This window comes from Bos indicus x Bos taurus, chromosome 7 (assembly GCF_003369695.1).
Source record: "Bos indicus x Bos taurus breed Angus x Brahman F1 hybrid chromosome 7, Bos_hybrid_MaternalHap_v2.0, whole genome shotgun sequence".
NCBI lineage: Eukaryota > Metazoa > Chordata > Mammalia > Artiodactyla > Bovidae > Bos > Bos indicus x Bos taurus.
Window position 1 is genome coordinate 23,524,548 of NC_040082.1, and position 288,358 is coordinate 23,812,905.

At 37.7% G+C, this 288,358-nt stretch overlaps 2 protein-coding genes across 6 annotated transcripts; one reads left to right on the forward strand and one right to left on the reverse strand.

Moving 5' to 3' along the window:
* Nucleotides 1-81,031: 81,031 nt before the first annotated feature.
* CCNH (cyclin H) lies at nucleotides 81,032-111,604 on the forward strand. Of its 5 annotated transcripts, none has more exons than XM_027545661.1 (9): nucleotides 81,032-81,359; nucleotides 83,229-83,351; nucleotides 95,751-95,824; nucleotides 96,795-97,005; nucleotides 100,213-100,376; nucleotides 104,425-104,495; nucleotides 107,413-107,524; nucleotides 110,703-110,778; nucleotides 111,313-111,594. In XM_027545661.1, the coding sequence occupies exons 1-9, from the start codon at nucleotides 81,243-81,245 to the stop codon at nucleotides 111,349-111,351; spliced, it is 987 nt and encodes a 328-aa protein (XP_027401462.1). In that variant the 5' UTR covers nucleotides 81,032-81,242; the 3' UTR covers nucleotides 111,352-111,594. The 5 variants fall into 5 exon arrangements, with proteins under 5 accessions (XP_027401462.1, XP_027401464.1, XP_027401463.1 ...); XM_027545663.1 differs by having other exon boundaries at nucleotides 81,033-81,359; nucleotides 111,487-111,594; XM_027545662.1 differs by having other exon boundaries at nucleotides 81,033-81,359; nucleotides 110,703-110,763.
* RASA1 (RAS p21 protein activator 1) lies at nucleotides 109,317-223,130 on the reverse strand. The gene is made up of 25 exons (XM_027545665.1): nucleotides 222,223-223,130; nucleotides 164,513-164,665; nucleotides 163,405-163,540; nucleotides 162,756-162,826; nucleotides 158,960-159,077; nucleotides 155,854-155,885; nucleotides 153,183-153,235; nucleotides 150,874-151,024; nucleotides 149,102-149,180; nucleotides 141,017-141,137; nucleotides 140,265-140,421; nucleotides 135,817-135,904; nucleotides 131,441-131,518; nucleotides 129,522-129,679; nucleotides 128,950-129,026; nucleotides 127,441-127,613; nucleotides 126,886-127,045; nucleotides 125,245-125,387; nucleotides 123,648-123,763; nucleotides 122,862-122,948; nucleotides 119,758-119,825; nucleotides 118,193-118,281; nucleotides 116,799-116,876; nucleotides 115,779-115,913; nucleotides 109,317-114,269 (listed from the first exon to the last, which is right to left on the reverse strand). Exons 1-25 carry the CDS (start codon nucleotides 222,750-222,752, stop codon nucleotides 114,186-114,188), a joined length of 3,135 nt encoding a protein of 1,044 aa, XP_027401466.1. The 5' UTR covers nucleotides 222,753-223,130; the 3' UTR covers nucleotides 109,317-114,185.
* Between the last annotated feature and the right edge of the window lie 65,228 nt (nucleotides 223,131-288,358).

A 288,358-nucleotide genomic window follows, 5' to 3' on the forward strand; every position in this document is an offset into this window, starting at 1 on the left:
AGTATTTATTGAATTCCTATTATGTGCCAGCCACAAAGTGAATATTGGTTAATTTTAGTTTGGAATTCTGACCCCTCCTTTGATAACTGGTCATTCTAGGAAATAAATCTCTCTCAAAATTCTATGTTCCTGCATTGTACAAAACAGGTTTCAGAAAAAAAATACAAGCAGATCAAGGAATACCATCATCATACTGATATATGTGTGTGTGTATATAAATAAATACATATATATAATATATGTATATCTATATAGTAATATACGTATATACACTCTTCATTCTTTTTAAACACAAGTCACTTTGAGGAGATAAAATGTAGTATTTAATGTTAAACTTTGGGTTACAGTATGTTGGAATGGGGTTCCTAGGTAGTGCAGTGGTAAAGAATATGCCTCCCAATCCAGGAGACACAAGAGACTCAGGTTCAATCTCTAGGTCAGGAAGATCTCCCAGAGTAGGAAATGGCAACCCACTCCAGTATTCTTGCCTGGAAAATCCCATGGACAGAAGAGTCTGGTGGGCTGCAGTCCATGGTGTCACATAGAGTTGGACATGGCTGAGCACACACACACACTTCCACAGGTTATAATAAAAGTAAGTAAAAGATATTTTCATACTGTTCATGGGGTTCTCAAGGCAAAAATATTGAAGTGGTTTGCCATTTCCTTCTCCAGTGGACCACATTTTGTCAGAACTCTCCACCATGACCCATCTGTCTTGGGTATCCCTACACGGCGTGGCTCATAATTTCATTGAGTGGGCCTTAGGAAGCATCACTATGAACAAAGCTAGTGGAGGTGGAATGGAATTTCAGTTGCACTATTTTCAAACCCTAAAGATGATGCTGTGCAAGTGCTGTACTCAATATGCTAGCAAATTTGAAAAACTCAGCAGTGGCCAGAGGACTAGAAAAGGTCAGTTTTCATTCCAATCCCAAAGAAAGGCAATGCCAAAGAATGCTCAAATTACCACATAATTGCACTCATCTCACATGCTAGCAAAGTAATGCTCAAAATTCTCCAAGCCAGGCTTCAAAAGTATGTGAACCATGAACTTCCAGATGTTCAAGCTGGCTTTAGAAAAAGCAGAGGAACCGGAGATCAAATTGGCAACATCCGCTGGATCATTGAAAAAGCAAGAGAGTTCCAGAAAAACATCTATTTCTGCTTTATGGACTATGCCAAAGCCTTTGACTGTGTGGATCACAATAAACTGTGGAAAATTCTGAAAGAGATGGGAATACCAGACCACCTGACCTGCCTCTTGAGAAATCTGTACGTAGGTCAGGAAGCAACAGTTAGAACTGGACATGGAACATACTGGTTCCAAATAGTACGTCAAGGCTGTATATTTTCACCCTGCTTGTTTAACTTATATGCAGAGTACATCATAAGAAATGCTGGGTTGGATGAAGCAGAAGCTGAAATCAAGATTTCTGGGAGAAAAATCAATAACCTCAGATATGCAGATGCCACCACCCTTATGGCAGAAAGTGAAGAAGAACTAAAGAGGCTCTTGATGAAAGTGAAAGAGGAGAGTGAAAAAGTTGGCTTAAAGCTCAACATTCAGAAAACTAAGATCATGGAATCTGGTCCCATCACTTCATGGCAAATAGATGGGGAGACAGTGGAAACAGTGACAGACTATTTTTGGGGGGCTCCAAAATCACTGCAGATGGTGACTGCAGTCCTGAAATTAAAAGACACTTGCTCCTTTGAAGAAAAGCTATGACCAACCTAGACAGCATATTAAAAAGCAGAGACATTAGTTTGCCAACAAAGGTCCATCTAGTCAAGGCTATGGTTTTTTTAATACTCAGGTATGGATGTGAGAGTTGGACTATAAATAAAGCTGAGCACCGAAGAATTGATGCTTTTGAACTGTGGTGTTGGAGAAGTCTCTTGAGAGTCCCTTGGACTGCAAGGAGATCCAGCCAGTCATTCCTAAAGTAAATCAGTCCTGAATATTCACTGGAAGGACTGATACATACTTTGGCCACCTAATGCGAAGAACTGACCATTGGAAAAAACCCTGATGCTGAAAAGACTGAAGGCGGAGGAGAAGGGGGTGACAGAGGATGAGATGGTTCGATGGCATCACGGACTCAATGGACATGAGTTTGAGTGAACTCCAGGAGTTGGTGATGGACAGGGAGGCCTGGCGTGCTGCAGTCCATGGGGTCGCAAAGATTCAGACATGACTGAGTGACTGAACTGAACTGAAAACGTATTTTACTGGTTAAATCTTTATATGCTATAATTCAGGAATACTCAATTCACTTTTAAAAATTTGATTCCAATAGTATTCTACCTTTGTTTTCCCCTGGCTGTCTTGAGGAAGAGTAATCATGCATCCTAGTTTGATTGAGACAATTGACATTTGCTTTTTCAGTATAGTAGTCTCTTTCACTCTCAGAAGTGATCCACTTAAAAAATAAATTATGTGATCCCCCTAGTTTGAGATGTGTACACAAACAATGTGCTTTCTATTGGTGTCAACTAAGATGTCTTTCCTGCCCTTGGACACCTGGAGAGACATAAATATCAACAGATATTTCAGAGGAAACCAACGACCAGAAGGATGAACAGCCTTCACAAAGGAGCCAGTAGTCAAGAGGCCATTAAAAGTGTTAAATTTGAGAACATAGGACAGTAAAGACTAATTAACAACTTACCAGACATAGTACGTCTTTGAGCAAAAACTACGACAGATAGGTGTCTTTAACTTGAAAACCGGTTCCCGAGACAAAATAGGCAGAAATGGTAATTGTATGTGATAGTAACACCCATAAGTAGCTAATACATACCTATCTGTAAAGAAAGCATTTTCATTACTTTTCCAGACTTTTCACCATTCCTCGAAATGAACATGTATATATTTCACTGGTAACCAAATTTTTATAACTATTTTATAATTGTTGTACCCCGGTTTTATTTCTCATCATCTTTTTCTCTTCTCAAATGTGTAGCCTTAGGTGTGAGGAAATAAAGAGTTAAATTTTTAAACAGCCACTGATATGCTCTCTAAAGCAATTATTCCTTCTGTCACCAAGAGATAAATGTCCTACCACAAGACATTACAAATGTGCTCTTCTAGACTCTAATACAAATTACTGTCAGACCACACCACTTAAAGCCTTCTTGCTCTTATTTAGTAAAGCCAATTCCTTGTGATTTTTAAAAAATATATAAAGAAGAAAATATCTTGCTCTGAGGATTGAGAATACATTTTAACAATTTGTAACCCTTTTAAAATAACATTAGCTGCTTATTAACTCTTTCAGTACCAAGACGCACAGACATTCTGGCGCAAGTAGGTAAGGCAGAAAGCCTCTGGTATTGGGTGAGTTTTCAATGTCTGTTAGGTATGCAGGAAGCACCTCTAAGCAACACAAGGAATGCTAAAGTTAGCCCATACTAAGCCTCATGAAGACAAATTTAAATCACAAAACCTGTCAACTAAGTTTACCTCCCTTGTAGTCTTACCCGAAGCAGAAGTGATCTCAGGGTCACACAGCACACATCAATGTGCCTAGAGATTGTGCATATATATGGAATTTAGAAAGATGGTAACGATAACCCTGTATACGAGACAGCAAAAGAGACACTGATGTATAGAACAGGCTTATGGACTCTGTGGGAGAGGGAGAGGGTGGGAAGATTTGGGAGAATGGCATTGAAACATGTGAAATGTCATGTATGAAATGAGATGCCAGTCCAGGTTCAATGCACGATGCTGGATGCTTGGGGCTGGTGCAATGGGACGACCCAGAGGGATGGTATGGGGAGGGAGGAGGGAGGAGGGTTCAGGATGGGGAACACATGAGAAATAAAGGAATAAATTAAAAAAAAAAAAAAGAGATTGTGAACACAATGCAGGCATCTAGGTTTGTGATTTTGTACTATGATTTTTTTCAATTCCCTAGGTCTGTGAAATGACAAATCTAATCAACAACTCATTTTGAGGCAGCTAAACTTAAAAACAGAGCTACTTGGCAGCCCATAGGCCATAGAAAGGTGCCACAAATTAGGCTACAAGTGAAGCAAGGTTGTGAGTGAGCACTGTCTTTTTTTAAAAAAATCTTTTTAGCAGTTTATTATGGACATTTCAAATATGGGAGAACAGTGAAAGAATTTTGTAACGAACACATGTATACCTACTACCTAGACTCTACATTTATCACATATGTTTTATCACACTTATTTCTTATCCTTCTATCTTTCTTTAACCTCATTTTGGTGTTTTTTTTTTTCCTTTTTTTTTAAATTAAAAAAAAACTATCTTATATTGGCGCATACTTGATTAACAATGTTGTGTTAGTTTCAGGTGTTCAGCAAAGTGATTCAGTTATACACATTTCTATTCTTTTTCAAATTCTTTTCCAATTTAGGTTATCACAGAATATTGAGTAGTGTTCCTGTGCTATACCGTAGGTCTTTGGTTATCTATTTTTTTAATTTATTTATTTAAAATGAAACAAAGATGAATATTTTTAATGATAAAAGGTAAAATTCATAAATGTAGCAGTGTATGCATGTTAATACCAAAATCCCAGACTATCCCTCCTCCTCACCCTTCCCTTGGTAACCATAAGTTACTTCTCTAAGTCTGTGAGTCTATTTCTGTTTGTAAGTTCATTGGTCCTTTTTTTTTTTTTAAGATTCCACATGTAGATGATATAATATTATATTTGTCTTTCTTCCTAATCTCCATCCATGTTGCTACAAATGGCATTATTTTATTCTTTTTAATGGCTGAGTAATAGTCCATTGTATGTATGTACCACATCTTCTTTATTCATTCACCTGTCGATGGACATTTAGGTTGCTGCCGTATCATGGCTATTGTAAATAGTGCTACAGTGAACATGGTGGTATGTGTATCCTTTGAAATCACATGTTTCTATGAATATACGACCAAGAGTGGGATTGCTGGATTTTATGGTAACTTGATTTTTAATTTCTTAAGGAACCTGCATACTGTTCTCCACGGTGACTGTATCAGTTTACCTCCCACCAACAGCATTTATTGTTTATCAATTGTTTGATGATGGCTGTTCTGACTGGTGCGAGCACATGGAAGTTTTGGTTTGTATTTCTCTAATAATTAGAGATATTGAGCATCTTTTCATGTGCCTCTTAGCCATCTGTATATCTTCTTTGGAGAAGTGTCTAGGTCTGCCCATTTGTTGATTGAGTTGTTTGATTTTTTTTTTTAATTGAGCTTCATGAGCTGTTTGTAAATTTTGGAGACTAATCCCTTGTTGGTTGCATTGTCTGTAGATAAAGTTCTCCCATTCTATTGGTTGTCTTTTTGTTTTGTTTACAGTTTCCTTTACTGTTTAAGGATTCAAGTCTGTAGATTGGAGAATGATGTAGAAATGCAGAGCAAAGAAAAGATGTGATGTGAGCCTAGAGGACTGACCAGTCCTCAGGTGTGTTTCCAGACCAGTCTAGCAGGCCCAGCACTGCTTCAGCCGCAGGCATCCACTCTAACCACCAACCCCATTTCATTAGTATAACTACAGCAGTCTTGTTTTATTTTTTCCAACACCCCCCAAAAAAATATTTTGAGGAAAAAAGTGAACAATTAAATAGATAAATAAGAAATGAGTGAGACAGAGAAATTGTCTTCACTACAGAATAGAGGTTGTGTGTTTAAATTAACAGGATATATATTAAATACTATACTGAGAAACATAGACTATCTGCCTTCGAGACTATTTATCATGAAAAAAATCTTGACACTTGATTTGAAAAACTTTCACTAAGCATAGAATAGGAGACTACAAGTCCTTCGTCTTTCCTCCCAAACACAGTTTACACAAACTATAACAGTGGGAGGAAACAGTCAGTAAGTTATGTCCCAGAATGATCAGTTCTTGGGTACTAAGCCTACTTTATGGTCCAACTCTTTCATCCGTACATGACTATTGGAAAAACCATAGCTTTGGCTATTCAGACCTTTGTCAACAAGGTGATATCTCTTCTTTTTGATACGCTGTCTAGGTTTGTCATAGCTTTTCTTCCAAGGAGCAAGCATCTTTTAAATATATGGCTGCAGTCACTGTCTGCAGTGATTTTGGAACCCAAGAAAATACAATCTGTCACTGCTTCCAATTTCTTCCCTTCTACTTAACATGAAGAGACGGGACTGGATGCCATGATCTTAGCTTTTTGATTGTTGAGTTCTAAACCAGCTTTTTCACTCTTCTCTTTCACCCTCATCAAGAGGCTCTTTAGTTACCCTTCAGTTCTGCCATTAGAGTGGTATCATCTGCATATCTGAGGCTGTTGATATTTCTCCCAGAGTCTTGATTCCAGCTTGTGATTTATCCAGTCTGGCATCTCACATGATGCATATAAGTTAAATAAACAGGGTTACAATATACATCATTGTTGTACTCCTTTCCCAATTTTGAACCAGTCCATTGTTCTATGTCCAGTTCTGTTACTTCTTGACAGGTTTCTCAGGAGACAGGTAAAGAGGTCTGGTATTCCCATCTCTTTAAGAACTTTCCACAGTTTGTATGATCCACATGGTCAAAGGCTATAGCATAGTCAATGAAGCAGAAGTAGATGTTTTTCTGGAATTCCCTTGCTTTCTCTATGATCCAGTGACTGTTGATAATTTGATCTCTGGTTCCTCTGCCTTCTCTAAACCCAGCTTGTATATCTGGAAGTTCTCAGTTTACATACTACTGAAGCCTAGCTTGAAGGATTTTGAGCATAACCTTCCTAGCATGTAAAATGAGCACAATTGTCTGGTAGTTTGAACACCTTTCTTTCAGACTGGAATGAAAACTGACCTTTTCTAGTCCTGTGGCCATTGCTGAGTTTTCCAAATTGGCTGACATATTGAGTGCAACACTTCAACAGCATCATCTTTTAGATTTGAAATGAATCAGCTGGAATTCCAGCACCTCCAATAGCTTTGTTTGTAGTAATGATTCCTAAGGCCCACTTGACTTCACTCTCCAGGATATCTGGCTCTAGGTGAGTGATCATACATCACGGTTGTCTAAGTCATTAAGATCTTTTTTGTATAGTTCTGTGTATTCTTGCCACCTCTTCTTAATATCTTCTGCTTCTGTTAGGTCCATACCATTTCTGTTCTTTGGTGTGTCTATCTCTGCATGAAATGTTCCCTTGGTATCTTTAATTTTCTTAAATAAATCTCTAGTCTTTCCCATTCTATTGTTTTCCTCTATTTCTTTGCATTGATCACTGAGGAAGGCTTTCTTATCTCTCCTTGCTATTCTCTGGAACTCTGCATTCAATTGGGTATATCTTTCCATTTCTCCCTTACTTTTCACTTCTCTTCTTTGCTCAGCTATTTGTAAAGCCTCCTCAGACAACCACTTTGCCGTCTTCCATTTCTTCTCCTTTGGGATGGTTTTGGTCACTGCCTCTTGCATAGTTTTACAAACCTCTGTCCATAGTTCTTCAAGTACTCTGTCTACCAGATCTAATCCTTTAAATCTATTCATCACCTCCACTGTGTAATCATAAGGGGTTTGATTTAGGTTGGTCATTCCTGAATGACCTAATGGTTTTCCCTACTTTCTTCAATTTAAGCCTGAATTTTGGAATAAGGAGCATATGATATGAGCCACAATCAGTTTCAGGTCTTGTTTTTGTTGACTGTATAGAGCTTCTCCATTTTTGGCTGCAAAGAATATAATCAGTCTGATTTCACATCTGGTGATGTCCATGTATAGAGTCGTCTCTTGTGTTGTTGGAAGAGGGTGTTTTCTATGACCAGTGTGTTCTCTTGACCAAACTCTGTTAGCCTTTGCCCTGCTTCATTTTGCACACCAAGTAAACTTGCTTGTTACTCCATGTATCTCTTGACTTCCTACTTTTGCATTCTAATCCCCTATGATGAAAAGGACTTTTTTTATGGTGTTAGTTCTAGAAGATCTTGCAGGTCTTCATAGAACCGTTCTACTTCAGTTTCTTGAATGTTAGTGGTTGGGGCATAGACTTGAATTACTGTGATATTGAATGATTTACCTTGTAAATGAACTGAGATCATTCTGTCCTTTTTGAAATTGCGCCCAAATTTTTAAAATTGCATTTCGGACTCTTTTGTTGACTGTGAGAGATGCTTCAGTTCTTCTAAGTGATTCTTGTGCGCAGTAGTAGATGTAATGGTCATCTGAATTAAATTCTCCCATTCCTATCCATTTATTTCAGGATTCCTAAGACGTTAATGTTCACTCTTGCCATCTCCTGTTTGACCACATCCTATTCATGGACCTGACATTCCAGGTTCCTATGCAATATTGTTCTTTACAACATGGGATTTTACTTCCACCACCAGACACAGTCACAGCTGAGCATTATTTCTGCTTTGGCTTATCTGCTTCATTTTTTCTGGAGCTATTAGTGATTGCCCTCTGCTGTTCCCAGTAACATATCGGACACCTTCTAATCTGGGGGCTCAACTTCCAGTGTCATATCTTTTTGCTTTTTCATATTGTTCATAGTGTTCTCATGGCAAGAATATTGGAGTGATTTGCCATTGCCTCCTGCAGTGGACCACTTTGTGTCAGAACTCTTCAGTATGACCCGTCCATCTTGGGTGAGCTGGCATGGCATGGCTCATAAATTCATTGAATTACACAAGCCCCTTCACCACAACAAGGCTGTGATCCATGAGGAAGGGAGGAAACAGAGGCATGGACTATTCTGCAAGTCTTGTCTTCTGTTTGGGGAAATTATGTCTATTTTCTAACATTTCTATCAGAGATTATAAAAATACTACTTCTTGGTGCCCTAAGGAAGAACAGTTATATTTGGGTGGTGTTACTCTCAATCATATTGATAAAAGAGGAAATCCCACCAGCTCACCTTCTCTTAAAGTAGTCAGCAAATCATTTCCTCTGAGTTTGGGCTGTAGACAAAAGATTCTTTTCCGTAGGCCCTCATAACACTGAAATTCCCTTGGTCTGCAAGGAAATCAAACCAGTCAATTCTATAGGAAATCAACCCTGAATACTCAGTGGAAGGACTGATGCTGAAGCCGAAGCTCCAATACTGTGGCCACCTGAGGCAAAGAGTCAAATCACTGGAAAGGATCCTAATGCTGGGAAAGATTGAAGGCAAAAGGAGAAGGGCCGCAGAGGATGAGACGGTTAGATAGCATCCCTGACTTAAAGGATGTGAATTTGAGTTAACTCCAAGAGATAGTGAAACACAAAGGAGCATGGCATGCTGAAGCCCAGCCAGTCACAAAGGGCTGGACACGATTTATCTACTCTACAATAACAACATGATACGGACAATAAATCTCAACTTATTCTAGAACTTGAAACAACCAATCAAAAAAGCAATAAAGAGCTAAGACCCAATATACATACTATCAAAGTATTGTTGTTTAGTTGCTAAGTCCTGTATGACTCTTTGGGACCCCATGGACTGTAGCCTACCAGTCTTCTCTGTCCCTGGAATTCTCCAGGCATGAATATAGGAATGTGTTGCCATTTCCTTCTCCAGGGGATCTTCCTGACTCAGGGATCGAACCCGTGTCTCCTGTACTGGCAGGCAGATTCTTTACCATGGAGCCACCAGGGAGGCCTAAATTTAACTCTAAAATTAACTCACTAGATATTAATACCACCAAATTGTACACGTAAATGGTAGATTTTATATTATATACTATAATTTTAAAAGAGTTAAAAATATGGTTTGTTTTAAAAAAAAAAAAGAAATATCTTTTGATTGTTTATGCCTCCTAAAATTCTAAGTTTTCGGCTTTCCTGGTAGCTCAGTGGTAAAGAATCTGCCTGCCAATGTGGGAGACATGGGTTCAGTCCCTAGTTGGGGAAGATTCCACATGCCACAGAGCAACTAATAACTGTACGCCACAGTTATTGAGCCTGTGCTGTCAAGCTAGGAACTGCAACTCCTTAGCCCACTCACTGCATCTGCTGAAGTCTGAGCACTCTAGAGTCAGCGTTGAAGAGAAACCACAGCAATGAGAAGCCTATGCACCGTTAACCAGAGAGTAGCCCCTTTCTCCACAACTAAAGAAAAGCCCGCACAGCAACAAAGACCCACAACAGTCAAAAATAAATTAATTAATTAATTAATTCTGAGTTTTAGTTCTGAGCCAGTTGTCTGTGGAAATAACTAATTACTTAATGAGGAGTTGAGCAAAGGAAGAGACATCTCTGATCTAGGTTCTCTAAAACAAATGGGTTAGATGAGGTCAGAATAAGGCGAGCCTTGAGAATTGGTTAGTGTTATCTTGCTGCTGCTGCTAAGTCACTTCAGTCGTGTCCGACTCTGTGACCCCATAGACAGCAGTCCATCAGGCTCCCCCCGTCCCTGGGATTCTCCAGGCAAGAACACTGGAGTGGGTTGCCATTTCCTTCTCCAATGCATGAAAGTGAAAAGTGAAAGTGAAGTCACTCAGTCGTATCTGACTCGTAGCGACCCCATGGACTGCAGCCTACCAGGCTCCTCCGTCCATGGGATTTTCCAGGTAGGAGTACTGGAGTGGGGTGCCATTGCCTTCTCCAAGTGTTATCTTAGGAACGTGTTTAAATAAAACAAGTTTGGTCCTCAAGCCATCTTATTTTTGAGGTCTTTATTACCATTATGCAGAGAGATTAAACAAATGACCAAGTGAAAAGAGGAGACAGGTGATAATTAAGAGCGGAAAAAATTAATTTTTAAACATTCAGAAGCCTTGAGTATAGTGATTGCTTTGCTATAACTGAGTATATGAGGACTATTAATTTGTTTAAAAAAGAGAAAAAAAAGTTGTTGGCACATCAAAGAATTAAGCAAAATAATCCCTGATGATATGTTCAAACTGTGGTTAGGATGACTCTCAAATAAACTAAGATCTTCCCACCCCTGTAGAGAATGGTGTTTTTCAAGAGACCAGATAGCATCAGGATTGTATTTAATAAATTTTTTTTCTTTTCAATTAACCTTCTAATGCTGAACAAATTCAAGTATCCTTATACAGTGCAAGCTAACATGTTACATTTCTCTACCACAAACTGTATGCCGTAGGGAATTAATTCAGTTAAATTCACACTTACAGACTATTTAATGGCCTATGATACCTCTCTAAGTGGTTCTTCAAGGCCAGTCTCATGCTCCTTCTTTCTATTCATTGTTCTGTGCCAGAAGCAACCTTTCTTTCTTGCTTGGTCTCTGTGAAATACCAAGCAAGACATCATCGATTAAAAACTGAAAGTGATAAGAAACTACCAACTGCCAGATCATTGTAAAAGCAGCAGGTCTGTTTCCTCAGAGGGAAAAAAGGGCAGAAAACAAGGCTCCACATCGAATAGAATTATTTATAGCAATGTTTTCTTCCCTGTTTTGTAGAAAATAAAAAATATGAAAAAGCCACATGGTTCTGCTCTCGTTTTGCATTTTAGTAACGTGTTGGCTGAAGTTAAAGGTTCTAGGTAATAAAGACTTCTGGATTTCTTCCCACTTCCTTTCCCTTCACAGAACTACCAGATGAGAGATCTTGGCTATATGCATCAGCTCTCACAAAGCTGCTCTTCAGGGGAAACTTCCCACTGGAGCTTGCACCTCTCCTTTCATCATCCCTCCTTTGTTGGTAGGATATGTGTTGGTACAGCCTTTTGAAAATAGTTTTAAAATTTAAAATACACATACTTCTTGATCTTAACATTGCATGAATATTTCTGTAGGATTGATTTTTGAGACGGGGGAAAGCAGCCCCTGACATCCAGGAACTGGCCTTACACAGGGAGGCCTTGATGGTGCTGATTGCTTACCTGGCACCCACAGCTAGAAGGAGGTGTTCTTCTGCTGGACATTTGAAAAATCTCATAGAACACGAACTCTGCCCAAGGTCACTTGGTGACTGTGATGGAGTGAGACCAAAGCAAAACAAAACAAAAAAGATAGCTTCTTGGAGTCTTACCCAAAATTGCCAAACCAAAACCCAAATTCTGTGTTTTCAAATACCCTCCTACTGAGATCCCTCATGGTTCACCATGATGCATGATCTCCCTTATTGCAACAAGCAATAAACCCAAATTACTTTCTGGGGGTCTTCAGTGGGCAGGCAGAAACAGCTCTTTGAGAAAGAATATTGCTTACAGCAATATTTGTAATAGCAAAAATTGGATCCAACCTATACAGAAATATGAAAATCATTCAACATGTTATAAATACATCCATTTTATGAAATAGGCCTTGAATAAGTTGGATGCATAGTTGTTGGAATGGGGAACAGAATGTCTAAGCTGTGCTGTTATTTTGGAGGCAAAGGGGAAGCAGGTTAAATAAAATCACAATAAATAGGATACTGTTCTATGTTTAAGAGAAAATCTGTGTGTGTGGTGTATATACAGAAAAAGTTCTGAAAGAATGCATATCAAGCTCTTAACAGTACCATGAGGAAGAGGTAAAAAGAAATTTTCATATTTCATGTTACACATATCTATATTGTTTTAATTCTGACAAAGTTCTGTAATTTTTAGAAAGGACTATAATTTTTATTTTTTAACTTATTTTTTATCTGGAGTGTATTTGATTTACAGTGTTGTGTTAGTTTCAAATGTACAGCAAAGGATTTAGTTATACATATACCTATATCGATTCTTTTTCACCTTTTTCACATATGGGTTATTACAGACTATTGAGTAGCGATCCCTATTGATTGTCTATTTTATATTTAGTAATGTTTATATGTTAATACTATCCTCCTAATTTATCCCCCCATTTCTCTTTGGTAGCCATAAGTTTGTTTTCTAAGACTGTTTTCCATCATAATGGCTGTACCAATTTACATTTCCACCAACAGTGTAGGAGCATTCCCTTTTCTCCACCCTCTCTCCAGCATTTATTGTTTGTAGACTTTTTGATGATTACCATTTTCTGACCTGTGTGAGATGATACCTCATTGTAGTTCAGATTTACACATCTCTAATAATTAGTGATGCTGAGCATTTTTTTCATGTGCTTTTTGGCCATCTGTATGTCTTCTTTGGAGAAATGTCTGTTTAGATCTCCTTTCCACTTTTATTGGATTTTTTAGTTTTTCATATTGAGCTGCATGAGCTGATTGTATATTTCATCAGAAAAACCTTTTGCAAATATGTTGTCCCATTTTGTAGTTGTCTTTTCATTTTGTGTATGATTTTCTTTGCTGTGCAGAAGTTTTTAAGTTTAATTAGGTCCCACTTATTTATTTATTTTAATTCTCTCAGAAGTGGATCCAGGGAGATATTGCTGTGATTTGTGTTAAAGAGTGTTCTGCCTATGTTTTCCTCTAAGACTTTTAGACTGTCTGATCTCACATTTAGGTCTTTAATCTATTTTGAATTTATTCTGGGTATGGTATTAGAGAATATTCTAATTTAATTTTTTTACATGTAGTTGTTCAGGTTTCCCAGCACCACTTATTGAAGAGATTATTCTTTCTCCATTGTGTACTCTTGCCTCCTTTGTTGTAGATTAATTCACCAGAGATGCGTGGGTTTATTTCTGGACTATTTTATCCTATTCCACTGATTCGTGTGTCTGTCTGTATTCCAGTACCACACTGCATATACGACTATATTGTTGTTGTTCAGTCACTCAGTCAGGTTCAGCTCTTTGTGACCCCATGGACACAGCATGCCAAGCTTCCCTGTCCTTCACCATCTCCTGGAGCTTGCTCAAACTCATGTCCATTGAGTCAGTGATGACATCCAACCATCTCATCTTCTGTCATCCTCTTCTTCTCGCGCCTTCAATCTTTCTCAGCATCAGGGTCTTTTCCAATGAGTCAGTCTTCACATTAGGTGGCCAAAGTATTGGAGTTTCAGCTTTAGCATCAGTCCTTCCAATAAATATTCACAGTTGATTTCGCTTAAGATTCACTGGTTTAATCTCATTGCAGTCCAGGGAACTCTCAAGAGTCTTCTCCAACACCCCAATTCAAAAACATCAATTCTTCTGCTCTCAGTCTTCTCTATGGTCCAACTCTCACATCCATATATGACTACTGAAAAAACCATAGCTTTGACTATATGGACCTTTGTTGGCAAAGTAATATCTCTGCTTTTTAATATGCTGTCTAGGTTTTGTTGTAGCTTTTCTTCCAAGAAGCAAACGTCTTTGAATTTCATGGCTGCAGTCACCATCTGCAGTGATAATGGCACCCAAGAAAATAAAGTCTGTCACTGTTTCCATTGTTTCCCCATCTATTTGCCATGAAGTGATGGGACCAGATGCCATCATCTTCGTTTTTTGAATGCTGCGTTTTAAGCCAGCTTTTTCACTGTCCTCTTTCACTTTCATCAAGAGGCTCTTTAGCTCTTCTTCACTTTCTGCCATAAGGGTGGTGTCATCTGTATATCTGAGGTTATTGATATTTCTCCCAGCAATCTTGATTCCAGCTTGTGCTTCATCCAGCCTGGCATTTCACATGATGTACTCTGCATATAAGTTAAATAAGCAAGGTGATAATATACAGCCTTGACATACTCCTTTCCCAATTTGAAGCCAATCTGTTGTTCCATGTCTGGTTCTAACTGTTGCTTCTTGACCTGCATACAGGTTTCTCAGGAGGCAGGTAAGAAGGTCTGGTATTCCCCTCTCTTGAAGAATTTTCCACAGTTTGTTTTGATCCACACAGTCAAAGGTTTTAGTGTAGTCATTGAAGCAGAAGTCACGAAGCAGAATTTCTGGAATTCTCTTGCTTTTTTTATGATCTAATGGGTGGTAGCAATTTGATCTCTGGTTCCTCTGCCTTTTCTAAATCCAGCTTGAACATCTGGAACTTCTCAATTCATGTACTGTTGAAGCCTAGCTTGGAGAATTTTGAGCATTACTTTACTAGCATGCGAAATGAGTGCAATTGTACAGTAGTTTGAACATTCTTTGGCATTGCCCTTCTTTGGGATTGGAATGAAAACTGAGCTTTTCCAGTCCTGTGACCACTACTGCGTTTTCCAAATTTGCTGGCATATTGAGTGCAGCACTTTAACAGCATCGTATTTTAGGATATGAAATAGTTCAACTGGAATTGCATCACCTCCCCTGGTTTTGTTCATAGCGGTGCTTCCTAAGGCCCACTTGACTTCGCACTCTGGGATGTCTGGCTCTAGGAGAATGGTCACACACCATCATGATTATCTCAGTCATTAAGATCTGTTTTGTATGGTTCTATGTATTCTTGCACTTCGTCTTAATAACTTCTGCTTCTGTTGATTACTATAGCTTTATAGTGTAGTCTGAAGTCAGGGAGCTTCAGTCCTCCAGCTCTGTTTTCTTTCTCAGTATTACTTTGGCTATTCAGGGGTCTTTTGTATTTATAGACAAATTTTAAGATTTTTTTGTACTAGATTTGCAAAAAAAAAAAAAATGCTATTGGCAATTTGTTAGGGATTGCTTTGAATCCGTAGATTACCTTGGGTAAGATAGTTATTTTGACAATATTGATTCTTCTAATCCAAGAACACGATATATCTTTCCATCTGTTTTTGTTATCTTGATTTCTTTCATCAGTGTCTTATAGTTTTCAGAGTACAGGTCTTTACCTCCTTAGGTAAATTTATTCCTAGGCATTTTATTATTTTTGATGTGATGTTAAATATTATTGCTTCCTTAATTTCTCTTTCAGATCTTTTATTAGTGTATATAAATGCAGCAGGTTTCTGTTTATTAATTTTGTATCCTGCAAGTTTACTAAATACATTTGATAATCTAATAGTTTTCTTGTAGCATTTTTAGGATTTTCTTTGTGTGTGTGTGTGAGTTAAGTTTTATTTGGGGCAAATTGAGGGCTGCAGCCCAGGAGGCAGCATCTCAGATAGCTCTGAGAGACAGCTCCAAAGCTGCAGTGGGGGAAAGACAATATATAAAGTTTTTGTGAAGGGGGAGTTCAATACCATGAAGCACTCATTTTACAAAAGGCTTCTTGTTAATCATGAAGATCTGATATCACCATGAAGGGCTTTAGTGCTTCTCTAGATATGAGGAGATGCAAGGATTGAGATCAGAAAATCTATTCCTAAAAATATCCAACTATCTAAAGACATGTCCCACCAGATTCCCTGAAGCACAGAATGCATCAGTTCAGTTCAGTTCAGTCACTCAGTCATGTCCAACTCTTTGTGACCCCATGAATTGCAGCACACCAGACCTCTCTGTCCATCACCAACTTCCAGAGTTCACTCAAACTCACATCCATCGAGTTAGTGATGCCATCCAGCCATCTCATCCTCTGTCGTCCCCTTCTCCTCCTGCTCCCAATCCCTCCCAGCATCAGAGTCTTTTCCAATGAGTCAACTCTTCACATGAGGTAGCCAAAGTACTGGAGTTTCAGCTTTAGCATCATTCCTTCCAAAGAACACCCAGGACTGATCTCCTTTAGAATGGACTGGTTGGATCTCCTTGCAGTGCAAGGGACTCTCAAGAGTCTTCTCCAACACCACAGTTCAAAAGCATCAATTCTTCGGCACTCAGCTTTCTTCACAGTCCAACTCTCACATCCATACATGACTACTGGAAAAACCATAGCCTTGACTAGACAGACCTTTGTTGGCAAAGTAATGTCTCTGCTTTTGAATGTGCTATCTAGGTTGGTCATAACTTTCCTTCCAAGGAGTAAGCGTCTTTTAATTTCATGGCTGCAATCACCATCCTCAGTGATTTTGGAGCCCCCCAAAATAAAGTCTGACACTGTTTCCATTGTTTCCCCATCTATTTCCCATGAAGTGATGAGACCGGATGCCATATCTTAGATTTCTGAATGTTCAGCTTTAAAACAACTTTTTCACTCTCCACTTTCACCTTCATCAAGAGGCTTTTGAGTTCCTCTTCACTTTCTGCCATAAGGGTGGTGTCATCTGCATATCTGAGGTTATTGATATTTCTCCCAGCAGTCTTGATTCCAGCTTGTGCTTCTTCCAGCCCAGCGTTTCTCATGATGTACTCTGCATAGAAGTTAAATAAGCAGGGTGACAATATACAGCCTTGACGTACTCCTTTTCCTATTTGGAACCAGTCTGTTGTTCCATATCCAGTTCTAACTGTTGCTTCCTGACCTGCATATAGGTTTCTCAAGAGGCAGGTCAGGTGGTCTGGTATTCCCATCTCTTTCAGAATTTTCCACAGTTTATTGTGATCCACACAGTCAAAGGCTTTGGCATAGTCAATAAAGCAGAAATAGATGTTTTTCTGGAACTCCCCTGCTTTTTTGATGAACCAGCAGATGTTGGCAATTTGATCTCTGGTTCGTCTGCCTTTTCTAAAACCAGCTTGAACATCAGGAAGTTCAGGGTTCACGTATTGTTGAAGCCTGGCTTGGAGAATTTTGAGCATTACTTTACTAGCATGTGAGATGAGTGCAGTTGTGCGGTAGTTTGAGCATTCTTTGGCATTGCCTTTCTTTGGGATTGGAATGAAAACTGACCTTTTCCAGTCCTGTGGCCACTGCTGAGTTTTCCAAATTTGCTGGCATATTGAGTGCAGCACTTTCATAGCATCATCTTTCAGGATTTGAAATAGCTCAACTAGAATTCCATCACCTCCACTAGCTTTGTTCGTAGTGATGCTTTCTAAGGCCCTCTTGACTTCACATTCCAGGCTCTCTGGCTCTACTCCATCCTGAACTCCCTCCAGGGTTGTTGAAGGTCAACAGCTATAGCAGCATGGGGTTCAGTCTCCGTAGAGCCAGATGGCAAACACGTTTGTTGTTCAGTCGTTGGCAGTGCTCTTGGTAAGTGCCAATTTGTAGCTGACACAGGCCCCTTGTGGTCATAAATCCCACCATACTTTGGGGGGCATTTCATGACCATTTGTCCAGTGTTTCTGGGAAGGCTTGTTCCCAGTTCTAAAGAAGGTTTTTGTTGATAAGGCACTGAATGTGCTATTAGTAGACTAGGTCTTAATAGTCAAAAATCTCTGGACACCTGTCTTCTAGTTATGGTCTAGGAAAGTATTCCCTGTTGTTGCATTTTTTCATACCTAGAGTTACACTGTTACAATCATTGATCATATATCGAGCTATACATTTGATAAACTGCTTCAAGTCGAGTCATCATTTTCATTGGAGGTTAAGTCACACACTTGGTAATACAAGAAATAATGTGAAACAAGCAAAATACAAACAGTATGCTGCTGCTGCTGCTGCTAAGTCGCTTCAATCACGTCGGACTCCATGCGACACCATAGACGGCAGCCCCCCAGGCTCCCCCGTCCCCGGGATTCTCCAGGCAAGAACACTGGAGTGGGGTGCCATTTCCTTCTCCAATGCATGAAAGTGAAAAGTGAAAGGGAAGTCATTCAGTCGTGTCCGACTCTCAGTGACCCCCTGGACTGCAGCCTACCAGGCTCCTCCGTCCATGGGATTTTCCAGGCAAAGAGTACTGGAGTGGGTTGCCATTTCCTTCTCTGACAAACAGTATAGTGGAATTAAAAGTAAAAATTTTAGCCATGAGCCTCCCACACCAGTTTTTTAAAAGATCGTTAAGACTAGGGAATGGGTCACTTAGAGCAGAAAACTGATTTTTCATGTGGTTCAAGTGTGTTACATTAAAGGGTTTACCAGGTATGAAAATATAACATTCAGTTTGAATTATAGCACCCTGAGATAACTCTCTGAGATGGTATAAGGTGTCAAGGGCCTTGCAGTTGTGTAGCAATGTCTTTCTCATCATAGAGTTCTCAGAATTCAATAGGCTAATAGCCCAGTTACTATCATTTAAAGCTTATGAAAGTTGTTAAGACTTAGATATGGTCAATTACATCCTCCAGCCTCACTGAAGGTACATGCACACACACACACAAACTGCTAAATGGTCATACCAGTAGAATACAGATCTTTGACCCACTGGGATCATACCAATGGTAGACTGGTTAGGTTACCTCTAGTTCATTAACATGTATGACCTTAAACTCATGGGAATCCCAGGCTGCACCTTCATAGCCATCCCTGTAGATGTGAAGGCCATAAATTAGTGCCACAAATCCACTGAGTTCCATGCTGATCACTGTCTGTAAGCTTAATAATAGACATAGTTCATAAAGCACCCAGCCTTGTCTCATAATTACCAGGTTGATCATTTTAGGTTTAGAATCATTATATCTGCCAACAGTGACAGTTCTTCTTTTCTAGTTTGGATTCCTTCTATTTCTTTTTCTTCTCTGATTGTCGTGGCTTCCAAAGCTATGTTGAATATAAGTGGCAAGAGAAAGGACAGTAATTTTTTTAAATTGGCTTCTCAATAAAAAATGCCATATGATCATATATATGATGTGTGCATGTGCATTATATATGTTAAGAAGGTGATAGATATACTTTTGTCTGCATCTACTATTTTATATACATCACAGAAAACATCTACATCAACTGCTATAAGGCCTTCCTCAGTATTTATAATAGCTACATAACATTTCATAATAAAGATGCTCAGAATTTATTCACCTATTCTTATATTGATAGACATTTCTTTTATGTACTTTTTGGTTCACTATTTATTATATATTTTGTGTATATTTGAGCTGCTATGTGTATCTCCTTGCGTGGGTAGTGAGTCTTCCCCTATGGCATAGCAATGGGATTTAAGGGCCAAGGGGCAAGGGCTCTTCTCAATTTTGATATTTATTGATAGAGTATTCCTCAAAGTAATTTATATTTCTACTATCAGATAAAATACTTTTTCCCCTGAATCCCTGTCACCAATAGGTATCACCTCTCTGTAAATTATGCCAAATATATATAAAATAATGACCTATTTTTATATTATTTTGCATTTCCTTTCATAAAAGTAGTTGGCCATTTGTTTATTAGAACCTTTGAATTTACGTTTTGATGAACTGCCTCCAATAGCCATTCTTAATTATTTTGTTAATAACTTATGAGTTCTTTGTGTGTTGTATTTAAATCTTTAATTTGAAATTTTAAAGAATATTTTCTGTCCTGTTTACTTTGGGCTTGATATCTTTCTATTTTAAGATATTTAAAATGGTTAAGTGTGTATTACTTTTCTCTAATGGTTTATCTTGATTAAAATGTTACCTCTAGTACCTCAGCGTGTACTCTAAGTTTTCTTTTTAAATTTGTATTGTTCTCACATTCACATTTTAGTTCCACCTGGAATTATGTTCTGCTTTTTACAAAAGTTAAAGGATGATTCCATTTTCTTCCAAATAGTTAACCTGTGCTGCCACTTATTTAAAATGTACTCTTCCCCCAACCAATTGATAAACCATCTTTGATATATTCGAGTGCCACATATACTGGAAAACAACCCTCCTGCCAATGCAGGAGACATAAGAGAAGTGGATTTAATCCCTGGGTTGGGAAGATTCCCTGGAGTAGGAAATGGCATTCCACTGCAGTAGTCTTGCCTAGAGAATCCTATGGACACAGGAGCCTGGCCGGCTACTGTCCATAGGGTTGCAAAGAGTCTAGCTCGACTAAAGTGACTTAACACATGCATATATACTAGGATCTCTATTCTGACTCACTTTTCTGATTTACTCCATTCTCTACAACCCTGAAAACAAGTTGAATTATAATTATGATGTATATTATCACTAATGTTAATTTTTAGGTTCCCACCAGTTAAAGTGGTATTTGTTATTAATTTTGCACAATCTTTACTGTATTTAAGTACAGTTCCTTCATTTTTATGATTAAAAAATCTCCTTTGAGCCTTTTATACAGCTTTAATTTGTAGGAAACTACAAATCACACTTTTGACCAGGAATCTTGCACAATAAAAAAAAAATCAAATAAACCTTTTGTTTATTCAGAAGCTTTGCTATAAATAGTCTTTCTCTAACCTGAAAAGGAAAATAGTTATAAGTTTATGAACTTAGACATAATGCATTGTCTGAGTAATCAGGCTAAAATCATGGTCCCAAATAAGATGAAATTTGATTATGCTGTGTTCATAATCATAAATTATAGATCTCTTGTGTTGTGTTTCCTGACACCCATAATTTGTGGGGCCAAGAGCAAAATGAAAATGTGGGATCCTTTACTCAAAATATAGGAAAAAGATACCATGAAATGTAGTAAAATACTGAAAGTTTTTCTTTTTCCTACGGTCTCTTCTTTGACCTGTCATGCCCTCTGAGGATGGCTATACTTCTGAGCAAGTGTAGACTCTCAAACGCACCCAAGGACTGGGCTGTGACCTGCCCCACGGGATATCCACCTGCAGCCAGGCTCCCCAGCCAGTCTCAGAAATATATGTTGAAGAAACTTTCCCCACATATGCCCAGAAATTCTCTTGCAAAGGATATTTTTCTCTGAAAGCACTTTTCACCAGTTTTTGAAATTACGAACAGTAAGTTAATGTTCCTTCTCTCTCTCAACCTACTCAACCAACCACGTCAAACTATAAAAGACATATTTCTCATAACTCATGTATTTCTTAGGAGCAATAAGTTTCAAATTATCTCAAATCATGCTTGCAAATACGTGTTAAACCCTTAGCAGTTTCACCGTTTTGCTTACACTAGTTTCAGAAGCCACTCATTCATCACCGCTCACCTAGCGCAGTTTTTCACCAGCTGAAGACAAACGAGGAAGTGGCAATTTAGGAAGTTGCTACAGATAGTAGTACATGCTTTCTTTGTACTTTGTTGATCTGTCTTAGAGTTTTAAATACTTACTTTCTTTTTCCCTTAGGATGTTCATCTTTTGACCGAGAAGAGAAATAAAACTATTCTGTAATTACACTAGTAACTTCTGACAAGAAATAAGTAGGACATTTTGCTTATATAGTTATATGATGCTCAAATTAATCTGATTCTCTCAGTTATAACAACTCTGTCATCACCTACATATATACTTAATAGCTTTAAAATATACTAGTTTTATTTCCTATTGAATTTCTTGCTGCTGCTGCTGCTGCTAAGTCGCTTCAGTCGTGTCCGACTCTGTGCGACCCCAGAGACGACAGCCTACCAGGCTCCCCAGTCCCTGGGATTCTCCAGGCAAGAACACTGGAGTGGGCTGCCATTTCCTTCTCCAATGCATGGAAGTGAAAAGTGAAAGTGAAGTCGCTCAGTCGTGTCCGACTCCTAGCGACCCCATGGACAGCAGCCCACCAGGCTCCTCCGTCCACGGGATTTGCCAGGCAAGAGTACTGGAGTGGGGTGCCATGAATTTCTTGCTGGCAGATCCTTAGTATTTCTCTATACCTCTATTTATTGCTGTTCTTTGTTTATGACACTATGAGATTATATATTATGATTTTGGAAGTGCAACTATGGCTGAAAATGCCCATGTGCTGGTAGTGCCACACTTCACAATGAACATTGTATCGCCTACTACACAGAGTTAGGTCTCCACACTTCACAATGAACATTGTATCGCCTACTACACAGAGTTAGGTCTCCACCCACAATTCCCCTGAATCGTGTAACAGCTAATCAGCACACATGAGCTTATAAATACATGAACAATTTTATCTTCAATGTCTTTAAACACTTAATTTAACATTTAATTTAATGATAATTGTTTATTGTGGGAATTTTGGAAAATAAAGACCATTATAAAGAATTTACAATAGTCATCTGTAAGCCTACCAGTAACTTTATGTTTCCATGTATATCTCTTCATAAATATATATGTACAGCCCACCAAAATTGAGATAATATTATACATCTGATTTTTGTAGACTACTTTCCATACTGAATATATCTTACAAAATTTTAAATGTACTGGTGCTTTGCATATCTTTAAATTTGACTTCTTCGTAGGTATAATAGTAACTATATTAGCATCCCATGCCTAGAATAATGAATGTGTTTCTTAAAGATATAGAAATTGCTCCTTCAATTTTGCTTTCTATTTCCTCTTTTAGTGGCTTAAACTTATAATAAATGTGGGTTTAAAAGGTGAAAGTCTTCTTAGTTGCTTTTCAATAATTAAACTCTAATATTAACAAAGTTGAGTCCTTAAAGAAGCTGGCTTGAGCTACTGTATACAAAAGCTTGTTTTATTTTTCAAAGGCATATTTAGATATGTAATTCTAAGTGCTGAAAAGTATTTAAGACCACCACAGTATGTAAAAGTGTAAAAAGTACCATTCATAAATATCAATAGATACTATTTCTGTGTGTCTAATTTACTCAAATAATTCCATTTACAAAGGATATTTAGAAATTAACCATAAACCCATTAAGGAGTTGAGTTACATGCTTCTCTTCAACCTCAGCCCCTAACACACAAAGTTTCTTTGTTGCTACTACTGCTGCTTCTACTCTTGATAAAATTGATAGGAAAATTATATTGATTTCTGCTTCATTTTATTGCTCCTCAATAACTTGGGAAAGTTATTTGTATATTTGAGTTATCATCTCCAAAATAGAGTTCAACAAATACTGAGTAATAGAACAAAATACCTAGGTCTTAGCCCTTGGTAGAATTGTTGGAAAGACTTTCAAAATTGAGCTGTACAGATTGAATTGAAGTAAGCAATCTTGTGTGCCCAGGCCACAAAAATCTTACAGTGGGTAACTCACATTCCCTTATTACCTTGACCTATATTTCTCTCCATTCTTACATATTAAATAATGTCCTCAGTCCTTTGCTCTTTACAGAGTAAAGTTGCTACTGGTCTTAATGAGAAAACATCCTGCATTCTCATTAACAACCTATATTCTTTATGATTGAACACATCTGCTATCGAGTACCAATATATTCCTGATCTTCAAATTATTTATTAGTTTTAGATAATAGGCAAAACACATATGACCTGAATAATATCCCTGGACCCTAGCTACTGGGGTCCTTCATCATTTAATTGTTGATTGGCTGGAGTTATCAGAGGTCACCATCTGCAAGTCTTCAGCAAATGGGGCTACTAAAGATAATCAACTGCTATTGAAGTTCTTCCTTGCTGACTTCTTCCTCCATTCTTGTTAAGATTAAAAGAATGCTAAACAATGTAGCAAAGTGAAAATTCAATGTCAAAAGAGAAAATATAAAGTTTTGTGAGACTTCTGAGAGCTCAGCATGATGCGGTACATCATATTTACCACAATTCCATTGTACAACGTGAGGTCAGTAGGTTTCCTTGGATTCTGTAAATCAGACTAGTTAGTCTTTACTAGTTTGTCACTGTGATTTCATAAAGCCCAAGGCTATGTGAGTGGAGGGGCTCCAACACTAACATGGTGGTTTTTTTTTTCTCTTATCTTAAATTTCTACATTTTTGAATTAAGAATACATGAGCTTATAACATTTCCTGCAGGCTAGTGTGTGGTCTGCCACAACAGATTCAGACTAGGAGCTGGACGAAGGTAGAGCTGGTGACAGAAGGAAAATATAGAGTGAGGAAAAGGAGAACCAAAAGCGTGATCTGAACTCCATAAATATAAAATATCTCTGTATATTCACTTCCTTGCACATTTTAAATTCCAAATCAATGATTTACTGTGAAGTGTTTTCATTGACTAATTGAAATTTGGTTCTTTGTTTTTGGCAGTGAATTGTAAGCCCTGAAGATAATTTGTCTCGTTTCCTCATTTTTGGAAACTCTTTCAATATAACTGTTTTGTTCTCTTACCCCACTCTGGCTTCCTTCAGCATCTCCTTGTATATGAGGCATCTGTAATATTCTATATATTACACTTCTAAGAATTCTAAGATTACACATACTGTTATCTTCACCATCTCTTTTCACTTTGCATGAATCCAGGTTAAACTCCTTAAAGATCTCAGATATGTGTTAATTAGAGTGGCCACCCCAAAAGTATCAGTGAAATCAGGCTACTGCTACTCCAGCCTTCTCAGTCTATTTGAAATGCCCTAGGATGCACAAGGGTATTGAAAAATACCAACCCCAGAGAACAGGATTTATCACCCCTGTCAAGTTACACTCACACTGATGAATTCTGACATTCACCTCAATATAAGTCAGAATCCTCTTATTATTTAATTAGCCAGTTCTGTGTGTCTTTTGCCATTAAGTTTGACAACATAGGTAGCCTCTCTCTTTTCTTGTATTGTGGTGTAATCTAACATGAATTAAAGAGGAATTTAAAATGGAGAGTTCAGTCTTCAAAGTCATATATTTTTTGACCTGGAGCTTGGCATCCTGTGGATGATATGAATTTCTCTGAAGAACTAAACCCTGTTGTAACACTATAAGGTCTTGTGTGGCATTTTTTAAATGCAAATTCTTGACATCAAATTGAGAATTCTTTCTAGAAATGGGTAGCTTAGGAGTACTTAATGGTTCGTGTGTGTATCTGAAATATTACTGTTGCTATTTAAGTAGTTTTGGCTTGAGTATTTAAGAACTGAACCACTCATTCAGTCTCTGTGGGAATAATTTGGCCATAGAAATTGAAAATGCTTTGAATTCCACATCTTGCATAGTTGAGGAAGTCATATATCCAAGTCTAGAGGGAAAATGTATAACCCTTAATATCACCAACTCCTTACTCTGAAAACTTCCCTTATTTAAAAAAGGAGCCCCCTAAAATCTCAGTTTCTAGAAGTGCTTATATGGGGTAGTAGATAGCAGCTGTCTTGTTAAACTAATAACCTGCCCTGCATGTATCGTTGCTCAGTTGCTAAGTCAAGTCCAACTCTTTGCAACCTCTTGGACTGTAGCACACCAGGCTTCCCTGTCCTTCACTGTCTCCAAGGATTTGCTCAAATTCATGTCCATTGAGTCAGTGATGCTATCTAACCATCTCATCCTCTACCACTCTTTTCTTCTTTTAACTTCAATATTTCCCATCATCAGGATCTTTTCCAATCAGTCAGCTCTGCACATCAGGTGGCCAAAGTGTCGGAGCTTCAGCATCAGTCCTTCCAGTGACTCTTCAGAGTTCATTTCCTTTAGGATCGACTGGTTTGACCTCCTTGCAACCCAAGACACTCTCAAGAGTCTTCTCCTGCACCACAATTTGAAAGCATCAATTCTTCAGTGCTCAGCCTTCTTTATGGTCCAACTCGCAAATCCATACTTGACTATGGGAAAAACCATTATTTGACTAGAGAGACCTTTGTCAGCAAAGTGATGTTCTTTGGAACTCTGAATTCAGTTGGGTATATCTTTCCCTTTCTCCCTTGCTTTTCACTTTCCTTCTCTCCTCAGCTATTTGTAAAACCTCCTCAGATAACCACTTTGCTTTCTTTCATTTCTTTTCCTTTGGGATGGTTTTGGTCACTGCCTCCTGTACAGTGTTACGAACCTCTGTCCATATGAAACTCTGTCCATGGTTTTTCAGGCACTCTTTGTACCAGATCTAACCCCTTGAATCTGTCAGACACCTCCACTGTATAAACATAAGGGATTTGATTAAGTCATACCTGAATGGCCTAGTGGTTTTCCCTACTTTCTTCAATTTAAGCCTAAATTTTGCAATAAGGAGTTCATGATCGGAGCCACCATCAGCTCCAGCTCTTATTTTTGCTGATGGTATAGAGCTTCTGCATCTTAGGTTGCAAAGAATATAATCAATCTGATTTCAGTATTGACCATTTGATGATGTCCATGTGTAGGGTGATCTCTTATGTTGTTGGAAGCGGGTGTTTGCTATGAGCAGTATTCTCTTGACAAAACTCTGTTAGACTTTGTGCTGCTTCATTTTGTATCCAAAGCCCAAACTTGCTATTACTTCAGGTATCTCCTGACTTCCTACTTTAGCGTTCCAGTCCCCTGTGATGAAAAGGACATCTTTTTGGTGTTAGTTCTAGAAGGTGATGTAGATCTTCATAGAACCATTCAACTTCAGCTTCTTCAGCGTTACTGGTTGGGGCATAGACTTGGATTACTGTGATATTGAATGGCTTGCCTTGGAAACAAACAGAGGTCATTCTGTCGTTTTTGAGATTGCACCCAAGTACTGGATTTCAGACTCTTGTTGACTATGAAGGCTGCTCCATTTCTTCTAAGGCATTCTTGCCCCCAGTAGTAGATAGAATCATCATCTGCATTGAATTTGTTCCTTGCGGTCCATTTTAGTTCACTGATTCCTAAGAAGTCAGTGGATATTCACTCTTACCATCTCTTGCTTGACTATGTACAGTTTACCTTGATTCATGACCTAACATTCCAGGTTCCTATGCAGTATTGTTCTTTACATCATCGGATTCTGCTTTCACCACCAGCCATATCCACAACTGAGTGTTATTTCCACTTTGGCCCAGATGCTTCATCCTTTCAGGAGCTATTAATAATTGCCCTTTGCTCTTCACCAGAAGCATATTGAACACCTTCTGATCTGGGGGGACTTATCTTCCAATATCATATCTTTTTGCCTTTTCATACTGTTTATGGGATTCTTGCAGCAAGAATACTGGTGTGGTTTGCCATTTGCTCCTCCAGTAGACGATGTTTTGTCAGAATTCTTAATTATGACCTGTCTGTCTTGGATGGCCTGGCAGGGCATGGCCTGTAGCTTCTTTGAGTTATGAAAACCCCTTCTCCTCAACAAGGCTGTGATCCATGAAAGGGCCCTGCACTACATTATCCTAATAGAAATAGCCCTTTATTTGTGGAATTTTTCCTTCCCTAATCCATCCATGCAATACAGTATATTAATGCATATATATGGAATTTAGAAAGACGACAACCAAGAGGGATGGAGTGGCAAAACCATCACAATATATAATATCATATATGAAACGAGTCGCCAGTCCAGGTTCGATGCATAATACTGGATGCTTGGGGCTGATGCACTGGGACGACCCAGAGGGATGGTACAGGGAGGGAGGAGGGTTCAGGATGGGGAACACGTGTATACCTGTGGCAGATTCATGTTGATATATGGCAAAACCAATACAATATTGTAAAGTTACATGTACCAAAACTTCCTTATCCATTCATCTGCCAATGGACATCTAGGTTGCTTCCACGCAATTCTAATGGGAACTGCTTTTATTATACTACTTCCCTAGCTAAAAACTGGGTGGAACCCTGATTCCTACTGACCCCAACATACTGCCCCATCCCTGGGGCTGCAGTGATTGTCCCAATAAATATTGGTGTTTCTCTTTCTGACTTACTTCACTCTGTGTAATAGGCTCTAGTTTCATCCACCTCATTAGAACTGACTCAAATGTGTTCTTTTTTTATAGGTGAGTAATATTCCATTGTGTATATGTACCACAACTTCCTTATCCATTCATCTGCCAATGGACATCTAGGTTGCTTCCATGTCCTAGCTATTGTAAACAGTGCTGCCATGAACGTTGGGGTACATGTGTCTCTTTCAATTCTGGGGTGTGTATACCCAGCAGTGGGATTTCTGGGTCATATTTCCAGCTTTTTAAGGAATCTCCACACTGTTCTCCATAGTGGCTGTACTAGTTTACATTCTGATCAACAATGGAAGAGGGTTCCTTTTTCTCCACACCCTCTCCAGCATTTATTGTTTTTAACCACTGGTCTACCAGAAAAGCCCTAGAATACTACTTTTTAGAAACCAGATGCAGGCCCTCACCAAACACAGAACCTGAAAATGCAGGTACCTTAACCTGAGACTTCCAGCCTCCAGAACTGTGAGAAATATATATCTGCTGTTTATAAGACACTCAGTCTGTGGTATTTTTTTTTTTAGTAACCTGAATGAACTAAGAAACATTGTATCCCAGTGGTTAGCATTGACCTATAGATTTAGTCCAATCAGAACCCCCCACCCCAGGCTTTTGTTAAAAATTGACAGACTCATATAAAATTCATATTGAAATGCAAAGATAGCCAGAAGATATTTTTTAAAAGAACAATGTTTTTCAGAAGAACTTATACTATCTGGTTTCAAGACTTATTATAAAGCTATAGTAATCAATACAAGGTAATATTTCACATAAGGATAGACAAATCAAGGGAACAAAATAGAGTACAAAAATTGACCCACATTATATAAGCTCAGTTAATTTTCTACAAGGCATGAAAAGAAATTGAGGAGGAAAGGATCATCTTTTCAGCAAATAATGTTGGAACGACCGAACAGCTATATAGAGGTCATCTCATGTGATACACAGCAATAGTTTGAAATGGACCATAGTACTAAATATGAACTCTAAATAATGACACAACTTCTGAAAGAAAACATAGGGACAAAAATACTTGGGGACAAATGAAAATAAGAGCACAGCGATCCAAAATCCATGGAAGCTTCAAAAGCAATTCCAAGAGGGAAGTTTATAACAATACAAGCCTACCTCAGGAAACAAAAAAACCTCAAATAAACAAACTAACTTCACACCTTAAGGAACCAGAAAAAGAAAAACCAACAAAACCCAAAGGTAGAAAATACAGAAGAAATCTAAGTGTCCATTAATAGATGAATGGACAAAGAAGGTATAGAATATGGAATGGAATGGAATGTTACTCAGCCATTAAAAAGGATGAAAATTTGTCATTTACAGCAACATGAACGGACTTGGAAGGTATTATGCTAAGTGAAATAAGTCAGAGAGAGAAAGACAAATACTATATGATTTTTATGTAGAATCTAATTCCCATTTTTATGTAGAATCTAAAAAAACACAACAAACCAGTAAATATAACAAGATTCAGGCTTACAAACATAGAGATCAAAAAATCCTGAACTTCATTGAACTGTAATTTATAAACAATAAATGCATTCATTTTAAGTGAAGAGTTCAGTGAATTTTGATAAACATGTGCACCCACGTAAGTACCACAATGAAAGCCTTGCCAAGTAGAGTATTCTTGGTTGTAGATTCCCCCCCTTTCATTGCTTTAAATATATTGTGCCATCCACCTCTAGCCCATGGAGTTTCTGCTGAAAAGTTAGATTACAGCCTTATGGGAATTCCCTTGTATGTAATTCGTTGCTTTTCCCTTGCTGTTTTAATATCCTCTTTATATTCAGCCTTTGCCATTTTGATTACAGTGTGTCTTGGCTTGACCCTCTTTGGGTTGATACTGTTTGGGACTCTGTGCTTCCTAGATCTGGATATCTGTTTTGTTTCTCAAGTTAAGGAAGTTTTCAGCTATTATGTTCAAATGTATTCTCTGCTCCTTTCTCTCTCTTCTTTTTCTGGGATCCCTATATTGTGACTGTTAATATGCTTGATGTCTCAGAGATTTCTTAAACTGTCCTAATTTTTTTCTTATGTTCAGCTTCAGTGATTTCTACTACTCTGCCTTCCAGCTTATTGATCCATTCTCATCCCTCTGTATCTTCTAAGATCTGTTGATTCTTCCTAGTGTATTTTTTTTCACTTCAATTTTGTATTCATCAGCTCTGTTTAGTTCTTCTTTATGTCTTCTAACTCTTGTTAAACTTCTCGTTGCATTCGTCTATTCTTCTATTAGTCTCTGCTAATCTTTATGATCATTACCATCTCCACTTCATGTGGTTCTTCTGAGGATTTGTCTTCTTCCTTCCTTCTTCTGTCATCTCTTTTTGCCTAATTTGCTGTATTTATTCCTTTGTATCTCGTAGGTTGACTACATCCCCCAACTTGGAGAAGTGGCCTTTTTAGGAGACATCCTATGCATCTTAGCAGTGCATTCCCCTCTGGTCTTCTGACCTATATTCTGCAGTGGTCTCTCCTATTTTGGACTCTGTGGTCCTTCTGTTGTGGCAGGCTGACTACTGTGGGCAGTCCAGTAGGCATGGCTGACCCCTGGTCCAGTTGGCTGCCAGGCTCTGCTTTGTGTGGAGACTACTGGCCAATGGTTGGCAGTGCTGTGTCATGAGATTGCTGGATATGGGACCCTGGGGGATCCCAGGGCTGGTTCTGGCCCACTGGTACACATAAACAGGTTCTGGGATGGGTAGTTGTGAGGTCAGTATTCCCAGTCAATTCCTAGTGTCGGCCTGCTGATACATGGGATCAATTCCTAATATGACTGGCTGCAGGTCAAAAGATGTCCCAAAGCTGGTACTCTCCCACTGATGAGTAGGGCTGGATCCCAGGCAGTTGGTCAAGGGGTCCAAGGTATCTCAGAGCTGGTGTTGGCCTACTGTGTGGTGGTACCAGGACCCATAGCATTCTGGAGCTGCTGCAAGCTTGCTGGTGGGCTGGCTGGGTCCTGACAGGGCAGGAGCTGTGGTGGTCCTGGGGTTGATGTCTACCTGCTGATGGGTGGTGTCAGCACCCACGAGATCCTAGGGCTGGTACTGGACCTTCAGTGGGTGAAGCCAAGTCCAGGTGCTCTACCAGCCCACAGCAGACAGAGCTGGATCCTGGGGTCTCTGACTATACACCCTGAGGCTCCTGGAGCTGGTGTTGATTCTCTTGTGGGTGAGGTCTTTTCCTGACACCACTGACTACAGGGTCCATAGTGTCCAGAAGCTGGTGCCAGCCTGCTGGTGGTTGAGACTAAATCCTGGGATGGCTGGCTGAGGGTCCAAGGTGTCTCCGAGTTGGTGTTGGCCTGATAGTGGGCAGGACTGGAGCCCAAGTGGCCCTAGGGTTGATGCCATCCTGCCCGTGGATGGGCTGAGTCCTATCATGGCAGGCTGTGGGATTGCAGTGGTCCCAGGGCTGGTATCTGCCTGTTGGTTGGTGGAGCTGGGGCCCAGGGCATTCCAGGGTTAATGCCTGCCAACTGGTGGGTGGGCTGATCCTGAGGGTAGTGCCAGCTCACTGGTGGGTACAGCCAGGGAGTGGAGGGTCCTAGGGGTGGTGTCTGCCCACTGTGCACAGAGCTGGGTCCTAAGGTCTCTGGATGCAGTGCCCTGGGGTCCCTGGGGCTAGTGCCAGTGCATGGGTATGTACTGCCGGGTCCTGTGCCCTCTGGTGGACAGGGCCATTCCTAGGGCAGCTATAGGCTCAGGGGGTTTAAGTCAGAAGGCCTGCTGGTGGATGGGGCTGTGTTTCTGCCCAGTTAACTCCTTGGGTTGAGCATCCAAGTAATGCTGATGCCAACAGGCTGGTGGGCAGAGTTGGGTCCTAGTAGTAATACCCGCATCTCATACTTCTCCTGCATTGCAGGTGGGTTCTTTACCACTAGCACCACCTGGGAAGCCAGTAATAAGCTAGAAGGAGGATTCTAAGATGTGGCTCATCAGCACCAATGTCCACATGCAAGAGCAAGCTGCTGCCAGTTTCATGTCCCCACGTGCCTATAAAATGACTTGGCCTCCCTTTGTGGTTTGGGTCCCCCTTTTGATATAACAACAATGTTAAGATAGAGTCAAGTTTTAAGGATGCAATAAAAAACTAAGAAACAACTTAAATAGTACTTCATAAACCTAAGAAGTTGATGGGTATTTGCAGAATAATTCTGTTTTAAAGAAGAAAGGAAGAAGCTCTTTCCAGAGTTCCAGTCTGCTGATGCGTATTTATAAAAGAAAAGTTGCTTTTGTAGATAGTAGGCTGGAAAATAATTTCCTGGCAGTCAAGTGCTATAACCCATGTACCAGACAGACAATCTTTGTCAAAGAATGAAAATTCTATATATAAGACAAATTATTATAACTATTGTTTTTTTGTCCACAAGAGAAAATAAAATTATAGAACCTCAAGTCATAAATACATGGATCATAGCTTGTGGGCTTTGTAACATTTTATCAACTATAAAAGAAGTCTAGTGAAGCTAAACATGTGCACTTTTTGGTTAGTCTTTTATACTATCCTCAAACTATTATTTGTCTGTAGCCAAACAAAACTATCCATGCTAACCAAAGGTGAGGAAGTGCAACTTGTTTATCAAGAGAGAAATATTTTATTGCTGTTTTCCACGCTGAAGTCAACTGATAAGCTTTAAAAGAGGAAATCCACTCATGCTAAGAATATGATAGAAATTATCTTCAGGCTTATACTACCTTCTTGGTAGAGGCATAGAGAAGAAAAATTTCAAAATGCATTTTTTTTTTGCTTTATGCTAGGTTTTGCGTGTCTATACATTTAACAAATAAAGAAAAGCCAAAATTTTTAAAACTGTGTTGATGGATTAAAACAAAAAGCCTGTGTCCCTGTCATTTTTATTTAGCTATAGGTCTGCTACCCTGACAAGTCTAATCTGAACTATAATCATAACTTTGCCCCAACCCACCATGTGTCTTCTGGGGAGTCACTTCATATCTCTGTGTCTTACATGTATATCTGACAAGATGAAGGAATTAAAGTGGACAATAAATAAAGGTCTTCTTAAGAGCAGATTTTTAAAGTTAACTTCTGATGGTTTCTGATTCCACATTCATACTCATGAATATCCTGGACATTATAAATGACTCCAACTTAGGATCCATCTAACTGTCTTCACCCTAATGGATGCCCATTTCCTTTTTGATTTTTCCTTTCTTCTACCATCTCGCTTTCAATATAGCATTGAAAGATGCTTGTCTCTGCAGTAAAAATCACTCTTCCTTCTCTTTCATAGTCTCCACTATCTGTTAAGCTAACAAAAAGGCCAAATGTCTTCTGATTGCTGATCTACATTTATTCTTATGACTGCTTGTATATGTCCTCTTCTTTTTAAAGTTTCAGATTTAACAGGAATACTTGGTAGTAGGTACAAAAAATTAGTGGCGGCTTTATTTTAACTTTGATATAACAATTACTTATCCATGGAAAAGGAAAAGGCAGTTAGATGTCTACCAATATCATAAGCAAAAGTCCAATACTGAAGAAATAAAAATAAGTGTGAAGGGTAAACAATTTTAGAGAAAATATATTTATGACATCATAGAAGGGATTTCTTAACTAAGACATAAAAAGATATATTCATTAAGCAAAAGTTTGGGAGAAAAATATGACCTCAGGATAGGGATGAATTTTTTAAGCAGTGCACAAAAAATAATAATTATAAAGTATAAGAAGAGACTGCTAACTTTAACTGCATTAAAATTAAGAGTTTCTTTTCCTCAAAATACATATGAAGGAAACAAAAATATACTACAAACCGAAATATTTTCAGCAAAGAGACATTTTGTTTGAAAATGATTAGGAACTAGGTACCGAAAAACTCATAAATAAAAAGAAGACAAAAGAAGATTCAGTAGAAAACAAGGCCACAAAAAAGAAAGCAGATATTGCATAGAAGAGAAAATATTCATAGCTTATAAACATAGCAAAAGAGTTTCATAACAATTATTAGTTGTTAGGAAAATGTAAATTACAAATAATTTGCTATCATTTAACATTATCATTGGCATAAATTTACAAATCTGACAACAACATGTATTGGCCACAATATAAATCATCAAGGAATCTTAGACACTTGGTGTGAACATATAAGTAATATAAGAAATCACTAGGAAAATTATAAATAATATAAGAAATTGCTAAGAAAATTGTCTGTAACTCTGATATAGATAACATAAAAGCATAATATCATAATATCAGCATAATATCAGCTATAAAATAATAATATAAAGCCAAAGTTTACTGGAAAACTTTTTTTTTTACTGATAATATCAAATTATAATTCATATTATTTAAACTAAGCTTCTTTCCCATTTGCTACAAATAAATTATTTTCCTTTTTTTCTGGCTAAACCTTAATGTGGTAAAACTTTTTCCGTGCAGAACAAGATCTTTGAAAAATGTATAGACAAATATCACTAGTTCCAGATCAGATTTTTTTCCTGTGTTCCTGCAAGAGTCTTGCCTTTGCTGGCATTTTCTCTACCGAAGACTCAGTTCATTCCATTCATCAAGGCCCAGCTCAAATCTACTTAAATCTACTGCTGGAAAGTGGCTCTGCCTCCTTTCCTGACAATACCAGCTCCTACCCTTGAAGCTGATTTCCAGTCTTCAGTTCAGTTCAGTCACTCAGTTGTGTCTGACTCTTTGTGACCCCATTGACTGCAGCACGCCAGGCCTCCCTGTCCGTCAACAGCTCCTGGAGTTTATTCAAACTCATGTCTGTTGAGTTGGTGATGCCATCCAACCATCTCATCCTCTGTCACCCCCTTCTCCTCCCACCTTCAATCTTTTCCAGCATCAGGGTCTTTTCAAATGAGTCAGTTCTTTGCATCAGATGGCCAAAGTATTGGGGTTTCAGCTTCAACATCAGTCCTTCCAATGAACACTCAGAACTGATCTACTTTAGGATGGACTGGTTGGATCTCCTTGCAGTCCAAGGGACTCTCAAGAGTCTTCTCCAACACCACGGTTCAAAAGCATCAATTCTTCAGCGCTCAGCTTTCTTCACAGTCCAACTTTCACATCCATACATGACTACTGGAAAAACCATAGCTTTGACTAGATGGACCTCTATTGGCAAAGTCATGTCTCTGCTTTTTAATATGCTGTCTAGGTTGGTCATAGCTTTCCTTCCAAGGAGCAAGCATCTTTTAATTTCAGGACTGCAGTCACCATCTGCAGTGATTTTGAAGCCCCCCAAAAAATAAAGTTTGTCACCATTTTCATTGTTTCCCCATCTATTTGCCATGAAGTGATGGGTCCAGATGCCATGATCTTAGTTTTCTGAATATTGAGCTTTAAGCCAACTTTTTCAGTCTCCTCTTTCACTTTCATCAAGAGGCTCTTTAGTACTTCTTCACTTTCTGCCATAAGGGTGGTGTCATCTGCATATCTGAGGTGATTGATCTTTCTCCAGTCTTCAGAGCTCTCAAAATTCTTAGATCTCCTCTGTAGTTGTTTATGGTCTTTTTTCCACCCACTACATTATAAATCCATAAACGTAGAATTCACATTTGATTTGTCTTTGAGTTCCCACTTCCTCTAAGAAAAGCAATTTGTTTATAGTAGTTCTAAATTGTTTATAGAGTTCTAAAAAAATACTGATTGGCTCAGTAAATGAAGCAAATAAGGATGTAATGGTAACATACCCCCAATTATTGCTGTTTGTTTTTGTATCTCACAAGACACTTTCATCCCTGAACATGTAGAAATCTAGTTCTTCTATTAGTCTGATCCATTTTATAATAGATAATTTTTCACTTGAATTCACAAGTTGGTTATTATTAATCATTGACAATTTGGACTTGTTCAAGTTGTCTAATGAGAATAGGTTCTCAGAAATCATGTTTGACCGTTAATAGAATTAATAAATGGTAAGTAGGGGAATTGCCAAATGAAACACTTGTCTCAAACTTTTTTGAGAATAGAAAGCTTATAAATGAGTTTGTGAGCTCACATAATAGTTCCTTATTTATTCCAAATATCTTTGTACTTATGATATCCTTGGAAATTATTAAAAATTTGCATGTGATTCCTGCTAACCAGTCTTTCTAAAAGTGATCTCTAAATATTACAGCAAACAGAGAGTAAGAGAGTAAAAGGCATTTTCTTGACTCAGCCAGTTGGCAGAGCTAAACCATTCATACCCTTTCTTTCTCTGTTTCTTCTCTGTAATATCATTCAGAAAAGGCAAATATCTCTCTGTAATTGACGAGATTGGAATGAAACCTCCTTTAAAAAATCTTAATGGTTTCCTCAGTTTAGTCACTCAGTCCATAGTGTATATTTACATCCCTCAGATTTTAGTTATAAAGAAATTCAGCAAAAAGCTGGTTTCTGCAAGATATTCTCAATTCTGCTATTCTAACTCAACAACCTGATATACTAAATCTGCAAAGAATTTTTTTCCAAGAATGTCTTATGGGATTAACAGAATTACAAATTTGCCACTGCTTTCTAGTCTCTGAAATCATATTATCATCAACTTAATTAAGATCTCTGGGAAGAACTTTGGAAAAGTTCTTATTATTGATTATTTAAACTTTTTTTTCAGGAGCACCTATTATTGAATCCTGAAAACATTGCCAATTTATTAACTTTTCCAGATAGCTCAAGAAATACTTTTTTTTTTTTTTCACTTATTTTGCTTAAATCTTACCTATAGGGTCAGCATTTTAACTTTTAAGAAACTGAAAGAAACTCATATGCCTTTTGTGATATCTGATGTTCTAGACCTGTGCTGTCCCACATGGTAACCACCAGCTACATGTGGCTGTTAAGCACTATAAATATGGCTGGGCCAAACTAAGATGTGCATAAATGTAAAATACAACTCAGATGTTGAAGACTGAGTATGAAAAATCCAGTGTAAAACCTCACTAGTAATTCTTACGTTAGTTACATATGGAAATGATAATATTTTAGATATTTGCTTAAGATGCTATTAACATTAATTTCATCTGTTCTTCCTTTTTTTAATAAAAGCAGCTATTAGAAAATTTAAAATTTCATATGTAGCTTGTGTTTGTAACTCAGATTATATTTCTATTAGATAGCCTTGTCCTATACTTTTACCCAGTTTAGCTCAATGAATTTTTGTTCAGGAATATGTAACTATTCATTACTTTAGATTTCATCAGTTTTAAGTCAGAAGTTAAAAAAATAATGGGTAGTGACTGATTTTTCAAAGTTGGGTCAGTGTTTGAGAGGTAGTATTTTAAAAAGTGGTCATTTCTTTCATCAATAGTTAGTTGTTTTCAGATACAATGACAGTTTTTTGACTTTAGGCTGTGTGTAATTGTCAGATACCAAAATTATACCTGGTTGTGTGGGATGAGATAGATATGTGTGTGTGTGTCTTTGTGTGAAGTGCTGATCAGCAAATACGGAGAGCATTATTTAACACACCATTCTTCCCACTTAATAAATATTTAATCAGCAATGACTAATAATCACATCAGAATAATAATACACTCACGTCAAGCCATCAGTAAAATAAGTGCAAAATTCAGAGAAGAGCAAAGACTTCTTAAAAAAGCACCAGGAAGAACTAGAATGAAGTTATTAACTTAGAGTAACTTCCTGGCCTTTATTATCATTATATCGTTTCATCTACAGATTGTTTTTGGCCACTGTAGGGAGGATAATTTTGAAATGTAAGAGATATAATGAGAGTTTTCTTATGATTTTTTTAAAATCTGGTATTTTTGCAAATTCTTTGCTTGCCTTTTCTTTGAGGAGAAAACTATATCTCAGCTTCATGTCATGAAAAGTAGAAAAGCAACAACACACAATAGGAAGGAGATACTTTAGAAGGTGTCTATTAACATGGGAAAGTATATGGCACTCGTCAAACTTCCAAATTCTTTTTAGAGTGTGTTGATTTGCCATAATTCCATCCACTAGAAGTGATTCAGAATCAGATACTTAGCATTTAGATCCTCTGTGTTATTTAAACCAGAGGAAGAGACATGAGTAGTGGATAAGTATTATGGCTCCCCTTGCATGGTTATTGTTGCTAGGGAAACCACTTCCTTCTGATTCTTGTGTTCAGCCTGTCCATTCCACTATCTGGCATCATTGTCTCTCAAGAAGGGCAACATCACAGCATGGAATAAGAACAGGAAACAAAAAAGACAAAAACCGGTACATTATCCTGTTACTTACAAACGTTTCTCAGAAAATCTACATGATAGTGACTTCTGGGAAACGAAAAACAGAATCAGTCCTCTAAAACTGCTCTATGCATATGTGCTAGTGACTACAAGGTACCACATTCACACATTTAAGTATGCAAAAACACCAATTTCCAAGCCACACTTGTGATTGCAGAAGAGAGTATCATGTGTCAGGCCTGGACAGGACAGGGCTTGGCATATCAGAGGCCCAAGACCTGGGTCAGGATGGTGCCCTATTATCTTTCTGAGGCAGTCCCTGGCAGGCAGTGTGATCAGCGAAAGGGCTTTTATGGGAGTAGATTTTGAAAACCAGTGCAAGAAAGACTGAGATTCTTTGGGTCCTGGGGTCAGGTTAAGTTATGAAACAAGCCAGCTAGCCAAACAAGAGCATCAGGAGTAAATAAAAAGAAAGCTGATATATGCTTGTAAAAGAACCGTAAGTCACAAAGGTAACTGTTCTTACAAATCCAATATTGGCTTCTTCTTGGACTCCTTAGCAACATAGTCAAACTGGTTCTAGGAAACAAACATAAAGCAAAACTCTGAAAATCAATAAAACACAGTAACTACTTTGAATGAACACAGTTAAAAGCACAGTTACACTATCGCCTGTGCATCTATAAGACATCAAACAATCAATTCCTGTACTACATTTTGTTTTACTCTGGTTTTCTAGCATTTATTGCTATGTTCTATAAACATCTGTTACATTGAATTGAATGTATAAAATTGAGTATGGTAGAGAGTAAGCAAAGTATACCAAATTCTGAAATCAGTGGTGCTATAAAAAAAGCTGTAGACATAGTAGATAATTATGCAAGTAACTCTACTACAAGATTACACCTCCTCCACGAAAAAACTAATCTGAAAGAACCATAAAAGCCAAAAGTTGCTTATGGGAACCAGATGTAGTCATGAGTACATCTTGGTAAAAAACACTATTTAGAGTTCAGTCAGCTTCCTTTATTCTTTTACAAACCTGGAACTTCATCTCATAGGCAGGTCCTGCTTAGTAACATATATATAATTGTGTCTTCTTGAATGGTAATAGAGGGTGGTCCTTGAACATTGCTACTATACAGAGGACCTTAGAAGACCTCCTCAGAGAACCATACTAAACTTAAAAGGTTGATTTTCTTAGGCTCTCAAGAGTGACATTCTATGTAAACCGATACCCACAAATTGTAATAGTAACCTGTCAAATATACAAAAACAGAAGCAAGTTGTCTCCAAATCTCTGTCAGCCCAATCAGAACCACAATTCATCCATCAGCTTCTCGACCGCTCTTATAGGCAGTCTCACAAAATAGATGCCCTCAAATTTCCCCCCTGTGCTGCTGCTGCTGCTGCTAAGTTGCCTCAGTCGTGTCTGACTCTGTGCGACCCCATAGACAGCAGCCCACCAGGCTCCTCTGTCTACGGGATTCTCCAGGCAAGAACACTGGAGTGGGTTGCCATTTCCTTCTCCCTTCCCCTTGTAGGCATCTCCAAAAATTGTCTTCTGGAACTCCCTTTTTACGTTCTTATCATCATCTTTGAGAATTTTAGATATACTTGAGGCCTTGAGAGAGAAATCCAAATTTATTTTAAAAGATTATGAACAGGAAAATAATGAATTGCTGTTGACCATACTAATTTAATTCCATTTTTTTTTCTAGATAAAGATTGTCTTCCCAGTAACCCAATACTAAATCCAGGCTTCCTTTCCTGAAAACCTGAAAGTTCAGCTCAGTTCAGTTCAGTAGCTCAGTCCTGTCCGACTCTTTGTGACCCCATGGACTGCAGCACGTCAGGTCTCCCTGTCCATCACCAACTCCCAGAATTTACTCAAACTCATGTCCGTTGAGTCAGTGATGCCAACCAACTATCTCATCCTCTGTCATCCCCTTCTCCTCCCACCTTCAATCTCTCCCAGCATCAAGGTCTTTTTCAGTGAGTCAGCTCTTTACATTAGGTGGCCAGAGTATTGGAGTTTCAGCTTTAGCATCAGTCCTTCCAAAGAACACCCAGGACTGATCTCCTTTAGAATGGACTGGTTGGATCTCCTTGCAGTCCAAGGACTCTCAAAAGTCTTCTCCAACACCACAGTTCAAAAGCATCAATTCTTCGGTGCTCAGCTTTCTTTATAGTCCAACTCTCGCATCCATACATGACTACTGGAAAAACCATAGCCTTGACTAGACAGACCTTTGTTGGTAAAGTAATGTTTCTGCTTTTTAATATGGTGTCTAGGTTAGCCATAACTGAAAAGTTAATTGCAAATGTAATACATACCCAGTTCCCATGCAATGTAGGAGCTACTTAGTCATGCGTGCCAATAGAGAGAAAGAAAAAAAGAGACAGGCAACATTTAGAACTGTCTGTCTAAATCTGACTGGCTCCCCAAAATGTAGCTTTAATCTTTTTAATAAACAGCCCCAAAGAGAGAGCCGTATGCAAGACAAGCTACAAAACTGTCTGCCTTTATTTTAATCCATAACCTGGTGCAAGGGTACCCATAATATTCTTAATGTGAGTATAACCTTATCATTTTATTGTTAGGCACAAACCACAAATCAAATTAAGGAACTTAGTTCTGATAACCAACCATCATAAGGCATCAACTCTGTGCCTGACCAATCAGGGCATTGACAAGTTGCAAATGCTTGAATTACCTTTGTAGTTGATTGATAGGTTCAAATGTCAGTTACCACAGAGTAGAAGCAGCAGAGCTAATCAGAGAGATTGCATACGTGGTTTGACAGTTTACATAACCTCCAATGGGACAGGAATTTATGTATGAAATTTGTACCCTTTCCTTCACCATCTCATGCCCCACCCCAGTCCCCAGTGAAAATGCATTGGGGCATATCCCATTTAACTTCTCCTGCTCCCTACTCTCTGAGAGAAACACGTCTAAATCCACTTGGTCAACTCTCGAGGGAAACGGTAAAAGACAAACTACCTTTCACAGGAGGCTGACAATGGTGAGGAGGTGGTGAAATGTCTGGTGGGCTCCACGTGGGAGAGATAGGATGGACAATAAATTCAGGGAGCATGAGAGGCTGGAGGACAGAAGGAATGTGTAAAAAGATTGGAATCCCCGTTTAAGATGTTCTTAACATGCTTACACCAATGCAAGGCTAGACACTTTGCATCTCGGTTTTCCAAGCATTACACATAACAGTAAATATCTAGGATATTCAGATCACAAATTTCTTTATATGAAATTTCTCAAACCCAGTGCTTCCTTTCAGGGGGAAAGGCTAAAGAAAATCACACGATGGTTTCATAACTTAGAAGACACTGTAGTAGCAGCATGTGTGACAATCAAGTGTACCTCCTCTCCTGGTAGACTAGAAGCCTGTGTATTGTGTCTAAAATTATCCTTGCTCACCCAAGTCACAGCCTGGGCAGCAGCGGCAGCTACCCGACATGAGAGTTCCCTCTAGCCTCTCCTTGCCTTTTACGCTTGTCTTTCTCTCCAAGTCGCCCAGAGCCACATTTTAATAAGTGACCTTCAACTAGCTGAATAATTTCTTCAGTACATGGGTACATTCAAAAGCCTTGGAGGATTTAGCGGTAATAAGTAGTCCTAGCAAATATACGGTCTTATGAAGCCTTTGAAGTCTCTAAAAACTTCCCTTAAATAGCCTCAATAGAAGGTTCGGGCTAGATGATTTACAGAGCCCCTTGCAAAGCAGAAATCCTACGATTTGGGATCAGCAGAACCAGCTGGATATTACAGCTTACTGCAGTTAATATGGCTTTTCCATCTTTAAGAATATTTTTGGATCCAAAACAGGCTGCCTGAGTTGTTCGGCTATTAACTATTAATTAATGTTCAGTCTACATTGGGCTAGCAACAAAACCAAAGGCAAAGATTTATGTTCTCATCCCTTTAGTTTAGAGAATGAGCTGATAAAATTTTTTCCATTAATTGCAATTAGGAAACGTTGTACAAGTACCGTAAAAGCGAAGGTATTTTCTTGTGACTCTGGATTAATTGTCATTTAGAAGATTCAGAGTGTGTATTTTTCTTTCAACAAGCTCCTTTCCTTTACTTATAACTCATACATTCCACATATATTTCTGTAACTTTATAAACAAGCATGAAAATAATATAACAAAATGTTCATAGATTTCCTTTTTCAGTTAGGGATGAAAAATAGAGAAATCTTCTCTAGTTGGTCGGTAAATCAGATTTCTAATCATATGTGCTCTGAATATCAGTTTTTGAAGTCTTAAGGACCTTTTATACTAATTTCTGCTTTTAAAATAGTAATTGCATATTTATTCATGTATGGCGTCTCTGGCATGGTTTTTGGAGAAATAAAATTTTAAAGCTCAGTCATAAACAATGGATACATAGAGAATCATCAACAGAAAGCATAGGAATTAATAGAAAATTAAACTATAAAAATCGATTCACTGAATAACTGATTTATGAATGGCAAAATTGACTGATCAAATGTACCAAAAACTTGTTTCAAGAAATATTCCTTTAAAATATATTTAATGAAAACAAATACTGAATCAATCATTTTTCCATTGGAGAAGGAAATGGCAACCCACTCCAGTGTTCTTGCCTGGAGAATCCCAGGGACGGGGGAGCCTGGTGGGCCGCCGTCTATGGGGTCGCACAGAGTCGGACATGACTGAAGTGACTTAGCAGCAGGAGTTATAGTATGTTAGACACTATTTTCTATTTTATATTCTTTATATAAATTTATATACTATTCATACCAATTATATGTTATATTTTATTATTTTCACCAATTATTTTAGGAAAGAAAACAGAGGCACAGTGCTGTTGAATAAGTTTCCCAAGCTTACACACCCAAAGCTGTAGAGTTTGACCCACTATCCCATTCTGGGTCATAAAATGACATTCACAGAAATTATATTGAGTTCATTTAAGAATGTATTCAACATATCAAAATATAAGGAGATTAAAATCAGTTGTTATTCTTTGATTTCAAAAGTTTGAATATTTTTTTAATATACTGCTACGAAGCATGTCGGAGAAGGCAATGGCACCCCACTCCAGTACTCTTGCCTGGAAAATCCCATGGATGGAGGAGCCTGGCAGGCGGCAGTCCATGGGGTCGCTAAGAGTCGGATACGACTGAGCGACTTCACTTTCACTTTTCACTTTCATACATTGGAGAAGGAAATGGCAACCCACTCCAGTGTTCTTGCCTGGAGAATCCCAGGGATGGAGGAGCCTGGTGGGCTGCAGTCTATGGGGTCGCACGGAGTTGGACACAACTGAAGCGACTTAGCAGCAGTAACAGCAGCAGGAAGCACGTACCCATCGACTAAAATTTAAAGGGAACACAAACATATTTACTGAATATATTTAAGAAGGATATTCCCTCAAACAAATCATCACTTGCACTGTATTGTATTCATTAGAAGGGAGACACTAAATAAGAAGAGGAATTAAGCTCCACCTCTTGAAGTCAGAATCATAGAATTTGTTGATGTAATTTAAAACCACCACAGAAAAAATTTAATCCGTAGAAAATCTTAAATATAGATTATATCTTCTGAGGATTTCATGAGGTAGAGCTAAAAATACCATAGGTTAGATGTCCTGTGAACACTTCATTGAGAGTAGGGATTTTCTTTTTAAATATTTTCTTTTAAAAAAGAGGTAAATATTCAGGTCATTCCTTGCTGAAATATTTAGTTCATCTCCTTGCAGTCCAAGGGACTCTCAAGCGTCTTCTCCAACACCACAGTTCAAAAGCATCAATTCTTCAGCACTCAGCTTTCTTTATAGTCCAACTCTCACATCCATACATGACTACTGGAAAAACCATAGCTTTGACTAGATGTACCTTTGTTGGCAAAATAATGTCTATGCTTTTTAATATACTGTCGAGATTGGTCATAGCTTTGCTTCCAAGGAGCAAGCATCTTTTAATTTCATGGCGTCAGTCACAATCTGCAGTGATTTTGGAGCCCCCCAAAATAAAGTCTGCCACTGTTTCAACTGTTTCCCCATCTATTTGGCATGAAGTGATGGGACCAGATGCCATGATCCAGGGGCTACGCAGCACTGGAGTGGCAGTGTGTGGTGCTGGAGCAACTGTGAGGAGATACCCCACATCCAAAAGCAAAGGAGAAGAGCCAGCAAGATAGGGAGAGGGGTGAAATGTTTAGAATCAAACCCCATACCTACCAGAGACACTCAGAGGGCTTAAACAAACCTTGTGTGCACCAGGACCCAGAGACCCCAGGAGACTGAGAGAGAACTGTGCTTGAGCATCTCCGGTAGATTATGAGTCAGCAGTGACTGCCGCAGGGGCAAGGGCTCTGGGTGCAGCAGACTTGGGTATGGCATAAGCCCTCTTGGAGGAGGTTGCCATTAACCACACCATAGAGCTACCAGACATTACATAGGACTGGGAAACAGACTCTTGGAGGGCACAAACAGAAGCTTGTGTGTACCGGGACCCAGGAAAAATGAGTAGTGACCACACAAGAGACTGACCCAGACTTGCCTGTGAGTGTCCAGTAGTCCAACCCACGCCTGGCAGAGGCGTGGGTTGGTGGTGGCCTGCTGTAGGGTGGGGGCATTGAGTGCAGCAGTGCATGCATGGGACCTTTTGAAGGAGGTCACCATTATCTACATTACCTCCACCATAGTTTAAAGTGAAAGTGAATGCGCTCAGTCGTGTCTAACTCTTTGTGATCACACGGACCATAGCACATCAGGCTCCTCCATCCATGGGATTTTCCAGGCAAGAATACTGGAGTGGGTTGCCATTTCCTTCTCCAGGAGATCTTCCTGACCCAGGGATTGAACCCGGGTCTCCTGCATCTTAGGCAGATGCTTTACCATCTGAGCCACCAGGGAAGTCCACAATAGTTTCAGTTCAGTTCAGTCCCACAGTCGTGTAGACTCTTTGCAACCCCATGAATTGCAGCACGCCAGGCCTCCTTGTCCATCACCAACTCCCAGAGTTCACCCAAACTCATGTCCATTGAGTTGGTGACGCCATCCAGCCATCTCATCCTCTGTTGTCCCCTTCTCCTCCTGCCCCCAATCCCTCCCAGTATCAGAGTCTTTTCCAAGGAGTCAACTCTTCGCATGAGGTGGCCAAAGTATTGGAGTTTCAGCTTTAGCATCAGTCCTTCCAAAGAACACCCAGGACTGATCTCCTTTAGAATGGACTGGTTGGATCTCCTTGCAGTCCAAAGGACTCTCAAGGGTCTTCTCCAACACCACAGTTCAAAAGCCTCAATTCTTTGGCATTCAGCTTTCTTCACAGTCCAACTCTCACATCTGTACATGACCACTGGAAAAACCATAGCCTTGACTGGATGGACCTTTGTTGGCAAAGTAATGTCTCTGCTTTTCAATTTACTATCTAGGTTGGTCATAACTTTCCTTCCAAGGAGTAAGCGTCTTTTAATTTCATGGCTGCAATCACCATCCTCAGTGCTTTTGGAGCACCCAAAAATAAAGTCTGACACTGTTTCCACTGTTTCCCCATCTATTTCCCATGAAGTGATGGGACCAGATGCCATGATCTTAGTTTTCTGAATGTTGAGCTTTAAGCCAACTTTTTCACTCTCCTCTTTCACTTTCATCAAGAGGCATTTTAGTTCCTCTTCACTTTCTGCCAGAAGGGTAGTGTCATCTGCATATCTGAGGTTATTGATGTTTCTCCCAGCAATCTTGATTTCCAGCTTGGGCTTCTTCCAGTCCAGCATTTCTCATGATGTACTCTGCATATAAGTTAAATAAGCAGGGTGACAATATACAGCCTTCACATACTCCTTTTCCTATTTGGAACCAGTCTGTTGTTTCATGTCCAGTTCTAACTGTTGCTTCCTGACCTGCATACATACTTCTCAAGAAGTACGTCAGGTGGTCTGGTATTCCCATCTTTTTCAGAATTTTCCACAGTTTATTGTGATCCACACAGTCAAAGGCTTTGGCATAGTCAATAAAGCAGAAATAGATGTTTTTCTGGAACTCTTCTGCTTTTTCCATGATCCAGTAGATGTCAGCAATTTGATCTCTGCTTCCTCTGCCATTTCTAAAACCAACTTGAACATCTGGAAGTTCACGGTTCATATATTGCTGAAGCCTGGCTTGGAGAATTTTGAGCATTACTTTACTAGTGTATGAGATGAGTGCAATTGTGTGGTAGTTTGAGCATTCTTTGGCATTGCCTTTCTTTGGGATTGGAATGAAAACTGACCTTTTCCAGTCCTGTGGCCACTGCTGAGTTTTCCAAATTTGCTGGCATATTGAGTGCAGCACTTTCACAGCATCATCTTTCAGGATTTTAAATAGCTCAACTGGAATTCTATCACTTCCACTAGCTTTGTTCGTAGTGATGCTTTCTAAGGCCCACTTGACTTCACAATCCAGGATGTCTGGCTCTAGGTGAGTGATCACACCATCATGATTATCTTGCTCCCCTCCCCACCATAGTTTGGCCCCACTTAAATAGCAAGGAGGCAAGACAGCCCCACCCATCAACAGAAAATTGGATTAAAGATTTACTGAGCATGGCCCAGCCATTAGACCCAATTTCCCCCTCAGTCAGTCTCTCCCATCAGGAAGCTTCCATAAGCCTCTTATCCTTCTCCATCAGAGGGCAGACAGACTGAAAACCACAATCACAGAAAACTAACCAATCTGATCATATGCACTACAGTCTTGTCGAACTCAGTGAAACTATGAGCCATGCCGTGTAGGGCCACCCAAGATGGATGGGTCATGGTGGAGAGTTCTGACAAAATGTGCTCCACTGGAGAAGGGAATGGCAAACCACTTCAGTATTCTTGCCTTGAGAACACCATTAACAGTATGAAAAGGAAAAAAGATAGGACACTGAAAGATGAACTCCCCAGGTCAGTAGGTGCCCAATATGCTACTGGAGATCAGTGGAGAAATAACTCCAGAAAGAATGAAGAGATGGAGCCAAAGCAAAAACAACACCCAGTTGTGGATGTGACTAGTGATGGAAGTAAAGTCTGATGCTGTAAAGAGTAACATTGCATAGGATCCTGGAATGTTAGGTCTGTGAACCAAGGCAAATTGGAAGTGGTCATACAGGAGATGGCAAGAGTGAACATTGACATTTTAGGAATCAGTGAACTAAAATGGATTGGAATGGGTGAATTTACTCAGATGACCATTATATCTACTACTGTGGGCAAGAATCCCTTAGAAGAAATGGAGTAGCCATCATAGTCCACAAGAGAGTCTTAAATACAGTACATGGCTGAGTACAGCAATCTCAAAAATGACAGAATGATCTCTGTTCGTTTCCAAGGCAAACCATTCAATATCACAGTAATCCAAGTCTATGCCCCAATCAGTAATGCTGAAGAAGCTGAAGTTGAATGGTTCTATGAAGACCTACAAGACCTTCTAAAACTAACACCCAAAAAAGATGTCCTTTTCATTATAGGAGACTGGAATGCAAAAGTACGAAGTCAAGAAATAACTGGAGTAACAGGCAAATTTGGCCTTGGAGTACAGAACAAAGCAGGGCAAAGGCTAATAAGAGTTTTGCCAAGAGAACACAATGGTCATAGCAAACACCCTCTTCCAACAACACAAGAGAAGACTCTACACATGGACATCACCAGATGGTCAGCACTAAAATCAGATTGATTACATTCTTTGCAGCCAAAGATGGAGAAGCTCTATATAGTCAGCAAAAATGAGACCAGGAACGTACTGTGGCTCAGATCATGAAATCTTTATTGCCAAATTCAGACTTAAATTGAAGAAATTAGGGAAAACCACTATACAATTCAGGTATGACCTAAATCAAATCCCTTATGACTATACAGTGGAAGTGATAAATAGATTCAACAGATTAGATCTGATAGACAGAGTGCCTGAAGAACTATGGACAGAGATTAGTGACATTGTACAGGAGGCAAAGATCAAGAACATCTCTAAGAAAAAGAAATACAAAAAGGCAAAATGGTTGTGTGAGTAGGCCTTACAAATAGGTGTGAAAAGAAGAGAAGCCAAAGGCAAAGGAGGAAAGGAAAGAATGCAGGGTTCCAAAGAAAAGCAAGAAGAGTTAAAAAAGCCTTCCTCAGTAATCAGTGCAAAGAAATAGAGGAAAACAATAGAATGGGAAGGACTAGAGATCTCTTACAGAAAATTAGAGATACCAAGGGAACATTTCATGCAAAGATGGGCTCGATAAAGGACAGAAATGGTATGGATCTAACAGAAGCAGAAGATATTAAGAAGTGGCAAGAATTCACAGAACTGTACAAAAAAGATCTTCACGACCAAGATAATCACAATGGTGTGATCACTCACCTAGAGCCAGACATCCTGGAATGTGAAGTCAAGTGGGCCTTAGGAAGCATCACTATGAACAAAGCTAGTGGAGGTGATGAAATTCCAGTTGAGCTATTTCAAATCCTAAAAGATGATGATGTGAAAGTGCTGCACTCAATATGCTAGCAAATTTGGAAAAATCAGCAGTTGCCATGGAACTGGAAAAGGTCAGATTTCGATGAATCCCAAAGAAAGGCAGTGCCAAAGAATGCTCAAACTACCGCACAATTGCACTCATCTCACACGCTAGTAAAGTAATGCTCAAAGTTCTCCAAGCCAGGCTTCAACAGTTCGTGAACCATGAACTTCCAGACATTCAAGCTGGTTTTAGAAAAGGCAAAGGAACCAGAAATCAAATTGCCAATATATGCTGGATCATCGAAAAAGGAAGAGAGTTCCAAAAAAAACATCTATTTCTGCTTTATTGACTATACCAAAGCCTTTGAAAAGTTGTGTGGACCACAACAAACTGTGGAAAATTCTGAAAGAGATGGGAATACCAGACCACCTGACCTGCCTCTTGAGTAACCTATATGAGGTCAGGAAGCAATAGTTAGAACTGGACATGGAACAACAGACTGATTCCAATTCGGAAAAGGCTGTATATTATCACCCTGCTAATTTAACTTATATGCAGAGTATATTATGAGAAACGCTGGGCTGGATGAAGCACAAGCTGGAAGCAAGATTTTCAGGAGAAATATTGATAACCTCAGATATACAGATGACACCACCCTTATGGCAGAAAGCAAAGAAGAACCAAAGAGCCTCTTGATGAAAGTGAAAGAGGAGAGTGAAAAAGTTGTCTTAAAGCTCAACATCCAGAAAACAAAGATCATGGCATCTGGTCCTATCACTTCATGGCAAATAAATGGGGAAACAGTGGAAACAGTGTCAGACTTTATTTTTTGGGGCTCCAAAATCACTGCAGTTGGTGACTGCAACCATGAAATTAAAAGACACTTGCACCTTGGAAGAAAAGCTATGACCAACCTAGACAGCATATTAAAAAGCAGAGAGATTACTTTGCCATCAAAGTTCCATATAGTCAAAGCTGTGGTTTTTCCAGTAGTCATGTATGGATGTGAGAGCTGGACTACAAAGAAAGCTGAGCACCGAAGAATTGATGCTTTTGAGCTGTAGTGTTGCAGAAGACTCTTGAGAGTCCCTTGGACTGCAAGGAGATACAACCAGTCCATCATAAAGGAAATCAGTCCTGAGTATTTATTGGAAGGACTGATGCTGAAGCTGAAACTCCAATACTTTGGCCACCTGATGTGAAGAGCTGACTCATTTGAAAAGATCCTGATGCTGGGAAAGATTGAAGGCCAGAAGAGAAGGGGATGACAGAGGATGAGATGGTTGGCTGGCATCACTGACTCAAAGGTCATGAGTTTGGGTAAACTCGGGGAATTGATGATGGACGGGGAGGCCTGGAGTGCTGCAGTCCGTAGGGTTGCAAAGAGTCAGACATGACTGAGTGACTAAATAGGACTGGTTCAGTTCATTACTTTAATTTTTTAAATGCTGATATTTCTCCAACCATGGTCAACAGCAGGGAATGTGTAGTGCAAAAGCTCTTGTCTTTGTAACTTAAAAAAATAAAATCTACCTCTTGATTATTGGTTTGCCTCAGTGATAGTCCCTCAAGGCAATTCTCTGGGAAGTAGGATGGCTTATTTTTCTGACAAGGGTCCTCAGAATTTTATGAGATGATTTCAATCCTAATCCATTTTGAATTGTCTGTAGGACATTCAGACTATTTTTTTCTCTCTAAATTCTGTTAAATCTCTCTCTGATGTAGTCAGTAGGCCCCCACCTAGAATTGTGTTAGTCATCCTGGAGAGAAATTTGAGTCAGAGTCATGTAACTTCTTATTGTGTTTCTTATAAAAATGCTTGTGAAGATGTTGCCCATTTCCTTATGTGATGTTACTCTTTCTGAAGACCCATACATCCTTCCTCATCTTAGTATCAAAAAGAAAAATGAGTTTCTCTTAAACAGTTTATTTGTTTTTGTCTCAAGACACTGTGAATCATAGGTGATTATATTCTCCTCATTCATTGGCAGCTAGAAGGTTCAGAGCCCAGTTTTCATTTCTATTCAGTGTATGTAACTATGAGATGATTTTTGAAAGAACTTGTTCCTGCTACACCATCTTCTACCTACTTTCATTCTCCTCTTTGTCATGTTTTCTTCGTTACATTTTAAATTTTATTTTATTATTTTACTGAACATATCTGTAGTTCAGTTCAGTTGCTCAGTCTTGTCTGACTCTTTGCGACCCCATGAACCACAGCATGCCAGGCCCCCCTGTCCATCACCAACTCCCGGAGTCCACCCAAACCCATGTCCATTGAGTCGGTGATGCCATCCAACCATCTTATCCTCTCTCATCCCCTTCTCCTCCAGCCTTCAATCTTTCCCAGCATCAGGGTCTTTTCAAATGAGTCAGCTCTCCGCATCAGGTGGCCAAAGTATTGGAGTTTCAGCTTCAACATCAGTCCTTCCAATGAACACCCAGGACTGATCTCCTTTATGATGGACTGGTTGGATCTCCTTGCAGTCCAAGGGACTCTCAAGAGTCTTCTCCAACACCACAGTTCAAAAGCATCAATTCTTTGGTGCTCAGCTTTCTTTATAGTCCAGCTCTCACATCCATACATGACTACTAGAAGAACCATAGCCTTGACAGACAGACCTTTGTTGGCAAAGTCATGTCTCTGCTTTTTAATATGCTGTCTAAATTGGTCATAACTTTCCTTCCAAGGAGCAAACATCTTTTAATTTCATGGCTGCAATCACCATCCTCAGTGATTTTGGAGCCCCCAAAAATAAAGTCTGACACTGTTTCCATTGTTTCCCCATCTATTTCCCATGAAGTGATCAGACCAGATGCCATGATCTTCGTTTTCTGAATGTTGAGCTTTAAGACAACTTTTTCACTCTCCTCTTTCACTTTCATCAAGAGGCTCTTTCCTTCTTCTTCACTTGCTGCCATAAGGGTGGTGTCATCTGCATATCTGAGGTTATTGATATTTCTCCTGGCAATCTTGATTCCAGATTGTGCTTCTTCCAGCCCAGCGTTTCTCATGATGTACTCTGCATAGAAGTTAAATAAGCAGGGTGACAATATACAGCCTTCACATACTCTTTTTCCTATTTGGAGCCAGTCTGTTGTTCCATGTCCAGTTCTAACTGTTGTTTCCTGACCTGTATACAGGTTTCTCAAGAGGCAGGTCAGGTGGTCTGGTATTCCATCTCTTTCAGAATTTTCCATAGTTTATTGTGATCCACACAGTCAAAGGCTTTAGCATAGTCAATAAAACAGAAATAGATGTTTCTCTGGAACTCTCTTGCTTTTTCAATGATCCAGTGGATGTTGGCAATTTGATCTCTGGTTCCTTTGCCTTTTCTATATCTGTAGAAACAGACTTAATTACTCTTGTGAACTATTTTAATAAAATACATAAATGTATCAGTCAAACCTCTTATATGCCACTTTGACATTTCAGAACATGATTTTAATCTTGTCCACCTTTCACCAAAATACAGTCATTCTTTAATAAATATTTCTCCATATATTGTCTCAGATTTAGTTTTCTTGATAGGGTATTTTATCCACATGGATTTCTCCAGCCAGCACCAGACAACCAGGAATGTGTGACACTTAGATCTCCCTTCAAGAAAGAGCCTATCGTTCAGTGGTGAGGAGGGCTAGTAGGTGAGAGGCTTTAGCTATAGATCTGTCAAAACTCAGCACAGTATTTGAGGCAAGGCCATGCTTTTCATGGGAAGCACCTGGCCTGTGACAAAGGCCTTCTGCCCTATGGAGGGACTCTTCTAATGTCAATCTTTGATCTGGGGCTCATCCTTGAGTTGCCCAGGACTGTGTCATCCTAAAGTCCTCACTATCCAATTCTGTGTCTATCCTGCCTGGTGTCACATCATCATGATGTGAACGCGTTCCATGGCCATTAATTTTTTTTTCACTCTTTTACCTTATCAACTCTCCACATTCCTGATAAATCTTTTCCACTTGTAACTCCAAATCAGCATCTGATTCTCAGAGAAGCCAAAATAATATACTAGATAACTCACAAAGTTACATTTCCTTGAATTTCCAAACCTATAAATGTATACAGTTACTAAGTCATCTCCCAGATGTCTCAAGGACACTTTAAATGAAAACTGAACTCATGGTTTTCTCCTAATTTTTTTTTCTGTTCTGATGTTCTATATCAGTGGGTAGTCTGCATCTATTTGGTTCTGCCAGCCAGAAACCTGGGCTCTGTCCTTGACGTTTCATCTTTCTGGTCCCAATTCATCATCAGCTCATGTTAGTCTTACTTCCTAAATATACTCTTCCTTCTATTTCTCTCTAGCTCCATCAGAGTAGTCTTGGTCTAGAATACCATCATCTCTTGATTTTATTCTACTAGTCTCCAAAGACTAGTAGACTAGAGTCACCAACCAATCCATCATTCTCCATACTACAGCCAAAATTATTTTCCAGACACAAATTTCATATCTCCATCTAGCTTAAAATCCTTCTGTTGGTTCCCATTGCTCTTGTAATAAAGACTAAAGTCTTTAAGATAACAAGTCCCTGTGCTCAAGCTCCAGCTTCATTTCCTATTCCCTTCACCACACCATATTATAACTCCATGATGGCAGATACTGTGCCTGTTTTCTTTATCATTTTATCTGAGTCTGCTTGAACACCTGACACATACCTGGTGCTCAACATATAATTATTTAATGCATAATTAAATGATTGAGTGAATAAATGAATCAATCAAATGAGTGTAATCATAATCCACTGGACACACTTTGTGGTTTTCTGTTGTGGAACTTTGTCTCAGAGTTGCCTATCTAAATCTTATCTATCTTGTAATTCTCAGATCAAATGTCAACTCAATCAAGAAGGCTTCCTTGACTTATCTAGGTGAAAATACTTGTCTTATTATAAAATCCTGTGTTCTTTTTGTGTGTATGCTCAGTCACTCAGTTGTGTTCAACTCTTTGTGATCCCATGGACGGTAGCCTCCCAGGCTCCTCTGTCCAAGGAATTTCCAGGCAAGAATATTAGAGTGGGTTGTCATTTCCAATTCTAGGGGATATTCCTGACACAGGGATCAAACCCACGTTTCCTGCATACCCCACATTGGCAGGCGGATTCTTGACCCTGAGCCACCTAGAAAGCCCATTCTTCTTTTATATTACACTTAATATGTAATTGTCTGATTAAATATGTTTAATATATTAATAGAACCAGTTAAACTCCACATTCTTTGAAGGGAAGTGTTGAGTTTATGCTCATAAGTATTCTGCACATCACCTAACATACACATATGTGTATAAGTGTATGGGCTTTACTTGATTGAATGATTTGATTGACTGATCTGGTGATATCTGGATGATTTTTCCTGCCACTCGAGCAACTGTTGTGATATTAGAAAGAGTGGATGAGGCTAATAAAAATGTGATGGCCCAGTAAAAATGTTGGTTAGGCAATATATCTCTTGAATCTATCTTTAAGTATCAAAAATAGAAGACTCATTTGGCCTATAAATTTTTGTTGGTTTTGTAAAGCTCAAATGTCATAAAAATCTACTTCATAGCTACAAAATGTGCTGTGGCTGTGTGTTTTTAAAAATTGCCTAAGCTTTATACTAAAGAAGGTTTCTAAAAGAATAATATGTGTACCATTGAGGACAGAAAAGTTGATTATAGCTGCTGTAGAGACAGGCTGTTTAAAAATCTTTAATTGTGGGAGTTCTCTGGCAGTTCAGTGATTAGGCCTTGGCACTTTCACTGCTGTGGCCTAAGTACAATCCCTGGATGGGGAACTAGGGTGCCACAAGCCAGGTGGTACAGTCAGAAAATACATCTTTAATTGTTAATGAATATATTTGAATGTACATTAGAAAAAATAAACTATCACATAAAAACCGTTAATGGTCATAGTTAATATTGCTTCGGATAGGGTTGAAAAACAAGCATTTCCATTTTAAAAATAATAATTTAAAAATATTGTAATATGATAAGTTCACAAACATGACTAAAGGTTAAGAGACCTTATTTCAGAGATTTAAAATGTACTGAACACTACCCAGGTTTTTACCCCTATTTTTTTTTTTTTTTTTTTACTATGTTTTACTCCTAGGTTTTTAATACTATGGGATTAATAACTGGCTTTGTGAGCTTTCATTATTTTGACAAATATTTATGAAGCACTGCTATGTTTAAAGCTCTAGACTCAAAACTAGAGAAATAATGTGATTAACGTAATTAAGAAAGTTTCTTCCCTCAAAGGGCTCACAACCCCAAAGGGCAAGGACCATAGGAAAAAATATAGAAACCCAGTGTAAATGCGCTAGTAGAAAGACATCTACTGAAGGGTCAACTGTAAAAGGATACAAAGGTAGGTGTGATCAGCTCTGCTTAGTAAAGTGGATGTTAAAAGGGGAATAAATAGAGGAGCTACATTTGGGAGGCTGTGTAGACGCTCACTCGTCAAAAATGAGATCAGGTCATTTCAGGTGAAAACAGCAGTCTGTCAAGCCAGAGAGACAGCTCTGACTAGAATAATTCCAAATGATTGGAGCCTGGGGTGCAGCACAGTAGGGACTGGAACTGAGGCAAAAGAGGCAGGTAAAAAAAGCCTAGTATCCCACGCCAAGGAGTTGCTTGTATACCCCAGAGGGGACTGAGGATCAATGCATAGAATAGGATCAGTGTTTTATTTAAAAAGAAATAACAGCAGAGGAATTTTACATGCTTATGAATTTCAGTGCAAGAAGTTTGAAAAATACTTTTCCTGAAAAGATTCTCTTAGAAAAAGAAGATTTCTCCAAAACACCCAAAAGTAAGATTGAAGAAGAGATGCAAACTGAGGTGAGATAAAGGGAAACTTAAACTACCAGTCGGAGAAGGCAATGGCACCCCACTCCTTGCCTGGAAAATCCCATGGACGGAAGAGCCTGGTAGGCTGCAGTCCATGGAGTCACTAAGAGTCGGACACGACTGAGCGACTTCACTTTCACTTTTCACTTTCATGCGTTGGAGAAGGAAATGGCAACCCACTCCAGTGTTCTTGCCTGGAGAATCCCAGGGACGGGGGAGCCTGGTGGGCCGCCGTCTATGGGGTCGCACAGAGTTAGACACAACTGAAGCGACTTTGCAGCAAACTACCAGAGGGAAAAATATCATCCATCTCTATAGCTTCAATCTCCAGCCCTGAGATCTCATAGGATTTCTTTCAATTTCTTTAGAATACCAACTTATAAAGGTAAAGGCATAATAAGAATTTTGAAAATGATCATTTTTTACCAATATCATTGTAATAGTTGATTGAGGTGAAAATTAACAATGAGCACTAAAACCATCAGGCGAAAGGTTGTTTGGAAACAAGATGTTGGTCCAGTCTCAAAGTGTCACCCTGCTTATCAAGTTATCACAGAATAAAAATGGTACATTTCATTGTAGAAATCCTCAATTAAGAGATCAAAGCTAGTATCACCAATAATAGAGCAAATGACATAGCATGCTCTCAGATAGGGAAATAGTCTTCCTGCCAAAAACATTTAATCTAATCTAATCATGAACATGACCATATAAATCCAAGTTGAAAGGTAAACCAAATTTCATGAAGGTCAATGACAGGCTGGAAAACTGTTCTAGATTAAAGGAGGAAAAAGGAGAGAAAGGCAAATTAATATAATATGAGATCTGACTAGATCCTGGTTTGAAAAAGAAAAAAAAGGCTATAAAGGATTTACTTGAGATAAGTGGACAATTTTGAATATGGACTATATATCAGTAAATGATGTATCATTGGTAAATTTCTTGAGTGTGATTATTGTGTTGTGATTATATTTAAAAAATGTCCTATTTTTCGAGCTACATGAGAAAACATTTGGAGGTAAAATTTCATAATTTGAGACTAAGTTATTCTCAAATGTTTCAAGAGTAAAATATATATATATATATATATATATATATATATATAAATACTTATGGACAGAGGAGCCTGGTAGGCTGCAGTCCATGGGGTCGCTAAGAGTCGGACACAACTGAGTGGCTTCACTTTCACTTTTCACTTTCATGCATTGGAGGAGGAAATTGCAACCCACTCCAGTGTTCTTACCTGGAGAATCCCAGGGAGGGCAGGGCCTGGTGGGCTGCCGTCTATGGGGTCGCACAGAGTCAGACACGACTGAAGCGACTTAGCAGCAGCAGCAGCAGAGAGAGAAAGCAAAACTCACAAGGGAATATGGACGTCAATTTACTATTCAAGTGAATATTATATAGGCTTGATGTATTTTATTTCAAGATAAAGTATTGGCAAAAAAAATTGATGACTGAGTCCCACCCTCAGAATTTTTTATTTAATTAGTTGGGGTGACGCCTGGAGAATTTTGAAGATCACCAGATAATACTTAAGTTGAAAACCACTGCAGTAGTTCAAAAATATTATTTTACAAATGTGGGGGGATAGGGATTACAGTTCCTTGAGCCTGGCAGTTCTTGGGTTCTGACCACATACCACTTTTATAAGTATTTAACATATATTAACTGGCTACATTAATTAACAGCACAGAGAATAGGCATGAATAGATACTTGATTTTGGTCTGTTATTCATTTTTACAAGATGTATCTGTGAGTGATTTACTCTGCACCAGAAACCCAAACCATTCTGTCCCATAAATAAAACCAAAACATTTAAAAGAGGGTCTGCCCAGAATATGTAAGTGTCCAGGACAGAGAATTAAAATTTGAGAAACTTACATAAAAAACACTCAAAATTATATGCAGTCATGAAATATTATCAGTAAAAGGGCAAGAGTTTTTCACACAATATATTAATGCAAGAGAAAAGATGATAAAATATGTACACGGTTATCCCAACACTGAGAGAGTGACAGAAATATAAATCTCTGAAATCAATAACTTTGTAAAAGAAAATCAACCTTTATGTCTGACCTTCACCCAGAGTAAAAGAATTAAGGTGAGAATCTTAAGTTCAGTTATTACTTTCTATTATGTTTTTAAAAGATTTAATGGATGATATCAAATGAATTTTATATCTCTCTGGCCAATTATAAAATTTAGATTTCATTTGCCCCTGATTTCAGGAATTTGTGTTAGGAAAATGCTGTGGGAAAATTAGACATCATCTGGAGCCATAATTGCATCTCTTTTTTTTCCCCCTGACATTTGTCAGCTTGCTCGTCAATTCCTTGCTCTTTCCATGATTTTGCATATCAAAAATTAAATTAAAAGCAATATTTCTATATAAGGGAAGTTCACATGAAAAATAGAAAATACTATTCAGTATAGCAGATTCACAGTCTCTGAGTTCTTATAGTCTCAAATGACATTACTTCTTTATTGTTATTTTAGTAATTAAGTTTATCATTTAAGAGAAGTTTATACTTTAACAAAATGCAAATAATTGGTTCCACCCCTTTACTACATTTGTGTTGAGTTACATAGCTAAAATTTAGTATCAAGTTTAGTACTTACCTTCTACTGTTAAATACACAAAGAGTTTTTAGCTTCCAGTATCCCTAAAAAACAAATTTTATTTGGCTATTACTTCAAACATTATCCCATAAGTGCATTAGCCAAAGCAATTTAGTTCTACAGTTGTTAACTAGAAAAAAATGAAACCTCTTATCCTACTTCTTGCCTCTTGACTGCATCTGTGCCCTGACCCTGCCCAAAACCAGAGAGAATTGGTGCATTATGTAAGAGCAATAATGTCTGTGTTTTGATTTTTTCATACACAGCTAAGGAAGCAGCCATAAAAAACATGGATCAGTCACTTACTCATATCTAGTATCTTTAGGAGACACAATTTGGAAATGGGAGTTAAATGAAAATGAGGGGTAAATGAAAAGAATTAATTCCAAGAAAAATTTTGGATAATGGGGAAAATTATAGACAAGGAAATCAGTTCTCTCCTCTTATGGGTTTAGCCTTTTATATCCATGAACATGAATATTTGCCTTTGGACAGGGGTATGTACATGTGTGAATGAGCATGTGTTTGTGTGTGGGTGATTTGATAGCTACTCACTGTGCATGAAGATGCCCATCTGCAATAACACCATTTAGGAGACTCTTAGAGACGAAGCTCAGACCTTTCCATGAGATGTGGAGTGTGAATGCCAAATTGGAACTTCAGCTCCCATGGAATTATTCTACCTCATACTTAGCAGAATATACTTCTGGAAATGAAGGAAATAGATTCTGAAGTAAAACTAACCCTTGTGGATAATACATAGTTTCTAACAGTGATTGGAGAGATTGTCAAGGAGAAACTCTGAAAAACCTGGAGATAGAATAAGGTTGGGAATTGGGATACCTTCCTAAGAGGACCCTCAAGAAAGGTGGAAATCCATAGGTGCTTTCCCTTTGGACTAAGGGAAAGCCATGTCTAACATATTCATTTACAATTCTTTCTCTACTACTTTTAGTTTTGGTTAACCGTTTAATACATTCAGATTGACTTAAGCACTTTGGTTGTGATGTAGAAGGAAGGAAAAAATACGGTCATAAAGACAATTGATCTGCACTACTTTTCCCACACACATCTTCTCCAGAGGACTTTGTCAAGTAGCATCATTTTCCTAAGGGGACCTAAAGTGCATTAACATGATAAAAAAACAAGTCAAAGTCAAGTCTTGCATCTGTTTCTTCTAATGTACATCATTGCCTGCCATGCCTCTTCTTTTTATATACTACATTAGATATCAGGGAAAATTGTTTTAGTTTTTATTAGCATATAGTTTATTTACAATATCACTAATTATTATAGTAGTGAAAAAAATGTTTTAAAACTGAAGTTTTATCATCAAAAAGAGAAGGGGAAAAAAAGAACTAGAAAGAAATAGTGTAGAATGTTGAACCTTTGTTCCCAGAACTTACGGACCTTACTTCTGTCCCAACCTTCTGCTGATGAACATGGGCTGTCCTAAAACCACTGTTAGAACCTTAGAGACTTTGATATCAAAGAAGTCAAGGGATCAAGTCATTTCAAGAGAATGTGACATAGTTTTCATTGGGGAAGTTGTTGAAAAAATACATGTTGATGTGACTACAAACGGATTTCAAACACATGACTTGACCATAACCCACAATTAGTAAATTAAGTAAGAGTCTGCTCAGTTTTATCAACTCCAGAATTCTTGCTGTATCCCATCATGCTGTACCACCCCCCAACTGTATAAAGTCGGCCTGCACACCTAGGAGATCATCATGAACATGCCAGCTCCCTGCAGTCTTGTGCAGTGACAAGAAACAGTGCTGGAACCCTGAGGGCAGGTTGTGAGAGCATCACTTTAAAAATGTAGAGCACAGTTCGGCTTATCAGTGACCAACCCTATACTGATACTAATACTGTGTGTGTGTGTGTGGGCGTGTATGTGTGTGTAGAATTAAGAAAAGGACATGGGGGCATGCAGCAAGATCCTCTTACCTGCAACCCTGAGACACTATGAGATTTAGGTAGTTAGTACGTGACTGGCAGGAGGATCTGCTGTGTTCATTGCATTGACATACAAATCAGAATGTTGAGTAACAGTAAAATTCTTAATGCAGGATATAGATTTCTTGTCATATATCATGTTTAATAGACATATTTAATATTCACTATTGAATATTAAAACTGTATTCCCTTGAAGCAGTAGAGGCATCAAGAAACAAAGAAAAATGACATGTTATCTTCTTTGACGTAGTGAACGTTGAAAAAGACTCAGAATAAATACTAACTTGCTCATGACAGGTATACCTGGGGAAAGCAAGTGCTAGTTACTAAAAGAGCATGAGCATCAGATGAGGAGTCCAGCAAGTCCAGTTCTGTTTATGACTGTGACACCAAACATATAACCGTGGACAACCTTAAGTCACTTTCCTCAGTTTCCTCATCTGTCAAAAGTGGCTGTCATATGCCCAAATGTATTGTGAGGAGCAAATAAAATAATAGATATAATCACAGCAAACTGTTATAAAAATAGAAGTCAGTCTAAAGGTCTAATGAAATAATACACCTATAACAGCCAAACTCCACTCATTAACCACAGAATTATTTTAATTAGCAACTACAAATCACTTGAATCCTCCATGTAAAATTAAAAAAAACATATTAAATATGAAAAAAACATTGGATCTTCCCCAGTGCCTCAGGGGCAAAGAATCTGCATGCAATTCAGGAGATTTAGGAGATGCAGTTCGATATCTGGGTCAGGAAGATCCCCTGGAGGAGGAAATGGCAACACAGTCCAGTATTCTTGCCTGGGAAATCCCATGGACAGAGGAGCTTGGCGGGCTACAGCCCACGGCATCATGAAGAGTCAGACATGACTGAGCACAGAGCAAAGGAAACACTGGAGCACTGACAGTGCTCTCTGAGCTCAAATCATGAACCACAGGGTTTCAGTACCCATTTCTCCACTTTGAGGAGCACTCTAGCCCTCTTCCCAAGATGTAAAGTCAACCAAATGCCCCGAGGACTCACACTGATGGAGTTGTTCTGCACCCCAAAGTTGGTCCCTGTTTTAGGAGAGTGGACTGGTGAAGGGTGACCACCAGTGGTCACCAGTGATCCCAGTGGTCAGCGTAGCATTTCATTTTCCAGGATCATGTGAGATTGAGTTTCCAGAGTGGCAGTTACAAATGGCAGATGTTGGTTGGGCTACCAAGGATCCCTGGAAAATCATGGACTTGAGCCATGTGTGTGGGCTTATGAATGAACTCCCACCCATCTCTGTTCTAACCACAACGCCACCTCTGGTCTAGCATCCAAAGGCGTCCATTACCCTATGCATCTCTGGCCACTGGCCACTAGTGAGTCACCTGTCCCCTCTGCAGACTCCATGCTGCACATCTGACACATCTCTGGGTGTGGCTATACGCATCTGTCCAAGGATTTACTTGAATATCACTCTTGCCTTTGACCCATGTGGTCTTTTTTTAAATTTATTTAATTGGGATATAGTTGATTCTTGCCAACATCCACTAGATCATCAAAAAAGCAAGAGAGTTCCAGAAAGACATCTATTTCTGCTTTATTGACTATGCCAAAGCCTTTGACTGTGTGGATCACAATAAACTGTGGAAAATTCTGAAAGAGATGGGAATACCAGACCACCTGACCTGCCTCTTGAGAAATCTGTATGCAGGTCAGGAAGCAACAGTTAGAACTGGATATGGAACAACAGACTGGTTCCAAATAAGAAAAGGCTGTGTATTGTCACCATGCTTATTTAACTTATATACAGAGTACATCATGAGAAATGCTGGGCTGGGTGAAGCATAAGCTGGAATAAAGATTACCATGAGAAATATTAATAACCTCAGATATGCAGATGACACCACCCTTATGGTAGAAAGTGAAGAAGTACTAAAGAGCCTCTTGATGAAAGTCAAACAGGAGAGTGAAAAAGTTGGCTTAAAGCTCAACTTTCAGAAAACTAAGATCATGTCATCTGGTCCCATCACTTCACGGCAAATAGATGGGGAAACAGTGGAAACAGTGGCTGACTTTATTTTGGGGGGCTCCAAAATCACAGCAGATGGTGATCGCAGCCATGAAATCAAAAGACACTTACTCCTTGGAAGGAAAGTTATGACCAACCAAGACAGCATATTAAAAAGCAAGAGACATTACTTTGCCAACAAAGGTCTGTCTAGTCAAGGCTATGGTTATTCCAGTAGTCACATATGGATGTGACAGTTGAACTGTAAAGAAAGCTGAGCGCCAAAGAATTGATGCTTTTGAACTATGGTGTTGGAGAAGACTCTTGAGAGTCCCTTGGACTGCAAGGAGATCCAACAAGTCCATCCTAAAGGAGATCAGCCCTGGGCGTTCATTGGAAGGACTGATGTTGAAACTGAAATTCTAATACTTTGGCCACCTGATGCAGAGAGCTGACTCATTTGAAAAGACCCTGATGCTGGGAAAGATTGAAGGCAGGAGGAGAAGGGGACGACAGAGGATGAGATGGTTGGATGGCATTAGTGATTCAATGGACATGAGTTTGAGTACATTCCGGGAGTTGGTGATGGACAGGAAGGCCTGGCATGCTGCAGTCCGTGAACTGAACTGAATTGAACAGTTGATTTACAGTGTTAGTTTCAGGTATTTGGCAAAGTGAGTAAGTTATAAATATGCATATACCCACTCTTTTTCAGATTCTTTCCCCATATCAGCCATTAGAGAGAGTTGAGTAGTTTCTTTGCTACACAGTAGGTCCTTGCTAGTTACGTGTTTTACATACAGTAGTGTGTGTATGTCAACACCAATCTTCCAATTTATCCCTCCCCCACCTTACCCCCTGGTAACCATACCCTCTCCAGTATTTACTATTTGTAGATTTTTTGATGATGGATGCCATGCTCTTCTGAATTGAAGTTCCTTGCACAAATTAGACTGCTCTTTTGCTTTCCCCTCTCCCCAAGACCCTTACCTATTCTCTGATGGCTGTGTATGGAGGGAAGACAGGCAGTCATGAGTCATTGTGTAACCTGAATTAAATAAATGGTATTAGAGAATGCAAAGGCAAGATCTATATTTTCCAATATAAGCCGGTTTCAAAGAGCTATGACACATGAGTAATAATAATGTTAGTATCATTTTTCTCAATGAGAGATGTGAAATTAGCTATTAATGAAGCATTTGACAGTACAGAACTTGAGGAGATGGTCCTGAACCTGAGCAGGAAGAAACAATGGCCCTGAGCAGTCCTTCATGTTGTTGTTCTATGTGCTGGTTTGCAAGGTTTATCCAGCTCTTGATCCTATTTCTGTAACTAGTAACATAGATACTAAGTAGTTTAAGGTGACTGCAACAGACTGGGGGTGGAAGGCAGGGCTGTATGATTTGCTGCTTGCTACAATGATTTGCAATTTGCTCAAAAAGTTCTGCACTCTTGGTCCTCGGGTCCTGTCCTCTAACGCAACCCACTGCCTCTGCAGGCGTTACCTGAGCCCATTGCATCATTTGTGGGGACTTGGCAAAAACAACTAGTGTAGATATTCTGATGTGATCATGCTGTTTTCTATGCTGTGAACCAATAGGGCCTTTGTCTCTAACCCAGGAGTCCCCTGTCTTTTGCTAGCATCCTTGAAATAGAAACAAATTTACTTACTGGATTGCAAGGAGGGTAAATTCTCAGCCTTCACAGGCTTTTGCAGATACCACAACAAATTTTCAGGTGCACGGACTGGGCAGTAAACAAATGCAAAAAAACCCTCAAAACTCTGCTTATTATTCTAAATTTTTATCAATATGTCACTGTAACTCACATGGGCCTGTGAATTTCATAATACATTTTAAAATCAAATTAGTCTTATAGAAGCCAACAGAAAAAGATTTGCCCTGGACTCTGTATACCCTGGAGATAGGTAGATTTCCATGATTTGAATGGCTACTTATGCTAATAAGTAGAAAATGTATCGAAGTTGGCTTTTTGCCTGGTGGAAACCAAGAGTTCCAAAATAATATAATCATATTATTAATTATTATAGTTCTCAAAATGTGTTGTAGAAGTAACCAGGACAGATAATTTAAAAATAATAACTAACATTGTTACTGAATTATCATATTCCAGACACTGATCAAATGTTTGATATATATTATTTTGCTTGATCCTAAAATTCCATTATCCTCAATTTTTTTCAACCAGTTAACAACATATTTAATGTTTCATCCTTAATATTAATATTTTAAAGTATTCTACCGAAATACATGGATAAATTTAGGGTTGTTGTTCATTGTGCAGTCATTCAGTTGTGTCTGACTCCCTGGGACCCCATGGACTACAGCGTGCCAGGCATTAAGAGGTCATCGGAAAAGGGGTGTACTTGAGGGTGTATTTGGAGGACACTGGATTAGCTCATAAATTGGAACTATGGACCGGGATCTGCAAAAAACAGGGTTTTCGAGGATACCAGGTTATTAGAAGTAGAGATGTGACTGTTCTCCTCAGGACTCAGTTTCTTGCCTTCTTTTCTCTGGTTCCTTTTTGTCTTTTATTTCTTCTGTCTGCTCAAAGTATGCAGTCCATGCCAAATTACTACCACCTACAACTCCTGGACTCATATCCTCACATCTTCACCACTTGAAATAAAAGTGCACATGCCTCTAACTTATTTAAAATTACTAAGGAGGAGTCTGATTGGCATAATATATATATCAGGTGCCTGCTCGTGTACTGTAATTAGCAACCTTTGCTGAATGGCAAGTTTAAATCTCAGAAGAGAAAGATGCTGGGCAAGCCAAGCAAAGAAATGTCCATAACACTAGATTAGACAATTATGTATCTATTTTAAAATTTTGAGCTAATCTTGCTAATATTATTGGTTTAGTTTTGTCAAAGAAAGAAGATCAATTGTTATCAATATGTAACTTGAACACCATATGGGAAGTCAGAACCCAAATAGCTAATAAGAGCCTCCGACTATTTTTGAGCATGATAGAGGAGGTTAAAAAATAATAATGTGGTGGATTCATGTTTATATATGGCAAAACCAATATAACATTGTAAAGTTAAAAAGTAAAATAAACTAAAAAAAAATAATGCTCTGTATAGCCAAGAGATGTATTCTAAACACATTGCAATTATCAAGGATCATCAACTCTAAAATATTCCCATCATCAAAAAAGGATTGCCTGGTAAGACCAATAAAGGCAGTTGAGTTTATTATTTATCTTTAATATAAAAACTATACTAAGTCTATCCAGTGTCACAGCACACTAGTTAATTGATTCAACAGCATGTTTGAACTTACATTAGAAAAGCACCTGTTTAGTATTGCACATAAGTAGCATCCATATTCTAAGCGTGGATTTTGACATCAGAGGTGTTCAGCTAAACTTGAGCTCTTTGCAATGATGAACACGTTCAAAGACATTTATTTTCATAAACCTGAAAAGTTTGGCAAACTTTTTCACTAGAAGCCATTTTAGAAGACTGCTTTTGAAGGTTCTGTACACATGAGAAGACTGTAATTTTTTATGCCTGCTCCTATTCCTATTAATAGTGTTGACACCTTTGTATCAGAGCAACATCAAGATGTGTCTGTTCAAAAAAGATGGTTTTACATGCCAAATGACTCACTTTTATCCAAAAGAAAGGTATATGCCATAGTGAAAATGCAGGTTTAGGGAATCATTAGCGAGACCTTTTATATTTGTCTCATGTAATGAGTACCAGCAACTACCTCCATCTCTCCCCCCAAAACTGAATTGTATTGGAATAGATACTGATGGCCTGAAAATAAAGACCAGGATACCCAGGTAACCATTATAAGCATTTATATCGGCTGGCAGGCATGAGTGGGGAGGCACTTAGGGCTGGAGATCCCGTCTCTAGCTGCCCTGAAATCAGGGCCACGTGACAGTCCTGGACTCCAGGCACTTTTGCCTTCATGGCCCCTTTCTCCATAAAAGTAATTACAAGTAGTGTTTTATCACTGTGCCAACGTAACCATGAGTATATTACTATCTCACGTTGAAACATCTTCTTTGACCTGGAATTCTATTTTTAATTCTAATTTAAAAGACACTAAAACATATTCATGGACACCTAAAAACATCGTGGTCACCAGGCACTGTTCTACCACGCCCAATGGATGAGGCAGTCTTCCCCCAAATCATACCTCTTAACTCTGCATGAACACCCAACCCTGAAACTCTAGCTCAGTCAGTTTCTTGGCATTTCTGGGGTGAGAACTGTTATGAGACCAAAGATTCTAAATGGCTAGCCAGTGAGTCCAAAGACCTGCTAATTTATAAAGAATAACTGCAAAATACCATCACCCACAGGCAAGTAGTCCATTTCACTGTTGACTTAAACACAAATGTTACTGTTGAAAAATTCAGATGGGAAAGAGATACAGTGTAGAAGCAGCTGTTCCTGGGAAACCATTCAAATGTTCCCTTTGGATCAAAGAAATTGACAGAACACAGTGTCTACTTTAGAATATATTTAACATTTGTTGGTTCACCTGATGCCACATTCTGCCGTCCAAGCCACCGAAAAAGAAGCAAACACTTGGGAGTTGTTTGACAGAAATAAACATCCCTGTCCTAAGTAAGATGAAGCTGTTTTACATTATTCATTTGGTCATTCAATGAATATTCATTAGTGCCTACTGTATTAGTTGCCAGAGAGATGAGCCCAGGCCTCAAGAAGTGCAAAACCTGGGGATTTTAGCCTGCAAGTGACTCATTTGAAAAGACCCTGATGCTGGGAAAGTTTGAGGGCAGGAGGAGAAGGGGACAACAGAGGATGAGATGGTTGGACGGCATCACCAATCAATGGACATGAGTATGGGTAGGCTCCGGGAGTTGGTGGTAGTGCTGCTGTTCATGGGGTCACAAAGAGTCGGACAAGACTGAGTGACTGAACTGAACTGAACTCTGCAGGCTGTGTCTTGGGAGTTGAAAGGTGGGAGATGGTGATGACGCTTAAAAAGGAAATGGTCAGTCTTTGAAGGAGCTTGTTTGCCTTGTTAAGGAAGTTGATTTTATCCTAAAATTATTGAGGAGCCAATGAATGATCTAATTGAAGAATGATGTGACTAAATATATAATTTAGAAAGATAACTTATAGTGGTAGTATGAAGGATTCCCCTTCATGGATCAAAGACTTGTCATGGTGAAGGGGCTTGTGTAACTCAATAAAGCTATGAGCCATGCTGTGCAGGGCCACCAAGACAGACAGGTCATAGTGAAGAGTTTTGAGAAAATATGGTCCACTGGAGGAGGAAATGGCAACCTACTCCAGTATTCTTGCCTAGAGAACCCCATGAACAATATGAAAAATCAATAAGATATGATACTAGAAGATGAGCCCCCCCCAGGTCTGAAGGTGTCCAGTAAGCTACTGCAGAAGCACCAAGGCAATTACTAATAGCTCCAGAAACAACGAAGCAGCTGGGCCAAAGTGGAAACGACGCTCAGTTGTGGATATGGCTGGTAGTGAAGTCCCATGGTATAAAGAACAATACTGCATAGGAACCTGGAATGTTAGATCTATGTTTTTGTTGTTCAATCGCTAAGTCATGTTTGACTCTTGTCTACCTCAGGGACTGCAGCACGCCAGGCTTCCCTGTCCTTCAATACCTTCTGAAGTTTGCTCAAACTCATGTCCATTGAGTGAGTGATGCTATTTAAACATCTTATCCTCTACTGCCCTCTTCTCCTTTTGCTTGCAGTCTTTCCCAGCATCAGGGTCTTTTCCATGAGTTGGCTTTTGCATCAAGTGGCCAAGGTACTGGAGTTTCAGCATCAATCCTTCCAATGAATATTCAGGGTTGATTTCCTTTAGGATTGACTGGTTTAATCTTCTTGCAGTCAAGGGACTCAAGAGTCTTCTCCAGAACCACAATTCAAAAGCAACATTTCTTGGGCACTCAGCTTTCTTTATTTCCAACTCTCAAATCTGAACATGACTACAAGAAAAAGGTACATGAATCAAGGTAAATTGGACATGGTCAAGAGGGAGATGACAAGAGTGAATATCAACATCTTAAGAATCAGTGGACTAAAATAGACAGATTTGGGAAAATTTAATTCAGATCACTATTATATATACTTGGAGAAGGCAATGGCACCCCACTCCAGTACTCTTGCCTGGAAAATCCCATGGACAGAGGAGCCTAGTGGGCTGCAGACCATGGGGTCACTAAGAGTTGGACACGACTGAGCGACTTCACTTTCCCTTTTCACTTTCATGCACCGGAGAAGGACATGGCAACCCACTCCAGTGTTCTTGCCTGGAGAATCCCAGGGATGGCAGAGCCTGGTGGGCTGTCGCACAGAGTCGGACATGACTGAAGTGACTTAGCAGCAGCAGCAGCATTATATCTACTACTGTGGGCAAGAATCCCTTAGAAGAATTGGAGTTTCCCTCATAGTCAACAAAAGAGTCAGAATTGCAGTACTTGCATGCAGTCTCAAAAAGGACAGAATGATCTCAGTTTGTTTCTAAGGCAAACCATTCAATATCACAGTAATCCAATTTGTGCCCTAACCGCTGATGCCAAAGAATCTGAAGTTGAATGGTTCTATGAAGACCTATAAAACCTTCTAGTGAAAGTGAAAGTGAAGTCGCTCAGTCGTGTCCAACTCTTTGCGACCCCATGGATGGTAGCCTACCAGGCTCCGAGATCCATGGGATTTTCCAGGTAAGAATACTGGAGTGGGCTGCCATTTCCTTCTCCAGGGGATCTTCCCAACCCAGGGATTGAACCTGGGTCCTCTGCATTGCAGACAGACACTTTACCATCTGAGCCATTCTAGAACTAACACCAAAGGGAAAAAAAAAGTCCTTTTTTTTTTCGTCATAGGGGATTGGAATGCAAAAGTAGGAAGTCAAGACATACTTAGAATAATAGGCATGTTTGACCTCAGAGTAAATCAGATCGATTATATTCTTTGCAGCTGAAGCTGGAGAAGCTCTATACAGTTAGCAAAACAAGACATGGAGCTGACTGTGGCTCAGATCATGAGCTCCTTATTGCAAAATTCAGACTTAAATTGAAGAAAGCAGGGAAAACCACTAGGCCATTCAAGTATGACCTAAAACAAACCCCTCATGATTACACAGTGGAGATGATGAATAGGATAGAGTCAAAGGATTAGATCTGGTAGACAGAGTGCCTGAAGAACTACGGGCAGAGATTCTTAACATTGTATAGGAGGCATTGACCAAAATTATCCCAAAGAAAAAGAAATGCAAGAAGGCAAAGTGGTTGTCTGAGGAGTCTCTACAAATAGCTGAGGAAATAGGAGAAGTGAAAAGCAAGGGAGAAAGGGAAAGATAGCCCAACTGAAGGCAAATTCTAGAGAATAGCAAGGTAAGATAAGGAGCCCTTCTTAAATGAACAATGCAGAGAAGCAGAGGAAAACGACAGAATGGGAAAGATTAGAGATCTCTTCAAGAAAACTGGAGATATAAAGGGAACATTTCATGTAAGACTGGGCACGATAAAGAACAGAAATGGCAAAGACCTAACAGAAGCAAAAGAGATTAAGAAGAGGTAGCAAGAATAGATAGAACTGTACAAAAAAGGTTTTAATGACTTGGATAACCATGATGGTGTGGTCATTCACCTAGAGCCAGACATCCTGGAATGTGAAGTCAAGTGGGCCTTAGGAAGCATTACTATGAACAACGCTAGTAGAGGTGACAAAATTCCAGCTGGGTTATTTAAAACAGTAAAAGATGATGCTGTTAAAGTGCTGCACTCAATATGCCAGCCAATTTGGAAAACTCAGCAGTGGCCAAAGGACTGGAAAAGGTCAGTTTTCATTCCAATCCCAAAGAAGGGCAATGCCAAAGAATGTTCAAACTATCATACAGTTGTACTCATTTCACATGCTAGCAAGGTTGAAAGTGAAAGTGAAAGTCACTCAGTTGTGTCCAACTTTTTGCAACCCCATAGACTGTACAGTCCATGGAATTCTTTAGGCCAGAATACTGGAGTGGGTAGCCTTTCCCTTCTCCAGGGGATCTTCCCAACCCAGGGATTGAACCCAGGTCTCCCGCATTGCAGGTGGATTCTTTACCAGCTGAGCCACAAGGGTAGCTAGCAAGGTTATATAAGCTCAAAATCCTTCAAGCTAGGCTTCAGCAAATACATGAACAAAGAATTTCCAGATATACAAACTTGATTTAGAAAAGGCAGAGGAACCAGAGATCCAAATTGCCAACATTTGTTGGATCAGTGAGAAAGCAAGAGAATTCCAGAAAAACATCTACTTCTGTTTCATAGACCATTCTAAAGCTTCTAACTGTGTGGATCACAACAAACTTTGGAAAATTCTTGAGATAGAAGTCCCAGTCCACCTTACCTGTTTCTTGAGAAACCTGTATGCGGTTTTAAGAAACAACAGTTAGAACCAGACATGGAACAAGTGACTGGTTCAGAATTGGGAAAGGAGTATGTCAGGGCCGTATACTGTCTTATTTATTTACCCTGCTTATTTAACTTCTATGCAGGGTACATCAAACAAAATGCCAGGCTGGATGAATCACAAGCTGGAATCAAGATTGCTGGGAGAAATATCAGTAATCAACAATATGCTGATGATACCACTCTAATGGCAGAAATTGAAGAGGAACTGAAGAGCCTCTTTATGAGGGTGAAAGAGGAGAGGGATAAAGCTGGCTTAAAACTCGATATTCAAAAGACTAAGATCATGGCATCCAGTCCCATCACTTCATGGCAAAAAAAAGGTGAAGAAGTAGAAGCAGTGACAGATTTTATTTTCTTGGCCTCCAAAATCATTACAGATGGTGACAGCAGCCATGAAATTAAAAGACTCCTGCTGCATGGAAGGAAATCTATGACAAATCTAGACAAATGTTTTAAAAACCAGAGACATCACTTCGCTGATGAAGGTCTGTATAATCAAAGCTATGGTTTTTCCAGTAGTCATGAATGGATGTACGAGTTGGACCATTAAGAGGGCTGAGTGCTGAAGAATTGATGATTTTGAATTTTGGTGTTGGAGAAGACTCTTGAGAGGCCCTTGGACTGCAAGAAGATCAAATCAGTCAATCCTAAAGGAAATCAACCCTAAATATTCACTGGAAAGACTGAAGCTGAAGCTCCAATACTTTGGCTACCTGATGCAAGGAGCCAACTCATTGGAAAAGACCCTGATGCTGGGAGAGACTGAAGGCAAAAGGACAAGAGGCAGCAGAGGATGAGATGGTTATATAGCATCACCAATGCAGTGGACATGAATCTGAGCACACTCGAGGAGACAGTGGAGGACAAAGGAGCCCAGTGTGCTACAATCCATGAGGTCACAGAGTCACACAGGTATGAGACTGAACAACAATGGAGCATCGAGTTACAGTCTTGCTTTCAAGATTGAATCACTTGCAGAGCCTTGAAATTTGCCAGTCCTCAAGCCTCACACTGCAGATTCCTGTGTAATTAGCCTCAGGTAGCACCCCAAAGATGAAATTTTTAACAACTGCCCAGGTGATTATAATGTGCAGCCAAAGTTGGAAAACCACTTGCTACCTAAGAGTGGAATATAGCAAGACTGTCATGTGCTAAGTAAGAGATAAAAAGGAACTAAATTAATAGTACCCGAGAAAATCCTGTACAGGAACAAGAAGTGTGGTTCTTTGGATTTAGCATGACTTATCTCAAAACGGAGAAGCGGAAAAAAACTTGTGTCTCCAGGATCTAGCCACGTGGCTCCACCATGTGGATAAACTGTGATGTATCAAGTCAGTTGATTGCTTTTTTTCCTTCAGATCCTGCTTGCTGTAACGTGAGAATACTAGTAGAAATAAGTTAAAAAGCCAAAAATGGTGCATCAATTAGAAGAAAAATATGTATTGGTTCCCTGAAAAGATTTAGCAGTCAAATACTTCTTTCAAATCTGATATAAGGCTTTACATATGAAACTGCTATAGAACTTTTGCTTGGGCACATATATTACAAAAAAGTGTTTATTAAATCTAAAAATCTATTGTGTAGTGAAATGATCACATTTGATTGGGGGTAAAAGATTTGTAAAGAATGTTGCTTTGGTGAATCGAAATGCTGAACATTTATAATTACTTTTTATCATTACAGAATTCCTTCAAAGTAGCTTCCTAATCATACCACTCTTAGGATATACTGAAATAATTCAGGTAGAAATTTTAAAGTGATTAGAAAAAGAGAAAAAGAAATTGATTAATTTTTATGACTGCCGAAGTTTCTCATCTTATTTAACTACTCACATAATTCTCTTTAAAAGCTTGAAATGTGTGATTCTTAATGGCAAAATAAAACATCTTCATAGTCTGTAAACTTTCATACATGATGGACTATTGTAATTTATCAATATCTCTTCAAGCAAATTCTGAAAATGAGATTATTAAACTAGTGAAATTAACATTGCATTTCTAATTCTCCAGCTTCCAGACAGTTTGCTCAACAAGCACTTTTCAGTTCATAATTGTACTTTTCACCTCAAGGTTTGAACCAAATTTAAATTTCAGTTTTATAATCTGACTTAATATATCAATTCAAAGATGTCTCTTTTACTACAAAACATCTTTGTTCGAAGAAGCATGATCCTCACCACTGAAATTTATCAAAATCTGTTAAAGGAAAAATACATTAGTTCTGAAAATGTGAATGGATAAAAGTATTGCCTTTTTTACTGTAATGATGTTCTGATGACAAAAAATGTCCTTTCTAATGTTAGACAGTAATTAAGTGAAAGTGAAAGTCGCTCAGCCGTGTCTGACTTTTTGTGACTTCATGGACTATACAGTCCATGGAATTCTCCAGGCCAGAATACTGGAGTGGGTAGCCTTTCCCTTCTCCAGGAGATCTTCCCAACCCAGGAATCGAACCCAGGTCTCCTGCATTGCAGGTGGATTCTTTACCAGCTGAGCTACAAGGGAAGCCCAAAACAGTAATTAAGTTAATAAATATTTTTAGAATACCTTCCAGATGTAAGGTACTATATGAGCATCACAGGTGATATCTAAAAACAAGATCCCGACTTCAAGAGAGTTCAAGTCTTTAGGAGGTAAGAGAGTCACACATCTAAGAGTCAAACAGGAAACATTAAAAACCAAAAGAAGCAAAGTTAAGTGCAGTGAGGAAGGAGAGATCACAGTCAGGTGGAATAGTTAGAAGTCATAGAAATAACAGGATTTAAGTTAGATGGACCTAAAAGAAATCTGTATAGACAAGGAGGAGTTTGGGGCATTATGGTCAGGTACTAGGTCAAGGGCGAAAACGGAGAACTAAGATGCAGTTTGCAGGGCAGCAGCATCAGCCTCAACCTGGATCATGTTAGAAACAGGGAATCTTGGTCTTGGCTTCCTGAATCCCAGTTTGCATTTTAATAAGAATGCTAGGTGATTGGTACTGATATTAAACATTTTAAAGCACTCTCAGAATACTGACAGTAAATTTTTTTCCGTAAAAGGTCAGATAACAAACATTTTTGGCTTTACAGGCTACTCTGTTGCTTAGCATGAAAGCAGCAAAGATGACAGCATGCAAATGAAAAAGCCTGGATGGGTTCCAATAAAACTTTATTACTGTGACCATTAATTTCATGTATCACCTTGACTACAACAGGGGCTTCCCGGGTATTTGGTTGAACATTGTTCTGGGTGTGTCTGTGAGAATATCTCTAGATAACATTTGAATTTGGACACTAAGTGAAGCAGATTGCCCTCCTCAATGTGAGTGGGCCTTTTCCATCTGGTGGAAGCCTGAATGGAACAAAAGGAGGCGTTAAAGTGAATTTGTTCTCTTTGCCTGACTGTTTTAGAGCTTCCCTGGTAGCTCAGCTAGTAAAGAATCTACCTGCAATGCAGGAGACCCCAGTTTAATTCCTGGGCCAGGAAGATCCCTTAGAGAAGGGAGTGGCAACCCACTCCAATATTCTTGGGTTTCCTTGGTGGTTGAGCTGGTAAAGAATCTGCCTGCAGTGCGGGAGACCTGGGTTTGATCTCTGGGTCGGAAAGATATGCTGAAGAAGGGAATGGCTACCCACTCCAGTATTCTGGCCTGGAGAATTCCATGGACGGTCACAAAGAGTTGGACGTGACTGAGCAACTTTCACTTTCACTTTGGAGCTGGGGTATTGATAGATCCCTGGGTTGGGAAGATCCCCTGAAGAAGGAAATGGCAACCCACTCGAGTATGCTTGCCTGGGAAATTCCATAGACAGAGGAGCCTGGCAGGCTGCAGTCCATGGGGTTGCAAAGAGTTGAACACATCTTAGTGACTAAACAACAACAACAAAAGATATATATATACACACACATGTATACATATGTGTGTATGTGTATATATATTTGTGTGGGTGTTTGTGTGTGTGTTTACATATATGCAGGGGGAATGTGGGGTGCTCAGTTGTGTCCAACTATGGACCCTATGAACCATAGCCTGCCGGCTCCTCCATCCACGGGATTTTTCAGGCAAGAAGAGTGGCTTGCTATTTCCTTCTCCAGGGGATTCTTCCGACCTAGGGACTGAACCCACATCTCCTGCGTCTCCTACATTGGCAGGCAGATTTTCTTTTCTTTTTTAACCACTGTACCACCTAGGAACCCACATACATATATTCATTGTATTAGTTCTGCTTCTCTGGAGAAGAACCCTGATTAATATAGTTATGGACACCAAGTTTGAGTTTCATATAATTTTCACATGTCATGAAATACTGTTATTCTTTTTCTTTTTTTTCAACCATTTAAAAATTTAAAAATCACTCTGAGCTTACAGGGCATACAAAAACAGACACTAGGTAGATTTGGTCTGTGAGCCATAGTTTGCCAACTATGTCTTAGAATACTGAACATCAGTAGGAAAACAAGTTAGCCTTTCAATTATTTTTATCATCTAAATTCTAGATTTTATAACAATAGAATAATAACTATAGAGATATTTATACTCTCTCAGATCAGATCAGATCAGTTACTCAGTCGTGTCCCCATGAATCAAAGCACACCAGGCCTCCCTGTCCATCACCAGCTCCTGGAGTTCACTCAAACTCATGTCCATCGAGTCAGTGATGCGATCCAGCCATCTCATCCTCTGTCATCCCCTTCTCCTCCTGCCCCCAACCCCTCCCAGCATCAGAGTCTTTTCCAATGCGTCAACTCTTCGCATGAGGTGGCCAAAGTATTGGAGTTTCAGCTTTAGCATCAGTCCTTCCAATGAACACCCAGAACTAATCTCCTTTAGAATGGACTGGTTGGATCTCCTTGCAGTCCAAGGGATTCTCAAGAGTCTTCTCCAACACCACAGTTCAAAAGCATCAATTCTTCAGTGCTCAGCTTTCTTCACAGTCCAACTCTCACATCCATACATGACCACTGGAAAAACCATAGCCTTGACTAGACAGACCTTTGTTGGCAAAGTAATGTCTCTGCTTTTGAATATGCTATCTAGATTGGTCATAACTTCCCTTCCAAGGAGTAAGCGTCTTTTAATTTCATGGCCGCAGTCACCATCTGCAGTGATTTTGGAGCCCAGAAAAATAAAGTCTGACACTGTTTCCACTGTTTCCCCATCTATTTGCCATGAAGTGATGGGACCAGATGCCATGATCTTTGTTTTCTGAATGTTGCGCTTTAAGCCAACTTTTTCACTCTCCTCTTTCACTTTCAAGAGGCTTTTTAGTTCCTCTTCACTTTCTGCCATAAGGGTGGTATCATCTGCATATCTGTGATTATTGATATTTCTCCCGGCAATCTTGATTCCAGCTTGTGTTTCTTCCAGCCCAGTGTTAATTCTTGCAGCTCCCCAAGACAGGGAGAGGGGGCAGGGTAGAGAGGGAGGGAGGAGGACTGGGGCTAGCAATCTATGTTTTTAAAAATTTTCCAAGTGGGTATGATGAACGTTAAAATTTGAAAATTGCCAAACTCAGTATAACTCTTGTTAAGAATCCTTCCAGATTCCTGGAATTCTCTTGCAGACCCATTGAGTGGAAATCTCTGGTTTGCATTTTAACAGGCTCCTAGATGACTGTTATGCTTGTTCATATTTGAAAGTCACTACTTTAGAGTTGGTGCTTCTCTTTCATCCCACCACTGCATCCAACCTATAAGACCTTTGCCAAATCCTATAAACTTTACATGTGCAAAAATTTCCAAACCTAATGCTAATTATCAGAAAAACCTAAGAGTTTTATAAAATTCCCAGGCCCTGCTCCAGAATTACACAGAAAAATGTATAATATAAATGTAAACATATGTTCTTTGGAAGGAATGATGCTAAAGCTGAAACTCTAGTACTTCGGCCGCATCATGAGAAGAGTTGACGCATTGGAAAAGACTCTGATGCTGGGAGGGATTGGGGGCAGGAGGAAAAGGGGACGACAGAGGATGAGATGGCCGGATGGCATCACTGACTCGATGGACATGAGTTTGAGTGAACTCCAGGAGCTGGTGATGGACAGGGAGGCCTGGTGTGCTGCGATTCATGGGGTCGCAAAGAGTTGGACACAACTGAGTAACTGAACTGAACTGAAACATATGTTATATGATACATATGATATATACACACACACACACATACACAGACATATATATATGATATACTATATGTCCATCTGGGAACATGGTGAGGAATTTACTCCTATATTCTTAAATTTTATGTAGCTACTCATGGGTAGACATTTGGGCCTCATATTAGAATTTACTCCCTTGTTCTATTTTAATATACTTTAATTTGGGCTTTATAAAGTCCTCATTATGAAAACAATCACAAATAATATCCAAATTAAAGTTATGCAACTCTGATCATTTTATGCTCCCACTCAAAATTTTTGACTGTATTACATACAAATTACTCAGCTTGACATTCAAGACCCTCTGCTAATCTTCTTACTAATTCATATCTCAGTTAATTTAGCTCATTCTCCAACCAACCAAGCTATGTTCTTTTTCTGGTCTCTGGATACATCTCATACTTTGTACCCTACTTTGACCAATCACGTCCCTTCTACCTATAGCATGCCTTTGCTAAATATAAAAAACAAATAAAAATGTACATAAATGTTATATTCTATGTGTCAGTTAAGTAATAACTAACATTTATTGAACAATTGTAGAAGCCAGTCACACTGCTATAATCTTCACATGCAGTAACTAACTCAATCCCATAAAACCACCTTGTGAGTTAGCTACACTGATTTTCTTCACTGTTCAGAGGATGAAACTCAGGGTAAAATAGATTGAAGTAACTCTCAAAGAATATTCAATAGCAAGTAGTAAAACTGGGATTGTGAGCTTTGAAATATTAGGTCTACTGAATCACAAATGAGAGCATTCCATCTTATTCAGTTCAGTTCAGCCGCTCAGTCATGTCCAACTCTTTGCAATTCCATGGACTGCAGCATGCCAGGCTTCCTGTCCATCACCAATTCCAGAGCTTACTCAAACTCATGTGCATTGAGTCGCTGACGCCATCCAACCATCTCATCCTCTGTCATCCCCTTCTCCTCCCACCTTCAATCTTTCCCAGCATCAGGGTCTTTTCCAATGAGTCAGTTCTTCACATCAGGTGGCCAAAGTATTGGAGTTTCAGTTTCAGCATCAGCCCTTTCAGTGAATATTCAGGACTAATTTCCTTTAGGATTGACTGGTTTGATCTCCTTGCTGTCAAAAGGACTCACAAGAGTCTTCTCCAGCACCACAGTTCAAAAGCACTAATTCTTCAGTGCTCAGCTTTCTTTGCAGTCCAACTCTCACATCCATACATGACAACAGGAGAAACCATAGCTTTGACTAGATGAACTTTTGTTGGCAAAGTAATATCTCTGCTTTTTAATATGCTGTCTAGGTTGGTCATAGCTTTTCTTCCAAGGAGCAAGTGTCTTTTAATTTCATGGTTGCAGTTACCATCTGCAGTGATTTTGCTGCTGCTAAGTCACTTCAGTCATGTCTGACTCTGTGCGACCCCATAGACGGCAGCCCACCAGGCTTCCCCGTCCCTGGGATTCTCCAGGCAAGATCACTGGAGTGGGTTGCCATTTCCTTCTCCAATGCATATACTGGATGCTTGGGACTGGTGCACTGGGATGACCCAGAGGGATGGTATGGGGAGGGAGGAGGGAGGGGGGTTCAGAATGGGGAACACATGTATACCTGGGGCGGATTCATTTCGATATTTGGCAAAACTAATACAATATTTTAAAGTTTAAAAATAAAATAAAATTAAAAAAAAGAAAGTGAAAAGTGAAAGTGAAGTCGCTCAGTTGTATCCAACTCTTAGCGACCCCATGGACTGCAGCCTACCAGGGTCCTCTGTCCATGGGATTTTCCAGGCAAGAGTACTGGAGTGGGGTTGGAGCCCCCCCAAAATAAAGTGTCTCACTGTTTCCCCATCTGTTTGACATGAAATGATGGGACTGGATGCCACGATCTTAGTTTTCTGAATGTTGAGCTTTAAACCAACTTTTTCACTCTCCTCTTTCACTTTCATCAGGAGGCTCTTTAGATTTTCTTTGCTTTCTGCCATAAGGGTGATGTCATCTGCATATCTGAGGTTATTGGTATTTCTCCAGGCAATCTTGATTCTACCTTGTGCTTCATCTAGCCTGGCATTTTGCGTGATGTACTCTGCATAGAAGTTAAATTAGCAGGGTGACAGTATACAGCCTTGACATACTCCTTTCCTGATGTAGAACCAGTCTGTTGTTCCACGTCTAGTTCTAACTGTTGATTCTTGACCTACATACTGATTTCTCAGGAAGCAGGCAAGGTGGCCTAGTATTCCATCTTATTAAATTGCTGTAAAATTGTGTTGGAAATGACCATATGATACTTTATATAATAGTTCTATTCACTTTTGATTAATTAGTATAATAAAAGGATAAGGTGGTGACAGATTACTCCCAATCATGATTGTAACAGGCCAACTCTTTGTTAATTTGTTTTGGGAAGAATTAACAGTGATTTTTTTAAAAGCCACAGGAATTACCTTTATGTTGATTACATACCCCTAGTTAGCAGAAAAGATGCTAAGCCTTTTGGACTGAATGGTCCCTAGTTGGGGCTGACTGAACTATGGGTCTTCCGTTGGTTTTCAAGTCACTAAAGAGTAGTACCTACACTAGTACCAGGTATCAGCACTCAGGGATAAGAAATCTTATTACCTAGTTCCCTACTGGACCCTACTCAAGGGTTATTATCATTGAGAAGGGACTTTATTTGTCCATGTCATAATCATTCTACTATACTCTAAGGACCCTGAGATAGGACTGTGAAATAGCCATTTTTGTGTCCCTGTTGCCATCATCACCACCACCTAATAATTAGTATCAAACCTTCAGTACAGTGATTTAATATGATATTTTGAATTGAATATGGATTTTTAGAATTTGCTCCTCAATATATTGAGAAACCTATATGCAGGTCAGGAAGCAACAGTTAGAACTGGACATGGAACAACAGACTGGTTCCAAATAGGAAAAGGAGTACATCAAGGCTGTATATTGTCACCCTGCTTATTTAACTTATATGCAGAGTACATCATGAGAAACTCTGGGCTGGAAGAAGCACAAGCTGGAATCAAGATTGCAGAGAGAAATATCAATAACCTCAGATATGCAGATGATACCACCCTTATGGCAGAAAGTGAAGAGGAACTAAAAAGCCTCTTGAAAGTGAAAGAGGAGAGTGAAAAAGTTGGCTTAAAGCTCAATATTCAGAAAACGAAGATCATGGCATCTGGTCCCATCACTTCATGGCAAATAGATGGGGAAACAGTGGAAACAGTGTCAGACTTTATTTTTCTGGGCTCCAAAATCACTGCAGATGGTGACTGCGGCCATGAAATTAAAAGACGCTTACTCCTTGGAAGGAAAGTTATGACCAATCTAGATAGCATATTGAAAAGCAGAGACATTACTTTGCCAACAAAGGTCTGTCTAGTCAAGGCTATTTTTTTTCCAGTAGTCATGTATGGATATGAGAGTTGGACTGTGAAGAAGGCTGAGCGCCGAAGAATTGATGCTTTTGAACTGTGGTGTTGGAGAAGACTCTTGAGAATCCCTTGGACTGCAAGGAGATTCAACCAGTCCATTCTAAAGATCAGTCCTGGGTGTTCTTTGGAAGGAATGATGCTAAAGCTGAAACTCCAGTACTGTGGCCACCTCATGCGAAGAGTTGACTCATTGGAAAAGACTCTGATGCTGGGAGGGGTTGGGGGCAGGAGGAGAAGGGGATGACAGAGGATGAGATGGCAGGATGGCATCACCGACCTGATGGATGTGAGTTTGAGTGAACTCCGGGAGCTGGTGATGGACAGGGAGGCCTGGCGTGCTGTGATTCATGGGGTCGCAGAGTTGGACACGACTGAGCGACTGAACTGAACTGATACTGTTTTTACATCTTAATTTTCAGTAGTCCTAAAATATAAAAGAAAAAGTGTTTGAATTTGGGGGGAGTTAAATTTATATTGAGGATATTTTTTAAATGCTATTTCTTCTTTTCCTTTAGTAATGTTCTGTTTTAGAGAAACTAGGTTATTTACTGCAGGAAGAATAAGACAGGGACACATTAGGGTCAGAATAGTAAAGAGCAATACCCACGCACTGCTTCTAGTTTTCCAACCATGTTCCAGTCTCTCTGAGGCCGAGAATTTGGTACGGCTCCAGACATACTTCGTTAAAAGAACCAGGAATGCTTCTGTTTTACGATCTTGGCTGTTCAATCTGATCTGCCCAATGTCATCCCCATGTAATCGTTCAGTTCAGTTCAGTTCAGTCGCTCAGTCGTGTCCAACTCCATGGGACCCCATGAATCGCAGCACGTTAAATTGTTCAGGTTAGCTTTCACAAGTCCTAAATGTATTGCTATTCCCTTTTGAACAGCCCTCCGCGTCGCTTCTCCTTTAAATCTTGTCGGGAAGGGGCGGAGCTAGGGCCAGGAAAGGAGGAGCGGCTTCTGTGGGCCACGCCCACTTGGGGTAGCAGGCGCTGGAGACACCAGGAGCCATTCTCCTCCTAATCCGCTCCGGAAACGCGACTGGGGAGGGAATTACCACGTGAGGTTGACGTCATCGCCCCCGCGCCGGGTTGTCCTGACTTGGCTTCCGTGGGATCCTGGAGGTGGCTTAGGTGCTTTACGTCAGGTTTTGTACAGTTCGTGGTCTTCTCTCTACAGGCTCCCTGGGCCTCGCCTCCGATTTCCCGATGTACCACAACAGTAGCCAGAAGAGGCACTGGACTTTCGCCACCGAGGAGCAGCTGGCGCGGTTGCGGGCCGACGCCAACCGCAAATTCAAATGCAAAGCGGTGGCGAACGGGAAGGTGAGGGCTCGGGCTCTGTAAACTCTTGCCTGTCCCCCCCTCCCCCAGGACGTACCCCACACCTCCCTCCCGCCTCCTCGGCGCAGAGTGCGTTTATCCATCTAATCAACAGCGAGCACCTTGCCAGGTACAGTGGGTAAGGAGACGGACAAGGCCGTCCATCCCGTCAGTCGAGCGGCGGACTGTATAGTCAGTAACAAGGCAAAGAAAACACTTTGTAGGATGCTAATGTACCGGGGGTAGGTTTCTCTTAGTGGCTGGTGTGGAGATGGGGAAAGGACTTTCCCGGCGGACAGAGCCACAGGTGCAAAGGCGGAGTTCAGAAATCGCAGAGCTGGTCTCTGGAACGCTCTTGATCGTGTGTGGCGGAAGCGGAGTGTTGAGAGGCTGGAGAACACAGGCAGGGAACTTGTAAGCGGAAGTAAGTAGTTTGAACTCTGTGATGGAGAGATGGGAAACCTTAGAAAGATTCTAAATGGGAAATTAATCTTGTCAGATTCTGTTCTAGAAAGAGCTTTCTGGGAAAGATTGGATTGATTGGATGGGGCAGGGCAGAAGAAGGGGGATGAGACACCGTTAGCACAAACCAGTTGACTACAGAAGGTTTGGACTATAGTCTGTCCGCCACGCCCTTCCAGTTTTACTTTTACCTGTAACTCTCGTTTACTTCATATCATTTTATTTTTGTGCTGTACAGAGTAGTACTTCCTTTGCTAAATTTTCAGTATTTGGCAACTGTTAGCTCATAGAATCCTCACAACTACCCCATGAGGTAGATACTGTTATTATCCTTGCATTACATCTGAGGACACTGAAGTACAGAGAGGTTGAATAACTTCTCAGGCTATAGCTAGTAAGTGGCAGAGCCAGGATTTGAACCCATGGAATCTGGTTTCAGCTTCTGTGAATCGCAATGCCATGCTGTCTCTATAAAATGAGCCCCACCTGTGTTAGTTTCCTAGGCCCGCCACAATACCATACACTAAGTGACTTAACACAGCAGAGATTTATTGTTTGAGTTCTGGAGGCTAGAAGTGTGAGACCAAGGTGTTTGTGGAGTAGTGCTCTCTACAACTTCTAGACCCTTTCCTTTTCAGCTTCTGGTAACCCCAGGTGTTTTTCCGCTAGTGGCAGCCAACTCCAGCCTCTAGCTCCTTCTTTCCAGAGTGTTCTCCCTGTGTCTCTGTCTCTTTATATGTTCTTCTTACAAAGCTACCAGTCATATTGGATTAGAAGCCTTTTCTACTTCAGTAGGACCTCATCTTAACTAATTGTATCTGCAAAGACCTTATTTTCTCACATTGTGAGGTACTGGTGTTAGGACTCAACATACCTTTTTTGGCACTTGTAATTAAACCAGTAGTGGCACCAAATAGATATTTTTGTTGTAAAATTGTAGTATTTATTAACCCTACAGTGTATTTCGTAGAAATTTTATAGAGATGCAGAAGAGGTAATATGTTAAGGGTCAGAAATGTCCTTGAGACACTTGATTTTTACTTCAACCTCTGTGACTCAATAACCGACTGAGAAAGGGCTATTGAAAGTTTTCCAACCATTGACGGTTTCTTCCTTTTGATCTGTAAAAGTGACATCAAACTTGTGAGCATATACACACGCTCCTCATGATTGCTTATACCTTAGTGAGCAAATATTCAGCTGACATTCTGAGAAGTTATGCAATTGTGGCACAGTTTTAGTTTATTGAATATTTTTTAAAACTTATTTTTGTGTAATATTAGCAATTCTGTAAAGAGAAAATGAGGTACATTTCCCTTTGGTTAGAGATAAAAACTTAATTAAATCTGCACAGAGAAATATTAAGATTATCTAACTTATTAAACTTTTGTTCTAACTTTTGATCTAAAGGTTCTTCCAAATGACCCCGTCTTTCTTGAGCCTCATGAAGAAATAACGCTCTGCAAGTATTATGAGAAAAGATTATTGGAATTCTGTTCGGTGTTTAAGCCAGCAATGCCAAGATCTGTTGTGGTAAGCTTTAGTGGTAATGAGGTATAAATTTCTGTAGCTAACTTACAAGAGCTTATAAAGATTAATCTTATAAGCTAACTTATATCCTCTTATAAATATTTAACTCAATTCTCTATCCACTTTACTCAAAAATGCACCTTAGTTATGTATATAATTTATGCATCAATATTTGTTGTCACATTTTTCAATGAATGCATTAAATTATGAATTCTTACATTGTATCTTACACAATGTTTCAAAACTCATTTCATGTCAAAAGAATTTTGAGGTCTGCTGGATATGTCATGACATTCTCATTTTATAGGGAAAGAAAAGAATTACTTTCCCTCTGGGTTCTCATGCCTTTGTTTTGGATGTTTGTGTATGTGCTTGTGTGTTTCTGTGTGTTTGTACTGTGATAGGGTGTTGTTGAGGAAAAACAGGTAGTTAAAACTTTTTGGCTATATGCATTTGTATATGCTGTCTCTGTAATTGTTTCTATCCTCTCTTTTAATTGGAGTATATTTGATTACAGTGTTATGTTTCAGCAAAGTGATTTAGTTATACATATACGTATATCTCGGAGAAGGAATGGCACCCCACTCCAGTACTCTTGCCTGGAAAATCCACGGGTGGAGGAGCCTGGTAGGCTGCAGTCCATGGGGTCGCTAAGCGTTGGACACGACTGAGCAACTTCACTTTCACTTTTCACTTTTATGCATTGGAGAAGGAAATGGCAACCCACTCCAGTGTTCTTGCCTGGAGAATCCCAGGGACGGGGGAGCCTGGTGGGCTGCCGTCTATGGGATCCCACAGAATCAGACACAACTGAAGCGACTAAGCAGCAGCAGCAATGATACATATATCTATTCTTTTTCACATTCTTTTCCCATATAGGTTATCGCAGAGTATTAACTAGAGTTTCCTGTGTTATACAGTAGATTCTTGTTGTTTATCTACATACGGTAGTGTGTGTACTTTAATCGTAACATAATTTATCCCTCATCCCCCATCTTTCCCCTCTGTTAATCAAAAGTTTGTTTTCTAAGTCTGTGAGTCTGTTTCTGTTCTGTAAATGAGTTCATTTGTGTAATTTTTTAGATTCCACATAGAAGTGATATCATATGATATTTGTCTTTCTCTGACTTCACTTAGTATGTTAATCTTTAGGTCCATTCATGTTGCTACAAATGGAATATTTGGTTTTTGTTCAGTTGCTAAGTCATGTGCAGCTCTTTTGTGACTGCAAGAACTTTGCCCGCTAGGCTCCTCTGTCCAGGCAAGAATACTGGAGTGGGTTGCCATTTTCTTCTCCAGGGGCTCTTCCTGACCCAGGAATTGAACCCACGTCTCTTATATCACTTATGTCTCTTATGTCTCCTTCATTGTCAGGCTGGTTCTTTACCACTGGGCCACCTGGCTATGGCTGAGTAATATTCCATTGTATATGTGTACCACATATTCTTTTTAAATTCCTCTGTTGATGGGCATTTGGATTGCTCCCATGTCTTAACTGTTGTAAATAGTATTGCAATGAGCATTGGGGTCTTTGTATCTTTGAAGTATGGTTTTCTCCAGATATATGCCCAGGAGTGGGATTGTTTATCATATGATAGCTCTGGTTTTAGTTTTTTAGAGCCGTCCATACCGTTCTCAAACTACCACACAATTGCACTCAACTCACATGCTAGTAAAGTAATGCTCAAAATTCTCCAAGCCAGGCTTCAGCAATACGTGAACCGGGAACTTCCACATGTTCAAGCTGGTTTTAGAAAAGGCAGAGGAACCAGAGATCAAATTGCCAACATCTGTTGGATCATCAGAAAAGCAAGAGAGTTCCAGAGAAACATCTATTTCTGCTTTATTGACTATGCCAAAGCCTTTGACTGTGTGGATCACAATAAACTGTGGAAAATTCTTCAAGAGATGGGAGTACAAGACCACCTGACCTGCCTCTTGAGAAACCTGTGTGCAGGTCAGGAAGCAATAGTTAGAACTGGACATGGAACAACAGACTGGTTCCAAATAGGAAAAGGAGTACATCAAGGCTGTATATTGTCACCCTGCTTATTTAACTTATATGCAGAGTACATCATGAGAAACGCTGGACTGGAAGAAGCACAAGCTGAAAGCAAGATTGCTGGGAGAAATATCAATAACTCAGATATGCAGATGACACTACCCTTATGGCAGAAAGTGAAGAGGAACTAAAAAGTTTCTTGATGAAAGTGAAAGAGGAGAGTGAAAAAGTTGGCTTAAAGCTCAACATTCAGAAAATGAAGATCATAGCATCTGGTCCCATCACTTCATGGCAAGTAGATGGGGAAACAGTGGAAACAGTGTCAGACTATTTTTTGGGGCTCCAAAATCACTGCAGATGGTGATTGCAGCCATGAAATTAAAAGACGCTTACTCCTTGGAAGGAAAGTCATGACCAACCTAGATAGCATGTTGAAAAGCAGAGACATTACTTTGCCAACAAAGGTTCGCCTAGTCAAGGCTATGGTTTTTCCTGTGGTCATGTATGGATGTGAGAGTTGGACTGTGAAGGCTGAGCGCCGAAGAATTGATGCTTTTGAACTGTGGTGTTGGAGAAGACTCTTGAGAGTCCCTTGGACTGCAAGGAGATCCAACCAGGCCATTCTGAAGGAGATCAGCCCTGGGTGTTCTTTGGAGGGAATGAGGCTAAAGCTGAAGCTCCAGTACTTTGGCCACCTCACGCGAAGAGTTGACTCATTGGAAAAGACTCTAATGCTGGGAGGGATTGGGGGCAGGAGGAGAAGGGGACGACAGAGGATGAGATGGCTGGATGGCAGCACCAACTCAATGGATGTGGGTTTGAGTGAACTCGGGGAGTTGGTGATGGACAGGGAGGCCTGGCAAGCTGCGATTCATGGGGTTGCAAAGAGTCGGACACGACTGAGCGACTGAATTGAAGTGATACTGTTCTCCACTGTGTCTGTACCATTTTACATTCTCAGCTGCAGTGTAGGAGGGTTCCCTTTTCTCCATACCCTCTCTAGTATGGATTGTTTGTAAAATTTTTGATGATGGCCATTCTGATGTGTGTTAATACCTCATTGTATTTTTGGTTTGCACTTTTCTAGTAATTAGCCATGCAGAGCATCTTTTCATGTGCTTTTTGGCCATCGGTATATGTTCTTAGGAGAAATGTCTATATTATATCTTCTGCACATTTTTTGATTGGGTTTCTTTTTTTTTTTTTTTTTAATATTGAGCTACATGAGCTCTTTGTATATTTTAGAGATTAATCCCTTGTTGGTTCTTTGTTTGCATTTCTCCCATTTTGAGGGTTGTCTTTTTGTTTTGTTTATAATTTCCTTTTCTGTGCAAAAACCTTTTAAGTTTAATTAGATCTCATTTGTTAATTTAATTACCCTCGGAGGTGGATCCAAAAAGATACTGTTGTGATTTATGTCAAAGAGTATTGTGCCTTTGTTTTCCTCTAAGAGTTTTATGATGTCTGGTCTCACAGTTAGGTCTTTAATCCATTTGAGTTTATTTTTGTGTGTGGTGTTAGTGAGTGTTCTAATTTCATTCTTGTATAGGTAGCTGTTCAGTTTCCCCAGCAGCACTTATTGAAGAATGTCTTTTTTTCATTATATATTCTTGCCTCCTTTGTTGAGAATAAACATGAGTGCATGGGTTTATTTCTTTGCTTTCTATCCTGTTCCATTGATCTATGTGTCTGTTCGTTTGCCAGTGAAAGTTGCTCAGCTGTGTCTTGACTCTTTGTGACCCCATGTACTGTACAGTCCATGGAATTCTCCAGGCCAGGATACTGGAGTGGGTAGCCTTCCCTTCTCCAGGGGATCTTCCCAACCCAGGGACTGAACCCAGGTCTCCCACATTGTGGAATTCTTTACCAGCTAAGCCAGGAGGGAAGCCCAAGAGTACTGCAGTGGGATGCCTATCCCTTCTTCAACGGATCTTCCTGACCCAGGAATCAAATCGGGGTCTCCTGCATTGCAGGTGGATTCTAATAGTTTGCCAGTACCACACTGTATTAATTACTGTATCTTAATAGTATAGTCATAAGTCAGGGAGCCTCATTCCTCCAGCTCTGTTTTTCTTTCTCAGATTGGTATGGATATTTGGGGTCTTTGGCACCCCACTCCAGTACTCTTGACTGGAAAATCCCATGGGCAGAGGAGCTTGGTAGGCTGCAGTCCATGGGGTCGCTAAGAATCAGACATGACTGAGCGACTTCACTTTCACTTTTCACTTTCATGCATTGGAGAAGGCAATGGCAACCCACTCCAGTGTTCTTGCCTGGAGAATCCCAGGGACAGGGGAGCCTGGTGGGTTGCCATCTATAGGGTCGCACAGAGTTGGACATGACTGAAGCGACTTGGCAGCAGCAGCAGCAGCAGTGTTTCCATACAAATTTTAAGATTTTTTTTAGTTCTAGATTTACAAAAACTGCCATTGGTAATTTGATAGGGATTGCATTGAATCTGTAGATTACCTTGGGTAATATAGTTATTTCGACAGTGTTGATTCTTTCAATCAGGAATATGGTAAATCTTTCCATCTGTTTTTGTCATCTTTGATATCTTTCATCAGAGTATTACAGTTTTTAGAGTACAGGATTTCTGCCTCCTCAGGTGGGTTTATTCATAGATATTTTATTCTTTTTGATGTGGTCAAAAATGGAATTGTTTCCTTAATATTTCTTTCTGATCTTTCATTTGTATATAGAAATGCAAGAGATTTCTGTGTATTAATTTTGTATCCTGCAAATGTATAGAATTCACTGATAAGCTCTGATAGTTTTATGGTAACATCTTTAGGATTTTCAATGTTTAGTATAATGTCATCTGCCAGCAGTAACAGTTTTTTTTGTTTTGTTTTGTTTTCTAATTTGGATTCCTTTTGTTTCCTTTTCTTCTCTGATTGCTGTGGTTAGGACTTCCAAAACTGTTGAGTAAGAATGTTGAGAGTGGACATCCTTGTCTTGTTTCTGATGATAGAGGAAATGCTTTCCGCTTTTCACTCTTGAGCATGATGTTGCTGTGGGTTTGTCATATATGGCCTTTACTGTGTTGAGGTAGGTTCTTTTTGTGCACTTTCTGGAGAGTATTAATCAAATCAATGTTGGATTTTGTCAGGTTTTTTCTGTGTCTATTGAGATGATCATATAGTTTTTATTCTTCATTTTGTTAATGTGGTATATCAGTGTAATTAATTTGTAGATATTGAAAAATATTTGTAGCCTAAGAAAAATGCCCTTTGATCACAGCATATGACCATTTGGCTGGGCTTGGTCTCCACTGCTGCACAGGCTTTCCTCTAGTTGCAAGTGCACGGCCTTATTGGGTGGCATCCCATGTTGCAGAGCACAGGCCTTAGGGCACGTGGGCTCAGTGGTTACGGATCCTGGACTCTACAGCGCAGGCTCAGTAGTTGTGGCACGTGGGTTTAGTTGCTCCACAGCATGTGGGTCTTCTCGGACCAGGGATTGAGCCTGTGTCTCCTGCAATAGCAGGTAGATTCTTTACCACTGAGCCACCAAGGAAGTCCTCGTGAATGATCTTTCTAATGTATTGTTCAATTCAGTTTGCTAGTATTTTGTGGAGGATTTTTGCATCTATGTTCATGAGTGGTATTTTGTGGTGTCAGTCTGGTTTTGGCATCTGGGTGATGGTGGCTTCATAGAATGAGTTTGGGAGTGTTTCTCCCTCTGCAGTTTTTGGAAGGGTTTCAGAAGGATGGGTGTTAACTAGTCTCTAAACTATTCTCTTTATCAGTAGTCTCCAACCTTTTTGGCGCCAGGGACTGTTTTTGTGGAAGACGGTTTTTCAGTGGACCTGGAGGGCTGGGGTGGGGACGGTTTAGGGGTGATTTCAAGCACACTGCATTCAGTGTGTGCTTCATCTCTATTATTACTACAACAGCTCCACCTCAGACCATCAGGCATTGGCTCCCAGAGGCTGGGGACCCCCGCTCTAAAGGTTTCATTGCATTTACCCATGAAGCCATCTAGTCCTGGACTTTTGTTTGGGAGATTCTTAATCATAGTTTCTATTTCAGTGCTTACAGTTGGTCTGTCCATATTTTCCATTTCTTCCTAGTTCAGTTTTGGGAGATTTGCATTTCAAAGAATTTGTCCTTTTCTTCTAGGTTGTTCGTTTTATTGGCACATAGTTGCTTGTACAAGTCTCTTGTGATCCTTGGTATTTCCGTGGTATCCATTGTAACGTCTCCTTTTTCATTATTGATTTGAGCCCTCCCCTGTTTTTCTTGACGGCTTTGGCTAAAGGTTTGTCAATTTTGCTTATCTTTTCCAAGAACTAGCTTGTTTTTTTTATTATTTTCTTCGTGTCTAATTTCATTTATTTCTGCCCTGATCTTTGTGATTTCTTTTTGCTAACTTTGGGTTTTATTTGCTCTTCTTTCTCTAGTTGCTTTAAGAGTAAGGTTAGGTTGTTTGAGATTTTTCTTATTTCCTGAGGTAAGACTGTATTTCTATAAACTCCCCTTGTATAACTGCTTTTACTGCATCCTAAAGATTTGGATTGTCCTGCTTTGGTTTTCATTTGTTCCTAGGAATTTGATTTCCTCTTTGATTTCTTCAGCGATGCATTGGTTGTTTAGTAGCATATTATTTAGCCTCCAAGTGTTTGTGTTTTTCACAATTTTTTTCTTGTGGTTGATTTCTAATGTCATAGTATTGTGGTTGGAAAAGATGCTTGATGTGATTACAGTTTTTTTTAATTTATCAAGGCTTGCTTTATGGGTTACATGTGATCTGTCTGAGTGTACCCTGTACACTTGAATGTTTATTCTGCTGCTTTCAGATGAAATATTCAATAAATTTAAGTTAAACCCATCTGGTTTAATGTGTCATTTAAAGCCTGAGTTTCCTTATTGATTTTCTGTCTGGATGATCTGTCTCTTGATGTAAGTAGGGTGTTTAGTTCAGTTCAGTTACTCAGTCATGTCCAACTCTTTGCGACCTCATGAACCACAGCACGCCAGGCCTCCCTGTCCGTTACCAACTCCCAGAGTTCACCCAAACTCATGTCCATTGAGTCGGTGATGTCATACAACCATCTCATCCTCTGTCATCCCCTTCTCCTCCTGCCTTCAATCTTTCCCAGCATCAGGGTCTTTTCATATGAGTCAGCTCTTCACACCAGGTGGCCAAAGTATTGGGAGTTTCAGCTTCAGCATCAGTCCTTCCAGTGAACACCCAGGACTGATCTCCTTTAGAATGGACTGGTTGGATCTCCTTGCACAGTCCAAGGGACTCTCAAGAGTCTTCTCCAGCACTTAAGTTCAAAAGCATCAATTCTTTGGCACTCAGCTTTCTTTATAGTCCACCTCTCACATCCATACACGACCATTGGAAAAAGCATAGCCTTGACTAGACGGACCTTTGTTGACAAAGTAATGTCTCTGCTTTTGAATATGCTGTCTAGGTTGTTTAAGTCCCCCACTATTATTGTGTTACCGCCCTTTTCTCCTTTTTTCGCTGTTAGCATTTGCCTTATATATTGAGGAGCTCCTATGCAGATATCAGATTGATTATATTCTTTGCAGCCAAAGATGGAGAAGCTCTATACAGTCAGCAAAAACAAGACCAGGAGCTGACTGTGGCTCAGACCATGAACTCCTTATTGCCAAATTCAGACTTAAATGGAAGAAAGTAGGGAAAACCACTAGACCATTCAGGTATGACCCAAATCAAATCCCTTATGATTATACAGTGGAAGTGAGAAATAGATTTAAGGGCCTAGATCTGATAGACAGAGTGCCTGATGAACTATGGAATGAGGTTCGTGACATTGTACAGGAGACAGGGATCAAGACCATTCCCATAGAAAAGAAATGCAAAAAAGCAAAATGGCTATCTGGGGAGGCCTTACAAATAGCTGTGAAAAGAAGAGAAGCGAAAAGCAAAGGAGAAAAGGAAAGATATAAACATCTGAATGCAGAGTTCCAAAGAATAGCAAGAAGAGATAAGAAAGCCTTCTTCAGTGATCAGTGCAAAGAAATAGAGGAAAACAACAGAATGGGAAAGACTAGGGATCTCTTCAAGAAAATCAGAGATACCAAAGGAACATTTCATGCAAAGATGAGCTCGGTAAAGGACAGAAATGGTATGGACCTAACAGAAGCAGAAGATATTAAGAAGAGATAGCAAGAATACACAGAAGAACTGTACAAAAAAGATCTTCACGACCCAGATAATCACGAGGGTGTGATCACTGACCTAGAGCCAGACATCCTGGAATGTGAAGTCAAGTGGGCCTTAGAAAGCATCACTACGAACAAAGCTAGCGGAGGTGATGGAATTCCAGTTGAGTGATTCCAAATCCTGGAAGATGATGCTGTGAAAGTGCTGCAGTCAATATGCCAGCAAATTTGGAAAACTCAGCAGTGGCCACAGGACTGGAAAAGGTCAGTTTTCATTCCAATCCCAAAGAAAGGCAATGCCGAAGAATGCTCAAACTACCGCACAATTGCACTCATCTCACATGCTAGTAAAGTAATGCTCAAAATGCTCCAAGCCAGGCTTCAGCAATATGTGAACCGTGAACTTCCTGATGTTCAAGCTGGTTTTAGAAAAGGCAGAGGAACCAGAGATCAAATTGCCAACATCTGCTGGATCATAGAAAAAGCAAGAGAGTTCCAGAAAGACATCTATTTCTGCTTTATTGACTATGCCAAAGCCTTTGACTGTGTGCATCACAATAAACTGTGGACAATTCTGAAAGAGATGGGAATACCAGACCACCTGATCTGCCTCTTGAGAAATTTGTATGCAGGTCAGGAAGCAACAGTTAGAACTGGACATGAAACAACAGACTGGTTCCAAATAGGAAAAGGAGTCCATCAAGGCTGTATATTGTCACCGTGTTTATTTAACTTATATGCAGAGTACATCATGAGAAACGCTGGACTGGAAGAAACACAAACTGGAATCAAGATTGCTGGGAGAAATATCAATAACCTCAGATATGCAGATGACACCACCCTTATGGCAGAAAGTAAAGAGGAACTAAAAAGCCTGTTGATGAAAGTGAAAGTGGAGAGTGAAAAAGTTGGCTTAAAGCTCAACATTCAGAAAACGAAGATCATGGCGTCCGGTCCCACCACTTCATGGGAAATAGATGGGGAAACAGTGAAAACAGTGTCAGGCTTTATTTTTCTGGGCTCCAAAATCACTACAGATGGTGACTGCAGCCATGAAATTAAAAGATGCTTACTCCTTGGAAGGAAAGTTATGACCAATCTAGATAGCATATTGAAAAGCAGAGACATTACTTTGCCAAGAAAGGTTCGCCTAGTCAAGGCTATGGTTTTTCCTGTGGTCATGTATGGATGTGAGAGTTGGACTGTGAAGCAGGCTGAGCGCCGAAGAATTGATGCTTTTGAACTGTGGTGTTGGAGAAGACTCTTGAGAGTCCCTTGGACTGCAAGGAGATCCAACCAGTCCATTCTGAAGGAGATCAGCCCTGGGATTTCTTTGGAAGAATGATGCTAAAGCTGAAACTCCAGTATTTTGGCCACCTCATGCGAAGAGTTGACTCATTGGAAAAGACTCTGATGCTGGAGGGATTGGGGGCAAGAGGAGAAGGAGACGACAGAGGATGAGATGGCTGGATGGCATCACTGACTTGATGGACGTGGGTCTGGGTGAACTCCGGGAGTTGGTGATGGACAGGGAGGCCTGGCATGCTGCGATTCATGGGGTCGCAAAGAGTCGGACATGACTGTGCGACTGATCTGATCTGATGCAGGATGCAGATGTATTTACAGTTGTTGTATCTCTGTGCATTGATCCCTTGATCATCATGTAGTGTCCTTTTTAATCTATTGCAACAGTTTTTAGTCTGTTTTGTCTGATATGAATGAGCCCCAATAGTCTAGCTTTCTTTTGATTGCCATTTTCACGGAATCTTTTTTCATTCCATGAGTTTCAGTTTGTTTGTGTCCCTAGATCTGAAGTGGGGTCTCTTGTAGACAGTACCTATATGGGTCTTGTTTCAGTCAGTCTATGTCTTTTGGCTGGGGCATGTAATCCATTTGCGCTTAAGGTAATTATCAATGTGCATGTTCTTATTGCCATTTTGTTCATTGTTATTTGTTTGGATTCCTTTGTGTGTGTGTATGTCATAGATTTTTGGTTTGCAGTTAGCATGAGGATTTTACATATATATATAGTTGCTTTTGTCTCTAAGTCATGTCCTACTCTTGTGACCCCATGGACTATAGCCTGCCAGGCTCTTTTGCCCAAGAGATTTCCCCTGGCAAGAATACTGGAATGAGTTTCCATTTCCTTCCCTAAGGAATCTTCCCAACCCAGAGATTGAACCTGCGTCTCCTGCATTGGCAGATGGAGTCTTCACCACTGAGCCACCATGGAAGTCTGTGTGTGTGTGAGTGTGTGTGTGTGTGTAAATGTACACTAGATTGTTTTAAGTTTCAGGTCTCTTAGTTTCGAATGCATTTTCAGTATCCTGCATTTGTACTCTCCTCACAGTTGCTACTGTGTGTGTGGATGATTTCCTACCTTTACTGTATATATGCCTTTGCTGGTATATAAAAGCTTTCCCGTTTGTAGTTTTCTTGTTTCCAGTTGTGGCCGTTTCTTTTCCACCTAGAGAAGTTCCTTTGGCATTTGTTGTAAAACTGGTTTGGTGGTGCTAAATTCTCTTAGCTTTTGATTATCTATAAAGCTTTTGATTTCTCTGTTGAATTTGAATGAGAGCCTTGCTGGGTAGAATTCTAATGTATTTTTTATTTGAGTTAAGGTATTGGTCATCTCTGTTGGTCCTTTATATTTCCTCACTCTTTGTTAAACATTTCTTTTGTCTTAATCTATGCCTCTTCTTTTTCTGAGTTCTTGGATCATCTATCTCTACCATCCTTAATCTGAATTCTTACAGGTAGATTGTGTGTCTCCACTTCATTTATTCTACTGGGGTACTATTTTGTTTTCCCATCTGGATATGTGTATTCTTGTTGATAGAAAATAAATTTAAAAGCTGCAAGATTTAAAAAAGGATGCATATAAATTATTTTTTCCATATTATCTCACAGATTTGTTGTGAATATCAATATGAAAGCCTTAAGTGAAAGTAGATCATACATTTTAAAGTTAAACTGAGTGAATAATCTATGACTCACAAAAGAATAAGCTCCTAGTAAATAATCTCCATTTTTAAAATTGATAAATGAAGTATATTGAAAATATAGTGCAAAAGTATTCATAGTATTTTCTTTTTTTAATCAGACTTTTATCTGAGATCAGATTTATGTAAAATTTTAGACTTGCTTCCTTTCCATCTCCAGATTCGGTCCTAGCCTTTTCTGATAAGGAAGCTATAACATGAGGCAGTAGGTTTAAGTGATCTTTTCAGGTGAAGAAACTGAATCCTTGAATAAACTTCTTTGTGGAATTTGCCTTTATATAACTTATTTTTGTAACTGATAGTTTTGATGTTTGTTTCATGTAAAGTGACCAAACTAAACTTCAGAAGTACTTAAAAAGAAATATATTTTTTCCATCCTAAAATAGATATTTATTTCATTGGTTCTAGCCAAATGAAATAGTGGTTAAAAGTACAGGCAGACCTTGGTTGAAAACATCCCTGTTCCTGTTAGATGTGTGACCTTGAGCAAGTCAGTTAACCTCATTGATATTCAGTTTCTTTCTCTGTAGGGATAGCAACCCTTCACCAAATTGTTATAAGAATTAAAATAAGGTGATAGTTTTGTACTTTGCACAAAATGTGGCACATGGGATGCAGTCAGTAAATGGTAGCTGCTGCTTCTGATATTTGGTTTGGCAGCAGTGATCACGGTTAGATCACAGATCTAGAGTGGATTTAAAGAGAAGACTCATTGCTCTAACAGTGTTATTCTATCAATATTTTATAAGATTGACTGGTTAAGCTTTGATCATTTGTATAAATTATACAAGTATATGTGTATACTTAGTCGCTCAGTCTTGTCCAACTCTGTGACTCTGTGGACTGTAGCCCGCCATGCCCTCCTCCAGGGGATCTTCCCAACCCAGGGATCAAACCCGGGTTTCGTGCATTGCAGGCGGATTCTTCACCATCTGAGCCTCCAGGGAAGCCCATGAATACTGGAATGGGGAGCCTGTTGTATAAAACCACCATACAGTTTTTAATTGAAGTCAGTGACCACAGGAAGGCTAACCCAAAGTAGGTGTGGAAGGACAACAGAAGGTCTTTTGGCTGTGGTTTTTCTGGAGTAATTTATCGCAATTTATTTAGAGTTAAGAAAAAATAAGTTTTGGTATTTTTTACCAGTGACTTTTTTAAAGGAATGTTGCATAAATAAGCTTTTTTTTTTTTTTTTTTTTTTAATACAGAACAACTTGTATGTAGGTTCTGATAATATGTGTATTTTTAATCTTAGGGTACAGCTTGTATGTATTTCAAGCGCTTTTACCTTAATAATTCAGTAATGGAATACCACCCCCGGATAATAATGTAAGTATAATTTATTGATTTTCACTTAATACTTTTTTACTATGTGACCATGTATGTGTGTGAAAATGACTTCCTAATAAAGGGTAATTTATACTTGTATTCTGTTCTGAACTTAAGATCACTCCCACTAATTCTGATGACATCTGTACTGGCACTTGTCCAAATTCACATTCTATTTCTCTCAAATTAGCTACCCTAATATCTTTCTGTTAGTGGAACTTTTCTTCACTCAGTTTCTCTGAGAATCATTTACGGTAACTCCTCTTTCTCTACAAATTTACAAGTCCTATAGTTCTATATTCATTTCACTTGAACAAAGATCTGTTGTTTCTGGTCTCTGCTAAGCGCTGTGCTTATCATTAAAAATAAAGATGAAGTTAGTATGAGACGTCGCAAAGAACTTGCTGTCAGTCATACTGTTCCTGTATACTTCTTTTTTATTCCCGTTTCTACCAGTCTTGGTCAGGCCCCTGGTACGTCCCATATTGGTTTTTTGTGGTAATCTTTCTCAGTCTAAAATTTATGTAGCAGCCATGAGAGTTTAATAGGTTTGTTCTTGAGGTAATAACCCTCTATTTAAATGCCCTTAGAGACTTCCACTGATGGCTTGTCATAATGTTTCTCTGATATAACTTTCTTCCCAGGCCCATATGTACTTATGTGTGTGCTTTTTCCCCCTCTTCCATTTGATTTTCATGATGCTGAGTTCTCTTACTCCTATTATTTTGTTTTCCCAGATATTTAGGCTGAACTGCCATTAAGTTAATAATTGAATGCTATGACACTATTACACAGTTCAACCTAAAACTTTAGTCACCTTATGAATAAAAAGATTAAACAGGAAACTTTTTTTTAACCAATTTCCAAAGATGTCTAGTATAGTCACTTGTGACTATTAGGCAGTTTTAGAACATACGTTTAGAAATATTTCATTATTTTATACATATTCCTCCCTTATTTTTTCCTCTAGGCTCACTTGTGCATTTTTGGCTTGCAAAGTAGATGAATTCAATGTATCTAGTCCACAGTTTGTTGGAAATCTGCGGGAGAGCCCTCTTGGACAAGAGAAAGCACTCGAACAGATTCTGGAATATGAACTGCTTCTTATACAGCAACTTAATTTCCACCTTATTGTCCACAATCCTTATAGACCCTTTGAGGGCTTTCTCATTGATTTAAAGGTAATCTTGCTGATGTAAAGTAAATTGGTAGAGTGAACTCCTTTGCTATTGTTAAAAGAATCAAAATTTTGCTATAATTTATAATGATCCTAATGGGCTTAACTAAAATATGAATTTGGCCTGGACTCCTAGGGCAATAGTTCTCAAACTTCAGTGTGCTTTAGTGCTTCAGAATCACCTGGAGGGCTTATTAACTGAAATTGTCAGACTAGTCCCAGAGATTCTGATTTAGTAGATTTGCAAATACCAGCCCAGGGACCCTAATGAAGACCATTGTGTCTTTATAGTAACACTTTTAAAGACTTAACTCTTCTAACTCAAGTATACTGTCTTGGATACAGAAGGCTTAATTTTAAACTAGAAGATTGCTAAGTGACTTCTATTTTTAGGACCTTGTGAACTAAAATCAATACATAAGCATCAAAAGTAACAGTAAATAAAATGTTTTGTCAGAACACTAACAAAAACAACTAAAGTTGTTTCCGTCCTGAAGAAGGGCTTGAATAGTGTGAGTTGAGTAAACAGAAGTCAGAAATTGGTTCATTCATCTTGAGTGGCAAAATCTGGGTACTTTCTGTATGCCAAACACTGTGCTTAAGGATTAATCAAGAACTAGACAGGAACAGCCTCAACTTGATAGGCCTTATAGTCTCATGAGAAAGACAGTATCACATATTCAATGTGCTAAGTATTAACAGAAGGGGAAATTCAGGGTGCTTTAGAAGCAGATGGCAGATTGAGAGGAAGAGGAGACAGTTCTGAGAAAGTGTAACAAGGTGAAATTCAAAGCAAGAGTAGGGACTGGGGGGTAGAAGAGCATCCTGCTCAGAGACCTCTTTGGCAAAGGCCCAGATTTTAAAAACCATGGTACACTAAAGAACCTAAACAGAACTGAGAGAGAGATGGGGATGTCTGCCTGAGTGGAAGGCAGTCTAGACTGCGGAAGTAACGTTACAGATTTTGAACAGAGTGACAAGAAGCCAGTGAAGGGTTCAAGTCTGAAGAGTGGCATGATTAGGTTTGCAGCTTTAAACAACATGTTGCAAGCTCATGTATCAGTCTGCACCGGGTGTTGACTGCACATCTGTGCTATGTGTCAGGCATAATGAGGAGAGTGGATTCGAATGGATGAAGGGATCCCAGTAACAGTAGTTCAGGCAGAAGATGGTTGGTTTGACTCACGTGGTGGCACTGGCTACAGAGAGAGCTTCTTGGGCTTGGGATAGGCAGAGTTGGTAGAGCTTGAAGAATGATTGCATATAGAGTGAAGACAGTGGGAGAATCCCCAGTTTTCTGGCCTGATCATATAGGTAGATGGTGGTACATTTATGATACAGGTAGATTGTGTCTGATACAGGTAGATTGTTGGTATATGTTTATGTCTGGAGGTCAAAGAAGATGGGTAGGCAGGAGGTATAGATTTGGGCACGATTGCCCCAGGAAGATTTCAAGTGGATTGGTCATAAGGACTATTTAAAGGGTAGCTAGAGAAAAATAAGAAGACTGAAGAATATCCAGAGAGGTAGGACTTTTGGAGATGTAGAATGCTTTTATAATATGATCATGGACAGCTCTCCAAACCTGCTGAGAATTCAGGCAAAGTAAAAGTTGACATTTGCTGGAGTTAGTGCCAAAGGTGATTTGTGATCTTGGTAAAATTAGTCTTTGTGGAGTGTGGAAGAAGAAAGCAGATTGGAGCTGGTTGGGGAATAAATCGAAGGTGAGAAAATGCATCCATATCTTGGATTAAATTGCTTGTCTTTGAAGTGGAAAAAGAAGGTGGGATGATTGAAAAGATGGGGTGCAGGGGGACTGCTAGAAGAAAGGAACAGTTTTTTGTTGTGTTTAGTGTAAGAAACTGATGCAGAGAGCTAGTAAAATGTAACCGAATATATGTAGCTTGAGTTTTCCTTTGGAGTGTGGTGAAAGGGCCTGACACGGGATTTCGAAGCAAGGTAGAAGAATTGGCTGTTTCTCTTAATGGAGGAAAAGAGGAAAACATAGGGAAGGATAACGTTATGCCTGGCGATCTGACTGTAGCAGGAAATAGTGTCTTTGTTATCAGCAAAGTTCATTTTCTGAGAGCAGTGAAGTTTCTGAGAATTATCAAAGACTTTGAGTCAGGTGGAAAGTGTTTAATCACCAAAAAAGGGGGAGAACACATTTTCAACGGAATATTATCATCATATCTAGGCAGTGTTGAGAGCCGTTTTGAGGTCAGTGAACTTGAATTTATATGAATATTTCCGGACCTCTTGCTTGTATTGTTTTCTTTAGCAGGACCCAGAAATCTGGGTACAGTTGTAAAGAAGGTTGGTTGAGTTTGACTGCTATTGACGTTTTGCTGGAAATACATTGGCAGCGTACTGGGGCAGGGAATTAAAGAGGAAAATCGGAACCAGTGGACACTGGTGAGTAGGAGCAAGTATAGGGATAAGGATCCAGAGGTTCTGAGGAGGAAGTCAGAGAATAGCTGTGAAGTATTGGGTCCTGGGAAAGGGAGCGCTGTGGTCAGAGCAGAATGTTGGGGTTGTAATATCAGGGCAGGCATTTGGGGATAATGACAAGACCTGGGTCTGACTGCACAACTGACTCTGGCTGTTTTGTTTCAGAGTATAAGATTTCTAACTGCTTTGGGACTTGAATGTGGATATCCGAAATATATCTGAGGGCTTAAGATTAGGGTTCATTAGGTAGAAATTGTTAGAAAATAGGGGAACATCAGGTGGCTCAGTGGTAAAGAATCTGCCTGCCAGTGCAGGAGAGGCAGGAGACGCAGGTTCGATCCCTGGGTTGGGGAGATCCCCTCGAGGAAGAAATGGCAACCCACTCCAGTGTTCTTGCCTGGGAAATTCCACGGACAGAGTAGCCTAGCAGGCTGCAGTTCATTGAGTGGCAAGAGAGTTGGACATGACTGAGCATTTACAAGGGATGGTTCATATATCTTAGGCATATACTAAAAATCATTCTATAATCAAACCAAGATTCATTTCCATTTACTTCCAAAAAGTAAATTTTTGGTAGAAAGAATTTCAAATCAAAATGAAGTGGTGCTTTGGTTTCTAAATGTGGCTTACACATATAAAAGTGGCTATACTTATAAAAGTGTTCTGTGTTAAGCACTTTCTGGTTTATATAAATATTTTTGTCTTGTTATTACTCCATTAAACTTTCAGAAGTGATAACATTTGCAAACTCTCTTTCTAGACTCGCTATCCCCTGTTGGAGAATCCAGAGATTTTGAGGAAAACAGCTGATGACTTTCTTAATAGAGTTGCATTGACGGATGCTCACCTTTTATACACACCTTCCCAGATTGCTCTGACTGCCATTTTATCTAGTGCATCCAGAGCAGGAATTACTATGGAAAGGTATTGTTTTGTGTTTTAACTTCGATCAGACTCAGTCCCTCAGTTTATTCCTTCCTGGAGTCCCAGGTTTTTAAGTAAGGTTCACTTTGTGACTGCAGTCTTTCATGTTCTTATGCTTGAGCATCGGTGAGGACAACTGAGGGAAGACTTGGAAGCACCTTTTAAGGAAATATTTAAAAACTGAGTAAGATATTTTTGAGCTAAAATGATCCATTTATGATCAAAGTAGAATTAAATCTACTGTTAACAAAAGATTGATAACAGCTATCAATATATGGAAAATTTAGAAGTTTTGTGAACTGGTAAGCAGTGTGAGTACAATGAATACATCTGCCTTGTTTTATCATTAATCTTCATGGATGGCACATGGAATCCAGTAAAGACTTGTTGAGTGAGGGATGCTTTAGAGAATGTCCAAATGAGTTTCAGTGAGCTGTAGACGATAATAGCTGATACACAAGTGCACACTGAGAACTGAGTTCTGTGATAAGCACATGAATTAAATTCACGTGATTCTTACAGTAATATCTTGTACAGAGGTTAACTAGATACTTATTATATTCATTTATAATTAACTTAAGCCCAGGCAAGTAGTAAGTTAGACTTTTTAAACTTTCACATTTAATTTCTTTATACCTTTGAACTTCTGCTTGATTCATTCCTAAAATAGCTGAGGAAGAAAGATGATAAAACTTTCTAAATTTAAACTTTTCTATGTTTGTAATCCCTTGTCTGTAATTTCAAAATCCATTGATATGGTGGCAGGAAACATGAACAGATGTGATTTAGTCTTTATTCAACTGAATGGGAATATTTGTAAGATTCCTTGCATAGCTATTAATATAACTGATTACAGGATACAGCCCCAGAGACATTGGGGCAGTGTATATATACTCTGAAATATTTCACATTTCATGGTATATACACATGTTAGCTTTCTAAAACATGAATAATTCTGAATTTCAAAACAAATCCAAGATAAGGGATTGTGGGTTTATATTTTGTTTAATTTATGGTATGCCTCTTCTCTATAAACAGAAGTCATCAGTTGTATATTAATATATAAATTTAATCCCAAAGTGATCTATACCTTCATTTATTTACTAAGCAAACCTTTGTGGAAGTTTTTCCTCCCCCAAGATTGCCTTCTATATATCATGCACTCTACTGTAGAAATTTAAGACTGAAAAGCTATCCTTGCTCTAGTTAGGAAGGACGGCCATACAAATTGATACTATGGATTTTGCAAATGTGGAGCTTCCATAGTGTAAGGGAAGAAAGTCATTTCCACAATTTAGATAACCAGTTGTTTGCTTAATCTGTTTAAGCATTGTATCTTATGCAGTTTATATGCTAATTTTTCAATGGTAAGATTGTTCTTATATCAGTAGAGAAGGATGAAGGATCCTAAGGTCTAAAGTAGAGTTTATTTCATCTTAGAAAAGTTTGGTTATAATTTCAGGCAGGTGAAGGTGAAATTATAGTACCTTGCAAGTTGGTAGTGTTAGTTGCTCAGTCTTGTCCAACTCTTTGGAACCCCTTGGACTGTAGCCCACAAGGCTCCTCTGTCCATGGAATTTTCCAGGCAAGAATACTAGAGTGGGTAGCCATTCCCTTCTCCAGGAGATCTTCCCAATCCAGGGATTGAACCCCATCTCCTGCATTGCAGGCAGATTCTTTACCATCTGAGCCACTAGGGAAGCCCCATAGTCCCTTGGGCTCACTACAAATTAAACACACTTTTGTTGCATTCCCAGAGCCTAGACATTTGGGCATTTTTACCTTTGAGAAAATGTTTTCAAATAATTTTTAACTTCTGACTTCCTTTCCAACTTTTGGGATACACGGAAATTTCTTTTATGTTGATTACTGATTTCAAAAGGGGGAAGCCTTTGTGCTGTTGTTATATTCTAAATGATGTTTTAAGATAATTACTTACGGAATATTCTGTTGTTGGTTTGGGGTTTCTTCTTTTTCATTGGATTTAGAGCTTTACTTCACATCTCCTAGTTTGACTTTTTAGGTAATGAAAAGAAAAAAAGACGGCAGAAGCGTGAAAGGAAAAGGGAAAAAACTAATTGCTACTTTGAATTACTGAAAACTAGAAATGTATTTGCTGTTAAGGGAGTTACTGATTTCCGTATTTAAAATGAATTCTCACACTGGATGAAGACAATATAATAGCAAAAGTAGTTATCAAAATGTTGTAATAGAATTTAAATAATTTTGATAGTTTAAAAGACATATAGCAACAAAATTTCTTTAAAAATTGTCCTAAATTTTGTAACTTTATTTCACCTAAGAGAAAAATTAACAGTTTTTATTACATTTATGTTTGAAAGATTATTCTCAAAGGTTACTTTGGGAATCTGTTCACTTGGGCTGTTATTAATTATAGATCAAGTTCAAGTATATAAAACCTCAGAATGGCTAAAAATATAAATATAGAAATACTATCATTGGTTCCAGGAAAAGAGTTAACTGAGCTTTATGTCCAATTAAGGAATACTACTGGGTTGGCCAAAAGGTTCTTTCAAGTTTTTCCTAAGATGTCCCAAATGAACCTTTTGGCCAACCCAGTATTAACACTTTTGATTTGGACTTGATGCAGAAAAGATGTAATAGATTTGTAAAGCATGGGGTGATGCTCTTACTGGTTATCAGGAATACCTGTTTGTCTCAAGAAGAGCAATTATAGTTAACATGGACTTGATAATAAGGGGTGAGAGAATCCTTACTAGAGCCACGTTCCAGTTCTGCTACTCCCTGACTTTATTCATGACTTGTCTGTCCCTGTGACTCAGATTCCTCACCTGTAAAGTGAAGTTAGGGTTTAAATATTAAACACTTAACATCAAAGGCTTCCCTTGTGGCTCAGACAGTAAAGTATCTGCCTACAATGCGGGAGACCCCTGGGTGGGGAAGTTCCCCTGGAGAAGGAAATGGCAACTCACTCCAGTATTCTTGCCTGGGAAATCCCATGGACAGAGGAGTCCCGTAGGCTACAGTCCATGAAGTCGCAGAGTCGGACACGACTGAGCAACTTCACTTCACTTAACATCAAAAGTATTATTGAGGGCGGAGCGGAGGGGCGCGAGGGGCGGAGCAGAGCGCGGGAGGAGGCGGGGGAGGAGAGGCCCCCGGACAGCGAGCGGCAGCTGGGGAGGGGGCCGAGGAGCCGGAGCGCGATCAGCTGATCCGGTTTTCCTTAAAGCCGGAGAAAATGAAGTCGGGTAGCAGCTACTGCGGCGCTGCGGGCTGACTGAGCGGAGCGGCGCGGCAGTTACCCTCTTAGGATGCTGCCTGAATTTGTGTCCATGCAATATAGATACGTCATATGTCTTTCGTCCTCCTGGGTCAGATGTAAAGTGCTGCCTCAGAAGGGTCTAGGAGCCTTTGCAGAGCTGAGGCACAAAAGGGCAGATGATGACCAGGACAACACCAGGATTCAGTTCTACTTCAAGATTTTGAAGTGATTCTGAAGTCTGATGTAGAAAGATGTTTTTAGTCCTGATCCCTGAGCAGCAGGCCCTGTGCCACAGAGGTGGATATTTCTGGCCTCTTGATCAGAACAGCCAGTGCCAATCTGAGGTTCTCCGCTCCATGACCCAGTGACTTGGCCCATTCTGAGCCTCTGTCATCTTCTCTAGAACATGATTACTGGTTGTGGGGATGAGTGGCTTTCAGCTGTTAAGATTTTTTAAAAATTATGCTATTAAAGTATGGTTGATTTAAAAAAAAAAAAAGTATTATTGAGTATTGTTACTAATATTTTCATATCATTTTCCCTCAACATATTATGGAAGTTAAACAAATTAACTTGAACATTAAGCATTTTTAACCTAATACAAGTTGTAGTAGATTCTTAAGACTGTAAGAGAGAGAGATTATAGTTTTAGTAAAGGTCAAAGTATTGTTATTTAACAGTTTTCAAGTAAATTTATTTAAAAATTCACCTTGATGAAGAACATGAAGAAAAATAATTTATGATGTCATATTTTCTCGATGTGTGCAATAGATTAAAACATTTTTTCCCTGTCTTTTCCAGTTATTTATCAGAAAGTCTGATGCTCAAGGAGAACAGAACTTCCTTGTCCCAATTACTAGATATAATGAAAAGTAAGTAAAACAGAACGCTTTATAAAATGTTCTTCTATCACAGAGCTACTTTGTAAATAAATAACTTACTGGTATTTTAACTTGAAATTACAAGTTATTGTTTAGATTTATTATTGTATCATGAAGGTGAAAAACAAATAGAAGGCACACGAAGTAGTTTTTACACATAACTTTTTAGGAAAGTGAAAAATATTGAGATTCACAAAGGGTTGAGATTCAAAACAAGGCCCTTTTAAAGTGTATGCAAATATGATGAGCACTAAAAAAGGTCTTAGGGAACTAAAGGCTAATTAAATTTGAAACTTCTATTTTGTAGATAAATTAGCTTTAATTAGTTAACGTGTGCCATTTGCTAGTCACTTCCTCACCTGATATTACAAAAGCCATGATTCTTAACGGGGTGAATTTTCTTTTTTCCCGTCTATGAACATTCTTGGTTGTTACGACTTTGGGGTGGGGTGTTTGTGGCTGCTACCATCATCTAGTATGGAGGTAAGGGTGCTGCTGTACATTTCAGAACTCACAGCACAGCCCCTTGGTAGGCTGAAAAGTGGCTCCCCAAAGATAGCCACGTCATAATCCCTGGAAACTGAATGTGGTTGCTTTATATGGTAAAAAAAAAAAAGGGGGGGGGGCCTTGCAGATTTGATCAAGTTAAGGACATTATCTTGGATTATCCAGATAGAGCCTAAATGTAATCACAAGTGTCCCTAATAGAGGAAGGCAAAGGAGGTATGACAGAGAAGGCAATGTAAAGACAGAATAGAGAGATTTGAAGATGCCAGCCCTAAACATTGGAGTAATGTAACCACAGCTGAGGAATGCTGCTAGCCACCAGAGGTGGGAACAGAAGCCCCCAGAGAAACCCCTGTGCCAGTGTCTGTGCTTTGGCCCAGTGAAACTGATTTCAGACTCTTGGGCTTCAGAACTGTCGGGGAATCCATCCTGTGATTTTAACAAGCCTACTAAGTTTGTGGTAGTTTTTAACCAGCAGCCTTAGGAAACTAACACAGCACTTCATGACAAAGAATCATCTAGCCCAAACTGCTGTCAATACTGTCGATGCTGAGAAACACTGTCTTGAGGGTTTGGGTTTTTGTGTGTTTTTTTCCCTTTAACTTTTTAAAAATATATTTGGGTTAGTTTCAGGTGTATGTTGAAGTGATTCAGTTATATATATATGTGTGTGTATATATATATGTTCTTTTTCAGATTCTTTTCCATTATAGGTTATTACAAGATACTAAATATAGATAGTTCGCTTAGCTGTACGTTAGGTTGAGTTGAGTTAGAACCGCCACGTAACTTACTGGCTAGGTTAGCCAGTCCTCTCCGTTTTCATTCTTGCCTGTGTCACACTGCATGCTCAGGGCTGCTGGGCTATTCTTTAGGGTTAAATCAGTGTTTCCAAACCGTTTGTGCCAGTTGTCCTTGTTAATAAAATCTGTAATTTAAATACTGAAATATGAGATTGCAGATCTTGATCTTGGATGATGGAGTACTTACATCTTTTATGTTTCAAAAGTCAAGATGCTTCAGACTATGTAAGTTCTTTGCTGGAAATGTTCTTGAGGGCTTCTCTCTTTGAGAAAAATGAATTTGTGATTTAAGAATCATAAAACTGTAGGTTTTCAGTTTTACCACTAGAGGGTTCACTTCCAAAGCTAATTGTGATTTGGCCATAGACACAAGGATCAGGGAATTTAGTAGATACGGCACCCCACTCCAGTACTCTCACCTGGAAAATCCTATGGACGGAGGAGCCTGGTGGGCTGCAGTCCATGGGGTCTCGAAGAATCGGACATGACTGAGCGACTTCACTTTGGCTTTTCACTTTCATGCATTGGAGAAGGAAATGGCAACCCACTCCAGTGTTCTTGCCTGGAGAATCCCAGGGACGGGGGAGCCTGGTGGGCTGCCGTCTATGGGGTCGCACAGAGTCGGACACGACTGAAGCAACTTAGCAGCAGCAGCAGAGATCTTAAAGGTAACTCACTGTGCTGTGTGTATACACGTGACAGTTTTGTTAGTGATTCTCTCAGGAGCTTTATTTTACTCCACTTGTTTTACTATAAGAATAGCTCTTGTTAACACTCAGAGCTTTAATGATATTAAGATATCTTATTCATAATTTTTCACACACAGATACTGTCCTTAGGGTGCTGTCACAAGTATTAATTTAGTTGAAAACACCACTTTACTTGCATTATGAAGTCAGTCAGTCACTTGGAGCACATGGCTGACTAACAAGCCCTGGATCTCTCATTCCCCTAATAAATCTTGTGCTTTATGGTCTTTGGTTTATTGTAGTTGAATTAAATATAGACTAGGTAGAGGATGTTTCTGCGATTTTAAAGTCACTGAATTTTTTAGCTTAATGAGGACATTTTTATTTTCTTGGTGATACTTCATTGTCTAAGTTTTCCATTTTGTTAAAGCAAAGGATGGCTGACGTGTTTTTACTAAGCATCCTACCTTCATTACCAATTATGTAATAACGGCCTTCTTTGTAAATAAGTATACTCAGCCCTCCGTCTATCTGTAGGATAGAATGTTATGAATATGGTTGGTGGCTGGGGACAAAGCATGTCTTTACTAAATCATGTAGGGCTTTTTTAACAGCCTGTAAAACTTGAGCAAAAAGTAACCATGGTTAAGATTGGAAAAAAAAATACTAGTAGAGCAAGTTTACCTTTTTGCTGTACATGATGTGGGCTAAGCAGCAGATGGCTGTAATGACTTGAACGAGAAGTATGGTGGCCATTGGATTTTAATGTGGAACAATATTAATATTGAGAATAATCACATTTCAGGAGTGTTTTTGGTTCCCAAAACTAGATGGGAAATTATTTAACCACCTTATGGGAACAGGGCTTTTTATTACCTGGTTTAAATCCTTTTATTGATCTCCACATAGGCATGAGGAACTTGGTAAAAAAATACGAACCACCCAGACCTGAAGAAGTTGCTGCTCTGAAACAGAAGCTGGAGAGGTGTCACTCTGCTGAGCTTGCACTTAATGTAGTTACGTAAGTAGATGTGAGACTGCCATTCAAGAATAGAGTTGTTACTGTGTCCAGCTGGTCTTTTGGAGAAGGCAATGGCACCCCACTCCAGTACTTTTGCCTAGAAAATCCCATGGACGGAGGAGCCTGGTAGGCTGCAGTCCATGGGGTCGCTAGAGTCAGACATGACTGAGCGACTTCACTTTCACTTTTCACTTTCATGCATTGGAGAAGGAAAAGGCAACCCACTCCAGTGTTCTTGCCTGGAGAATCCCAGGGACGGGGGAGCCTGGTGGGAGGCCGTCTATGGGGTCGCACAGAGTCGGACACGACTGAAGCGACTTAGCAGCAGCAGCAGCTAGTCTTTAAAAGTGAATTATTTAACTGGTAAGTTTTGTTCATGTGGGGAAGACTGACTTACCCCCAAATCTGCTTTTTTTTTGAGTGGAGATTTCTAATAGGATTAAACACAACATAATAAATTATTATGAGTTTGAGTTTCAAGAGTATATTCTGCTTCTGCTCTGACTGACGTGTCCTTCAGCTTGCAGGCCCTGTCCCATTATTGTGGGATCCACGGGGCAGTCTTCCTAGGGAATTCCTGAACCTACTTCTTGCCTTTTTAATCTTTGGGTTCTTTGTGGTCTGGTTCCCTCATCTGAAGACAAGTGCACTATTCTAGACTTAACATCTATTAGCTAAGGTAGAGAAACTTGGCATATTTTCTCTGTGGTAATTTTATGCTGAAGACAGAACCAATAGGCAGATGTGCTGTTCAGTGTCTTCTTGCAGCCACAAGGAACACCATAATGCTGTTTTTTTGATTTGTAGGCTGAATGTGGAAATCACTGTACCTGGGCTCTTTATGCTTTGCAACTTGAAATATCTACTTAAACCTTTTAGGTGTTTGAACAGTTGAAGATCTGGGCAGGGCAATAGGAATGGTGAAACTTCTCTTCGTGGACTGTAGTCTGTAAAGTTTACTGGGAATTAGCCCTGGCATCTTAACAGTCAAGATGCATTTAAAATGTTTTTGATCTTTATATAGTCCCTACACTATCAGATAATATGTAAGCCAGCACAGCATTAAGGCCTTCATATCAGGTACACATGACTCTTTAAAGTTATAGTGTGTAAAATATGAGACACTTTTATGATATTTGTAGTTGTAACTGCAAAACATGGCTTAGCACAGAACTTAAAATTGATAAATTTCACTCCTGGGTTTCTGTGGTGACTAGAAGGAAGGAATGGTTACAGAGAAGTAAGAAAAATGTTGACTAATGAAAAGCACTGCAGCACTGATTGATAATCTTTTCATGTTGATTTTGACATGGGCTTCGACCAGGGGTTGCCAGACTATAGCCCATACGCCAAGTCTGGGCCAGTGCCTGTTCACAGAAAGTCTCCTTGGGGCATAGGTACAGCCACTAGTTTGCATTATTGTCTGTGGCTATTTTCACCCAGTAACAGAGTTGGGTAGTTGTGATGGAAACTGCATGGCCTACATGCCTAAAATACTTACAATCTGGCCTTTTTAAAGAAAATTTTGTCAACCTCTGAATTAGACCATTGAACTGTTAATGTTAACTCTCATAGCTACGTAGAGGACTGTAATTGAAAATTCTTAATTGCTAGAATTTACATAATATTCCAGGTGACCATCTGCTTTGTACTGTGTCAGTCAAATCTTGCATGAATACTTAAGTGGTGCTTCTCAAACTGTCTGGAAGGGACTGTTGATTTTATTTCTAGCCCATTACAGATGTTTATACTTCGTAAAATGTTACCAATTACTGAAAAAAGAAAAAACACATAAAGATAAGCTTAAATTTTATTAGATTTAACAGTCATAAATTATTCTATCAAATTGCTATAAAGTTTCTAAACATACACTCAGTTTCTGTACTTATTGCACACTGGAAATTGTTCGTGGACCAACATCATCGGTCCATGGACCCACAGTTACAAGCATTGCTTTGGGATAAAATATTTTTCCTTGGTCTTTAAGATTCTTTTATCTTTTTTCAGTATACAAGTAATATATATTATCATTATTAAAGCCAGTTAATACAGGTAAACCAAAGTTCTCTTTGACCAAACTCCAGTCCCAGTTGTGACCCGAGAGGCATTTACCTCTGCCAAGCTTTTCTCTATGTATGTGTAGAAGAAATAATTTTCCACTCTTATCATATAAATTGTACAACATTTAATACTGTCAATCTTTAACTGTTGCCAGTCTGGGTAAAAAAGAAAATAGTATCTTTTAGTTTTCATTTCCCCTATTACTTTGAGGCATTGATATTTCTGTGTTTAAGAATCCCTTGTGTGTCTTCTGCATTGCATAATTATAAGCCCTACTCAATTTCCCGGTGTCATTTTCTTGACGTTTTTCTATGTATCATACAACTATTTTCTTCCGTTGTTCCTTTCACTTTGTGATGTAGGCAACATGTCTTTTGCTTCACTCTCTTAACATCTAAACACCTTTTCTTACCCTAAAGTATTATTTTGCCTTTTGTTCAGCTGTAAAAACCATTTACAATTATTTGTGCCTGGTCTGAGGTAGAAATCTCATAATATTAAAATTTTTGTTCAAATAAGTAACCCATTGTACCAGCCATTTAAAATTCTCTTTGATTCTTAGTTATTTTAAATACTCGTTTATTACAGATTAAATCCCTGTATATACTTCGTTTTTCGCCCGTCTGCTCTGATCGTTGATCTCTGTGATTCTTTGCTGATACAGTCAGCCCTCTGGATGCAGAGCACCACTCTACCATTGCCATTTTATATAAGGGACCTGAGCATGTGAGGATTTGGGTATTCTGGGGGTTCCTGGAACCAGTCCCCCTCAGATATCAAGGGACAACTGTGCCACATTTTTAATTACCATAGTTTACAAATATAGGTGTATATTTTGATGTCGTGAAGGACAAGATCCCCCTTGCTTTGTTTTCAGATTCTTTTGCTAATCTTTCCCAGGTCAGAGTTTGACTTGCTAAGTCCACAAGTCATTGTTTTTGGAGTGTAACTAGAATTGCATTGAATTCAGAGAGTAATTTGAAAGAGTTTTCCTATCCGAACTTTTCACCTCTTTCCATTTATCCAGGCTTTGGTCTTCAGTAAATATATCTGATAGCCTTGCTAACTTATTCTGTTGCCCATATTAGATTGCTTATTGATGGATGCTTAATTATAGGAAGAAGAGAAAAGGTTACGAAGATGATGATTATGTTTCAAAGAAATCCAAACATGAGGAGGTATGTTCTCCAAAGGTAAAATGTAAATTACTGTTGTATATTCTGGTACAACCATAATGTTAAGGTTTTATTGTTCTAGAGTACAAGCATTATAGAGAGAGGTACTGGAAAGCTTTCTTTTGTATCTTTTATTAATCTTGGCCATTATTGGAGGAATTTTTCTCACTTCTGTTTTGGCCTGTTCTGAAGTAGTATAATAGTTACTTGATGAAGAATCCTTCCTAAGGTTATAGAAGGTAGTAGATATACTTCTTGATCTTCAAGGAGTCTTCTCCTACCCTCGTTTTAAGAAAATTGTACATGTCAAGTCAGATAATGAATAATCAGACCCAGAACGTCAAAACTGAAACACCGATTCCTGTCACTAGGCTAACCTGGTAAGACCACACCGTATTATTGTAAGGTTAAACTGCTACACATTCTCCTGATTTATTTACCGTATATTCAACAAAGCAAAAGAACAGTTTCCTAAAGAGAGGCAAGAAGGTAAACAATACTGGTTATGTTTCAGTACACTGTTATCCTTATGACATTTTCTTTCCTTCTTAGGAAGAATGGACTGACGATGACCTGGTAGATTCTCTCTAGCCATTTGAAATTGATTTGTCAATGCTAACTAATCATCAGATGGATGAAGCATGTCTGGCATTTAACTTTATTTATGAAAGCATCAAAATATATTAAACTTTTCTATTTATGTTATTTAAAATTTTTTCCTTTCAGGGTAGCTTTATGTGAAATAAAACATCTTCAAAGGAGCCAGAGTAACACCAGGTTTGGGTAACCTTAACCCATCATGATTGATAACAAATTAAAGCTATAATTTGCCAATGTTGTTTTATATAAAGTGTCATAATCTAAGTTGTTATAGCATTTAATTATTTAACTGTGATCTTAGTTTCTAGAGTTGGAACCAAATTATGATGTTCAGTCCGTTTTTTTTTTGGCTAGAAAATGGGGTTAAAGAAATTCTTAGAAATGCAATTGTCCTAAATCCCAATTTTCCAGATACACACCTCTCCTCAGTGTCAGTACCTCCCAGGATACACTTTTCCATAAAGTATAGGTACCATTTAATTACATTTCAAATTTTGAAAGTAAAATTTACTATATGCATATTCATTAATAATTCTTTGTATTTTAGGCTTGAGCTTTTTGGTTTTAGTTTCCTTCTCATTGAGAAATGAGAGGAATAAAATTCATAAAGTATGATCTTAGGAAAGTGAAGGGGGAGAAGCCGAAACTGCCGATCCTCCAGTACAGTCCCGATGAAGCAGCAGCGCTCCAGGCTCTAGACAGGAAGGCAAACTGTCCACAGTTAAGTAGCTTGTTTCTCTTTTAGGTCACTAAAGTTTGGCATCAGAGCAAGGTCCATATTTATCTCTGAAGATTTTCCTACCAAGCCCCTTAAAAAAAAAAGACGTGTAGAGGTTTTATTTCATCATTGATCAGCTAAGTGACTCTAAGTCCTACAAAGGTAAATAACAAGTTTTTTTTCCAGTTTTAAGAGATAAGCATGTCATTAAATATGAAAAGCAGGGTGTCTTTCTTTATATTTGTGTGTTTTTGTTTTTGTCTTTTTAATAAAAGGCAGGAGGAGGAGGAGTAGTTGAGATCAGGAAAGGGCAGGTAGGTTAGTATGGTTAAAACTGAGGTGTGAGTAGAGGGAGAGAACCAAATTGCCAAGCACTCAAATCTGGACCTTTTTATTTTCAAAACATTTTCAGAGATATCACTAGCCTGTGTCCCTTCTAGTTTATCCTAGAACACCAAAGGAGTCCAAATGGCATACCACTGTCTAGCTGAAAAGAAAGGCACACTGGATAATGCTGAGTATTTTGGTAACACTGTTCAACTTGTAAAATTGCAGCTACTTTAGGGCTTTGCGCTTCAGTCGTGTCCAACTCTGTGCGACCCCATAGACGGCAGCCCACCAGGCTTCTCCGTCCATAGGATTTTCCAGGCAAGAGTACTGGAGTGGGGTGCCATTGCCTTCTCCATTAGGGCTAGCTACCTCCATACAAATACCAGCATTTAATACTTAAAATTATACTATGTAGAAATTTTGTGAACCCTCAAGTTTAACACTGTATTCTATCCCTCTAATGCTTAAAATACAGGAAGAAATAGTGTTTCTGTTAGAACGTAGGCCTTTAGAAAATTTTTCTTTATTGTGGGAAATGCTTTTCTCAATACGTACTTGTTTAGAACCACCTTGTATGCCTTGTCTCCCCCTGGACAATTATGGGAGGGAAAGAATTGTTAACAAGTACATAATGAATTAATAGAATCCTTCAAAAGAGACCATTAGCCAGAAAAAAAAAAACTCAAATTTTATCTTTTCCCTGGGCCTTGCTCTGGTACTAAATTTTGAACTGCCCCTAAGGGAGGAAGAAAATAATGAAATTAAATGTTTAGCTGTATTTAGACAGAAGTAATCAATTTTAAGATATCCCTTGGTTTTATTTTAACTTAACCCTGTGAATAATTCACAAAAATACACATACAGAAGCAAATAAAACTATACAATCAAACTAAATATCCAGCAGATACAACAAGTAGTCAGAAGGTCAAAGATGGATAGTTGTTCAGTGGCTGATCAAAGTGTTCGCATAATTTAAAAAATCAACTTGGAATTAATGAATATGTTCAAGGAAAGTATTCCAGGTTTTTTTTTAACATACAGAAGAAACTGGTCATTTATAAATGGTTGAATGGGTAACATGCATTGATCAGTACACAATGACCAATAATATTTATTGAATTCAAACTATTTACTGTTGTAAACATTAAACAAAAGCATTATGAGTTCTAAATACAGTCTTTGACAATTCCAACAAAATAAGTGGTACGTTTAAAAAATAAAGCTGATGAGCAATAGATCCACTCTATATATTTTCTTTCAACAGTTCCAGCAGAGAGAGCACAGTTATTTTAAAAAAGTATACAGCAAGGATTGTTCCTATTGTAATGGCAAATTCTGGAAACTGTAAATACAAATAGTAATTGAACAGTCAGACGGTCATATTCCTAATTCAGGAAGAAGTAATGTAAGAACAGTCTGCAATCCAGTTATACTCAATTGTCAACAGAGAATGCTTTTTCATAGTTCTTTCCTCAAGAAACAGCAAAACTTTGGCAATTGAATGTATTGAAAATATATTTTCAAAGTTCAAGATACAGTCATAACATTGTGTGAAAGGTGATCTGTACACCAAGGCTCAGAGGTTGGTAAAGATATAGCTTACAAAGCTGCTGGAGCAGTTCCCAGCAGAATCTTCAGTTCTATTTGCATAGCTCACACATCACTGGAATGTGGAAAGGTGTGCTATTTTTTTGGCAAGAGCAAAGGAGACATTATACTGATGTGATTTACCATTTTGGGCATGCTGAATCCATGCAGAACACTGCGGCGAAGGCTGCTACCTGACATCGTTAGTTTTTGTATACTGGTTTTGTTTTTGCTGAAGCAGTTCTGTTATAGCCAGAAGCTTTTTCAGTACATGCTAGACAAAGAAAAACAATATGAAAATAATTAGTAAATGAATGAAAGCTCTGTCAAATCTCAGGGATAGGAAACCTGGATTTGAAAAATACCATATGAACTCAAAGGGATTCATAAAATAACATTACCATTCTACTCAAAAAAAGCATACAATTTAAGTATGTATTACTCAGTCCTTGATTGAATAGTTCTGGTCATGTTATTTTGGTTGAGATATAATTTTTTACTCTCTAAACAAACTCATTTCTGTTGGCATTCTCATATCTGCTTGGGCCTGAACAATCTCTAGGATAGAACATCTTATCAGAAGACAGATTTATCATTATAAATAACACACCTCAAGCCCTGTAAGAGCACATAAGGGCAATCAGGCTACAGTCTAATGAACGCTATAATCAAATGCTATAATCATGAAAAGAATGACAACACTGGGCCTAAAATTAAATCATTCAGCTCCTTTATCTTTCTTAGAAAGTCTTAATTGGGCCAGATTCTCCAAAAATATATATATATATATTTTTTAAAGTATTCAAGGCAAGCCATTTAATGAACCCAACTCCAGTGTAGCAAGAAGGCAATTCACATGCCAACAGCATATAAGTAGGTCTATGGCACATATTAGGGGCTTCCCTGGTGGCTCAGAGCTTAAAGTGTCTGCCTCCAATATGGGAGACCTGGGTTCGATCCCTGGGCTGGGAATATCCCCTGGAGAAGGCAGTGGCACCCCACTCCAGTACTCTTGCCTGGAGAATCCCATGGACAGAGGAGTCTGGTAGGCCACAGTCCACGGGGTCGCAAAGAGTCGGACACGACTGAGCCACTTCACTTCATGGCACATATTCTGCCTGAGCTTCTAAAGTGATTGAAACCTAAGTGAATTGTGCTATTATTATCTAAACTGGGAAGAAATGAGAATTGTAGAATCTCAGATTGAGGAGAACTCGGAATCACTGAACCCAACGTGTTAACCTCTCCTGTAAGGTCCCTGCCACGTGTTGGCCACTGGTGACAGTGCTTAGTTTTTAAGGCCATATTCCAGAATCTCTGGATCTTGAAATGTTTTTATCAATCTTAAAACGCATGCATAATTCTCATGTGTTTGAGAGCTTGCAAAGTTACCTGGCCATGCACGGTGTGTGTGTGTGTGTTTGTGTGTGTGTGACAGAAGCAGACAGAAAAACACTACATCACTACTGATTGACTGTTAGCTCACTTACCACTTCATACATACCACCAAGCGTATAAACACCTCCATTTTTTCAATAGAGTTCACATTAGCTTAGAAGCAAGGTTTGACATTTTGTGGTATCAAAAATATGTAATCTTAATCTGGGCTTATTCCTGTTTGCTGAGATCTTTGTGGATTTTGATTCAGAGTCTTAAATTTTTAATATAATTAATAAAGACTAATTGTAATTTAGCTATTTATCAGCTCTCAAAGAATCTTATGCTGATATTGTGCTTACATGTAAAGAAATAATATTGTTAACAAAGGCTTGCAAAAACCTACCTGTTGTGCACCACGCTCATTACTGAGCGTCCGCAGTTCATCTGAATGGGCCACACAAATCTCATGCAATGCTGCTAAATCACGGCAAAGGTCAGTTCTAGAATGCTCTGTAGTGTCCGGAAGTTCAGGTACATTCTTTAAGGGAATCATAAAACTGCGTTTAGAAATACGACACTACTATCTCTTCTGAAAAGATCCTAACTGGTACAGTAGATAAAATTTAATACATAATAATCTCTTAAAATTCAATTTGATAGATTTTATGACCTCAATATTCACACAAAAATCAGGTTTCATTTTCTTCAATCACAGGACAAAATATCGTGCACTATTACTGCTATTCTAAGCAAATGGTTTTTCTAATTTTTTTTAAATCTATGAAGTTTTTTTGTTTTTAAAGAAAAAAAAATCTGGAGGGTAAATAATGCAAGCATTAACTCTTTAATATGGATTAAAGGCAACCCAAACTTAAAATTCCTAGGCTCTTTCAGACTGACTTTCATGATTAAACTGGTATAATTTGTCCAAACTCATCAGCACATATAAGAGCTACATGACAAGTGTTAACGAGAACCATTTAGGTCTATAATTATCTGTGGACTATGCCACAAACACATAACTAACATATAGAAATCAATGTTAATTATCTTCAGATAAGTTTCATAAAGTAACTTTGTGTCAATACAGTACTACCAGACTGAATACTGATTTTACCGTTTCAAGTTCCACTACTTTGTTAAAGCAGCTAAAGTAGCAGCAGACTGACATAGTGGTGAGGTGGGCAGCTAAGAAGATAACGAAAGACAAGACAGAAACTGAAAAATGACACAAGAAATCCAAAAGCCACAATACTGTATTCTTGGTGAAAACTACTTATCGTAAGAATAAATGATTATAATCAAATGAAATAATTTGTTTAGGAAGGTAGACAAAAATATGCAGCTTCTGAATTTTTTTTTTTTCCAATTCTGGATAGAGAAGCTTTTAGGTGTCAAAATACTTAAAAAATTATATACATACCCCTAGTTCATCTAAAAACATGATCATGCGATGTTTATTACTTTTGATGAATGGATTGACACCTTCCATGTAAGGCTCCTAAAAATATAAAAATAAAAGTCTTACTATATGGATGAAAAGCATCTGATCTGTAACAAAAACCATACATATAGTAAAAATTCTTATAAGTCATATTATCAGTAGCAGAACATATTTGTAAGAATTTAATCATAAAATGACTATTTTCCTTCTAATATAAGCAAGCAGCTATTCTAAGGAATAGGGGTATATTTTTAATGAGCAAATTCTGGATGAAAAAAAATTAGCATACATAGCCTAGCAGAAACAAACTGTTTATATGTAGGTTATTCAAAAATAATTACTGAGAAAATAATTACTTGCCAAGTACCCAGAGGTTATTAGAATCTAGCAGAGAATATAATAAATTAAAATACAGTATGATAAGGACTGCAATAAAAAATGAGTAGTCATAACCTGCCTCAGAATTCAGATACATTCAAAAGCTAAGTCAGGCTACAAACAGCTTCTTTCTAAAGTCTTAAACGTATCCTAAAACATGCTATGTTACAATAGGAAAAGTTTAGTATTAACACAAGCTCTTTTAAACTCAGTAAAGTGAGATAAGACCTAGACATGAAAAATCATATAGTCTAAAAGTGATGAAATAAGGAGACACAAAGTGGTATGCCTATCAGATTGTCAAAAATAGAAGAGTAATAATAGCTGAGTTTTGGCAAGGCTGAGAGAAGCAAAAAGTCTTCTGACTTAGTAATTCTGCTCCAAAGTTCATTTAAAGAAATAACTGGACAAGTTTGAAAGGAAGTGTGTGTGTGTGTGTGTAGATAGATACAGATATAAGGCACAGTGACAAACTGGAAGTCATCTAAGTATCCAGTAGAAGACTACTTAACATTTACATGATGGCATTAAATAAGGATTAAGAAAAATAATTACATATTTCCAGATACAACAAGAAGTTTAATAATGATAGAAGCAGGTGACATATTAATAGTCAATTGTCCTTAGTAGGATTACATATGGGTTGTTTAAAAACTCATCTAAATTTTAATATTACAGAGAATGTTTAGTATGTAATACATAACAAATCAACTGGGGTACATTTTAAAATATGGTAATTGATTTTTATATTTAAAAATGGAAGACTTTGATTATACTGGAAATTATACTGAAAAAAGTTTTCTATACTAGCTAAAACAGTGGTTTTAAAAATTCCATTATTAAAATTAAAATCTAAAAACATTAAATATGTGAACATACCAATAATATCATAAATTATGAAATATCCATTGTTGAAAATTTACTTATATTTTATGGTTTTGTCGTGTTGAGGTTTCACTCAAAAATGACATTTTAAAGTATCAAAATGTTTTTACCTTAGCTCCAAATTCCACAAGATTTGCTAAGTTCTGCACAGACTTAGCCACTAATGTCAGTGTTCTTGCAGCAATAGGAGATGGGGAATCTATAAGAGAATTGGGCACAGCTAATGACACCAACTCCAAAGGTACTTCCAGGTAAACCATTATAAATTTAGCACTTTAATATTTCTTTACAGTTAAAAATACTAACATTCTTCCATTCAGAATGCAATTTTTTTTGGCAAGTGTATGACCTGTATGAAATCAAAAGAGCTTGATTTAAAGGGGGGAAACCAAACACACTTATTAGCACCTGTAGTTTGTGAAAAGGGTACTACAAGGCTCAGCAATTCCCAACTGGTTGATAGTATTATAAAATACCTCAAAACTTTATCACTAAAAAGACTGTCACTCCACATACCCTTTGGGGACAATTCACAAATTGTGAATTTCAACCCACCCGGGTTGTCAATTTGCAATATGAACAGTTTCCTGCTCCCAGCCTCCAGTGAGTCAATTCACTTTAAAGCTCAATAACAAAAATAAAGTCTGGAATCTCTGCTTTATTTTGAGGAGAAAAACATATAATCAGGAAATACTGCCCTATATTGACAGTAGGATGTAAATGAAAAGTATTTGTCTATTAATTTTAAGCTCTGAAACGAAATTGTTTTATAGTAAAAGCCTACAGATAGCCTATCTGGCTGCCCGATTTTAGATTGTATTCTTTTTATCTTAAGCTGCTAAACAATAAATAATATTGCCTAGTGGTTCAGAGTCCAACATTCAGATAAACACATCTCTCCAAAAGAATTCTAAACCCTTAATTCTTTATAGACCCAAAGATTTAACCCTTTTAGTAGCAACAGAAAGTATTTACAAAGATACAATAGCTATAAAGGTAAAATTGAAGATATCCCCAAAATGTTTCAGTGTTAAGCTTCAAATTATTAAGACAAAAATGCTTCAGATTCCTTCTGCTAATAATGGCTTATGATTACATTGATAGTCACAAATATCATTCTTATCCTTTATTTGAAAATTCTACTACCAGTCCATAATGGGCATATGTAAAATGCAAAACCGAATCTGGTTTGTTGGAGTTTAAAGTGCCAATTATCATTATGTAGTTCGTGACAAGAAATCTCTACCGGGAAATCTCAAAGAGCTCCTTCATAAGTATTTGCAGAGTACAACTACAATTGCAGCTATAATTTTAAAATCCAACTTGTGATGGTAGTGACGAGAGTCTAGCATGAGCTAAAAGCACACAGAAAGCTCTTCTTCCCAACCTGAAAAAGCCAATACTGCAGACTGGAAAAAGTCCTAAGAGTCTGAGACATGGGTTTGGACAGGGCAGAAAATGGTACGTGTCTACTTATGCCATCTCAGGCTTCAGATAGTAGTGGAAAGAAAGGAAAAAAAGCAAAATGGAAAGAAAAGGTAAAACAGCAAAAACAAGTCAGGTGCTTTTTTATACCAAGTCTTAGAAGTAAATAATTTAAAGATCAGATTTAAAAGAAAAAATGAATAACCTCACTAAAGAGTATGAAACTTTTTTTAATTTCAAAATTTATTACCTGAGATGATATTAAACATCCGTGGATTCAGGATGGCAGGACAGATAAGTCGAAGAAAAACAAAACCACTGAATGGGAGGGAAATTTTGTTATTTTAGAAAAGTACTATTATGTGTCACATTAAAATAATAAAAATTTTAATACCTGTAGAACCATGAACTTTGAACTAATGTAGGGCTGACCAAATATACAACTTTATGAAAATAAGCTATTTTAAAGAACGTACATATATATTTTTATATATATATATATATATATATATATATATATATATATATTCTGCTTCTTAAACATTCTCATTTAGAATTGTAGGTTTACTTTGGGAAAATTTAAGTTATATCTAAAATTCACTGTTTATTTCAGGCCAACAGTGCATTTTATACTTACTTTGAGGAAGGAGTGTCCTTAGGAACACTAGGAATTTCTAAAATATTATAGGAGTACAAGCAAGCCTTTTTAATAGATACATAGTTCTGTAAAGGTCTTAAAATTGACGTTCTCTCACTTCTCTTTCCTCTTTCTTAGAACAGTCTGTTATAAATCAAGTTCGTTATACTGACTTTGTTCACTTATTATTATGTAAAAATTAAGAATCCATTGTACTAGGGGAAAAGTGACTTCTTAATAAATGACAAAGTATACAAACATAATGTTGAAAAGCCTTTAAGGCAATGGAGGAAAAGACATTATGCATTCTAAAAGTCTAAAAAATTCTCAGATTACAAAATATTAATAGCAAAACAACACAGTAAAAACGCACATTTAACAACAGTTGTCAGGTGATTTTACCTGCTGATCTTACTCTGGGAACAAAGTACATCTACAAGTGTATATAGCTATTGCTAGTCTGCCCCCTTCAGTTACTGGTGTAGTCCTCATTTAGATAATATTTCTCTAATTTACTCTTAAAGAGGGATCCACACTCATAACTGACCTCTCACCTGCCCTTGGAAAGACACACATTATTTCCAAGTTGATAAAATTCTTTTTAGAAATTACTGACACAATCTCTTTTCTCTATTAGAGTGAATAACACTTCTCAGCATTCACCTCCCAACAATGTTGTTTGCTAATTTTGGGAAATCTTAGAAAAGGAATATGTTGATTCTCAGCACATTAAATCTTTAGATGTCTTTTAATTTATGAGGAAATTTGCATAAGTTTTACTTGAAAACATTCTGATATCTTTGCCTTTGAATCTGAAATATAACCTAACCACACTGAATTATAAAAGAATTTCAGTGTGCAAATCTACTTTCTGTGAATTCTTACAGGTAACTTTAAATATAAGAGGGATACTAGGTATCTACATGTATATTTAAAAGCTTAACTAGGGGCAGAAGTCACCACCTAGGCCATAAATGCCCCTTATTAAAATACCCTGTCATATCAAACTGCATAGCAGAATTTCCAGCTGTTTGCTTAACAAACATACTGAAACATATGCTTGTAATTCTTTTCTATTCTCTCATCTCTACTAAAGCCAAAAAATGTAAAATTGACAATTCTTAGATATTTGTCATATCATTAGTAAGCAAGAGATTTTATCTGTAAAATGAGATCTCTCTACAAATATAGGTTGGGACAGGATTAATGCACATTTTCAAAACTAATTCTGTGATACTGGTGTCTTCAGTAGATGCCCAGTGGATTTTTTTTTTAATGGTCTGTAACATGATGGGCAGCATATATTCTATATGTTAAATTTTATTATGATTAGACTGCTGAATTCTCTGATGCTTTTGCAGTAATTTTCCTACTGTCTTGAATAGGTTGTGGTGTGCTTAATAAAGCCTTTCAGATATTAAGGATATTAGATTGGGTCTTAGATCTTTTGCCTTTAGTTCTGCCTTAGCCACTAACTATATAACCTTAAGCAAATTCAGCATCTACAGATCTCCTTCCTCGTTGCAAAAGTTAAAATAATACCAAAGTCCTCCTATATAAGCTAAAAAATTCTATGACTTGACAGAGCAATTCCTTCTAATTACTCCACAACTAACACACTGAGACAGCTTCTGAACTATAGACTCTGGCAGGAGATGAGCACCAAGACACAGACTGTTACAAACCAATTAATCAATATCTGTATGGTTCAATTATTGCTTTTCCTAGAGACACATTGGAGAAAGCAATGGCACCCCACTCCAGTACTCTTGCCTAGAAAATCCCATGGACGGAGGAGCCTGGTGGGCTGCAGTCCATGGGGTCGCTCGAGTCGGACACAACTGAGCGACTTCACTTTGCCTTTTCACTTTCATGCATTGGAGAAGGAAATGGCAACCCACTCCAGTGTTCTTGCCTGGAGAATCCCAGGGACGGGAGAGCCTGGTGGGCTGCCGTCTATGGGGTCGCACAGAGTCGGACACGACTGAAGCGACTTAGCAGCAGCAGCAGAGACACATTAACTAATCTTGGTCTCCCCCCTCCCTCTTCTTCTACCTCTGTTTCTCTCTCCTTCTCTATGTATGTATACACATATATGGGCTTCCCTGGTGGCTCTGCAGTAAAGACTCTGCCTGCCAATTGCAGGAGACTCAGGTTAGATCTTGGGCCAGGAAGATCCCGTGGAGAAGGAAATGGCAACCCACTCCAGTATTCTTGCCTGGAGAATCCCACGGAGAGGAGCCCAGCAGGCTACAGTCCATGGGTTTGCAAAAAAGTTGGACATGCCTCAGTGACTAAACAACAATACATATATATGCATGAATGTATATATGTGTGTATGAAGGGTACTATGTGACGTTAGCTACATATTTTTGTTGGTTATATAACTTTTAACCTCATTTTGTATGGTTGAAAAACAAACAAAAGACCTTCCCAAATAGTTAATTGACTATCATTGAATGTTCAGGTTTTTAGAAAATGCAAAACGGTAGCTAGCTAAGTATTTCATAGTAACTTCAAAAAAAACACACAGTAAGTTAAAGTTTAGGAGCTATCTGAATTTAGAAAATATTCAACAGGGCCTGACATAAAATTCAAACAAAAAAGGTCTTTAATTGTATACTATATACTGTTAGTCTCCACATTTCCACACTTATGCACTTGACTGTTGGTGCAGGCTATTAAAATAATTTAACAAATCAATTAATAAGCCTTACCTAACAACTCTTGTTCTCATGGTGGTATTTGTAGGCCACTTGTGCTGAACAGATTTCTGTAAACACCCATAAATATACCTCAGTGTCCTGCCAAAATAACACAATCATCTCAATACAGAAAGCAAATGAAAATACTGCTCTTATTGCAGTCTAAAGCTTATGACGTTTTTAAATGCAACTAAGCTTTTTCCCAAAAAAAGTACTCCGCTACAAGTAATGATATTTAGCAAAGGATAAGGGAAACTTAGGTTTTCGTCAATTCATTTAGCCAGTTCTTTATATCTACTATGGAGGAAACCCTACCATTTTCAGATTACTTCTATATTAATGAAAAGAATGAAAAGATACTAGAATGGAGGCAGATTTTAATGCAAGTTAACTTCTGCCTGAATAAGTGAATTCACCAACACTGGAAGCCACTAAGCAGATACCAAGTAATTACCTTGTGTACATAATGAGGAAGATACCCAACTATAGATGGGAGAGGTGCATACGTTTCATGATCTCAAATCTGAGACTATACGCTTCTATTCATTCCCCAAGTTACTAGATAAACCATACATACTGGCCTGTATAAAAACATGGTTTATTTTAATGCAAATATTTCACTTTGGTTTCTTCAAGTCACTTTTTCCTTAAACACAATTCATCATGTAAAGGTTAAAAACTCTACTGTTTTCAAAGTACAACATCCGGATAGTGGAAAAGCTTACACATGTTTTTATAAATACAGATTTTAAAAAGGCAATATACAATTTCTTGTCAAATTAAAATTTCACCACTTACGGTGGAAGTATTTCTGAAGCCATGAATATTTTCTCCACAAGCTCTGAAAGTATGTTCAATAGGTGTGCTAAATTAGTGTTCACATCTTCATTTTTTTCTAACTTTGATGGACTTAACTAAGAGAAGGAATAAATCAATATAAATGCATCTTTACAATAATAAATGCAAATGAATCAAGCTAATCAAACAGTTGTTTGCAGAGTTCTCTATTTTTCCATTTTTCAATCTGTATTAGTCTTCTGGTGTTGGTAATGGGACTAAATGGGAATTTCAAGTAGTTTACTCTATGGAACTCCTAATGGGCTTATTACTGTTTATTCCCAACTACTCAACTGAAGAGCAAGCAATGATTATTCAACAATTTTCAGCTGCCTTGGGGTTAATACTAATCAATAAAATTTTCTTTTATTCATTTACCACATTTTACCATAGACTTTACAGGGACACAAAACTGTATTAGACTATTTTAAAGATAATATTCCCAACTAAAACACAAAAACCCCGTTTAAATGGCCACATATTCATAGATATAGTGGAGTATTTTAATTGGGAAGAAAGATCACTATATATTATTATAAAACCTATCTTAATTCTAAATTTATGTGAGGAAAAAACTTATTAGAAAAGTTTTTATGAGCAAGACTTTTTAAAAGACTGATAAAATACCAGATGCCTCAGTGGCAGCATCATGAACTTTCCAGTAACTTTTGATAATGTAAGAATTCTTGTCTAGAATCAATGGAGTAGATGTATCTATGGGAATCTAAATACCTTAGCCTGGATTCAACATCCAGAGACTTTCTGCAGACTTGCTGCATTTCTGTATCCTTTATACTTAGGCTAACTATGGTGTTAACCCAGGTCTGCAATACTATATTATCAATTTGTCCTCTTTAAGTTAATAAGTAAAAACTGACAACTTAGTGCAGAATTAACATCTTGACTGATCCCAGTATACATTATCAAAAGCAATTCTTTTATTCTGTATCAGACCTAAAAAATATTATCCTTCTGTAGTTCCTCTACCTTCAAAATAAAATGATAAAAGAGTCACATAAATGAGATTCTACTCTTTTTCTTAATGGTTTGTTACGAGTTTACATTCCCAACCCTGGGATCAAACCCAGGTCTCCTGCATTGCAGGCAGATTCTTTACCATCTGAGCCACCAGGGAAGCCTGAAGCCTTTAATAATCAATCCTAAAAGGATGTTTTTTATTTGCTTTTAAGGAGATAACCTCTACCGTTCCTACCACCCACCTCCCTGCCACCAAAAAAAAAAAAAAAAAACCCTAAGGACAAACCTAGATATTATTTAGAACTTACACAAGAGAACTCTCTTAACAAAAACTTGAATTTATGTTATGCACACTTTCTGAAAGTAGTATACACTTTATGATAAAAGTACTTTCATGTATCTCTGGCACAATTTGAGGTTTTTAATCCCCAAATAAAGTACATCCTTTTGAAGTCTGTTTTACATAACATTTTTCCAATTGTATTACAAAAGGTATAATTGCTCTGATGAACAGTTTTAGACAGCTAATACATTTTCACCTATTAAAATATGCTCTTTGCTAAAATACAACATTACTCACCTCACAAGACTGCTTGCTTTCCATTATCCTTAAGATAGAGTCTTTTAAAGCGTGATGAACAAATTGTGTAGCAGTGGCTTTCATATACTGCTCCATCAAGGTGCTCGCAAGTGTTGTGGCTCGAAAGAGGGTAGTGGCTTCATCTACATAAATATTTAATATTACAAAATTATTTGTAAAGGATTGTACTATTGTGAATCAAATTGGAAATTAATTGAATTCACTGTTTTCCTTAACCAATTATAGCCATTTAAGCACATTTATCTGCATGCAGCATTACTAAATATAATGATGTCCTGTATTTCTATAAACTTAACTCTTCAAAAGACTTCTATTACTTCCTAAGATCATAAACAGAAGGGATTCACACTGCCATGTTCATATGAACACACAAAGGCTTCAGACAGTTCTGTGACTTACATCAGTAAGACTAGAGAGCCAAATAGTGACAAAACTAGGACCAGAATCCAGCCTTGCTTTCCACTGAGCCCACACTGGAAACTATGAGTTGATTTCCAAACAAGCATATAACAAAATCCCAGTATAGATTAATTTAGTAGTCTAACATATAGCCATTAACATCTTTTAATAAAATTCTAAAAAACAAATATTGAAAGAAAAAAATCTCAGTATAAAATATGTTACCACCACTTTATATTTTTGTATTTTCTATGAGTAGGAGGAAATAGTTCTAGATTCTACAGTTTATTAATACCTGGGGAACCTAGAAGCAAGTACTGTGTGAGTCAAAGTGCTGGCTGGAAATGGGTTATTCTGACGTGTTTCCACGTGGTTACAAAGTACAATGTGTCCAGCTGCCTAGAAACTACCTATCTATATAGACGCTAGAAATAAAATGCAGCTGACACCCAACTTTTGTGCAGTGAATTTATAAGCAAAAAAAAAAACAAGAACATGGTAAGCATACCACACTGTTCTTAATAATCAGACACACTATGAACCAATGATCTGGACATGGAAGTCACTTTCTTATTGCTTCTAATACTAATTTGCCATGATAGAAACCTGTATTAAATATAAGTAACCCCCTGCTTCCTATATTAGCCAGCATAAGAATCTCAACTGACACTCCGAATCTCAACTGACACTCCAACTAATTTTTTAATGAAGGAAAAACTGAGTAACTTCCTTTGTAAGATGATTTAATTATTTAATGTTTTAAAATAAAGTCCATATATACTTGATTATAAAAGAAAGCTGAGCGCCGAAGAATTGATGCTTTTGAACTGTGGTGTTGGAGAAGACGCTTGATAATCCCTTGGACAACATCCAACCAGTCCATCCTAAAGGAAATCAGTCCTGAATATTCATCGAAAGGACTGATGCTGAAGCTGAAACTCCAATACTTTGGCCACTTTTGCAAAGAACTGACTCATTGGAAAAGACCCTGATGCTGGAAAGACTGGAGGAGGAGAAGGGGATGACAGAGGATGAGATGGTTGGATGGCATCACCAACTCAGTGGACATGAGTTTGGGTAAACTCTGGGAGTTGGCGATGGACAGGGAGGCCTGGCAGGCTGAAGTCCATGGGGTCGCAAGGAGTTGGACACGACTGAGTGACTGAACTGAATCATTAACCCAGTTTTTAAAAGTATCACACTAACACATCCATACTATACCTTCCATGCTTATTTCTCTGTCATTTAGTGTACATAACAACAATGATTCAAGCTTTTCATGAAGAAAAATCTTCAGTAGAATGCTAGCGAGTAGTGTTCGGTCCTGTCCACATACATGTGATAAAGCATAGACTACATGAAGTTCCTTTTGCAGTATAAGCTAAAAAAAACATCGAGAAAGGTTGTTGAAAGTATACAATATTGAGCATTCTCAGATTAACAGAAAATATGTTCTTCTATGGGCTTCCCAGGTGGCACCAGTGGTAAAGAACCCACCTGCCAATGCAGGAGACATGAGAGAGATGGGCTTGATGCATTCTCAATTTAGGAGTATGTTCTATTGAATACATGTACTAAAAACAGAATGAGATTGTAGCCTTTATATTCATAGACTTAATACCAATGTCATACTGCTGCACAGGTTTTCAATCTTCTCTGTCACTGTGCCACTAAACTATGAAATTATTATATTTAACTCAATGGACCTTTCATTAAAAGTTAACTATTTCTCTTAATGCTTTTAAAAATAAATAGTCTGGTAAATAACTTAAATACCTCCTTAAATTCGCTGTACTCTTCTTCTGGCATGATCTTTTCCATAGAATATCGTGCTCGGACACGCAGGGATCCTGGTTCAATACCTTTCAATGGTATATGGGAGCTGAGCAAAAACCATTCGTCTGTGGCATGCCCCTTCTGTAACCGGCTCAACTGGCAGCGCATAAATACTTTGACAGAAAAATATCAAATGATTACTGTCTCAAAAGATGACACTGTAATTAGTCCCACAAATTTTCCTAATGTTATATCTTCTCTATAGTGTTAAACGCTTTTCATTAAAGGACTTTTAAGTAATACCACAAATTTTAACACTTAATGCTTACTTCATTCATTTACTGAATGCCTACTATGTGCCAGACTCTCTGATAGGCAAGGATGTGGAATACAGACATGATTAATACATGGTCTCTGACATGCATGGAGATCACCGTGTAGCCAAGGAGGCAAGAAATCAATTATGGTACCCTGCAGTAAGTGCTATAAAGTTGTTAATGCTGATGAAGTACAGAGAAACAATTTGTAATTCAGCCCGTGAAGTTCTAAACATCCATTCCAAACAGATACCCGTTAAGCTGACTGTAACAGGATCTGGAGGTGTAACTAAGTAGAAAGGTAGAGGAAAAAAGGCAGTGTGCACACAGTCTGAACACAAGGTATGGCGGATGGTTTTAAAATCCATGGATAATTTAAGAGCAATAAGAAGGCTGGTGCAGCTGGAGAGAAGGATAGATTCAATATACAATATACAAGATAGATACAATATACAAGGATACAATATACAGAAGATTGGAGTATGTCAGGAAAGGTTCTGTATCATTACTAGGGGGTTAGATTTTATCTTAAAAATAATGGGAACCACTAAAAAATGTTAACCACTTAAAACAGTACAGAAGTTACAGAATATAGCAAAAAATCCAGGCTTTGATTCTGTTAACATGTATCACTTTTTTCCTCCTAAGCCTGATTTTTAAGAAGATATTTAAGGATTAATCTAATTCACTCTTGTGTGAATGGCTAAATCCCACTGTCACCTGTTTCCGAAATGGGCTGGGAAAAGCATGCTGCTGAGAACAAGGACTGGCACTAGAAGTGAACAGTGTTTTAAAGGAAAAATAGAGTGCTTTTTTTCATGTCCATGCAAAGGACAGGAGAGTAGGAGAAACCTAAAAAGTAGGAAGAAGGGGTAAGGAAGCATCACAGAAAGATGACCGCTGTCACTATTTTCTTTTTCTTGTTATTCATTGAGTGAGGAGGGTGAACAGACACTACTTTAAGGGTTTAAGATTAGAGTATATACAATTTAGCCATTTTGGTCTTTATTTTTTCTTTTTTGGACACATTCTTTCTCAACAACTAATATTTTCATACGTACAAAAAGCAATCTCAAGTTACACTACTTACATACCTTTATAATTTCCATTTTAGACTCTACTTCATTATGAATTTCCAAAGTATATAAAACATACTTGTTTACTTTAGAAATAAATTTCTGTATTAACTTACAGATATCAGGATCTTTGCTTTTCTTCGTTTTATTACTAAGAGTTATTTCAAATCTGTTGATGTCAGGAGGAAGATCACTAAAGAAGCATGTGGGGAGAAAAAGAATTAAGAAAATGTCCTTGCATCAAACTATCTAATTCCTTTGTCTCTAGTATCGAATAAGCTCCCTATTTATTTCTGCTACTTAACCCAGTTCAAGTGGTAGATTTAAAACTAGATTCAAAACAGGTTTATCATTTGGTATACAAGAATACAGACAAACTACACTTTGCCTACCATCTTTAACTTCCCCAAGTGCACTGTGGAAACCCTCATAAATATTTTGTATGCGTATGTTAGTAGATGCTTTTGGATTTGTCACTGAATAACTAGGTGAAAAACCATGGACATAGCACTTTACTAACAAAAGTAAACAGATAAGATAAAAAACAAATATAGGTACTATTAAAATGCCTGAGCCTGGCACCTTGTTCTGACTGGTTTAGATACAGAGTTAAAAGGAAAAAAAAAAAGAAAGAAAATGCATTATGGGATAAGAAAATCATCTAATGTAACAAGAAAATAAGACTTACTCAAAGACAAACTCTTCTGACCATACAGGGTTTTGCCCTTCCCTTGCATGAGTTTTTGCTACCTGGACGCTATTCAGGTAGATGTTACAATATGGATTAGTAAAATGCTTTACTGGGAGTTTATGGGCTTCTTCAATATGTAAAATAAGACTGCTGACCTAAAGAAAACACAAAAAGTATTACCCCAGATTTCAAGAATTACACATTAGGTTTCAAAGGCAATTATAAAAACCCAAAGTAGTGACTTATCCCCCTCTTTTTCAGGAAACATGACTTTCAGTTATGTTTTCCTTTTTAAGTGACATAGAATATGACACTCAAGCATTCAGCAAATTCTCACTTAAAAAATAAATATAATTGTATTTTACAAGTTATTATTCCAATTACAGTCCGACAAAAATAATGAAATATACCTTTTTTACTATAAAACCATGATTCACAGGAAATAAAGTTGAGAAGAGGATTCTTTATTAATTTAAGTAAATAACTGTCACCACCCAAAGCAAAATCTAACATACTATATAATGCTCCTCTGGAAGATTTTATTTCTATATAGAGTTCCACAGCTAGAAAATATTTTAAAAACACTGATTCTACCTTCTCATTTTACAGAAAAGGATACAGATCCAAAGAAGCCGTTTTTCAGTTTTGATGCCAAAATTTAGATTCTGATTCCAAAATTCTAGTATCGGGTTCTCTTTCCCTCTTGCCACCTGCTATTTGTATGGACTTGCACAAGTCAATTTCTATGGGCCTCTGCTTCCTCAGATGCAAACTTAGGATAAAGTCTACACTGCAAATTGTTGTAAAGATTAGAAATGATATGTATAAAAGCACAAGTGGAAAAAAGCTGGCACATGTATGTCCCTAGGGAGATTATCAGACTTCTGGCTACAGGGAACGTTAAATTTAGAGTCATCTAAAAATAACCATTCATCCACTTCTTGGTTAAATTCACCTAGCTTACTGGAAATTCTCATAAGTATTAATAAAACAAGAGTTACTTTAGTCAATAAATACGGTACTATGCTTTCCTCAAAATTCCAAGAATGCTAAAATTTACTTAACTTTTTTTCAATTATCTGGGGATAACTAGAAGAAAAAAGCAAAGAAATGGAGGGTATACAGTTGACTTTACATACCTAGAAAAAAAGAGAAAGCCTAGCTTTACTCTGCATAAATGAACATGCAGGACAGTCATGTTAAGGTTTCAAAAAAGATAGGATACTACCTGTAAGTTACGTAATAGGTTTCAAAAGCAATTACTATAAAAAACACTCGAGTTACCAGGATTCGTACTGTCAGTCAGATGGTTTTTTCCATGAGCACTTTTAGTTCTTTTTTGACACCGGCCAAAGTAATTTTTTGAAGAAAAGAATAATAGTGCCAAGCAGAATACTTTCTGTTGTCGCTGACTTGGTACTGGAACTTTAGGTAGAAGAAAAAAGGCCCTGGTATGTAGTCAACAGATGGCATTAGGGACTAAGTACCCTATACAAGGCAGTGAAGTCTGCCTGCAAAGAAGGAGATGCGGGTTCAATCCCTGGGTCAGAAAGATCTCCTGGAGAAGAAAATGGCAACCACTCCAATATTCCTGCCTGGGAAATCTCATGGACAGAGAAGCCCAGTGGGCTACAGTCCATGGAGTCATAAGAGTGAGATACAACTTAGCAACTAAACAACCACCCAGCAAGGATATAAGAATATTCTTCTTCATAAAGAAATAACTATTTCTCCTGCTGCTGAAGTCAAGTGGGAGCATGGCTTTAAAATGCCTGAAAAAGATTAACCTCTCTTAAGAAATCTAAAGTATTTGAAATGTTGCCCAAAATAGTTCAAAGAAATAAAGAGCAAAGTGACAAAGCAGAAAACAATCACAAATCTGTAACAATCACAAATCAAAGAAAATAAAATTTCACCTGACGCAGGCGTTTATTAGATGTCCCTGGACTACTTTTCCTTAAGTTGCAAAATGCCTGCAGACCTTTCATCCAATCCTACGAAAAAGAGTAACAGCATTTCAAAGAAATATTCTATATAACAGTTTATGCAGTTTCCAGTCATCAATTTGGGTTCTTCCTCAAAATTCAATAGTTCTTTTCTTCTCTACACTCAAGAGTATCCTGCACTTTAAATATATCTGTGCTCCAACAAAGTAAAATAGTGACCAAAACAGTTGTAATAATTTCTGCAAAATATTGATTGTATTATTGCAGAATCTCTAAACTAATCCTAAGTGTCAATGAGTGATTGTTTATTAGCCAAAAAATAAATATACATGTAGTTAAGCAGTTAAACTTGAGGCACCCTAAGGCAAAATTTAACTTGATATACTTTGTGAAAGGAACGCTGACTGTAAAACCAACTGATAATGTGATGACTGATTTGATGACTAGTTTTCTAATTACCTTAGACCATGAAACATATAAGGGGATCTGGGTGATTTATAAGCCTTTCAAATATTAATGTTAGATATAAAATATTGCAGCCTAATATTAAAACTAAGTTCCAGATATATTCTCAAATGTTTAATACCCTACCACACTGGAGAAAGGAGAGAATAATTTTAGGTTTATAAATTATAACCATGTTTGGCATACATGTTTCTAGTAAGCTCTGTACTATTGCTTCACTCAATTATGTCTTCAGTGTGTTGGCTACTTCAATGAATCTGAATTCTGTCAATGTTTAGAGTACGTCTTTTAATGGGCAAATTTAAGACTAAATCAATTATCATAGCTTTTATAAAGAGAAGACAATAACCAGAGATCCTACAGGTCACCAAAGTAACAAAAATTTGGAATACCAGTGGCATATTTGGACTTTACGAGGTATATGAAAACACGAAATATGTAAAGAGTACAGATAAATAAGAAAATGTTGTATATATACATTATGTGAGACACCCAAAACATACTGAAATGTCATCAAGCTGTGTAACACATCTTTAGAAAGAGAGAATATGATAAAATAACTGAAAGACAGGATACTCAAATTTAAGTTTTGTTCCTAACTCAATTTCTAATGATTAAAAAAAAATGCCAAAGTTACCCAAATATTATGAGCCCTATTTTTGCAAATTAGGTATAAATACCCATCCTCAAACAGTAAAGAATCTGCCAGCAATGCAGGAGACCCGGGTTTGATCCCTGGATTTGGAAGATCCCCTGGAGAAAGTAATGAATACTCACCCCAGTATTGTTCCTGGAGAATCCCATGGACAGAGGGGCCTGGTGGGCTACAGTCCATGGAGTCACAAAGAGTCAGACTAATACTTTCACTTTTTTCACCCATGAAACAAGTTTTTATGTGTATTACAAGCTAACAATGAGTATTCAATTGTGATATTTTTTCCATGACATGAAAAATGATATGCAATTATGAGCCATAAAACACAATGGCTCGTTCATCAAGTTTATTCTACAGCCAAACATATCTTCATAATTTATGAATCAGGACCCAAGCCAGGATCCAGAGTTTTAAGAGCATCTGTCTCATATCCAGAATTGGCAAATTATCTTCTTTTTTCAATCAAGTCACGTTCTTTCACCTCTAAACTACTTTCAGGTTCCTTCCACAGAGTATCAGCAGAAGAAAATACAGCCATATATCTACAAAATACCACTGAACACCCCAGAAATACTGTGGTTCAGAGAAATCAATGTATTTTTAAAAGGAGATCTTTAAAAACATTTCTTCACATTACTTAAAATTTAATAAAAGTTTTAATAAAGGCACTGCACCTGGATCAATGGCTAATACTGAAAGAAAACATATCTAGACTTAGAAGAAAAATAGAAAAATTCCTCAAATTTTTCCTTGTGATAACTGAATTTCTATTTTTAGATACAGAGTTCAACCAGTGAAGAATAGCCAACGCTTATTAGCAAAACTAACTGACTTACCTTTTTGAGTATACTGAGAATATCTACAAATCCCTTATGATTATACAGAAGTGAGAAATAGATATAAGGGCCTAAATCTGATAGATAGAGTGCCTGATGAGCTATGGAATGAGGTTCGTGACACTGTACAGGAGACAAGGTTCAAGACCATTCCCATAGAAAAGAAATGCAAAAAAGCAAAATGGCTGTCTAGGGAGGCCTTACAAATAGCTGTGAAAGGAAGAGAAGCGAAAAGCAAAGGAGAAAAGGAAAGATATAAACATCTGAATGCAGAGTTCCAAAGAATAGCAAGAAGAGATAAGAAAGCCTTCTTCAGCGATCAATGCAAAGAAATAGAGGAAAACAACAGAATGGGAAAGACTAGGGATCTCTTCAAGAAAATCAGAGATACCAAAGGAACATTTCATGCAAAGATGGGCTCAATAAAGGACAGAAATGGTAGGGACCTAACAGAAGCAGAAGATATTAAGAAGAGGTGGCAAGAATACACAGAAGAACTGTACAAAAAAGATCTTCATGACCCAGATAATCACGAGGGTGTGATCACTGACCTAGAGCCAGACATCATGGAATGTGAAGTCAAGTGGGCTTTGAAAGCATCACTACAAACAAAGCTAGTGGAGGTGATAGAATTCCAGTTGAGCTATTTCAAATCCTGAAAGATGATGCTGTGAAAGTGCTGCACTCAATATGCCAGCAAATTTGGAAAACTCAGCTGTGTCCACAGGACTGGAAAAGGTCAGTTTTCATTCCAGTCCCAAAGAGAGGCAATGCCAAAGAATGCTCAAACTACCGCACAATTTCACTCATCTCACATGCTAGTAAAGTAATGCTTAAAATTCTCCAAGCCAGGCTTCAGCAATATGTGAACCAGGAACTTCCTGATGTTCCAGCTGGTTTTAGAAAAGGCAGAGGAACCAGAGATCAAATTTCCAACATCCGCTGGATCATGGAAAAAGCAAGAGAGTTCCAGAAAAACATCTATTTCTGCTTTATTGACTATGCCAAAGCCTTTGACTGTGGATCACAATAAACTTTGGAAAATTCTGAAAGAGATGGGAATACCAGATGACCTGATCTGCCTCTTGAGAAATTTGTATGCAGGTCAGGAAGCAACAGTTAGAACTGGACATGGAACAACAGACTGGTTCCAAATAGGAAAAGGAGTACGTCATGGCTGTATATTGTCACCCTGCTTATTTAACTTATATGCAGAGAACATCATGAGAAACGCTGGACTGGAAGAAACACAAGCTGGAATCAAGATTGCTGGGAGAAATATCAATAACCTCAGATATGCAGATGACACCACCCTTAAGGCAAAAAGTGAAGAGGAACTAAAAAGCCTCTTGATGAAGGTGAAAGTAGAGAGTGAAAAAGTTGGCTTAAAGCTCAACATTCAGAAAACGAAGATCATGGCATCTGGTCCCACCACTTCATGGGAAATAGATGGGGAAACAGTAGAAACAATGACAGACTTTATTTTTCTGGGCTCCAAAATCACTGCAGATGGTGACTACAGCCATGAAATTAAAAGACGCTTACTCCTTGGAAGGAAAGTTATGACCAATCTAGATAGCATATTGAAAAGCAGAGACATTACTTTGCCAACAAAGGTCTGTCTAGTCAAGGCTATGGTTTTTCCTGTGGTCATGTATGGATGTGAGAGTTGGACTCTGAAGAAGGCTGAGCGCCAAAGAATTGATGCTTTTGAACTGTGGTGTTGGAGAAGACTCTTGAGAGTCCCTTGGACTGCAAGGAGATCCAACCAGTCCATTCTGAAGGAGATCAGCCCTGGGGTTTCTTTGGAAGGAATGATGCTAAAGCTGAGACTCCAGTACTTTGGCCACCTCATGCGAAGAGTTGACTCATTGGAAAAGACTCTGATGCTGGGAGGGATTGGGGGCAGGAGGAGAAGGGGACGACAGAGGATGAGATGGCTGGATGGCATCACTGACTCGATGGACATGAGTCTGAGTGAACTCCGGGAGTTGGTGATGGACAGGGAGGCCTGGCGTGCTGCAAATCATGGGGTTGCAAAGAGTTGGACACGACTGAGCGACTGATCTGATCTGATCTGATCTACAACCTTTCTTCAGAGAAGATTTTAAATGAGCATTCTCAGTTGAGCCGAACATCATAAGAGTATTTTAAGGTCAATTTAGAATGGAATTTTACCAATAACCCTTCACTGTGTTTTGGAGTTTTTTTTTTTTTTGCATTTCTTTCAAAAATTTTTTTACACATGCAAGTTCTTATTGCTTAAATTAAAAGATGATTAGATTTCAGACATCTTTTTTTATCACTGTAAGTACAATAGTTTTCTGTTCTAGTTAAGAAAATATGGACTGACTAAAGGTTTATAGTGGTTGAAAAAACATTTAACTTACCTCTGCCTGTTCTGGAGTTTCTCCTGCAAAGTAGAAGATGTAATGTTCTTCACTAAAGTGCTGAACCACTATCTGGAAACAGTTTGGCCTTTAAAATACAAACAAAAAGTTATTAGGAAGTTCAACAAAATGTACTGATTACAGCACTTATACCAACTTTAGAAAAAAAAATCAATATACTTATATAATTTATACAAAATTAACAATTCATTTAGAGAAATAATCCACTGTACTAGATTACTAAAAAGAATATGTCAGCTGCATATACTTTAGAAAGCTTTCTGTCTGTAGTACTGAAATCTATCAAAGTTTAAAAACATTTCAAAGTACTATGTAAATTATTTTAAAATAGAAAAGTTACAAGAAAATTGAAAAGTTAAAACAAAATTGAAGCAGAAGTGCTAGAATTGCATATAGCTAATCTAAAGACTTTAAAACAAATAAAATATGTTACTAAACTTGCAGCTTAAGGATGATATATAATACACATTTCTATGTATTGAGGAAAGACTAGACATTTGGGTTCTTTAGACCCAAAATGTTCTTAATGGCTATCTCTCAGTGGATTATGGGTGATTTTAATTTTCTTCTTTATAACTTAAAAATTTTTTAACAACTGGCCACTTTTCATCTTTTAAAATGGAAATGTCAACAAGCGTATTTTGAGGATCAGATGACCTAATAGTAGTGTACACTAAATATTAGTTCTGTTCTTCCTATAAGTATGTACTGTATTACATATGATTTACTTGACGAGTAAATACAATATTAGTAGTTTACATATTTTTTGAAGATGTGTTGTTTTTCCAATTAGATTTGAAAGTTTAAAAGGGCCTTCAAACTTTTGTAATTTAATAAGTGTTATTTGTATTTCTTGCTTTAACCAAAGAAATATCTTAGACCTTGGTGTTAGAAGGTCATAGCAAAATACACAGAGTACAAGCTTAACATATGGATTAAAGATAAAAAACCATGTCTTCAATGCTTTAAGAATACCATAGAACAGTGGAATATGTCAGCTGAAAACTTCTGACTCTGAAAGTGGTTTGTACCAGACTAACCCTCCTGGATGGATAAAATATAAACCAAACAAAACACAACTGTATGAAGTCACTGGAGAACAATGAGGTGGCTAAGACTTGAGGGACCAAGATATAACGAGGTGAGACTGACATTCTCCACAGCCGTTCTTTTCAAGGTGTTTGCCAAATCCTAAACTGCTTAGGGCAGGAAGCTGAGGCAATAAGCAGAAAGCATCTAAGAGGCTAAAAAGCTAACCAAGCACATTCAGAGTTTCACAAGTGTTGGGAGAGACAAATGAGTTCAGGGCCTTTAGATGAGCTGGCTTTCTGTTGAGACACCTGAAGGGCTATGCCTTCAGAAGTAAGAGCAAATCAGAGATAAAACAGCCTTCACCAATACTTGCAGTTGCTTCCTAGGCAGATCAATATGAACTACCCCTACTCTAACTTATCTGGCAGAAGAACAGTCCTCTCTGGAGGCAATAACATTATGTATAGCTTCTACAGTTTGTCACATACTATGTCCACTATTTAGTCAAACATAAATTGACATTACAGGATCAAATGACTGAAAAGCTGAAAGAAAAACAGATGAGAAAGATCTACATATAATATAGATGTTGAGGACAGATACAACTTTCAAATATTTTTAATAGTAATTAAAATTCTTTGAAAAAGATAAAAAAAAGAATTTTGTTAGATAACTAGAAATATAAAGGATGACTCAAGTGGAAATTATAAAGTGGCAAATATAATAAATAAAATTAACACCTTAACAAATGCATTTAACTACAGAAGAATAGTGAACTGAAAGACAAATCAGAAGAAAATATCTAACCTGAGGCACAGAAAGGAAAAAAACATTATGAAAAACATAGAGGAAACTGTTTAACAGACACATGGGATGTAGTGGAAGGTTGATAACATGCAATGTGAATTCCAGAAGAGTCAAGTGAGAGTGGCAGCTGGGCTGTTTAAACAGACACTAACAGAGAATTGTTCAAAACCGACAGGAGACATCAGGTCTTAAGAATAAAGAAGCTTTGCAAACACGATAAATTTAAAAAAAAATTTTTTTAAGTAGGCACATATTGATTTAACCTTTGAAAATCTAAGAATAAGGAAAGATCTCAAAGCTTCCAGAGAAAGATGACATAAGTATACACCTTGAAGGAAAAAAAAAATATCTATAGTCTCCAAAAGAGAAACAATCAGAATGACAAAATGTTGGAGACTCTTTACAAGGCTGAAAGAAAATAATCACCAAACCTAAAATGTAATATCCATCAAAAACATCCTTCTTAAAAAGATAAAACAATAAATACTGCCACAGTAAAAGATTCAGCCTAAGAAAAGATAAAGGTGCAAAACTCCCATGTAAATATTCAGTACAGCAATAACTCTGTATGACTGAAATGTCTTTCAACTTGTGCTTCTGAAACAGTTAATATTTAAAGTAAAGCAGTATTAAAAGTCAGAAGTTTAATATAAAGAAACAATATTAGAGACATCTCAATAATACTGAAAAAACCTGGAAAAATTGCACAGCTACACAACTAAAGCACTGGAGAAAACAGCTGAACAGCAGGGCTGACCAGCATTCTTACACCACAGGCTGGGTGAGCATTGCAGTCATCTCTACTGCTGTAGGCTGCCATGAACTTTCACATTAGACTCCACCCAGATGCTCAAGGTAAGTCAGTATACGGGGCTCTACACTTACACAAAGCAAGAAATATACAATGACTTTATCTATTTGATAACACAACAAATAGTGTATTCTCAGTATTTTCAGTAGTTACTGGAGGAAATGTTCACTGCTCCTTTCTCTGGCACTGTTTGCCACCTTTGCTCTCATGAAGGAAGTGGCTCTGTGACAAAAACCCAGTACACACAAAGCAAGGCAGAGCAGCAAGACTGAGAGGAAGCCAGAGGTCTGACCTGCTACATCTGAAGGCCACGTTTCCCAGATTGTTAAGTGAGGGGAAAAAATCTTAACTCCTATCTTACCCAGATTTGTCTTTTTTTTGTTTTTGGACAGCTGTCTTCAAGAGATATTAAGAAGTGTTTGGGGCTGGGTATCAAGCAAGAGTATCAAGGTTAAATGAATTCATCAAATACTTCATAGTATTTTATGATGATTCACATAGTATTTCATGATGATTCATAGTATTTCATGTTGATTCACTCTTGATGATTCACAATACAAACATGGGCTACAACTTCAGAATGTCCCGCTGTCTGGAAAATTATTTGTTCAATTCAGCATCTCCCAAACCTATTCAATCACTTAAAAGAGGCACTGTTAAATTTCAAATAATACTAATGTGATCTCCTAAACACAATTTGGAAAAAATGACAAGCTTGTACACTCTACAGGTATTTCTCTTGAAGCTTTCCCAACTTAAATAGGAAAAACTGAAGTTGCCTAGTAGAAATGCCATCCTGCAGCAGAAAATAGATTGTTAAAAATTTGTTGTAATTATCTGTGTTTCCTTCATCACGCCTGTGTGCCTTACTCAGTCGCCCAGTCATGTCCAACTGTTTGCCATCCCCATGGGTTGTTCGCCCACCAGGCTCCCCCGTCCATGGGATTTTCAGGCAAGAATACTGGAGTAGATTGCCATTTCCTTCTCCAGGGGATCTTCCTGACCTAGGAAGCAAACCAGCGTATCTTGTGTCTCCTGCATTGAGAGACAGATTCTTTACCACTGGTGCCACCTGGGAAGCCCCCATAGCAATACGTAATAAAATTGCTAAGTATACCCAAAAACACTAGAATGGATTCATAACAGATAGTCCATCTTTTAAGTGGTCAAATAGGTTTATTAATAATACTGATGGTGAAAGGTAAAGAAAGGCCCTTGTTACAAAAATCTAGATGGAATTAAGTGCTGAATTTGCCTTGTGATGTTCAGGATTTACTTCTATTTATTTTCTTAAAAACTGTGACTTTAATGTAAGAAAAAAAGTTTTAATTTCAAACCTGAAATACTCTCTCCTCTTTTCTATTGAAATAATTGTTTTTATACTACAGTTGTCTCTCAACATCAGCTTTCTTAGGAATCAAGTTAATATAGTACAACTGAGTGATCTAGTACTATCAGATGCATTGAGTTAACCAAGAATGATAAAATAGGAGAAAGGCGACAAGAATCAAAGTCATTCAAAAGACTGGCAGTAAGTGCAGGGAAGCACACTGCATATACAAGAGATCCATAGATTTCTATGTGATATAGTGGAAGTAGAATTTTATGCATAAGTTAGTCTAAAAGAGAAAAACAAAAATTATCCTAGAAAGTAAACATGACATTTTCAGATGATTTTCAGGCTCTCAAAATTGGTTTGCTATGCTTTGAAATGATCTGAACATACTAGTTTATTATTAAAACAATTCCAAAAATATATAGGAAACCAATTTCTTACCTGCCAAAGAGACTATCATGAACAACATAGACAGAACACACGCTGAGATCTATTAATCCTTTTGGTTTTGTAGCTCGTTTTTCACTTTCAAAATAAATAAGTTGGGCATCACTGCCCTCTAAGATAAAATATAAATTTTTCCACCTTTTTCCCTTTCCTGTTAAAAAAAAAAACAAATTGTCCTCCCTTAGCCAAATAATGAACTATAAAATCACCAATAGTAAAATCATACAAATGATCATTGCTTAAAAAAAGTCAAATATATTTCATATTTCAATTTTTATTCCCAAAGCTTCAATAATACCAATCCTTATAAAATGAGAAAAATGTAATCTATCTGTAGAAAAATATTTTGTTATATTCCTTGTTTTAATGAATTACAAGGTAAGTGACAAGGGTACCTTAACAGTGTATTTAGAGATTTCATTACAATAAATCATTAAAATTCTCGCTTAGCATTAATTCTTTTCTGGTCCTAAGGGAAAAAAATCTCTTCTGCTAGTCATGCACCCCTCATCCCCCACATTTCTTAATGCCAAACTGAGGCAAATATATAAACTAGAAACCTCAATACCATGAATGTGATAAATGTCAATAAGAATTTTCACTTAAAAAAAGTTATGGACAGGTGACCAGGGGACCAAGAATCAGATGCCAACTTGTTAAATTCATATCTCAATAAGATTTATGCCCAGTACTCACAATGTTTCTATTAAGAAGCTGAATCTTTAATCTTAAAAGTTTACACTTACCTTTTTTTAGAAGATAACCTTTTTTAACAATATTTTTATAAAAGGCATCCTTTGTTTTACGACGAATTGTATTATAAATTTCCTTGCCATCCACTGCATCATTCAGTACTTGTTCTTGATCCTGAATTTTCAAAAATATTAAAATTATTTCATGAATTCTTTATGGAAATGAAGTAAAATCTACTAAACTACCAACTTAAAAACCAGATTGTTCCTGTCTAGACATTAAAAAAATAATAATACCAAAATCTAAAATAATGTAACATACATATTAAGAGATTCTGCTTTCCAAAGAAATTTTCAAAAAGGTACCCTTACCATTTCTCAAGAACTATTTTTTAAAATACAGTTTTTTGTGTGCTTTATAGCAACACTGTTTTGAAAACATGCATTTGTCCCAGCATAACTGATAGATTTGAACCAATTTGAGCATAAAGCAAATTCATGTTTGCTTATGCACAATTACATCCTCGAGAAATTCTAAGTCAGTGCAGAAAGCTGCACCCAGCTGAAATGCGATGCCTAGGAATACGCAAAATACATCCCAAAAGCTGAACGGCCTGCCCAGATTCACTGAGTGTTATAAGCCATATCCATCCAGCCACATCTGGCGTCCTAATGTGTCTGATTTCAGACAGTCCTCCTTTTACCACTTCCCACTATTTACAACCCTTCTGATGGCCTCTTCCACAAGAAAACTTCAGGCCTTTTTCAAGGTAAAGTGCCTTATTTATTGTACTACTTGATGCGAAAGTAACTGCTGTTTTTGCATTGTTGAATTCTGCCATCTGATTTTGGAATACATTCTTAAATAAATGTGTTTATGTTATACATCATTTTAATGCGTATTTCTCGCTTTATGCTTTTTTGCTAATGACTTATTGCTGTTTAGTTTTTAGACTGTGGAAATGATGTTAAGACAAAAAGCAAATTCGAGCGATTTTTTTTATTCGAGTTCAAATGCGTTGTAAAGCAGCGGAGATAACTAGCAACATAAACAACACATTTGGCCCAGGAACATGAACATATAGTGCAGTGGTGGTTCAAGAGGTTTTGCAAAGTAGGCCTTGAAGATGAAGAGCATAGTGGCTGGCCGTGGTAAACTGACAACGACCAATTGAGAGCAATCATCAAAGCTGATCCTCTTACAACTACGTGAGAAGTCGCTTAAGAACTCGTGTCAATCATTCTACAGTACTTGGCATTTGAAGCAAATTGGGAAAGGTGAAAAATCTCCATTAAGTGGGTGCCTCATAAGCTGACCAAAACTCAAAAAAAATCATTTTGAAGTGTCATCTTCTCTTCTTCTACACAACAATGAACCATTTCTCTATCAAACTATGATGTGCAACTAATAGATTTTATACAGACAATCGGCTCAGTGGCTGGAGTGAGAAGTTCCAAAACACTTCCCAAGTCAAACTTACACCAAAAAGAGGTCATGGTCAGTGTTTGGTTGTCTGCTGCTGGTCTGACCTACTACAGCTTTCTGTATCCTGGCAAAACATTACATCTGAGAAGTACGCTCAGCAATTTGATGAGCTGCACCAAAAACTGCAATGCCTACAGCTGGCTTTGGTCAACAGAAAGGGCCCAATTCTTCTCCATGAGAATGCCCAACTGCACATTTCACAACCAACACTTCAACAGTTGAACAAATTGGGCTATGAAGTTTTGCCTCATCCGCCATATACACCTGACCTCTCGCCAAATGCCTACCACTTCTTCAAGCATCTCTGATGAGTTTTTGCAGGGAAAACACTTCCACAACCAGCCAGGATGCAGAAAATGCTTTCCAAGAGTTTGTTGAATCCTGAAGTATGGTTTTAATGCTACAGGAATACACAAACTTATTTCTCAGTGGCAAAAAAAAAATGTGTTGATTGTAATGGTTCCTACTTTGATTAATAAAGATGTATTTGAGTCTAGCTACAATGATTTAAAATTCATGGTCCAAACCCGCGATTCCATTTGCACCAACCTAGTATTTAAATCAGAGAAGGCAATGGCACCCCACTCCAGTACTCTTGCTTGGAAAATCCCATGTATGGAGGAGCCTGGTGAGCTGCAGTCCATGGGGTCGCTAAGAGTCAGACACGATTGAGCGACTTCACTTTCACCTTTCACTTTCATGCATAGGAGAAGGAAATGGCAACCCACTCCGGTGTTCTTGCCTGGAGAATCCCAGGGATGGGGGAGCTTGGTGGGCTGCCGTCTATGGGGTCGCACAGAGTCGGACACGACTGAAGCGACTTAGCAGCAGCAGCAGCAGTATTTAAATATTTCTTACCTGTTTAGCATATTTCTTACCCATTTTAAATAATTCTTACCCATTACCACATATAAAAACTCTGCTAATTGTTACTAGTTTCTTATCTTTATGTGTCACTGATGATGCTTTTCAGTGTTGTACCCGTAACTCCACCTTTCCCATAATCCTGTGGGGTTTACTGGTTTTATGACACTGCACTATAGGAAGGCATGTATCGTAACTGCTAAATCCCCACAACCCCCTACAATAAAAGAATTAGGATGTCAGGAAGCATATAAAGATATAAGTGCCTTTATAATGATCTTCCCCAAAGAAGTCAATCTTCAATATTACCATCTAGTCCAATGGACCCAATTTTAGTTTGTAGTTTCTTGTTTGAGCAGCTCTTATTAATTAATAAGAATTAATGCAAGAATTAATATTTTATGACTTTTTCTTAGAGATTCATGGATCCGGCTGACCGTTTTATATCTAAGATATGTTATAATAGAGTTTTCATGAATCCTATTTTTTCCTCCATCTTTAAACACTCGGCTATTTTATCATCCTAGGAACCATTTCACCATGACTCAACAATTACACTCAAGTATGCTGAAGAGAATGGCGAACCACGGCACACAGACCAAACCTAGCCCACGGCCTGTTTTTGGACGTAGAGTTTTTACTGGAACACAGCCGTGGTCATTCTTTTACATACTGTGTGTTGTTGCTTCACTACAAAGGCAAAGTTTAAGTAACTGAGACAGAGACTGAATGGCCCACAAAATCTAAAACATTTATTATCTGGTCCTTTACAGAAAAGTCTGCCGACCTCTGGCCTAGAGGCTGATGCACCAGTGAAATACACCAACTACTGCATCACCTTTGGCGCTTTCTCCTTTGTTGCCAACTACTGCAGCATCTTTCAAAAAATACAAAAGGCCATCTTTGTTATCTGTTCATTAGTTTTCACTGAGTGCAGATCAAAATTCAGAATTCTTAATTTTTTGCCCATATTAGCAAAAAGAAAAAAGTGAAAAAGATGTTTGACACTTATAAAAGGAATCAGATGATGAAAGCAAAGCAACATCAATACTCTGATCTACTGTGATGATAAAATTGATTTTTATAAGCAAAGTTTCAGACTATAATTCTTGATATGGTAATATCCTTGATGAATTTTCTCAAACTCAAGAATGTGCTGAGAAAATGTTGTATTTCTAGGGAAATAAAGGAAATATGGTGCACTCATCTAGTTAGTGATTCAACAAGAAGGACATCATGCAATAATTTGTGACAAGAAATCTAGATAAACCTGTTTCCTAACAGAAAATGAGGATTCTTAAAACTTTTATGATTTGCATCAAGATTTACTCAATATGGCTTATAAATGGACAAAGGTATTTTGTATTTAAACATTACTGGAAGGAAACATATAATGTAGAAATTTTAAAATTCACCATATTAACCATTCTAATTGATGTTTACAAACCTAAACATAAAAATATATTACACTTACAGAGTAAAGAAGACTGTACTATACAACAAAATTATGAAACAAAGTTTTCCAAAGTATTACAGCTGAAGTTGCAAGAACAAGAAAGAATCAAACTAGAACGCAGCTGAAATATATTTAAAATCTAGAATCAGTACTGCATTTTGACAGGAAAAATGTGAAAAGAACCAAAGGAATTTTAAGCAAGAACTATTATAAAAGCTGTATCTGAAATTAGGGTTTACAAGATGGATATGATTCAGGTCCGTACATGACAGTGGGTAAGAGTTAGCTGCCTTCTATTTCAGGAACAAGCCTTTATAACCAAGGAAATACAGAACAAAAATTGGGGTTTACTACTTTTAATTCTTATTAAATTTCTAATGAAGTTTTTTTTTGTACTAAATCTTCATTCTTACTCCTACAAATTATTCAGAAAATGACCAAGAAAATTAAAAAATTTTAAAGATACACTGCACCCAGATGATAAATAGTGATGACTATGTCCCTAGTTGTATAGATTTGTACTTATCAATCTTCATCACAGTAGTGATAATATTTACTCTTCAGTACAGAATGGGGCATATTTGTAGTCTACCTGGTGGCTCAGTCAAGACTTCCAGCAATGCAGGAGACCCAGGTTTGATTCCTGGGTCAGGTAGATCCCCTGAAGAAGGAAATGGCAACCCACTCCAGTATTTTTGCCTGGAGAATTCCATGGACAGAGAAGCCTGGCAGCCTACAGTCCTTGGGGTCACAAAGAGTCGGACACGACAGAGCCACTTTCACTCCCTCATTTAACACATTACAACACTGACATGTGGATTTAAATACCTGATTTCAGGATTATATAAATCTTTCCTATTTAACATAAAGGCTGGTCAACCAATCAACAATACCTACATTCGAAGACACTACAGGCAGGAATACGACCTCACGTTCCAAGTTTTGGTAAGTTACTAGATGACAGGAGGGAAGGCTTCTCAGCCTACTCTCTCTACAAAGTTCTGGAGAAGGAAGTCTCATACATTCCTCCCAAAGGGAAACAGATTATCTGATTGGTGAGAGTGTAACAACCACTGAAGCAAGTTTTTGCACAGACCTTAGGTGTGCAGGCTCCTACTCCAGTTGTAAATCCTGCCTTTCTCAGGTAATGGCTAAGAAAACTCATTTGATAAATGAATTCAATAGTTCTCTGAGTGCCAGTGTTGTAGTTCTTGAGATACATCAGTGAACAAATCAAAGATCCTTACCCTCAAGGAACTTACATTCCAAAGATGGAAAGAGATAATAAACATAATGAATAAGCAAATTGAATTGTATGTTAATAGGTGGTAAGTGCTCTACAGGGTAGGGCAAGTAGCAGCAATAAATAATATTGTACGAGTAGGTCTCAATTGTGAAGCTAAAACTTAAGTGAAATTTGAAAGAAGTAAAAGAATGAGGCAAGTGGATATTTAAGGGAAAGTCATTTTGGGCAGAGTGAACAGCTGTAGCAAAAATCCTAATGCAGCAAAGATCCTGACATATTTTTTTTAAAATAGCAGAGAAGCCAGTGTGAGTGGAGATGAGTGAGAGGGAAGGATGGTAGGAAGAGTTCAGAGGACCACGGGACACTGCACGCTACTGCAGGGACTCTGGCTTTTACTCTGGATGAAATAGACCACCTCTTAGTATTAAACAGAGGCGTGAAATGGTCTGACTCACATTTTAAATGGATTCCTCTGACTGTGGTAGTTTTTTTTGTTTTTGTTTGTTTGTTTGTTTGTTTTGTGGTACACTTTTAAAGGGGAGTTGGGGGCAGAAGGAGGTAAAAACAAAGAGATGACATTCTCTAATAGTTAGAATCCTGCTGGGAAAGATAGGTAAGTGTTGCATTTCTCAAACTTCTATTGGAACATACTTTTACTCCAGGCCCAAAATATTTCTGGTGATGGTTGAATTCTATATATATACTTTGAAGGCAGAGATGGCATGATGATCCTGACACTTTGGATACAGAGTGTAAGAGACAAAAAGAAGAGTCAAGGATGACTTGACGCTTTAAGTAATTTACTTACCTTCTCTGGTCCCAGTTTTCCTATCTGTAAAATGGGCATAATTACAGAATCAACCTCATCAAATTGTTTAAAAAGTTAAATAAATTAATACATGTTAGATATGATGTCTAAAATAGTGTTCAAAAGGCTCCTCCTTTCTTCTAGTATCTGTCTCAGGAAGTGTTAGTTCCACCAAGTGAAAAAGACCACTGTGCTTTCTCTTTCAGCATCTTATCCTGAGTAGGGGTATGCAGGGTAACCTTAGGGGGAATGAGCTGATTCTGTTAGCTAATCACTTTTACAATAATAAAAGGACATTACTAGCCTTTGGGTTCTCTAACAGTTAGAATCCTTCTGGGAAGGACAGGTAAGTGTTACGATTCTCAAATTTTCTGTAAACTACTTTTACTCCAGGCCCCAAATAATTGACTTCAAATAGCATTTAATGGTTTCTATGAAGTAATCAAATTGCTCTGTAATCAGCATCAGTTATTTCTGAAGTACTGAAAGCATTACAGGCACTTTTGCAAATGATAATACTTGGAAGTTTGTTCAGTTATGAAACAGTGACACAAGAATAAGGCACAATGTATATCTGAAGTAAGTTTAAGTTTTAAAACTATGCTATAATTTTAGAAAAAAGTTTACTAAATGTCAAATGCTACTTATTTTTCTAACTATAAAAAATTTAGTTAGAAAATTCTAATAAGACAAATTTAGGATGGGAAAAATGTGTGCATGACTTGTGAGCAAATAAAATTTATTACTCAAAAAGCCAATCTGAATTAGAATGCAGAATACAGCAACAGAAGTGACTGGCAGGATCCATCACTTGTAGGTAAAGGCATCTCTGATCCAATAAAAAGATCCTAAGCAGTGGTTTCTAGAAAGCACATACCATACTCGTAGAAAAACGTTAGGCAAAGTCTGCCAGAACTGCCAACAAAAGGGGTGTGGAGGGGTGTGTGTCACTCAGTCATATCTGATTCTTTGCGACCCCACGGACTGTAGCCTCTGTCCATGGGATTCTCCAGGCAAGGATACTGGAGTGGGTTGCCATGCCCTCCTCCAGGGATCCTTCCGACCCAGGGATCCAACCTGGGTCTCCTACCTTGCAGGCAGATTCTTTATCATCTGAGCCACCAGAGAAGCCCCAACTAAAGTGGTACATAATTGCTAACTACAGATACTAGGAAGGTGTCAACAAGGAAGTGAAACTTGAAATGTAAACTTGAAAGGCAAACAGGAAGAAGCTAACATGGAGATCGCAACAAAGCACTGGAAACACAACACAAAACTGCCCTCATGAACTTTCCATCTACCAGGAAAGCATGAGGAAATGAGGCAAGATTATATTAAAATGTGACAAGATGATTCTTAAATGTATATTAAGCATCAGAATAATGTTTCTCTCTTAATTAGCAATTAATAGTCGGCTATAACCGTCAGAAACTAATTGGTTAGGAGGAAATGATGAGACACTCAGGACACTACAAATCACTGTGGAAGTTTAGTGGGGACCCAAAACCCCTCACAATCCTTCTTTACATCCCGGGAAATTCACTACCCCCATTTTCCACATAGGAAAATTCTTAATCACTATTTTGAAGTACCTTTTACTTACCCTGCTACAACCCTTTACCGACCACACTTTAGGAAGTATGGGCAAGATACAGACGCTAATCAATCACCTAGGCATTAATCAACTAACATTCAGCAGGAGCTCTTGTTCAAGGCCAGTCCTTCTTATGTTCTGGATTTCAGTCACTCTTGCCTTCTCTAGGACCTTATACATGGAGTACTGCCACTACCCCATCCCTCACCCACCACTCACTTTCCTCAAGTACACACATGCTCAAAACTCTCTCACCATAAAACTTCAGGCAAATAAAACAAAGAAGTTATAAATTTAAACCCCTTTTTACCTACATCATCTTCTAGCTACTGTTTTTTATTTTCTTTACTTCCCAAGCTCACCTAGATAAACCTGGCTGTGATTTATCTTTGCTGTCTCCACTTCTGCCTCCAACAAACTCACTCCTTGACCCAGTGCAACTTGGCTTCTGTCCCCACCACTCCCTCTACTCTCAAAAAGCCACCAAGGACTTCCTAATTATCTAGAACCAACATAAAAACTAAGAGATTCTCTTACAAATATTCACTTTCTGAAAGAATCTGAATAATCAGCAGTTTTAAATTTTATCCAATTTCAAATGCATGGATGTGTGCATAACCATATCACCAAAAAAAGCATTTTAAATTAAAAAGCTGATTACTGCAAAAAGAAAAACAACACTGACCTGCATGGGTACAGGTTCCTTAAGATAATACCCTTCAACAATTTGTTCTTTTCGATAGTGATCTATGATGTCCCCAATGCTGTTAAAATAAAAATTACTAACACTGACATAATTTGTCTCATAAAAATTGCAAATCTTAAAAATACACACAAACCTTGTTAGCAAGGATTATCTGTTTGCAAGTTTTTTTCCCAAAGTATATAGCCAGAATATATTAATAGAATATATGATCATTACAGTCACATTACTTTAGAAAAGCAAGAATGTTCCTAATATTGATTTACAGGTCAGAAATATTTGACTCAGAGATTTCAATTTTCTACACACTACTCCAAGCATCACTATGTGAGGAAAGGATTAAAAGTCTACTTTTTTTTCCTTTTTTTTTTAGACAAAAATATCTGAGAGTTTGAGCAAGAAATGACAGACAAATCACATTTATTTAGCAAGTAGTTAGTTCAGGTTAAACTTAAGAATTTTTATCATCCAAATGATAAATTTATCAAAAGTTATCATTTACATACTCTGCTTTTATAATAAGATGGAGTCAAAAGACAAATAGAAGGTGAAAGAAGAAACAAAAAAGGGAGGGAGGAAGGAAGAAGGCAGGCAGACCAGGAGCTAATCTTATATGTAGGATTACAGCTATAGCAGGAAAGGCTTACTGATGATTTTGATTAAAACACTATAAAATATATTTGGAAAATATTACAAATAAAAAACTTAAAATGACATTATATAATGTATTTTAACACAAACTTTAGCATGAGTTTTTCTAAGTATAAAAATGTTTCTCTATAGTCAGTTTGCCATTTTACTGTCCTAAATATGTAAAACCTAGAATTTTTAACTTTCCTTTAATACACTAGAGGAAAGGATATTTTAGTGACAGCTAGGCAACATTTCTCAAAACATCTTGTTAATTTATCAATTGATTTTTTCATGGTTTTCCTACTGATCCAATAACTGTTTTATATACACATAGGTGTATATTTATATATAACTGGATATATATTCACTTTTTTTCATAGTTCTTCCTACTGAAAGAATAGTTGAAATGTATATATCTTTTATCTTTGGAGATACATATGTGTATATACACACATATATATTTATCACTGATGATAAAATATCTTTGCCCTACTACAAAATTATTTAAAATTAAATATAAATAAAGTATAATATTAAAAAGTAAAACAGAAGAGTTGAAAAGATTAATAAAAAAAAGTACAGATGAATATGAACTAAATACCAGAGACAGCATTTAACATGATAGGGTGAGGGGAATGAGACAAGCAAAGAATTTTAAAGGTGAAAAGTAGGAACCAACAATTACAAATTAATACCAGCTTGGGAACAACCTAATATTGGTGGGTAACAATATCAGTAAGTCTTAGGTCATTCTTTAACTTTTTTCCTATTAAAATGTCTCACTGATAAAAGACTAATACATTTTCTTAGATTAGATGTTCTGTTTCCTACAGATAATGTATGAACTTACTAACAAATTTGCTGCAAATAACCTGTGCATTAATAATCAAAAAATTATATACATTATTTTGGAAGAAATAAATTATTAATTTATATTCATGTTTGACAATGTCTAAAAAATCCTTGGACATGATGACTAAATTACATTAAATGTCTTATAATTTCAAATATTACAGAGTCAGAAACTTTTATATAATTTTGATTCTGATAAACTATTATTTATGATATTTCAACTCTACTCACCAAAAGTAAAAGAGAACTATAAATTTCTCCCAACTTACCTGTTATAATATCGGCCTCCCATCATAAACTGATTGTTTGGTGTTGGACATATTTTAAACCGCTGAATATTTTCACTGGTCCGAAAATAAAGTGAATAGTCCCCAGGAGTATTATCTGACGGCCTCACAAGAAAACTGCAGACTTGACCAACTGTAAAAATTAATCTGTTAGTTTTATTCCCTAATTATCAAATTACAAAAGAAAAAGAGTTAAGTAGTATAATTACAAAGTACATTCAAAAGCATATACAAATTTTAATTTTCACCAGGTACTTGTTTTATAATAAAAAATCTTAAGGCAATTATTTTTTTGTATTTTCTGGTTTATGAGTCACAACCACCCACGATGTTACTTGTCTTTATTACATAAAAATACAGGGCAGAAGTTCACAGCAATGACTTCTGGTTAATAATATACGTATCTGTCATAACTTGGAAAGAATACTGTAACCACAGGTAGGGGGTACTGGCTAAAACTGCTACACTGTTTGCAAATCTCAGAATAAGAAAAGTGAAAAAAAAGTTGAAGTGAATTTTACTTTCGCATACTCTGTACTTAATACTTCTGATTAAACATTAAAAAGTCATAATTATAATAAAATAGTAGCAAAAACTTATAAAGATAGATGAAAACAACTGAAATATTTGTGTACCTAATCAAAATTAATACACATGCACGATATTTCATTTAAAAGCCATGATCTTAAAAAATCATAAGCAGCAAATCATATATCAGATATTTCATATTAATTTTAGAGAAGTCTTTTTGACATCTGCAATTAGCAATGACTCTTACCACTGATGCTTTTCTACCTTTTCTCTGTTTAAGTCCTAATGACATAGGAAGGATCAGAACTTGACTGCTTTTGGGAAAGCACAATGAAAACTAAAAATATCAGATGTTTTTCTGTAAGTTACTAATAGTTCCAATCATCAAGCCAAACCACTTGCTACCAAGTAGTTTTATGTTCAATACAAAGAATAGGAACTACTGCAAAATTGTGCCTGCAAGTGCTTATGTGTACCTTTCATGGCGGGAAATCACCAGCCTCTTAAAAGAGCACATGACCCAAAGGAAATAAAAACTAATTTAAGAAAATTAAGTTTAGTTCTTTTTTAATTTACATGCCTAAAACAACAGTGAGTGCCTCAGGTATTTGGTGCAAATTCAAAAAATATAAACTATATTCAAAATTCAGTAAATTCATTAAAATAAATATTTTGGTGCCACTTTGAAAGCAGATAGGATGTCACTTTGGTTTAGCATTTCATCTGTTACTACCATATGGCATTATCATGTTCTTTATTTCTAATCTATATCCTCACACTATAATTGAATACTTAATAAAACTGCCTCAACTGTTTCAGAAGAACAAAGTATTATTAAATTAAATGTAATGCCCCATGGCTTGAATAGTAACTCAGATAACAGTTTTAAATAATCAGTAGTTTATTCACTGCATACAGAAACTACTGAACTCTGGTCGTTTTTTTTTTTTTTTTAAAGAACTAAGACTTATAAATTACAGATTATTAAACTTGTCTGAAGGCCTTCTAAAGTATGGCTTACTGAAGACATATTTGGTAATTAAATTTAATCTTAAGTTTTAGTTAGGATGAATGATGGAATACTTTTTCTTTTAAATAATAAACCCACAATACATTCAATTTTTATTTTGCCTATCTCTGTAACAACAGTTTTATGAAATATTAAAACAACTATATTTTCAAGAAGGCCCAAGTATATAATTCTACAAGTGTATAAAGATAAATTCAAGAACATTTGCTGTGCCTAAACAACAAGAAAATGAAAACATAATATTGCTCTATAGGAAACTTATAACAAATTATGGTATTTATACAATGGAAAGTTTATGGTCATTAAAAAGAATGAAGTTTTAAATATGCAGATACGGAATAATCTCCCAAAATATGTATTAAAATGAAAAAAGTGTGTTGCATGTTCCTGTGAGAATGTGTGAGGAGGTATGTATAAAGGTATACACTGTGGTAAGGAAGGCAGGCACACACAGACAGAAAACTTCTAGAAATACAGGAAAAAACTCATCTGGCACTGCTTCTAAGGAAGACTGTAGGAGCCTGGTCCAGAAAGAAAACACACTGTGCACTGAATTTTATACTGCATGTATGTTTTCAGCTAAAAAACACCAGAAATACCAATTTCTCTGTTCTGGGCAAGAAATTACAGTGTGCATAAAAATCAAAAGAATGCTAAAGGCAAAACACATGATAAGTGTTGTTTTTTCTTTTTAAATAACATTAGAAAAGTAAAGTGAATATACAAGTACCTGTCATTAGTAAATTATAAGCTTCTTGTTTGGAAATTTTCCCATGGAACCATCTTAAAAAGAGAATAAAATATGTAAATCAAAAAGTCTTTCTTGCTGTTAACTAAATCAAAACTAAATAACACAATACAGTTAAGTTTAATTCAAGCTGACATAATGAAATAAATGTAATGCAATTCAAATGACCTTATTCCTTTGACATTTATTACTACACTTTGTAAACATCTGTAAACAGATGTTTTGTAAACAACAAAATATACAATGGGCCATCTAGTATGAACTACAATTTCCATATTAATTACCAATACAAAAAATAGGATTTAATTCTGATAATGACAAATTATTATCATAGATAGTATTCTGTTTTTTTCTTTTTATTAGGAGTGGGGAGTGGTACAGGTAGAGCCCACCAAAACTGCCAAAAAAGATTAGTCAATTAATTTTCTCATACTTCTCTCAAAGTGAACTTCCGTGAAAGTTCTCCCTTTTCAGTCAATGTGGTGTACTGATACTTTACAGAAAGCCAGACAATAAGATTGAGTGATGAGAAAGAGTAGATATCTGTTTGAGCTAATGGCCTATCATATCAGATTGCTACAATATTTTCTATTCTGATACTTAAGACTTTAGAAAATGTTATAGAAGACATTACAGCCAAAATCTACTGCATATAATATTTAAATAATTTACCTCAGAAAAAAATGATACATCTGGATTTAAAAAATTAATTACTAGTGATTAAATTACTTAAAATCTCTCATGTACCTGAAGGACTATTATCTATCTTGCCAATTAACACATGTATGTTAATACCAAGCTGACAATATATTCTCAGGGTCTGGTATAGTATTTCACTTTCCAACTTGTTCTTTTCAGTCATGATTAAAAATAATGCTGTAAAATTAAGACATATAATTGCCCTAAAATCCAGTGTTACAAGTTTAGAGGCTGTTCACCACTGTTTTAAATTATCTACATTATTACTGGTCAGAGTATAAAATAAAACTGGATTTTTATCTCTTCACATGAATAAAATGTTAAACATTTAAATCCTCTTTTTAATTTTATTCTAACAATTAACTCATGAATTCAAATTCCCTGAGGCTCCCACTGCTAATTATGAATAAAGTAAAACAAGTATACAATATCTGGAATAGTCCAGGTTGCCCTAAAAAGCAGTAAAGTTCCATACTGCATTCAACTATGGCCGAAATGACCATTTATTACAATGCAGAACAAGATTTCTGTATTCTAGGGGAGAGCTGATTAGATGACCTTGAAGGCCTATCCTATACTTCTATAGGTAGAATAAAAGAGAAAAGGGGAATATAAAGGTGGGGGTGGGGTGGGGTGTTGGGCAACAAATGGCATTTATACAACAAATCAGCAATACCACTTTCTGAAAGGATTAGATCAGTTTCCTCACTCAGAGATTTACCACCTATATGTAAAATGAATCTATTTCAAGCACATGGTTTGTATCAATAATAGAAAAATGGGTCTGTGACCTTAGGAAAGACCTCTTTTTAGTAGAAAAAGGAACATAAATATTGTGTAACTATAAAAAGAATGTAGAAAATATAATAAAGCACTGTGATAGGTACATGCTGAGGGCATTTTTGGAATAACAGAGCACCAATTCTGTAGGGTGTGTAAGGGAGAAGATTACAGAAGACTTGCTGGCAAGAGTGATAAATGAGTTAAGTCTCTAAGTAAGAATAGGCATTAACCAACACAACAGAGGGGAATTCTGGCCTAGGAAGTAGCTTGAGCAAAGGAGAAAAAACAGTGATACACATTTGCAAGCTGGAGAGGAGGATATAAAACTAAAAATGACAAGAGATGGGACTTGTAAGGAAACAAGGGCTGGATCAGGAGAACTTTTCAGACTCTGCTAAGGTAGAAAATCAGATAAGAATTTTAAGTGAAAAGTAATACAGTCAGATACATGTTTTAGGTGTTCTAGCTGTTGGAAGAGAGGATTTGAGGAAACTAAAGTGTCAAGCAAAACTAACTGGGAGGTGATCATTACATCAAAGGAATAAAGCTAGTTATACCTTCTGGTTAGTCTCAAAGAGCACTCCAGGATGTTAATGAGGATGCTCTACTGCCAGTCAACACCTTAAGAAGTTACAGGGAGCTGACAAATACATAAAATAAACCAACAATGCAAATTTATCTTATGCTAAATACCAAATGAGTAGAAAATTATGAAGTTCAGAAAATGGAAAAATCACAATTATTAAAAAAAAAAGATTTCCCAATGCCAGTGGGAGTTACAGTTTATACTTAGAAAACTGGACATAGCTTTAGATATTTACTGGTATTTGACCTCTTTTTTTCCCCTTTTCAAAAACAATCCATGGCAACTAAGAAGTAATCAACAGGAAAACAAAGTGTGAAGAATTATGATATTCATAATGTTACTAATGTACTGTTTACTGTTAATCAAAAAGTCGTTAGTTTGGTGATCTAAGAGCTGTATGTAGGTATAAGCCACCTTCATTATCACTAGGTCCTTAAGAAAATAGAAATCAATTCTTGAGTCAAATAAATTTTTTAATCAGCTCAAAAAAATATCACTTTTCTTCTAAAACATTTTTAGATCAAAGTTTTCCAATTAGTAATTGTACAGTATATTTTTTCCTTTTAATAATTAACACAAACTTACATTTTGCCTTCATGTGGATCTTCTTCCCGGCCCTAAAGGGGAAGACATCAAGACAGTATTTTATGTAACTATTAATATATTTTTGATTAAATTAATAAAATTGTATCTTCAAATATATCTACACCCCAACCTTCATATTTATTTATGTATATACAGGAAAAGGTGTTTCTGTTTATGTAAAGTCTTTTCAAAACTCTTCCCCTTAGTCCCTCTCTCTCTCTGCGATTATTCTAATCCAGGCACTTTTCCTTCCTTTTCTTAAACTATTAACAGTAGCCCAACTAGTATAACTACCTCTGTGCCCCACACCACTCCAATATGGAGTCATCAGTTTCAACTTCGACTCCGCCCTGCATTAAGAAACACCAAACAAAACAAAAGTAAACAAATTTTAAAAACAAGACCTTTAACACTTCTCTACTCCCTACAATTCCTCACTTTACAACCAGAATCCTTTATCATATGGATATCAAGTCTACGTTTCCGATCTCACTTCTCTTTAGGTATCTATATACTGTAACCATGGTATATAGAGGCACATAAACTGCCTCTTTGCTAATCTACATTCTCCCACCACTGTCGTTTGTTCTTTTTTACTTAGAATGCCCTTTCCACTCACTACTTTCCTAGCTATTAGTTAAAACCTAAACTGTGTAGGCAGGATCTCTCAAACACAGTGCCTACTCTATAACACTGCGTCCCTAAAACATAAATATCAACTTCTACTCTGAATAGAAAAGACATCTTTCATCATCTCTTGAACTTTATCTTACTCTATTAGATATTGCTATAATATACTGGGTGATATTAATTTCATTATCATGGCTATAAGCATCTTAAGACCTTAGTCATTCTTTGTTAATACCAACTACCACCAAACCACTAGCACAAAGCTGGGCACATAATTTTCACTGAGTATCTGTTGAATTGTAGTCCTAATACCCAGCCAGTATACTGTGGCATCAAGTTTCCATTGAATAATAAAGGTAGGAATAGAAAAATGGGCTAAGTATATGTAGATTTATTAATACTTCTCTCAATTTGGTCCTCACTCAAATATCTAACCAAAGTAAAATCAAATACTTGCTAAATGCCTTCTATACTACAAAACACTAAAAACACAAAATGACATAAAAACAAAATGCATTATTTTCTCACCCAAAGGGGAGTTTACAGAATAAATTTATTTTACAATGTAATGGGATACAAAGTTAACAAGGTGCTATGGAAAAACACAAGAACAATTTAGTCTCAGAAAGCATAAAATCTCTCTGAAAGAAAAAAGGCAACATCTGAGCTGAACTGAGAGACAATCAGATTTCCCAAATCAGTCCAGCAGGGTAGGAATGTCAAGGAAGATGAAAAAGAAGAGGCATAGAGACAGCCATTCATTCAGCAAACACTGACTGACTGCCTCTACTGCAAGGCATCATTCTGGGCAATGGCAACATATCACTGAATCCGAGACAAAAATCCTCAGAGAGCTTATATTCTAGAACTAAGACATAACAGAACAAATGTGTTTGGTGAATGGTAATTAAAAACAGAATGTCATAGTGGAAAATCTCTCAAATCTAACCACCAACCACATGTCTGAAATCTAGATAATCACCAGATGGCTCTCTAACCTTCAAAGATTAACTATGTCCCAATAAAGACCATTCTAAATACTGGAGAAAAACTGTAATTTTAATTTGGGATTATTCCACTACTAATTCAAAGTATGACCATATTCATTTTTAACAGCCACGTCACATCATTAACTCATATTGGGCTGTTAACTTGTTCCTTTTTTCTTTCCTTTTATGTTAGGTCATGTCTCCTTTATCTCAAACTGGATTTTTTTTTCTGTATTCATCAGATAATTTTCACTTATCCTTATTAAAATTTGTTTTGTTAAATTTGACCCAGAGTCCCAAGAGCTTGAAAGAAAAGTTTAACTATACTTCAATTCCTTCAAATAATCAGCATAATGAGGGTAGGTGTGTTACAGCAGGAAGAAAATTCAACATACTATGAAGAAACTTTTTAGTAAACTAAACTTTTTAGTAATAAGATTCTCCCGTTTGAATACGCCTTGCCCATAGAGAATAAATACCTCTTCTGCTGTAGAATACAGAATTCTAATCTAGGCCTTAGTTCTAATCCCAACTCTTCTACCTAAGTAACGATGTGACTGTGAGTATGGAATGTATCATACCATTTCCTCAACTCTTCCCACTTTTCCTCAGTATGTTTTACTTCTACATATCAAGATCTGGCTGCCAGAATAGGCAGACAAGAGAATTAATAGCAAAGAAAAATATTCTCCACTGCCGTCCTCCTGGAACAATAATCAGAGCACATGTTTCAGCATATTACCAGGTTCAAGGCATAATTTAAAAATAGTCACTCTGAAGGTTGTGAAAAGAATAACAGAAAACCATTCCATCCTGCTGGACAAATCCAAATGAGTGAATTCCTAAACTATAATATAACGTTTAATATGTTTTGGGGATACTGAATACTGTATTTGAAGTGCAAATGCTGCTTGAATGCTGATCTGTATCTAAAAATGCATATATAGAATTATTTATACTGTGTCTAAGACTGCTGATAATGTACTTTTTGATGACACTGAAAACAAGCCAAATATTCACAATATAAAACCATGTGATAATATACGTGTAATGTAACTAAATTTCTCCAAGGTTACTAGAAAATTATACATATATTTGGGAGATAAAGACTTTGAAAGCAAACACGTGCAACCATTTGAGATTCCACAGTCAGTTTGACATAACATCATTTACGAGGAAGACCAAGAAGATTTTTAAAAAGGGATACAAACAAGCACAAACGTTAAAACATTTTTAATTCTTAGAAACTCATGAAAATTTTCTGAAAATTGGCAGCTACAGAATGATGTGGTTAACTTGGATGTGCGCTTTACAAATAAATAGCATTTACCAACAGTAAATGCATTTTAATGAAAAATTACTTGCACTTATGAATTAAGGTTTCATAAAAGAAATGTTATCTATAGCTGATTTCCCTGATTATGGGCAAGTTTCAAATTTAAGAAGTATTTAAAGTTTTAAGAAGGAGAAGAAAAAATAAAACTTACCACCTCTTCTACTAAGTCTTCAACAATAAGACCTTGTTCATCTGTTCTTAGATTTGTAACCCACATCCATCCATCTTCTAATTCGTTATGAACAATGAACATATCTCCTTTTAAGAAACTGAAAATAGTAATTATGAAGTTATCAAAATTAAATGAAATTTTGAAACATGGAAATTTACGTGATCATATACCACATCACAGAGATAATACTATAAAATGCAAGGGTTTTTTTAAAGTCAAATACCCTAGATTTTTGTTCTGTTTCTGTCATCATTTACATGTAAAACTTTGAAGATACTTGTAAACCTGAATCTGAATTTCATCATGTGTAAAATGGGTTTAATAATGGTAATTGTACTATCTATATCACTGGATTATTATTAGACTCAAACTGGAATTTATATGGACAGTAATTATACATATATTACAGCTTTGGGGGTGTAACTACAAGAAAACTGAACTTTAAAATTTAAGTTTCAATGTTATTACTCTTTCAAAAGTAGGTTAAACTAAAATTATAAACATAAACATGAACTCATTCCACATACACAGGTTACTTTATAAAAAGTTGATTTTAAATAAGCATATTTAGCCTTATCACACAGATGCTTATGAAACTAACATTTCTCTCATTAAAAAAAAAAATAGGGTTTATTTAATCCACTTAGCTATCACGGTCCAACAAGTATAGCACTCTTTCTCCAAAAGTAGAACCAAGTGGTATGAAAATGCATGCATGTTTTTTCTGTCATCAATATCCAAGTGGAGGGATACACACACACACACACACACTATAGTTTACTTTCATTGTCATCTAGATGTTTTCAATCTTTACCCAATCACAGAACTAAAAAATTGTTAATGTATTTCATCAATATAAAACCCATTAATAATTCCTTGAACTTTTCCTTTTAGGCTTGAACAAATGCTTTTGAGTGATTAAGATTTTAAGATTGACTGAATGCTACAACTAACCCTATATCTATATCCTTATCTGTCATATATATGTATTTATTTAATCAAATTTGCCTTTGAGTCTTAATATTCAAACCAAATATTCAAACTTAATATACAAACCAAAGATGTAGTAAGTAAATCTCTTCTCATGTCTTTGAAAACTTTGTTTTTCTCTAGACTCTCTGAAGCTTCATGGTTACTTGGAGTAGTATCATGCTTGAAATACACTCATTTTGAATAAGCACAGAATACTGCATTCTACCTTGATTCTAAAGGTCTTAACAGTGACCAATATTTTACTAGCTGAAAGGTGGCAGACATAACCACTTAGCCAAATAAATTATTCTTTTCCAGAACCAAATAGATACATTAAGAAAATAATCATAAGTAAAAAGGGAGTGCATATGGACAAGAAGTCAAAGAGAAATGAGAAATGTCATGTTTCATTTTTGGTCAAATACAGTCATAAGAGGTTTTTTTTAAGTTGTTTACTTCTTATAACAGCAGTATAACTGCTGTTATACTACCAACTTTTTATGATGCAAAAAAAAAAAAAAAAAGAAAAGAAAAAGCTTACTAGCACCTCGTAAGATAACATAACATAATCCTAAAATTCATTATGTATTATTTTGCATTTTTCTTCAACACAGGTTAAAGTGCTTTATTAAATTTTATTTATCTTCAGATGTTTTTCCTTATGGAAAAAAACTTCTCAGTTACTTGTGTGTGTTAGTTGCTCAGTCATGTCCAACTCTTTGCAACCCTATGGACTGTAGCCCACCAGGCTCCTCTGTTCATGGGATTTTTCAGGCAAGAATATTGGAGTGGGTTGCCATTTCCTTCTCCAGGGGATCTTGCCAATGAAAGGATCAAACCCAGATCTCCGCACTGCAGGCAGACTCTTTACTGTCTGAGCCACCAAGGAAGCCCTCTCAGGTATATACAAACTTAAAAAGACTCACAACTTCATACATATTTATGTCATTCTAATTTATGTTTAAATTTTCACCTTCCTAGATCAGAAGTATTCAACTTTTGGAAGGTCTCTCAGGAACCATTTACACTTTTAAAAACTGATACCCTAAATAGGTTTTCTCATTTATTCATTTACATGAATTATATATCTATTGATGTTTACCATATTAGAGTTTAAAATGTAAATATTTAAAAATATTTATTAACTCCTTTAAAATATTAACATACGCATTATCATAATACAAAAAGTAATTATAATTTTCACAAGTTGAGTAAGAATATTATTGTCTTGCATTTTTGTACATGTCTGGCTTAACTACTGGGTTCTCCTATCTGTTTCTGTATTCAATCTGTTGCTATATAGTTTTTTTGCTTAAAGTATATGAGGAAAATCTGGCTTTATACAAATATGTAGCTGTGAAAGGGATGAGTATATTAATAGCCTTTCAGATAACTATAGATATTCTATGACATTAAACCTAAACCTTGACAGTAGTATTTTTTTGGAGGTTGATTATAATGTGGAATCTTAAACTACGCATCTATGAACTTTCTGTACCACTCCAATAACGTCTATTGGTCTGTTTTACCCTTTGAGTAGATCTTTTGCCCAACCATAATTTGGTAACCTCAAAAATATGTTATATAGTATCAAAACATCACATTCTTCAATATCACCACCAATCTTGTCAGAAAAGTCATGAAGCATCTAAGAAGCTGTCAAACTCCTGATGGCAAATATAGGGTATCCAAAATTCTAATTTTTCCCTAAAAGCTCAAATTGTCATTGGCAACAAATACTGTCAGTTATTCCTCTTAAAAAAAGGTCAGATACTCAAGTGTGAATAACCATAATTTGCCTGTCAGTTATTCTCTCAAGTGAAAATGGTGTGCACAAAAAAGGTAGTTGGTTCAGCTCTCAATGTACCTCTTTTCCTCAAAACACTGAACTTTGGTACACAGTAGAGGTGCTTTGTGAATATGTCCCATCTCATTACAAAGGTATTAAAAAGATATGTAGCCATAGGTTGAGATTTAGAAAATAAACATGCTTTTGTATCTCACCAAGAACAGTCATAAGTGAAACCAGCGATTTTGTTTAACTGCAAGTATGGGGCAGTGAAAAACACTATATATTTGTTACACTGTCTTGATTTGTGCTAAGGCACCAACAGTTTTACTGTCTTTGGCTTTTAGTACCTTCCGAAAGTTATCACTACATTTTAAATGCTGCTGTTGATTTCCATGAGAAGGTTTAACTCAGGGCCAGTAATTATTAAAAGCAGCCTTAACATTTTATGAGTAAGAAACAAATCAGAAAGCTGGTAGCTTACAGAAAGATACAGATAATTTGATAATTGATTATCAAATTATATAGTAAATTTGATCATTATCAACTCATATAATAAATCAAATTATACAGACATAATAAAAACAAACTATATAATAATAAAAAAACAAAATTTATTATGTTCTATAGTTTTATACCATTAACAATAAAATTATTCACTCATAATGTAAAATAAAAATTAAATCACTTGAGTAACATTTACAGCTGAGGCATAAATGTCATGTAATACAAATTAAAACAGAGTACTGAATATAACAGCCCTCTCCTTACTTTGTAAGATAGTCTAATAAAAGCTAAGTTACTTCTCCTGTCATCTTCACTGTGGCTTCTCTGATCCAAATCTACAGTCTGAACAGGTAAGCCAACACAGGGAGACAGGAACAATGGATGTAACATTAAAGACATGCTTTGCTGGATGCTCTTTCCTCAATTTCAAAACCTTCCTAGTCCAAGAGCTACAAATTTTCAAAGTCTGTTTCAAATGCCTATAAATGAAAATATATTATAAAATACCTTATTTCATCAGTGTCTGGTACTTTTGTGTAAGGGAGAATGGCTCGGACACGCCTTCTATCTTCTACTGGCTAGAAACCATAAAAAAACTGATTTACAGAAGAACACTTTTCTATGTCAAAGTCAAATTGGGTATGTCCACATAAAAATTCAATAAAAATCCACATTATAGAACCCAAGATCAAACTATTTTTTACTGGGGCTCTAAAAATACAAATCCTAGAAATGCTCATCTTGTTATGTTTTTGTTTTTACAAAAATTCTTTTAACAGTATAACCAATGTTTTTAACAAGGTATTATGAGTTATCACTTAATTTTAACTAAACTGCAGAACATATAAAGTAACCTTTCTCCAATAATGCACAAGACATTTCAGAATCTTAGAGCAACTTCAGCATTAGTACTAGGATATCAGTAATTACTCCTCATTTACTAAGAAATATTTGTTAGGGTATCACCATACTGTATGATAAAAAATCTGGTAAACACAAAGTAAAATCACTCTTTTAAAAGAAGTTGCCAATTTTGCTCTGACACTACAACCAGAATTAAATCTTTAATTATATAATAAACATCACGAGAATCTGAACAAGAGCTAATCCTATTAGTAAAGTGAAATAATAAAGTTTTGAAAGACAATTTACTTGCCTCTGGCGGTGCAACTGGATAAAGCAGTTTTTCTCCTTTAAGCAGACAGGAAACATGACTGTAATAACCTATTAGGTCTGACAGAGAAGAAAAACGTCTTCCACCAATGTAGTAATCTCCACACATAGCAATAATCCTATTTGTACAGGAAAAAAAAATACAATATAAGAAAAACTTTTATAGTCAATTTTTAAGACCAAGTTCCATAGAAATTAGAAATCTGTAATTCTCAAACTTTTCCTTTACCTGCATCCCTGTATTTAAATACCACTTATTAATACCTTCACCATATCCAAGTTAGTTGAGGCTATTTCTTTTTGAAAAGATATATGCATACATTTGAAATGAAATACGTATCTGACTTATAAACCTCAATTACTTAATTCATTAAAATATTTATAAATCCATCCTCAGATACCTCTCCTTACTTTCCATATTTAAGACAAAAGAGCAATTTTAATAATTATCTTAGGCTAAAAGTAGCTTACAGAGCTCTTGAAATATTTAGAGTATAATAATTTCACATTCCACATGTGTGATGATAGTACTTTTAAAGCATATTTTAAAATCTAAAAATTAAGGGTATAAAACACTTTTTCATTTAACTTTACAGGCACTAGATTTTTTTCAACATCTCCCATAAAAATGAAATCAAAGACAACACTATATGTAAATATATTGATACAGAGTTTTATAGCTGTACTTGAAAATCCAGATACCTGTTTAACTGAATGAATGTCTAGAAAGAGTTTCAGAACAGAGAAGGTAAAATGAAATAAAGGGCACTTTTAAAATACAGTTTCTGCATTTTCTATCACTCAGTGATCTGAAAATATCCATCATTTCTGCTTTACCAAAGTTTCTTTGTAATTCTTTGTACTTTAAAAGCAGTAACTGTATTTATGATCAGCACAAAAAAGTCCAATAATACTGTTTTTAAACAAAAATATAAGCATTAATAATATCTATTCTAAAACACTTATTAAATCATTTAATTGAAAACACATTTCTTTATCCATTATTTAAATGTCACTAAAGCAGGTATACTTATGAATACTACAGCAAAACAGCTATAGGATGTAGCCTCATAATAGGAATAAAGACTTACCTAAAATGGTTGACAACGTTCGTCTGGCTAAGAAAGGAAAGTACAAAGGACCCTGGCCTCCGATCACTCTCTCTTATAAGGTAACTGCCGGACTTCCCTGCTTGCCTGAGGCGTTCTTCTGCTATAGTTCTATCAAGTTTTCCATGATACCACCTAAGAAAGAAAGTTAAAACATAAGAATAAAAATAGAAACCATAAAATTACTATTGGTAATTGAAAAACATACTATGACAGACTTTGCATACCTACATGTAACATTTACATTTTACTCTGAAACATTCATTCCAATTTTAACTCAATTATTTTTAATTTCCTAGTCTCTCAAAAATAATGAACTCATTTACTCACTTTTTAATCTGTTGTATAAAGCTCAGGCTTAACTAAACACCTCACATATTCACCTCTTCTATTTCAGCCCATCTCTCGAACCCCTAGAACTGTCTGTCTGTTCAAGATACAAACACTTCTTACAATCAAATGCCTAATTAGAAAAATAAGAGTAAGATGGACAAATGGAAATGATGCTGTCTGAAGGCTACTAATTTTCCATTTCAATATGAAACTGGTTATTTCCTTTTGTCTTAAGATGATCCACTCCATAACCACACATTTGAACTCTTCAAATATAACAAACAGGTGGAAAATAAATAATAACTTTGTCTATTTTCCTGCTCTCAATTTAACTATCTTCTACCTACCATACTACTAGATAATCTGCTTAAATGAGTGGCTACAACCCTAGCATCATTCACACTACCAATCTAGGCCTATAAAAGCCACATGGATTGAAATAAACAAATTGGAATTTTCATATAAGCATAGTAACAAATCTACAAAGTAACTGTTATAAAATATTTTTACACTTTCACTATATTAGTCATCCAAATTTATCCTTGGTACTTACAGTCTTAACTTGAAACATTGAGAGGAAAACAATAAACATTTACATTAACAATACATTGACGTATTATCTAGCCATAAATTGACAGTTAAAATTATTATAGTACTATGACTGCTTCTGTAAGCTTGATGTAGTGAAAGTTTACTATTCTTGACTTCTTAGTTTATTTAAAAAAAAAAAACACTTAAAACTTCTCACAAGAATTACTTTTAATTTTCTTCTAAAACCCAACCTATTTATTTGAAAATCTGTGTATAAGACAAATAATGAAAAAACAGTCTTGGAGCTTCACTGTAACTCAACAGGAAAAAAACAATCGTAAACCATTAGTATTAGAGGAAGAAGCAGAACAACAAATAAACACTGCTTTCCTCTAAAATCCTAGTCTTCACTTCAACCATTCTTTGAGGCTGCTGCTGCTGCTAAGTCACTTCAGTCGTGTCCGACTCTGTGTGACCCCATAGATGGCAGTCCACCAGGCTCCCCCGTCCCTGGGATTCTCCAGGCAAGAACACTGGAGTGGGTTGCCATTTCCTTCTCCAATGCATGAAAGTGAAAAGTGAAAGTGAAGTCACTCAGTCGTGTCCTACCCTCAGCGACCCCATGGACTGCAGCCTACCAGGCTCCTCCGTCCATGGGATTTTCCAGGCAGGAGTACTGGGGTGGGGTGCCATTGCCTTCTCCGTCTTTGAGGCTACTGACAAGTAAATTTAACTATTAAGATCTGTGGTTTTTAAAGTCTAATAGGAAAGGCCTGGACCAATGATCATTTAAAGCTCTTTGAAAAGCTAAAATTCAATTACAGATGATCAGAACAAAATTTTGAAATTCCAGTCTCGAAGTTTATTTAGCTGTGAAAATACATGGTTCAACTTTGGAATGTCAAACAGGTACATTCCTTATTACCTGAAGTAGTGGAGTTAACACAGAGAGCAGATTTACAGGTTCAATAGAGACAAAATTAAGGACAGTTTGAAACAAAGTATTTTTGTGTACTTGATATGTTAAATTTCTGTTGTATTTTAAGGAAAACGTCAAAATTAAAAGATTTTTTTTAATCTCATTTTGTAAGCTCACTGTAAGATGATACATGGAGGTTCATGAGGCATTACACAATCCTACATTATAATAAACCTGTAACTAAAGACTTATATCTGTGATTTTCAATTTTTACATCTAAGTACTTTCCGTAAGATTCTGGCATTCGGACACGTATTCAGTTCAAGACAGAGACTTAAAACTAAATAAACAACGTTTGTTTCCTGATTATAAGTAAGTCCCTTTATGCAAAAATCCCTTAAGTTTTGAATACATTAGGTAAAACATGTCAATTCTTGATTACGACTATAACAAAATTATAGGCATATGAGCATATATGGAGTTGAATGTGATTCTCGAAAGTGTTCAAACATTACACTGCTACAAGTCTCTGAGATTCAAGGAAAAAACCTGAATGGTCTTACTCAGAAAACTTAGAATTTCTTGATCTATGTTCACTTCAAATTATCAAGATGAATCATACTAACAAGAATATTTCAACTGCATCTGCACAGATAAGATGGTTGCAATGGCACCTCTGCTGCTGCTGCTACTGCTGCTGCTAAGCCGCTTCAGTCGTGTCCAACTCTGTGCGACCCCATAGATGGTAGCCCACCAGGCTCCCCCATCCCTGGGATTCTCCAGGCAAGAATACTGGAGTGGGTTGCCATTTCCTTCTCCAAGAGACTAAATGGACTGGTGAGACTAGGACTTACCAGAAACCTCCATAATCATGGTCAAGTCTCTAAACTTTGTACCTCATTACCATCACTTGTAAAAAGGGGGGAAAATAATCTTCATCTCAGCCTTAAAATATATTAAATATTTGTCCTAAACTCCTTCAGAGAAATACATAAAAATGAAAAAGCACTACCACAGGCTGTATAGGCACATAATAACTAACTTCACAGAAGGTTGCATAAATTTATTATAAATAAATACATACAAAACTTGATACATATAAATTATAAACAATATACACAGACTACAAGACTAAATCAACGTCATCAATGAAAATCTCAAATTGTATACTAATTGACTGCTGAATTTGTGGATCACCTAAGCCTCAGTTATCTTCCTATTTTCCAGTCTTGTTTACTTTCCATCTAATTTTGGGATGAGGACAGGAAATACCAATCTTTGTTTCTACTAAAATACTGATTTTAAGAGGAAATTTCTTTTCCCAAAACATCTCTTTGAACTTTACAGATCACACATATTAATTGACACTGGAATACTCTCATTCCTCCTGGCAATTCTAGGCTTCTAGAAGCCCTCAAATAGCCTCATTCTGCCCCAACGTGGATATATTTTTTGGAGGGATAGCAAGGACAACATGCATTTGAGATACTGTGACTTAAATTTGCCTAATACTTTAATAGTAAAATATCTAATGTTCTCCTATTTAAAAGTAAGCTATCCCTCTCTCATGTTCTGTCTCTCTTTTAAGGAAGATTTGAAAAAGAAACAGCAGGAAATTTAAGAAGTAAGTATGTTTTTCTCAGCTAGTTTTGCCATTTTTTGTTAAGAAATCTTACAAGCAGACATAGTAGACACTACACAATCACTATATCTAAGATAAAACATCTGACATGAAACATATTAAGTAAGTTAACTAGAAAAGACAAGTTGGGCAAGCTACAGGATCATCATATTTCTAAATCTAGAATCACATAAATGTTTTTATAAACGCATGTTTTACACTGGTGCAGTATGTTTAAGGGACTTTGGAGAGGCTAATCAGGGAGAATAATGAAGAAATCTGTACAATAAGAAAGCAACCTGGTGTGAATATAGACAGACACTTAACTCGAACTATTTAACTAACCTGGCAATACTAAATGGAAACTGTCTACTCAGTAGAAAACAATTAAAATAGCACTATCAACAAACATCCTTTGTCTAAAAAGGAAACTACACTGAAGCTCCTAGCAGGTCACTTTTACTTTCCACCAGGCTATTCCTCCTAGTTATGCCGCTGACAGGCACCGAAGTTCTCAGAGAAACATGTGCAGGAATCTAACTGCCAGAACATTTCTTGTCACCTGAGTCACCTGGAACGCTGTGTGCCTGGTCGTCTCACAAACCAGAGTTTTTCTGTAACTCTCAAAGATGTGTTAAGCAGATTTTCTCATGTGCCGTCCTTTCTGAAATTAAATTGGTTATTTCAGACCGGTAAGACATAAACTAAAAACATATGCTAAAACTACTATAAACCTCCTGCAACTTCCATTTCCTCTTAACAAACACATTTCTTACAGTTGTACAGTGTAAGCTGGTGGTTAACAAAAATAAATGGACTTTTTAGAGGGGAAAGTAAAGATACCTTACAGTAAACGATTTTATTCAGTCTTTTTTTTCCCCCATATCACTATGCAGACAGACTAAAATCTGGTCACTAGTAATTCACATGAACAATCACTAGACTAAGTCTAAGAGCTGTAGTATCCTTAGACCAACTACAGTAAAATTAATACTCATGTGTATGTTTGCCCTCTTGAGTATACTTGTATGTTCAGGCAATAAGCAGTGTGTGTGTGTGTGTGTGTGTGTGTGTCTATGCAGCTGGTTGTGTATCTCAAATTAGCTCATGAAAAGAGCAGAAATTCTATTTCCTTTTGCCACAGGTGACATATTTACAGGGTTTTGGACCTAGAGGTTTAAGTTCTGGAGAAGTAGTTTTAAGGAAACAGCACTATTATATATTCACAAATTCAGTTTACTGACAGACTGATCCTACTAAAGGTAGGACCAAATAACATGATGCTTATGCAATCAAAAATTTAAAGTGAAGTACACTCAACCAAGATAGTCTCGTTCTCACTAACCTAACTCCTGTCACTTCAAAAAACAGATAATGAAAGGCAGAGAGAGCCATACCATTTCCAAAAATGCTGTACACTAATCAAACACGTTAAAGACATTTTTTAAAAGTAACCAAAAAAAGGAAAAGCATAATACTTACCAGCAGGAGACTAACAGTTCCTACCTCACATCTTCCAGCTATTATATCTGTGGAATTTCATTTATCAGAAAACTACCATTTTTTACAGTTTAGTTTTCCTTAGAACTTCAACAATTATAGTTCATGCCAGTAACTAAGAACACAAAAAAGGGGCAACAAAATGAGATTCGTGACCACTTATCTGGTCCAATGAATGCATTACTGTAACACAGTTGTAAACTATCTTGAAGGGCAGTTTTTCTTCTTAAAAATACTTAAAAAATTTCACAGTGTTAGATCTAAAACTTTGGAGGGTATGGTGATTCAGTGGCTACCTACTGTAATTACAACATTTCTTAACCTGTATTTTAAGATACATCTTTAAAATACCGAGTCTGAAGTTTAAAAGCAAACTTCAGTCTGGCATGGTCTTTAGTCCATGGCCAACAAACTAAGCGCCAAGCACTGTACTACCTGGTAGAAAAACAAGTTACCACCACAGAACACCACTACGTGTAAGTTTACGGTTTCTGATCTCGAGGAGAATACAGACAAAACAGGCAACGGTGATCTGGTACATCAAGTACTAGAATGTGGGGGCAAATGGAAAACTTCAGTCTTAGCATTTTAGTGTGCACCTTCTGAAAAAAACTGATGGCTAAATGGAAACCTACAAGGTAAGGAGCAACTAATTCAGAGAAAGCAAAGGACTGAGAATGGGAGAAAGATGTCACAGGCAGAGGGAAAATGTAAAGGCAAGCCAAGGCCAAAAAAAGCTTATATACAGATATGGGAACATGAAAATATTTTAAACTTTCAAAATATACTTTGCAAGTCTAACTCTTATCAGATAATATGGAAAGAATATAACCTCCTGAATTAGACTAGACTTAAGACCTCACTCGTTGAACTCTCTCAGTACCTCAAAGAACATTTTAAAAGTTCAAAATATTCTCGGATCGATCCACTCATCTGCTCTCAACAATAATCTCCTGGGCTAGGGATATCAGAATATGTCACTCAAAGTTCTCCACTACGAGTCCATTACTCTCTCCTATATGTCCCTATAAGGGCTTCCCTGGTAGCTCAGCTGGTAAAGAATCCCCCTGCAATGCAGGAGACCCTGGTTGGATTCCTGGGTCAGGAAGATCCCCTGGAGAAGGGACAGGCTACCCACTCCAGTATTCTTGGGCTTCCTTGGTAGCTCAGAATGTAAAGAATTTGCCTGCAATGCGGAAGACCTGGGTTCAATCCCTGGGTTGGGAAAATCCCCTGGAAGAGGGCAGGGCAACCCTCAGTATTTCTACCTGGGGAATCCCCGTGGACAGAGGAGCCTGGAGGGCTACAGTCCATGGGGTCACAAAGAGTAGGACACGACTGAACAACTAAGCACAGCACATACGTCCCTTATATCCTAAACAAATTACCTTTATTCATTCAACAAATATTTAAGCACCTACCATGTTTAGGCACTGTTTTAGTTTTCCTCCCTATGCTTTTTCAAAATATGTTTCCTATTTAACATTTTTTTTTAAGGAGATGAAAAGATAATGCAACTAAGCCAAAGGTCATCCTACATTTTTATTTTCTATGGTTTTTTTGGTCTTTATTTCCTCAGAAATTTCTATTTCTCTATTCTTACTCATGGAAATATCTGTATCTCTTAAGCTCAAAGCATAACTTCTGTGATGATGATTCCCAAATTCTTCCAAGGCTGACTTTCCTGTTAAGCTTCTATGTTACCAAGTACCCTCTAAGAAATTTCAACTAAGGTGACTCTGCGTGTGTGTGCATGCACTCAACCATGTTTGACTCTCTGCAACCCTCTTGACTGTAGCCCACCAGGCTCCTCTGTCCATGGAATTTTCCAGGCAAGAATACTAGAGTGGGTTGCCATTTCCTACTCCAGGGGATCTTCCTGACCCAAGGATCAAACTCATGTCTCCTGTGTCTCCTGCACTGGCAGATGGATTCTTTACCACTGCATCACCTGGGAAGCCCTAAGGCAACTACAGGTCAGCATCTATCCTTAAGCAAACACATACATCCACATACCCCTTCTGCTTTACTCCTCTATACTGTTAATGGCAACAGCAATGGCACCCCACTCCAGTACTCTTGCCTGGAAAATCCCATGGACGGAGGAGCCTGGTGGGCTGCAGTCCATGGGGTCACTAAGAGTCGGACACGACTGATCGACTTCACTTTCACTTTTCACTTTCATGCATTGGAGAAGGAAATGGCAACCCACTCCAGTGTTCTTGCCTGGAGAATCCCAGGGATGGAGGAGCCTAGTGGGCTGCCATCTATGGGGTCACACAGAGTCGGACACGACTGAAGCGACTTAGCAGTTAGCAGACTCAAAATTTCAAAAGCAAAACTGACTCCTTCCTATTTCTCTAGCCATAACACTTCTGTCAACTTGCAAACTGCATCTCCAACATCACTGGAGTTGAAACATGCAAACTATTCTCTAGTTTTCCATTTCCTCTATTTCCTACTTTGATAGATTTGAACATCTGTCTTGCATGTTTTCTAAAAGTTAATAAAATTATAGATTGTGTAGCAAATTACCTAAGAAGTCACAGAAAAATTTGATTAAATTTTTGAACTTCCACTAACAGAAATCAAAGGATTAGCCTGTATTCATTTTTTAAAAATTATTTTTACCTGGTATATTCAATTTTATTTTTACCTGAAGTATATTCAATTTCATATCAATGTTGATTCTTAAGCAAGACAAATACCCATAATTGCTAGGAAGTATTTAATTTGCTTGATTACTATTAGATAAAAACAATGGAAAAAAAGACTATTGTTCTGAAACTGCTCCTTGTTTAAGTACATAAAACATAACACCAACAGCTGTTTAACCCTCTCTCAAATCAGCATTCAAACAGGAGACAAACTGTACTCTGTAATAATTTCAGATTGAGACATTCTCTGAAAACCCTAGAAGATAGCTACTTCTTTAAAAACACAACATTTATTAAAAAGAAAGCTTTTGCCCCTAAGATTAATAAGAGCTGCAAAATAATTCTGTACTTATTTATAAACACAGTGACTATGAAAATTAAAACATCCCTTTTTTAACAATACATCAATTTTAATATTAATATAAAACTCTGTATTTTAAATAATTTCATTCTGCCTAATTCCCAATATAATGCACTCAACAACATGTATAATATTCAAAAGGATTTTCTTTAGCATCTCCAAAATATGAGGAGTATATATGATCTAGAACACATAACCATCAGGTTCACCTGGTATAATACAGTATTTTTCAACAGAAATCATTCCTAACTCTACAGCCAGCCATAATTGACAACCTGCATTTCCAACTGCTGGACCTTTCAACCTGGATATCTCAACTGATAAGTCAAATTCAACACATCAAAAAATGACCTCACCATAATACTTCCCACATCCTTTCTCTTCCTTCTCCCCTGGTTCTCATCTTGACTTATGTTATACATCAATCCACTCTCCCAAATTATTAACTAAAACTATATATTGCTATATTTTTAAGGTTAAAAAAAATTACACATTGTTCAACCTAGTGGAAACTTCTCATCAGTAGCTCTTAGTCCTCTGTTTATCTCATATCCAACTGGTCAAAAAGCCTGGACAATCCCAAATTCCTTTTATTTATCTAATCTTTTCCTTTCCCACTGTCAATATCCTTCCTTATCATGTCCTGTAGTAATTCCTGCTCTTCTATTTCCTTTATCTGCGGTAACACTTCCCCAAACAGCTATGCCTGACCTGCATCTCAAAAAACTGAAATGGTCCCATTGCTAAAAGAATAAAATCCAAACTATTGACATGACATTCAGTAAAGAATTCAGTCCTTTCAGTAAAGAACTGAATTCTTTTCCACAAGACCATTTGTCGCTTCCTAAACACATCAAATGCATACTTTCAAGCCTCTATCCCTTTGATCATGCTCTTCCTTTGGCTTGAAATGTCCTTACTGTCTTCAGAAATTCATGCCATTCATCATATGCCTATCACAAGTGCCATCTCCTTGAACCTCCGGTCATAATTAATCTTCTTCTATCAAGCTCCAGCTTATTTCTTACACGATTTTTTTTGATATTTTGTCTTATTATAATATAGTTACACACGATGGTGTGGTCACTCATCTAGAGCCAGACATTAGAGTGTGAAGTCAAGTGGGCCTTAGGACCACAGACCAAGCTAATGGAGGTGATGGAATTCCAGCTCAACTATTTAAAAGTCCGAAAAGATGCTTCTGCTAAAGTGCTGCACTCAATATGTCAGCAAATTTGGAAAATTCAGCAATGACCACAGGACTAGAAAAGGTCAGTTTTCATTCAAAGCCCAAAGAAGGGAAATGGCAAACAAAGTTTAAACTACCATATGATTGTACTTATTTCACATGCTAGCAAGGTTAATGCTAAAAATCCTTCAATCTAGGCTTCAACAGTACATGAACCAAGAACTTCCAGATGTACAAACTGGATTTAGAAAAGGCAGAGGAACCAAAGATCAAATTGCCAACATTCGTTAGATCACAGAGATAGCAAAGGAATTCTAGAAAAACACGTACTTCTGCTTCACTGACTATGCTAAAGCCTTTGACTGTGTGGATCACAACAAACTGTAGAAAATTCCTCAAGAGATGGTAATGGGAATACCAGACCACCTTACCTGCCTCCTGATTAATCTGTATGCAGGTCAAGAAGCGTCAGTTAGAACCAGACATGGAAAGATGGAGTGATTCCAAATTGGGAAAGGAGTACATCAAGGGTATATATTGTCACCCAGATTATTTAACTTCTATGCAGAATACATCATGCAAAATGCTGGGCGACGTGAAGCACAAGCTGGACTCAAGATTGTCAAGAGAAATATCAACAACCTCAGATACGAAGACGATACCACCCTAATGGCAGAAAGTGAAGAGGCACTAAAGAGTCTCTTGATGACAGTCAAAGAGCAGAGTGGAAAAGCTGGCTTGAAACTCAACATTACAAAAATGAAGGTCATGCCCTCTGGTCCCATCACTTCATGGCAATTAGGGAAACAATGGAAACAGTGACAGACTTTCTTTTCTTGGACTTCAAAATCACTGTGGATGGTGACTGCAATCATGAAATTAAAAAGACGCTTGCTCTTTGGAAGAAAAGCTATGACAAACCTTGATAGTGAATTAAAAATCAGAGACATCACTTTGCCGACAAAGGTCAGGCTTCCCTGTAGTTCAGCTGGTAAACAATCCGCCTACAATGCAGAAGATCCTGGTTTGATTCCTGGGTCGGGAAGTTCCCCTGGAGAAGGGATAAGCTACCCACTCCAGTATTCTTGGGTTTCCCTGGTGGCTCAAATGATTAAAGAATCCACCTTCAGTGTGGGAGACCTGGGTTCAATCCCTGGGTTGGGAAGATCCCAAGGAGCGCATGGTATCCCACTCTAATATTCTTGCCTGGAGAATCCCCATGGAGAGAGGAGCCTGGTGGGCTACAGTTCATGGGGTCACAGAGTCAGAGATGGTATATTAAACATCAGAGACATCACTTTGCCAACAAAGGTCTGTATAATCAAAGCTACGGTTTTTCAGACAATCATGTACAGATGTAAGAGTGGACCATAAAGAAGGCTGAGCACTGAAGAATTGATGCTTTCAAATTGTGGTGCTAGAGAAAACTCCTGGGAGTCCCCTGGACAGCAAGGAGATCAAACTATTCAATCCTAAAGGAAATCAATACTTACTATTCAACACAAGGACTGATGCTGAAGCTCCAATACTTTGGCCACCTGAATGAGAAAAGCTAACTCCTTGGAAAAGACCCTGATGCTGAGAAAGACTTGACGGCAAGAGGAGAAGAGGGCAACAGAGGATGAGATGGTTGGTTGGATGGCATCACCAACTCAATGAACGTGAGCTTGAGCAAAATATTGGAGATAGGGAAGAACAGGGAAGCCTGGCATGCTGCAGTCCATGCGGTTGCAGAGAGCTGGACACAACTTAGCTACTGAACAACAACAATATAGTCAGTCACTTTCATATCTGTTTTCTCCATTAGATTTGAAAAGTACTTGAGGATACTGGGACATTTAAGTAATCTTCACAGTCCTCTACTCTAGCACTTGGCACAATCGTAGGCACTGACAGGTGGGAAGCTAAGAAAAACAAATTTGTCAAAAATTCCTGCCTACACTGAAATTTTCAAGTCATAATCCCTGACTGGAATTCACACGGTGAATGCCTTGCATTCTCCCATTCAAGCTATTTCCTCAACCTGCACTGTCCTCCCACCTCCATTCTAGAGATTTTTTTATCACTCTTCCCTCCAGGGAACACCATGCCTCCTGGCAGAGCGCAAATTCCACCTCCTCAATGGCATCTCCCAAAGACCATTCTGCCCCACGTGATGGTTTGATCTAAAAATCATCTAGTATATGATGCCTTGTGGTTATATCTGTTTTCCTAGAAGAGAAACTGAGCAGATATTAAGTTTCCTCATCTGAATACCCCAACCTCTCCTGCTCTGAGCTCCCACAATACTGGCAATCTATACAAATTTCTGACACTCGAAGATGCTGATACTCGGCACCCATCCCATTCAGGAAAATCACTCAACACTCACACCACCCTCTGGCTACTGTTTCTCCCCCACTTACAACAACACAGCTCCTGAGGAGTTTTCTTTGAAGAATGTAGCCCAGTCAATACTGGTCATGCCATGGTACAGGGTACAAGCAGGGCTTTTCACACTGAAAGTGAAAATCAGTCTTCTTCTGAAGGTAAATGCTACCAGATGCAAGAAAGAATCTTTGTTCATTATGCTTGCTAGGTTTTCCACTACTTGTTAGAGCCAGTCTGTAATAACAAAGAATGAAGGTGACAGGATGGAACTGAAGATTCATGAGAACATTCAAATCCCTACTTAGCTATCTGAGATCCCAGTTACAAGCCTACTCGTCCCTTAATTTAGCTGTTCATCTCGTCCTTCTATTACCTCTAGACCAGTTTTTTGGTCTCCAGGTCCTCTGACATATTTAAAAACTTACTTGACCCCCAAGAAATGTGCTTATGTAAGTTCTTTCTATAAATATTAATAAAAATTGAAACAGAAAATTTTAAATCAATAGCAAATATTTGAAATGAACACATAATAGTTACTACTGTCAATATAAAAAACATATTCCTTATGTAAGACAAGTTCCAAAAGAATATTTAGTGAAAAGAGTAGCATTATTTTACATTTGCATATACTCTTTAATAGCTAACTTAAGAGAGCCGGATTCTCATATCTGTTTCTGAATTCAATCAGTTGTTGGTTGTTTTGGTTCATAAGTTATGAAAATGGCTATTCGATGTAGCTACTTAAAAGTTAAAATGTAGACTCTAACCACACCCAGAAATGTTCCATACACTGCTAATAAAATCCACTGGTATGCCATTTATTCATATACATTTTGTAGCATCGTGAACTAGCTAGCCACCTGGCAATATTGGTTCACTGAGTTATGAAGATCTTCCAAATGTTAACATGTTTTATTTTATAATATAAAAATATCACTTTCTTTGTGTGACAACTACACAGTTGGCCTGGGTTGTTTAAACTGCCTATCTCCCCTTTGCCTCGCTCCTAGGAGATAACCTCAACGCACTTGAAAATCCTGTCCAGTTAAAAATGTCTTTGTTTATTGAGAACCTTGGACCATGCCAGACCATTTACACTATTTGCAGTGGAGGACTTGGTTCACCTCTGAAGTCAAACTGATGGAGTAAAAAAAGGTCAGCCACAAGGGGGCATAAGGCCTACATGACTAAACCTCAATAAAAATTTTAAACACCAAGGCTCAGGTGAGCTTTCCTGATCAGCAATACTTCATACATCCTGCCCCACACTGTGACCAGGAGAATTAAGAACTATCTATCTGACTCCATTGTGCAAGGACAACCAGAGGCTTGCAATTAGTCTCTCCTGGATTCTGACCTATGCACTTTCTTTCTTAGCTGATTGTAATCTGTGTCCTTTGGCTATACGAAGCTGTTACAGTGAGTGCAACAGCTTTGCCAAGTTCTGATGGTCCCCCTAGAAAATCACTGAATCTGAGGGTGGTTTTAGGAACCTTCAGCAACAACCACCAATATAACATGGGTGTCATAAATCCCTTCAGGTAGTAAGTGTAACTATGAAGGAAAAGTGGCACTGCTTTAAAAAAACTGACGTGACTCTGGGTTTGGTAGGTTTTCTTCAAGAAATACAAAGCACCGCATGTGCATATTTTACATGTTTTCTTGCTGACCACAGTCATGTTCTAGAATTCAGCATAAAGGTTTTAATTTTTGTTTTGTTTTAGTAAGATGTCATGTTTGTTGCTAATTCTAGCTATTATAATTGCATATGTGAAGAATATATTGTAGTTTACGGGTTGGCTAGCGTTTCAAATAAATGGTTTATTTAAACATTGACCTGAAATTTTTGGAGATGCCTGTCAACTGACATTTTTTCTTAGCCCAAGAAAAGAGTCTAAATTATTAACATCAGAGGTATTATTTTAAATATATTAGGAATTTAAATATAAGCATGCCACTTTATCTTGGAGCATGAGACAAATTCTTAACAAATGATTTTTTTCTTTGGAAACAAGCTGCAAAAATCTCTCTTAAACTATACACAGTCTGTATATGAGTATAGCATATAAAGTATATGAAGCTTACAGTATGTAATGTTTCATCCAAATAGTTGTTATATTTTGAAAAAATGCTAAGCAGTTTTATAGTGCCACAAGAAATCTCTGCCCAGAAAAAATGTCATTGGAAAAGGCATTTAAGTATTTAGAAAGCTCTCAAACTTATAATGCAGATAACAAGGTTTCCAAAATTCTAATATTTACTTGAATGCTCAAATTCTGCTTGAAAGCACCAAACACTGTCAGTTGTTAAGGGGCTCACTTTGTTCTTTTCCCCCCAAAAAACTTCTATCAAATACTCAAGTCTGACCAACCATAGTAAGATAGTGTGCCATAAAAGAAGCGGCCAGTTCAGCTCCAACTCAAATAACCACACAACTGCTTTTCAAGACAGTGTACTTAGGGATGTAGCATTACGAGTTTTCCATTTTATCACACTAAATATTGAAAAGACATATGCCTGAACTTCCTTGGCGGTCCAGTGGTTAAGAATCCTGCCAATACAGGGGACACAGGTTCCATCCCTGGTCTGGAAAGATCCCACAAGACCTTAGTTGCTGTGGGGCACCTAAGTCCCTGCACCACAACGGCTGAAGCCCCATGCGCCCCAACTACTGAAGCCCCCCAGCACAACTACTGAAGCCCCCACCTCACATGCTGAAGCCCAGGCTCCCAGAGCCCTATGTGCTGCAACAGAAGCTCTACTGCAGTGAGAAGTCCATGCACCACGACTTGCCAGTAGCCCCTGCTCACCACAACCAGAGAAAACCCACATACAGCAGAGGAAAATCAGTGCTGCGAGAAAGAAAAATCAAAGACATGCACTCCAGGATTGCAAATTAATAAAACTAATAATTTTCACTGCTCCAAAGACATTCTTAATTGAAACTGTTTTGTTTTGTTTTTTTCTTTACAACTATATGGTAGTGGTGAAATCTAGTACAGTTTGGTGACACTACATTTATTTATACTGAAGTTATAGAAATACTGCTTTGCACCATCAGTGCAAATGTCAACAAAGTAAAAATGGCAAATAATGGCTTAGTATTATGAAAACCTTTACAGAACTCCAAAGGGTCTCAAAGAACCACAAGTTTTGAAGTCAATATCCTAGTCAAAGCAGACTACAAGAGTCTATTCTAGGGAAGCTATTCTAACCTAAACCATCTGAGCTAAGCCTGTCTGCCATCTTTTAAATGGAAGACAAGGCCACTATCAATAGTGTAACCCAAAATTTAATTCTTCCCTCTCTATATCTTTACGCTAACCTCACCCAGATTCTATTAGTTATGAAGTTGGCATTGTCATTGTTTGTATATAAGATCAACTCAGTTACAAAGCACCCTATTTCCAAATACTTTATTCATTCAAACATAAATTTTATTGATATGTTTCAGATTTTAACTTTTGAGCTTTGAAATCTTTCTTCTACTTATTAATATTTTAATGATCAATTCCATTTTCTTTAGATTACTAATTTTTCTTCAGTTGACTCACAGGCTTAAAATCATTTAAAATTCCCTAGTTTCTCCTTGATGTGTGCTACATTCTTTACCTCTGAAATAGTTTCAGCAGTTATTTAGGGTTGTTTTACGGATAAGTCTAAATTATACACAAAGAAATGAACTTCTAATCAGCCAATCATTAACTGACCTTCAACATCAATAAGCTCATTGACAGGACTTGCTACCGTGAGTAACCCATGCTTTTACTCCAGTCAAAACATTACATATACGCCCTTTCTCTTCCCCCTAAAGACTTCCTTCCATCACACACTACCAACAGCACATCTTTCAACCATTTCATGCACATCAATTCTAGAAAAGGACCCTATGACACATAAAAACTGAATATACAAAAAGTATTCATTAACAGTCCTGCAATAATCAATTAGCTGTTTAGAAAGTAATCAAGCAATGATTCCCAAACAAAATATACAAAACAAGTGCCAGAGAAATTAAATTATTATTTTTAAATCAAACAGGTTAAATATAAATCTTAATACATGATAATCCAGGCTTGAAAAGCCAAAAAAGAAAAAAAAAATACAAAGATTGAGATTTGACAGCACAAAAACTTCATATGTCAAGATAAAAAGCAAAATTTTAAAGGCACACGTGTGCTCATATAACACACTCAAGGACCATTATTATAGCTGTTTACAATACCAAAAGGATAGATAAAACTTATTTAATAACTAGAGATCTAATTAAATAAATTATGTACATCCAACAGAAAACCATTCAACCACTTAAAAAAAATAATCCAAATATACACAAGTACAAAATCTCCTCAATGAGTCCTATTCTGACCACCTTAATTAAAATTTGCACACTCCCTTCTGGCACTATCAATACCCCTTAATCCTGTTCAATTTCGTCTCCTTTTTTTAAATCATGGCACTTATCTCCTCTATATTTTATATAATTTACATTTATATCTTTCCCCCAGGAAAATATAATCTCCAAAAAACAAAGTATCTTCATTTATTCATTCATTTATCTTAAGCATCTAGAACAGTGCCTGGTATAAGACAGGTTCTAAAAAGTTTATCTGTTAAATAAATATCCAAAAAAACTGATTAAGTTGATCTTAGAAAGTTTAACTAGAGAACTGAAAGTCAATGGTAGAAGGGAATTTTTTTTTTTTTTTTTTTTGGTAACTAAAGAGTAATTTTTTATACATACTGCAAAATAAAACAAAGATGCACTATAAAACTGCAGGAAAAAAAAATTGGCTCTTGGAAAGACTAATAACTTGGAGAAATTCTAAAAACACTGATCAAACGAAGAAAAATGTTACAAACTATCAATCTCAGATGCACAGGTGAATAAATTTGAAATTTAAAAAGAAAGACTAATAATCTAAGAAAATATGTGAAAAGATAAAGCTAGAGTTTAGTCATAAAATTGGAATGATTAAAAAGTAACTGAATTTACAGAATTAAGAACTAAATATGTAAGAGTAACAGCAGACTAGATATATTTTTAAAAACCTAATAATGGGCAACTGCCATAGAAAGCATCTTTACTGAAGCATTAAGAAGAAAAAAAGGATAGAATATAGAGAAAAGAGCATATAAAATAATGGGATAATTTTTTCAAGTGTGGTGTTGGAGAAGACTCTTCAGAGTCCCTTGGACTGCAAGGAGATCAAACCAGTCAATCCTAAAGGAAATCAACTCTAAGTATTCAATGGAAGGACTGATGCTGAAGCTCCAATACTCTGGCCACCTGATTCGAAGAGCTGACTCTGGAAAAGACCCTGATGCTGGGAAAGATTGAGGGCAAGAGGAGAACGGGATGACAGAGGATGAGATGGTTGGATGGCATCGCTGACTCCATGGACATAGGTTTGAGCAAGCTCCAGGAGACGGGGAAGGACATGGAAGCCTGATATACTGCAGTCTATGGGGTCGCAAAGAGTCAGACGTGACAGAGCAACTGAACAACAACAAAGGTGGCAGCTGAGGAAGAGGAGGAAGAGAATGGAGCAAAGGCAAAATCTGAAAAGAAAATGGACAACAATTTCCCAAATCTAATGAAAGATATCAACCCCAAGATGAGAGACAGAGGAAGGGAAGGAGGGAGAGAAAGAGAGAAGGTGAAAGAGACAGAAAAAGAGAAAGAAGGAAAGACAGACTGCCTGCCTCACCTAGGTATGATACATTACAGAAGAGATGCTAAAAATCAAAGACAAGGCTACATTTTAATAACTAACAAAACAAAAAGGCAGTATCTTCAAAGAAATAATAAAAATCCTTGCTGACTTTGCAACAGTAATTCTGGAAACCAGAGAGAATGGAGTATCTTCACGTTTTTGAAGGACAGTAACTGCAAACCTAGAATTTTATGCCCAAAAACAATATGCTTCAAAAACCAAAATGAACATGTTCTTAGATAAACAGAGAGCAAATCTGCTGACAGGTGATATTTAGGAAAAGAAATACTCAAAGAGTTCTATAGGAAAACAAAAAAAGGCTCCCACAGAAAAATATAGAAATGCAGTATAAAGTAAAAACAGTAAATAAGTATATATTTAGATAAATAAATAAGTACCAACCATATAAAGCAATACTGTTTAATGAGTACTGAAGCATAAATGAAAATTAAGGACAATAATGTATAAAACAGCAGCAGTATAATATAAGTACAGTTAAAGTGTTCCAAGTTCTTAGCATTGTTAAGGAAGTGGTAAAAGTAAGTATTTTGTGTAGATTGCAATAAGTCAATGATAAGTACTGTAATCTCTAGGGCAACCACTAAAAGATCAAGACTGTCAGAAAGGATAAAAAATAAAACACAAGAGATACATCTTAAATGAAAGAACACAGGAAAGTTGATTGTGAAAGGACGGAAAAAGTCATACCATGCTAGCACGAAACAAAAAATTACACCAGACAAGCTAGATTTTAAGTATTAATACAGATAATAAGGGTCATTTCATAATAATTAAAGGACCAATTCACCAGGAATTTAAGCTAAGCTGATGCGGCATATAACCAATAACACAATATCAAAATATAAACCACAGTAGGTTGGGAAACTTTAACATGCTTCTCTTAATGGTTGATAAAAGCAGCAAACAAAAGAAAACAAAACATTAAACATAAAAATATATGACCAAGACTCATAAACATAATGTAATGACCTACACAGAAATAACATCCAATAATAAAAGAATAAATATTATTTTCAAGTGAACATGCAACATGTGTCAAAACTGCTGCTGCTGCTGCTAAGTCGCTTCAGTCGTGTCCGACTCTGTGCAGCCCCAGAGACGGCAGCCCACAGGCTCCCCCGTCCCTGGGATTCTCCAGGCAAGAGTACTGGAGTGGGTTGCCATTTCCTTCTCCAATGCACGAAAGTGAAAAGTCAAAGTGAAGTCGCTCAGTCGTGTCTGACTCTTAGCGACCCCATGGACTGCAGCCCACCAGGCTCCTCCGTCCATGGGATTTTCCAGGCAAGAGTCAAAATTGCTATATGCTATATCAAAAAGGAAGACCCCTTTCAAAGGACTGAAACCATTCAGAACAATGTTCTCAGGACTGATATTAAGAAATCACAACCAAAAAAAAAAAAAACCCCAAACAATTAAAAAACAAAACAGCACTACTATTTGGGAATTGAGCAACATACCTCTTAACTATTAATCAAAGAAGAAACCACAATGGAAAACAAAGTATTTAAATGAATGATAATGAAGATAAGACATATAAAATGCTGTGACATACAGCCAAAATTCTTATACCTAAGAATTAAATCTATAGCCCTAAATGCTTATATCAAAAAAGGAGAATGACAATAATTATTTAAGTATTTACCTCGAGAAATTAGTGAAAGAACAAAGTTAAATATCAAAAAGGCAAAAAATAGAAATGAACAGAATTAATGAAATCAAGAACAAAGGTATAATGAAACTTCAGAAAACAAATCAAAAGTGGTTTCAGGAAAGATGAACAAAACTGTTAATTCTAGCAAAACTAATCAAAAGAAGTCATAAATTGTCATTTTCAGTCATGAAAAGGGAATCATAGGTTCTGCTACACTCTCATTTATCAAGACTTACTGCAAAAACAGACAAGTAAACCAAAGGAATAGAACTGAGATGAGTAATAGGCTCACACACAGACTGCCATTAATTTATGACAATAAACATGAAGAATATGGTGTTCAGTAATGTTGCTGGATTGATGGACATCAATATTTTTTAAAAGGATGAGGGGGAATGGCAGGTCAGGGAAGGAGGAAGGAGGAGGAGGAGGAGGAACAGGGAGGAGGATAAAGCAAGATGCAAAATTGAGATCTTTAAGATGTATATCCAACAAAAGACTCATAGCCAGGAAAAAGAACAACTCAAAATTAGGAAAGAGAAAGAAAAGCAAACAGAAAAAATGGTAAAGGACTTGAACAGTCAATTTATGGAGGTTATCCAAACAAGTTAATCAATATGAAAAGATACACACCATTATTATTCATTACATCTGGAAGATTCTAATTAAAACCACAAGGGTTATTTCATCACACGCCCACCAAAATACTTTGTTACTGAGAATGTAAATTGGGATAAGCACTTTGCAAAACTATTTACTATCAAATGAACATCCTATGACTAGTAAACCTAATCCTAACTGCATAAATATACTGACAAAAAAAATACAATAAAAATTCATGGCTGTACTATTTGTAATAGACAAAACTAGATACACCCTGTCATGTCTATCTGTAGCAGAAAAGATAATACACAGGTTAGTCAGTGTTAACAAATACAAGCCAAGAAAGAGTGAAATATTGTACAAGCAACAACATGGATATATTTCATAAATGTAACAAAGTTAATGAAGTAACACAAAAGAATGTATATGACTCAATTTATAGAAAAAAAAAATTTTTTTTATAGAAAATTTTAAGACCCAAAAATAATCTACAGAGTAAGAAGTTAGTATTGCATTTGTCTTGTGGACAAGTGGGCTTCCCTGGTGGCTCAGCTGGTAAAGAATCTGCCTGCAATGCAGGAGACCCTGGCTCGATTCCTGGGTCCAGAAAATCCGCTGAAGAAGGGATAGGCTACCCTCTGTAGTATTCTTGGGCTTCCCTGGTGGCTCAGATGGTAAAGAATCTGCCTACAATGTGGGAGACCTAGGTTCAATTCCTGGGCTAGCAAGATCTCCTGGAGAAGGGAACAGCTACCCACTCCAGTATTATGGCCTGGAGAATTCCATGGATTGTGTAAGTCCTTAGGGTCACAGAGTCAGACACGACTGAGCGCCTTTCACTTTGGACAAGTGACATGGGTATTAGACTGGGACAGAAAAGGACTTCTAGGATGCTGGTAACAGATATTATTAGCAAATAATAGTAAAAAATAATATGTATTAATACATATCATGCATATATAATACCTACTAATAACACTGCTAAAATTCATTGAGATGAAAACTTACAATGCTATACTATATGTGCATTATACTTCAATAAAAAGCATACTTTAAAAAAGTAATCTGAAATATAGAAAAACTCTTCACACTAAACTTTAATTTTAATATTAAAGGGGCACATGCTTAAATACACATTTATACACAAACAACATTATGTACTCAAAGTTAAATCTACATTATATACCCCATACCAGCATACTGTACAACTGTCCAGCATACTGCTGCCCGCCCCCTCATCTATTATATGATCTTGGACTTAAACTCCCTTAACCCTCAATACCACCAAATGTTTGCACATGTCAAGACTGTGGGAAGTTTTGCAAATTTACATTAGGTTCTGCCCAATAATCAGTCCTAGCAGCTGAGTCAATGGATGACACAGAGCCGGGCTCTAGCCCTCTCTCACCTGTTGTCTCCTGTGACTAACAGCTTATGACAACTAAGGTTAGAGATCTGATGGGAACACATGTTTCTGCCTCTTTGGCATGTGTATTTTTATACCTCTCAAGATTTTGTAACCATTTTTTACTTTATCTATTAAGTAATTATGTAAACTTCAATCATATCACTTTTAAGTTTTTTCAATAATAAAAATGTGAATACTTTACACTCTTCATTTAGAAAGCTCTTCCACCCCAAATTACTGTAGGCATTATTCTAAAACTCAGTTTTAACTTTCTTAGAAAAAAAGCAAGTAGAAGTATAGATGTTATCTCAAAAATAACTGCATGATTTTATCTCAAGTGTTCTATCTTGTTTATATTTGTATCATTAATAATTAGGATAAACTTTCATATTAAGGAAACTTCCTCTTAACCCTGTAAATCTTAATGAATAACACTAAAATATATATTTACTCTTGCGTCACTGTTATCTTATCCTGGCCCCATATTGTAGTATATACAAAAGGAAAAAAACTACATGAAAACCTGCTGCTTTGACTTAACATTAACAAGCCATTCACTTACGTACTTAATTCATTTACTATTTCAGTATTTAAACAGGTTTCTGGTTTCTATGACAATGCACATCAGCTGCGCCAGCTCCCAAAAGAGAGATTATCAAATGTTTACCTTCTGTAAGAACCACATACAAACTTTATGTATAAATGTTTTACTAAAGCTTTTTTTTAAATAATTATAGAACATCAACATCACTGTGAATTAAATTGAAAAGGAGAAAAGTTACCGTATTTCACAAAAGGAAAATTAAAGCATGAGGAAATTAAATAAATTTTCCAATATAGGGATTCACTAAAAGCAAACAGAAACTCAAGTTTTCCAAAGACTAAACTATGAGTTCTTCCTCTATATTACTGTACCTCCCACGTAAGCACCAGGTGGATAGAAACCTAGTTACTTGCTATTGCTATGTTTCTCTTGCCTGGAAAATCCATGGACAGAGGAGCCTGGTAGGCTGCAGTCCATGGGGTCGCTAAGAGTCAGACACGACTGAGCGACTTCACTTTCACTTTTCACTTTCATGCATTGGAGAAGGAAATGGCAACCCACTCCAGTGTTCTTGCCTGGAGAATCCCAGGGATGGGGGAGCCTGGTGGGCTGCCGTCTCTGGGGTCGCACAGAGTCGGACACGACTGAAGCAACTTAACAGCAGCAGCAACTATGTTTCTCAAAACGTGTTCTACAAAGAATATTCATTAAGCATGTCCTTAAGTTTAGGAAAAGCAGAGTTAAAAAGATTTGCTTAGTATATTAAAGACTAAGGAATCTTGTATTATGTGCATTCTATAATTCCAAGAACACAGACCCAAATTATCTGTTAAACATAAAGTCACAATCAATTCCTATAATTGAACAATGCAGTGTGCAATTTACAATACTATGGGACACCTAAACAGTAGATTCCTGTTGACTGGTTAGTCATCACCTCCATTTTTCAAGCTACTTTCTTTCAGTGATAAAGTCTCTACCTTAATTCTTTAGATCTGAGTAAATGTATTAACATAGACTGAAAATAAAGCACAACTTGCTTTGGATTAATTTGAATAAAAACAAAGAATTCAACCTGAGTGTTTCAAAAGACATCTAAATATTTACTATTAGGAATAAAAATATTCTCAGAAGAACTTTTACTTTGAAAAATTTGTTCCCGTTACTTTGCTATCACCTCGGGCTACTATTCTCTTGAAGAATTTATTCACCAAATTCCCATAAACCAAACTCTTTGACCTCATTAAAACTTTTAACCTAAAACCTCTTTAAGCCACTTCCAGTTTTCAATCAGGCATATGAGGAACTTAGAAGTTGCGACTCTGTCCTAAGAACAAGTAAAAGCTGAACAAACTAAAAAATCAACAATTTGTCTTAGATCCATCAGAGAACTGAAGCCATAAGGCAAACCACTGCCCTTAATACTGAGACTGACAAGCAAATGAAGGGAATCGTATCTTACCTAAGCAGAAATCTTCCCAGGGAGCCAGCACTAGAGTAGGGAAACCTGAACTATGACTGAAAAATTACTGGAGGCTCACTGTGGTCAACTTAAAGAGTTTTAACTCCATTGTAAGGCAGGCCCAAGACTTTCAGAAGTTCTACCAGATCCTCACAGTGAATATCTGAGAAAAACCACCTCATGCTTTTAGAAGTAGATGGGAAAGAAACCATTCTGAAATACACCAGAGCATGCTGTTTTTCTTAACAAGGTCCGTCCTCAAGAGGAATTAATTTACCAGAGCTTAACACGCTAGGGTTTTATCAGGAGTCCCAATGCACCTGAAGAAAGGGAAATACCCAAGTCCAGTGCTCTATAAACATTCTATTCAACCTAAAAGGGTAAAACAAAAACAACCGAGGCACTGAAGTTCACAATCCAAAGTCACAAGATCCACCAAAAGACTAAGACTTAATTAATCACACCACTACAGAACACCTCCTCCCCCACCTCCCAGACCTTAGCACTACATTGTTAAAGGTTTATGTACCACAGTTACCTTTCCCAGTATATCACGTCCACTTTTCAACAAAAAAAATTACAAAGCATGCTAAAAAGCAAAAAAGCCAGTTTGAAGAGATAGAAGAGCAAGTCCCCCAACGAGAGTCAGATATGGCAGGAATGCTAGGGTTATCTCAGATATCTTTTTTAGAAAACTCTAATTGGGGACTTCCCTGGTGGTCTAGTGGTTAAGAATCACCTTCCAATCCAAAGGACTCAGGTTTGATCCTTGATCAGTGAACTAAGATCCCACATGCCATATGCAACTAAGCCCATGAGCCAGAACTATTGAGCCCATGTGCTACAACTACAGAGAAGGCCGTGCTTTAGCAAATATGCCACATGTCACAACTAAGACCCAAAGTAGCCAAAACTAAATATTTTTAAAAAGCTAAGAGTTTCAATGGAAAAAAATAATATGCAAAAATAGAATAACATAAGCAAAAAATGTAAATTATACAAAAGCAACAGTAAGAAATGTTAGAGATCAATAACACTTAACAGATCTTCAATAGGCTCATTAGTAGACTGGAAACAACTGAGGAAAGAAACTCTGAACTTGAAGATATGACAACAGAAACTTTCAAAACTGAAAAGCAAAGCGAAGAAGAAGAGGGAAAAAAAACTGGAAAAAAAAGAATATTCAAGAAATTTAGTTGTGAATTTAGCATTTTTAATTTTCCTTTCAGCTTTTCTGAAGGATACACATCACATCTCGTGGGCAATAAAGTACATTCTATGTGTTTCTAAGCCAGTCAATTTGTCTTAAGTAAATACAGACCAGATCAGATCAGTCGCTCAGTCATGTCCGACTCTTTGCAACCCCATGAATCGCAGCACGCCAGGCCTCCCTGTCCATCACCAGCTCCCGGAGTTCACCCAGACTCACGTCCATAGAGTCAGTGATGCCATCCAGCCATCTCATCCTCTGTCGTCCACTTCTCCTCCTGCCCCAATCCCTCCCAGCATCAGAGTCTTTTCCAATGAGTCAACTCTTCGCATAAGGTGGCCAAATACTGGAGTTTCAGTTTAGCATCATTCCTTCCAAAGAAATCCCAGGGCTGATCTCCTTCAGAATGGACTGGTTGGATCTCCTTGCAGTCCAAGGGACTCTCAAGAGTCTTCTCCAACACCACAGTTCAAAAGCATCAATTCTTCGGCGCTCAGCCTTCTTCACAGTCCAACTCTCACATCCATACATGACCACTGGAAAAACCATAGCCTTGACTAGACGGACCTTTGTTGGCAAAATAATGTCTCTGCTTTTCAATATGCTATCTAGGTTGGTCATAACCTTCCTTCCAAGGAGTAAGCGTCTTTTAATTTCATGGCTGCAGTCACCATCTGCAGTGATTTTGGAGCCCAGAAAAATAAAGTCTGACACTGTTTCCACTGTTTCCCCATCTATTTCCCGTAAAATAATGAACTTCATCAACATAAAATTTGCCACCTACAACATTCCAATTCCTGAATATATTTATAAATTTACATTTTCAGTTTAAAAAAAGACTTTTAAGAGCTCAAATTTTTAGATTTAGCTGTGAGACAACTACAAAAAATATACATGAAATGGGAATATTATAAGGAGAAACAAAAGAAAAATGAAAAGTAACATTCAAACTTCTCCAAGCTTGGATAAGGACTGATAATTTCCCCCCAGTTAATGTCAGACATCAAATCACAGATCCAGGCAACTCAGAACACCAAGCAAGATAAATGCCAAAAGAATTACACCTTGGGCATAGCATAGTCAAATTTCACACAAGTCAAAGATAAACCTAGAGAGTAGCAAAGACTAAAAGTAAGTCCAACTTCTCAGAAACAATGCAAGCAAGAAGAATATGGAATAAAATATTTAAAGTGCAGAGAGAAACAACCCCAACCTAGAATTCTGTACCCTGTGAAAATATCCTTCAAAAGTGCAGGAGAAATACTTTCTCAGACAAAAATTGAGGAAATTTGTTCACAATTAATCTGTTTTGCAAGAAATGTTAACAACTCTTCAGAGAAAGGAAAAATGATATAGGTCCCAAGTTCAGATCTACATAAAGAAATGAGCGTCAGTGAGGGCATAATTGAAAGCTGTATTTTTCTTATTCTTAATTAATCTACCAAAGTCTGTCCCAAATAACAGGAACAATATATTTGATTAGGTACGTTTATGTACAGATCACAAATTAATGACAGCAAGGAAACAAGTGATGGGGAGGAAATATTAATATTTTTAAGGGGGAGGAATTATTAATATTTTGTTATGGGAAAGTACTTGCACTATCTGTGAAGCAAGAAAGTATTATCTGTAAGTGGACTTAAAATAGGCGTAAATGTATACTGCAACTTCTAGGGCAAAAACTAAAAGGAGTAAAATGAGAAGTATAACAGATATGCTAAGAAAAGAGCAAAAACAATCATAAATGCTCAATTAAAACCACAAAAGGTAGAAAAAAATGTGTTGGACATAAACAGAAATAAAAACAAGGGCAACAAAGAAAACAGCAACAAATATGGCAGATAAATCCAATTATATCAATAATTACTTTCTTTTAAATTTTTTTAACACCAGAATCATTTTGTATTGGGGTTTCCCTGGTGACTCAGATGGTAAAGCGTCTCCTTGCAATGCAGGAGACCCAGGTTCAATCCCTGGGTCAGGAAGATCCCCTGGAGAAGGAAATGGCAAGCCACTCCAGTACTCTTGCCTGGAAAATCCCATGAACAGAGCCTGGTAGGTTACATTCCCAGGGGTGGCAAAGAGTAGGACACAGCTGAGCAACTTCACATAACTGATTAACAATGTTATTTATGGCAGTTTCAGGTCAACAGCAAAGGGACTCAGCCATACAATATCAATAATCACTTTAAATGTCAACAGTTTAATATGCCAATTAAAAAATGGACTGTCAGAGTAAATCAAAGAACAAGTCTCAACTGTTGCCTACAAGAAAGCAACTTTAAATATAAAGGCACATAAAGAGATTGAGGGGTTTCCCAGAGCCTGCCTGCAGTGTGGGAAACCCAGGTTCAATTCCTGGATCAGGAAGATCCCCTGGAGAAGGAAATGGCAACCCACTCCAGTATTCTTGCCTGGAGAATTCCACAGACAGAGGAGCCTGGTGGGCTACACACAGTCCACGGGGTCACAAAGTCGGACACAATTGAGTGACTGACTAACACACACACACACAAAGAGATGGAGAGCTTAAACTTTCTTATTACCAAAAAAAAGTAGGTAAATAATGTGTTTAGGAAAAGAGAAACAGTTATCAAAAAAAAAAACAACAGTGGAGTAATTACATCAATTTCAGACACAGCAAATGTTAGAGCAAGGAAAATTATTGAGGATAGAGAGACATTACATAATGATACAGGGATCAACATTCCAAGAAGACCTAGCAATCTTTAGTGTTGACATGCCTAACAAAGAGCATCAAAATACTGAGGGGCAGCGGGGGGCGGAAACTAATGGAACAGCAATGTGAAACACAGAAATTCAGTTACAGTTGGAGACTTTAATGATCCTCTATCAGAAATGGACAGACCCAGCAAGCAGAAAACCATCAAGGTCACAGTTGCACTCAAGACCATCAATGTAACTGACATCTATAGACTATTTCATTGAACAGCAGTTAACAGATTCTTCCCAAAGCCCACATGGAACATTCACCAAGACAGACCATCAGTTCAGTTCAGTCATTCACTTGTGTCTGACTCTTTGAGACACCATGTACTGCAGCATGCCAGGCCTCCCTGTCCATCACCAACTCCCAGAGTTTACCCAAACTCATGTCCATTGAGTCAGTGATGCCATCCAATCATCTCATCCTCTGTCATCCCCTTTTCCTCCCGCCTTCAATCTTTCCCAGCATCAGGGTCTTTTCAAATGAGTCAGCCCTTCACATCAGGTGGCATTAACTAAATAAATTAGAAAAGATATGAAATCAGTAGTCTAAGCTTCCATGTTAGGAAACTAGAAAAAAAGCAAATAAACCAAAAGTAAGAAGAAAATAAACATCAATAAGAGCAAAACTCAGTTTTTTGAAACTGAAAATAGGAAATCAATAGAGAAAAACCAATGAATTCAAAAGCTGGTTCTCTGAAAAGACCAATAAAGCTAATATAAACCTCTAACCTAGCTAAGAAAAAAGGAAAGAAGACACAAATTAATAATATCACAAATTATTGACAGAACATCATGACTGATTCTTTGGACATTGAAAGAATAATAAATGAACACTATAAAAAGTTCTACACTCAATTTGATAACCCACATCAAATGGATCAATTGTGAAAAACACAATTTGCCAAAATTCACACATATCAAACAGATGATATAAATAGGCTATCGTTACTAAAGAAACTGAATCAATAATTAATAACCTCCAATAACAGAAAGCACCAGGCCTAGATGAATTCACTGGTTAATTCTACGAAACATCAAACATTTAAAGAAATTATACCAATTCTCTACAATCTCTTCCAGAAGACAGAAGAGAGAATAAAATTCTCTACTAGAAGTAGAGAGAATACTTTGTGTTTCTGTGAGGCCAGCATTATCCTAAATCCAAAACCAGATAAAGACACTTCAAGAAGAAACTGTAGAACAATATCTCATGAACACAGATATAAAACTCTTTAACAAAATGTTAGTAAATCAAATCTAACAATGTATTAAAATAATTATATACCACAATACTTCCAGATGTTCAAACTGGTTTTAGAAAAGGCAGAGGAATCAGAGATCATATTGCCAACATCCCAGAGCCCAGTTCAACAGTCCTGTATCATCCCAAACAATAGCTGATGGTGGCTTATACCAGGATAGCAGGGCATGACTTGTGAGAAGACATTTTTAAAATTTTAAACTATAAGATTGATGATATAGTAGATGTGGACTGTGAGAAAAAGAGGGTAAAAGTGACTCGGTTCTGTTATAGAATGAAGTAGTTTTATGCTTAGATGAGAAATTGCCTGTAGGTAAAAAGGCAGAGGAACTAGAGATCAAATTGCCAACATCAGCTGGATCATCAAAAAAGCAAGAGAGTTCCAGAAAGACATCTATTTCTGCTTTATTGACTATGCCAAAGCCTTTGACTGTGTGCATCACAATAAACTGTGGAAAATTCTGAAAGAGATGGGAATACCAGACCACCTGACCTGCCTCTTGAGAAATCTGTATGCAGGTCAGGAAGCAACAGTTAGAACTGGACATGGAACAACAGAACAAATAGGAAAAGGAGTACGTCAAGGCTGTATATTGTCACCCTGCTTACCTAACTTATATGCAGAGTACATCATGAGAAATGCTGGGCTGGAGGAAGCACAAGCTGGAATTAAGATTGCCGGGAGAAATATCAATAACCTCAGATATGCAGATGATACCACCCTTATGGCAGAAACTGAAGAGGAACTAAAAAGCCTCTTGATGAAAGTGAAAGAGGAGAGTGAAAATGTTGGCTTAAACCTAAACATTCAGAAAACGAAGATCATGGCATCCGGTCCCACCACTTCATGGGAAATAGATGGGAAATAGTGGAAACAGTGTTAGACTATTTTTGGGGGCTCCAAAATCACTGCAGATGGTGATTGCAGCCATGAAATTAAGACGCTTACTCCTTAGAAAGGAAAGTTATGACCAACCCAGATAGCATATTGAAAAGCAGAGACATTACTTTGCCAACAAAGGTCTGTCTAGTCAAGGCTATGGTTTTTCCTGTGGTCATGTATGGATGTGAGAGTTGGACTGTGAAGAAAGCTGAGTGCCAAATAATTGATGCTTTTAAACTGTGGTGTTGGAGAAGACTCTTGAGAGTCCCTTGGACTGCAAGGAGATCCAACCAGTCCATTCTGAAGGAGATCAGCCCTGAGTGTTCTTTTGAAGGAATGATGCTGAAGCTGAAACTCCAATACTTTGGCCACCTCATGTGAAGAGATGACTCAATTGGAAAAGACTCTGATGCTGGGAGGGATTGGGGGCAGGAGAAAAAAGGGACGACAGAGGATGAGATGGCTGGATGGCATCACCGACTCGATGGACGTGAGTTTGAGTGAACTCCGGGAGTTGGTGATGCACACGGAGTCCTGGTGTGCTGCAATTCATGGGGTCACGAAGAGTCGGACACAACTGATCAATTGAACTGACTGACACCATGATAATGTGAGACTTATCCCAAGTATGCAAGGCTGGTTCAACAACTGAAAATTAATCAATGTAGTCCACCACATAATCACACTAAAGAAAAAAATCACGAGTATACAGATGCAGAAAAAATATGACAAAATCCAGCACCCATTAATGATGAGAAAATCACTCAAAAATCTAGAAACACAAAGGAACTTCTTTAACTAGATAAAGATCTCACAACTTTAAAGAACTTTACAAAAAACCTACAAGCAACATCACACTGAAAATGGTGAAAAAACAGATTTTCACCATTTTCACTAAGATCAAAAACAAGTCAAGAAGTCTTTTCAAATCACTCCTTGTCAATGTTGTCCTGGAAGAGTTAATGCTTAGACAAGAAAAGGAACTACAGCTCACACGATTGGGAAGAAACAAAACTTCATTGTTCACATATGACTTGACTATCCATGAAGAAAATCCAAACCAATCAACAAAAACTCCACTAGAACTAAAAAGAGACTTCAGCAACACATCAGGATACAATGTTAATATATAGAGGCCAACAACTTTTCTATATACAGCTATGAACAAGTAGAATTTTCAACTTACAACATATTACCATTTATAGTAGCGCTACAAAAAATTAAACGCTCAGGTATAAATTTAACACGTGCAAGTTCTACATGAGAAAAACTACAAAATGTGCACAAAATCAATGAGGAACTAAATGGAGAGATATTCCATGTACAGAGATAGGTAGACTCAATATTGTTAAAATGTCATTTCTTCCTAACTTGACCTACATTCTAGGGGATCCCATTCAAAACCCCAGCAAGTTATTTTATGGACATCAACAAACTAATACAAAGTTTACATGAAAAGGCAAAAATGACCCAGAACTGCCAGCTCAATATTAAAAAAGAAAAACAAAGTCAGAGGACTGACATTATTTGACTTCAAGATTTACTACAAAGCCACACTAATCAAGACAAGATTGTACTGGTGAAATAATAGACAAACAGATCAATGGAAATCAAAAAGAAAACCCAGGACCAGATTCACATAAATAATAGTCAAACTGATACTGGAAAAGGAACAAAAGCAATACAACGGAGGAAAGATAGTCTTTTCGACAAAAACAATCTAGGCAGACTTTATATCCTTCACAAAAATCAACTCAAAAAAGATCACAAAACTAAATACAAAGCACAAAACTATAAAACTCCTGAAAGATAACATAGGTAAAAATCTAAACAACAGTGGATACTGAGATGACTTTCAAGATACAACACCAAAGGCATTAAAAGAAATAATAGGTAAGCTAAACTTCTTTATAAATCAACATTTCTGACCTATGAAAAACAATGTCAAGAGAATGAGAAGGCAAGCCACAGACTTGGAAAAAATATTTGCAAAAGACATTTAGCAAAGGATTGACAACTATTAGAATGGCCAAAATCTGGAACAGTGACAACACAAATGCTTGCCTGAATGGTGAGCAACAGGAACTTTCATTCATTGATGGTGGGAATGCAAAATAGTACAGCAACTTTAGACAGCACTTTTAGGGTTTCCTAAAAACGAAACTATAGCCCACCAGGCTCCTCTGTCCATAGGATTCTCCAGGCAAGAATACTGGAGTGGGCTGCCATGCCCTCCCCTCCAGGGGACCTTCCAGACCCAGGAATCAAACCGGCATCTCTCTGTCTCCTGCATTGGCAGGCAGGTTCTTTACAATTAGCGCCACTGGGAAGCCCCAAAACTAAACATACTCTTTACCATAAAACTAAACAATTATGCTCCTTGGTATTTTCCCAAATGAACTGAAAACCTATCCATATAAAAACCTGTACATGGATGTTTACAGCAGCTTTGTTAAGCCTTAAGTTAGCCTACATGCTCATGAGTGCTTAATCACAGAGTCACATCTGACTCTTTGCAACCCTATGGACTGTAGCCTGCCAGGATCTTCTGCCCATGGAATTTTCCAGGCACGAATACTGGAGTGGTTGCCATTTCCTTCTCCAGATCTTCCAGAACCAGGGACTGAACCTGCATCTCCTGTATTAACAGGCGGATTCTTTACTGCTGAGCCACGAGCGAAGCCCAGAAGCTGTATTGGTAACTGCCAAAATATGGAAGCAAACCAGATGTCTTTCAGTAGGTGAAGTGATAAATAAACTGAGGAACATCCAGACAATACAAAAATATTCACCACTAGAAAGAGATGAGCTACCAAGCAATGAAGATACATATAGGAACCTTTAGTTCAGTTCAGTTCAGTCACTCAGTTGTGTCCGACTCTTTGAGACCCCATGAATCGCAGTCACTCAGTTGTGTCCGACTCTTTGAGACCCCATGAATCGCAGCACACCAGGCCTCCCTGTCCATCACCAACTCCCAGAGTTCATTTAAACTCAGGTCCATCGAGTAGGTGATGCCATCCAGCCATCTCATCCTCTGTTGTCCCCTTCTCCTCCTGCCCCCAATCCCTCCCAGCATCAGAGTCTTTTCCAATGAGTCAACTCTTTGCATGAGGTGGCCAAAGTACTGGAGTTTCAGCTTAAGCATCAGTCCTTCCAATGAACACCCAGGACTGATCTCTTTAGGATGGACTGGAGAAACCAAACTGAAAAGGCTTGGTACTGTAAGATTCCAACTATGTAACATTCTGGAAAAGGCTTAAAGTAAAACCATGGAGATACTGAGGGGAAAAAAAAAAAGCTGCCAAGGGTTGCAAGTGGGGGGATGGGGAGGGAAGAATAGAATAAGCAGTGAAACTGTTCCCTGTGCTACTACAGTGGTGGACACATGTCATTTCCATTTGTCAAAACCCATCAAATGTAAAACACCAAGGGTGAGTTGTAATATAAACCATGAACTTTGAGAAGGATGTGTTAAAGAAGGGTCACCAGTTGCAACAAACGTGCCACTGCAGCGTAGGATGTTGAAAGCAGGGGATGAGGTACATGTGTCGGGACAGGGGATATATAATAACTCTCTGTATTTTTTGTTCACTTTTTCCTCAAACTTTAAATTGCTGAAAAACTTAAGTTTATTACCTTAAAAAAAAATGAGTCGGAAAAAAATACCGCCCCTTAAGCTTATCTACAAGCATTTACCATTTTATTCAAATAGCATTCCTGTTAATTATCCATCATCTTCAACATTAAACTCAACACCTTTTCTGAAATGCATCCTCCTAGCCCTTATTATCTTGCAAAGATCACTGTTAAAACAATGAAACAAAGGGGTAAGGTGCTAAACAGAATTAACTTGCTGGCTGCCAAGAGACTTTACAGAGTAGCAATACCCAAGGTGACTTCCCCAGGATCTGCTACTCAAATTCAAACTAGTCAAGTTTCAAGAGTGGCCTGGATTCCAGGTTGTTGATCCATCCTTACAAAGCTCACAAATGACTAAGAAACCAAAACAAGTTTTCTATTAACAAAATAAATGCCTTCATACATCTCTTCCCAGATTATTCCCCCTAGCAAGCCGGTTAAATGGGAAGCCAAATTACAATCACAAGATTGTGTACCAAAGAATGCTAATAAGTTTCAAAGCAATGATAAAAAGAAAAAAACACTCATCACCATTTTACAGTACAACAGAGTAATAACTGATTCAGGTAAAAATCATAAGTGATGATTAAAAACCCATGGGTATGCATTATTTATTAATTACCTTTAATAGCAAAATATGGTGAATCTACCTAAACCAAGTTTGAACTTATATATGTCATCAATAAGACAACTAACATCGTATGTCCTGGACATGATGTACCAATAACTCATGACCAATGGAGTATTCCTGCCAAGAATGTTTAACCTGAATATAATTATGAGGAAACAATCAGACAAATATAAATTGCAATAAGTTCTGCAAAACAGCTGTCTGAGACTTTTAAAAAAGGTCAGTATCATGGAAGAAAAGTTGGGAGAACAGTTGTAGATTAAAGGAAACTAAAGAGATATAAAAATTAAAAAGAATTAAACAGATATAAAGGACATAGGAATAATTGAGGATATATGAATATGATGTGAGCTATTGCCTTTATTCTTAGGATATATAAGTATTAGGAGGAAAGTGACATGATCTCTGCAAGTAACTCAGAGGTTAGTAAAAATAATATACAATATGTGGATGTATATAAAAAAATAGAAAAATAAGTGAACCAGAAACAAAGAGGTTTCATCCCTGGGCTCCAATTCCCTTGAACTTAGATGATCACTGACACAATCACCCTTAATAAATCTCCATTTCCTATGAGTCCATTATGACTATGTCACCTGTTATAACTTCCTCTTTAAACATGTCAATACCACCAACTGGTTATTGTCATGTCTTGCTAAACAGAAAGCATCTTTAATTCATCACATGTTAATTCAACTGATATACTGTGTTTTACTTTTCTAAGAAAACACTTCTTGCCAAGTTTGTGTGATGAGATCACTGTCATTCCTTGAAAAGAAAATTTCTGTCATTCTGCACAACCTTCAGTAACATCTCAGCTATGTTCAGAAAAATGAATGAAGTTCATCACACAATCAAGGAAGAGAGAGGGCACTCCACACTGAATAAATAGCAAATAGACAGAAATTAGCACCGCAAATTGAAGGAATAAACAGTACCAGTTCAGTTCAGTCGCTCAGTCGTGTCTGACTCTTTGCGACCCCATGAATCGCAGCACGCCAGGCCTCCCTGTCCATCACCAACTCCCGGAGTTCACTCAGACTCACGTCCATCGAGTCAGTGATGCCATCCAGCCATCTCATCCTCTGTCGTCCTCTTCTCCTCCTGCCCCCAATCCCTCCCAGCATTAGAGTCTTTTCCAATGAGTCAACTCTTCGCATGAAGTGGCCAAAGTACTGGAGTTTCAGCTTTATCATCATTCCTTCCAAAGAAATCCCAGGGCTGATCTCCTTCAGAATGGACTGGTTGGATCTCCTTGCAGTCCAAGGGACTCTCAAGAGTCTTCTCCAACACCACAGTTCAAAAGCATCAATTCTTCGGCGCTCAGCCTTCTTCACAGTCCAACTCTCACATCCATACTTGACCACAGGAAAAACCATAGCCTTGACTAGACGGACCTTTGTTGGCAAAGTAATGTCTCTGCTTTTCGATATGCTATCTAGGTTGGTCATAACCTTCCTTACAAGGAGTAAGCATCTTTTAATTTCATGGCTGCAATCACCATCTGCAGTGATTTTGGAGCCCCAAAAAATAGTCTGACACTGTTTCCCCATCTATTTCCCATGAAGTGATGGGACCGGATGCCATGATCTTCATTTTCTGAATGTTGAGCTTTAAGCCAACTTTTTCACTCTCCACTTATTAATAAAAAGTAAATACTGGAGAATAGTGTACAACGCCATAGTATGTCAGACTAAAGCTTTAATTTTCCCATCTCAAGCCACTGGGTCAAGAAATCAGTAGGTCTTAATCAGGTTTTTGTTGTTATTGTTGTTTTTAAATAAAGTGAAACAGAACAGAACAGTAAATAGTGCTTACCCTTCCTACCTGTGATGCACTCTGTTTCGTTAAACTTTTGTTCATGTTATATATGTTTGTTTACATGTGTGTGCTGGGTCACAAATGTAAAATCTATTTCTTTTGGCGAGTCATGGTCAAAATTAGATTTGAAAGCCACTATTCCTTTAGACAACAGAGACTTACAAAAAGGTCTCAAAGAGAGTGTACAGTAAAATTTGTATTTATAAAATCATGCAGGCAGTAATATAAAGCAGTTTTTTCTAACTGCTGGGAGCCTCAAATTCAATTTAGCTACTCTCCACCAGTTTTGTTGTCTTTTTTTTTTTTTTTTAAGTGGAACAGAGCAGAGTTAAAAAGAAAGCAAAATGCATCAGAAGCAGCAATTAACATTTTTGGTTTTTCTTTTCTTTTTGGCATTTACACACACACAAGTTCTGTCACAATGTACAATAAATTTCTTAATTTTTACTTAAATTAGAAAATTTTCAAAGCCATTAGAGTTATTAGTTGGCAGAGAAAGAGACAGGGGACAGGGAAAAATTAATGATTTCTCCAACAGGACAAAAGAGAAAATGAGGGTTTGAAGCCACAGGAGATTAAAAAAAAAAGAATGTTAGATTCTAAAGCAATTTAGGAAATAGAAAAGAACCATCACAGGAGATGATTACACTGGAGTGGAGAAAGAAGAAAAAGGCAAATTAACTGAAATTTTTTTTTAAAGTTTTAAAAAGTAGAAAAAGACAGCATTCTATAATTCTACACATCTACAAGAGAATGCTCAGGCTCCTTACCATTGCATTTACAACATATGTCTGCTAGCTTTTATATTTCAATTTTTCTTCCACTGTACTCACAGACTCTGCTCCCTAAGCAAATAATACCATTTCCATGAGAGTTAATACTAATTTAATAAAATATACTATTTCTCCTCAGGACTTTGTATGATTTCTGACTCTACAATGTTAAATATTGTATTATCAAAGTACATAGAATAGGTCCCTAAAAAACAGTAGCAAAATGAAATGATTAAGTATTGTAAATACTATTCACTTGTATAATTATTTCAAAAAAGGATTCATGACGAAAATATTCTAAGGGTACTATTCATATATTCTAATACTAACTAAAGGATACAGTCCCCTGTAAGTGTTTTTTATTCCTGAATTCCATGAATAGTTAATTTATGTAATGATTAAAAAAGCAAACATAAACCACACCATTAAGGAGTCTTTAATCACAGGCAATGACAAACGTAGAGAATTCTACAGGATTCCAAAGAACTAATGAAGATTTAAATTTAATTTCCCTTACCATCACCTTACCATGGTGTAAAAAAGCAAGTAAAAATACATACAGGAACAATTGCACTATAGATACCTGGATTAGTTTTCTTAGGTAGAAACTAAAAGGCAGTGAATTATTCCTAGACTCTTATACAATCACTATTTAACATAGTAATTAGGAATTTCCCCTAAATCCATGCTTAGGCAGTTACCCTAAAGCTCACTGTTATTGGTTAACAACCGAGCTCACTGCATATATATATGCGATGGTGACCTTATCGTCACTCAAGTGAGACAATGTGTGGAATAATTTCTACACAATTTGCTCCTCAATAAATGAGTGAGGAAACTAACCATTATTTACTTTAAAAAACAAAACCAAAAACCAACCACCTCCTTTTCAAAGAAGATAAAACTTTACAAAAAGAAAAAAAAAAAAAAAGCCTATTATTGCTTCCCATTTAAATATAAATAGGTATTTATTTAAATACCCCCAGTGCCTAAAACATAGGTATCAAAACTCCTTTCTCTAAGATAATCTTCCAAAATACATAAATATACACATGTATGCACCTAGACATATTCAAATATCTATAGACATATAAACTGAACTATTTAAACACTATTCACCATGTCTTTTAGAGGGCTGTTAGTCAATTGATTATCCCTCCCAAAATAAGTTCATTTTTCAGTTGAAACAATTTTTCTGAAGTGGTAAGTAAAAGCAAAAAAACAGAATAAGACAGATGGTACTACAGTGGTTAAAAGTATAGACCTGGGGATTACAAGCTTGCATCTGAGTCATTTAGTAGTTCTGTGACCTGAGAAAGTTGCCTAAAACTCTCCTTACCTCAATTTCCTCGTATGTGAAAGTGTTAGCTACAGTTATATTTGGGAGGATGAAAATACACACAGAAATATCTCATTGTATTGTTCATTACTTTGTTGTCCTTTGCAAATAATTGTGCTTTTGTACATATTGAAGGTTTGTGGTAACCCTCCAAGGAGCAAATCTATCAGCACCATCTTTCCAATAGCATTTGCTCAATTTATGTCTCTGCATCATGTTTGGTAATTCTCACAATATTTCAACTTTTTCATTATTATTTTATTTGTTACGGTGAAACTTGCTCAGTGATCTTTGATGTTACTACTTTGCCTCACTGAAGGTTCAGTTAACATTTAATTTCTTTTTAGCAATAAAATTTTTTAGCAACAAAATATTTAACCAAAAATATCTTTAATTTAAAAAGTATGTGCTTTTTTCAGACATAATGCTACAGTACACTGCAACTATAATTTTAACATGAATATATAGAAATTAATAGAATTTTTAAAATTCACATGATTTGCTTTATTGCTGTATTCACTTTGTTGTGGTGGTCTGGAATGAAACTCATATTATCATATCTCCCTTTCATATATATGTTACATATTTATATAAAAATTTAATAGGAACTACCTTTGGCAATAAAAAAAAAGTGACATTTTTCTTTGTATTTTCCAATAGTCCCCATTTTCTACAGTAAGTATGTATTAATCATACTAGGGGACAAGGGCTTTCCTGGTGGATCAGACGGTAAAGAACCTGTCTGCATTACAGGAGACCCATGTTCAATCCCTGGGTCGGGAAGATCCCCTGGGAGAAGGAAATGGCAACCCATTCCAGTATTCTTGCCTGGAGAATCCCATGGATGGAGCAATCTGGCAGAGTATTGTCCATGGGTTGCAAAGAGTTGCACACAACTGAGTGACTAACAACAACAGCAACGACAAGAGAAAAGGGGACAAAGTGATTTTAAGAAACTACATGGAAAACACAATGTCCAAAATACAATCAAAAATCACCCATCACAGTGAGAACAACAACAAAAATCACTACTTGAATGAAAAATAGACAATCAACAGAGCCAATACTGATATGAATTAGATGTTAGAATTATCCGACAAAGATTGTAAAGCAGCTATCATAAAAATTCTCCGTCAATTACAAATTCTCTTAAAACAGGCAAAATTCAAGCCAACAAATAGAAATGATTTTAAAAACTGAACCAAATGGCAATTACAGAATTGAAAACTACAATAAGAAAGAAAACTAAAAACTCTTTAGATGCACTCAACAGTGGGAATTACAGGGGACAGAATTGATGAATTTGAGGACAGATCAACAGAATTTACCCAATCTGAACAACAGAAAAAAAAAAAAAAGAAAAATCATTGAAAACAACAAGGTCTCATAGACAGATAGGACAATAATGAAAAGACCTAGATCCATTCATTAGCGTCCCATGAAGAGAAGAGAAAGAGAAAAGAATATTCAACAAACGGCTGAAAACTTCCAAATCTGGAGAAAGGTGTAAATCTATGGGTTAAACTGAGCAAACCACAGGCAGGTAAACCCACAGATATTACAACTTGACACACGTATCTGAAAACAAAGGAAACTCTTGAAAACAACTACAGAGAAAGGATGCAGGGCACACAAACTCAAATGATAGCTTTCTCATCTGAAACCACATAGGTCAAAGAAAGTAACAAAAAATTTTCAAGCACTGAAAAAAGAACTCTCAACCATGAATTTTGTATCTGACAAAATTATCTTTCAGGAACTAAGGGAAAACAGACATAGCAGGCAAATGAAAAACTAAAAGAATCTGTCATTTGCAGACATATCCTTCAAGTGGTTAAAAAAGTTCTTCAACTGATAAAACAGGACTCTTGGCACATGAAGAAAGAAGAAAGGACAATGGGAAAAGCACAAATAAGGGTAAATAGACTCAACAGACTACCATTCCTCTCAAGAAGTTTTAAAATCATAATAAATGGATGAAATAAAAACTACATAGGCATAACATACTGGAGTTCATAAAAAACTGGAATTCAAAGTTAAAAACCTGTTTATTAAAAGATATCATCAACAAAGTAAAAAAGCAAACTCTCAGAACAAAAGAAAATATTTGCAAACCAGTTATCCGAAAAGGGACTGATAATCAGAATATATAAAGAATTCCCAAAACTCAACCGAAGAAACCTGATTAAAAAATGGGCAAAGGACTGATATTTCTCCAAAGAAAATATACAAATGGACAGTAAGTACATGAGAAGATGCTCCATATCACTATTCAGTAGAAAAATGCATATCAAAACACAATGAGAAACCATTTCACACCAATCAGAATAGCTATTATCCAAAAAGAAAAATTAAAAACAGAAAATACAAGTGATGGCGAGAATATGGCTCAATTAGAACCCTCAGACATGGCTACCATTAAAAACGGCCTAGCTACTACTGAAAGTGGAAGTTGCTCAGTCATGTCCAACTTTCCGTGACTCCATTAACTATACAGTCCATGGAATTCTCCAGGCCAGAATACTGGAGTGGGCAGCCATTCCCTTTCTCCAGGGGATCTCCCCAACCCAGGTATTGAACTGGGGTCTCCTGCATTGCAGGTGGATTCTTTACCAACTGAGCTATCAGGGATAGTATAATGCCTCAAAAGACAACATATCAAAAGATACAGAATATGCAAGGCCAAAAAGGTGTTAAGAGAGAAAATGATAGCATTAAATGCTTACTTTGGGAAACAAGAAAAGTCCCAAATCAGTAACCTTAAACTCCTCAAGAAACTTAAAAAAAAAAAAAAAAGAGCAAAAAAAAAAACCCCAAAGCACATATTGCCAAAATAAAATAAATATAACTTATATAACCATTTAAAAGTGAATTCATAATTTTAAATCTCCAAAAGAAATAATAAATCCCAGGCTGAAATGTTTTCACTGAAAATTCTACCAAATATTAATACCAATATGTCAAAAACTCTTCCAAAGAGCAGAAGAGGGAACATGTCCTTACCCCATTCTACGAGGCCAGTATTACTCAAATAATGAAGCAAGACCAAGATATCACAAGAAAACTAGAGAAGAATTCCTCTCATTAAGACGAAAATTCTCAACATACCAACAACCTGAGTTCAGCAATGCTTAGCATACACCATACAGTAATGAGATTTATTCCAGGCACACAAGGCTGGTTCAATATTTAAAAAAAAAAAAAAAAAAGTCAGTATAATCCACCACATCAACGTGCTAAAGAAAAAAATCATATAATCACATAAATTGACTCAGAAAAAATTTGAAAATATCCAACACCCACTCATGGTTAATAACTCACAGTAAACTAGGAAGAGAGGCAATCTACCTCAACTTGATAATGAGTATCTATCCACTCTTCTCAAAAGAGTCTACTACATTTAACATCATATTTGATGGCTTTCCACCTAAGACAAAGGACAAAGCAAGGATGTCTGCTCTTACCACTCTCATTCAACAGTATAGAATTTCTAGTCACTGTATATACAAGAAATAACATAAAAATCAGAAAGAGAAAACTCCCTATTTGCACTTGACATGACTGTCTATGTAGAAAATCCTATGGAATCTGTAAAAAGTCTCTTAGAACTAAAAGATAAGTTTAGCAAGGTCAACGGTGCAAGACCAACATACATAAATCAATCCACATTTCTATATGCTAACAATAAACATGTGGAAACTTAACAGTAATATTAACAGAATTGCTTCAAAGAAAACAAAAAAATTAATTACAAATTAAACAGGTATAATATAGGATTGCATGCACGCTAAGTTGCTTCAGTCATGTTCTACTATGTACAAACCTACGGACTGTAGCCTGACAGGCTTCTCTGTCCATAGGACTCTCCAGGCAAGAGTACTGGAGTGGGATGTCATGCCCTCCTCCAAGGGATCTTTCTGAACCAGGGATCAAACCCATGTCTCTTACATCTCCTGCATTGACAGGTGGGTTCTTTACCACTAGTTCCACCTGAGAAGCCTATTAATACAGGATTGATATACTATTAACTACAAAATGCTGATTAAAGGGAAAAAGAACTAAATAAATGGAGACATACCATGTCAATAAAGATGTCAACTCTTCCAAAACTGATCTAAAGGTTTAATGCAATTTCTATGAAAATTTCAACAAAGTTTTTGTAGACATGAACAAGCCTGTTCTAAAATTTGTATGTAAAGACACAAGTCTTAGAATAGCTAAAACCAAACTGAAAGGTGAGAAGAATCACTTTACCCAATATTAAGGCCAATCATCAAAAAAGCAGGAGAGTTTCAGAAAAACATCTACTTCTGCTTTACTGACTATGCCAAATCCTTTGACTGTGTGGATCACAACAAACTACAGAAAAGTTCTTAAAGAGATGGCAATACCAGACCACCTTACCTGCCTCTGTATGCAAGTCAAGAAGCAACAGTTAGAACAGGACATGGAACAATGGACTGGTTCCAAATTGGGAAAGGAGTACATCAAGGCTATATACTGTCACCTTGCGTATTTAACTTATATGCAAAGTACATCATGCGAAATGCCAGACTGAATGAAGCACAAGCTGAAACCAAGATTGCTGGAAGAAATATCAATAACCTCAGATATGCAGACGACACCACCCTTATGGCAGAAAGTGAAGAGTATTTAAAGAACCTCTTGATGAAAGTGAAAGAGTGAAAACGCTGACTTAAAACTCAACATTCAAAAAATTAAGATCATGGCATCCAGTCCCATCTCTTCATGGCAAACAGATGGGGAAACAATGGAAACAGTAACGTAATTTATTTTCGTGGGCTCCAAAATCACTGCAGATAGTAACTGCAGCCATGAAATTAAAAGATGCTTGCTCCTAATCTTCAGAAAGAAGAATGGACCTAGAGGAATCAAGCTGCCTGACTTCAGACTATACTACAAAGCTACAGTCATCAAGACAGTATGGTACTGGCACAAAGACAGAAATATAGATCAATGGAACAAAATAGAAAGCCCAGAGATAAATCCACACACCTATGGACACCTTATCTTTGACAAAGGAGGCAAGAATATACAATGGATAAAAGACAATCTCTTTAACAACTGGTGCTGGGAAAACTGGTCAACCACCTGTAAAAGAATGAAACTAGATCACTTTCTAACACCATCCACAAAAATAAACTCAAAATGGATTAAAGATCTAAAGTAAGACCAGAAACTATAAAACTCCTAGTAGAAAACATAGGCAGAACACTCTCTGACATAGATTACAGCAGGATCCTCTATGACCCACCTCCTAGAGTAATGGAAATAAAAATGCAAAAATAAACAGTTGGGACCTAATTAAACTTAAAAGCTTTTGCACAAGAAAGGAAAACCATAAGCAAGTGAAAAGACAGCCTTCAGAATGGGAGACAATAATAGCAAATGAAGCAACTGACAAAGAATTAATCTCAAAAATATACAAGCAGCTCATGCAGCTCAATACTAGGAAAATAAACGACCCAATCAAAAAATAGGCCAAAGAACTAAACAGACATTTCTCCAAAGAAGACACACAGATGGCTAACAAACACATGAAAAGATTCTCAACATCACTCATTATCAAAGAAATGCAAATCAAAACCACAATGAGGTACCGTCTCACACCAGTCAAAATGGCTGCTATCAAAAAGTCTACAAACAATAAATGCTGGAAAGGGTGCAGAGAAAAGGAAACCCTCCTACACTGCTGGTGGGAACGCAAACTAGTACAGCCACTATGGAGAACAGTGTGGAGATTCCTTAAAAAACTGGAAATAGAACTGCTTTGTGACCCAGCAACCCCACTGCTGGGCATACACACCGAGGAAACCAGAACTGAAAGAGACACGTGTACCCCAATGTTCATCGCAGCACTGTGTACAATAGCCAGGACATGGAAGCAACCCAGATGTCCATCAGCAGATGAATGGATAAGAAAGCTGTGGTACATATACACAATGGAATATTACTCAGCTATCAAAAAGAATGCATTTGAATCAATTCTAATGAGATGGATGAAACTGGAGCCTATTATACAGAGTGAAGTCAGAAAGACAAACACCAATACAGTATATTCACACACACACACACACACACACATATATATATATATGGAATTTAGAAAGAAGGTAAAAATGACCCTATATATGAGACAGCAAAAGAGACACAGATGTAAAGAACAGACTTTTGGACTCTGTGGGAGAAGGCAAGGGTGGGATGATTTGAGAGAATAGCATTGAAACCTATAGTATATTACCATATGAGAAATAGATCACCAGTCCAAGTTCAATGATGAAACAGGGCACTCAAAGCCAGTGTACTAGGACAACCCTGAGCAATGGGATGGGGACGGATGTGGGAGGGGGGTTCAGGATGGGGGGCACATGTACACCCATGGCTGGTTCATGTCAATGTATGGCAAAAACCACTACAATATTGTAAAGCAATTAGCCTCCAATTAAAATAAACAAATTTTGAAAAAAAAAAAATACGCTTGCTCCTTGGAAGAAAAGCTATGACAAAACGAAACAGCATATTAAAAAGCAGAAACAACTTTGCCCACAAAGGTCTGTCTAGTCAAGGCTATGGTTTTTCCAGTAGTCATGTATGGATGTGAGATATGGACCATAAAGAAAGCTGAGCGCCAAAAAACTGATGCTTTTGATACATGTTGTTGGAGAAGATTCTTGAAAGTCCCTTGGACTGCAAGGAAATCCAACCAGTCCATCCTAAAGGAAATCAGTCCTGAATATTCATTGGAAGGACTGATGCTGAAGCTGAAGCTCCAATACTGATGCAAAGAACTGACTCACTTGAAAAGACTCTGATGCTTGGAAAGACTGAAGGCAGGAGAAGGGGACAACAGAAGATCAGATGGTTGGATGGCATCAGCCACTCAACGAACATAGTTGAGCAAGCTCCGGGAGTTGGTGATGGCCAGGGAAGCCTCGCATGCTGCAATCCATGGGGTCACAAAAAGTCGAACACAAATGAGTGACTGAACTGAACTGAAGCAAAAGTATGAACATCAATTTAAACCATATCTTTCATGAAAAAAAAAGAAACCAAAATGGATCATGAACTTAACTATAAAACATAAAACTATAAAACTTTTGGAAACGATCAAAGGAGAAAATCTATGAGGCCCAGGCTAGGAGTTCTTAGACTTGCCTCCAGAAGTGCAACCTTAAAGAAAAATATTAATAAATTAAGTTTCATTAAAATTAAAAACTTTTGCTCTGTGAAAGACCTTGTCAAAAAGAGAAAAGACAAACTACAAAATAAGAGAAAATATTCCCAAACCACATATCAGATAAAGGACTAATATTTAGAATACATAAAAAACTCTGAAAACTCCATAACAATCCTATTGGAAAAGGGGCAAAAGATTAACAGACATTCCACCCAGGAAGATAAACAGATGACGAATTAGCACCTAAAAAGATTTTCAGTATCAATCACTAGGGAAAATGCATATCAAAACCACAATAGAATATCACTAGGCATCTATGTGAACACCTTAAATTAAAAACTGTGAGTAGTGAGGATACAGGGAATCAACATCACTCATGTACCGCTGGTGAGAATGTAAAATGACACAGCTACTCTAGAAAAGAGACTGGCAGTTTCTTATAAAAGTCAATATGCAATTACCACACAATCCAGTAGTTGCACTCTTGGACATTATTCTAAAACAAAAAAACTTATGTTCACACAAAAACAAACACAAACGTTCACAGCAGTTTTTTTCTCTTAACAGTCAAAACCAGAAATACCCAAATGTTTTGTGATGAGTTAATGATTTAAAAACTGTACTACATTCATATCACAGAATACTACTCAGCGACAAAAAGGAACTATTGGAAGTACTGACACAAGCAACAACTTGGATAAATTTTGAGGAAATTGTGTTCAGTGGTAATTGCTATCCCAAAAAATTACATACTACACAATTCCATTTATATAATCTTTTGGAAATGACAAAATGAAGAATAGATTAATAGTTGCCAGGAGTTAGAAATGAAGAAAGGCGGGTTTGGTTATAAAAGGAAAACACGAGGGGTCCTGGTGGTAATGAAACTGTTCTAAATCTTTACTTTGGTGATGAGTTCCAGAAAAACATCTATTTCTGCTTTATTGACTATGCCAAAGCCTTTGACTGTGGATCACAATAAACTGTGGAAAATTCTGAAAGAGATGGGCATACCAGACCATCTGACCTGCCTCTTGAGAAACCTGTATGCAGGTCAGGAAGCAACAGTTAGAACTGGACATGGGACAACAGACTGGTTCCAAATAGGAAAAGGAGTATGTCATGGTTGTATATTGTCACCCTGCTTATTTAACTTATATGCAGAGTACATCATGAGAAATGCTGGGCTGGAGGAAGCACAAGCTGGAATCAAGATTGCTGGGAGAAATATCAATAACCTCAGATAGGCAGATGATACCACCCTTATGGCAGAAAGCGAAGAAAAACTAAAGAGTCTCTTGAAAGTGAAAGAGAAGAGTGAAAAAGTTGGCTTAAAACTCAACATTCAGAAAACTAAGATCATGGCATCTGGTCCCACCACTTCATGGCAGATAGATGGGGAAATAATGGAAACAGTGGCTGACTTTATTTTTGGAGGGCTCCAAAATCACTGCAGATGGTGACTGCAGCCATGAAATTAAAAGATGCTTACTCCTAGGAAAGAAAGTTACAACCAACCTAGACAGCATATTAAAAAGCAGAGATATTACTTTACCAACAAAGGTCCGTCTAGTCAAGGCTATGGTTTTCCAGTGGTCATGTATGGATGTGAGAGTTGGACTGTGAAGAAAGCTGAGTGCCAAAGAATTGATGCTTTTGAACTGTGGTGTTGGAGAAGACTCTTGAGAGTCCCTTGGACTGCAAGGAGATCCAACCAGTCCATCCTAAAAGATATCAGTCCTGAGTGTTCACTGGAAGGACTGATGCTGAAGCTGAAACTCCAGTACTTTGGCCATCTCATGCGAAGAGCTGACTCATTTGAAAAGACCCTGATGCTGGGAAAGATTGAGGGCAGGAGGAGAAGGGGACGACAGAGGATGAGATGGCTGGATGGCATCACTGACTCGATGGACCTGAGTCTGAGTGAACTCCGGGAGCTGGTGATGGACAGGGAGGCCTGGTGTGCTGCGGTTCATGGAGTCACAAAGAGTCAGTCGGACATGACTGAACAACCGAACTGAACACATGCAATGAAACTGTATAGATTTAAATGCATACCATAGACACACACTGTACACAGAACTGGTGAAATCTGAGTAAGATAAGTGAACTCCATCAATTCAAACTGATTCCTAGTTGTGATACCACCAGATGCTGCCATTGAGGAAAAATGGGTGAAGGAAACATCTCTGCATTATTTCTTTCAACTAAATATGAATCTACAATTACCTCAAAATAAGTTTACTTTGAAAAATCTGAGAGATAAGTCAATATTTAGGTAGATAGACATGGATGAAAGAAAAATATGGTTCTATTATACATGTATCTTAACTGTGAACAATTACTAACTACAAAGACTTTATAAAGAATTGGTCTTTCCCTTAGCTAGAGACAGATAAAATAGAAAGGAATATGACAAGTAACAATGTTACAGTGTTCACAGAGTGAATACAGAAAATCTATTGGAATAATGTTTCACTCACAGATATCATACAGCTACCACCCATGGTTAAACATGGATCTTTTTGCACTATAATAATCAGACATGCATTTAAATGTTTCCCATCTTTCAATACAACTATAGCCAAAAGAGGAAATATAAGTCACTAAATCACAAAGAAGCTAGTTTTTCCTTCGTACAGTGAAAAAAAGACAATAAAACAATGAAGGCCGTTTCTCAAGCAGTAAATGTGCATTTAATCTGCTGCAAAATTATCCAAAGCCATTTTTAAAGATGCAGGATTTTTAAAGACACAGGATTACCCAGTCTATCAGTCAGTTCACAATGCCATAACAAAATTCCATATACTAGGTGGCTTAAATAACACAGTTGTTTTACTTTTTCACAGTTCTGCAGACTAAATCCAAGATTAAGGCGTCAACAGTTCGGGCTCGGTGGGGAAAGAATCTGCCTGCAATGCAGGAGACAGAAGAGGCATGAATTTGGTTCCCAGGTCAGGAAGATCCCCTAGGGAAGGAAATGGCAACCCACTCCAGTATTCTTGTCCAGGAAACCCCTGGCAGGCTGCAGTCCATGGGTTTGCAAAGAGTCGGACACAAGTGAAAGACTACAAACAACACAACAGATAGAGTCGGTTTCTCGTGAGGCATCGCTCCCTGACTTACAGATGGCCACTTTCTCACTGTGAACTCAAACGGCCTTTTTTCTGCACATGTGCACTCCTTGTCTCCTCCTCTTCTAAGAACACCAGTCCTAGTGAATTATGGACCCACCTTATGATCTCATTTAACCTCAATTATCACCTTAAATGTCCTAACTCTACAGTCACACTGGAGGTTCGGGCTTCAATCTATGAATTTTGGAGAGATATAATTCAGTCCATTATACCCAGTGATTAGTCAGTTCTGGAGTATATTAAGTTTTGTGTGGGTATACTTCTATCTGTGTATATTATATGTACTGGAATGGGTAAGACAAAGGAACAAGCGTAGCATCTGCATTGGAAATCCAATTCTATTAGTTTTCTCAACAATAAAAAAGTGGATAATATCTATTCCTTCTACATAATTATGAAAATTAAATGAGATAGCCTATGTAAAGTACCTAGAATATAGTAAATGATTACTCAGTAATGGGCCTCTGCCTTTCCACTTCCTTCCCCACACACAAAAAATTTTTAAACATTTTATTACTCAAATATAAACACATTTGAAACATCATGGGAAATGGATTCCCAACCACTACCTAGATGTGTGACCTCGAGTCACTCTACTGGAGTCTGTTTTTACACTGGGCAATGACAGTTTCCTCTATCACTAAAATGCTATTTATCTATGCGTATCACTGTCCTGATTACACAGTAGTTCTCTCTTATCCTCAGGGGATACATTCCAAGATTCACAGGCATGCCTGAAACCTTGAATTAGTATCGAATCCCATACACATTCTGTTTTTCCCATATACAGATATCCATGATAAAATTTATTTATACATTAGGCAGAGTAAGAGATTAACAATAATAATAAAATAGAAAATTATAACAATATACTGTAATAAAGTCATGTGAATGTAGTCTCTTTCACAATGTCTTATTGTACAACATAACACCTTTTGCATTTCAACTAAACCCTATCACACACTGATGGTATATTTTGCAGTTTAAGGTGCAACAGCAAAACTATCATGGATTTCTTTTTCCTTCCCAATTTCAGACAGAAGATTCACTCCTACCACAGATCATAATCGCAGCATATGATTTCTTTTGCTCCCTATTAATAAGAAAACTTTCAGCTTCTTCTGATATATCCCAATTGCCAAAATCACTACTCTTGCGCTTTGGGGGCATTATTAAGTAAAATAAGGCTTACTTGACACAAAACTGTGATACTGCAAGAGTTCTGATCTGAACTCCAAGAAACAACTACTATGTGAAGGCAGGATACACTGGATATGATTACAGAGGTATGATTCACGTCTGGGCAGGATGGAGTAAGATTTCATCACACTGCTCTGAAAAGTGTCAGTTCAGTTCAGTTGCTCAGTCACATCCGACTCTTTGTGACCCCACGGACTGCAGCACTCCAGGCTTCCCTGTCCATCACCAACTCCCGGAGTTTATTCAAACTCATGTCCATTGAGTCAGTGATGCCATCCAACCATCTCATCCTCTGTCGTCCCCTCCTCTTCCCGCCTTCAATATTTCCCAGCATCAGGGTCTTTTCCAATTAGTCAGTTCTTTGAATCACGTGGCCAAAGTATTGGAGTTTCAGCTTCAACATCAGTACTTCCAATGAATATTCACAACGGATTTCCTTTAGGATAGACTGGTTGGATCTCCTTGCAATCCAAAGGACTCTCAAGAGTCTTCTCCAACTCCACGGTTCAAAAGCATCAATTCTTCAGTGCTCAGCTTTCTTTACAGTCCAGCTCTCACATCCATATATGACCACTGGAAAAACCGTAGCTTTCACTAGACATACCTTTGTTGGCAAAGTAATGTCTCCGCTTTTTAATATGCTGTCTAGGTTGGTCATAACTTTCCTTCCAAGGAGTAAGAGTCTTTTAATTTCATGGCTGCAGTCACCATCTGCAGTGATTTTGGAGCCCAAAAAAATAAAGTCTGACCCTGTTTCCCCATCTGTTTGCCATGAAGTCATGGGACTGGATGCCGTGATCTTAGTTTTCTGAATGTTGAGCTTTAAGCCAACTTTTCACTCTCCTCTTTCACTTTCATCAAGAGGCTCTTTAGTTCTTCTTTACTTTCTGCCATAAGGGTGGTATCATCTGCATATCTGAGGTTATTGATATTTCTCCCAGCAATCTTGATTCCAGCTTGTGCTTCTTCCAGCCCAGCATTTCTCGTGATGTACTCTGCATATAAGTTAAATAAACAAGGTGACAATATATAGCCTTGACATACTCCTTTTCCTATTTGGAACCAGTCTGTTGTTCCATGTCCAGTTCTAACTGTTGCTTCCTGACCTGCATACAGGTTTCTCAAGAGGCAGGTCAGGTGGTCTGGTATTCCCATCTCTTTCAGAATTTTCCACAGTTTATTGTGATCCACAGTCAAAGGCTTTGGCATAGTCAATAAAAAAGAAAAAATGTTTTTTCTGGTTGCTTTTTTGATGATCCAGCAGATGTTGGCAATTTGATCTCTGTTTCCTCTGCCTTTTCTAAAACCAGCTTGAACAATTGGAAGTTCATGGTTCACGTATTGCTGAAGCCTGGCTTGGAGAATTTTGAGCACTACTTCACTAGCATGTGAGATGAGTGTGACCTGTGTAGTAGTTTTAATATTCTTTGGCATTGCCTTTCTTTGGGATTGGAATGAAAACTGACCCTTTTCAGTCCTGTGGCCACTGCTGAGTTTTCCAAATTTGCTGGCATATTGAGTGCAGCACTTTCACAGCATTATCTTTCAGGATTTGGAATAGCTCAACTGGAATTCCATCACCTCCACTAGCTTTTGTTTGTAGGGATGCTTTCTAAGGCCCACTTGACTTCACATTCCAGGACGTCTGGCTCTAGATGAGTGATCACACCATTGTGGTTATCTGGGTCATGAAGATTTTTTTTGTACAGTTCTTCTGTGTATTCTTGCCACCTCTTTTCAAAATGTTCTGCTTCTGTTAGGTCCATACCATTTCTGTCCTTTAATTGTGCCCATCTTTGCATGAAATGTTCCCTTGGTATCTCTAATTTTCTTGACGAGATCTCTAGTCTTTCCCATTCTATCGTTTTCCTCTATTTCTTTGCATTGATCACTGAGGAAGGCTTTCTTATCTCTCCGTGCTGTTCTTTGGAACTCTGCATTCAAATGGGTATATCTTTCCTTTCCTCCTTTGCTTTTTGCTTCTCTTCTTTTCACAGCTATTTGTAAGGCCTCCTCAGACAGCTGTTTTGCTTTTTTTCATTTCTTTTTTTGGGGAATGGCCTTGCTCCCTGTCCCTGTACAATGAAAAGTGTACACTTCTTCCAACTATGACTTGCCTATATTTGGACATTTTCATTTAGTATTTTGGAACTATGATCAACCGAGAGTAACTGAGATGGTGGCAAATGAAGCCGTGGATAAGGAGAGACTAGTTTAACATCATAGGTTTTTGTTGTTTAGTCACTAAGACGTGTCTGACTCTTTGCAACTCCACGGACTGTAGCCCACCAGGCTCCTCTGTTCATGGGATTTCTCAGGCAAGAATACTGGAGTGGGTTGTCATTTCCTTCTCCAGGGAATCTTCGTGACCCAGGGATCGAATCCATGTCAACTGCACTGGCAAGCAGATTCTTTACCACTGAGCCACCAGGCAAGTCCCATAATGTCATATACTGATGCTACAAAAGCTACTCAAATTTTCTATAAAACTTAAGAGAATTAGTATAAAACTTCAAAATCACTCTTTAATTCTTCCAAAACTATCCTCTTAATATGAAAAATACATTTGAACGATGTGTCAATAGGTTAATTTTATCCTCTTTCTATATCATTAATGCCTTATTGTCCAGCTAGACTATACATTCTTTTATATTTCTGTCCCCCATAATGTTCATTGTTTCACTCACAAAATCATGTAATCACTGAAATACCTATAAGGCTTATCCAAATCCCACTGATGTGGTTAGACATAGGGAAAAGATATTTGTAAATGTTACCTGATAACTATTTTTTATTTAGCCCACAACAGAAATATACTCCAGGTGATTTCAAGATAACACACCTATACATATACATATATTTGCATATTCAAGCAATGAGCCATAAACAACATCCATATTCAGCATTTGTGGTTTAAAATTAACATCATGGTGGTCAGATACAAAATATATTGTTGGGATAACTGGACCATTTGTTGAAAGACAATTTGCCATGTAGACCCTAAGAAAAAAAACTTAAAAGTACTTGCCCTTTCTCGTATGCCTCCCCTAATTACTAGCACTCTAATATTATCTAATATTTACTTGTAGATGAATAACACATGCAGTAGGCAGTTACTCTTGACACCCCCAAGAAACCAACCAAGAGTAACTGAGATGGTGGAAAATCAAGCCGTGGATAAGAAGGGACGAATTTAACATCATATACTGTTGATGCTGCTGGTGCCCGTGTATAGCCCACTCCCACTCTACATGTAGACAGTCGCATGATTAGCACTGGCCACTGGAACACTAGCAAACATGAAGAACACAGAGCTTTGGCATGGTCCATCTTGTCCTTCAGGAACACTCCCTATGGAACCCATCTGCCATGCTGTGAAGAAGTTCAAGCTAACGGAATGAAGAGTACAGGCAGGGGGTGGGCTATTGGGACATGGACACACACACACATGTCCAGCTGAAGTACCAGATCTACAAGTTAAAAAGCTACCTTGGACATTACAGCCAACAGGTGACACATGGAGCAGTCCCCATCAAGTCTTGCCCAAATTTTAGAATTAAGAGCAAATAAACGTTTTAGCAACCAAGTTCTGGAGCAAAGCAATACACAACTACAACACCAGTAAATCAATAAGGGCAGTTCCTATTAGGTAGTAGGCAACCAAAAAATGTCAGCAGTAATAGTGGTTACTGTCAATAACAAAAATTCTATCAACCTGCCCCCACTAAGGTATTCTTTGGAGTATCTGAGCTGCTCTTAAAGGCAATCTTTCATTTCTGTAACAGCTAGTAAACAGGGAACGAAGCAAATGAAAGACCTCTTCATTTTCCCCTTCTTCCTAAATTACCCCTGTTGGATTTTTGTGTTGTTTTGTCTCTGTCAATAATGCTTGCCTGGTTTCCTGAAAGTGACTAATCTATGACCCAGACTAATTCAAGCCTTTAGCAGTGCTCTCAGAGAAGGCACCCCACTCCAGTACTCTTGCCTGGAAAATCCCATGGACAGAGGAGCCTGGTAGGCACAGTCCATGGGGTCGCGAAGAGTCAGACACGACTGAGCGACTTCACCTTCACTTTTCACTTTCATGCACTGGAGAAGGAAATGGCAACCCACTCCAGTGTTCTTGCCTGGAGAATCCCAGGGACGGGGGAGCCTGGTGGGCTGCTGTCTACGGGGTCGCACAGAGTCGGACACGACTGAAGTGACTTAGCAGCAGCAGCAGCAGCAGCAGCGCTCTGTATTCTCAGTTACTGTAGGCACCCCCTTCAACCTACTCCACACCACAGGTAAATAATTATGAGTTCTTGGAAGAAAAGCTATGACCAACCTAGACAGCATATTAAAAAGCAGAGACATTACTTTGCCAACAAAGGTCCTCTAGTCAAAGCTATGGTTTTTTCAGTGGTCATGTATGGATGTGAGAGTTGGACTATAAAGAAAGCTGAGCTGAAAAATTGATGCTTTTGAACTGTGGTGTTGGAGAAGACTCTTGAGAGTCTCTTGGACTGCAAGGAGATCCAACCAGTCCATCCTAAAGGAGATCAGTCCTGAATATTCAATGGAAGGACTGATGCTGAAGCTGAAACTCCAACACTCTGGCCACCTGATTCGAAGACCTGACTCTAAAAAGACCCTGATGCTGGGAAAGATTGAAGGTAGGAGAAGGGGACGACAGAGGATGAGTTGGTTGGATAGCATCACCGACTCGATGGACGTGAGTTTGAGCAAGCTCCGGGAGCTGGTGATAGACAGGGAAGTCTCGCATACTGCAGTCCATGAGGTCAGTTGCAAAGAGGCGGACATGACTGAGCAATTGAACTGAGGACAGACACTTTACTAAAGATCAAAAAATTATACTCATTAATTTGTAATTCTTTTTTACCTGACAGAATTATTAGGCAAAGGTCAAAGGAATCAATTACTGAAAACATACCTGCTATTTTTCCTCTAAAAACTTACTGATCATAATTATGTAAGTCTTATTATTTTAACTCCCATGACCATGTGCTCATACTTTACTCATGATATTTTTCTTCAGCTACTGAAGTTACTTAATTTTCTGAAAGTGAAAGTTGCTCAATAGTGTCCAACTCTTTGCGACCCCATGGCATATACAGTCCAGGGAATTCTCCAGGCCAGAACACTGGAGTGGGTAGCCTTTCCTTTCTCCAGTGGATCTTCCCAACCCAGGAATCCAACCAGGGTCTCCTGCACTGCAGGCAAATTCTTTACCAACTGAGCTATGAGGGAAGCCCATTTAACTTTCTACTAGATCAAAAACTCTCTTGGAAGAGAGACTCATGAAGAAAAGGAATATCTTACTCATTGCTGTATCTCTTAAATTAAGCCCCTACTACACTGCTCTCCTACTTATACAAATATCTGGTCATGTTCAGGTTCTATGGTCACTATGTCCATACCTAATCTCTGCAATTCTCACTCCCGCTTTTATTAAGAAATGACTCACCCAGAGTTATAATGCAGTGACAAAATTAATGCACACTACATGTCTTAGTACTAACATTTAACAATTATTTGACTTAAGAATGATTTATATTTTTGTAGAAACAGTACGATTTCTAAGGAAATGAAAAGTATTATTTACATTCCTTATTTCTTTTTTCTTCAACCTTCAGGCTTGAGAAAACTTGCATCTTAGATCTTAGGTCCAGGGTAAGATCTAGTTAGCCAGACGCCACACAAATAATATCAAGGGTGAAGCAGGCCTGGTGGAGACCACAGTTAACTATAGAGCTCAGAACTTCAGTGGGGCAATCACTACTCAGCTACAGAAAACTATTCTCCAGCACTAGCAGCAACCAGGTAAAGCCAAGTCTCAAGTGATGCTAGAAATCAAGACTTCTTAAACATGAAGTTTTGCTATTTTTAAAAGTGGCAACTAATCCACTCAATGCTCCAAATACACTAACAACAAGCATTATGTATCTCTCAACTGGATTCAGCCCAAGAAGCTCCTGCTACTGCAGGCTCATAGTTTAAAATCTCTATACATAATAGAAGGTGGACTAAAGGAACCACACTACTTTACTGTCACCCCTCACCTCTGAGGAAGAAAGGAAGAAAAGAGGACCACAAAAAAAAAGCTCCATTATAGTAAACGAAGTATCAGTGAACTTTTCTCTCTTGGGGGGAAAAAAAAATTATTAGCTGTTTTAGATACAGGACATTTTCTACATAAAAAATGTATGCAGAGAATATTTTTCTTTTAAAATTTTTTTCCTAAATTTTGCAAAAAAAAGAGTATTCAAATAAATGTAATAGGTACAATTATACAAACTTAAACTTCTGGCCTTAACCAAATGAATGCAAATGCTCAGTAATAAACATGAGACTAATGATTCACCATGTACACAGAGAAACAAGATACAAATAATAGTGTTATTATATTTGCACTGGTGTATCTACATATTGTCACTTGATTCTTTTGTGACCAACAGCACTGAACAACCTGGACACATGGTTGAAACTCTGATTCAGGAACCCTAGTCTATCTAACAAACCACTGTGAACTCGAACCTCCTTAATATAAATAATAACTAAATATTATTTAGTTATTTAGTTATTTTAGTCACAATAACTAAAGTGACCAGTCACTGGTAATCATATATTAATTTAGCCAAAAAAATTTCTTCAATACTTTCATGAAAGATTTTACATTATTTAACAAAGTCTCTAAGGCTTTTCCCTTTATTTAAAATTAGGAATTTATAGAAAACATTTGAATTCCATCTCTAAACGTGCTTCACCTGCTGAAAGCCTTTAAATTAAAATTTTGATATAATTAATCATGGTAGACAGGCCCTTGGAATTCAAAACATTCTCTCAAATAGCTATTAGCATGGGCGTTCCTATAGAATTAGTAAGCAATTTAATGATAAAATTATATATTATTTGAGCTAATTTATTGAGCACTTACTACGTATCAGATACTGTGCTGAATACATTCAGGGATTTCTCATTAACCTTAAAAAGTATCATATGAGGGAGATACCATTATTACCCCATTTTACAGATGGGGAAACTGACCTTTGCAAGATCACACAGCTAGTAAGTAGCAGAGTCAGGATTCCAACCCAAATCTTGTCTAACTTCAGAATTTGCACACTTAACCCCTACACTGTATTGACTCCAGTAAGTCTGGATTGATATCTAAGATAAAAAAAGAGAGGGAAATTTGTACTTCTTGGTGGCAACTTTTAAAAACTATACTGAAACAGACGATACTTTTTAGAACATGAACAATTCTCATATACACAGTTACACAAATAATATTTTTACTCCCAAACCCAAATGATGAAGATCTTACAGTGGACTTCTGACAAGTATAATTTTTCTTAGGTTCTCACTTATATTTATTAAAAATTTAATTGGAACACTGTTTTCTGTTCATTTCTGCGGTGAACCTAAAACTGCTCTACCAAATAAATTCTATTTTTAAAAAACCTTAGAACTGCAACACACTAAATATGCCTGGTTCAATTTAGTTAAGAACTGGCATAAGACTGTATTCTTTCATTATGAAAAGATGAACTTTATCATAACCACAGGGCCCTTAATACTTAAGTAGTTTTGAAAAAAAGGCTTAAAGATGTGTAAACAGTGCTGTAAATTTTGAATTTTTAATACTTTCAGAACACCTTCAGAGAAGTCTGCAATATGTAGATAAGAAATGATAAGCTGAAATTAAATTAGACAAAAAATTGAACTCATGATGAACAATATAAAAGGAATAAAACTCCCCTGTTCCATGGCTGACGTAAGATTAACTTTACTTTTCCATCAAAAGATGTATGTAGCCTTAAGTAAAAAATGTCTTAATTTGTTAAGTCCTTTCTAAATCTTCTAAAGAAGCTTATCCAAAAAAAAGAAAAGAAAAAAACACACACAGACACGAAAAACACCTTCAACTGTCTTAGAGTGATTGTCAACACAGGAATCAAATCTTTCTTCCTCTGATACTTCACCAAAGTTGTCAAAATTCTAAAGGACAATTAAGACAGATATGAGGGATCTATAAAACAAGTTTTGCCTACTGCCCATCAACATGTTCCTCTAAGGATCCAAACCTAAGTTCACTTACGAAGAGAACAAGGAGGAAGGTACTATATATATATAAAAGTCATTTGTCCTGTATATTCTGCAGAAGATTGTCAAAATTAATTTTCAAATAGAATACTGTATTTGCCACCAACAAAAGGTGTTGAAGGGAAGCACAATATTAATTTTAGTTCGTTTCAATACTGTACTTACAAAGTTTCAACTTACAGAAGAATTATAGTAGCATATTAGTAAATGGGAATTCTACTGCACATGTTAAATATTGTTGGCGTACAGGCCCTTAACCACACCAGTAATTAACAGAACTTTCCTTTCTCGCTGACCCACGTTCTCAAAAGCAATCCAAAGACTTTTCTGCATCGCAATGCTTTCAACAGCCAGAAGCCAGGAATTGCAGTGTAACAAAAACAAAGCAATCCGACTAAGGCATGTTTCAAACAATACTAGCACGATACTCACTCAAATATTCAAAGCTTCTCACTAATCGTCTAGCTTCAACAGGGAATGCAACCAGGTTAATACAGACTACGACTGCCTCGGTAGCTGCAAGCTCAGCTGAATCCCAGGACGCCACCTCAATCTGCAAGGGACAGAACCATATCCGGTTGTCCCTGGATACACATTTTCCCATGCTTCCCATCTTGAAAACTTTACATCTTCCCAGAGGAGCAATAAATACACCAAGACGCCAGGGAGTGTGCCTGTAGGGAAAATGAGTGATCAAATTAAATCCGTACGCACGGAACCTTGAGCTTCAAAACTTTTTCTGAACCAGTCACAGCGGAAAGCACTACGAGTCACAGCTGAAAGCACTACCAGTCACAGCTGAAAAGAACTAGACCTGTTTTTCCTTTTTCTTTCCGAGGAGTCAGCTTCCCCCAAAACGCCGGTCTTGACTTACTGGTTAGTCGGAGGAGCGGTCAGCGGGATGGCCACCTCTTCCTCCTCGTATTCTGGTCCATCCAGAGAGTCACCTTCGTCCACTGTTCCCAGGCCAGCGCCCAAAGTGGGCAACTGAGGAGGAGGCGGCGGCAGAGGAGGGAATCCGCCGCCGGCCCCGAAGGTCTCAGTAGGCAACGAAGTGGTCCCCTTGGCGAAAGCCATCTCCCCGCCGGCTCCGGCGGCGGCGGCGGCGACACCAGCCACGCCGGCGGCAGCGCCTCCGGCTGACAGTCCGACTCCCCCCGGGGTCCCCGCCACAGACCCAGCTCCCAGGAAGCCTGACCCCAGAGCGGCTCCGCCACCTAGAGTCGCGGCCACGCCGGCCTCCGCCAGCCCAGGAAAGGGGGCGGCGGCGGCCACGGGCAGGGCCGCGGGGATCTTCACCCGACACACCGCCGGGTAGGCACCCGAGGCCGCGGCCGCGCCGCCTCCCGCTGCCCCGGCGGTGACCGGGCCGCCCTCCTCACCGCCGGCCTCGGCCGCCATCATGTTGAAGCCCGCTCTACGCGGCCCTACCCTGCCCGCCCGGGAGCCCCCAGGGGCCACCAGGCCCGGGCTCCGAGCCGCCCCACCCAGGCGCGTCCCCTCTTCAGCTCCCCGGGCGGAGGAAACAACAACAAAAGGAGAAAACCCGCCGCCGCCGCGCCCCCTCTCCGGGCCACAGCCCAGGATCGGGAGCTCCCCGGGTTACGGGAAGAGAAGTGGGCAAAAAACCCCAACGCCTGCACAAACGCCGCCCAAACCTTCACCTTCCACACCCACACTCGCGCTCACTCACACACACACACACACACACACATGCACAGAAGCGAAAAACTTCCTGGCTGCACTAAAGAGGAAGGGAAGCGAGGTGGGGGGGAAAGCGGCTTGAGGCGGCTGCTGCTCCCTCAGCCGCCGCCGCCGCCACCGCTTCTTCACCACCCCAGTTCCGGCCACCCCCACCGCAACCACCGCCGGTGCCGCTGCAGGGGCTGGGGCCACTGCGGCCGCCTCATCCTCCACCGGGCTGAGGCGGGAGGGGTGGGGAGAAAAAGAGGAAGGGGGGCGGGGTAGCGGGGAAATCAACCTAAAGGCTCCCAACCTGGAGCGCTAAAGTGACAACGACGAGAGAAAGGAAGGCGGGGCACGGGAGGAGGGGCGGAGGGAAGGAAGGGAGGGAAAGGAGGGGCGAGAGGGCAGCTTCTGCGCAGGCGCACTCCCAGCGCGGAGGCGGCGGGTTGGGGTGGCGGGTGGCGCGCTGGGCCTGGAGGAGGGAAAGGAAGAATCTGGAGGGAAGGAAGCGGCGGGGACACGCGGTGTGCGGCCGCGCTCGCCGTCCCGAGCCGAGGGGAGCGCGTGGAGGCGCGGCCGAGCTCGCCGTCCCGAGCCGGTGGGGAAGCGCGTGGCGGCAAAGCCGCCTCGCCGGTCGGTGTGGCCGGTGGCGCGCGCCTGCCTGACTGGGCTTTGTCTGAGAGGCGGGTTAGGCGGCGGAGGGGAGGAGTGGGTCTCCAGCACGCGGCCGCTCAGCGCGGTACAAACCTGTGAGCGACGAGGAGGGGTTATTGAAGAGGGAAGAGAGAGGGAAAGAGAAAGGAAGATGCGGCAAAGCCAGTTCCTCGCTTCCTGACCTGTAGAGCCGACGCTGTGGCCGGCGGCGCAGAAACCCGACGGCCGAGGCCTGCGGGCGTTGGCGGTTGGAGGGATACCTGCCTGGAGGTCCGAGAGAGTCCTGTTAGTGTTTCCGTTCTCTTTTCATTATATAAATGACTATATGACTATTTCAAGCTAAAAAAAATAATAAAAAATTTTAAAATAGATTCTAAGATTCATGCGAAGAGTTGACTCATTGGAAAAGACCCTGATGCTGGGAGGGATTGGGGGCAGGAGGAGAAGGGGACGACAGAGGGTGAGATGGCTGGATGGCATCATCGGCTCGGTGGACATGAGTTTCGGTGAACTCCGGGAGTTGGTGATGGACAGGGAGGCCTGGCGTGCTGCAGTTCATGGAGTCGCAAAGAATCGGACACGACTTCAGCAACTGAACTGAAGACTCAAAACGAAATGGATAACTGGTGAGACATATGGGGAGGGCTAAGAATTTTAGTAGAAGCAGTGGTTGTGAGTCGGATTTCTGTCACTGTACGCATTTTGTTGTCTTCTCCGACTCTCCCTGTATTCTTTTTTTCTTTCTTTTCCCTTTCTTTCACACCCACATACACTACCTTTGCCACTGCAAGCCTGTTGTGTATAATAAGGTGAGAGGAGAGGTCCCCAGACAACGCTAATCAATGCACTTTTTTTGCACAAAACACGGCAGGGCACACTCCACGGTACACTTATGAATGTACAGAGCAGTTTCAACCAGCAAATGTCAAGAAGGAGCCAACGTGTCAGCTACAATTATGTATCCTCAAAAATAATAAACTGAAATTTCACCCTTTACATATCCAAATACAATGGATTTTGTTTTTTATAGTGGAATATGTATAAAAGTGTGCTCCCCTGGTAGCTCAGTTGTAAAGAATCCGCTTGCAATGACAGAGACGGAGGTTCGATCGCTGGTTGGGGAAGATCCGGAGAACCGGAGAAGAAAATTGCAACCTATTACAGGGTTCTTGTCTGGGAGGAGGGAAGAACACGTGGACATCACATAAACAGAAGAACCTGACCGGGTACAGTCCATGGGGTCGCAAAAGAGTGGGACATATCTGAGCGACTCAACAACAAATGTATAAAGGTAGGTGGAGGAATAATTTCCTTTTTTTTTTTAATTCCAGTATCTGTGATTAGACCTTTTGGATTCATATATATTGCTTTTATTTTACATTCTCCTAGGAAAATCCCATGGACGGAGGAGCCTGGTAGGCTGCAGTCCATGAGTCGCTCAGAGTCAGACACAACTGAGCGACTTCACTTTCACTTTTCACTTTCCTGCATTGGAGAAGGAAATGGCAACCCACTCCAGTGTTCTTGCCTGGAGAATCCCAGGGACAGGCGAGCCTGGTGGGCTGCCGTCTCAGGGGTCGCACAGAGTCGGACACGACTGAAGTGACTTAGCAGTAGCAGTAGCAGGAGGAATTTCACACTAAATACCATTAAATATTGATCTTTGAGATTAATATGTTCTCTACTAAGGGTAATAGTCAAACCCACAAGAAGCACATTGAGGATGGGAAGGGGCTGTGTAACAAGAAAGCGAAGTTGCTCAGTCGTGTCCGACTCTTTGCGACCCCATGGACTGTAGCCTACCAGGCTTCTCAGTCCATGGAATGTTCTAGGTAAGAGTACTGGAGTGGGTTGCCATTTCCTTCTCCAGGGGATCTTCCCAACCCAGGGATTGAACCTGGGTCTCTCACATTGCAGGCAGACACTCTACTGTCTGACCCACCAGGGAAGCCTTATGTAACAAGAGGCCAAGGGAAAAAGGAAAAGAGGACTAAAGGAGGTGGCAAGGTGCACACAAAATGTTTTCCTTTAGAAATGTATATTTCTATAACCCTGGTTGCCAAATCAATGACAATGTAATTAGTAGTAGTCCTAAGGACTCCTTCATTCTTGCCTCTTAATGCAGTAGGGAGAGTGAAGGACTGACTAATCACAATAATAATCTCAGACCAGCAGTATCCCAGGAACTTGTTAGACATGCAAATTCTTAGACCCCCACTGCAGACCCTCTTGAATCAGAAAAATGCAGTAGTCTTGTTTTAATGAATTCTCCAAATTTGCACGTTTACGTTTAAGAACCAATATAGTATGCTAAACAAGAAAAAGGTATGCAACACCATTGTCGTTCAGAATGGTATGCAACACCTCTGAACATAAGACGCTGGACTGGCGGGTAATCACCAGCTCTGGGTTAACACACAGCATAGTTATTCTGCCTGAGATTCCAGGTCAGACTCACTAATTTGCAGAATTACATCCATTCCCTTTTCTGGAAATTCTTTAGCATCTAAAGGTCAATATTTAATGCAGTTCAACACCAATTACATACCGACGTGTACTATTTTGTAGTTCTTACACTGCAGACACAACTTGTAGTCTAACCTACTGCCTAACCTAATGCTAGGCATCTTTGTCAATCGCTTTGAACAGGTCTCGATTCTTTTAAAAAATACTAAATTAGATCAGCTCACATCTTTAGATATCAGTTGCTCAACCAGTGTGAGAGATCTACTCTGTATATATCAACCTAATACCACTGTCTTAGATTATATTCAGCCAGAGTACTGTTGTCTTTTCCATCTAAAGAGATTACCACACATTTCTGATGAGATATTTTCAAATGTTTTACAGATTCTGTTTATTGGATGGATCTAGGCCTTGATTTTTATTATTCTTTGTGTACTCCCTTAAATCAGTCTTCTGTCTTCAGTGACTTATTTTTTTCCAAAAAAGGCTAAATGTTTTGCCTTCTTTATTTTTTTCTATTGCCTTTTTTATTTTTCTATTCACCTTGACCTCTCCGTCTTTCATTTATAGTATCTACAGTCTAATTTTTTTCTGCTAATTTCTCCCTCAATTTCTACCTCTGTGTTTCCCTTTCCTTTTCTTCCAAGTCCCTGAATTTCCTGACATAGATAATGGACTCCTTGAAGTTTCTTAAGTCAAAAACTGAAGAACATTTTTTTTTTTTAATGAAATATTTATTTGAAGAGAGGCATTACAGGGTTTCTGCAGGGACTGATGTTAGGTGTGGTGTTATGTAACATTAGTTAACAAAGGGAAGTAAACAGTCTGCTAATTAAATTCACAGATAATATTAAACAGGGAGGCACTGAAAAACCGAACAATATACAAAAAAAGAGAGGAAAATTCCAAATAGCTTTTACTCTTAGTAAAACAATCTTTGATATCTGTGATTTGATAAAAGTTACTCCGGATATAGAAGTAAACAGCATTTAATGAAGAATAAATAATAGATGGAAAATAGATGGGGGAAAAATGGAAACAGTAACAGATTTTCTTGAGTTCCAAAATCACTGGAAATGGTGACGGCAGCCATGAAATTCAGAGACTCTTGCTCCTTGGAAGAAAAGCTATGACAAACCTAGACAGAGTATTAAGCAACACAGATATCACTTTGCTGACAAAAGTCTGTATAGTCAAAGCTGTGGCTTTTCAGTAGTCATGTATGGATGTGCGAGTTGGACCATAAAGAAGGCTGAGCACTGAAGAATTGATGCTTTTGAACTGTGGCTGGAGAAGACTTGAGAGTCCCTTAGACAGCAAGGAGATCCAACCAGTCAATCCTAAAGAAAATCAACCCTGAATATTCATTGGAAGGACTGATGCTGAAACAAGCTCTGATACCATGGCCACTTAATGTGAAGAGCAAACTCATTGGAAAATACCCTGATGTTCAGAAAGATTTGAGGGCAAGAGGAGAAGAGGGTGACAGAGGATGAGATGGCTGGATGGCATCACTGACTCAATGGACATGAGTTTGAGCAAGCTCCAGGAGATGGTGACGGACAGGAAAGCCTGGCATGTTGCAGTTATGGGTTCCCAGGGTCATACATGACTTAGCAACTGAGCAATGACAACAAATAATCAGAAATGCTGGGCAAAGATATATGGGTAAAAAGAATCTGAACACTTAATTGTCTAAAAAATGAATGACTCATTCTGATTTTACTGGTAACTCAAATATGAATATAATACACTCTCAAATATATTACAGATTTGGTACTTCAATATGTGGAAAGATAACTGACTCAGTAATACAATTTTAGAGAACATTTCTGAGGGGAATACTATGCAAGAAGTGATAAAGAGCATAATTTGTGTTTCATGCCCTAGTACACATTCAGCTAAACAAATAGGCTTCCAGGTTTCTGTAAATAATGTCTAAAGGTTTCATTGACCCCCAAAATTTACTCCTAACCTCTAATATCCTTAGTGCATTTGTTGACCTCATCTTAAAATTTTCAAGAGCATAAATTTCCTTACTAAGAAGATGTTTTGAGCAAATAGCATTGAGGAGATATAGGTTAATGGAAATTATTTTGATGAAAAAGTAAATAGCTCTTCAGAGATTACAGTATGTGGTATAATAACTAAATAAGCTTGAAGAAAATTATAAACACCATGGAGAAATTAAAGAACTGAAGCTGTAAAACTTTAAAGAAAATTATTAGAGCCCTCTTAAAACATTTAAGCTTATATATGGTTAAAGGTGGAGCTTCCCTGGCAGCTCAGCTGGTAAAAGAATCCACCTGCAATGCAGGAGACCCCAGTTCAATTTCTGGGTTGGGAAGATCCCCTGAAGAAGGGATAGGCTAACCACTTTAGTATTCTGGCCGGGAGAATTCCATGGACTGTATAGTTCGTGGGGTCGCAAAGAGTCAGACAGGATTGAACGACTTTCACTTTCACTTTTCATGGTTAAAGGTGCTTAGATCAATTGGATTGAGAATAAATATCCCTTCTCTTGAAAGAGTAGAAAAATGTGTTCATTTTTTATTGTTTGTTTTTTATCTTTTGGTCTTTCATTATTCTACATCAGAAATTTTTCTCCATCATTTCTAGTTTGTTTTTCTTTATCTACAAGATTCCTCTGTGTTTCCTTTCCGCACCTGGGTTCCTTTACCTGATAATGCACTATGCTAGAAGTAAAAGACAAAAGGAAGCGGAATGGTTTTAGGGCAAGGGAAATGGGGGACTCAGGGTTGTATGAGACTCCAGTTCACATTTTCCTCATAATTAACTCCTATTCTTTGCCTCTGTGGCAACAATTTACATACTACCTGCAACACCTGAAACAGTTTAAATACCACCTGAAACCGAGTCCTGGAATCCAACTAACCTTTGGCCTCTTCACTTTAGAATTCTGCAAAGTCTCTTAATTCTGGTTGCTTTCTTGGATTTACTGGAGGAGCTCCCAGTAACCCAATCCTCTCTAAATTTAGTTAGTATATCAAATACATAAGCCCCTTTAATAGGCTTTAAAATAACTATACAATGAAAGGGTTAAATAGCACCTTGAGATAATTATAGATAAAATAAGGTGAGAGTCTTAAGTACATCAGAAGAAGTTGTGGGTGATGAAACTTAACCTAACTAAAACTATCTTTCTAAGATATTTCTAACTATTTTTCTTAATACATGTTTTTGAAGAACTCAATTTCACTTGTTATCTTAAACTTTTTAACTTTCTCTTTTTTCTTTATGTAACTGTGAAAATAACAATGATATGTAACAGTATATATAGCAGCAGTAACTTCTAGTTTTCTAGATTTTACAGAATCCACATCAACAAAAACTACTGAATTATGAATTTTGTGAAGTGGGGAATATTTTGTTACTATTAACAACAATTTTCTACAACTCTGTTTCATGAAAAGACATTTCAGGTCAGAAATAGTAAAAGGGAGATCAGGGACTAGGGGACAGGGAGAGAGGAAGAAGGGACAGAGGGGAAAAAAAGAAGAATCAATATCAGGGGAAAAAAGTCTTTTGAATCACATAAATTTAGCTTCATGAAATGTGCAGGGTATGTATTATGTCCTTCTTTTCCATTTTTCCATGGATTTTTAAAAATTGGCATTGGTTTATAGACCAGATATCCTAACTTGGGTTTCCCGAGAAGCAGACACTGAAACTAGGACTTGAGTGTTAAAGTGTTTATTTGGGAGGACATCCTGGGAAATTTCAATAGGAGAGTAGAGAAGGGAAGGAAATTAATACAGAATGTGTTAATGAGCTGGTTACTGCTAAAAGCAACTGGGGCTCAGTTCTACCACGGAGGTCTGGCCGATCGCACAGAGCCCCCGGGAGGAGGCACACCTGAGGGACACAGAAACTGTGGTTTTTATTCTTCAGCTCCTGCTTACCCTTGGCTGAGGGCAGCTTCTGAAAACATCTCCTTGCTAACACCTCCAAACTGCCCAATGTACAGCCTGAGCATCTCCCCTGGCCAGAGAAAGCCCTCAGGCAGAGGGTAACTAGCATTAGCAGTGACAGGCCTCTGCTTGCGTAGAATAGGTGGATGCCAAGAGGGTAGGGGTTTGACACTGGCAGTTCTACTACAGCAGGGTTTGAGAACCCCTGTGATGAAGAATGTATTTCTGTTAAGTATAGGGATGTTATTTGTTACACTTGAACCACATTATATGTAATTTATCCTATCCTATGACCTAACTAAGGCTATTTAGCACAAATGGCTAAGAAGCTTAATCAGTGTTAATCATGGTGTGACTGGGATGAGAACTCATCGTTTCCCAGTCATGTGTATTATCAGTGGAGCATTTCTGGCCAGAGCGAGTGATTTTCTTTTTGGAACCATTTATTGCTTGATTCCAAATATATTTTCTGTCATTTTTTTAACATGAATTTTCAGCTAAATGATAGAATAGAAGCAGAAGTGATTATGCACTGGACATAAAATAGATTAGTATAAGTGAAAGTGTGGCCTAAATCAAATCCCTTATGATTATACTCTGGAACTTACAAATAGATTCAAGGAATTAGACCTGGTAGAGTGCCAGAAGAATACAGACAGAGGTTTGTAACATTGTACAGGAGGTGGTGATCAAAACCATTCCCAAAGAAAAGAAATGCAAGAAGGCAAAATGGCTGTCTGAGGAGACCTTAGTAACAGCTGAGAAAAGAAGAGAAATGAAAGGCAAAGAAGAAAAGGAAAGATATACTCATCTGAATGCAGAGTTTGAAAGAATGGCAAGGAGAGGTAAGAAAACCTTCCTGGGTGAAAAATGCAAAGAAATAGAGGAAAACAATAGAATGGGAAAGACTAGAGATCTCTAAAAGGAAATTAGAGATCCAAGGGAACATTCCATGCAAAGATGGGCACAATTAAAGGACAGAAATGGTATGGACCTAACAGAAGCAGAAGATATTAAGAAGACAGTGGCAACAATACACAGAAGAACTATACAAAAAAAAAGTCTTAATGACCTGGATAGCCACTATGGTGTGATCACTCACCTAGAGCCAGACATTCTGGAGTGTGAAGTGAAGTGGGCCTTAGGAAGCACTATGACAAACAAAGCTAGTGGAGGTGATGGAATTCCAGCTGAGCTATTTCAAGTCCTAAAAGATGATGCTGTGAAAGTGCTGCACTCAATATGCCAGCAAATTTGGAAAACTCAGCAGTGGCCACAGGACTGGAAAACATCAGTTTTTCATTCAAATCCGAAAGAAGGGCAATGCCAAAGAAAGCTCAAACCACTGCACAATAACACTCATTTCACATGCTAGTAAAATCCTTCAAGTTGGCTTCAATAGTACATGAACCAAGAAATTCCACATGTACAAGCTGGATTTAGAAAAGGCAGAGGAACCAGAGATCCAACATCCACTGGATTATAGAAAAAGAAAATTCCAGAAAAACATCTACTTCTGCTTCATTGACTACACTAAAGCCTTTGACTGTGTGGATCACAACAAAGTATGGAAAATTCTTCAAGAGATGGGAATACCAGACCACCTTACCTGTCTCCTGAGAAACCTGTATGCAGGTCAAGAATCAACAGATAGAACCGGACATGGAACAATAGACTGGTTCCAAACTGAGAAAGGAGTACGTCAAGGCTGTATATTGTCACCCTGCTTATTTAACTTGTATGCAGGGTGCATCATGTGTTAAGCTGGGTTGGATGAAGCACAAGCTGGAATCAAGATTGCCGGGAGAAATATCAATAACCTCAGATATGCAGATGATACCATCCTAATGGCAGAAAGTGAAGAGGAACCAAAGAGTCTCTTCATGAGGGTGTAACAGGAGAGTGAAAAGCTGGCTTAAAACTCAACATTCAAAAAGAGAAGATCATGCTATCTGGTCCCATCACTTCATGGCAAATAGATGGGGAAAAAATGAACACAGTGACAGACTTTATTTTCTTGGGCTCCAAATCACTGCAGATGGTGACTGCAGCCATGAAATTCAAAGACATTTGCTCCTTGGAAGAAAAGCTATGACAAACCTAGACAGCTTATTAAAAAGCAAAGACATCACTTTGTTGACAAAGGTGCATACAGTCAAAGCTATGGTTTTTCCAGTAGTCATGTATGAATGTGAGTGTTGGACCATAAAGAAGACTGAGCACTGAAGAATTGGTGCTTTTGAACCGTGGTGCTGGAGAAGACTCTTGAGAGTCCCTTGGACACAAGGAGATCAAACTTGTCAATCCTAAAGGAAATCAACCCTGAATAATCATCGGAAGGACTGATGCTGAAGCTGAAGCTCCATTATTTTGGCCACCTGATGTGAAAGCTCTCTCATTGAAAAAGACCCTGATGCTGGGAAAGATTGAGGGCAGGAAGAGAAGGGGACAATAGAGGATGAAATGGTTGAGTGGCATTACCAATTCAATGGACATGAGTTTGAGCAAACTCCAGGAGATAGTGAAGGACAGGGAAGCCTGCGGTGCTGCAGTCCATGGGGTTGCAAAGAGTCAGACATGACTGAGCCACCGAACAACAACAAGTGAAAGTGTTAGTCGCTCAGCCGTGTCTGACTCTCTCTGATCCCATGGACTGTAGACTACCGGGCTCCTTATTCACAACCAAGTGGGAAAAATTCATGGAGAGTTATCATGAGTATTACAATGGCATTTGTGAAGAAATAATGTGATAATATGTTTTGCTTTATTAAAAGTGGTCCAAATTCATGCCTTGTATTCGTAGAAAAATGTTAAATTGTCAAAGTGACTTCACGTGCACTCTTTCACAACTCTGAAAAAGTATGACAATATTACTGTCTTCAGTTAACGAATCTGTAAGCATTTGAGTTCCAAAGGTGTGGTTGACTTGCCTTAAGTGATGAGGTTTATTATATGGATTCCTGGAGAATAAGGGAAAATAAGAAAACTGTCCCCCAGTAAAATGTCTAGTCTCATAGGGAACTGTAATATTTTTTATTGTTCAGAATCCACAAGCAGCTCTTGGGAACTAGCAGGCATGCTTGTGGTTATGTCTGAAGAATGGGGACCATGTTATTATCTCCTTTAGTGGCGACACCATTCCCATGACTCAAGAACCCTGTCACGACTTCATTCTATTTCTCTACTCAACACAATCACTCATCTTGACTGTGACCCCAGTACCAAACACCCTCAACCACCCCTCTCTCCCCAACTCTCTATCTCGTGGTTCCTGCTTACTTACTTGTGGCTTCTATTACATCTTTTCTTCCACTTAAAATATTTATTAAGTGCCAGTTGAAACAGTGTCAGACTTTACTTTTGGGGGCTCCAAAATCACTGGAGTTGGTGACTGCAGCCATGAAATTAAAAGATGCTTACTCCTTGGAAGGAAAGTTATGACCAACCTAGACAGCATATTCAAAAGCAGAGACATTACTTTGCCAACAAAGGTCCTTCTAGTCAAGGCTATGGTTTTTCCAGTGGTCATGTATGGATGTGAGAGTTGGACTGTGAAGAAAGCTGAGTGCCGAAGAATTGATGCTTTTGAACTGTGGTGTTGGAGAAGAGTCTTGAGAGTCCCTTGGACTGCAAGGAGATTTGACCATGCCATTCTAAAGGAGATCAGTCCTGGGTGTTCTTTGGAAGGAATGATGCTGAAACTCCAGTACTTTGGCCACCTCATGTGAAGAGTTGACTCATTGGAAAAGACTCTGATGCTGGGAGGGATTGGGGGCAGGAGGAGAAGGGGACGACAGAGGATGAGATGGCTGGATGGCATCACTGACTCGATGGACATTAGTTTGAGTTAACTCCAGGAATTGGTGATGAACAGGGAGGCCTGGCGTGCTGCAATTCATGTGGTCACAAAGAGTTGGACACGACTGAGCGACTAAACTGAACTGAACTGAGGGAAACAACAGTAAGCCAAAATAGGTACGATCTTTGCTCTCATAGATCATACAATTTAGAGAGAGAGGTAAACGTTTAATCATCTAGCCACCTAAATAAATGCAGCATTTAACATTGTGATAAATCATATTAGGGAAAGAAAAGCTAAACTGACTTGAAATCTTTATGGTTTTTACAGTCACTTGACTAGATTCTTTGTCGAGTGTTCACAGAGCATTACAGTATGATAATACAGACAGTAAATCAGCTCCAAACCTGAGTTGCTGGGACAGAAAGACTGTATTTAAATCCTTCCTCTGCCTCTGTTAACTCTAGAACTTCAGTCAAGTTACTTAACCTCTCTGAATCTCCGTTTTGTCATCTGTTACATGTGTGGATAGCAATATCTGTTGCTAAGTTAGCTTCCCCCAGAATCAGACTCTAAGACTAGAATTGAATTATAAGTTATTTGGGAGGTGATCCCAAGAGGCTCCATGACAGAGGGAAGTGAGACAGGGAAGGGAAGGAAGCAAATAAAGGGTGTGTCATCAGATAGGGAATCACCGTGGGCAAGGGAGAGGGGCTTGATCCCCGGGGGGAACTGTGAGAAACTATCTTAAACTCACCTCAGAGTTATCCTCCATGAGGAGTGAGGAGCTGAGGGTACTTACGTCTGCAACTCCCTTCCACCTTTGGTGAAGGCTGCTCCTAGATTCTTTAACTCACTGCACTTCTTAGATGTCCCATGTTCACAGGGGAGAGAAAGTAAAACTTCTAAAGAGAGTCACCAGGGAGATTCCATGGCCATGCACTAGAAGTAAGTGACAAGGCAGATTGGGTGAGGTGATGACAGCTTCTACACCCACCTTCAGGAGGTTTTTATGAGGATTTGAGATAACGGAACAAAGTAGGAGCTCAATGAACTATATCTATTACAATGAATAAAATTCTAGTTGACAGGATCAGATATGCACTTATGAAATGGTAACATAATTACAATGTAAAATTCAATATATGATTGTTAACATGAGTTATTTTGGGGGGGTGGGACTCCAAAATCACTGCAGATGGTGACTGCAGCCATGAAATTAAAAGATGCTTACTCCTTGGAAGAAAAGTTATGACCAACCTAGATAGTATATTAAAAAGCGGAGACATTACTTTGCCAACAAAGGTCCGTCTGGTCAAGGCTATGGCTTTTCCAGTAGTTATGTATGAATGTGAGAGTTGGACTGTGAAGAAAGCTGAGCGCCGAAGAATTGATGCTTTTGAACTGTGGTGTTGGAGAAGAGTCTTGAGAGTCCCTTGGACTGCAAGGAGATCCAACCAGTCCATCCTAAAGGAAATCAGTCCTGAATATTCATTGGAAGGACTGATGTAGAAGCTGAAACTCCAATACTTTGGCCACCTGATGAGAAGAGCTGACTGATTTTAAAAGACCCTGATGCTGGGAAAGATTGAGGGCAGGAGGAGAAGGGGACGATAGACGAGATGGTTGGATGGCATCACTGACTCAATGGACATGAGTTTAAGTAGACTCCAGGAGTTGGTGATGGACAGGGAGGCCTGGTGTGCTGCAGTCCATGGGATTGCAAAGAGTAGGACATGACTTAGCAACCGAACTGAACTGAACATGAGTTATACTGCCACAGTGGCAGTTCAGAAGAGTCAGATAGATTGCATCCTAAAGAAAAAGGGCAAAGCTTTTCCTTGAGTTTCTAACTCCTTTAACTGTGAAAGAAGAAGGACTGGATCTCCAAGGCCAGGGGATAAGAAAAGGTGAGAAGGTAAGAAGAACATTTTTCTGTGGTAGAGAAGGAAGAAACAGCCTTACTAGAGTGGAGGATTCACAAAGGAAGATGAACTTACAAGTTAGGGCAAAGTTAAGAAGTTTTTAAAAGCTAATCAGAGGCATTAGGATTTTCTCTTGAGGCAAACAGGCAGCTTCTGAAGATTATTGAATAAGGAAGATCATCATGAAAAAAAATTGAAGGATGAACATTGAGTCTTAAATCTTGAAAAGACATTAGAATTTGTGGTAAGTACTACCCAATCAGATCAGATCAGATCAGTCGCTCAGTCATGTCTGACTCTCTGCAACCCCATGAATCGCAGCACGCCAGGCCTCCCTGTCCATCACCAACTCCCAGAGTTCACTCAGACTCACGTCCATCGAGTCAGTGATGCCATCCAGCCATCTCATCCTCTGTCGTCCACTTCTCCTCCCGCCCCCAATCCCTCCCAGCATCAGAGTCTTTTCCAATGAGTCAACTCTTCGCATGAGGTGGCCAAAGTACTGGAGTTTCAGCTTCAGCATCATTCCTTCCAAAGAAATCCCAGGGCTGATCTCCTTTAGAATGGACTGGTTGGATCTCCTTGCAGTCCAAGGGACTCTCAAGAGTCTTCTCCAACACCACAGTTCAAAAGCATCAATTCTTCGGCGCTCAGCCTTCTTCACAGTCCAACTCTCACATCTATACATGACTACTGGAAAAACCATAGCCTTGACTAGACGGACCTTTGTTGGCAAAGTAATGTCTCTGCTTCTGAATATGCTATCTAGGTTGGTCACAACTTTCCTTCCAAGGAGTAAGCGTCTTTTAATTTCACGGCTGCAGTCACCATCTGCATTGATTTTGGAGCCCAGAAAAATCTACCCAATACAAAAGGCCTTTCTGGAAAGTCTGTGACTTGGTGAAAATATGAACATTTGCAGTGAGTCCATGTTCTTAAGACATGGCATTAGCTATAAGTGTTAAAAAGTGATTCCCTTTATTGAACAGAAATGTGCTCCTTGGTGACTTGTGCACGTTAGTCCTGGTTCGTGCTTCTAAATTTGTATTGAAAATAGAGCCCTTTTAATACTTGAGGATACAAGTAAGTCCTTCAAGACACCTTTTATAAGTTGTAAATGTTGGGCATACCCTTAGTTTTTTTACTGTCTACTACTTCTAAATAATTTGATCCAGATCCATGACTTTAAATACCAAGTACAGTATATGCAAATAGCTCCCAAATTAACATCTCTAACCCCAGCATCTCCTCTTAGTTCAACTGTCCCTTGGCAACTTCATTCAAATATCTCAAGTTCAAAATAAAACTCTTGAGTTTCCTACACATAAAAGCTCCTCTCTCGGAATCTTACTGTAGCAAGCGGTATCACTGTTCCCTTACTGGCCAAGAACTTAAATAACATCACTGGTTCCTCTCTTTTTCTCACATCCCACATTTAATTCATGCGTTCATCCTGTCAGTTCTACCTTCACAATATATCCTGTATTTAACTACATTTCGGTCTTAATTGCTACCAACCCAGTCTAAGCCAGCATCATCTCTTACCTGGACTTTTACAATAGAATCTTCTAACAATCTTCCTGTTTCTACTTTTACTCCTCTTGCCTATTCTACACACATTAGCCAGAATGACCTTTTAAAAATGTAAATCGAATCACTTCATATTCCTTTTTAAGATCCTCCCATCACACATAATAGAATGAGAACTTCTTCCCATGATCTGTAAGGTCCTCCAGGGCATGACCTTTTCCTCACACACACCTCTATCCCTCCACTACAGTGCTGTCACAATGAATGTCTTGCTGAATACACCCAACAGTCCTACTGTCTCAGAGTCCTTAAATTTACTTCACCCTCTGCATGAATTACTCTTCAACAGAACTTTCCCTGGCTTACTTCCTCCCTTCACTGAACTCTGCTCAAATGTCATATCCTCATAAGGTCCTGCACTGACCGCTTTAACCACAAAAAGCCTCCACTTAGACTGTTTGACTTTCCATCTTAGTGCTTTTCAGTGCCTGAAGTGATGGCATGTTTTTATTTATTTACTTAATGTCTGCTTCCACAGATAGATTATATGCTTCGTGAGTGCAGGATTTCTGCCTGTGTTAACTGCTGTGTTCTGTTTGCTGAGCTTAGTGCCTGCCATGTAGTAAGTTCCTAACAAATCTCTGTGGAAGGAAAGAAGAATAGAAAAAAGAAGAAAGGAGGAAGGAAGAATGAAAGGAATGAATAGAATTCTTGGTAATTCACACCTGCTGTTGAAAAATGTTGAGTTTAGAACCATTACTATTGAAACATTTTCCCTATGAACATTCAACCAAGTAAAGTCTCCCCAATGCTGTGTTTATGCAGTTCATAGCATTTAATCTGGTGCATACTTTTACTTTAATATTTTAGGCTTTCAAGATTTTTTTAAATCCATATTATATAATAAAATATTTTGACTATTCCACTTTTTTTTCATATCCATGATGGCTAATTTTGTGTCAAGCCTAAGCCTTGGCTAGGCTATATTATTTAGTTATTTAATTAAATACTGTCTAGGTGTTACTCTGAAGGCAGTTTGAAGATGAGGTCAACAGTTGACTATACATAAAGGATATCAACCTTAATAATATGACTAGGCTTCATCAGTTTAAGGCCTGAAGAGCAAAAACAGATTCCCTGGAGAAGAAGATCTACTTTAAGACTATAGTGTCAGCTCCTATCAAGTTTCCAGGTTGCTGACCTGCCCTGCAGATTTTTAGCTTGCCTCCTCCACAATTATGTAAGCAAATTCCTAAAAATAATATCTTAATCTCTCTCTCTCTGAGATACATGCACACACACACATATATGACATATAGATAGAGATGGAGACAGATGTAAGTATGTAGAGAGATCTCCTTAGCAAGAGAGATATCAATTGATAGATTATAGATAGATAGGTCTATCTATCTGTCTATCATGTATTTATCTACTTCCTTTCATTTCTGTTCCTCTGGAGAACCCTGGCAGATACAGACTCCAAACTTGTGAAAAGCAAATTATATATATTACCACTCAGGGTCAAATCAATAATATGATGAACAACTACAAAGCAGAAACCTCTCAATGTGAACATGAATCCATTTTCAAATACTATTTGGGTGTATTTGTTCAGTTCAGTTCAGTTCAGTCGCTCAGTTGTGTCCAACTCTTTGCAACCCCATGGACTGCAGCACGCCAGGCCTCCCTGTCCATCACCAATTCCCAGAATTTACTCAAACCCATGTCCATTGTGTTGGTGATGCCATCCAACCATATCATCTGTCGTCCCCTTCTCCTCCTGCCCTCAATCTTTCCCAGCATCAGGGTCTTTTCCAATGAGTCAGCTCTTCACATCAGGTGGCCAAAGTATTGAAGTTCCAGCTTCAACATCAGTCCTTCCAATGAATATTCAGGACTGATTTCCTTTAGGATGGACTGGTTGGATCTCCTTGCAGTCCAAGGGACTCTCAAGACTCTTCTCCAACACCACAGTTCAAAAGCATCAATTCTTCGGCGCTTAGCTTTCTTTATAGTCCAACTCTCACATCCATACATGACTACCAGAAAAACCATAGCCTTGACTAGATGGACTTTTGTTGATAATGTGTCTGCTTTTTAATATGTTGTCTAGGTTGGTCATAAATTTTCTTCCAAGGAGTAAGCATCTTTTAATTTCATGGCTGCAGTCACCATCTGCAGTGATTTCGGAGCCAAAAAAATAAAGTCTGCCACTGTTTCCAGTGTTTCACCATCTATTTGCCATGAAGTGATGGGGCCGGATGCCATGATCTTAGTTTGTTCAACAAGCAATACATTCTCTTAACCCACCTTTATCTTATTTCTATGTGTATTATAAGTGATTTTGAATAAATCTTGCTAATTTCAAAAAGAATCTTTACAGCATTTTTCCACCTATCATATTAATAACCTTAAAAAACAAAACAAAATAAAATGAAGGAGAGTTTGATATATCTTGTTGTGAATTTCCTCTTGGTGAACATAACTAGTCATTGTTTTCATTCTAAACTCTAGGCAGTTGGTTGATAATGTTTACTAAAGCTTTGTTAGGCACTGATACATTTATTATATATTTCTGAAAACTTTTCTTAATAGAAGAAAGAGCTAATATTTTAAAATTCTACTCTGTGTTATATCTTACCTCATTTAATCCTGTCAGTAGCCTTATAGAAGTGGTATTACTAGTCCCATTTAGTAATGGGAAAGCCAAAGTTCCCAAGTATAAACTACTTGCCAAAGTCACCCTATACTACAGTACTCTTCTAATCAGAACATGTATCCAACATCTATCTTCTGGTTTCTGTTATAATCATTATAACAACTCATCCAGTCTATCAGGGAGTCTATAATCACATCTATAAATTCTTTCAGTAGATTAAGATGTAATTTTTGTGAAACTCTTTGTTGGAGTCCATTCACACAACCACGTTGCCATTAGTATTCTCTAACTTCTCTTAGATTGTAGATTCTTCTTAGGTTGATCTTCAAATCAAGCAGTACTCCAGAGAAAGAATTGGAGCGAGTTTGGAACTGGCTGGAAGTGAGAAGCAAAGACGACAAAGGCTTTTGTAAAATGATGCCAATATTTTAAGCCCAAAAGAATAGGACTGATAGACTGTATTCCTCCTGAGTTGCTCCCTGCTTATCTGTAAGATGGTTATGTGCCCCTACCCATTGCCATGGGACTTGCAGTGCCTCTTGTCCAAAGGAGTATACTCTCCTAACACTTTGTCAGGTTTGGTCATGTGATTTGTTTTGGTCAATGGTGTGTAAACAGAAGCCACACATGCCATTGAATATTTCTACCAACAGTCTTGTCTTTCTCATTGTTAATAAGGATAGAATGTTCTACATAGAGACTGTTTCCAGTGAAGGTCCCAGAAAATGAAAATGAAAATATGCACGGAGTAAAACTGTAGGCAAACTTGTTAGTCAATATGTAATGTGTGCAAGGAAAAAGTTAAATGATTTCTAGGATCATTTGTTCCTGAATCAAAATTGACTGATAAAAGTGATGGGCCTATAACAAATAGAGTCAAATATAGTGAAAAATCGGAGAAGGAAATGGCAACCCACTCCAGTGTTCTTGCCTGGAGAATCCCAGGGACAGGGGAGCCTGGTGGGCTGCCATCTATGGGGTCGCACAAAGTCAGACACGACTGAAGCAACTTAGCAGCAGCAGCAGCAGCATAGTGAAAAATAATGGTGATTTATGATTATGTTAATGGATTGAGAATGCTACAAGTTTATATAGCTTAAAATCTGAATTATAAATAAGCTTTTTAACCTTACGGAATAACAAAAATATCATAAGATTATGAAGATTACTGAAGAATGAAAGGTTTTAAAATCTGAATTATCTACAGAACTGTCTACATAGCCATTTAGGTCAAAATGCATTAAGTTATTTACAGAATTTGAGCAATCATCATAATAATAGATAACATAGATAATTATGTTTTTGTTCGGAATGGAAATTCTTTTTTCTTTTAGACTGATGTATTAGAACTAAAATTTATTGACAAGGAAGTATATTCACGATATAACAGGGAATGAATAAAGTAGGTTATAAAAACATGTAGAGTATGATCCAATTTTTTTAGAACTAATTTTATATTTTCAAATTTGCCATCTGTCCATTTTCTTTGTTTATTAATGAATTATAAAGGTTATGAGGGTTTCTGAATTTTTACTTTGGTATTTTTTTTTTTGTTATTTGGTACAAATGCTTTTTAAGTCTTAGCTAATAAAAAGGATATCCATTAAATTTCAATACTTTTTGAGATGCTTGAATCAACTAGAAAAGCTGGTCAATAATTTTTTGCTGAAAAATCAAAACAATAGGTTGAAAAATATAGAGCCATATTATTCTCCTAGTAGTTAAAAATTTATGACTTATGTATATAGCCTGATTTGTTTAAAATTGTGCAATCCTCAATGTTACTGATGAACCCATCTGCAGGGCATAATGGAGATGCAGACGTAAAGAACAGACTTGTGGACATAGGTGGGGAAGGAGAGGGCGGGACAACTTGAGAGAGTAGCATTGAAACATGTACATTACTGTGTGTAAAATTGGATAGCAAGTGGAAATTTGCTGTATGACACAGGGAGCTCAAACCCAGTGCCCTGTGACAACCTAGAGGTGTGGGTTGAGGTGCGAAGTGGGGGAGAGTTTCAAGAGGGAGGGGGCATATGTATACCTATGGCTGATTCATGTTGAATATGGCAGAAACCAACACAATATTGTAAAGCAATTATCCTCCAAATAAAAATAAATAAATTTTTTAAAATTTTGCTTTTCTCAAGTAATCAGACTTAATATTTACATTAATGATTTTGACCTTACGTTTTTTAAATGTATTATGTATTGATGATCTTATTTCCTGAACTTTCTGATTGAAATCATGGGTAATATGCTGCTTATATAATCTTGCTCTTAGGTGATGTATGTTTATTTAGCTTTTTAATTATTGGAAGATGATATGGTTACATTTATTTTTCCCTTTCTATATTTTGCAACTATAAATGTTTTATATTATATTGCTCATCTGATGTGAAGAAAAGTTCTGAAATTTATTAAAGGAATAAAAATCTGTGATTTATTTTTATCTAAAACAATTTGCTCTTTTATAGTCTTTTAATTTATTATATTGTTCCATGTTATAACAATAATATTATCTAAAATAAACTTTTATGTTAGTCTCATGTTCTGTCTTAGCAAATATTTTATGTTATATATTTTATTAATTTTTGAAATGGCATCTTTTTTTTACTTTTATTTTAATTAAAATATTGTTCTCAGTCATGTCCAACTCTTTGCAACCCTATGGACTATATAGCCCAGCAGGGTCCTTCTGTCCATGGGATTTTTCAGGCAGGAGTACTGGAGTGGGTTGCCTTTTCCTCCTCCAGGGGATCTTCCCAATCCAGAGATTGAACCCGCATCTCCAGCATCTCCTGCATTGCAGGCAGATTCTTTACTGCTTAGTCATCGAGTTATTAAAATATTAGGAGAAGATAAAATCGGGCAATGTTATGACAAAGCTGAAGGATTCTGCAGAGAACCGACACAGTGCTTATGGCAAATCTTGTTAGTTGTTTATCCTTAAACTTACACCTCCTTTCCTGCTAACTGAATCATGACTTCTTCAGAAGAGCATTATAGCCTGCTTGAGCAATGAATACTAACTGCTCCAAGCTAGTCTTTAACAACTCTGTTCCCATTTGGCAGAAAATTAATTCCTATCCACCTGATAACTAAATAGGACCTTGTGATCCAGTTGGGTTCTTTTGTGGCTTTTGGATTTTTGTCATTGTTAAAAAAAACTTTCCCCATTATAATATTATTTTTAGAAATTCTCCTAAGTTATTTTCTGTACTTTAATGGTTTCGTTTTCTAGGTTGTTTAAATTTTAATTCATCTGGAATTTGTTTTGGAATAAGGAGTGAAGTAGTCATCCACCTTCTTCCTCTCTCTCTCTCTAAATGTAACTTCCTCCTCCTCATACACATATTATTGTCTTTGTTTTTCCTCCCCTTACACATTCACTTTGCTTTTAAAAAATCTTCGACTTTCAGAATGAGGTATTATTAAAAGTAGGGAATAACTTGTAAATCAAGTATACTTCAATAAAATTTTTTAAAAAGGAGGAAGTACCATTAAGGCAGACGCTTTACCATCTGAGCCACCAGGAAAGCCCCAGCCATTAAGATTATCATATTTTAATTATTTTAGGCCTTCAGGGAAAGCTTCTATCATATTTAAAAGTTTGGATAATGGGAGATCAAGATCAACCTTTTTGAAATGCCATTTGCTTCTTTTACCTCATACAAACACCCACATTGGAGTGAAAATGCCAAGGAGGAAAAGAGAAACTTCCATAAATATATGGGAAACATGAGGACTCATACAAAATTTTGCTAAAAATTTGTGTGTGTCAAAAATAAAGATTTCTGGCACCACACTTTTTGAAAATTAAACAGAGGTCTTTGGTAGTAAAACACTATTTTTGAACAAAACAAGGAATCACTTCTTGTTTTCTGTAGAGGAGATAAGCTTCGTGCGTTGTTTCCTTTGAGTGGATCGTGATTCCCGACTACAGGAGGAGCTCCTTTAAATTATAACCTAGGTTAGGCACATAGACTATAGGAGGATCCCCTTTAAATTAATGTGAATCCTTTTAATAGATTTTAGAAAATATAAAAAACTTCAATACTTGTTGAAGCTGGTTGATGATGGTACTTGGAGGTTTATCATCTATTCATTCTACTTTAATGTATACCTGAAAAGTTCCATAATGAAAGGAAAAGTGTAACATTTTAAACTTTGATTAGTGATTTATACCTCACTTTGTATAAAGATCCTTAGAACAGTGGGAGAAGAGTTTCCAGCAAGAGGTGAGAAGGGCTCACCTCAGAAAGCAACAACTAGTAATAAAAAGTTACCATATCCCAAGCATTCAGAAATAACCCTTGACAAGCCAAGATGAAGGAAAAGCCTGAAAGGAGGACAGTACAAATGGATCTGAAGACATCTACCAAACATTCTTAAAAACACAATGTCTTTTCATTAGACTGAAGTTGCATTACAACACTCCATTAGTGTGGTTGACTAGTTGTTATGAGTCAATATCACACCCCAGCTTTTAGGACATTATGTCATAGTTTTGTAGCTATTTATTATTTCTTTTGTTAACAAACGGTCTTTCTCTTCACTGTTATTCAAGCTGTTAAGGCAAATTTAGAATATAAAATAAAAACACCAAGGCATTTAAATTAGAGAGGACCAAAATACATAAACTAATTAACATACATATATATACATATATATATATGTGTGTGTGTATATATATATCCTCTAACATCTATTTCAATTCTAAGATTCAAATATCCTTTGATTTGAAATGAACTAAGACAAACAGCTTGAGGTACATTAAAGCTACATTTGTACTGAATTCTCACTCAACTTTTTCTAATCATATAGCTTCATTTTTTATCAGGATTCACTTCTGCAAAAATGTTAGTTAAAAGAACAGGAGGAAAGGGCTAGTGAGTGTGGTATGGTTAGTTGCCAAGCCAGATCCCTCTTGGTGATTCAAGCCAGAAGTTAAATAATGTTTATTTTCATCTCTATTTCAGAAAAAAAAGAAAGGTATACAGTGAGGTGGAAGGACCAAGAAAAATAAAAAATAAAAGTTGTTTTCAAGTATGTCACAAAGATGTAAATGAGAGAAACAGAATAAGATTGAATATAATAGAGACATGGCATCATAAAGAAGGAATAAGGAAAAAAGCAATATGGAGGCAGGGAGGAGGGTTGTGTTTGTTGATTTTATTAGGCAGAGAAAGGATTTTTAGGGAAAGCAAGCCATGTAAAAAAGGTTTTAATGAAATTTTGAAGGGTGATTGGAATGTGCATAATTTGATTTTAGAGTTATATCTATAAATAAATATCTATATTTATTTTGGATGTATTGACATGGGTCTGAAGCTGAAATAGAGTAGGCCCAGTTTTATTCAAGTTTCAGTTCAATAAAATGAGCTAAGCTTGCTTTAGCCTAAAGCATGTGTGTTAGTGCTTCTTTTTAAGGTCACAATTATAAAGATGCTAAATTAATTTCATTATTAATGACTCAAACATTAGTTAATATAAAGTCAAAAGACTGGAGGAGAAATTATAAATAGAAAGCCCTCTTTGCTTATTCATTTTCCCACTAAATTCAGAATACAGTATAACAAAAGGATTACGGGCATTGTTTTTACAAATTCACCACATACAAGTAGAGTGATCTTAGGCAAATCAAACTTAACAAACTTCTACTTCTATATACATGTAACTTCAATGAGTATATTTTTAGTTCTAGAAGTCCTATTTGATATCTTTCAAAGTTGCTTCATACTATTTGTGTGCTCAATTGCTCCGTTGTGTCCGACTCTTTGTGACCCCATGAACTGTAGCCTGCCAGGCTCCTCTGTCCACGGGATTTTCCAGGCAAGAATAGTGGAGTGGGTTGCCATTTCCTTCTCCAGTATACTATTTGAGACTATTGCTTTTCCCAGGTTTTTTAAAAAATCCTGAGTTACTTGAAATATATTATAGTCAATATCTAAATAATACTGCTTCCTAAAGTTCTTGGATCTAAGCCTGCTATCTCTTGTATGTGTTGACCCACTCACAATGGATTATTTCCTCATGTGTTTTATAATTTTGGATTGTGAGTGCATTGCAATGGGAGCTGTATTTGTGGTAATCTTGTATTGTGTGTCCTTCTTGAATAGTTTGTATTTTCACCTGTAGGTAAAATGAAGTAACAGGGACTGTATTTATCCTCCTGCCTGAAATAACTAAATTTCTGGACAAAATAATTAAGCAACAGTTTTAAAAGACAAGCAACATTAAGCAACAAAGACAATGAATCCTGAGAGATGGGAAATGAGTAAGGTGAGCTCCAGGAAAAGGGATAAAAGAGGAGACTGGCTTTTTTTTTTTTTTTTTTTTGAGGTAAAGAGGTGGAACCAGAAATGTGGAAAGGCCAAGGAGGCTGGAGTTTACACTGCATAGTATCAAGAAGGGGAGAACTGTGTAGGGAAAGAGTTCTAGAGACCTCTAGAGTGTCTCCTCAACTCTAAACATCCTAATGGAAAGTCAGAGATTGATAGATTGGATAAAAAGCAAGACCTAACTCTAGGGTCTCAAAGAGTCAGACACAACTGAAGTCACTGAGCACACACAGGCACGCAGTTATTCACTATCTCCAAGAAGCCCACTTTAAATAACAAGATAGTTTTAAGGGAAAAGGATAGAAAAAATATACAATGCCAACACTAACCAAAGGAAAGAAAGTTGGAGTGGCTATAGAAATACCCAAATAAAATCAATTCCAAATCAAAAAAATATTGCCAAGGATAAAGAAATCATTTTATATACTGATTTGGTGTTTTTTTCTGCAAACTCCCTATGTATATTATTAGCTTTGATACTAATGGACACACAGGGAGAAGAGAGCAGGCCTTAGACGAATAAGAGGCAGGGAGTGGGCACGGAGGCTGGGAATTTCTTGGCTCAAAGGTTTCCAGGCCCTGCAGAGAGTGAAACATCTAATCTCAAATCTGAGAGCTGCTCTGAGGTAAATTCTGGGGAGGCTGTTTTCTCATCCAGAATGCAGGGCAATGACATGCCTTTCTGTCGCCTGGTACACTGGGTTTATTTTTTCTACGTCACCATTTCCCTGAATAGCAGTGAGTCTATCTTTTTGCAGAGGGTTTCAGTTCTAACCCCCTCACCCTACCTGACTCAAGTCGTGCCTCCTTCATATCTATGCTTATAGCAAGTGAGGATCCCTCCTGTGCCCTCCCTCAGACAACCCACTATCAGTTCACACCTTAAGCTCTAGACCTCTAGGTCAATTTCCTCTACTTTCTTGTAAGCTCAGTTATGTGTTCAAAAGGAGATTTCTTATAATTTATCAAGCATTTTCAGGTGTGTTCTTTTGGAGGCTTTTTCAGACATAAATTGCCATAGTACTGGAAATGGAAGGCTGTCTTTATGTGAACTGGGGAATAGTGGCTATCTTAGGACAGGGGTAAGGTTTGAAGACGATATTTATAAAATGCTCAGCATAATGTCTAGAGCATAGTTAGTGCTCAATATAGATATTATGGAATGAGTGACTAGGATGTCAAAGTGATGGTGCTCTGGAGATGACAAAATTTTGGAAAGAATGCACTCTGGGGAATATGAAAATAGATTGGATATGGAAGTCTTGTTACTTTTATAGACTTTCTACAAGAAGTTATCAGGACTTTTTTTCCCACAACCTTCTTACTTTTGTATTAGTGATTACAATACAAAATTAATTTTTACAATTAATTTTTTTTACATGAAGTACCCTTCCATTTTTTCTGAGGAAAAATTATATATAAATGATTTAATTATCTGACAATGACTGCTGTCTACAGGGACTATGTATTGAATAGGGGATTAATTCTGAAAGAGAGAATAATTCATTTCTAGTTTCATTAAAATTAGTATTGAAGATACTGAGACACAAAAGAAACAGTTTTTTACCCTCCAGGAGCAGGGGGACCTGGTAGAAATATGAGACACATATATCCTTGCAAAAAAGCAACTAACGATAATACCAGAAAACATGAGCTTTGATACTCTCAGTAGGCCAGAAGAGGGAAAACATTTTGGGTTGAATCAGTCAGTGAATGAGAGAATGCTTAGATAGAGTCAGGTAGAAGGAAGAAGGAAGCCAGAAGGGAGAGAAGAAAGATAGGCATGGGCATGAAGCTGTAAAATGAAGAACTGAAAAAGCTAGCCTCACTAAAGGGATGGTTTGTAAAAAAAAAAAAAAGCAATGAAAAGGAGGAAAAAGCTCACTGAGGAAGGCCCAAAAGTTAAAGACTGATTTTTTTAAAGCATTAAATGCAGATGAAGATTGAGCTGGAGCGACACAGTGAAGGAGGCTCTGCAGAATAACTGTGGCTCCTTGATGCTGTACGATGCACTTTTTTACACACGTATCTTCCTACTTGAGCTAGCGTCTAGTGACGCAGCTCCCTGAAGGCAGAGACTTTGGCCAACTTGTTTACTGTTGTAGTCTTAGCACATAGACAAGTGTCTAACAGAATTGCCACTGAATGAGTGAATTATTCATCTGGCAGCAGTATGCAGGACAAAGCAAGCATAAGGAGAATTTAGAGGCGAGACAAGTATTTAGGAGGCTTTCGACATAAAGCAAGTGCAGTGACAATGGAAGTTAAAGAAAACGTTGAAAAGCCACTATACTGGGCCCTGTGGTCCTTCCCAGAAGCAGGAGTTATGATTTACTCATTGTGACAGTTTTGGTGCCTGGCATGTGCCTAAAGACAGCCGGTCCTTGCTAAATGTTTATTTAATGAATAAGGGGAATAATACAACTTAGTGACACTATTTGTTATGTGAATAAGTTAGGGAAGGGCATGTAAGATGACTTGAAGTTTCTATTATTAGTGACTAGGGGGATGATGATGCCATGAATGGAAATAGACCAATCCAGAAAGAACAGGAATTTCAGGGAATAAAATGCTGCATTTTATTTTAGAAATGCTGAATACAATTTAAGCTCTAGGATATGTGTAAATGCTTGTGGATATATATAAAATGCTTAAAGTTATTAAACAAATTCAATGACAGTTTGTTTCACAGATGTGTTAGCTACAAAAAAATCTTCCTGTCTTTTTGCAAATAATCTCTAGAGCAACGCTTTTTGTAGGAGATTAGAAAAATTCAATAACATCCTTGCATGAGTTGTTTCTCTTAAGATGAGCTATTTTAGGATAAAAAGTATAAATATTGGTGACCCAAATGGTTTCTTTCCACTTTAAAATTGTATATTGTACTTTAGGATTATAATATTAAATTTCTATTATTTTACATTTATGTTGTTTTGCCTATGTATTTTTAACATTCAGTTCAGTTCAGTTACTCAGTCATGTCCAACTCTTTGCAACCCCATGAACTGCAACATGCCAGGCTTCCTTGCACATCACCAACTCCCCGAGTTTACCCAAACTCATGTTCTTCGAGTCAGTGATGCCATCCAACCATCTCATCCTCTATCATCCCCTTCTCCTTCTTCCCTCAATCTTTCCCAGCATCAGGGTCTTTTCATATGAGTCAGCACTTCATATCAGGTGGCCAAAGTATTAGAGTTTCAGCTTCAACATCAATCCTTCCAATGAACACTTAGGACTGATCTTTACGATGAATTGGTTGGATCTCCTTGCAGTCCAAGGGACTCTCAAGAAGAGTCTTTTCCAACACCACAGTTCAAAAGCATCAATTCTTTGGCACCCAGCTTTCTTTATAGTTGAACTCTCACATCCATACATGACTACTGGAAAAACCATAGCTTTGACTAGATGGACCTTTGTTGGTAAACCATCACAATTTCTCCTCCTCTTCCTCCTTCTTTAAATAAATCTCTCACATTCCTTTCTAATCTTCGCCTTGTAACAGAGTGGTTTTTAAAATTTCATTAAATGTGTTTCTTATGTTGGAAATTCATATATGATTAATATGCACCTGTGTAAGCAGAATTCTAAAATCACCCTTAGTAACCACACTTCTTGGTCTACAGACACTCCTTTTGAGTATGGACAGGACCTATGAATATGGCCGGGTAGTCACTCCCTCAATTAGGTTACATTATATACGACTCCACCAAAGCTGACTGAAGGGACAAATTCTCCTTTGACCTTGAAGAATTGCCATATCATGGAGACAGCCAAGCAGCAGGGAATGGTGGAGAGCCACCAGAAGCTGAGAACAGATCCCAGGTGACAGCCAGCAAAAAAGCAGGGAACTTGGTCCTGCAATGGCGAGAAAATGAGTTCTGCCAATAGCAGTGAGCTTGGAGGAGGACTCCAGAGCTTCAGATGTGATCAGAGCTCCAGCTGCCCCTGTGATTTCAGCCAGGTGAGAGCCTGAGTTGAGGACGCAGTTAACTCCTACCTGGATTCCTGACCAATGGAAACCATGACAAGTCAGTCTGTGCCTTTTTTAAGCTGCAAAATTTGTGACAATTCCTTATGCAACAATAGAAAACATGGCACCTATAACTTTATTATAATTCACTTGCTGCTTTATCTTGCACATTAAATATTAGTGTCACACCCTATTTTTTGAAATTTTTAGACACGGATGACCCTGGTTGATGTACTTCTTTGTTCTTAATTATTCAAACCTTAGACTTGAATGGCCTCTGGCATAAATTAGTAATCGAATCACTTCTGGACTACCGTCATCTTAATGTTTTAGAACATCCAATTAGAAGATTAATTATCACTGACAAACCAAACCTCCTCCTCAATCCTTGTTAATCACATAATTTGACAATATTCTTAGTCACATGTTTAAAGTATAAATTAATGTCCAGATGCTGATTAATTATAAATAATTACCTTTGGTATTACAAAAGAATGAAACTGTGTGCATCTGTGTGTAATATCTATATATTACTAGCATGTTTTTTGTTCAAATGAATATGTAGGACTTGTATAGTTTTATCTAAAGTTTTAGCAATAGGCTTAACAATCTTTTTTAAAAATTTTCTAATAGTTCTTTACCAAGTATATTTTATTTTTATTATTTTTATTGAAGTATATAGTTGATATACAACACTATATAAGCTATAGGTATATGATATAGTGTTACACAATATTTAAAGGTTACACCCCATTATAGTTATTATAAAATATTGGCTATATTCCCTGTGTTGTACAATAAGCCCTTGTATCTTATTTTATACCTAATAGTTTGTATAATACCTCTTAATACCCTACCACTATATTTTTCCTCTCCACTTTAAGCTCCTCATTGACAACTACTAGTTCATTCTCTATATTGGTGAGTTTGTTTCTTTTTTATTATATTCACTCTTGCATGCTCAGTTGCTCAGTTGTGTCTGACTCTTTGTGACCCTATGGACGGTAGCCCTCCAGGCTCCTCTGTCCATAGGATTATTCTGGCAAGAATACTGGAATGGGTTGCCATTTCCTCCTCCAGGGGATTTTTCTGACTCAGGGTTCAAACCTGCATCTCCTGCGGCTCCTCCATTGGCAGGTGGATTTTTATATTTACTAATTTTAGATTCCATGTATAAGTAATATCACATAGTATTTGTCTTTGTCTTGCTTGTTTCACATAGCATAATGCCTTTCAAATCCATCCATGGTGTTACAAATAGCAAAAGTTCTTTCTTTTTAATGGTTGTGTAGTATTCCATTGTATATATGTACCACATCTTCTTTATCCACCCATCTGTTGATAGACACTTAGATTGCTTCCGTATCTTGGCAATTGTAAATAATGCTGCTATGAACATTGGAGTGTGTATATCTTTTTAAAGTAGTGGGAGATTTTTGGTTTGATTTTAGGGGATAAATACTTAGGAATGGAATTGTTGGTTTACACAGTAATTCTATTTTTAGTTTTTTGAGAGACCTCCATAATATTTTCCATAGTGGCTGCATCAATTTATATTCCTCCTACCAATAGTGTATAAAGGTTCCCTTTTCTCCATATCTTCACCAACATTTGTTCTTTGGGTTCTTTTTCATGATAGCCATTCTAATGATATTGTGGTTTTGATTTACATTTCCCAGCTTAACAAACTTTGAAGTGTAAGTTTTCAGTTATTCTGTGTTTTCAGGTACATAGAGACAGGTAAGTAAAGTGCTATTCTGTTAAGGACTTTTTGGTGGTGAGATGGACAATGTTTTAGTTTAACTTTTTAATAAGATATTACTGACTTATATACATGTAGGTATACAAATAACTGGGGCTTCCCTCTTGGCTCAGTGGTAAAAATTTCAACTGCAATGCAGGAGCCACAAGAGATGTAGGTTCGATCCCTGGGTTGGAAAGGTCCCTTGGAGAAGGGCATGGCAACCCACTCCAATATACTTGCCTGGCGAATCCCATGGACTGAGGAGCCTGGCAAGCTACAGTCTACTGAGTCACGAAGAGTTGGACATGACTAAAGTGACTTAGCATGCATGCACTCATACAAATACTACTGCTAAATTGACTTCACGGAATGAGCACTCCTGCGTAGTCAGTGACAAGGTCAGTAAACAGAACAATGACAGAATCTCAGAAACCTGTTTCCTGTTCCTACACTTCTTACCCAGTGGTAACCATTAACTTGAATCTAATACCACAGATTCATTTTGCCTGTTTGAAACTTGTATCAATAGACTCATACAGTATATTCTCTTTAATGTCTGGATTCGTTTACTCAGCATTTTGTTTGTGATATTCATTTATGTTGTAGTTGTAGTTCATTTATTTTTATTGTCATTAGTGTTCCATGGTATGAACATACAACTATTTATTCCACTGTAGATGGACATTTGGCTTGTTTCCAACTTCTGGCTGTTACAATCAGTCTTATAAGCATTTTACCCATATTGAACATATATTTACATTTCTGTTGAGTTTATAACAAGGGATGGAATTCCTAGAACATATGCATATATTCAGCTTTAGTAGGTGCTGCCAAACACTTCTAAAGCGGTTGTTCCAGTTTACACTCTCAACAGCATATATGTGATACAGTTGTTCCATATCCTCACCAGCACTTGCTTGACGTTGTCTCTTTTAAATTTTAACAATGCTGGTAATATAGTGTTGTCACTTCATGGTTTTAATCTGCATTAGCCTGACAAATATTTAAGTTGTTTACCTTTTCATATTTTATTGCCTATTTGGAAATACTTTTGGTGAAGTGCCTTATTAAGTCTTTTGTTCAATTATCTATTGAATTATCAGTCATTTTCTTCTTTATTTGTAAATTATTTATGTATTCTAGATTTGAAATGTTTGTTAATCATATAAACAGCAAATATATTTTTCCACACTCTAGCTAGCCTTTTTACTTTCTTAATGGTATCTTTTGATAAATAAAAATTTTAAGCTTTAAAGGAGGGCAATGCATCTTTTTTTTTTGTTTCAGTTTGTCATCTTTTTGTCGCATTTAAGAAATCTTTGCCTACTCCAAAGACATGAAGATATTCTTCTATGTTTTCTTCTTGAAGCTTAATAATTTAGCTTTCACGTTTAGCTCTACAATTCATCTTAGATTAATTCTGGTATGTCATCTTTGGATACTCTATGTACACAATCGCATCATCTGCAAACAGTGGCAGCCTACCACAATGAGGAGCAGCCCTCACTTGTTGCGCCTAGAGCAAGCCTGCACACAGCAACAAAGACCCAGCACAGTCAAAACAAATAAATTAAAAAAGAAAGGAAAAGAAAATCTTCTGGTACTCGGTGGTGAAGATCAGGGGAAATATACCCCTATCAGAATGCTTTTTAAGCAACTTTGTTTCTGCCTTGATGTATTATTAATTCATTGTACCATATTGTCACTTTCAAAACATGTTCTTTGACTTTATTCCCTAACTATGACCTATAAACTTGTTCAAAATACATCTGCCAAGGCTGGAAGATCCTTTTTTCTTGATTAAAAAAAAAAAAAAAGAGGTCACAAGAGTGGCCAGATCAAAGGGAACTTTAAGTTCTCTAGGTCAGAAGTCTAGGCACAACATTCCAGGATTCTCAGCGTAGGGTCTCATCAAGCTGAAATCAAGGTGTTGCTCGAGTCTGCACTTCTTATCTGGGGTTGAGGTTTTCATCCAAGCCCGTTCAGGTTGTTGGAAAAATTCAGTGTCTTGTGCTGGCAGGACTGAGGACCCTACTTTGCTGGCATTCAGCTGTGGGCTGCTCTTAGCTGCTAGAGGCTGCCCTTTATCCCCTGCTGCGTGGCCCTATTCACAACATTTTGCTGTCTTGTAGGCCAGTCAAAATGTATCTCTCTGACTTCCTTTTCTGTGATCAGCAGAGAAAAACTCTGTTATTAAAGACTCAGATGATCAGTTCAGGCCCACCAGAGTGCTTTCCCTATCTTAAAGTCAATGGATTTTAGACATTACTTACATCTGTAAAATCCCTTCACACCAACACATAGTTTTTGACTGAATAAGTGGAAGAAGATATGTGTATGTCAGGGACTGGGAATCTTGGAAGGACATCATAGAATTCTACCTAAGAGTCAGATATTTACATGTGGCCCATTACTTGGGACACATTCAGTTCAGTTCAGTTCAGTCGCTCAGTCGTGTCTGACTCTTTAATATGAAAATACCATACCGTGTAAGATGTGGAGCATACGCTCTAAAAAGTTTAGGGGAAATATAGGTTGAATTGGGCTTCCTTGGTGGCTCAGTGGTAAAGAAGCCACTCGTAATACAGGAGATAAGGGTTTGATCCCTGGGTTGGGAAGATCCCCTGGAGAAGGAAATGGCAACCTATTCTAGTATTCTTGCCTGGGAAATCCCAGGGACAAAGGAGCCTGGTGGGCTACCGTCCACGGGGTTACAAAAGAGTTGTACACAACTTAGCAGCTAAACAACAGTGCTATAACAGCTATTAGTGTGGGTAAAATAATGTTGTTTTTGTTATCTCTTGAATGATTGTTCATTTAGGCATGAATCCTGACAGTGGTCGGAGACCTTCCATTGATCATAGGCTGATGAGTATGAAGTTTGTAATAATGAGTATTTTGTTTAATGTGTGTATACATACATATATATGTAAGATTCTAGTATATTACTAGTTTTAGGAGATAGCCAGATATAAATAGTCTTAAGAACAGCAAAATATTCCTGTTTTACTTGTTATTCTATGCTAGTATTCAGTCAACTAATTTTAATAGATGGTATTTTTAATGTGCTTCTCAGTATGCACATAATGAAAATGTGTGAGTTGTCATTTTACTATCTGAGCACTCCTTCTTTATTTCAGGTTCATGGAATATGAGAGAGGGACCTGAAAGATCAAACTATCCTTTGTTAGCACTTAAGGATAAGATAGTTGAAAAGAGACTTTTCCTGTTTATAGTTAATAAAATATCAAGGTTCTATTTTGTTTTTTGAGTATGTGTACTTCTTTTCAAATGATAACAGATGTGACCATCCTAATGAGTGCGTTTCTCGAAATAGAGCAGAAACTTAAATAGCGAGAATGGGCAGGATACCAAGGAAACAGACTAATCAGGCAGATGGTGACTGTTTCCTAGGGAAAGTCTGAGTAAACCAGTAACTTTGCAGCAGTGATCTGCAAATAAAGGAACATTTGTGTGCATGGAAAACTTACTGTTTTTTAAAATGCTTTTCCATATTATAATAAATAATTAGATATATGTACATATTTTTATGTGTTATCACTGATCATAGGAAATTTACTTGTTTCCTTCATTATAATGCTTTCTTTTCATATTAACCACTTTTGTCAAAATTTTTTTGTAATTAAGATATAGCAATGAATTTCCCTTTTTTTGTGAAAATCTTTGGAGTATTTCTATTGGCCTTTTAAAATTATTTAATCATTTTGAAATGAATTTATTTTTAAATTTAATAAAATGGATTTATAAATGACAGAGCTCTGGTGGTATAAAAATAAAAACCATAATCAACTGAAATACATTTGCTGAAGAATGAAATTTTGCATAAAAAACAGAAGTAAAAAAACATATCCTAGCAGGAAACCAGGAACGGAATAAAAACACAAAAAGGTATCTCCGGCACAATGCCCTGAAGGTCAACAACCATGGCCAAGAGCATGAGGTAACGTCAGAAGTAAGAAAACACCCTGGGTCAGATTCTTGTCACTCTGGTCTCAAGACCATTAGTGATCATGTAAAAATGTAATCTGTATAGTGATATAAAAGTTGTCATATATTGTATTTCATTTCTACCTTGTAACATCCTGGTGAGGCACAGCAGTTCTTGTTATCCCCATTTTACAGATGAATAAATTACAGAGAGAAAGCAGGTTGCCAAAATTCAAGTTACTGAGTGGCGGAATAGGAACTAGAACTGTTCTCTAATTCTGAATCCAATATACTTTTGGATCTAAAAATTGGAACAGTTAAGAGAGAGTAGCTATAGTTGCAGAAATGAATTTGTTTCCAGTTAGCATCTTAATGTATAGACAGCCCACAGTTTGCCTGTATTCTTACAACAACATGCTGTATTTAGTTTATAAAGAGATGCTTTGGGGTTAACATTATTTTAAAAATTGTATTCATGTTCTCTCTAAAAGTTGTGAAGGCTTTGAATTGTTTCATAGAAATTGCTTGCATAAATTACTTTGGTTTGACTCTCTTATTATCAACTGAAAGAAATCAAAAGGAGCAGCCACAAAACAAAGGGAATCTGATGGATCTCCCAAGTGATGATATCATGATTGATTTCATGATTCTTAAAATACTTTACAGAAACATTTATTAATTACAGAAGGATAGGAAGGATGGATTTTAAAAAGGTAGTGAAGAGGAACTAACTTTTGAAGGTTTGCAATCTGATGCAAGCACCAGTACTCGCTAGTGGTCTATTCGTCTCACAAGAGAGAACGATACTCTTAAGGAACACATATTTCCTACTTTAAGTCTGACCTCCTCTCCATCTGTCATAAAGTAAAGCTTATACCTTAGGAATGGAGAAGGAAATGGCAACCCACTCCAGTATTCTTGCCTGGGAAATCCCATGGACAGAGGAGCTTGGCAGGCTACCCTCCATGGGGTTGCAAGGAGTCAGACACGACTGAGCAACTAACACACACACACACACACACACATACACACACGCATACCTTAGGAAGAGTAGGAGTAAAGTAGAGTGCTTCCAATGTCCTAACATCTATAATCTCTGTAGTTTTCTAGAGAACAAAGACTCTAATATGTACATATATATATTTTTATATATATATATTTAAAGTCTCCTGAGCCTATATAAAAATGCTAAAAATTTAATTGTTTACAAAGCATGTATATGTGGAAATCTTTGACACATGCTAACCTCTGTTCATTACAACATTTTCTTTTATTACTGAACAAACCACTAAATATTACTCAGCATTCCTTGCTTTTAGGTATGTCCATACCACTGAATTCTAGACAATGGAATGTAAGAGAAAGTGTGGTGTGTCATTATCAGACCAGGGTCCATGTGATCTCACATGCTCCTTTCCCTTTCACTTCTAAAGGATGACCTTGGAAGGCATATGTGGAAGTTGGCAGTCTATAGTTTGAACCACTAAATGAACGGTGGGGCAAATAAATCTCAATGCTACCTAAAATTTTTCAGCTTCCTTGGTCTGTTTATGTATGAGAGAAATAAAATATCCAAAATATACAAGCAGCTTATGCAGCTCAATATATTAAAAATACAACAACCAAATAGCCCAATCAAAAAATGGGCAGAAAATATAAATACACCTTTCTCCAAAGAGGACCTACAGATGGCCAGCAAACATATGAGAAAATGCTCAACATCACTAATTATTAAAGAAAAGCATATCACAACTACAGTGGGTATCACCTTATACTGGTCTGAATGGCCATCATCAAAAAATCTGCAAACAATAAATGCCAGAGAGGACAAGGAGAAATGGGAACCCTCTTGCACTGTTGGTTGGAATGTAAATTGGAGAACATTATGGAGGTTTTCTGATGGCTCAGACACTAAAGAATCTGCCTGCAATACAAGAGACCCAGGTTGGATTCCTGGGTTGGGAAGATCTCCTGGAGGAGGAAATGGCAACCCACTCCAATACTCTTGCCTGGAGAATTCCATGGAGAGAGGAGCCTGGCAGGCTACCCTCCATGGGGTCTCAAAGAGTTTGACACGACTGAGCTACGACTGAGCTCTTAACACTTTCTTTCTTTATGGAAGTTTCATAAAAAGCTAAAAAAGAGAGCTATTATATGACCTAGCAATACTTCTACTGGGCATATACCCTGCATGCGTGTATGATGTTTCAAGTGTGTCTGATTTCTTTGTGACCCTATGGGCTGAAGCCTGTCAAGTTCTTCTGTCCATAGGATTCTCCAGGCAAGAATACTGGAGTGGGTTGCCCTGTCCTCCTTCAGGGGATCTTCCTGACCCAGGAAGATCTGCACTGCTTGCAGTGCAGAAGCAGATTCTTTACTGCTGAGCCACCAAGGAAGCCCTGACATATACCCTGCTGCTGCTGCTGCTAAATCACATCAGTGTGTTTGACTCTGTGCGACCCCATGGACTGCAGCCTACCAGGCTCCTCCATCCATGGGATTTTCCAGGCAAGAGTACTGGAGTGGTTCGCCACTGATATACCCTGAGCAAACCATAATTCAAAAAGATCCATTCACCCAAATGTTCACTTTAGCACTACTTACAATAGCCAGGACATGAATGCAACCTAAATGTCCATCAACAGATGAATGGATAAGAAGATGTGATACATACATACAGTGGAATATTAATAAGCCATAAAAAGGAATGACATTTGGTCATTTATAGTGATGTGGATGGATGTAGAGTTTGTCATACAGAGTGAAGCAAGTCAGGAAGAGAAAAGCCAATGTATTTATGGAATTTAGAAAAAAGATACAGATGAACTTATTTGTAGGACAGAAATAAAGACACAGATATAGAGAATGAATATGTGGGCACAACAGGGGAAGGGGAGGGTGGGACAAATTGGGAGATTAGGATTGACATATATATACTACTATGTGTAGAACAGATAACTAGTAGGAAGTTGCTCTATAGCCCTGGGAGTTCAGCTCAGTGCTCTGAGGTGATCTATATGGATTGGATGGGGGTAGGGCAGGAGGGAGGCTCAGGAGAGAAGGGATATATATATACATGTAGCTGATTCACTTTGTTGTACAGCAAAAACTAACACAACACTGTAAAGCGATTATACACCAATAACAAAATTAAAAAACATGAATACACATCTATTATGTTTGAGTCATTATGCAATTTGGGGTCAACTTATTACAGTTCTTAGTCAGTTTAGAATATCCTAGCTAATTTAGTGACCTAGACAAAGTACCCCATCAGAGAATACACTTATAATTTTCTTTTTAAATGAGAACAGTTGCCAGCTCTTTTCCTGTAGCCCATCCCTTTCAGCTGAGTCTTCACTAGAGCCTTCCCTCTAAGCCTGTATCATTTATACAGAAAATGACGTGTTCCCATATCATCTTGGGCTCAGTAGCACTGGCCATAATCTCAACTGTTCCATTTCCTTTAATTCAAAGGACCCTGGATTTGGATAAAAACTCTGTAAACTGAATGTAATCCTGGATTAGGATTAGTCAAGATTGCTGGAGACAATACCACCTTAGAATCTGACACATTTGAGAGCCCAGGTATCACCCACCTTCCATACTGCTACTCTGCCATTGCTAATGCTTGGAGGCAGACTGGACTTCCCTGTCTCTCCAGACACTAATGAGCCTGAGAGGAATGCTGGAGGCATAAATGAGAGAGTGTGGAAACTTGAAAAGCTGTTAAAGTTGTGATCTGAATGCCTACTATTGCAGGACTGTGAGGGATTGAACCTTTATACTCTCGGGGAAACTTATTTGTTCGCTACGCTCCAAAATGGGTTATTAAAAAGATTACACAATGTAGCTAATCTAATGATAATTTAGATATTTGTTGTTATTGTTCAGTCACTAGTTGTGTCCAACTCTTTGCGACCTCATGAACTGCAGCTCGCCAGGCTTCCCTGTCCTTCACTATCTCTCAGAGTGTGCTAAAAATCATGTCTGTTGAGTAAATGATGCCATGCAACCATCTCACCCTCTGTTGCCCACTTTTCCTCCTGCCCTCAGTCTTTCCCAGCCTCAGGTTTTTTTCCAGTGAGTTGGCTCTTTGTGTCAGGTGGCCAAAGTACTGGAGCTTCAGCTTCAGCATCAGTACTTCCAGTGAATATTCAGGGTTGATTTCCTTTAGGATTGATTGGTTTGATCTCCTTACCGTCCAAGGGACTCTTAAGAGTCTTCTCCAACACCACAATTTGAAAGCATGAATTCTTCAGTGCTCAGCCTTCTTTATGGTCCAACTCTCACATCCATACATGACTACTGGAAAACCCATAGCTTTGACTATATGGACCTTTGTTGGCAAAGTGATGTCTCTGCTTTTTAATATGCTGTCTAGGTTGGTCACAGCTTTTCTTCCAAGGAGCAAGCATCTTTTAATTTCATGGCTGCAGTCAGCATCCCCAGTGATTTTGGAGCCCAAGAAAATAACGTTTGTCACTGTTTTCATTGTTTCCCCATCTATTTGCCATGAAGTGATGGGACCGGGTGCCATGATTTTAGTTTTTCAAATGTGGAGTTTAGCCAGCGTTTTCACTGTCCTCTTTCACTTTCATCAAGAGGCTGTTTAGTCCCTCCTTGCTTTCTGCCATTAGGGTGGTATCATCTGAATATCTGAGGTTAGATATAGGATGAAAAATGAAGAGTAGTGGCACATGAGTGGTCTTTACAATCCTTTTTCTGTCAGACAACAGCTGTCCCTCTATGTGGAAGCACGATGGGAATTAATTTGCTTATTCATTAGCAATTTTTTAAAATAAAAGTATTTCAGGATTATAAAAGTTATTGGGACTTCCTAGTGGCTCAGTTGTTAAGAATCCACTTGCAATGCAGGAGACTCAGGAGACGTGGGTTTGATCCCTGGGTTGGGAAGATCCCTGGAGGAGGAAATGGCAACCCACTCCAGTAATCTTACTTGGAGAATTCCATGGACAGAGTAGCCTGGTGGGCTACCGTCCATGGGGTCTCAAAGAGTCGGATACAACTGAATAAATTATTAAATATTACAAAGAATTTCTGTATTTACTTCACTTAGCTAGTTCCAATGTTAACATCTGATTACCAGCAACTATAGAGCAGGAAATTAATGTTGAGAAAACTGTTAACTAATTTATAGATATTATTCAAATGCCATTAATTGATCACCCATTGCATTTAGCTGTCATGTCTCCTTGGTTTCCTCCAATCTGAGAGTCCTCAATATTTCCTTGTCTTTAATGACCTTGGCATTTTTGAAGAGTAAAGGTCACATATTTTGAAAATTGTGACTCAGTTTGGGTTTATCTGACACCTCCTCAGGATTACATTCAGATTCAGCATTTTTGGAAAGTTCGTCACAGAAGTGATGTTCCATTTTCTTTGCATCATAGCAGGAGGCACATGATGCTGATACATCTCATACTGATGATGTTAACTTCAAGACACATAGCACCTGTGCCTCCTGCTATGCTGCAGTGAGAAAGGCCCAATGTGCTCATTTCTTTTGCACTGGCTGGATGTTGATGCTCACCATGACCTGGAAATTTATTTGTGGAAGATACAGAAAAACCTTCTGCCAGGGTCCTTGATTGACTGCATGGGGCCGAATCTTATCTCCACCCAGGAACCTGAAGCTGTCTTAGTCTGTTTATTGTGCGAAAAAGAGAGTTTTATTGTGCTTGAGCCATTGTACACTTTGAATTCTTCTTCAGAGCTGTTAGGCTATCTTGTTATATTACCTAGAATAACTTAGACTCTTGTCCTGCTAGAGAAAGAGCTTCATCCAAAAATACTTCCGATTTCCTTCTGTCTTTATTAGTAGTTGCCAAATCTATTCCTGTAGCCCACAGTTTCCACAACTATTTCTCTTTAGTTTCCTCCAAATTCAACTAGTTTGAAATATTTTAAGGTTGATATCCCACTCCTATATTTAGTTACACTGTATTTTAAATTCTTAAGTGTTTTTAAGTACTCTAAAATTAGTCACTTTTTACAGTGTCTAATAAACTTTATCAACATGTTTACCACTTTTTTTTTAAACATTGGCATTGCTTCTTGCATCCCACATACTTCAGCATTTCTTTTAAGGAGGGTTTTCAAATGATGAACTCTTTTTTTTTTTTTTTCCTGAAAACTGTCTTTATTTTGTAATAAATTTTGAATAATAGTTTTACTCTTTAAAGATATTTGTTCCTAGCATCAAACTTGTAAAAATGAAAATGGATTAACTTCACCTGAAAAATATAGAGATACTCAGATTCAGTTCAGTTCAGTCGCTCAGTCATGTCCAGCTCTTTGCGACCCCATGAATCGCAGGATGCCAGGCCTCCCTGTCCATCACCAACTCCTGGAGTCCACCCAAACCCATGTCCATTGTGTCAGTGATACCATTCAATCATCTCATCCTCTGTCATCCCCTTCTCCTCTTGCTCTCAATCTTTCCCAGCATCAGGGTCTTTTCAAATGAGTCAGCGCTTCTCATCAGGTGGCCAATGTACTGGAGTTTCAGCTTCAAGATCAGTCTTTCCAATGAACACCCAGGACTGATCTCCTTTAGGATGGACTGGTTGGATCTCCTTGCAGTCCAAGGGACTCTCAAGAGTCTTCTCCAACACCACAGTTCAAAAGCATCAATTCTTCTGTGCTCAGCTTTCTTTATAGTCCAACTCTCACATCCATACATGACTACTGGAAAAACCATAGCCTTGACTAGACAGCCTTTGTTGGCAAAGTAATGTCTCTGCTTTTCAATATGCTATCTAGGTTGGTCATGACTTTCCTTCCAAGGAGTAAGCGTCTTTTAATTTCATGGCTGCAATCACCATCTGCAGTGATTTTGGAGCCCAGAAAAATAAAGTCACCCACAGTTTCCACTGTTTCCCCATCTATTTGCCATGAAGTGATGGGACCAGATGCCATGATCTTCGTTTTCTGAATGTTGAGCTTTAAGCCAATTTTTCACTCTCTTCTTTCACTTCCATCAAGAGGCTGTTTAGTTGTTCTTCACTTTCTGCCATAAGGGTGGTGTCATCTGCATATCTGAGGTTATTGATATTTCTGCCAGAAATCTTGATTCCAGCTTGTGCTTCCTCCAGCCCAACTTTTCTCATGATGTACTCTGCATATAAGTTAAATAAGCAGGGTGACAATATACAGCCATGACGTACTCCTTTTCCTATTTGGAACCAGTCTGTTGTTCCATGTCCAGTTCTAACTGTTGCTTCATGACCTGCATTCAGGTTTCTCAAGAGGCAGGTCAGGTGGTCTGGTATTCCCATCTCTTTCAGAATTTTCCACAGTTTATTGTGATCCTCAGATTAGATTTCATTATATCTAAGCTTAAGCTATACTTTTTTTTTTTCAAGAAATACAGTTAAAATATAATAATTTCAGCAAATTGAAAATAATGAGGTGATAATAATGGAGTGAAAAGGGTTACACAAAGAAACCAGCCAAAATAAATCTGGCAGAGTAATACTGATATCAGAAAAAAAAAAAAAACAAAAACAAATTCTTAATAGCAGTATCACTATTAGGGTTAAAGAAGTTAATTACCTAATGATAAAAGGATGAATTGATTGAGGTGAGAGACTGCTAGAGTTCATAAATATTCATTTTCCCCTCTTCTTTTTTGGTGCATAGATAAACTCCTTCCATAGGCTTCTTATAATTTTATTGGAACAATGTAGTTGACTTTTAGCCAATGGGATATATCCAAGTGACATTTGGTACTTCTAGGTCTGGTATATTACTCCAGGACTCTTGCCTGGAAAATCCCATGGGTGGAGGAGCCTGGTAGGCTGCAGTCCATGAGGTCGCTAAGAGCTGGACATGACTGAGAGACTTTACTTTCACTTTTTTACTTTCATGCATTGGAGAAGGAAATGGCAACCCACTCCAGTATTCTTGCCTGGAGAATCCCAGGGACGGGGGAGCCTGGTGGGCTGCCGTCTATGGGGTTGCACAGAGTCAGACACAACTGAAGCGACTTAGCAGCAGCAGCAGCAGGTCTGGTATATTAACTCTTTTGATGTGTGATCTTTCAGACTTCCATTCTGCAGTGATTTTTGAGATCTGTTGTTGAAGACAGATATGCATTAGGTTCTTCTATATGTCCTCCATTTTTCCCTCACTGAACAGATTTTTCTCATAATTATCTTAGTTGTGATCCATTATTATATATTTTTTAGATGTGTGTTTGGGAATGATGGTGGAGATAAGCTTGTCTTTCCTTTTTTTAAAACAACGCTTTCTTTCTTTCTTTCTTTTGGTTGCCATGTGTGGGCTTTCTCTAGTTATGGCAAGTGAGGGCCACTCTTTGTTGTGGTGTGTGGGCTTCTCCTTGTGGTGGCTTCTCTTGTTGAGATGCACAGGCTCTAGGTCTGAGGGCTTCAGTGGTTGCAGCACTCAGGCTCAGTAGCTGTGGTGCATGGCCCAAGACTGCATGGACTTCAGTAGTTGTGGCACACAGGTTTAGTTGCTCCATGGCATGTGAAACCTTCCCGTACCAGGGATTGAACCCACGTCCCCTGCATTGGCAGGTGGATTCCTATCCACTGCACCACCAGGAAAGTCCCAAACTTATCTGTCATTCATAGGATCCCATTATAGGAGAAGTCAAATAGTCACATGTTGGAGAAGACTGCACATTTCTTGGATATCTTGGACTTTGAATGCACTGACTCAAAGGGACTTTAGTTTGTCTTTCCTGGGAGAAGATGAGTATATTCTTCATGTAGAAATAGAGTAAAATGGTCACAGAAGTTTCCCTTTCACTTTTTCTTCCAGGACAGCAGTTCAAATACATTTCTCAGATCTCTTACACTTGGTTGGGATGATGTGAACAGAGTGATCCATGACACTTCTAGTCCTGATACACAAAAATCATTTATGTGCCCTGTCTTCCGTTGGGGAAGCTGGTAAAGAGTCTGCTTGCAATGCGGGAGACTTGGGTTCAATCCCTGGGTTGGGAAGATCCCCTGGAGAAGGGAAAGGCTACCCACTCCAGTATTCTGGCCTAGAGAATTCCATGGACTATATTCCATGAACTGTATAGTCCATGGGGCTGCAAAGAGTTGGACATGACTGAGAGACTTTCACTTTCGCTTTTCCATTTTCTGTTCCCATTTTGGGGTGACCATGGAGACCACATGATGAAGATTGTATACCACAAGGAGAAAGATGATTAGGTCCTTGATTAAGTACATTGATCAATAAACCAAAAGATGGACCCTCCAAAGAGTAATAAAAATAAAGAATCCTCAGTAAGATTGATCAATAATGTGAAGAGAAGATATTAAAAGTAATATTAACAATAAAATAAAATAATTACAGATAGAGTACAAATTAAAATGCCCAAAATCTTAAGAAAATTATGTTAAATTTTATAAAATAAATTTTATGTTAAATTTTATAAAATAAATTTTAAGACTAACTCAAATGAAAAACTTTCTATAAAAATTTAAATTATCTAAAGTAACTCAAAAACAGTAAGCTTGTATCTGAGTGGACAACCACCAGAGAAAGCAAGACAGCAGGAAAAATCTATCATAAATAAAGGCATGAAGTCCAGACAATTTTATAGACAGGCTTCAAAGGACAGAAAACTTCCTCTTTTGTGAAGAAAATTTAAAAAAAAAAAAAAGTGGGGGAAATTCTAAAGCTGCCTTTATGAGATTAATGTATTTTAGACACCCAATCCAGAAAAGCAAATAAGAGAAAAACATAATGATAGGTTAACCTTTCTTATGAATGCACATGCAAATATCTTAAAGTGTTGACCAATTAAATCAAATGAGTATTTTTTTAAAGTACATTATGGGTGAGGATGATTTATCCCAGGATAATGTTTGGGCATTATAACATTCCCATAAGTATTAGGAACAAGCAAATAATACTTATTAGCTCCACAAGTAATCATCATTGCTCTGGAGTTTCTAGCCAATGAAATAAGAAAGAATAACAGTTGTATGATTTAGGAAGAATCAAATATTTATTATTTGAAGGTTATTTGAACAGAAATCCAATAATATCTGCAACTAAACAACTAGAATTAATGTTACAGTTAAGCAGAGTTTCTGACTACAAGAGCAAGGTACCAAAATCAATAGAATATCTGTATGCCAGCTGCTAATGAGGTTGAAACAACGCTTTAACATTTCCCCGTGCAATGCATAAATGTGTCACTGATATTTTCCTACTGAATATTGATATCCTAAAATTATATTAATAAAGCTGTGTTGTTGTTTCGTGAATAAATTGATAGACCAATAAAACAAAGCCCAGAGATAGGAATAGACACACATATGTAAAAACTTGGCATATGAAAGGCATGGAATTACAATTCAGAGCTTGAAAGAAAAAGCCATCTCAATAAAAGATGCTGGGACAACTATTATTCACATGGGAAGAAATAAAAATCTCTGCCTTACACTATTTCTGAGAATATAATGCAGATGAATTAAATTTAAAAATAAAGAGCAAAACTCTAAAGAACAAAAGGACAATTTAGGAGAATTTATGACTTTAGGATAAGAAAGAATTTCATAACCTAGATGCAAAAAGGAAAATATTGATAATCTGATAACATTAAATTAATAATCGATGATCCAACAAAGACATCAAAATAAAATTAAAAGACTAGTCAGTTCAGTTCAGTTCAGTCGCTCAGTCATGTCCGAGTCACAGACGTTATATTTACAACATATACAACGTATAAAATATTTCATATCTAGACTACATAAAGAGCTCCTCAAACAGATGAAGAATAGCAAAACAGACATAAACACAGTTAACAGAAGAGACTCAGAGGGCTAATAAACATATGAAACAATGCTCAACTATTTCAGTGTTAGAAAAATGCATGCCAATGTGAACAATTGAGTTTATATATAATACAGGACAGATATATAGAACTTGCTGCTGCTGCTAAGTCGCTTCGATCATGTCCGACTCTGTGCGACACCATAGACGGCAGCCCACCAGGCTCCCCCATCCCTGGGATGAATACAGGCAAGAATACTGGAGTGGGTTGCCATCCTCCTCCAGTGCATGAAAGTGAAAAGTGAAAGTGAAGTCGCTCAGTTGTGTCTGACTCCTAGCGACCCCATGGACTGCAGCCTACTAGGCTCCTCTGTCCATGGGATTTCCCAGGCAAGAGTACTGGAGTGGGTTGCCATTGCCTTCTGCATATAGAACTTGAATTAACCAGAAAAAAAAGCCTTTAGAGTATGCAAAAAAAAAAAAGCTTTAAAGCATGTAAAAGACACACATACATACCCCCAACTAAAACAAAAACAGAAAATCTGCTAATAAGAGCATAAACTTGAAAAACCGCTGTAGCAGACATTGATTGTTAGCTGCCTATCTACCTTCCTAAAGAATAAGTGCACAATATTGTGCAGTACAAAAAACGATGAGGCCCAGATGATGAAGCATAACTAGTCTGACCCAGTCATGACTTGTCTCCTTTCTCTCAGCCATCCTTGCAGACAGCAGCTCCTTATGAAGCTTTTCTGGCCAATAAGACAAAGGATACATATTTTGGGACTATTTCTGTGAAAACTTTTGCTGTCTCTGTCCTAGCCACTCCACTTCCTTATTTGTACTCAAAACTGATGGCTGGAGCTGTAGCAACTATCCTGTCACCACACACAGATAAAAGACAAAGAGAATTGCTATCTCTTGCATATCAGTTGTTATACTTAGATTCTTTTACACTTGCAGCCAAATGCCATTCTATAACTGAGCAGGTACCTATGGGACTATCCCAGGACAGGATACCCCTCCCCATTTCCTCAATCCATCTCTTGGTTGCAGAAAAACTAGTCTCCTTGGACTGCTCCAAGTTCCAAAGAATAATTTTAATCAGAGAAATGAGAAAACACAGAAAGAAAGGAAAATAGTCAAGCAAGACAAAATAATGATTGTTGAGCAATTAAACAAAGTCAGGGATCTTTAATTCCCCCTCAAGGGCTTTAGATAATATCCTGAGCTGTTTGGCAGAAACTGAAACCCCCACCAGGTGGAAGAATTTAACTGTATGCTGCCCACAAGCATGTAGACCCCCGGCTGGTTGGAACCAGAAGGTTGATGATGTTGACTCCAGATTACCTCACCATTAACAAATCAGAATGGCCGTGAATTGATCCTGCATTCCACAACCCCTCTCCCTCACCTTGTGTTTAGAAACTTTTCTTAAAGCCACAGGAGAGTTTGAGCCCTTTAAGCACTAGCTGCCTGGACTCCTTGCTTGGTGTCTTGCAATAAACGCTACACTTTCCTTCACCACAACCTGGGGTCAGTAGATTGACTTTACTGCATGGGCAAGTTGACCTAAGTTTGGTTGGATAACAACCCTATTTAGCAAACTACATTGGTGAGCAATTTGTCAATATATAGTAAAGATGAACATGTTCTTATCCTCAAGACTGGAAATTGGACATCTATTTTATATCCAATAGAAAATCTTGCACATGTGCACAACATCCACAATGCAACACTGACCATAAAATACTGGAAACAATCTAATTGTCCCTTAATGAACAAATAATACATTTTTGAATATTTCTACAGTAGAATGATACGGATCAAGTTAAATAAGTGAACTAGACCTATAAGTATCCATACAGATATTTTTCCAAAATGTATTTTTTTAATCAAAAGAACAAATTACACAAGGATAATATATCAAATCATTTTATACATTTTAAAAAACTCCTAATTTTTATATTGTTTGTGTGCATGCCTGCTAAGTCACTTTAGTTGTCTGTGACTCTTTGCGACCCTATGGACTGTAGCCTGCCAGGTTCCTCTGTCCATGGGATTCTCCAGGCAAGACTACTGGATTGGGTTTCCATTCCCTTCTCCAGGGGATCTTCCTGACCCAGGGATTGAACCCGCATCTTTTATATCTCCTGCACTGACAGGTGGGCTCTTTATATTGTCCAGGTTCCTATAATTATCTAGATGTATAAAAATAAGGGCAAGAAGGAAAATCACTAGGTACTTTAATAATGTTGCAAAGGAAATGGAATTCGGGGACAAATACCACAGGAGTATCAACTGTATTCAAATATTTTATTTATTTAAATAAAAATTTTAAACAAGCATGGGAGGACATTTATATTGTTTTCAACTGAATTCTGAGTATATGGTCGTTATATTAATTTAACTATATGTTTGAAATATTTATGATTTGTAAATAAAAGAAGAGAATGTGTACAATTCCTTATGAAGAAAGTTATAAAACTTTTCTCTTTTTTTAAATTGTGCTACAGTTTCTTTAAAATGTTGTATTAGTTTCTGCTTTTTAAGAACATAAATAGAACTCTGAGTCACTGGTAAGATTTTCCTTATTTCTGAAGGGAAAAAATTCATTTTTGGACAATACCAATCATTTTAAGACAATACCAATCATTTTAAGATTGATATACAAGCTTGATGTAATAAAATTAAAAATTCTAATAGTGTTGCTTACGGAAATTCACAAGATAACTTTTAATTTGACTTGGAATATGAGAATAACCATGAAAAGTTTGTTAGAAGAAAAGAATGAAAGAATTTCTACTACTGTATTGGTCAGGGCTCTCCACAGAGACAGAATCAACAGGATATATACATTAAGAGAGAGAGAGAACTTTGAAATAAGTTGGCTCACACAATTCTGGAGGTTTAGCTCCAAATCTGCAAGGTAGCCTGGCAGGCTGGAGACCCAGAGAAGAGTTGTGATTCAAATAAGTCCAGCCAAACTAGACACAAAAGATCACAATAAAATTCAGAAATGGGGAAATTGGGATAAATGGACTCTGGTGAATATTGAATGCATTTAAATCTAAAACTAATACTAAGTAATATGGATATTAGTCAGAGGACAGAGGGTAGATTTTATTCAAATTGATAAGTAAACACCAATAGGAATTGGGAGCTGATAAATTGGGAGCTAATAAAAGGGAGACAAAAGGAAGATTTTAAGCATGCTGGATCCCTCTATTTATTATTAGGAAGTCAATCAACAATGGATAAATTAAAACAAGAAATTTTAAAAAACACACAATGACTTCAAACTCAATGATTTTAATATCTTCTCAAGGTGGAGTGATTCAAAAAGCACCTAATATCTTTGGAGATCAAGAAAGAATTACGTGATGTTATTTGTTTCAATTATTTTAGGACTTCTTACCTTTGGCAAATTCCAGTAAAATTAACTTTAATATTTTCATTTGAAACAGGGTGTGTCATCCCATTATAACATATTACTTCTTTCTATCAAACTATTCTCTCATTTGTATAGAGTTATGTAAAGAGATGTCTGGGATTATTTTTATTCCAATGTCAAATAGGATTTATGACCCTCTAGAATATGAGCACAATGAGGACAGGAAAATTTATTGGATATGTTCACTGCTTTATCTTCAGTATCTAGTTGAATGAACAAAGGAAACATTCAATGAAAATTTGTCAACAGTGAGAATTGGGTGATGTTTTTGTTTCAGTTCTCCTTATTGTTTAAACTTTTTATACTGACAATGTATCATTTTGATAAGAAATCACCCAAGTGCCCATCAACAAACAATCGGCTTAAGAAGATGTGGGCTGTACTGTGTTAGTTGCTCAGTCATGTCTGACTCTGCAACCCCATGGACTGCAGCCCATTAGGCACCTCTGTCCATGCGGATTCTCTAGGGAGGAATACTGGAGTGGATTTCCATGCCCTCCTCCAGGAGATCTTCTCAACCCAGGGACTGAACCCAGGTTTCCTACATTGCAGTTGGATTCTTTACTGACTGGGTCATCAGAGAAGCCCAAGCATACTGGAGTGGGTAGCCTATCCATTCTCTAGGGGATCTTCCCGACCCAGAAATCCAACTGGGGCCTCCTGCATTGCAGGCAGAGTCTTTATCAGCTGAGCAATCAGGGAAGCCTATATATATATACATATATATATATATATATATATATATATATATATATATATATCTCTTTAAATATTACTCAACCATCCATCATAAAGGATGAAATATTGTCACTGCATTGCAGCAACCTGGATGGACCTAGAGAATATTATGCATAGTGAAATCAGTCCAACAGAGAAAGACAACTACTATATATCATTTATATGCAGAGTCTAAAAAATAATATAAACAAATATATATACAAAACAGAAAGACTCAGAGACAAACTTATGGTTATCAAAGGGGAGAGGGAAGTGTGGACTGATAAATTAAAAATACGGAATAAGCAGATACAAACTACTAAGCATAAATAGATCAGTAACAAGGATTTATTGTATATCAGAGGGAATTATATTCAGTATCTTGTAATAACTGATAATGGAACTAATCTGCAAAATATATATATGTTTATTTACAAATGAGAAAACTGAGGAAAGCTGTACTCTTAAATAATAATGTATATAAAGATATACGAATAAAAATATTCATTGAGAATTGTTTGCAATGGTGAAAAAATTAAAACTACACAAATATTCATTAAAAAGTTACATTCATTGCATGTATTAATACTGTGTAATTCTGTAAAACTATCTAAAAAGATTGGCATAGGACTTCGCTGGTGGTCCAGTGGTTAAGAATCTGCCTGCCAATGCAGGGGACACAGGTTCAATCCCTGGTCTGGGAAGATTCTCCATGTAGTGGAGCAACAAAACCCATGCGCCACAGCACTGAGCCCATGAGCCGCAACTACTGAGCCCAAGAGATGCAGCTACTGAAGCCTGTGTGCCTAGAGCTTGTGCTCTGCAACAACAGAAGCCACCTCAGTGAGAAGCCCACGCATCTCAACTAAAGAGTAGCCCCCATCATTGCAGCTAGGGAAAAGCCCATGTAGCTAGGAAGACTCAGTGCAACCAATAAATAAATAAATATAAACAAATAAATAAATAATTTTAAAAGATTGGCATATTTTGAGGTATTCTAACATGGAAATATATGAAAGATGCAATTAAATGAATAATGTAGTTCATGGAATATTTATATATATGATCTTTATATGTATTTAATACATATAATCTATATTTAATCTTACTTATTAAAAATAAAGTATATTATTTATAAACCATATATATATGTGTATATACATATATATGTAGAGAAAATGACTTGGCAGAATCCTACACCCAACTATTATTTTGGACAAGGTTGAGGGTTTGGGACAAGAATGATTGAGAAATGGAGGTTGCTTTCTCACTTGTATCTATATTTTTCTCTATTTTGAAATTTTACCATGAGATTGTATTAATATGATTATTTAAGTAAATAGTTTTAGAAAAATTTAGATATCCTTTGTATGAGTAATGAAAGGAAACAAATATAATTTTGGATGAGGATTCAACTAAATAAAAATAGTAATTTTGGTTGTGTTTTCTTGCTAAAGTACTCTTTCTCCATGAGAGAACTGTGTTACTTTTTGGATTTTTGTTTAAGTGAGGGAAATTGATACACAGTTGGTGACTCATAAGACAACTCTTTGATACTTCCTCAGACATTCTTGTCTTACCTCAGCCACCGCTGTTGGCATGAACTCTTCTACAGCTATGCTGTGCTGTGTCTGTGGAACCAATCTCTCCCGGCTACAGTGCAACAGCACATCTCCTCAGGCCTGTGTCGTTTGCCTCTTACCTTCCACGCCAGGACTTCCCTGTTGTCTCTGAATCATAAGAGGCTCTAAGACTCAGTCATAACCCATGCATGCCCAGCTTGGCGGAGCAACAGAGTAATTTCCTGTGCAGAGAACTTCCAGTGGGAAATAAGAACTGGCCTGTGAATTCTTCTCCCTTCTTTTATGGAATGTCTGGAGAAGCAGTGATTTATATAGTCTCTTGGAAGACAGTCGCATGACAAGCAATCTGTTGTGCTTGATACCGAACAATGGTGACCGGAGAGTGCACTCTTTCTGTTGCACTCTGCCTCAGCCTGTTTTTCTCACTCTTGCTTCCCTGGAACTAGGCCCTATAATAAAGTAACAGCCCAGGTTTCCAGGCCATGCTTTCTGGCAAATCCACACTAAGAGAATGATCCAATTATGAGCCATCTTCCCAGAAGATGTAATCTGAAAGTTTACTTGCTTTATAAATGTTATAGTAAATAGTGTATTACTATTTACTATTATGATACTAAGACTGGCTATAGGGCAGTCATCTTAGATTAGAAAGATGAGAGTGAACAAATGAACATTTTTAAAAAGATATCTGTAATATTCCTGCAAATTGGAGATTATGATTAAAATGTCATCTGATATACAATTATTTAAGTTATACAGAAAAACTTATAATATACTTAATCACAATTGGTGCTTAAATTATAACTTTAAACATTATTTACTTAACCTTTGGCCAGTATGCAGCTGTTAGAATTTTACCTGTTTTATGAGGTAAACTTTCCCCAAATGTCTACAAAGCTTATTATGAACTAAATACATATTCTTAAAAAAATGCAGAATGAACATATTACTTTTTATAGAATAGAAAATATCAGTTTAAGGGCTAAAGTGTAAATGAGTTGGGCAGGAGATGACTAATATCAGAGGAAATATAATTTAAATCAGTCCTTGATAATTATGAATATAATGCCAAATATTTTCAATTGAGGCTCAGAATTAATAGCTATACTTAAAATATGAAATTAGTGGTAGATGATACATAAAACCTATGATAGAGCAATTTATCTCAAAATGAATAATTATTTATATTTAGATGCTGAGAAAGAAATTAACAAATAACTGTTCAAGAAAAAGATCCTCTGCATTGCCTTGTATCATTTCAGGAAGTAATTTAAATTAATTTTTTATAATTTCTGAATATTATTTTCCCTACCTATTTGGCTATAATTCTTTGTGGGGCATAGATGACTAATGACTTCACTATACCATGGAGGGAACATTTGTGTAAAATCATATTACCACATAATGCAGTTTATGAGTTTTTGGCTGAATAGATCAGGTGGTTATACCTCCTATATTATCTGAAATATTATAGAGGAGGTGTTACCATGAATATATTTTATATAATAAAAGGTTCATAACTTACCTCGGGGAAAACTATGTATATTAGCTTATGTTCAAAGCCTGAAGGGAAGGTTTATGTGTTACAGTCTCATGTGACAGAAAAGGGTAGTGTGGCAGGGAATGAGAAAGAGCCAAAACAAAGCTGTGTTAATGGCAACCCACTCCAGTACTCTTGCCTGGAGAATCCCACAGATAGAGGAGCCTGGTAGGCTACAGTCCATGGCGTCGCTAAGAGTTGGACGCGACTGAGCGACTTCACTTTTCACTTTCATGCATTGGAGAAGGAAGTGGCAACCCACTCCAGTGTTCTTGCCTGGAGAATCCCAGGGACAGAGGAGCCTGTTGGGCTGCCGTCTGTGGGGTGGCACAGAGTCAGACAAGACTGACGCAACTTAGCAGCAGCAGCGGCAGTATCTGGGAAGTGTCCAGGAAGGGGGCACCATTGGATTTGTGGAGGGTTTAAAAAGGACAAGAGGCAGACAAAAGTTGAATTTACTCTCTGCTTTGAACGAGCGCTTGCGATGGGACCTGAATCTTCTACTGCTCTTGGCACTCTTGGTTCTCAAAACTTCACACTCAGACTGGAATCTACACCAGCTCTAAGGTTTTCAAAGTGCATCACTGACTTTCCTTGGTTCTCAGCTTGCAGATGCCAGATTATGGGACTGGCTAGTTCCATCATCACATAAGTCAATATCTTATAATAAATCTCATTTTATATATGCATATGTCCTATTGTTGGCACTTCAGTTTTGAAAGTCACCTACCTGTTGGACTTCCTGAAAAAGATTCTCAGGTAGCCTCTGTATAATAAAACAATGGCATTTGACTTGGAGAGCAGAGGGACCAACACTCATCTTTGGGTCACAGGTAGTAGAGGAGCCCTAATGGTTCTACCCGGAGAAGGCAATGGCACCCCATTCTCGTACTCTTGCCTGGAAAGTCCCATGGATGGAGGAGCCTGGTGGGCTGCAGTCCATGGGGTGGCTAAGAGTCGGGCACGACTGGGCGACTTCCCTTTCACTTTTCACTTGCATGCATTGGAGAAGGAAATGGCAACCCACTCCAGTACTCTTGCCTGGAGAATCCCAGGGACAGAGAGTCTAGTGGGCTGCTGTCTATGGGGTCGCACACAGTCGGACACGACTGAGGCAACTTAGCAGCAGCAGCAGCATGTCCTACTGATTCTGTTTCTCTGGAAAGTGAAAGTGAAAGTGAAGTCGCTTAGTCGTGTCTGACTCTTTGCGACCCCACGGACTGTAGCCTACCAGGCTCCTTTGTCCATGGGATTTTTCCAGGCAATAGTACGGGAGTGGATTGCCATTTCCTTCTCCAGCAGATCATCACAACCCAGGGATGGAACCCAGGTCTCCCGCATTGTAGACAGACGCTTTACTGTCTGAGCCACCAGGGAAGTCACATGGAGTGTCTCTGGAGGACCCTAACTAACACAAAGATTCAGCCCATTGGGCTTTAATTTCCCCCACACTTCTGGCTTTTGTACGTCTGCCAAGCAGTCTTATGGCATTTTATGTTTTAGCATCAAAAAGAGAGTCTCAGGGCTGGAGGATAGGCACTGTTAGTTTGCATGTGTGTGAAGTTGGTTGAAGTCCAGAGAGACTGTTGTTGCAATGGCTGCTGGAGTAAGTGAACAAAGATCCCAAGGACTAATGAGATCAAAATGAGTATGCCATTTTTCATCACAAAAGACAATTGCTTTGTTATGTATTTTACCCAGCAATGTTCTAAAAAATGCTTACATTAAATTTATTTCTTAAAGATAAAAATTGTATTTTAGCAGTTAGTAAGAGAATAACTTATTTTTGAGAGACATGAATGTTACAGAGAAAGGATTTTGAATATAAATCTTTACAAAATTTTCCATGTTTATGGGACATCATGACTGAAAACAATTAAGTATAGCATCTATAAAGGAATAAACCTGATCAAGGAGGTGAAGAGTTATATACTGAGAACAATAAAACATTAATAAAGGAAGCTGAAAATGATTCAAAGAAATGGAAAGATATCTTATGCTCTTGGATGGGCAGACTTAATATTGTTTAAATGGCCATACTACTCAAAGCAATCTACAGATTTAATGAGATCCTTATCAAATTATCTATGATATTTTTCATAAAATCAGAATGAATAATCTTAAAATTTGATATGGAACCTTAAAAGACCCAGAATTGCCAAAGCAATCTTGAAGAAAAAGCAGGAAGCATAATCTTCCCAGACCTAAGATAATACTACAAAGCTACAGGAATCAAAACAGTGTGGTATTGGCACCAAAACAGACATATGGATCAATGGAACAGAACAGAGAGCCAGAAATAAACCCACACAACTGTGGTCAATTAATCTTCAACAAAGAAGGTAAAAATATACAATGGGAAAAAGACAATCTCTATAGCAAGTGGTGTTGGAAAAGTTGGAAGGCCACATGTAAGTTGATGAAGTTAGAACACATCCTCTCACCATACACAAAAATAAACTTGAAATGGCTTAAAAGCTTAAACATAAGACATGACATCATAAAACTCCTAGAAGAGATCACAGGCAAAACATTCTCCGACATAAATTGTACCAATGTTTTCTTAGGTTAATCTTCCAAGGCTATCAAAAATAAAAGCAAAAACAAATGGGACCTAATGAAACTTACAAGCTTTTATTCAACAATGGAAACCATAAACAAAATGAGAAGGCAACCTATGGACTGGCAGAAAATATTTACAAATGATGCAACCAACAAGGGCTCAATTTCAAAAATATACAAACACTTCATACAACTCAATAACAAAAAACCAAACAGTGCAATCAAAAAATGGAATACTACTCAGCCATAAAAAGCTGTAAAAAAGAATGAAATAATGCCATTCGCAGCGATCTAGATGCAACTAGAGATTATAATACTAAGTGCAGTAACTCAGAAATAGACAAATACCATGGGATATCACTTATAGTGGAATCTAAAATATGACACAACTGAACGTATCTGTGAAACAGAAGCAGACTCTCATGGACACAGAAAACAGACGTTTTGCTAAGGCAGAGGGGGATTGGGGAAGGGTTGGAGAGGGAGGTTGGAGTTAGCAGGTATAAATTATTAAATATGTGGAATGGATAAACAACAACATCCTAATTATAACACAGAGAACTAAATTCAGTATCCTATGATAATCCATAATGGAAAAGAATATGAAAAAAAAAGAATGTGTATATACATATATATATGTAAAATGAAACCACTTTGCTGTATAGCAGAAATTAACACAACGTTGTAAATCAACTATATTTCAATTTAAAAAAAAGAAGAAATTTATCATATAAAATTATTAAAAATATTTATATACTTGGTCAGTTCAGTTCAGTTCATTTCAGTTGCTCAGTCATGTCAGATGGGATTAAAAATGAGTACCAGAATTTGGTAAACAGAACTAATAATATATTTCTTTCATTTGGATATAAATATTTTCGTGAAGTTTCTCTGTCAGTTAGGAAGGTCACTAAAAACATGGAATGATATAAACTAAGCAATACCAGACCTTCCGATACCTCAGTTACAAAGCATTAAATAGGATGTAAAAAATATTTTCAATTATAAAATGATTAATAGTAGTTTTCTAGTGAGAGCAAAAAGGTTATGTAATGGTAATAATGAAATAGGTTTAAGTATAGTTTGAAAGTGAAAGTTGCTCAGTAGTGTCCAACTCGTTATGGACTATACCGTCCATGGAATTTTCCAGGCCAGGATACCGGAGTGGGTAGCCTTTCCCTTCTCCAGGGGATCTCCCCAACACCCAAGGATCAAACCCAGGTCTCCCACATTGCAGGCAGATTCTTTACCAGCTGAGCCACAAGGGAAGCCCAAGAATACTGGAGTGGGTAGCCTATCCCTTCTCCAGCAGATCTTCCCGACTCAGGAATCAAACTGGGATCTCCTGCATTGCAGGCGGATTCTTAACCAACTGAGGTATGAGGGAAGCCCTTAAGTATAGTTTATTTCATATGAATTTCATCCTTTAAAATGTCTCTCATGATAAATATCTTTAGAGTAGCATATATGTAATTTATAAATACATAAATATTATAGTATATAATAAAAATCTTTATTGATAGAAGTATGTGATTTGTAAGAAAGTCATTCATTTTAGAAAGCATTATTAGTAATGTGATAGTATAATATACATATAATTTACTTTATAAAGCCATGCTGCATTGTCTTCAGGACAATAGCCTTATAGACTTAGCTGAACAGGTATTCTGTGGATGCCTATCTAGTTTTACTACCTATAACTTCTTGGTGGTAATTCCTAGCTACCTTTCTAATCATTTCTCCTCATTCCTTTAAGACTTCAACTACTGACTCACTGCCTTCCTGTGTATCTTAATTCCTACCATTGTTCTTAGTGATCGCAAGAACCGTGAGCACGAAATACCCTAAATGTCAGCCTCTCTATTCTTTGACTTCTCCTCACTCTCTTCTTCAACTCCACATTTGCCACCTGCTCACATGAGTACTGGGATTTGTCATCATCAGTAAATAAACCACCACCTAAATCTTTAAGGTATCCTACTTTATGACCATCACCTCCGTTTTATTTCACTCATTCTGTTCTACCATCACTGCAATTCTTTAACCTGCTGTCATCCAATCTACAGACTTCAGTAGTTGAACACTGGGGCTCTCCTGGGGTGGCTCAGTGGTAAAGAATCCACCTGATAATGCAGGATATGCAGGTTCGATCCCTGGGTTAGGAAGATCCCCTGGAGGAAGAAATGGCAACCCACTCCAGTATTCTTGCCTGGGAAACCTTGTTGAGAAAGGAACTTGGAGGGCTACAGTCCATGGGACCACAAGAGTTGGACACAACTTAGTGACTAACCAATAGCAACAACAAAGCTGAACGTTGGCAGAAAAAAACAAGACTGACGGATAATACTTAAAATTCAAACTTCAAAAGCTCATTCAGTACTGCCTAGTACTCTTGTATGTTTTCCTAGTAAATTTCACTTTTTTAGATGACTGTTTTAAACCTTCTCTTTACCTTTAACATTTTAACTGAGGAAATAAGATGCATCAACGGCAAACGCCCTCATGTTCCCACTCTAAATCTAGTCAAACAGAACCTGTGCCCTGGGGTTACTGGGAAGGAAATATCCCTGGCCCAATCAAGTGCAAACCCATCTATTTTTCTCTAGAATTAATCCCCTCTTGCTTTCTTGTGAACTGAAATCTGCATCTGTCTCCTCAACCTCTCACTCTCTCCTGATCACGCCAGTTAACACACTAACATGTCCCATGTTAAAAAAAATAAAAAATAAAAAACCTTCTGTGGATCTCCTGTTCTGTTGCAGATATTTCCCTATTTCTCTGTATCTTTCTGTTAAACATATGGAACATGTTATCATTGCATACTATCATCTCTTGATTACTTCTAATAAATTATTCGCCCCATTCTAATCTAGCTTCCATTTCCACCTCTGCACTTAAATTCCTTTTGTCAAGGTTTCCCAGTCTCTGTATTGCCAAACTTAGCTCCTCTGTCATCTCACCAGATGCCTTAACTGTGTGACACAGATAGACACACCCTCCTTGGAATCTTCTCTTCTCTTGGCTGTCTGATACCACCCTCCTGCTTTTTTCTCTTGCCTCACTCTCTTATTCCTTCTCTTTAACAAGGCTCAGAGCTAGTCCTCTCTTAAATTCTTTCAGAACTTTCTTCTGAAGTGATCTCATTCACTTTCATAAGTTTAAGTATTTTCACAGTTGTCCCTTGGTATCCATGGGGGATTGGTTCCAGGAGTCCTCACAAATACTAAAATCTTCAGATGTTTGGGTCCCTTATATAAAATGGCATCATATTTGCATATAACATACATCCTCCTGCATACTGTATATCATCTCTAGGTTACTTATAATGCTGATATGATATAAATCCTATGTAAATAGTTGCCAGAGCAGCAAATTTGAGTTTTGCTCTTTGGAACTTTCTGGGATATTTTTTCTAAAAATTTTTGATCTATCCACGGTTTGTTCAATCCATGAATGCAGAACCCATGGACAGAGAGGGTGGACTAAAATAAGCTGATGGATTTCAAAATTAAATTCCTTGCCCAACTGGGCTTCCGATTTTCTTCACAAATTTAGTCCTTTTCTACTCTTCTTCCTCTCAGTATTTGGCACCACTTTCTTGCATAAACTTAGATATCGGCTTTAATTCCTGCCTGCACTTCCTCACATCCAATCGTCATCCAGTTCTTTTGTTTCTATGACCAAAATATATTTGATTTTGCCACTTCCCTCCCTCAATATAGCACCATCCTAAATTTAGCCACCGTAATCTCTTCTCTGTACATTTTGAAGTAGGTTTCAGCTGGTCTCTTTGCTTCCCTTTTTGTTCTTATTCAAAAATATTTTTTTCACATTCCAACCAAAGTTATCATTTAACAACATGAGTGAGGCCATGTCACTTTTTCCTTAGATCCATTCAATGGCTTCTCAGCATCTTAGAAATAAATCCACACTTCCGAGGCTGGCCTACAAGACTGTATGATGTCGCTTTCATCTGTCTTTACAAAGATTCCTTCATCATGTTCTCTCTTGATTACCATATACCAATCGCATTTGCCTCTCTTCTGTTTGTCAAATTCCCCAAATGTGTTTTGACACCCCAGCCTTTGCACTTCCTGTTTTCTTTGCCTACAAAGCTCTTACCCCAGCATTTTGCACATCTAGCTCATTTTCATTATTTATGTCTCAGGTTAAATGCCAACTCCCCAGAGTTCTTCCTTGACTGTTCAAGGCATACCTGCACAATATGTAGTTATTCTTTTTTGCATCTCCCTTATGGAGTATTTGTTATGGTCTTGATCTGGCCGATTTATTTGTCTATATTATTTCTTGTTTGTGATTCGTCACAGAATATAAGTTCTATATAGGTAGGAGTTGAGTCTTGTTTATTATGTATTATGTCTAATACAGTGTCTGCTGCTATTGCTAAGTTGCTTCAGTCGTGTCCGACTCCGTGCGACCCCATAGACGGCCTCCCACCAGGCTCCCCCGTCCCTGGGATTCTCCAGGCAAGAACACTGGAGTGGGTTGCCATTTCCTTCTCCAATGCATGAAAGTGAAAAGTGAAAGTGAAGTCGCTCAGTCGTGTCCTACTCTTAGCGACCCCATGGACTACAGCCTACCAGGCTCCTCTGTCCATGGGGTTTTCCAGGCAAGAGTACTGGAGTTGGGTGCCACTGCCTTCTTCAAATACAGTGTCTGGTACAAGATAAATTCTCAATAAATATTTATGAATATATGCAGTCTTATTTTTCTTTGGCTTCCTTGGTGTACATATGCTTGGTTTTCTTCTTACCACCCTGTTATTCACATTTCCTCATTTGCCCTCTTATGACCCCCTGTATTAGTTTGTTCAGGCTGCAGTAACACAGTATCACCGACTTAAACAGTAGAATTTTATTTTCTTACAGTTCTGGAGGCTAGATGTCCAAGATCAAGGCTTCAGTTGTTCTAGTTTGTGATGAGGGCCTTATTTCTTATTTGCAGATGACTGTCTTCTCACTGTGTCTTCACATGGCTTTTCCTTGGTTTGTGCTTGGGGGTGGAGAAAGGGTCTCTGATGTCTCTTCTCACAAAGACACTAATTCTATTAGATCAGGGGCCCACCTTTATGATTTCTTTTCATTTTAATTATTTCTTAATGGTGCCTCCTCCAAAGACATCAACCTTGGGGAATAGGACTTGAGTATATGCATTTTGGGGGGAACATAAACATCCAATTTATACCACCATGTTTCCTCAGAGATTGCATTTATACTAGTGAAGTATGCTTGCTGGGGCATCTATATTAAACTCTCATGCTGCTTGCTTTTGCTCTCTTATTCAACATGGGCACTGTTTTCTGTTGTCATCTTTATGTAGACAAAAGTTTCAACTCCCCAGTGTTTTGCGTGTTAGTATATACTTCCTTCACCTTCTTTATACAAGGGCTTAAAAGCAGTTGTTCTATGTATATCTTCTTATTGACTAATTAAGTATAAATTCACATTTCCATTCATGAGCTTTTACCCAACATCAAATTCTTCATCTCCAGCTACTGATTGTATTTATACTTGAGTTTCCTATTTTTGTCTCAAATTTGTTGTGCCCAAATTTACCATTTGCTCAACCACTAGCAAGCTTCCTTTCTCATTTTTACTCTTTGTCACTGGCATTATATTCTTCTGACCATTCAAGCCTTATCTGTGACTCATTATTTTTGATCTCCTGTATTCAGTTAATCACCAAACCAGTTGTTACTTCCTCTAAAATCTTGCATAAAACATTTCTTCCTCTAAAGTCTCTCTGTCATTAAAAAATAACTTTTATGTCTTAGAATAGCTTTAGAATTACAGAAATGATTAAAGATAGTACAAAGAATTCCATTATACTCTATAACAAATTTCTCCTGTTATTAGCATATAACATTAGTATGGTACATTTGGCACAACTAATGAAACAATATTGATGCATTAGTATCAACCAAAGTCCATACTTTATTCGGACTCCCCTAGTTTTTAACTAATGTCTTTTCTGTTTCAGAGTCCCATTCAGGATACCGCATTGCATTTGGTTATATCTCCTTAGATCCCTCTTGGCTGTGATAGTTTCTCAGAATTTCCTTGTTGTTGATGCCCTGGCAGTTTTGAAAAATATTGGTCAGGTATTTTGTATATTTCCCCTCAGACGGAGTAAGTCTTAAGTTTTTCTCACAAGGAGACTGAGATAAGTTTCGGAGAGAAAGACTACTGAGGTAAGGTGCTATTCTCATCATGTCACATCAAAAGTAGATGCTCTGAACAAGACTTAGTACTGTCAGCATGAACTTTGTTCATCTGGTTGACGTTGTGTTAGTCAGACTTCTCCACCATAAAGTTATTCTTTTTTCTGCCTTTCCATACTGTATTCTTTGGAAGAAAGTCATTATGTGCAGCCCACACTGAAAGAGCAGGTAATCACCTCTTTTCAATCTCCGCTTGAAAACAGAGTATCTACAGAATTATGTGGAATTCTGCATGGAGATTTATATAGGATTCCCATTTATTGACTTAATTTATATCAATGTGGACTCATGGATATGTATTTTAAACTTAGAGTTATAATGCAATACTGTGTTATTTACTTTCTTATTCAAATTGTTCCACCTTTAGCCATTGGGAGATCTTCCACTTAGCTCCTATGTCCCTCTGATAGACTTTCCTGATGTGTGTGTTTGTTTTAAATACGTCCTTACTTCAAAAAAATTTTTTTATTGAAGTATAGTTGATTTAAAATTTAGTGTTGGTTTCAGGTGTACTGCAAAGTGATTTGGTAATACATATACATATATATGTATACATCTATATTCTTTTTAAAAATTCTTTTCCATATAGTTTATAGCACTTCCTTACTTTCTGACACTGTAAGATGTTCTAGGGTCATCTTGTGTACTTTTGCTGGTATCAGTTTTATATTGCTATTGCAAAAACTTGCCACAAACTTAGTGGCTTAAAATTACACAAAATTTATTATCTTATAATTATGGAGGTCAGAATTCCAAGATAGATCTCATTGGACTAACTAATCTCATCGATGTATAAGCAAGGCTGTATATATCGATGTATAGGAGGCTCTAGAGGAGAGTTCTTCTTTCTTTCTTTTTTCTTCCTTGCCTATCTTCTAGAGTCCAGTGGCATTCTTGACTCACAGCCCCATTCCTTCATCTCAAAAGCCAGCAATGTCAGCTTGATCTTTCTTCTAGAGCAATCTCTTGGCTCTTCTCTTCTGCCTCCCTCTTCCAATTTGAAAACCCTCGTGATTACACTGGGCCTACCTGGAAAATCCATAATAATCTCCCCATATTGATGTCTGCTGATCTGCAATCTTAATCCTATCTGCTACCTTAATGCCTTTTCACCATTTAAAATAACATTTGCAGGTTTTGAGAGTTAGGATGCGAATATCTCTGGGGGGGATTATTCTTTCTATCATACTGCCATAGCCATTGAATCAACCATTTCTCCAGAGTCCAAGTTCCTTTTATTGGAGAATGGAATTAGAAGCCACAATTTGGGCACTGAGTGTACCCATTGTTGTTGAAATATTGTTGCTTTTAAGCCTTCTCAACTGACACAGAAAGGAAATATATGTATGTATACTAGTCTATGTATATACACATGCCTATAAATACTTCTATATGTAACCATCTGTATTTATTTAAGCTAAGCATGAGTTCATATTAATGTCTCCACCTCTAGTCTAGTATCTATCATATTTTGGAATCCAGCCTTAGACACTGTAAGCATAAATTACTTGAAAGCCTCCTGACTGAGTGGTTGCCTTGGCCCTTTCCCTTATTTATTGTACACAGCACTAGTCGATCCCTTAAAGACTACTTTTATCAGATAACCTTGCTAAGAAACACCCAACAGCATTCCACTCAACAATAACTTGTCCAAAGTTTGGGCAAAAGTTTTTGGCTGACAAAGCTTTCTATTACCATTAACCGTCTGAATTTATGTCCCAGAATTCCCTAGTACAGGTACTGTCTCCTCCCAGCTTCACTAGCAGCCCTGCCACACATTAATCAAGTTAGTTTCATGGAGCATCCAAATATACCACTCCAGTTCTCAACATTGTATCTTTGTATCTTTTCTAAATACTCTCATCTTTAACACTTCATGTGTGTTCAATCCCACATGTCACTGAAAATCCCTTTAATCCTTCACATCGTTTCCAACTAACATTAATCGTTCTCTTCTTTAAATTCTATTGCACTTGAATAGAAAATACATTATGTCTAATCCTTTAAGAAAAGTTTAATAACCCTGGTAAAAAGTGTTCAGTATACATCACTGAACAAGTCGATTACCTTGTTATTTCTTAACTTCTCTAAGTTTGTAAATCTTTAAAACCAAAACCTGATTACTCTTTTCCTTCTTTTCTGCCTATAAATTAAAGATGGGAATTAAGATTTCCTTAAAAATCTGTTAGCTTTAAAAAGGAATTCAAGACTAATATTAAAACCCAAAATGAGTATTAGGTTTTCAAATGTTAGAGTATAAAGGAATCACCTAGAAGAATGATAAAAAAGCAAATTCCTGGACTTCATATCCAGGTACACTGATTTGGTAGGTACGTTATTTTCTTGCTGCTATTATAATAAATTATATAATATATATTCATCATATAATTATATAATACCTTATTGTAATAAATTCCCACAAACTTAGTGGTTTAAACAACACAGATTTATCTTACAGTTTTATAGAAGTCCAACACAGGTCTCACTGGGTTAACATAAGGTGTTAGGAGCCTCTAGGGGGAAAATCTGTTTCCTTGCCCTTTACAGCTTCTATGGGCTGCCCACATTCTTTGTCTCTTGACTCTGTCTTCTATCTTCAAAGCTAGCAACATTGCATTGCTTTGTATCTTTCTTCCATAATTGCATTTTTCTCAAACTGATTTCCCTTTTCTGCCTCCTATTCTACTTTTTTAAGTGCCCTTGTGATTACATTGGACCTATTTTGGATAATCTAGGATCTCTCTCTAATTTAGGATCAGTTGACAAACAACCTTAATTCTATCCATAACTTTAATTCTCCCTTGTCATATAGAATAACACAGTCACTGGTTCTGGGGATTAGAATGCAAGCATCTTTAGGGAGCCATTTATCTGCTTCCCATAGTAGGATTAGGGTGATGGAGCCCAGGAGATTGGCCTTTTATCAGCCCTCTCAGCTGATTTTTAATAAAAACAGTCATCACAACACACTTTGTGAGGCACACCTACCTTTGGGTATTTAAACATAGCGACTATTTGTACAACTTTGGAACCCAAACACTGTAGAGGTGGTTTAAATAGCAGAGCTGATGCAAAGAGAAAATTAAAATTAGACTGCAACTTTATACACAGTTATCTCGAAAGAGCTGCTTACACAGGAAAAAGGTATTGATATATTTCTTGATTTTCTTTGCAAGGGTTTTATTCTGAGGTGCTATAGGGTGAAAATATAGTTTTACAATTCATTTTAGGAAATATTTTATAGCTTAAATGCCAAACATCAAGAAAGACAAGTAGAATGTAAGTTAAGATACGGAGAAGGCGATGGCACCCCACTCCAGTTCTGTTGTCTGGAAAATCCCATGGACGGAGGACCTTGGAAGGCTGCAGTCCATGGCGTCACGAAGAGTCAGGCACAACAGAGCGACTTTACTTTCACTTTTCACTTTCATGCATTGGAGAAGAAAATGGGAACCCACTCCAGTGTTCTTGCCTGGAGAATCCCAGGGACGAGGGAGCCTGGTGGGCTGCCGTCTATGGGGTCGCACAGAGTTGGACACGAGTGACATGACTTGGCAGCAGCAGCAGCAGTTAAGATATGAAAATAAAGTCATTACTCAATTGTAACACTATATACTTGGCTAGATGTTCTTTATTCTTTGATCAGTCCAACTTATTTTCACATATACATATTATTTACACCTCCTCTCCCCCATACACATTCAGCATTCTCAGGACATCCTGAAGTATTCTCTATCTTCCCAAATCTGTAACTATGCTAGGAATAGTTTCTAATCCCTTAATATGTATTATTGAAAAAATTGAATTTGCTGAGAGTTATATATTATTTATTAATATTAAAACAAGGATGAACTCAGTAATTTGGTACAGAGTTTATCCTAGTTTAACCATATACTTTTGCATAGTCTGTTTATTGGTCTATTACTCACAAGTCATATTCTTTGAAAACTCAGGAAAGATTACTCTAAAAAATTCTGTTTGGAAAAGTAGTCATGGCATTTAGTAAGAGATGATTGATAATAAGCATAATATTTTTAAAGAGTGGGTTTCAACATGCTAGTTCCCCTATTCTTTAAAATACAAAATATTTAAATCTACTAATATGCTTAATTTTTACAAAATATTATTTTAGAGCTATAGCCATAGACAAGCTATTCATAGTATTGTTGTAGGAAAATAAAGAACTTTAGAGAACGATGAAGTTTTAATGAATGAACACATCAAGTAATTAAACCAATATTTAGTCAAATCCAACTAGCCTGAAATGTTAACTCAATTTCATTCTTGTAACAATCCATGAATACTTTAATTATCCATTTTTTCTTAATGGAGAAATACGCTACACTAATGATTTCTCCCCAGCTGTCCTAACTATTAAACGGTAGAGCTAACTAAGTGTCTAAACGTGGGTCTCTGATTCCAAGGTAAATACAAGTACAGTCAAGCTTCTATATGCTTTTTCATTGTGTTAGTAATAATTATGATTGTTATTTGGAGGAGGGACAAACTTTCACTTTATTTATAGCTGACTGCATAGTCACTAACCCACAAGAATAGAAGGCAGATTCTGGGTGGGGAAAGGTTGGCCAGTATTAGGCCCAGGAGTTGAGAGGCAATGGCTTTTAGGGCTGGCTCTGTTACGTGCTGAACCAAAGAGCTGATCAGAAATTAGTTATCAGTCAAGAGTTAGTATTCGGGCTTTTAGCCCATAATTTCAAGTAATTCAGTATCCTGCAAGTCACTGGAAAAAAAAATGTCCTTTATAATTTAGTAATTACTTGCATAGGAGTCTTTTTTGGGTATTCAGGTATTTCAGCTGTTGAGATACATGTTTACTTTTAATGTTTTGTCATCCGGCAGCTGTGCTGTTCTCAGCTGCAGAGTGCAGTTACTGAGAGTTTGGGATACAGATATATTTCTGTACCAGGATGTAGCCTGGTCAGACTGTGACCCCAGCAGGATGAGGCATCTGGAACAGCCCTCTCCCAGCCCCTCATGCTAGGTGCTTGTGTGCTGTGCTAAATTGCTTCAGTCATGTCCAGCTCTTTGCAACCCCATGGACTGTAACTTGCCAGGCTACTCTGTCCATGGGATTCTCCAGGCAATAATACTGGAGTGGATTGCCATGCTCTCCTCCAGGGGATCTTCCCAAACTAGGGATTGGACCCGCATCCCTTACGTCTCCAGTATTGGCAGAGGGTTCTTTACCACTAGCGCCACCTGGGCTTTGAAGGCCACAGATCAACCCCTAAGATATTGATTATCCAAAAAACATCAGATTAGTGGAATTCCTGAAGCCCTCTCAGGTGGCAATTAAGAAACTTTTAAGTCACCACCAAATAATTAAAATCAGGTAATTGATATGTCTATTGGACCTGGAATTCAATCAGCATTATCCCATGAAATTTAAGTATTATTCTATTTAACTCCGTCTGTCAATCCAGAGTATCATTAAGCAGTGTCTTTTC

Bases quoted from the DNA above. Each gene is read 5' to 3' on its own strand.
- RASA1 (XM_027545665.1), bottom strand. From the start codon at position 222,752: ATGATGGCGGCCGAGGCCGGCGGTGAGGAGGGCGGCCCGGTCACCGCC. The intron at 140,422-141,016 runs GTAAGTGTAAAC...TTTTTTTAACAG, and splicing joins AGGTTATCTTCTAAAAAAAG to GAAAGGGAAAAAGGTGGAAA. The intron at 114,270-115,778 runs GTAGGTTTTTGC...TTCTTTGTCTAG, and splicing joins ATGAGCGTGGTGCACAACAG to CATGTACTGAAAAAGCTTCT.
- CCNH (XM_027545660.1), top strand. From the start codon at position 81,243: ATGTACCACAACAGTAGCCAGAAGAGGCACTGGACTTTCGCCACCGAG. The intron at 83,352-95,750 runs GTAAGCTTTAGT...TTTTAATCTTAG, and splicing joins CAATGCCAAGATCTGTTGTG to GGTACAGCTTGTATGTATTT. The intron at 107,525-110,702 runs GTAAGTAGATGT...GCTTAATTATAG, and splicing joins CTTGCACTTAATGTAGTTAC to GAAGAAGAGAAAAGGTTACG.